At 38.7% G+C, this 288,358-nt stretch overlaps 5 protein-coding genes across 5 annotated transcripts; all 5 read right to left on the bottom strand.

The window, feature by feature from the left end:
• Nucleotides 1-17,382: 17,382 nt before the first annotated feature.
• Nucleotides 17,383-155,117, bottom strand: LOC141083191 (protocadherin gamma-B1-like). The gene is made up of 8 exons (XM_073567356.1): nt 152,543-155,117; nt 151,074-151,173; nt 149,290-149,337; nt 149,143-149,206; nt 144,117-146,607; nt 36,801-36,859; nt 32,614-32,705; nt 17,383-20,142 (listed from the first exon to the last, which is right to left on the bottom strand). The coding sequence occupies exons 1-8, from the start codon at nt 154,955-154,957 to the stop codon at nt 19,919-19,921; spliced, it is 5,493 nt and encodes a 1,830-aa protein (XP_073423457.1). The 5' UTR covers nt 154,958-155,117; the 3' UTR covers nt 17,383-19,918.
• A 7,365-nt stretch (nt 155,118-162,482) lies between these two features.
• On the bottom strand, nt 162,483-167,623 carry LOC141083192 (protocadherin gamma-B2-like). The gene is made up of 3 exons (XM_073567357.1): nt 167,545-167,623; nt 162,587-164,910; nt 162,483-162,494 (listed from the first exon to the last, which is right to left on the bottom strand). Exons 1-3 carry the CDS (start codon nt 167,621-167,623, stop codon nt 162,483-162,485), a joined length of 2,415 nt encoding a protein of 804 aa, XP_073423458.1.
• Nucleotides 167,624-252,841: 85,218 nt separating this feature from the next.
• Nucleotides 252,842-256,673, bottom strand: LOC141083194 (protocadherin gamma-B5-like). The gene is made up of 3 exons (XM_073567358.1): nt 254,370-256,673; nt 254,029-254,100; nt 252,842-252,943 (listed from the first exon to the last, which is right to left on the bottom strand). The coding sequence occupies exons 1-3, from the start codon at nt 256,671-256,673 to the stop codon at nt 252,842-252,844; spliced, it is 2,478 nt and encodes an 825-aa protein (XP_073423459.1).
• Nucleotides 256,674-256,789: 116 nt separating this feature from the next.
• Nucleotides 256,790-264,129, bottom strand: LOC141083195 (protocadherin gamma-B2-like). Its single transcript, XM_073567359.1, has 2 exons — nt 261,823-264,129; nt 256,790-256,867 (listed from the first exon to the last, which is right to left on the bottom strand). The coding sequence occupies exons 1-2, from the start codon at nt 264,127-264,129 to the stop codon at nt 256,790-256,792; spliced, it is 2,385 nt and encodes a 794-aa protein (XP_073423460.1).
• Nucleotides 264,130-275,229: 11,100 nt separating this feature from the next.
• Nucleotides 275,230-277,545, bottom strand: LOC141083196 (protocadherin gamma-B1-like). The gene has a single exon (XM_073567360.1). The coding sequence runs from the start codon at nt 277,543-277,545 to the stop codon at nt 275,230-275,232; it is 2,316 nt and encodes a 771-aa protein (XP_073423461.1).
• Between the last annotated feature and the right edge of the window lie 10,813 nt (nt 277,546-288,358).

Consider the following 288,358-nt stretch of genomic DNA (forward strand, 5'->3'; position numbering starts at 1 on the left):
CCTCACACTCTGCAGTCTCCTGCTCCTCATCTGCTGTAGAGGAGACTGCAGAGGAGATTGCCTTGCGGCAACTCTCTCCAGAGGCTAAGTCCTCTACTCCTGCGTCTGAGCATGCTCATGGGACGAACTCTCATTGGAGTTCGGGAGCCAGGTGTTCAGGTCCTGTGTCAGATCCCATTGGCTCCTCTTGGAGACCTGGAGATTTCCGGAAGGTCCCGTTCGCTATAAAAAGCGCGCATGGCTGTTCCGCCATGCACTAGTATAGCCATATCGCTGCTGTATGTTTGTTTGATGGATGCATGGACTGGTGAATGACTCATTGGAAACCCCTACCCTCTGATACTACGTTTGTGAGAGTGCCTGTGTTATTGCCAGTACCAGCGCCAGCGCGCTTTTGCTCCATTGCCTCAGCAGCCTAGCGTCAGCATTGCGCCTGCTAGTTAGCAGTGTAATTGCAGTGGCTCTGTTCTTGTCGCGCTGCAGTTGCAGCTTTGCGTGCGTTCGCGGTTGCGACGCTCTACACCCGATCCTTGTTGGTAGGTCTAGAAGGAGTAAGTACCGCCATCTAGTGCTACTCCTGTGACCAGATACCGCGGGTGCAGCGCTGTAGTTCTGTGACCTAAACAGACTCAGCGTTTTTGTGTTTATTGTTGTTTCTAGGACTCTGTGAGTTCAACAGAGTCTGTGCAGTGCACATTGGGTGCAGTTAACCCAGTACACACTACCGCCAGATTGCTCTGTCGTCACCTAGCAGCAGTTATTACATCCTCTGCACGGTGGACCCCGAGTGGCGAAGGTACTTTATTTATATTTTTATTTAGTGCCTTCCGCCACTCCTAACATTATACTACCGCCAGGGTCTGGCTAGTGATGGCAGATCAGCAGCAACTCATGCAGTTTATACGGCAGCTTGAGAACCGCTTAGTTACTTGTTGTGAGTTCATTCTCCCCTTCACCTTTGATGTCTGATGAACTCCCTCTGCTGGTGAAGAGAGGTAGTGAAATTGATTGGGATGGGAAGAACCTGTCATCTGAACAGGCGGAGTGTGATTGGACATCTGGAATTTCTGAGAGGATATAAGGCAGCCGACGCCCTGCAGGGCTGCTGGTGATCCTTTCTGCTCTGAGTTCTTGCATCCAGCTTAGTTCCTGTCTACTAAAAGCTAAGTTTTTGCCCTGCTGTTATTCCATGAGATTTTGTCTGGTTTACTTAGTGTTTGTATTCAGCCAGTCCTGGTTGGGAGTGGCCGAATTCCATTTTTGTCTCTGATCAGTTGATCTCTTTGCTCTGTTTTCAGAATATACCTGAGTGCTGATATAGTGATTTTGAAGTCTAGCGACTTCAGGGCCTTTTTCCCTATCAGACGGTTGGGACATTTTTGGTAGGGTTTTTTGCGGATTACAGCCTGCATCTTTTCTGTCCTGTCCTATCTAGTTAGTTGGGCCCCATCGTTTGCTCAGCCTGTCTTTCTGTCTGTGTTTGTGTTTTCATCTGTTTTTCACCGACAATACATGTTGGGGGCTGTCTATTGCTTTGGGGTCTGCTCTGGGGCAGTTTAGATTTCCCTTTCCTTCTTTAGGCTTATGTAGTTCTCCGGCTGTGACGAGGGGTCTAGGGCACCGTAGGAACCCCCCACGGCTACTGTTAGTTGTGGTGTATAGGATCAGGGGTCTGCAATCCGATAGCTACCAACCTCTCCGGTTTTCTGGACTTAGCTTGTATTTTTGTTTTCTCCTCCTCCGGTGACTCATTCATAACAGAATCACCAGCCATACCGCAGATTTTAGGGTGCTCAATAGCAGGAAAGAATTGTAAAAAGAAAAAAAAAAAAAAGTGTCAGAATATTTTTTTTTTTTTTATGTATATTTTTTCCTCTATTTCTCTGAGGCCGTAGGGGGAATTTTTTCTCATTGGAGATTAAGCAATTGTCTGATCGTGTGGAGCAGCTTACTCTGAAGTGCGGGGAATTTCCACCTATCTTGCTCATTCACATGCTGCTGAACCAAAGATCCCTACTCCTGATGTGTTTTTTGGGGATCGGTCTAAATTTCTGAATTTTAAGAATAATTGTAAATTATTTTTTGCCTTGAAGCCTAACTCATCGGGGAGCTCCGCGCAGCAGGTTAAAATTGTCATCTCTTTGCTGCGCGGCGATCCCCAGGATTGGGCATTTTCTTTGAAACCTGATGATCCTATTCTGACTGATGTGAATGCATTTTTTCAGGCCTTGGGGTTGTTGTATGATGAACCTACTGCTATTGATCAGGCTGAAAAGGCCCTGTTGGCATTGAGCCAGGGTCAGGATTCTGAAGAGTTGTACTGTCAAAAATTCCGAAAGTGGGCGGTCCTTACTACCTGGAATAATGGTGCCTTGGCAGCTCTCTTTCGGAAGGGTTTGTCAGAAACCGTAAAAGATACTATGGTGGGATTTCCTGTTCCCTCTGGTCTTGACGATTCTATGTCATTAGCCATTCAGGTTGATCAGCGTTTGCGTGAACGCAAAACTGCACGAGAGGTGTTGCCACCTGTTGAACAAATGTCTGAACCTATGCAATGTGATAGAGTTTTGTCTAGGGCGCAACGTCAGGAGTTCAGAAGGCGTAATAAGCTGTGTTTTTTCTGTGGAGATGCCTCTCATATTATTTCTGTCTGCCCTAAACGAGAGAAACGTTTTGCACACACATTTGCTGTGGGTGGTGTTCAACCTAAGTTTCTTCTGGCAATTACTCTGATCTGCTCCCTGTCCACATTTTCCACTAAGGCTTTTGTGGATTCGGGAGCAGCTCTGAACCTGATGGACTTGGATTTTGCTAAACGTTGTGGGCTTCCTATGACACCTCTGCGGACGCCTATCCCTTTGAGGGGTATTGATGCTACTCCTTTGGTGAAGAATAAACCTCAGTTTTGGACCCAGGTGGTAATGCGGGTAGCCCCAGACCATCAAGAAAATTGCAGATTTTTGGTGTTGCATAATTTGCATGATACCATCGTTCTGGGGTTTCCCTGGTTGCAAATCCATAATCCAGTTTTGGATTGGAAATCTGTGTCTGTGGTGAGTTGGGGTTGTCGGTGTGCCCTTAGTGACGCTCCTATTTTCTCCACCTCTCCCCAGTCTCATGATGTTCCTGACTATTTGGCTGATTTTTATGATGTATTTAGTGAGAATGAGTCTGCGTCTTTGCCTCCTCATAGGAGTTATGACTGTGCAATTGAGCTGAGCCCTGGGTGTAAAGTTCCCAAGGGTCGACTTTTCAATTTATCTGTACCTGAGCACGAGGCTATGCGATCATATATTAAGGAGTCGTTGGAGAAGGGTCATATTAGACCATCCTCTTCACCCTTAGGTGCTGGGTTTTTTTTTGTGGCCAAGAAAGATGGTTCATTAAGGCCTTGTATTGACTATCGTTCCCTCAACAAAATTACTGATAAATATCAGTATCCATTACCCCTGATTTCTGATCTATTCTCCAGAGTTAAAGGTGCTTGCTGGTTTACCAAGCTTGACCTCAGGGGGGCGTATAATCTTATTCGCATTAAGCAGGGGGATGAATGGAAGACGGCGTTTAATACTCCGGAGGGACATTTTGAGTACCTGGTGATGCCTTTTGGGCTCACTAATGCCACTTCTGTCTTCCAGTGCTTCATGAATGATATATTCCGAGACTTTGTGGATAGGTTTTTGATCATCTATCTGGATGATATTTTGATCTTTTCCAGGGATTGGGACTCATGTGGAACATGTTCGGACTGTGTTCCGGATTTTGAGGGAGAATTCCCTGTATGTCAAGGGATCGAAATGCCTTTTTGGTGTACAGAGGATTTCATTTTTGGGATTTATTTTGTCTCCGTCAACTATTGAAATGGACCCGGCCAAGGTACAGGCCATTTATGATTGGGTTCAGCCCACTTCTTTGAAGGCCCTCCAGAAGTTTTTGGGTTTTGCTAATTTTTATCGTAAATTTATAGCTAATTTTTCTGGTATTGCCAAACCATTGACTGATTTGACTAAGAAGGGGGCTGATGTGCTGAATTGGTCTCCGGAGGCTGTTTCTTCTTTTCAGGAGCTGAAGCGAAGGTTCACTTCTGCTCCGGTTTTGCGGCAACCTGATGTCTCACTCCCGTTTCAGGTAGAGGTGGACGCTTCTGAGATTGGTGCAGGAGCTGTTTTGTCCCAAAAAGATCCTGTAACATCTAAAATGAATCCCTGTGCTTTCTTTTCCCGAAAGTTCTCCCCATCCGAACGTAACTATGATGTGGGGAATCGGGAACTGTTAGCCATGAAATTTGCATTTGAGGAGTGGAGACATTGGTTGGAGGGAGCTAAACATCAAGTCGTGGTCCTTACTGACCACAAGAATTTGATTTACCTGGAGTCGGCCAAATGCTTGAATCCTAGACAGGCTAGGTGGGCCTTGTTTTTCACACGTTTTGATTTTGTGGTCTCTTTTCTTCCGGGCACTAAGAATGGCAAGGCAGACGCCCTCTCTAGGAGTTTCTTTGCTGATTCTCCTATTGTGACCAAGCCTGCTACCATCTTAGGTGAGGGGTTAGTTCTTTCTGCCATCTCGCCCGATTTGAGACGTGTTCTGGAAGAGTTTCTGGAGGACAAACCTGAGCGTTGTCCCATTGGAAAATTGTATGTTCCTGACCAGTGGAGGAAGAGAGTAATGTCTGAAGTTCATTGCTCCGCATTGGCTGGTCATCCAGGTATTTTTGGTACTAGAGATTTGGTGAGTTGGTCTTTTTGGTGGCCCGCCTTGTCTCGTGATGTCAGGAATTTTGTGCAGTCCTGTGGGACTTGCTCCCGGTCTAAACCTTGTTCTCTCTCTAGTGGGTTGTTGATGCCTTTGCCGGTGCCCAGGAGACCATGGACCCATATTTCAATGGATTTTATCTCTGATATGCCTGTCTCTTAGAGAATGACTGTTATTTGGGTGATTTGTGATAGATTCTCTAAGATGGTCCATCTTGTACCACTCCCTAAGTTGCCATCTTCCTCAGAGTTGGTGCCCTTGTTTTTGCAACAGGTGGTTCGCTTGCACGGGATTCCTGAGAACATTGTATCTGACAGAGGAGTTCAGTTTGTTTCTAGATTTTGGAGGACTTTCTGTTCCAAGCTGGGAATTTAGTTGTCCTTCTCCTCTGCGTTTCACCCTCAGACCAATGGTCAGACGGAGAGAACAAACCAGACTTTGGAGTCATATTTGAGATGTTTTATTTCTGCTGATCAGGATGATTGGGTTTCATTTTTGCCCTTGGCCGAATTTGCTTTAAATAATAGAGCTAGTTCTGCCACTTTGATGTCACCTTTTTTTTGTAACTTTGGGTTTCATCCTCGATTCTCTTCAGGGCAGGTGGAGTCTTCTGCCTGCCCAGGTGTTGACACTGTGGTGGAGAGAATGCAGCAGATTTGGGACCAAGTGGTGGATAAGTTGCCTCTTTCCCAGGAAAAGGCCCAGCGGTTTTCCAACCGGCATAGGACCATTGGTCCCCGGTTTAAGGTGGGTGATATGGTTTGGTTGTCATCAAAGAATATCTCTATGAAGGTGGCTTCTCCAAAGTTTAAACCTAGATTTATTGGACCTTACAAGATTTTGGAGATTCTTAATCTAGTCTCTTTTTGATTGGCTCTTCCTGTTACATTCAAGATCCATTACGTGTTTCATAAGTCTCTGTTAAAGAGGTTTGTTGAGCCAGTAGTTCCTGTGGTGGCACCTCCTGACCCTGTATTGGTTGAAGATAATGTGGAATAGGAGGTTGAGAAGATACTGGATTCTCGCCTGGCTTGACGGAGACTCCAGTATTTGGTTAAATGGAAGGGATATGGCCAGGAGGATAATTCTTGGGTCCCTGCATCCGATATTCATATTCATGCCGAAAGATTGGTTCGTGCTTTTCATTGGGCCCATCCTGATTGCCCTGGTAGCGTGACCCCTCCTCAAGGGGGAGGTACTGTTGTGAGTTCATTCTCCCCTTCACCTTTGATGTCTGATGAACTCCCTCTGCTGGTGAAGAGAGGTAGTGAAATTGATTGGGATGGGAAGAACCTGTCATCTGAAGGCGGAGTGTGATTGGACATCTGGAATTTCTGAGTGGATATAAGGCAGCCGACGCCCTGCAGGGCTGCTGGTGATCCTTTCTGCTCTGAGCTCTTGCATCCAGCTTAGTTCCTGTCTACTAAAAGCTAAGTTTTTGCCCTGCTGTTATTCCATGAGATTTTGTCTGGTTTACTTAGTGTTTGTATTCAGCCAGTCCTGGTTGGGAGTGGCTGAATTCCTTTTTTGTCTCTGATCAGTTGATCTCTTTGCTCTGTTTTCAGAATATACCTGAGTGCTGATTTTGAAGTCTAGCGACTTCAGTGCCTTTTTCCCTATCAGACGGTTGGGACATTTTTGGTAGAGTTTTTTGCGGATTGCAGCCAGCATCTTTTCTGTCCTGTCCTATCTAGTTAGTTGGGCCCCATCGTTTGCTCAGCCTGTCTTTCTGTCTTCATCTGTTTTTCACCGACAATACATGTTGGGGGCTGTCTATTGCTTTGGAGTCTGCTCTGGGGCAGTTTAGATTTCCCCTTTCCTTCTTTAGGCTTATGTAGTTCTCCGGCTGTGACGAGGGGTCTAGGGCACCGTAGGAACCCCCCACGGCTACTGTTAGTTGTGGTGTATAGGATCAGGGGTCTGCAATCCGATAGCTACCAACCTCTCCGGTTTTCTGGACTTAGCTTGTATTTTTGTTTTCTCCTCCGGTGACTCATTCATAACAGTTACTCTTGAAAAGGCTCTTGCCGTTGCAAAAACTACTGATGCTGCTGTACAGGCTCTAACTGATGCGGTAGGCCGTATGTCCGTGTCCACCCTCGCACCGACAGTCACCCGCCTCCCATTACCCGATAAGTTTTCTGGGGATGGTGCCTCTTGTAGGGGCTTCATCAGCCAGTGCTCAATCCACCTGGAGCTTCTGGCCGTGCAATTCCCTACGGAACGGGCCAAGGTGGCATTTGCTATTTCCCTACTGTCGGGCAAGGCCTTGGAATGGGCTACACCTTTGTGGGAGCGCGGTGACCCTGATATTCGGACCGCAGGTCACCTGTTAATGGCTATCAAGCAGGTTTTCCTCGGCCCACTGGTCACGCACGACACGTCTCTGCAGTTACTCGCTCTTACTCAGGGATCCCTCTCGGTTAGCCAGTATGCCGTCTGTTTTCGGACACTGGAGTCCGATTTGGAATGGTCCGACTAGGCCCTGATTCCCGTTTTTTGGCGAGGGCTAGCGGAGCATGTCAAGGATGCTCTCTCTACTAGAGAGATCCGCACTACCTTGGAGGAGCTAATTTCTGTCTCCTCACGTATTGACCTCCGTTTTTCGGAGTGCGGTATGGAGCGTGCGCACTCCAAGCGGAGAGATAGTCCGGCTCTCAAATTTTTTGAGCCTCTGGAGCTGCCTGAGCCAGAGGTTCTACCCCCAGAGCCCATGGAGGTGTCTTGTACCAGTTTTGATACAGCTCCGGCTCAAGTTTCCATTTGCGGTTGTCATCATGTGTGTGCTGCTTCTCAGGAAGCCAGCTCCCCGCAATGGTCAGACTCTGAGCCGGTCGACGAGACCTTTGTCCCTCCTCATCTTAGGGCTCAGGTCCTTGCATGGGCACACGCGTCCAATGCGCATAACCATCGGGGCTATATGCAAACTACGAAGCTGTTAGCCGGCGCGTATTGGTGGCCCCACAGGGCTTGGGACATCAAAAGATTTATTCAGGCCTGTGCCTCATGTGCTCAGGATAGCCTTCCTAGACAGAGAGTGGTGACGGTCGCCGACTCTCGGCGGCGCTCTGTTCCTTCGCCTGCTCCCGCTATCTCCCAGGTGTCCCTTCTGAAACCTGGTGACCTTGCCTCCACTGACGCCTTCCATGTGTCCCGGTTCACTGTATCACCCACCAGGACACCAAGCTCGCCTTTGGGCGAGTTTGAGCCCTATGCCACTGTAGGGCACAGGCTTATGGTCCGGAAGGCTCAGGGAGGGGGGCCCTAGGAGGGGGGGTAATGTTAGGAGTCAGATTTCTGCCTCTCCTTTGCTGAAATCTAGATCCTCACATTCTGCAGTCTCCTGCTCCTCATCTGCTGTAGAGGAGACTGCAGAGGAGATTGCCTTGCGGCAACTCTCTCCAGAGGCTAAGTCCTCTTCTCCTGCATCTGAGCATGCTCATGGGACGAACTCCCATTGGAGTTCGGGAGTCAGGTGTTCAGGTCCTGTGTCGGATCCCATTGGCTCCTCTTGGAGACCTGGAGATTTCCGGAAGGTCCCGTTCGCTATAAAAAGCGCGCATGGCTGTTCCGCCATGCGCTAGTATAGCCATACTGCTGCTGTATGTTTGTTTGATGGATGCATGGACTGGTGAATGACTCATTGGAAACCCCTACCCTCTGATACTATGTTTGTGAGAGTGCCTGTGTTATTGCCAGTATCAGTGCCAGCGCGCTATTGCTCCATCGCCTCAGCAGCCTAGCGTCAGCATTGCGCCTGCTAGTTAGCAGTGTCATTGCAGCGGCTCTGTTCTTGTCGCGCTGCAGTTGCAGCTTTGCGTGCGGTTGCGAAGCTCTACACCAGATCCTTGTCGGTAGGTCTAGATGGAGTAAGTACCACCATCTAGTGCTACTCCTGTGACCAGATACCACGGGTGCAGCGCTGTAGTTCTGTGACCTAAACAGACTCAGCGTTTTTGTGTTTATTGTTGTTTCTAGGACTCTGTGAGTTCAACAGAGTCTGTGCAGTGCACATTGGGTGCAGTTAACCCAGTGCACACTACCACCAGATTGCTCTATCGTCACCTAGCAGCAGTTTTTACATCCTCTGCACGGTGGACCCCGAGTGGCGAAGGCACTTTATTTATATTTTTATTTAGTGCCTTCCGCCACTCCTAACAGAAAGCTGCCAAATGAAGAATAGGTTATAGCCTGCCTAACCCAATGAGCAATGATGGTCAAATAAGGCAAGCTGAAGCAAAGAATAAAAAGGAAAGCCACCAAATGGAGAATAGGATACAGGAATCCTGAGGGGTATACCTGATCCCATGGAAGCAAGGGGGCAGGCTGAGAATCAAGTCAGGAATAGTACTGATTCAAAAGATGCATGTGGGGAAAAGGCAGTCATGATGGGTGGTTGTAGTGAGAGAAGGAATGCGGGGATAAAACCCATGCGTATCGCTGCAGCACAGCTTCATCCAGGGGAAGTCAATAAGTATATTTGTAAAATGCTACAAAAGAAACAAAAATATACAGAACTGATGCATTTCGGAATTACACCTCCATATTCATAGCTCTGAATAAGGAATTGTAATTCAGATGTCTGAATATCTGTGTTCCTTTTGCGATTTCTAACATTTGGATGAATATAACTTTTTAAGAAAGTCTCCATTTTTGTTGCTCTAATCCAGCCACTGAGTACCCAGGATGAATGAGTTGCAGGTGTGCTAAGCTGTTCTTTCCTTGCCTTGCACACATATACGAGACAACAAGAGAAAATACAGCACTTCTGGTAAATTGGTGCCAAAGTAGCATCCTATCCTGTGATACCATAGCATTTGGCACTCAAAATGCGATGAGAAACTGAAATATATTTCATGACAGCAATTAAATGATTATTAATAATAATAATAATAATAATGAAATAATTCAGAAGCCAAAATTAATTCAGACTTCCAGATCACACACCAGTATTATTTCATACACCAAAGCAGACCCCTAAATAAATTTGGACCTCAGGAAAAGGTAGTAGTTTTGATAGAATCCCTCTGTCGTAGATGTAGCAGAAGTCATAAAGCTAAGCTGTGTATAACCCCGCCCACATCCCTGTGTGCACTGTACTTTGTCAGCTAGCTGCTAAATCAGTTTTGGGGGCGAGGTTACACTGATTAGCCAGACTGGCCTGCACGAGGCATCTAGTCCTTCAGTGATAATCTTCTGTTTATGTTGAAACTATAGCACACAGCCTAGCCAGTGACACATCGCTGGAATCAGGCTCACTTATCCTACATTACGCTGCTCTCAGATTACGTAGCAAACGTCTGCTAACAGACTCCCTTTATGGGGTGGAAAATACTTGCCTTGCCCCTAGCTCCACACACTACGCCTGTGCATGGGAAATATGACAGAGTCGCTTTAAGGGGCATCAGAGTTATCATGGTCCCCGCGTAACAATTAATCATGGTGGGCTTCATTGATGACATGGTATTTGCAATGCTATCAGGGTACACTGAACTCAGAAAAATAGTCGATATGGAGCCTATAAAAAGTCATACAGACAATAGCAATAATAAATTCAGGGTCCATATAGCCACATGGTGATTATAATGTCTGATATACTCTTAGCTTTTTTCTTTCGAAAACATTGGGAATAGTAGGGGGCTCTATCACTGAGTAATGCAGGGTCTCCGATTAATCATGCACTATGCCTGCACGGATTTGGCCCATGGTTATAATTACATGATCTTTATATAAAAATATAATAAAGCTGAAATAGACATATCACAGAGTCACATCTTCTACAGCAAGTGCCGACATGACCGAAATCGGGGAAATCCCTGTAATTACGCTCCATGGCATAAAACGCTGCAGACACTGCCTAGTAACAATGTGACTGGCTGCAGACAGAGGGCTGTAATTGGTGATTATCGCATCGGACGGTAACCTACATTGCACTTTTCTGCCTCCTCTGTCTCTAGGCAATTCCCCGTCACTAATGGATTTTGTCCTTTGTTTTGCAGATCAGTGGCAGAGAGCATCTAATCAATAATCCCCTTAGCCGGCTAATTCTGCTCCTTGTTTCTATGCTGCTCTTCTCCTCCTCCGCCAGACGCCAGCACTGTTTATGTCGCCGGATCACCGGATTTTCCTATCCTACCGTACTGTGCTATATCTGGTGTAGTAATTCAGAATGACAAAAAATATACAAAAAAAAGACAGTGGTGTGAAAAAAGTACTTGCCGGCACGTCATACCAAAGACGTAATATTTATAGTCATCAGATATACTGATGACAGCGTGGTGCCGGCACACAGTGTTTCCATCCTCTCCCTTTTAGTGCCTATCTTTTATTGTTACTGCCTTTTTCATGATCGGAGAGGAGGCTGCGCACTGCTATGGGAGTCACAGCTAAAGCTAAAATCTTATATTGAGTCTTAAGAGTAGCCGTTGTTTTAATCTTTATTTTATAAACTGATAGTACACATGAGAATAACCAACTTTGTAATATGTCTTATCAGAGAAACCCTCTTCTTTTTACTCATGGAAAAATTGGAACAGAGGGAACGTTGTACTTTCTAAATATCTTAGAATCCCAGAGTATATAGAAAAAAAGTGGCAATAAATATGGGGTCCAGTGACCCAAGGAGGTAAAATAAAATATATGGATCAAATAATCATAAACGGGTGAGTCAAAACATTACAGAAAGGCGACAGCGGCCATAAGGATAGTGCCACCCCAGATAAAGGCAGACCGTTGAAACGTGCGTTTGGGTGGGCATCATCTCGGCATGAAACAACTATTTATGGGTATGTGTTTACCTTCATATACTCTCTATATACCAGCTATGATTTCTCTTGGCTAGGGCTCCAATCATCTCGTATCATACATGCTCTACTGATATACCATATTAACACCCATGTGGCCATTTTTTTCTCTCTTATAGTGCACTGTCATTTCTTACATTCAGTGAGCTCAGACATTTCTATACCTAATTATTGCACTTATTTTGCATATATCTCTGTTTCCCACTGTCCTATTTTACTGGTCACCTTGCTCTTCATATTCATTGATTCATATTATGCATTTGACGGACCCCATCTTGAACTTTGTGACCCATGTTTTTTGTCTGGGTTTGGTTAATGGGAGAACATTGCCTGCCTGACCACATTCTGCCAGTTGTGGAGTTTGGTGGAGGAGGGATAATACTATATGGCTGTTCTCCCATGGTTGGCCTAGTCTCCTTAGTTCCAGTGAAGGGAAATCTTGATGGTTTAAGACATTTTGGACCTTTATTTGCTTGAAACTTTGTGGGAACAGACTGGGGAAAGCCCTTTTTTTTATTCCCCAAGATTGTGCCCCAGGGCCACACGGTCCATAAAGGCATGGCTGTGTAACAGGGGCCAGGATAGTAGTCATGGCGAGGGGCTACTGCTGCTCCAACACACCCTGGTGCCCTGCTGCATTAATAAAGTGTCCCTTCTTGTCTGTGTTGTGTGTGCGGTGCAATTCACCCACCTGTGGGTTGGAGTTCTCAGGTTGCAGAATTCTCGTTTTCTTCAGCAACACGCAAAGATTCTCAAAGTCCAAGTTCAATTCAAATATAACAACTTTACTTAGCCCATCCAGTTTTGATACAGACAGCAATCTTCACATGTTACGGACACTCCTTTCCCTGAGTTGTCCCTGGTCCTTTCTGACATGTGTTCCCGTTCTGTATCCTTCGGTACTGCAGCTCCCTGAGTAGCCGGTCTAGCTTGTTCCTGGTGCTCCCCGTCCATTTGCCCCATACTGAGCGAAAAGAAAGGATGCCGCTGCCAATCCCTCTCAGACCGTAGGTCTCAGACATCACGGGAGTTTCTCATAAACCTAGCCACTATTTCTCTCATGCTACTCAGATCTGCTCGTGCTCATATGTCTGATCACTCGTAGGGCCTGGACTGATGAGCCTCTGTCATGACTTGTCAGTTCTGCAACACTTCACTAACTGATTTACCTCAGGAAGAACTCTCCTCACCCTTTCACTAGCTCCTTCCACTAGCTAACATCCTATTGCTTAGCTCTTTACTATTTTCACCCACTCTAAACTCCTACTCTATAGTGCCCCCTACTGTCCTAAGTCCTATTTTAACCCTATTTCTATCCCTAACCCATAAAGGTACATAACTTACACAATGCAGTACATTGCTTGGCACAATAATATACAATCAAACAATACCACATGACACATTACATGTAAAACGTACCCGGTTTCACAAAGAAGGTACGCACAGGGATGCTGGGCACGAACCAGCCTCCAGCATACCCTCTACACTTGTAGTAGTTTGGTGTAGAAGAACTGCCCAGAGCCCTGACCTCAACATTTTTGAATACCTTTGGGATGAACTAGACGAAGACCTTTGGGATATTGTCCACCATCAGTGTCCGATTTCGCAAATACTCTTCTCGATATTTTGGCACAAATTCCAGCAGACACATGAATTTAGAATGGGATGTCGTTAAGTGTCCCATGTGTAGATGTCCCAGTCCTTTTGTATATATATTGTATATGTATTGGGGTGGTGGGATTTGAACATGTGAGCATGGATTAATTTGTTATTTTATAATATTTCCTGGCTTTGACCAATTATTTTATTCAGTTGGATAACCCCTTATGCCCAATTGATTGGTCCCTGTAATATTACTATTATATTTGGCACAGATCACTGTTAAAAGATTTGGAACATCATGTTCCTCTGCCTCTTTGCTCACACGTACACTACTGTACAGTCATGGCCAAAAGTTTTGAGAATGACACAAATATTATATTTTCACATGATCTGCTGCCCTCTGATTTTTATGTGTGTTTGTCAGATGTTTTTATCACATACAGAAATATAATTGCAACAATATTATGAGTAACAAAAGGTTATATTGACAGAATGAGTTAATGCAGCAAGTCAATATTTGCAGTGTTGACCCTTCTTCTTCAGGACCTCTGCAATTCTCCCTGGCATGCTCTCAATCAACTTCTGGATCAAATCCTGACTGATAGCAGTCCATTCTTGCAAAATCAATGCTTTTATTTTGTCTGAATTTGAAGGTTTTTGTTTGTCCACCCGTCTCTTGATGATTGACCACAAGTTCTCAATGGGATTAAGATCTGGGGAGTTTCCAGGCCATGGTCCCAAAATCTCTATGTTTTGTTCCCTGGGCCATTTAGTTATCACCTTTGCTTTATGGCAAGGTGCTCCATCATGTTCAAAAAGGCATTGTTGATCGCCAAACTGCTCTTGGACGGTTGGGAGAAGTTGCTCTCGGAGGACATTCTGGTACCATTCTGTATTCATGGCTGTGTTTTTAGGTAAGACTGAGAGAGAGCCCATTCCCTTGGCTGAGAAGCAACCCCACACATGAATGGTTTCAGGATGCTTGACAGTTGGCATGAGACAAGACTGGTGGTAGCGCTCACCTCGTCTTCTCCGAATAAGCCGTATTCCAGATGTCCCAAACAATCGAAAAGGGGATTCATCAGAGAAAATGACTTTACCCCAGTCCTCAGCAGTCCACTCTCTGTACCTCTTGCAGAATATCAGTCTGTCCATGATGTTTTTTCTGGAGAGAAGTGGCTTCTTTGCTGCCCTCCTTGAGACCAGGCCTTGCTCCAAGAGTCTCCGCCTCACAGTGCGTGCAGATGCACTCACACCTGCCTGCTGCCATTCCTGAGCAAGCTCTGCACTGCTGGTAGCCCGATCCCGCAGCTGAAACACTTTTAAGAGACGGTCCTGGCGCTTGCTGGTCTTTCTTGGGCGCCCTGGAGCCTTTTTGGCAACAAGGGAAACTCTCTTCTTGAAGTTCTTGATGATGCGATAGATTGTTGACTGAGGTGCAATCTTTCTAGCTGCGATACTCTTCCCTGTTAGGCCATTTTTGTGCAGTGCAATGATGACTTCACGTGTTTCTTTAGAGATAACCATGGTTAACAGAAGAGAAACAATGATGCCAAGCACCAGCCTCCTTTTAAAGTGTCCAGAGGTGTCATTCTTACTTAATCATGACAGATTGATCTCCAGCCCTGTCCTCATCAACACCCACACCTGTGTTAATGGAGCAATCACTGAAACGATATTAGCTGGTCCTTTTAAGGCAGGGCTGCAATGATGTTGAAATGTGTTTTGGGGGATAAAGTTCATTTTCTAGGCAAATATTGACTTTGCAAGTAATTGCTGTTAAGCTGATCACTCTTTATAACATTCTGGAGTATATGCAAATTGCCATTAGAAAAAATGAAGCAGTAGACTTTGTAAAAATTAATATTTGTGCCATTCTCAAAACTTTTGGCCATGACTGTATAGTACAGCAGTGTTGTTCCCCAAAAAGCAAGAAAAGTTTCCATGGACAAATAGCAGCTTCACAATGGGATCCACAGAGTCTCATGGTTGTAAGGTTGAAGGTAGAAATAAGGCATTTGGGTTTAAGCTAGAACAAATACATTGAACCAAATGAATGAAAGGCAGATGCTAATTGCCCCATAATAGGGGGAAAAACTCCTGACTCCACATATGGGAATCAGACTATGTCACTGAATCGATGCCCCATCACAGAATTTAGAACCAATAACCTGTAATATTATGTTTCAAGAAAGGCATGCAGGCCCTCCTTGTACTTTTGTAGTGAATTAACTATTACATCATGTGGCCGAGTTTCCCATAGTTTCACTGCTTTTAGGCTAGGTTCAGATTTGCGGATGTCAGAGCTGCGTAGGTCTGCGTAGTTCCTCCGTAAAGCTCCGCCCACTGCCACACCTCCTTTCAGCTCCACCTACGTCTGCATGCGGCCTGCGTACCTATCTTTAACATTGGGTATGCAGGCCATGCGGATGTATGCTGATGCGTTCGCATGCGTCGTTTTGACGCTGCACAACCGCAACAAAATGCAACATGTTGCGTTCAATGCAGGCCACCGCAGCGTTGAAACGACGCATGCGGACGCATCTGTATACATCCGCATGGCCTGCGTACCCAATGTTAAAGATAGGTACGCAGGCCGCATGCAGACGTAGGCGGAGCTGAACGGAGGCGGTGCGGCAGTGGGCGGAGCTTCACAGAGGCACTACGCAGCCCTCCGCAGCTCTGACATCTGCAAATCTGAACCTAGCCTTACAGTAAAGAATCTGCATCTGTGATTATGCCTAAACCGTCTTTCCTACAGATGTAGAGGATGCCTCCTTGTCCACCTTACAGGCCTAAGTGTAAAAAGTTCATTAGAAAGGTCTTGGTACTGTCCCCCCATATATTTGTACATAGTAACAAGATCACCCCTAAGCCTTCGTTTTTCCATACTGAAGAACCCAAAGTTTAATAACCTGTCTTCGTATTGCATCCACCTATTCCCTTAATAACCTTTGCTGCTCTTCTGTGCACTTGCTCTAGTTCAGCTATGTCCTCCATATACACTGGAAACCAAAATTGTACACAGTAATCCAATTAATTTGTGTATGACATAATTGATGCTAAAACTCTGCTGTTCCCTCTACTGTTCTTGGTTGAGTTGGAGGTCGTAAGAGCTGGAACCTGTAGTACTGTCTGCACTATAATACAGTGGGTACGGAAAGTATTCAGACCCGTTTAAATTTCCATTCCCAAGAAGACTCATGGCTGTACTAGCGCCAAAGGGTGCGTCTACTCAATATTGAGCAATAAGACCATGTGATATTTCGTATTTGTTTTTTAATAAATTTGAAAAAATTTCTACATTTCTGTTTTTTTTCGGTCAAGATGGGGTGCAGAATGTACATTAATGAGAAAAAATGAACATTTTTGAATTTACCAAATGGCTGCAATGAAACAAAGAGTGAAAAATTTAAAGGGGTCTGAACACTTTCCGTACCCACTGTATATTGGATAAGTAATTCAATTCATTTGGATTAATGTTGTGCCACTCATCTATAGAGTCATTTTCGCATTGTAATGATTACACCTCAGCAGAATGTGACTGGCTCCATTAGAAGGCCTTGAGGTCCATCGGGTACTTCTGGTATCCATCCTATAGCAGACACGCGGAGCACTGTGATTTGTGCTATGTGAACAGTGCTCAAGCCATCCCTTTATGAGTACACCTATCACATGATTCATGCTGTCCAAACCAAGAATGACATAATCTGACACCAGTTTAAACATACATTGGCTGACTTGCCAGATCTGGTCTCTGAATTATATGACACATGGTTCGGATATCATGAATCATGTGACAGGTTCCCTTCAAAAGGAATCTGTCAGCATGTTTTTGCAATTAAATCTAAGAGCAGCATAATGTAGGGGCAGAGAGCCTGACCAGGGATGTGTCAGCTGTGTGCAGTAGTTTCAGTACAATCAGTGTTTTATCACCAGATTATCACTGAAGGACTATGTAACCCCGCCCCCTACCACTGATTGGCAGTTTGTGTACACAGGAAGCTTCCAGTCAGTGATGAGGGCGGGATTATGCACAGCTCAGAATTCTGACCACTGCTACATCTATAGGGAAAACAGGGATTCTATTAAAACTTCAGTAAGTGATACATCACTAGAATCAGGCTCACTGCCCCATCATCAGATTACATAGCAAAAAACTGCTGGCAGGTTCCCTTTAACATTTACATAATAAATAACAATTATAAAAAACAAAAAAAAATATTTTTGGAAGAAAACATTTTATTTTCATTTTTTTTCTTCAAAGAAAGAAAAAGCAATATAAATATTATTGTATAAAACGTGAGTGTAATACATTGACATTAGTCTATACTACTATAAGAAGGGTGAAAGCATATTTATAATCAAAGTACAGGTCAGAAATAGACACAATGAAAAGACAGATGGGTTTAATGTACATTTATATCACAAACCACACAGAAAGGTACAGGAGGAATTAAAGTACTGCAGTCCACAAGTTATATACAGGGATGAAAGGATCACGGAAATACTAGATTACAATACCAGCTATACTACAATGAAGGTTTTGCTGTAAAGTAAAGAACTAAAAATTAAAAAAAAAAAATCATCCACCACTAAACGACTTGTGTGACCGCCCTATTCAATAGTGTTACAAGCTCTGGAAAGGGTTAATGTGGAGATACCCATAGAAAGGCTGAACTAGTGGTTGCAACCTGATGTTACAGGAGAGGCGTTGGCATAGTGTGCAGCGGTTAGTGTATGATGCTTTATATCATAGAACTGTAATTAATGCTGTTATCATCGTCAAGCAGCAAGCACGAGATACAACGCTTTACTGCTCAAGGCATCGGAACATCGGATCTGCCTCCAAAATATCCTCCAGCAGAAATTCAAGAAATAATCAATATAATACGAACCATTTTCTCATATGCATTGCAAAAAAATAGGATTAATCGTTGCCCTTTTTGAGATAAAAGATAATATGTAAGTGAAACCTAAAAATCATCCTACCATACGTCACATGTAAAAGAAAGAAAAAAAAACACAGAAATGCAAAATTAATAAAGAGGAAATCTATATATTTCTTTTCATTTTAAATATCTGAAATGTTATTTATCGTCATTTTGTTTGTTCTATCTTTATTTTTTTTATTTTTCTGATGTCACCTCATCAAGACGTTTGATTTTTTTTTTTTAATCAGCTCTGTGTCCTTGAAAGCTGTGATTTGATTTATGAATATTTATATTTTTTTTACAATTATGTAAAGTGATAAAACCCTTTGCGTCAATCTTTTTTGTAGTTTATTTATTTTTTTTTTTAGACCAAAAATGGCACCTTGGAAATTCTAATTTTTTAAAATCTATATATCTGGCCTGCATTAAACAAGCTTACTTTTTTATATTTCTCATTCTATATAAAGAATGCATACATTCCATGCTGGATACGTACATGCAGAAGGAAGACTATCCTGTAGAAATTATTACACATGCATACCTTGACGCAGCAAATGAAAGCGATAAATTTTCTCTTTAAGAGCTGAGAAGAATCGTAATCCTGTCCCCGTCCTAAACCGTGACTCGTAGCAAGTCGAAATCTTCTGGATCCTAGCATGTTCCAAAACATCCATTTCCCGAAAAAATGTAAAGAATGTACAGTATTTACTCTTAACCCCAAATGGTCACCCATTAACCTTGGTCCTTTCACAGACACTCTTTTCTCGGCTTCTTTTTACTATTCTTCTAAAGCCACAAATTTTGTTTTGTTTAATTATTTTTATCCAACACAATGAGTGAGAAAATAGAAGTCGCGGACGGCACCGCTATTACCATATATCAGCTGATGGTATGCGTCTGGCAGCAAGCTGTCATCCAATGCTCCTGGGTGCTTGACCTCGCAGTGATCAAATAATTGAATCCATGTGAAAAGGTCGCACTCCACAGGATGAAATATAGCTCCTTTATTGACACGTAGTTACATGTCAGGTCAGAGTAGAGTGGCAAGAGTGTTCACAAGCTGACAACGGCCGTTTCGCACAGGTCCCGTGGAAGCGCTAGAACAGTGAGAAACGGCCGTTGTCAGCTTGTGAACACTCTTGCCACTCTACTCTGACCTGACATGTAACTACGTGTCAATAAAGGAGCTATACTTCATCCTGTCGAGTGTGACCTTTTTCTTCACATGGATTTAATTATTTTTATGTTTTTGCTTTTTGAGTGTCATAAAACTCTTTCCCGAAAAGTCTAGAAAACAAATATTCTTCTACTGAAAAGGAAAACGTGTTTGTTCTCATTTCTAAAAACCAAACGTCAACTTAATTTTTTTTTTCTTCATTTTTTTAAAAAATAATTTTCTGCTAAAACAAAAAGCCACCTGGGTTAACGAAGCTTAAAGAATACGTCTCCGATGCTGATAAATTATAAATAACTGTTTAGCAATACATATATACATTGGAAGAATTTCTATAAGAATGTGGATTACTACCAGCGGGGCTGGGCTCTATGTAAAAAGAGGACATCATTGGTTAAGAAATGACGTTGCAAAATAGAAGAACCTGGCCAATAGAAAATCTTGGCGCGTTTCGACAGGGCTCAGATATCCAGTGTCCATCATCATAGGAGCTAATAGCAGAGAGGACCCTGCTACTGGCCCTGATGATGACTCATGCAACCAATTTGAACACTCTCTTCCTTTGTAGATAAGACATTGAACATCGCCCGTAGATATTTGATGGACATGTTCGTGCGGGATTCCGCGCTGTTTACAAGCAGGATTTATCTTCATTTCTTCTCCTTTTTGCCAGATTTCTTCTTGTTCCCTGAAGGTGCTCCTGCTTTTCCATCTCGTTTTCCGGCAGCGTTAGTGAGTGTTGATGTCGTTCCTGGAATGTAGATGTTTTGTCTGTAGTCTGGGACATGTTGCAGTGTGAACTGTGGTCCATAGCGAGCACTGAGGCCCATTGTACCTGTTCCTCCTGCGACAGCAGCACCTCCTTCAGCGGCTTCTGTTGGGAAGCAAAGAAATAGCGATCAGCTAAAGTATAGATAACAAGACTGTATTCTGGAACACATTCACATTAAAGGATAAGAAAAATTGATGATTGGTGTGGATCTATCCAGTAGAATCCAGACCGGTCCCAAGAATAGGGCTCTGCATAGCTGCATCTGAATGAAGCAGTGGCCAGACATGTGCACTATCACCCCATTTTTGGAGAAAGCCAACTAAATCAGTGCATAGGGGATAGCTTGAAGAGATGGGAGTAACCCCTTGAAGGGAATCTGTCACCAGGTTTATGCCACCTAATCTGAGAGAGCAGCTTAATGTAGGTTCAAAAACTCTGATTCCCGTGATGTGTCACTTACTGGGCTGCTTGCCATAGTTTTGGTAAAATCATAGTATTATCAGCAGGAAGTTATCACTAGTGATCGAGTAAAACTCTCTGCTCCAAGGTTAGGTGGCAAAAATCTATCCCCAGACTTTTGCCACCTAACCTTAGAACAACATTATGCTGGTGCAGAGACCCAGATTCCAGCAATGTATCACTTAGTGGGCTGTTTACTGTCGTTTTGATAAAATCCCTGTCTGCTGCAGATCTAGCTGTTCTCTATATAACCGTGCCCACACCACTGATTGGCTGCTTTCTGTGTACACTGTGCATAGGCAGAAATCACTGGCTGAGATTGGGTTATAGAGAGCTCATGAATATGGAGGACTACGTGACAGTTTTACATTTCACAAAGAGGAAGTTGATATCACCAACCATTCCCATTTTATTTAGGTGTATCCATATAAATGACCCACCCTGTAGAACAGATAGGCCCACAAGCAATGATCAAAGTAATCAGAGCCTAAAAATGGAATTCAAATGGGAAGATGGGTAGCTCAGATAAATGCACCATGGTGGGAAAATCAATTTAAATGTATTTTTCTTTAAAATACATTAGTATTACTATTATTCCTCAGCTTTTTTAGTCCCATAGAAGAAATATTTCTAGTAATGTCCCCATGTGGCTGCGGCCAATTCCAAATAATATAAGTAAATCCCATGGTTTCAGTAGTAGGCGTATGCCTGAATTGGTTTGCAAAGTTAATGTGACTCTGGTTTTGTAAAACTGCTGAGATACTGGAATAATCTGAATGAGACGTCTGAGTAGGCAAACACTTGGCAAATGAGGTTTAATGTAGATAAATGTAGAGTAATACACATATGACGGCATAAGCCTATTGCTGTATATAAAGTAATTGGGAGTATACTCGGGACTACAGAACAGGAGAAGGACTTGGGTATTCTGGTTACAAGTAAGCTGAGCAGCAGCACTCAATGTCAAGTGGCAGCCGCAAAAGCAAAGATTTTATGATGTATAAAAAGAGAGATAAAATCCCACGATCCCAACGTATTGTTACCCCCTATAAATCACTGGTGAGGCCACATCTAGAATATGGGATCCAGCTTTGGGCTCCACATTTTAAAATTGATATTCAGAAGTTATAGTCAGTTCAAAGGCAGCAACTAGATTATTACAAGGGATGGAAGCCTCTCAGATGAGAAGAGGTTGGAAAAGTTGGGTTTGTTTAGCTTAGAAAAAAGACATCTCAGAGGAGATCTAATTTATATGTAAAAATATATATGTGGCCAATGCAAAAGACTTGCCCATGACCTATTCCTTCCAAGGACCATTCTCAGGACCAGGGGGCACTCATTACGGGTGGAAGAAAGGCGATTCCAGCAGCTAAATAGGAAAAGGTTCTTTACAGTTAGAGCAGTCAGACTGCGGAATGCCCGACCACAAGAGGTAATAATGGCAGACACTATGACAGCTTTTATGAAATTGCTGGATGATTTCCTCAGTACACATAACATTGTGGGTAATAGATAATTTAGTGACAAAATGTACAATTGGTGGAGAAAGGTTGATCTTGATGGACCTAGGTCTTTTTTTCAAGCTATGCAACCATATATGTAACTACTAGATGGTGGCCCGATTCTAACGCATCTGGTATTCTAGAATATATATGCAGTTTATTTTTGAAGATTTAATAATAATCCAATAATGCACCCCCCAATCCTGATATGTATGGTTCTCTCACCCCCAATCCTGATATGTATGGTTCTCTCACCCCCAATCCTGATATGCATGCTACCCCTCAACACCCTATCCTGGTATGCATGGTCCCCTGACCCCCCAATCCTGGAATGCATGGTCCTCTCACCCCCCAATCCTGGTATGCATGGTCCTCTCACCTCTCTTTCCTGGTATGCATGGTCTTCTTACTACCCTTTCGGGGTATGCATGGTCCCCTCACCCCCCAATTCTGGAATGCATGGTCCTCTCACCCCCCAATCCTGGTATGCATGGTCCTCTCACCCCCCAATCCTGGTATGCATGGTCCCCTCACCCCCCTATCCTGGTATGCATGGTCCCCTCACCCCTTTCTTGGTATGTATGGTCCCCTCACACCCCAATCCTGGTATGTATGCTCACCGTCACCCCCCTTTCCTGGTATGTATGGTCCCCTCACCCCCCAATCCTGGTATGCATGGTATCCTCACCCCCCTTTCCTGGTATGCATGGTCCCCTCACCCCCCTATCCTGGTATGCATGGTCCCCTCACCCCCCTTTCCTGATATGCATGGTCCCCTCACCCCCCAATCCTGGTATGCATGGTCCTCTTACCCCCCCTTTCGGGGTATGCATGGTCCCCTCACCCCCCTGTCCTGGTATGCATGGTCCTCTCACCCCCCAATCCTGGTATGCATGGTCCCCTCACCCCCCTATCCTGGTATGCATGGTCCCCTCACCCCCCTTTCTTGGTATGCATGGTCCTCTCACACCCCAATCCTGGTATGTATGCTCACCGTCACCCCCCTTTCCTGGTATGTATGGTCCCCTCACCTCCCAATCCTGGTATGCATGGTATCCTCACCCCCCTTTCCTGGTATGCATGGTCCCCTCACCCCCCTTTCCTGATATGCATGGTCCCCTCACCCTCCAATCCTGGTATGCATGGTCCTCTTACCCCCCCTTTTGGGGTATGCATGGTCCCCTTACCCCCCAGTCCTGGTATGCATGGTCCTCTCACCCCTCCAATCCTGGTATGCATGGTCCCCTCACCCCCAATCCTGATATGCATGGTCCCCTCACCCCCCTTTCCTGGTATGCATGGTCCCCTCACCCCCCTTTCTTGGTATGCATGGTCCCCTCACCCCCCTTTCGTGGTATGCATGGTCCCCTCACCCCCCTATCCTGGTATGCATGGTCACCTCACCCCCCTTTCTTGGTATGCATGGTTCCCTCACCCCCAATGCTGGTATGCATGGTCCCCTCACCCCCTATCCTGGTATGCATGGTCCCCTCACCCCCCAATCCTGGTATGCATGGTCCCCTCACCCCCCAATCCTGGTATGCATGGTCCCCTCACCCCCCAATCCTGGTATGCATGGTCCCCTCACCCCCCAATCCTGGTATGCATGGTTCCCTCACCCCCCTTTCCTGGTATGCATGGTCCCCTCACCCCCTCTGTCTGCGACCAATCAGCAACGCGGCCTTGTAGCCGCGACCAATCACTGCCGCGGCCCTGTACAAAAATAATATTAAAAAATAAAAAAAGTTATTCTCACCTTCCGACGGCCTCCTGTCTTCTTTCCACGCGCCAGGCCTCGCGTTCTCAGTAAGGCTTTGGGGCTTAGACCGCTGATGACGTCCGTCTTCTTTCTCGCGAGAGTGACGTCATCAGCGGTCTAAGCCGCAAAGCATTACTGGGAACGCGAGGCCGGGCGCGTGGAAAGAAGACAGGAGGCCGTCAGAAGGTGAGAATAACGTTTTGTTATTTTAATTCTCTTTTTTACAGATTAAGGCCTGCGCCTGCCGCTGATTGGTAGGCAGGCGCAGCTTACCTTTACAAACAGCTGTGCCTGTCGCTGATTGGTTGCGGCCTGGCGGCCGCGACCAATCAGCGGCCCGCGATTTTGGTTACAGACAGACACGATAAGGTGTTTATATATATACATTAGATATGGGCATGTAGGTCTTGGAAATTTATATCCACTAACACCTTTTCATCTTCTATCTGTTTCTGCATTCCTGAGTAATTAGTGTTCTAATGTATAGGAAATTGAGGATTTTAGTGCTCTGAGCGTGGCAAAGCACTTCCTGAGTCTCTGCCTTCCAAACTTGTTTTCCTTCCCAGCACCGGCGTATTTAGCTTAATTGATAGTTCACAGTATGGTATCCTTGCCTGGAACCTGACTTCACATACACAGTTTGCTATCAATCAAGCTAAATTGGCTGGTACTGGCCAGAGAAACAACATTGGAAGGGAGAGGCTTGGAAAGTGCTCTTCCACACTAAGAGCACTTAACTCCTCATTTGCATATTAAGCCTCTCTTGGGAATGAAGCAACAGATAAAAGATATAAAGGCTTCAATAGACTTAGCCTTCAAAGACCTGAATGCCCAAATATACGGGGGGGGGGTGTTGAAGTTACTGACAGGTCCCTTTTAAGAACCTTGCATGGAAATAAGTAGGGGTATAGTACAAAATACTGACAGGAACAATGTCTCATTAAACCTTGTCCAGTACAGCGAATATATTACCATCTTTCGAGCTGCCTGATTTGATGTGCTGTAATTTCTCAGAGGAATTAGATCATAGATGATAACTGCTGAGGATTACCAGTGAGCTGACGTAGCCAAAGGCAAAGCTCCACGCTTTGTAGCACTCATGTTTCTAATCAATATCTATTATTATGAGGAGCAGTTATAAAGCTGAGAGCATTTGTCATTAGGCTCATCTCTACTCCACATTTTACTCAGTGGATTGAAACTTTAAAAAGTAAGACATTTTATTTCCCCCCCCCCCTTTTTCATTAGCACATACGGTGATGAGAAACTTTATGGTATATCCTAGGGCAGAAATGTTTTTTTTTTCTGCATATAAGACTACTCTAACCCTCCCCCTGCCTCTTGTGTTGACCATACCCTCTCATTTCACTAGTAAAATTCGACTTCAGATAAGAGAAGCATTATCACATCACTGAGAGATCAGTTTACATCTGCTGCCTGTAGAGGACTGTGGATAAATGAGGGGAAGGAGTGACCTCATCTAGGTAGAATGTATTACTTATTGCAGTGCAGACAAAGGGAGTATTTTGGGAGAGGAGCGTAATACACTGTATTATAGGATAGTTGTTGGGTGAGGGGGAGGGTGTAGTAAACTCTTACATGCTCAACACTAGGTATAAAAGAAGGGGGGGGTTATTCTATATATTTATTTATACATAATACTGTATATATAATAATATAGATGCAGACAGAGAAATATATGTATATACAGTATATATATATATGTAGGATAATTTACACAATTTGTGGCTGACCTTATACTCCTTTTCCCTACTGTATATATATATACATATACATATATAGCACAGACCAAAAGTTTGGACACACCTTCTCATTCAAAGAGTTTTCTTTATTTTCATGACTATGAAAGTTGTAGATTCACTCTGAAGGCATCAAAACTATGAATTACCACATGTGGAATTATATAATTAGCAAAAAAGTGTGACACAACTGAAAATATGTCTTATATTCTAGGTTCTTCAAAGTAGCCACCTTTTGCTTTGATTACTGCTTTGCACACTCGGCATTCTGTTGATGAGCTTCAAGAGGTAGTCACCGGAAATGGTCTTCCAACAGTCTTGAAGGAGTTCCCAGAGATGCTTAGCACTTGTTGGCACTTTTGCCTTCACTCTGCGGTCCAGCTCACCCCTAACCATCTCGATTGGGTTCAGGTCTGGTGACTGTGGAGGCCTGGTCATCTGGCGTAGCACCCCATCACTCTCCTTCTTGGTCAAATAGCCCTTACACAGTCTGGAGGTGTGTTTGGGGTCATTGTCTTGTTGAAAAATAAATGATGGTCCAACTAAATGCAAACCGGATGGAATAGCATGCCGCTGCAAGATGGTGTGGTAGCCATGCTGGTTCAGTATGCCTTCAATTTTGAATAAATCCCCAACAGTGTCACCAGCAAAGCACCCCCACACCATCACACCTCCTCCTCCATGCTTCACGGTGGGAGCCAGGCATGTAGAGTCCATCCGTTCACCTTTTCTGCGACGCACAAAGACACGGTGGTTGGAACCAAAGATCTCAAATGTGGACTCATCAGACCAAAGCACAGATTTCCACTGGTCTAATGTCCATTCCTTGGGTTCCTTAGCCCAAACAAGTCTCTTCTGCTTGTTGCCTGTCCTTAGCAGTGGATTCCTAGCAGCTATTTTACCATGAAGGCCTGCTGCACAAAGTCTCCTCTTAACAGTTGTTGTAGAGATGTGTCTGCTGCTAGAACTCTGTGTGGCATTGACCTGGTCTCTAATCTGAGCTGCTGTTAACCTGCGATTTCCGAGGCTGGTGACTCGGATGAACTTATCCTCCGCAGCAGAGGTGACTCTTGGTCTTCCTTTCCTGGGGCGGTCCTCATGTGAGCCAGTTTCTTTGTAGCGCTTGATGGTTTTTGCCACTGCACTTGGGGACACTTTCAAAGTTTTCTCAATTTTTCGGACTGACTGACCTTCATTTCTTAAAGTAATGATGGCCACTCGTTTTTCTTTTCTTAGCTGCTTGTATCTTGCCATAATACAAATTCTAACAATCTATTCAGTAGGACTATCAGCTGTGTATCCACCAGACTTCTGCACTACACAACTGATGGTCCCAACCCCATTTATAAGGCAAGAAATCCCACTTATTAAACCTGACAGGGCACACCTGTGAAGTGAAAACCATTTCCGGTGACTACCTCTTGAAGCTCATCAAGAGAATGCCAAGAGTGTGCAAAGCAGTAATCAAAGCAAAAGGTGGCTGCTTTGTAGAACCTAGAATATAAGAAATATTTTCAGTTGTTTCACACTTTTTTGTTAATTATATAATTCTACATGTGTTAATTCATAGTTTTGTTTTCATAGTCATGAAAATAAAGAAAAGTCTTTGAATGAGAAGGTGTGTCCAAACTTTTGATCTGTACCGTATATATATATATATATATATATATATATATATATATACACACACACAGTAGGGAAAAAAAGTATAAGGTCAGCCACCAATTGTGCAAGTTCTCCTACTTAAAAAGATAAGAGAGGCCTGCAATTGACGTCATAGGTAGACCACAACTATGAGAGTCAAAATGAGAAAACAAATCCAGAAAATCTCCTTGTCTGATTTGGCAAGATTTATTTAGAAAATTATGGTGGAAAATAAGTATTTGGTCACCTAAAAACATGCAAGATCTCTGGCTCTCACAGACATGTAACTTCTTTAAGAGGCTCCTCTGTCCTCCGCTCATTACCTGTAGTAATGGCACCTGTTTGAACTTGTTATCAGTATAAAAGACACCTGTCCACAACCTCAAACAGTCACGCTCCAAACTCCACTATGGTGAAGACCAAAGAGGAGTTGAAGGACACCAGAAACAAAATTGTACCTCTGCACGAGGCTGGGAAGACTGAATCTGCAATAGGAAAGCAGCTTGGTGTGATGAAATCAACTGTGGGAGCAATAATAAGAAATTGAAGAAATACAAGATCACTGTTAATCTCCCTTGATCTGGGGCTCCATGCAAGATCTCACCCCATGGGGTCAAAATTATCACAAGAATGGTGAGCAAAAATCCCAGAACCACACGGGGGGACCAAGTGAATGACCTGCATAGACCTGGGACCACCGTAACAAAGGCTACCATCAGTAACACACTACGCTGCCAGGGACTCAGATCTTGTAGTGCCAGATGTGTCCCCCTGCTTAAGCAAGTACATGTCCGGGCTCATCTGAATTTTGCTAGAGAGCATTTGGATTATCCAGAAGAATATTAGGAGAAAGTCATATGGTCTGATAAAACCAAAATAGAACTGTTTGGTAGAAACAAAATTTGTCGTGTTTGGAGGAGACAGAATGCTGAGTTGCATCTAAAGAACACCATACCTACTATGAAGCATGGGGGTGTCAACATCATGATTTGGGGCTGTTTTTTTGCAAAGGTACTAGGACGACTGATCCGTGTACATGAAAGAATGAATGGGGTCATGTATCGTGACATTTTGATTGCAATCCTTCTTCCAACACCAAGTGCATAGAAGATGAAACATTGATGGCTCTTTCAGCATGATAATGATCCCAAGCACACTGCCAGGACAATGAAGGAGTGGCTTCGTAAGAAGCATATGAAGGTCCTGGAGTGGCTTAGCCAGTCTCCAGATCTCAACCCGATAGAAAACCTTTGGAGGGATTTGAAAGTCCGTGTTGCCCAGTCACAGGCCCCAAAAATCATTTCTCTAGAGCAGATCTTCATGGAAGAATGGGCCAACATACCACTAACAGTGTGTGCCAACCTTGTGAAGACTTACAGAAAACGTTTGACCTCTGTCATTGCCAACAAAGGATATATAACAAAATATTGAGATGAACTTTTGGTAATGACCAAATACTTATTTTCTACCATAATTTGCAAAATAAATCTTGCCAAGTCAGACAAGGTGATTTTCTGGATTTGTCTCCTCATTTTGACTCTCATAGTTGTGGTCTACCTATGATGTCAATTATAGATCTCTCTCATCTTTTTAAGTGGGAGAACTTGCACAATTGGTGGCTGACTAAATGCTTTTTCCCCCACTGTATATATACATACCGTATGTATTTCTGTGCGTGCATTCTTGATTATCTGCAGTAATGTTTGTGTGTTGCATAAATGTTGGTATGAACAAGTAATCAGTCTTATGTGTATGTTCGTATTCAACATTTCCATTTCTATGTATATAGGCTTATTTGTGTATCACTGTGTTACACGTTTGTCAACAGATCACCAAAGGGGACAGAGTATAGAAAAAGCACAGAACAGTAAGGCTATGTGCACACGCTGCAGATTCATCTGCAGGTTTTTTCCCGCGGAACCGCATGTAAAACCGCAGGTAAAGTGACCTGCGGTTTTGCTGCGGTTTAGCCTGCGGTTTCACACCTCTACTATGTTAAAGGTGTGAAACCGCAGCGGAATCCACAGAAACAATTGACATGCAGCGGAAAAAAAAACGCAGCAAAGCCGCGCGGAAAAAAACGCAGCGTGAGCACAGCGGTTTTGAAAACCTATAGGGTTACATGGTACTGTACCATGTCTGTGGAACTGCTGCGGTTCCGCAGGGCCAAAACCACTGCGGAACCGCAGCAAAAACCGCAGAGTGTGCACATAGCCTTAGCATTTGTTCAGGCAATTCTGAGCATTCCTGTTGGTAAATTTGGTATTAGGGTACTTTCAGAAATCTCATACTTGTTACAGAGCTTCAGCTGTGGAATCTGCATTGAAAATCCACAGCAAAGTACAATATAGAATTAACAAAAGGAGTCTGTCACTCCCAAAAATTAAATTAAATGAATCAGATAGTCAGGTAGGGCACTTAGCCCCTACAAAAATCATGTCTTTATTTAGTTTTCTTGGCTATGATTATCAAGAACATAATACTTAATTAGTATGAAAATGAGGGTGGTTGGTGCACACTTAGCATGACCAAACTCTAAGCGCACCGTTTCACTTCCCTTCACATTTTATTGATAGACAGCACTCGCTTGCCCAAACAAGCACTCCTTGAAATGAAGCCTTGGTCATATGTGCAATTCTGGAGTCTATCAGGCTTGCACACAATCTCTTGCTCACTCACTATACCTCCATAGATCTGTGTAACGAGCAGACACAGCATACAGGAGAGTGGGATTTTTGTGCACCTGCTGAGTTCCTGCACTAACTATGTGTGTGCTCAGTTCCTGCACTGACACTATGTGTGCTCTGTACCTGCACTAACACTGTGTTTTATGTTCCTGCACTGACTATGCATGCGCTCCGTTCCTGCCGTGACTATGCGTGCGCTCCATTCCTGCCGTGACTATGCGTGCGCTCCGTTCCTGCACTGACTAAGCGTGCGCTCCGTTCCTGCACTGACTAAGCGTGCACTCCGTTCCTGCACTGACTAAGCGTGCGCTCCGTTCCTGCACTGACTAAGCGTGCGCTCCGTTCCTGCACTGACTATGCGTGCGCTCCGTTCCTGCACTGACTAAGCGTGCACTCCGTTCCTGCACTGACTATGTGTGCGCTCCATTCCTGCACTGACATGTGTGCTCCGTTCCTGCACTGACTATGCGTGCGCTTCGTTCCTGCACTGACATGTGTGCTCCGTTTCTGCACTGACTATGCGTGCGCTCCATTCCTGCACTGACTATGCGTGTGCACCGTTCCTGCACTGACTATGCGTGCGCTCCATTCCTGCACTGACATGTGTGCTCCGTTCCTGCACTGACTATGCATGCACTCCGTTCCTGCACTGACTATGCGTACGCTCCGTTCCTGCACTGACTATGCGTGCGCTTCGTTCCTGCACTGACATGTGTGCTCCGTTTCTGCACTGACTATGCGTGCGCTCCATTCCTGCACTGACTATGCATGCGCACCGTTCCTGCACTGACTATGCGTGCGCTCTGTTCCTGCACTGACATGTGTGCTCCGTTCCTGCACTGACTATGCGTGCGCTCCATTCCTGCTCTGACTATGCGTGCGCTTCGTTCCTGCACTGACTATGCGTGCGCTCCGTTCCTGCACTGACTATGCGTGCGCTCCGTTCCTGCACTGACATGAGTGCTCCGTTCCTTCACTGACTATGCATGCGCTCTGTTCCTGCACTGACTATGCTTGCGCTCCGCTCCTGCACTGACATGTGTGCTCCGTTCCTGCACTGACTATGCGTGCGCTCCGTTCCTGCACTGACTATGCGTGCGCTCCGTTCCTGCACTGACTATGCGTGCGCTCCGTTCCTGCACTGACATGTGTGCTCCGTTCCTGCACTGACTATGCATGCGCTCTGTTCCTGTACTGACTATGCGTGCGCTCCGCTCCTGCACTGACATGTGTGCTCCGTTCCTGCACTGACTATGCGTGCGCTCCGTTCCTGCACTGACTATGCGTGCGCTCTGTTCCTGCGCTGACTATGCGTGCGCTCCGTTCCTGCACTGACATGTGTGCTCCGTTCCTGCACTGACTAAGCGTGCGCTCCGTTCCTGCACTGACATGTGTGCTCCGTTCCTGCACTGACTACGCGTGCGCTCCGTTCCTGCACTGACTATGCGTGCGCTCCGTTCCTGCACTGACTATGCGTGCGCTCCGTTCCTGCACTGACTATGCGTGCGCTCCGTTCCTGCACTGACTACGCGTGTGCTCCGTTCCTGCACATACTATGCGTGCGCTCCGTTCCTGCACTGACTATGCATGCGCTCCGTTCCTGCACTGACTATGCGTGCGCTCCGTTCCTGCACTGACTATGCGTGCGCTCCGATCCTGCACTGACATGTGTGCTCCGTTCCTGCACTGACACTTGTGCGCTCAGTTCCTGTACTGACTCTGTTTGTGCTCTGTTTCTGCACTAACACTGTGTGTGCTCAGCTTCAGCACTGACAGACTCTTTTAAATTTGTAAAACCTTCCATGCTCACAGCTGTGGATTGTAAGTATACTGCCCTTTCTCAAATCTATAACATGCCTCTTATGTCACAGAAATGAGGCAGATTTTCCATGCTGCTTTAATTAATTGAAAAGCAGCGAGGGAAAGTTGTATTTTACCAAAATAAGCAACAAAATCTGTATTTAATACATATGGATTTCATTGTGGATTTTGTTGCTGATTTTTAGGACAATTCCATTACATTATTTCTCGCAGTGTGTGAATATTTTTTATATTTGAGTATATATAAATATGTGTAAAAAACAACCTACCCCAAAAATGTGAACTCCTGACGAAGTTTAATGCGAAACCTGCAGTGTGCTTTTCTTCTAGGTGAGCATATATTATTGCCACTGTGTATGTACCGTATTTTGCAACTTATATCGTAATTACCTCCTCCCAGTTTCCTTACGTCACCACCTTATATTTCTCTGTACTTTGTAAATCTTGGGCGGCTCCTGAACATTTTGTGAGCTTCCATCCTCAAAGCCAAATGTCATCAATAGTTTGTATTAAACAGGACATATAGTTGGGAGTTTTTGTGCTGATCTAGTTGATACGGTACATATTTTTTTTTTACATAATTCATCAATAAACAATATTTTTGTAAATTAACGTATTAAGTTCTGTACATTTGTATAGGCTCTGTTAAATGTTGTATTAATTTGCTTCTCTGTTGCAATGGAGGAGTGAGCCCATTTTAGCTATGGGGATCCATGATCACCAGTTACACCCCTGCCATGATGCTTCATTGACAGTGATGTTATGTGAGAAGCATATTGAGGTCTCCGATGGTTTCTCTGATGCTCCATATCACTGAGAATTATTCTCGCTTGATAACCTCACAACAATCTCATGAATATCACATCACTCGTGCTTTGTATCCACAATATGTTTTCTCAATTTGACCAAGAAGTTTTACATTAGCTGTCATTGAAACTGACCACTTGCTGATGCCAGGATCATTGCTTGTAGTCTTTCAGTTTCAAACTGGTTGTTTGGCCAAACTCCAGCTTCTTCTGTGGGTTGTTGTGCTCTAAAGGAATGAAAAGATGTTTTACTATAAGAAATAGGAGAAGTGTGAAGGAGTAACAGGTATCTACCCCTCCTGCAGGAACCCTGAGAGATGAGGCTAGCCAATGGTTAATGCTACAGTGTAGAAGATATTTCTATGCTAGAATTAAACAAGATTATTAATATGAATATTATTATTCAGAATGAACATATTTATATAAACAGATTATTTAAAGGGGTAGCCTTACTATCATATCACTAGGAGTGGCAGGACAACCATGGATCCTGAAAATAAAGTTGCTGTTTTTCCCTGCACCTGTCAGCACAGCCCTATTCTCTTGAATTAAGTTGTGCTGCAGATACCCACAGTGCAATGATGGAAATATCTCTTGGTATAAGATATAAGGACTGTACTTTACAATCCCTTGCAGCTCCGGAGCCGATCCGCCACCGCCTGCTGATTTTTCTGGAACATTCCAGAAATTACGTATTGTCTTCGAAACATATACACTGCTGCCAATTACTAGTGATATCAGTGAGGTCAACACTCCATTAGTGATTACTGAAGCCAGGATTTACAAAAAGCAGGGAAATATGATGTGGAAACAGCTGGGATTTAGAAACCTGAGTGCCTTCCCTTTTTATTTTTTTACCCTAGTTTAAAAAAATATGGTAATAGGAAACCCCTTTAAAGGGAAACAGTTGATATCAGATCTGTGGTGTTATAGAATAGGAGGAGCTGATCATATTGATAAACATTGTAGGAAAAGTTTCAATAAAACTTGCATTTTAATCATTGATATTCCTGGTGTTTGTATGGATGAGTCCAGTGGGTGGTCATGTCTTCTCTGTATGACTGTACATATTGGGCTCATTCGTAAAAACACCAGGAATCTATACTAATAGATCACAGACTGGACAGGAGTCAACAGTGCGATGCAGCAGCAAAAAAGGCATGCACAGTTCTGGGATGTATTACCAGAAGCATAGAGTCTAGATCATGTGAAGTCATTATTGCCCTCTACTCCTCTTTGGTCAGACCTCATCTGGAATATTGAGTCCAGTTCTGGGCACCACATTTTACAAAAGACATTGAAAAACTCGAGCAATTTCAGAGAAGAGCGACCAGAATGGTGACCAGTCTGCAAACTATGTCCTATGAGGAACGGCTAAAGGATCTGGGAATGTTTAGCATGCAAAAAAGAAGACTAAGAAGAGACTTAATAGCAGTCTACAAATATCTCAAGGGCTGTCACACTTTAGAGGGATCAGCTTTATTCTCATTTGCACAAAGAAAGACTAGAAGCAATAGGATGAAACGGAAAGGAGGAGACACAGATTAGATATTATAAAAAACTTTGACAGTGAGGGTCATCAATGAGTTCTCCTTCAATGGAAGTCTTCAAACAGAGGCTGGACAGACATCTGTCTGAGATGGTTTAGTGAATCCTGCATTGAGGAGGTCCATTCCAACTCTAACATTCTATGATTCTATGACTCGCAATGAATAAAATGCAACTTTTACTTAATCTTTCCCAATAAACCCATATATCATTCTGCTCAGGTTCACCTTACAATGCTCTCCGCAGATTGGACTGCATGTATAACATGTCTAGTTCTCTTTAATTCCCTCCTGCACTAGGTGCCAATGTCAGACTGGGCTACCTTTGGCCCACCATATGAAATTATTTTGAGGTCACACATTCAGAACTTGCATAAATCCAATTTCATTTGTATCCTCTTGGTTCCATTATTGTGACAGCACTAGGAAACCATCAGATGGGCAAGTCTTACTTCGTTAGCAGCAGTTTAATGGTGTTGTCCACAACTAGGTACCACCCATTGCTATTGACCTCATGGTTCTGCATAAATTCAAAGAAAATCTATACTTATTTCTTGGACCAGTGTTTCTCCTCTACTGCCCTGTGTCCCACGTCAGCCTCCTGACTCTAATATTTCCGTCTAACTGGAAAAGCAGTGTTTGTTCCACTCAAACAGAAATCTAAAATCTGCAGCCGATCAGTGACCGTTGATTGACAGCAGGGACATTGCTTATGTCAGGAGACCAGCAGATGACACAGGCTGAGTATGGAGGGGCAGCAAAGTCAGGGAAGCGAGTATAGATTTATTAATTTCTTCAGCATTTTGAGACCATTAGTGGGTGGTTGTGCAGTAATGGACACCTCCTTTAACCTCCTTTAAATTTACAGCCTTGAAAGGGTTGTCCCACAACAAAGTAAATATTAATTAATAGATCTTGAAGTAAAAATGAGTTCCACAATTGGATGTTCTAAAAAAATGTTCCTGTGCAGAGATATACTTATACATGTGTCCCTGCTGTGTACTTTGTAATGGCTGTGTCTGACCGTGCAGAAACATGGTCTGATTGTACTACAGCTCCTGGACGGGGATAGGAAGCAAAACAGTATACAGACAGGACTCTATGGGATCGCAGTGGATTCTTTTTTTGTGAGGTAAAACATTTCACTGACTGTTTTTAAACAATGTTTAACCTCAAAGAAAGAATCAGCTGTGATCCCCTGCTGTAATGTCTGCATACTCTCTTTTGCTTCCCCTCTCCCCAGGAGCTGTGATATAATCAGACCATGTTTCTGCACAGTCAGACACAGCCATTACACAGTACACAGCAGGGGCACATGTATAAGATTATATCAGCACAGGAACTTTTTTTTTAAACACATCCAATGGTTGGAAATTATTATTATTCCAAGATCAATTGAAGTGTTTATTAAAACTAACTTTGTTAGTGGGAAACCCCTTTAACAAATACATACATTGTTCTAAAATAAAGATAATGAAAATTGGATTCATTGATGGATATAATGACATCTATGAACAAATATCTGCAACGATAGCCATTAAATTGCAGGGGATTAAGAAATGATTAAATTTTGGAATTCATAATTCTTTTTTGATGGCTTTCACATGTGATGAGACTGATCACTAGATATTACTAATAAATATCATTAGAACGGTATAAGTGCCGGAGATAACTGGTGCACAGCTCTATTTGTGCTCACGTGAACTGTTTCTTGGCATAAAAACATTAGATATTCATGTGAACAGATACATTTTCGGTTGTGCTTTCTTTTCCACAGCTGTTTTGTACATTAATCTAAGTAGGACCACCTGCTGGGTTTTTCTAAATTGATTGATACATCATTATGTGGTGAGGTGCTCACTTCCTCTTGTGTTTAGCCACTTTTATTTAATGTACTTGTGTAATAAGATACACAAGCAAGATCCGACTGGCCCACGGGTGAACGGGTGAATCCCCTGGTGGGCCACTGTGCAGGAGTGTGCCTTCACCCCTCCTACATAAGCAGTAGTTGGCACAATATACATGATTCTCTGTGTGCAAAGACAGTATCTCGTCATTCATTTAACAAACTATCCCGCTTACTATTCTCCAGACGCAGAGGTAAATTTATGAAAGGGGGTAATGTAATATTTGAGTGTGCTAAACAGTGGGCCCTGAGGGTCAATGTAAGGGCTCATGCTCAAATGCGAGACACTTGGACGAGTCTCGCATGTCAATACTCGGCACTGCTGCCGGCACTCGGATCGGAGTGTTCACTGCATGTATTTCTATGCAGCTGAATGCTCCGATCCGAGTGCCGGTGGCAGTGCTGGGTATTGACTTGCGAGACTCGTCCGAGTTTCTTGCATGTGAGTATGAGCCGTTACTCGTGTATCCTGGGCATCCCAGTGGGACACTGCACATAGATCTGCATATAGTAAATAGTAAGGGGTGAGTATAGAAAAATACTGTAAAAATATAGAATTACATGATCGACCTGACCCAACATGTATATGAGTAATCAAGATGAAAAAGTGTCAGCAATCAGCATGTACAGCCTCCTAAATATATGTAAGAAAATCATCAGGGGTGTAACCATACTGGATGCAGAGGCCTCGCTGGCCCATATGAGAAGATTAGTTGGGGGCCTATTTAGGGATTTCACAATACAGCCCATAAGCTTCAATTTACATCACTGGACAATATAATACCATATAATACTTGGGAGTAATTCCTTCTTTATTACGAACTGTACTGTATACACTATGTAATATAAAAAACATAGAGATGACTCACCCACTGGGTCCGGGTCTCTGCGCCTGGGTGAAACGCCAGTCTGTGTTAGGCTGCCCCTGCTGAATACAAACAGAAAGGTGTGCTTAACTGGTATCCTGAGTAGATAGATTACTGTATCTGAAAACAAGAATCAATCATTTCCGTTAGTTCACATGAATTACTTCCAGGAACATATCACATTAACTGTATTTTCCATAACATTACATGACATGCACTTACCATGTGATACACCTAAGTACATAGTGTAGGAAAAGTAATGATCGCATATTGTCAAAATTGCCTGCCCCTCATTGAGAGTAGTGGGGCAACCTGAACACCATTTTTGTAGCGCTCTAGTGCAGTGATCGGCAACCTGTGGATCTTCAGCGGGAGCGAAGCTTTAACTCCACAGGTTGGACACCGCCCATAGAGTTGACCATACGCTTATTGTTCTTCTCAATGTTCAAAATTGTTTGTCATGTTCATTGTAAGAGAAAACATTACGAGATAGCAACAGCTTTATTATTATAAAATTATTTAGCAAATTAACATGTAACTTTTTTCAATATTCACTGCCAAAAGGTAAAGTTTGACTAGGTATCTACTGCATCTGTGACCCCGCTCAAGAGGTGTTCCCCACAGTGGGCACAGCCAGGATGTAGGCATCAATCCACCATTGTAAATAAATGCCATATATACCAATAGGTATACATTTCTTTGAAAATTCCTTTGTATATGAAAGCGCAATCTCCTTTTCTTTCCTATATAGTAAAACAAGACTTATAACACCACATACCTACCAGATGGAGGAAAGAACACACTTTTGGCCTGCTGAATGGTCATCTACGGGTTATGTAGACATCAGGAAGTGCACAGACAGTCTTAGGCTACTTTCACATTTCCGTTTTGAAGCATCAGGTGCAATGTGGCGAAAAATGGAAAAACCGGATCCGGCGCCTGCTGCCACCGGATCCGGCTTTTTTCCCATAGACTTACATTATCGCCGCATGGCCATGCGGCATGTCCGGCTTTAGCCAGAAACGGCAAAAAATGCCTGTCCGGCGTCTTCAAAAAAACGTTCCATGCAACGTTTTTTGACAGCGCCGGACCGCTTTTTTGCAGAGCGCATGCGCGAAGACTCTCTTTCCCTCTCCCTCTCCTGCACCGTATCCGGCAAAAACAGATGATCCGGCGGGCTGCGGCTCCTACCGGATCAGGTTTGACAACTTTTCGCCGCAGCCCGCCGGATTTAAAATCCGGAAATGTGAAAGTAGCCTTAGTCCTATTTATTCTAACCAATACTACCTTTTCAGCTCCTATTGTTACCATTTATTGTTATGTGTATGGCCACCAAACAAAAACGTCTGATATTTTAGAATCACAAGAGAACAAGATTCTATTAGCAATGCGATCAGTTAGTATTAGGGCTCGTGACGACAACCGTATAACTCGGACAAGTGCTATGCATAGTTTTGACATAGTATTGTATGGGTCCGTGCACATGTCCTATCATGTCTGATCCGATTATTCGATGGCACTCGCCCACTCATGTCTATGGGTCCGTGCGAAAAAATCAGATCACGCTCTGATCAAACTCTGACCGATTTTCTCAGATGTGGAGAAAACAGCCGTCTAGTGTGAATGAATGTGGTTGAGTGCTTCGATACTTATCAATAGTCATACAGGACATTCGACTGCAGGTAAACCTATCCAATATATTATAATAATTGATATATTTAGCTCCGCTACATCTGTATAAATTGCCTAGGGTAAAACATTTTTTTTCTATCTCATAGCGTATTGGTTTTGAAATAAATAATTCTCACTCTGAAATACATATAAATCTGCCAGTACCGTTCATGTTTTGGATATATTTATTACCAGCAGTTGCCTGTGCAAGACTTGGCCCAATACTGTTCCTCAAATGTAATTACGTAATGCTGAGAATAATATTACATAAAATAAAAAAAACATAAAAGCAAACAGTCGCTCTAATAAATTCCACCGCTAAGCAGCTACATTCATTGGCAAGCATGTATAAATTACAGAGAACTTCTGATCTCTCGCTATGAGTGGCGGTGTCTTTCTCTGTTGGGTTTCGCTGTAATTAGACTACTGTACTTGCTCTTTTAGACAAAACTTTGCCACAACATCTGTAGCTTATTAACCACATACAATGTGACACATCCGACCTCCGCTGTACCGTCATGTATGAAGTATGTCCCACTGGAGCTCGCACAGCTCCTGACATCGCCTAGTGTCTGTGAATGGTACTGCAGTCCTCTCACAGCCAAAGCCCCTTCTATCAGCTGATCGGGGGGGTGCTAAACGTTAGACCCCCTACTTTATGACCTATCCTAAGAACAAGTCACCAATAATAACGTCCACAGAAAACCTCTTAAGTGTTAAAATGGAAATAGTTTGTTACGTACTAATAACAGTGAAACTTTGAATATTGAGGTGTGATTACTGACAGCTTTTCTTCATGGGTGAGATCTAGGCTTTTCTTTGGCTGGGACCTTCCATTGCTAAATAAAATAAATATAGTTCTGAATAATTTACAGTTAGACAAAAACATTTTTTTTAATCCCACAGAGCTGCAACATCAGGAAAACACGCATCTGCCAAACAATTCCCCATAGCTCAGCTTCCTATGAGTCACATACAGTGGTGGAGGATGGGAATAGTATGTAGGATACTGGGAGTGACTGTGATACTTTCAAGTTGTGAGTGGAGCTTGTCTTTAAAATAGTTTAACAACGACCAAATCCTGAGGTTAATCCAAGGTTAAAAAGAGATATTAAATAATTGATACAAATGTATTAGTAAATAAATTAATTTATATGTATGGATATATTTGATATAGACAATAGATAGGTACAAAGAAACTAATTTGACCTGCACCTCCTAACAAAATGAAGTACATGTGAATAGGACTGTCTACTTTGTGTGTGCCCACCAGCCATGACAATGCAACCTTTATTGATGGGATCAGACTCTATCAGACATATTTATACTGGGGTAACGCCTACAAATGTAAATAAAGGTACTCCTTGTTGTGGCTGGTGGGCACACAAGAATTGGCCAATTTGTGCGTTTACTACCTTAATTTTTATAATCTATGTAGCAGTAATGCCATTTAAAATTCATGTATTTAATGTTTGCATATATCTTGGAGCACACAACGTGTTACATTCTTTTGCATGTAGATTGATAGATGCATATAAGAGATGATGAATCGACATCAAATACATAGGATAGATTTACAGATATGATAGATACATAGATAGATGGATAGATATGGGATAGACAGACATATATTAGTTAGACAGACAGATAGATAGATAGATAGATAGGAAGATGGATAGATCGGATAGATTTGATATAGTAATATTAATTACTAAGAATCACACTCCACATGTATTTCTGCTGTTTCCTGTGACCCACAGTGAACCTGATGATCATGCACTTTCATTTATGCTGCCTAGAAAACCAGATCACTAGGGGATTTCAGGCAATCCCAACACTGAGATTATTTGTATCGTGTACTGAATTATCATTTTCAATCGTGGTTATTTTCTGTGTTAATGGAAGTCTACACAAGATGATTTCGGATGTTCTCGGTAATAACAAGATTACTAGTATTAAAATATTATTTTTTCCTATATTATATACAGTATATAATCACAGATATCTTCAAACTGAAAACACAGGGCATAACTACTGTATGTGAACACACTGCCGGCATCTCTGTGGATACATAGAACTTTGATCTCCTTAATCATGTGACACATTTGCATATAAGATTATGGTTAGGAATTCTCCATCAATAAAAAAAATATCCTGTAAAATCCATAAAGGGGTTCTCCAGTCTGAGAAATAAGTCTGCAGTGACTGCAGACTGCTGAATGGTGACAGTGTGTGGTGCGCACACTGTCAGGATCTGCCTGGTTCCCGATGCGAGTGGGTGGTCGCGTGACCACATTCATGTGATTGGCATATTTGTAGTCATGTGCTGACCTGTGTTTCCTCTGCTTCTCTCAACAGAACCTTGAAAAAGTGCAAACAAGTGATGATGCGGTATGATATATCAGGTTCTAATACTTTGATATATCAGGTTTTGACCAGATACTTATTAATGACCTTGTCCGTATGTCTCTCTTGTCTGGTCTGCAGGACCCATGATCTTGGAAGACGTGTGTATATCCCAGCTGTACATATAAGAGGTTTAGAAGATTTATCTGCGCTGCTGCTATTACCTAATGCCGCCTACTCTTACTTGTAGGAGCGGGTGATCTAACCTGTTCTCAGATGTTGGAAAGAACTAAACTATGAATCAATCTGTTTGTTATTCTATTATTACACAGCAACAGAAGCGAGGACTGAGTAATCGCATATCACACACAGGCGGGATAATAAGCCTGCGGATAGTGAGAGCTATCGCTAAAGACGGAATTACTGCATACAACAGCGGTATACTGAGATTGTCACAATTTACCCTAGCAATGGGGTACACACACACGAGACCCGCCATACACAGAAGAGCATCCAAACTACATGCGGGAGTCAAACCCAGGACACATCGCTGCAAGGTACAGTAAAGTTATGTTCACACGGTGCATTTTTGCAGAAAAATTGGAAAACTGCTGCTTTTTTTAAAAACTGCAACGTCAATTCTTTCAGCATTTTTGCAGCGTTTTTTCAACATAGAAAGCATATAGAGAAAGTTGCAAAAAAGCTGCAAAAAAAAAAAATGCAGCCAAACCGGCTTTTTGTAAGAAGCTTTTTTTGCTGCCAGGAGAGCAGGTTTTGGCTGCAGAAAAAACGAAGCAAAAAAGCAACATGTCAACATAACCTAGCAAAGCAAACTGCTGAGCCATCGCGTTGTCCACATAGTGATTTCTTACTGATCATTGTGACAGAAACTGACAGCGACCCTGATTAGATTTTTTCACACTTTACATAATTTTTTTCTTAACCTCAAAACAGGATAAGTGACTCCACTTGTGAGAGACAAAAATATTACATGCAATGCTTTCCTGTTATGCTTCAAGGGAATCTGTCACCAGGTTTTTGTCAACTAATATGAGAGCAGTATAGTGTAGAGACAAACGCCCTAATTCCAGCGATGTGTCATTTATTGGGCTTCTTGACACTGTTTTATCAGAAGGAGATCATTAGATGACTAATAAACTTGCTGCATGTAGTCCTCCATATTCATGAGCTCTGTATAACCCCGCCCCCACAACTGATTGGCAGTTTTCTGCCTATGTACAGTGTACATAGAGAGTCAATCAGTGGTGGGGCGGGGATCACTGGCGTAGCGTGGGGGGGGCGGGGGGGGGGCGGTCCGCCCCAGGCGGCATGTGTGTGGGGGCGGCGCGGCAGCAGCAATTCCACCCTGCAGTGCAGTGCAGCGGCGGGCAGGGAGCGATGCGATCACGGCAGCTCCGCTGCCTGCAAGAGTGAATAGCAGGAGCGGAGCGGCAATGGTCCGTCCTGCTTCCTGCCCGGAGGCCGCGCTTCCTGTTTCACACAGAGGAGCGCCGCTGAGTGACGTCATCATTCAGCGGCCGCTGCTGTGTGAGGGAGGAAGCGCGGGCGATGCTGCGGACAGGTGAGAGGAGAGAGGTGGTGTCTTGTGTGTATGTATGTATGTATGTCTGTGTGTGTGTGTGTGTGTCTGTGTGTATGATGGAGCAGGCAATGATGGGAGTGATGGTCTAGAAGGCAATGATGGGGTGATGGAGCAGACAATGATGGGGTGATGGAGCAGGCAATGATGGGGTGATGGAGCAGGCAATGATGGGGTGATGGAGCAGACAATGATGGGGTGATGGAGCAGGCAATGATGGGGTGATGGAGCTGGCAATGATGGGGTGATGGAGCAGGCAGTGATGGAGCAGGCAATGATGGGGGTGATGGAGCAGGCAATGATGGGGTGATGGAGCAGGCAATGATGGGGTGATGGAGCAGGCAATGATGGGGTGATGGAGCAGGCAATGAGGGGAGTGATGGAGCAGACAATGATGGGGTGATGGAGCAGGCAATTATGGGGTGATGGAGCAGACAATGATGGGGGTGATGGAGCAGGCAGTGATGGGGTGATGGAGCAGGCAATGAGGGGAGTGATGGGGGTGATGGAGCAGGCGGTGATGGAGCAGGCAATGATGGGGTGATGAAGCAGGCAATGAGGGGAGTGATGGGGGTGATGGAGCAGGCAATGATGGGGGTGATGGAGCAGGCAATGATGGGGTGATGGAGCAGGCAATGAGGGGAGTGATGGGGGTGATGGAGCAGGCAGTGATGGGGTGATGGAGAAGGCAGTGATAGGGTGATGGAGCAGGCAATGATGGGGGTGATGGAGCAGGCAATGATGGGGTGATGGAGCAGGCAATGAGGGGAGTGATGGGGGTGATGGAGCAGGCAATGATGGGGGTGATGGAGCAGACAATTATGGGAGTGATGGAGCAGGCAGTGATGGGGTGATGGAGCAGACAATGATGGGAGTGATGGGGTGATGAAGCAGGCAGTGATGGGGTGATGGAGAAGGCAGTGATGGGGTGATGGAGCAGGCAATGATGGGGGTGATGAAGCAGGCAATGATGGGGTGATGGAGCAGACAATGATGGGAGTGATGGGGTGATGGAGCAGGCAATGATGGGAGTGATGGGGAGAAGGCACAGTGATGGGGTGATGGAGAAGGCAGTGATGGGGAGAAGACAATGATGGGGTGATGGTCGAGAGGGCAATGATGGGGTGGTGGGTGAGAATGCAATGATGGTGGTGGTGGAAAGGGCAATAAATGGGGGTGGTGGAGGAGGAGGAAATGATGGAGGTGGTGGAATGGGCAATGATGGGAGTGGTGGGGGAGAAAGCAAAGATAGTGGTGGAGAAGAAAATGATGGAGGTGGGGGAGAGGACAATAATGGGATGCGAGGGGAGGAGGACAATGAGGGGTGTGGGGGATTGGGATGGGAGGAAGGGGGACTTATAATGGCCTTAGGAACAGGGGGAGGTGGAGGAAGACATTATCGTTTATTATGTCTAACACAGTCCCTTAGTATATAGTGTACTCACTAATTCTGTATAACACCATCCTTAGTTACATAGTTTCCTCTTTTATTATGTATAACACCGCCCCTTATTACCTACCATCCTCTCTAGTTATATATGGTGCCGTCCCTTATTATATAGCTTCCTCTGCTGTTATGTATAGTGCTGTCTCTTACATAGTGTATTTTTGTTATTTTTGTTATTCACAGCGCCCTCTTTTATTACATGGTCCCCTCTCTTGTTAGATATAAAATGACTGCTGATCGAGGAGCCGGTGACCAGACGACCAGTCCATCAGCTCCTCCATTAGAAAGGAAGCTTTCCCATGCTCCATCAGCCATCATTGCATTATACAGCTAACAAGACAGGACGGTATGTAATAAAAAACAGGGCTCTATATAATCCAATATGTAAGGGACAGAACTGTACATAACAAGAGAAGGCACTGTGTATGGGACAGCAATATACATAATAAAGGAGACTATGTAATATATACCTGTATGTGTGTGTGTGGCTATATAATATCAATAATCTATCTATCTATATATATATATACACACACACACGTAGCTTTGACGCCATAAAAGGAGGGGGGCCCGGACACATTTCTTGCACAGGGACCCCAAGCTGTCAGTGTCCGCCCCCTGTCCGCCAAAATAATTTGTACTTTCTGGTTTTTTTTCTGTCACATTATTAAAAATTATTATTAAAAAAAGCCATTAGGTCTTCATCCAGCATCATCAAGCTAATACATACATATATATAGAGAACTGCAAGAAGTTGAAAGTCTAGAAATTTAGAAATAATAGCAGAGTTAGTAGCAGACTAAAAATTAGATCTTTGAGTGTAGTGTGGGCTCTTCGGATGCTTCCGAATTATCAACGACCAAAGGGGCGGCAAATTTTTCGACCGCCCCGGGCGCCACAAACAGTTGCTACGCCACTGGCGGGGATATAAAGAGCTCAGCATTCAGAGAACTGCTAGATCTGCCGCTGAGAAAACACTGATTTTATCAAAAGTGCAGCAAGCTGCCCAGCTCAGTAAGTGACACATCACTGGAATCATGATCTCTTCAGATTCCCTTTACAGGCCCTCACGCATATTAGATAACTGTTATCTCTTCATCTGACACCCATCACTCCCACATAAAAGGGAGTGTGCTTTATGAGAGAGCCTCTGTGGATTTTTTTGGCAATGGCTTATCTCTGGGAAGAAGAAAGTATCGCTGCTGGAGATCCTATTCTCCCCCAACATTATCTATTGGGGGGGGAACTTTGTAGGCCCCCATACACATTATATTTTTGGACAGTCCAGGCAAAAAGAGGGGTTTGGCCATATTTAGTCTAATGCAGTAACAGGATATCAATTTGGAATTCTACAGGAAAGAATTTACGTTATTCAATAACAAAAAAAATTTAAATATGTTAAAAAAAACCCTTAAAGAATGATTTCTACCTTAAATAGAAATGAGCTGAGTTGAAAAGACTTCAAGCTTTGCACTCTGGGAGATTTATGCAAATCAGTTTTCTGTAACGTTTTGGCATAGACCACTACTGATCCGAACAGAATAGAACCAATCTGTTATAGGTGGGTGTTATGCGTAAGCAAATTAATCTATAGCGCAGAATTGGAATTAAACCCTACAAAAGATGGCACTTGATGGGCATAAAAAACTAATAGATCAACCTAATATCCCAAAATAAAATGCAGAATAAGTAATAACAGTGCAATTATTCTTACCTGCGAAGCATCTCTCATGTTATTAAATTCTGTAGTCTCTCCGATTGAAGGAATTGTAAAAGGCTTCAGATGTGCGAGATTAATATTTTCCGCTCCTGTAGAAAAATATGTTCGGTAGCACTGGTTTTCTGGATTGGCAGATTCTGTCCTAACTTCCATGTACTTTAGAGTGCCATCCATGTTGAAATAAAGTGCAGGTTGTTGTGTCCCATGGCAGATGTCTGGATTTGATAGATTTAAGAACCAACATGGATATTGGCACACGTGCAAGTCTTTCTTTAAACATTTTACTACCAACAGCGTCAAAGTCACCAAAAATGCAAAGGTAATGGCCACCAGTGAAACGACCAGGTACAACAGTATGTCAGGGCCGTTTCCAGAATACAGAAGAGAAAAGGATGTTCTGGAGCTGTCGGCGTTGTTCACTAAGGCCACAAGTAGTGTAACAGTAATGGACAAAGATGGGTGTCCCTTATCGCTTATTGATAACACAAGCTTCTGCTGGGATTCGTCACTTGCCAAGAAATTCCGGACAGTTTTAATTTCTCCAGAATGAGAGGATATATTGAAGGGGAAACCATTGTCAGGTTCCACAAAGCTATATGATAGCAAAGCATTTTGTCCAGAATCTGAATCCACTGCAGATACTTTAGTGACCAAGTAACCCACCGGCACAGTTTTTGATATATTTAGCTCTCTAGAAAGCTTTGGGTATAGCAGTTTTGGAGGGTTATCGTTCATATCCAAAATAAAAACGTACAAAGTCGTATTGGTAAACAGTTTTGGATTTCCATCATCCTCCACCTGAACAACAATTTCTAAAACATTAAACTGTTCATAGTCAAATGAACTTGTGGCATAAATAACTCCACTTATTGGGTTGATAGCAATGAATGACGAGATCGGTAAACTTCCCAGCTGGTATTCAGCTACAGAATAAGAAAATTTGGCGTTACTGCCTTCATCTAGATCAAAAGCAGATAATGTATATAGCAAAAGTCCAGGTTCGTTGTTTTCAGGAATAAATGCATTGAAATCATCATTTAAGAACATTGGTGGATTATCGTTAACATCAGAAATATTAACTGTAATTGTAACCTTGGATGACAGCGATGGAGATCCCATATCCTCGGCAGTCAACATTACTTCATATAGCGAAACATCTTCTCTATCAAGGGGGTTACCTACAATTAAAGCATAGTGGTCCTTGAATGACTTGATTTGAAATGGTCCATCAGGTGACAATACTAGTTGTGCTTCTCCATTTTTTCCTGAATCCATGTCAAGTATGGAAAAAAGTCCAATAGTTGTTCCAACAATGGTGTCCTCAGGAATTTCACCCAACAGGGACGTCAGCAATATCTGTGGCACATGATCATTGACATCCTCAATTGCTATCTGAACGACACAGCTTCCCTCCATTTGTGGTATTCCTTTGTCTTTCGCTCGGGCAGTTATCTCATAAACGTTAGCGGTCTCAAAATCCATAATTGCATTAGTTCTAATAATTCCCGTTTTTGGATCCAGAGAGAATAACTGTCTGACGGAGACTGGTGTGCGACCATCCAAAAAGTATTCTATTTCAGCATTCACACCCTCATCCAAATCAGAGGCATTTAACTGAATTATCGGGGTGTCCTCCGGTAGATTTTCTGTTACCTTAATTTTGTAAAACGTCTGTTGAAACACAGGAGCATTGTCATTGAAATCTATAATAATGATCTTTATTTGTACTGTCCCGGACTTTGGAGGATCTCCACCATCAAAGGCAGTGAGGATGAGCTGATAGTCCCCTCTCTCTTCCCTGTCCAGAGCCTTCTCTATAACCAGCTCTGGAGACTGAGCACCATCGTTTGGATTTCTTGTGGACAGTGAAAAGTACACGTGTGGACTTAAACTATACTGCCTAACCCCATTGATGCCTGAATCTCGATCTTGTGCTTCTTCTAAAGGGAACCTGGCACCTGGATATGCAAATATCTCTGTTATTTTTATCACCTGCTCTGAGCTTGAGAACATAGGAGAATTGTCATTTATATCTAAAATTTCAACTTCTGCTCTATGCAACTCCAAAGGCTTTTCAAGCACGACTTCTACTGTCATTAAACATTGTAAGGTAGAGCCACACACAATTTCCCTGTCTATAGTTCGATTTACAAAGAAAGTACCACTGAGTTGGTCCACAGCAAAATACTGACCAAAACCTGATGATTTTAGCTGTACCCTACGTTCAGACATAATAACTGTTGGCAGACCCAAGTCATCAGTTATATTGCCAACTAAGGTGCCTACTTCTGCCTCCTCCAACACTGAATATTGAAGGTTTTTAGAAGATCCAGAAGAAAAAAATAGAATTATTACTTGCCATTTCCAAACTACGGTGGAGACTTGCAGGCCCATTATTTCAATATCTTCCCTGGTACAGTGATATGTCCTACTGAAGCCACATTTAGATGTAGAGGAACCCAGCCCGTATCTCAAATATGCACAGGGTTTACATTGTAATGTCAGCTGTGCATTCTCTTCTACAGAATATGGACATGGAGATTACTAAACTGGAATATGGGGAGGAGAGAAAAATCATACCAGCACATACAGGACTTTAACAGTTAATTTTTGCAATCCCAAATGTGATAAAGTAGCAAAGCATTGAGATAATCTCATATCAAAGAAAAATTGTAAAAAAGTTTTTTAAGAGTTGAAAGAAAGTAAAAATTAGGAATGTGCCAATTGATCTGTACAAAGAGTAGTGTACAACACCACTTAATAATACGTCATTCATCATAATTAAAAAAATATTTATTTTTCAGCTTCGATTTTGTTTTTTGCTTAATAAGAGTTTACAAATCTTGGCATCATCCAAGACATCGTATAAAGTATGTCAGTGCGTATGTACGTTCATGTAAGAAATGGGAAACGTGCTGCCCTCTGCTGGATCTGCGTAACGTATATGGAATGTAAAATCTAGAAACAGCTGCCTTCAGCTCTTTCTAGCATGTGCTTTCGATTATGTATCGATATGGCTAATTTATGGAAAAGCCAATAAAAAAACAATCATCTTGTAATAGAATAGAAATTTGTTGATCTATATAAATATTGCACTTTATAAAGCGTGCCTATAAGTATAAAAGCAACAGCAGCATATCAACTTGTTACCATTCAACTATGCAACATACAAAACCCAAACTTGGTCCTATCTCACCTGTACAGTGTCCCGCCACTCAAACTGCCCGGAAATAACATCATCACTTTCATTGACAAGTTGCTTTAACTGCGGAAAGTTTAAAGACTTCATCATGCTCAGCGTGTCCCTATTAATATCTGAAGTAGCACCTGTCTTTGAGTATTGGTTTTGTAGACTCCCTGGCATCATAGACACCTCCATGTACCTGAGGGTGCTATTGGGGTTCAGCTGTAAAGTTTTGTGGGTATGGCCCATGTAGTTATTCATTTCAGTGTTGGTCATTTGCCGTTTGTTCCTAAGACATTTCGTCAGCAAAATAATCAATGTTACAAATGATACTACACTAATGGCAACGAGAGAAATAATAAGATACATAGTTATGTTGGGGGTTTGTTTGGCATCAGACTGTATATCTGCAGAATAACGACTTTCTTTGGAAGAGCCATCTTCTAGAGAAATCAGTAAGGTGGCTGTAGAAGACAATGCAGGTATCCCATTATCTTTTACCACGATACAGAGGTTTTGTACTAGTGGATCTGTCTCTTGGAAGCCTCGAGCCAATCGGACTTCACCGGTGTGAGGACCAACTTTAAATAATGAGAGATCTGTTGCTTTAGCAATGTTGTAGCTGAGCCACGCATTGTATCCAGAATCGGCATCGATCGCTACGACTTTAGTTATCAAAGAACCAGCTGCAAGAGACCTTGGAATTGGCTGCTGCGCCGGAACATGTCGCGAATTTCCAGGATAAAGTATTGAAGGGTGATTATCATTTTCATCCAGAATGTGCAAATAGACTGTACTGTTAGATGACAATTTTGGAGTTCCAGAATCCTCCGCTCTGATTGTGAACTGAAGAACCTGAGCTTGTTCATAATCAAATGATTGCTGGGCATAAATGTTCCCATTCTGTGTGTCCATGTAGATAAAAGACATGGCCGGGGACCCATTGATGAGACTATTAATTATGGAGTAAGTGATCTGGGCATTTTCTTCAAAATCCTTGTCAGATGCAGAGACAGTACAAAGTAACGCTCCCGGCTTATTGTTTTCTTTTATGTCCACATTGACCAATGGTCTTTCGAAGTTTGGTGGGTTATCGTTAACGTCTGTTACAGTTATGTTTATTGCCGTTTGTGTCTTAAGTTGGGGGTCTCCCAAATCTGTCGCCTGAAGTATAACTGTGTATTGACTCACCTGTTCTCTGTCCAGGAATCCATGTGTAACAAAAGAATAATGGTTTTGGGTGGATGTGATAGTAAATGGAAGATCTGGAGAAATTTCCAAGTGCACTTCCCCGTTTTTTCCACTATCTTGGTCACTAACTCTTAGGAGACCCACAGTGGTTCCTGGAGGGGTATCCTCTGGAATGGATGATACCAAAGAAGAGATAAGAATCTCAGGAGCGTTATCGTTGACATCCTCAATATCCACTTGGATTACACAATGTCCTTCCATTTCTGGAGTCCCATGATCAAGAGCCTTAACGGAGATTTCATAAGAATGATGCTTTTCATAATCCAGTTGTCCCTTAAGTCGTATTTCTCCTGTTTTACTGTCCAAGCTAAATACATTGGTTATATCCTCTGATGATATATCTTCAAAGGTATATCGAATCTCCCCGTTTGGGCCTTCATCCTTATCTGTTGCATTCAGTCTTATTACAAGAGTATTTAATTGCACATTTTCTTTTAAGCTAATTTTATAAAACGGATTATCAAACACCGGGGCATTGTCATTCTGATCTATCACAGCAATAGTGATTAAACATGTTCCGGATCTAGGTGGACTGCCACCATCAAAGGCAGTCAGGACCAATTTGTACTCCCCTTGTTCTTCCCTATCTAGAGCTTTTTCTAAAACAAGCACAGGGGAGGGTCTTTCATTTTTCCGCGTTTGTACATTTAAAGAAAAATATTTACTTTGACTTAACTTGTAGGAGCTCACGGAGTTGATACTAAGATCAGGATCTTGAGCCCTTTCTAGAGGGAATCTGGTACCCACCGCAGCTAGCTCTGTCATTTTCATAGCACGTTCTGAATTCTGGAAAACAGGCGAGTTATCATTCGTATCTAGAATTTCTATTTCCAAGCGATGAAGTTCCAGAGGCTTCTCAAGAACAATTTCCACAGGTAGAACACAGTTTACATTTGTGCCACATAATTTTTCTCTGTCTATTCTACTCCTTACTATAATTTCTCCAGTCTCTAGATTGAGAGCAAAGTACTGCTGGCTTTGTTCAGACCCCAGCCTCAGAGCTCGTTCTGAAATCCCCGCCGTGTTTAATCCCAGATCCTTAGCAACGTTGCCTACTAACATCCCAGGCTCCGACTCTTCCAGTAAAGAATATCTCAGCTGTGCAGAAGCTAGTTTCAAGATACTGACAAAAAATAAACCCATTACTTGCCAGTGCCAGGAACTGTAGACTCCTTTCTGCTCCATTGGTAAATTTTTCAGGATGAAAGGCGATGAATCGTGCGAAAATACAATGAAGGAGACGTGCGAGAGCACAGAGCGTCTCTGTCTTTTCCAATGTGCTTTGCAGATCTGCTCTCCTGAACTGCTGTCACTTTCATGCGCTGTTACCACACATTGGATTGTAACAATAGACTTTTCAAGAGGAGAAATCATGTTGCCATCTAGCGGTGAAATCCCAAACAGTAGGAGAATAACAACATGTACTTTACTGGCGGATGCTTTTCACATAGCAACAAAGGTACTAATCTCCCCTCCAAAAACCTCAACAAAGCCTCCTGATCTATGTTAAATGATCAGATTACAAAATTAATCAAGATGGACCCTAAGTCCAAAACAAAGAGCTGACTTACTGCAGAATGTGGCATTACAAGTCCTGTAGTAAACAAGAAAAAAAAATATATCTATGTATCACAAATGGAATACACCTAACTATAACAGTATCACAACATGATCGCTTAAAGAAATCACATACAGAAGCCAAACCATAGCATGTATTCTTTAGGAAAAAAGTTATATTATTTTATGATTCTAAAAGTATGAAGCTAATTAATACATGCTCTTAATGAACATTATGTATCAGTATTCATAATACTCGTGAAAGGACTCACTGATACAGTAAGGAAACAAAACCATAAATTTACAAATGGGACCACGAATATACAGTATGTGCATGGTTGCTTATGTCAAGCACAAAAGATGATCCCACCGGCCCTGGCGGTCCAGAGACAGTCTGCGCAGTGTAGGACCCCATTGTCACTGGCACATTGGTGCTCACAATTTGATTAAAATGAACCTCAAATTTATAAATGTGAGTATTAGTTTTTGCATTGTAACCACATCATTTCCCATTATTTTTGCCATTGGGGAGTTTCTGGGTAACTATGTCTTTTGTCTATTCCAACCAATCAGAGCTCAGCCTTTATCTTCTAAGTTTAGAGAACAAAAAAATTAACACTTTCCTGGATTCAGCTACTGTACGTTCACACTTGGGATTGGACAATCTATTGTCTTTTTTTGTTTTTAGGAACAAACAGAATTAATGTAAAAGTCAGAGCCATTGCATAACTGATGGAAACGGAAACAGAAGGACCCCATTAATTATTATGCGGTCCATCACGGAGAAAAAAGGACATCTTGCAGGACTTTCTTTCCCATGTAAGAACTTAGAGAGAAAGATCCTATAATATTCAATTCGCCCCTCTGATTCTGGTTGCATCAATTATGAAACTGATCCAGTTTTGGCATTAAAGCAGTTGTCCAATGACAACAAGTTATCCTCGATCTCCAAAATAGGGGATAACGTACTGATTGGTGGGGGTCTAACTGCTGGGACCTGCAGAATTCTATTCTCAATGGGGCACTTTTATCTCTGTTACAAAGTGCTGCAGCTGGCCGGACGTCCGATTGTCGCTCCATTCATTCTCTATGGGGATGCAAGAAAAGACAGTGTGCAGTGTATGGCAGCCCCATAGGAATGAATGCAGGGGTGGTCAAGCATGGGCATTGCCACACCAATCTAAAGTGCCCCATTCTGCTGATCAGTGCAGGTCCCAGCATTCCTACTCTACTGATCAACAAGTTTTCACCTATAATCTGGATAAGTGATCACTTCTTCCGGACAATCCTTTTCATTTTGATTTGCAGTTCATACAAGTATGAACGTAGCCGAATATGATCTAATATAACAGTATGGTCACTTCAGTGGCGGACACAGACAGAAAATGGCCTCTGTGCAAGAACAGAATATGGGCCCTATCAGCCCAATAATGTGTCTGTGACAGAAGCTGCTTGCTCCTTTGGAGCTGGATATGGGCCCCCTTATCTCTTGGGCCAAGTTGTAGCTGCAAAGGTTGCACCAATGGTATGTTCACCTTTTGCTCACTTCTGGCTATAATGTATATTTGTACTCCATGTCCACGAATGACATAAAAACAGTCAATGCCCATCCACCATTGCCATGTTACCTTCCTCAAATTATACATTAGATTTTAGGTACATTTTTGAAACATCAGACCATTTTGTATTGCGCCTACATCACATTTTTACAGTAATCTACATTATATACAGTAAATAATTTTACAAGAAACTGTACCAACAGATTCAGTAAGATATGGTGCAGGCAGCAGCCACCTGACCCTTGTTAAACATAATATTGAGGCTTCCCAAACTAGATGACATTGTGAATGTCCACTGAAAGTGATAGACAAGTTTAGTCACATGATTGTAGCCTGGCATGTAGAGCAATTAGGATATTTTGGGTTATAATAAATTGTACGAGACGTCTTGACTCAATGGACCCATGCATATTCTGGACCATGTGCTATCTACTGGATTTGTATAGCTTGACCATATAAAAATCCTTCCCTATCAGCAGCATACAAATGTGGTGCACCCTTAAAACAACACCAGGTGGCTTGGACCATCCATTCATCTCTACTCCACACTAATTAGAAAAGTTTCAGAGAAACTTTCAGACATGTTAAAAAAGTGACAGGGGGCGTAAAACTAGTATAAATACACTAATATCACTGATCTGCCCCTACGTATGTAAGATTTATATAAGTGTGTATATATATTCTATTCACATGCACTTGTAATTATTGTTACCTGTTTAATCAGATCTGTTGACGACATGTCATTTAAAGCGTTAATCCCAATCCCGGAATCGTCAGACTCGATCGGATTCTCTGTTGGGGCAATCTGTTCTGGTTTGAGAAATGCAAACTCATTTTCAGTTGAGTCCACAGCTATAGACATGTCACATGGATATGGCAGAGTTGATGCTGCATAGTTCACTGGAAATCGTGGTCCAACCTGAGAATACATATCTGCTGTTAGGTAGCCAAATGTTTTAGGATGACTTGACTTTGATCTCCTCCATCTGGATATAATTGCAGCCATAACAGTCAATGTAAACAGAAAAGATATGGCCGCCAAAGCTATTACTAAATAGATGTTCAAGTTGGATGAAAAGTCAGAATTCTGCGATTCAGTATTTATCTTTGAAATATCTTGTTGAAAATTTTCAGCTATTACTAGATTTAGGGTCACAGTGGCAGAAAGAGGAGGCTTTCCATGGTCCTTCACAATCACTACTACAGAGTGTTTCAATGGGTCTTTCTCTTCAAAAGTACGTGATGTTCTGATCTCACCACTATACCGGCCAATGGTAAAGGATGACGGTTCTGGACTGCTCAGGAACTCATACGAGAGCCATGCATTGTGGCCAGAATCGGCATCAACTGCCACCACTTTGGTTACTAAATAACCTTTCTGAGAAGAACGAGGGACTGTCTCATACTGTGCTGTCCCACCTCTTCCACTGGAGGGATACAAGATCTTGGGATGATTATCATTTTGATCTATAACGTAAATCCTTGTGGAAACAGTGCTGGACAATCGAGGACTTCCATTATCTTCAGCCATTATTTGAACTTCAAGCTCCCTTAACTGTTCGTAGTCAAATAGTCGTTGAGCATAAAGGTCTCCAGTTTCAGAGTTAATGGAAATGAACGATGATACTGGTACATCACCTATATTGCCGTTGATGATAGAATACTTAATTTTACTGTTATCATTAAGGTCCAGATCAGACGCCTGCACTGAAAAGAGTGAGGAACCTGCTGCTTTATTCTCTGATACATACACGTCATACCTTGCTTGGTCAAAAACAGGGGCATTATCGTTCACATCTGTTACTTCCAGCCTAATGGTTTTAGTGGTGGACAGCGGAGGAGATCCTCTATCTGTGGCCGTAATTGTGACGTTGTACACCTCATTATCTTCTCTGTCCAAGTTGTTTGATGTTTGGAGTCTATAATACTTGCTAGACGACAACATTATTTCAAAAGGCAATGAGCCTGTGATTTTACAGGAGATATCTCCATTTGCTCCTGAGTCCACATCACGTATGTTAATAAGTGCCACCAGTGTCCCCGGTAATGCGTCTTCTGGCAACGCGTTGGAGATGGATGAAAGAATGATTTCAGGAGCATTGTCATTTGCATCAATAATCTTCACAACCACCTTGGCATGAGAGACTAGGCCTCCTCCATCCTCAGCTTCAATGATCATATCATAGCTCTTGGTAGCCTCGAAATCTAGATGACCCTTTGTTCTAATTTCTCCAGTCGTGGGATCTATTGAGAAAACCTGTTGCGCTATTTTGTTGATATGGCTGAAGGAATAAGTAATCTGTCCATTTATACCTTCATCTCCATCGGTGGCATCCAGCTGCAACACCAGGGAATTGACAGGGGCATTTTCAGCCATGCTTACCTGGTACAGTTCTTTTGTGAATAATGGAGGATTATCATTGATATCGCTGACACTTATTTTAATGACAGCTGTCCCCGTCTTTACAGGCTGACCTCCATCCAGCGCTGTTAGAATAATTTCATAAGAGGACTGCAGCTCTCTGTCCAGCATCTTCTGTAACACCAGCTCTGGGTATCTTCTTCCGTCGTTACTTATTTTTTCACGCAGATTGAAATAATTGTTTTCAGAGATTTTGTAGCTTTGCAAAGAGTTAATTCCAGCATCTAGATCCACTGCATTTACAAGTACAAATTTTGTACCGGGATGGGTCAATTCACTAATTTCTAAATTAATAATTCTCTTGGAAAACACAGGAGGATTATCATTAATATCCTGGATTTCAACCATCACTGGAAACACAGACAAAGGATTTTCAGCCACAGCTTCCAGGCTTAGGAAACAACTGGATGCTGTCTCACAAACAGTCTCCCGGTCTATCCTATCTGAGACATAGAGGTTGCCATCTTCTACGTTAATATGAAAGAAATTCTCTGCATCTTCGGAGGAGAGGCGAAAATTCCTCATTGCCAACTGCTTAACGTTCAGACCCAAGTCTTTAGCAATTGTCCCTACCAAAAAGCCTTTCTTTGTCTCTTCCGGAATAGAATAACGAAGCTGAGCAGAAATAGCCTGAAGCCCACAACAGAGTAACACAAAGCATATTACTTGCCATTCCATTGCTCTCCAACTTCTTCTGCCCCTGATTTCCTGGAGAACCATTGTAAAAAGTTGTGATCTGTCCCCAAAGTGTAGCAGAAATCTCCTCCACGTCTACGGGTGATGGATTAGGATGAAGTGTAGGAGCCACTGTGTTTGTGAGCCTTACCAGCCCGTGTATCAGAGGAGGATGTCTTTCTGTAGTCTGTTCCTTGTATTTACTCGAAACTCCAACGGTCCTGCACGTCTAACAATGTCACCATAGTGGGCAACAGCGACATGCAGTGGCTCACCTAAGAATTGCAGGTCTGCTGCTTTAATATAGACATTACCCTATTTAATATGATTATTATCTCTATACTTCATCTGTCTCAGATTTCAATAAATAATTTATTTTTGTCGCATTCCTCAGTCATTTATACTAGGCGATCACACATGCACTTTATACAATGATCATGTATGACACATTATGGAATAATTAAAATAAAAGATAATTAACTAAGAAATAGATTTTTTTAAAGGAATTGTTCATTTTCAAATATAATTTTTCCCTTCTTTCATTTTGTTCAATTAAAACTAAAAAATTCTGTATTCCTCTTTGTCAGGTACACCGCCACTGTCTCCGCCACTGCTCCCGGTATGTGTTTGTCACCTTTACAGAGTGTCAGCCAATCAATGAGCTCAGCGACTCTGAGAGCGGCATTCCGGTGTAGACAGAACACTCAGCTCTGAGCCGCAGAGATCACGGATTGGCTGTTGCGCTGACGGAAAAACTCATTGCCGCAGCAAATGCCATATACTGGGAAAGGCAGTGAGTAAGGTGAGTATAGTGCTTAGTTATAAAGTGATATATAAATAAAATTATTTTTATGGTGAGTTTTTTTTCTTTTAAAAAAAAAGCAATGAGGAGCAAATTATATTTGAAAGGTTTCAAGATTCTGTAGATATACCGTATTTACTGCCGGGGTGGACATATCTGTGACTAGTGCAGAAGGTTGGGGAGCCCACTGCTACGTTCAGTATAGTTCTACATATATCATGGCTCAAAATGAACTCAAGATTTGGTAGAGACACATAATATAATGTTGGACAGCAAGGAGTCCATATTCTATTTTTGCACAGACACCGTCTGCTACCTATACAACAGTATAGATACATATAGATATAGGTATATATATATATATATATATATATATATATATACAGTGTATATATGTATATATTATTACATCAACTGCATATATTATTTTAATTATGCAGTATATGAAAATATACTCAGCTCACCACCTGTGTATATGAACATTCTTCTAGGAACACGGTAATTTGTGATCACCATTTAATGCAGAATAAAGGAAAATTACCTAGCAAGTCTGTTTGGTTAAAAATTATAAGGATTCTTTATTCCCACATGAGCAATAATACAAAAAGACTCATAAAATCGCTTGCATTTGCACTATTTTTCTGTATTTGCTGAACATTAACTGAAAGCAAACACAAGTGATTTTATAACTCTTTTTGTATTATTGCGCATGTGAAAATAAACAAGAATCCATATGTTTTTCCACCGCACAGACGTGGTGGTTAATTTTTCTTTATTTATATAAATTATATAGTGTATATATAAGCATCCCCTACAAATTTATCTTCAACCTACACCATAAATCTCCTAGTAATTCATTGCATTTCATATAGAATGACATAAAGCATTTGTTAACTGCAGTTTCTCATTTATTTTGAATGCAAAAAAACAAACAAAGCTAAATTCTAATCATGCTTTCTTTCCCCAGTCCCGCACGCTCGGTGTCTTGGGGTGATCCTCGACTCTGCGCTCTCTTTCAAACCACATATCCAAGCCCTCGCCTCCTCTTGCCGCCTCAAACTCAAAAATATTTCCCGGATCCGCTCATTCCTCAACCGCGAAACCACAAAAACACTATTGCATGCTTTTATCATCTCCCGCCTCGACTACTGCAACCTCCTACTCTCTGGCCTCCCCTCTAGCACTCTGGCTCCGCTCCAGTCCATCCTACACTCTGCTGCCTGACTAATCCACCTGTCTCCCCACTATTCCCCAGCCTCCCCCATATGCCAGGCCCTTCGCTTTCTATTGCCCAGAGGCTCCAATTCAAAACCCTAAACATGACATACAAAGCCATCCACAACATGTCTCCTCCATACATCTGTGACATGGTCTCCCGGTACCTACCCGCACGCAACCTTCGATCATAACAAGATCTCCTTCTCTACTCCCCGCTTATCTCTTCTTCCCACTACCATATACAAGACTTTTCCCGAGCTTCCCCCATACTCAGGAACTCTCTGCCGCAACACATCAGACTCTCACCATCAACGGAAACCTTCAAGAAGAACCTGAAGACCCACCTATTCCGACAGGCCTACAGCCTGCAATGATCCTCGGTCTAGTGAACCACCGCACGACCTGCTCTACCCTCTCCTACTGTATCCTCACCCATCCCTGTAGACTGTGAGCCCTCGCGGGCAGGGTCCCCTCTCCTTATGTACTTGTGTGTCCCTTGTCTTACATATGTTTATTATACTTTATATTTCCCCTATTCACATGTAAAACACCATGGAATAAATGGCGCTATATAAATGCATAATAATAATAATAATAATATGATGGGCCCAAAGCCGAAATCCTGGCTCTTCAAAGACCTTCCTTAGGGCAGAGACACACTGGCGTATTTTTGTCCAAGAATCGCATCGTAAAACTCGCACTGGCTGTCTGCTCTCCTGACCTGAGCTTGAAAGCTGCATAGTAATCCATCACGCTGTCATGCTCAGGTCAGGAGAGGTGTCGGCCAGTCCGTGCAGTGCGATGCGATTATCGCATGAGAAATTCGGCAGCGTGACTCCAGCCTTAGGGCTCATACCCATTTGCGATTAAATAAACGGTCCGATTTCTGGACTTTAAAAAAGGGAGGAGTGCTATGCGAGTGTCATGCGATTTCTATGCGATTTTTAATCTTTTCATCCGTTTTCCATCCGTTTTCCATCCATATGCAATTCGTTTTTTTTTCGCAGCAACTATTTTTCTACAGTCGTTTACAGGACCATTTACAGTGTTCTATGCCACAGAATGGTGATGTATCCATTTAAAACGGATGGAAAACGGATGGTCAGTTTTTTAATCGCACCCATTGACTTGCATTGGCAAAAATCGCAGCATGCTGCGATTTTTTTCTCAGTCCGATTTTGGATGGGAAAAAAAATCGCAAGTGAGATGTCACCCATTGACTAACATTGGTCAGAGTGGTGCAATCCGATCTGATTTTATCGCCAGTGAGTATGAGCCCTTACTGTGATGGTTGTGCCACATTGCTCCTGCAAAATTTTCATCTTGGCAACTCAGCCATGACTTCCAAGTGCATAGAATGATCCTATAGTATCTCCATAGATTACTTAGTACCAAAAGGCTGATTTTAACACCTAAAACAACTTCCAAGCTCTCAAAGAATGTATAATCAGAAAATGATCAATTGTTTAAATCAAGTTTTTGTGTTCAATGCAGTTTTCAAACATATTTGTCAATAATTTTCTTCTAAAAAATATTTGTCTTCCAATTTGGACATTGGTTACTGTAGCTATTTTTGATTTATACTTCCTGTTCTTTACATAATATTTTCAGCTGTCTCATTATCATCAGAGGCAGAATTACAATGACAGGTAACACCTCTATAAACAGCTGATAACACAGGATCCACCAATCACAACAGGTGATGTCACAGCTGACCCTGCTCCTCCTCCCTTCACAAGGACCTTTACACATGCTCATTAGATGCTTTTATACAATTCATACAGTTTTAGCCAGTCTATTGCTCTTAACACATGTAGATTTCCTGGAAGAACAGGAGTATGAATACAGAATAGGCCCAGTGGCCAGTGCTAAAAGATCTCTATTTGTTTTAATACAGATTCTGATATTAATAGAAAATAAGTAAAAATAATTGAAAAATAAAAATACATTTAACAAAAACCTGATTTAGACAGTAGGTCATTTTCTGATCAGTCCCTTTAAGAGGAGCGTGGTGTGTCATGGATTCTAAAATCCCTTTTATCTTTCCTGGTAATATGCCGCTACCTTTGCTCCTGCGTATGAGTAGTTTGAGCTAAAATGGAAAATATAAGGCTGAGTTCACACGTGGCGTTTTTTTCGCTTTTCCGCGGCGGTTTTAACCTCACGATTTTGCCGCGAAACCGCGAAAAATAAGCATCCCATGCATTCCCATGGGATTCCGCAATGCTGTGCTAATGCTGCAGTTTTTACAGTGGCGGAATCGCTTCGCGGTAAAAACTGCAGCATGCTCATTAATTTGCGGAATCGCGACGATCTCGCACCCATAGGAATGCATTGTTCCGCTTATTTCCCGCATGTGGCTGTGCACACCATGCGGAAAGTAAGCAGAACAATTGCGGATGGTACCCATGGTCCGGAGGAGAGAAGACTGTCCTCCGGGCTTTGGGTACCATATCCCTGTAAAAAATAGAATTTAAAATAAAAAATATTGTTATTCTCACCCTCCGACGTCCCGCGCAGCATTCCCGCTTCTCTTCACGCTCTCGTTCCCAGTAGTCCTTTGCGAAAATGCTCGCGATGACGTCCCTTCTCGCGGGATCGCGAAGTCTCGCGGTCATTCGCGCTACGTCATCGCGAATGACCGCGAGACGTCGCGATCCCGCGAGAACTGACGTCATCGCGGGCATTTTCGCAAAGGATTACTGGGAACAGATGCGCGGGACGTCGGAGGGTGAGAATAACACCGTTTTTAATTTTTTTTTTACATTCTATCTTTTACTACTGATGCCGCATAGGCAGCCTCAGTAGTAAAAAGTTGGTCACACTTGTCAAACACTATGTTGAATGAGTGTGACCAACCTGTCAATCAGTTCTCCAAGCGATGCTACAGATCGCTTGGAAAACGCTAGCATTTTGCAAGCAAATTACGCTTGCAAAATGCTAGTTTTTCCGCGGGAAAATCGCGGGAATTTAAAATGCGATTTTCCCGCTGACTGGAATTCCGGAATTCTCGCGGTAATTTCCGCGAGAGTTCCGGTACGTGTGCACTTAGCCTAATTGTAAAATCACACAGAATTACGTAGTAATCCCAACATTTTTATATGACTCAGCAACCATGACCATAGTCCACATTACCAGACTTCCGCCACAGCTCATCGCCTGGTCCTCCTCTCCGTTTGGCCACTTCACCCAAAGCCTAGCCAGTGCCTCGAATGGTGCATGCTTTTAACCCCTTCCCTAATAAGATATGGGGTTAATCTGCAGCTTAATGATATTCTGAACCTACACACTGTCAGCACTTAGAGCCCCGCTCAGGGCCGGCCCGAGAGATTACGGCGCCCTAGGCGAGACTATTTTGTTGCGCCCCTACTATTCTTGGCAGAAGATGAAAACTTGGGATATAAATTTAGGAGCAAAATAAACCACAACAACGATTAATTAACTCTCTCCTAACTCTTTAATCTTCTGAGAAGTTGTATAGGACAAATATATACAAAGTAATCAATAACACAAAACAAAAACGACCATAGGTAATTAAAATTTTTGTTTCCTTGCCTTTTTTTTTGAAAAGGATGAAACTAAGTCACCGAGATTAATTTGTTTAGCAACTTCAGATTCTATCGAAATTGTTGCCAACCCAACCAACCTCTCTTGTGTCATATTTGCCCTTAAATATGTTTTAATTAGCTTTAGTTTTGAGAAGCTTCTCTCTCCTGAGGCCACGGACACAGGCAGAGTCAAAAGAATTCTTAGAGCCACCACCAGGTTGGGGACACTTTCTTTCAAGTCAGATTTAAGCAAAAGTTCAAGAACGTCTTTTGGTGATGAATCTTCTGGAACACATCTTGACATTGCCTGCAGTTCACCACATAGCTCTATGGCATCGATGTCTTTTACTTCGTTGTGTGTAAGAGACTTTTCCAGAGCTTTACACTTATCCAGAACAAATTTGCTTGGTTTTCCCTCAAGTGAACGGATGTGGTACAAAAATCCAAATTTCAATTCCCTTTCTTTCAGCTGAGTGAACCGCTCATCAACTGAATTTATAGCAGTATCTAAGATCGCAACGTAAAAGTTAATTTTGAAACTCTGTTTCTCATCTCTTATGGGCTCATCTTTCCCTTCATAAGAGAACTGTCTGGTTTTTTTCTTTAAACATTTTGGCGCAGAACTTGACTCAAAATTAGCTGGTATGCCAAGCTCTTCTGCGATTTCCCAACGGTTTTTCTTTTAAATTTATGGTAAAAATTTATGTACACTTTTCTTTCCATCCCTAAAACTTTTTGCCTTTTGAAAATATTTTTTATAATTTTTTCTATTTTTTCTCTGGCGCCCCCTTTGGGTCGGCGCCCTAGGCGGCCGCCTAGTTCGCCTATACGTTCGGGCCGGCCCTGGCCCCGCTGCCAGGAGGAAATTAACTTTATTACTTCCGGTAGTGTTCGTGTTTGAACCACGGGGTTGGCGCTGGCGCAGGTTCAGTCACCTCTCTGTGTATAGAGAGTGGTGGCTGCAATCGCGTCCCCTACTGACTGACAGCCGGCCATAATGATGTACGAGCTGTCAGTCACAGAGTGGTGACTGAACCTACACCGGCGCAACCCCATTACTGAAACCCAAATGTTGCTAAAAAGAGTAAAGTCCCTTCCTAACCTGTACATTAAAGCCATAACAGCAGGCTAATACAATTTTTTCACGTGACATGGAACCTTTAAGAGAATCCAAATTTTTTTGTAAACAAATTTTCTTAATCTTTATTACAATTAGTATATAATTTCAGCCCTGCAAATCATTGGGCATAGACATGTACTAGAGAAGGGGACGTGTTAAGGATTGTTATTAGACACAAGTATTTTTTTACTTTACATCTTCTTTATATACCTGCTTGGGAATGTCTTTACTGTGCTGGCTGACCAGATGAACGATAGAGAGGTGGGACGTTACAAGCAGAGAGGGACATATTTATCCATAAAATATCCCTACGTACTTCACATTTTATGAACACTTTAGTAAATGAATATAAATATTTGATTAGTGATATACAGTATATCGATATGTAGTCAGCAAAAAAACTGATGAAATGACTGTGCTGTTAGTATACAATGTGACATATCCCATACACAATTCCTAGGCCAGCGTCACATGAGCGTAAAGCATCGGATGCGACAGGCTAAAGACACTCGGCTCCTTCTCTGCTGTGAGCGTGAGCCTAGTGTCAGTGCTCTGTGCTCCAATCCTCTCGCATGACAAAATCGCAACACAGTTGTGGAAGAGACAGAGAAAGTAATTGCTTCAGCTCCTCCAGTGCCGGTTTCGGCAGTAATCATACTGCATTTGGATGACATCCGAGTGCAGTCCTTTGTTTTAAACTCACCCATAGACTTGTGTGAATCAGCACCGTCCGATATACGCTGTCATTCGCAGCATGCAGCGTTTTTCTCTCATGCTGACTCGGCATGAGAAATTAAACGCTAGTCGGCACTGCTCCATAGTATAACATTGGAGCGAGTACTGTCCGGTGAAACATTGCATAGCACCCGTCCGAGTTATACGCTGGCTATACACCAATCTGAGCCCTTATAAATAGTTATCCAGCATAAAATTATTTACCACTGATATTAATATGGCCATATGGAAAGAAAAACGTTTTTCTACTACAAGAGAAACATGATGGAAAAATCATTTCATAGCCCTACTGATACTCTACTATTCAAGGGATTAAGTTTGCTAAGTCAGTTTCTCACATGCTTCTTCTATAGGTCTTTACAGAAAAAAACAAACAATCAATCGACTAAACATATGAATAGCAAGTCATTTTACAACAGAAATGAATAGAAAGAGTCCATCAAACTATTTTGAGTGATTTTCAGGTGATTTGTATTGCAACAAAATGTGCGTACTAAGGTTAAACTTGATGCAATTTGTGTTTTAGGCTGCTTTCACACTTCAGGCATTCGGTATCCGGCATGGTGCGGCGAAAAACCGGACTACCGGATCCGGCCGCAAACGCAGACACCGGATCCTTCTTTGTGCCGGATATATTCCTGGCAGAGAAGGTTTCCGGGCATGCGCAGTGCGAAAAACCGGTCCGGCGTTGGGAAAAAACGTTGCATGCAACGTTTTTTCCAGACGCCGGATCGGCTATTTTCTCCGGATCAGGAAAAAACATCCGGCGCAATGCGGCACCTATGAAACAGCATGGGGAAAAAGCCGGATCTGGTCGTAACAGGCGCCGGATCCGGCAGTACGGTTTTTCACCGCACCATACCAGATACCGAAAGCCTGAAGTGTGAAAGCAGCCTAATATTGAGGTTAGAAAATGATATCTACACTTTCTAAACAGGTTTAGATTTGGTATTTAGTGTGCCTAATTTGTTATCTTCGCTAATAATAAATCTGTCCAACTTTTTCCTTGGTTCCATTTTTTCTAATCATTGAGTGAGATGGGCATAGTCGTATAGCAATAAATCTAGAGTGCTGGCCAGTAAAAAACACATACAATATAATACATACAAAAGAGGAGAAAGATAAAGGCACTTCTGCACTTCTAAAAGTAGAAAATATCTATTAAGACCAACCAACAACAAACATCTTAAAACAATAAAAAAAACAGCCACATTATACCAAGCAATCACCATATAGAAAATAACTCAAACGTCCGGTCTGGACGGAAATAGACCATGTGGGCAAAAGATAGAACAAGGACACCGAGGATATAAATAGAAAGAAAAATACTGTGGAAATATATGAAATACTGGTAACAAGTAAATAAATAACAATGCAAATACAAGCCAGGGAAAAAGTATTATATACTATGTAAAATCGTGTCCAGAAAGTGACCTAAATAAATAAAGTGCAACCAGCTATCAAATACCTGAGAAAGGCTCCCTTCTGTCTGGTTAAGATGCCACTTTTTAATAGTTTTGATGGAGAAGAAAAATAGAGAACATTATGGTAAATAAGAAACTTTTTATGTAAAAAAAACTTTTGCAAGTCTGTTGATAAATTCTCCTTCAAGTAGTATCTATACAGCTTTTTATTTATTTTTTTTTTAAAGCACCACTCCAAATTTTTTTATTGCAGCGCTGGAGTGGTGTCACTAGTATAAGTTCCCTACTGGAAGTCTAACATGTAGCAGCCAGTGTCTTCATCTTTTATCGGCGGCGCTCCGGTCAGTCTCCAGACCTGTCGGATCTTTTCAGTGGTTACTGAGCGAGCCGGAAGCAACAACTCAATGTAAGTCTATGAGAGCAATAACAAGGCCAGAATGAGGCCCTCAGACTAAGGCCACGTTCACACGTTCACTATTTGGTGAGTTTTTTACCTCAATATTTGTTGTCAAAAAGCAGGAGTGAAATAATCAGAGGAAAAGTATAATAGAAACACGTCACCACTTCTGTATTTATCACCCACTACTGGTTTTGGCGTACAAATACTGAGGTAAAAAACTGAACGTGTGAACGTGGCCTTACACTGAGAGTTTTTGGCCGTTACCTCTGACATCTGGTCAGTCAGAAGTCACAAGATGGTGGCGCCAGATGGGTGCAGCTCAGGGAAGAGCTGAAGATGGCGGCTGATGACTATATTAGATACTTAGATTAGTAGCACCACTCCAGCGGTGAAATAGAAAAAAACACACTGGTGTTTTCAAAAACCAGAAACAGAAAACCCCCAAAATGCTGAACCAATAAGAGGAAACTAAACTCCACCTGTGACATTTTTTCCCTCTATATCAGTGTTGAATACAGTTTTTTTTACAGAGAAGTATCCTGGTATAATTCTCCTACACATATACAGACATATTCATGTCATGCCTGCTACATTGTCACAGGACTTATCAAAACAGAAGGTACGGCCTTCAATATTTTTAAAACCGTCTACACAGTAAAACTGTTTTTGTTGTCTGTTGTAAAGAGCAACCAATCACTGTGCAGCTTTCATTTTTACCACAGCTGTTTAAAAGGTGACAGCTGCGATCTGATTGGTTACTACGGGCAGCTAAAACAGCATATTCTTTTATCTCAGTTTTTATCAGTGAGTGCTCATTATGGATCAACTATCCGACAGACAGTGAGCAGAAGGAATCTGTTCAGGGAAAATTGCAACTGTGATTGGTGAACAGTGAACAGGATCTATGTGAATGGAAGCAGAGGGAAAAGAAAACTTTATTCTCTCAGAATCAGCACCAAACATGGGTCTTCTCTGCAGTACTAAAATTCACAAACTTTGACGCAGTTTGCCAGCTTACGTATTAAGGCTAGAGATGAGCGACTTTGCCTTTTTTAGGGTCGAGTCGGGTTTCATGAAACACGACTTTCTCAAAAGTCGAGTCGCACGAAATCGGCCGACTATAGGGAAAAGTCGTGAAACACGAAACCCAATGCAAGTCAATGGGGAGAAAAGTCGGCAGTGAGAGGAGGACTGTAAACACACCTGGCATGAATTTTAACCCTACAGGCGGCGAAATCTCTCTCTCTCTCCCTCTCTCCCACCCCAGCTACGCTCCCACTACGCTACGCTCCGCTTCTCTCATTGGCTGAAAAAAGTCACGTGCAAGCATTCGCCAAAACCCGACTTTGGAGCTTGGGTCGCCGACCGCATGGCCGACTTCACACTGTGGTCGGGTTTCGTTCATGAAACCCAACTTTGGCGAAAGTCGGCGACATTTGAATCTGACCGACCTGTTTCGCTCAACTCTAATTATGGCCATAATATCAACCAATACCTTGCATATATTGATATGTTTTTGTACACTTTATATCTTTTCAGGGTGCAGTTGGGCCCAAATGGTTCTGTAAACTGTGGCCTCTGTTCACACGGGATGCATTCTAGTTGGCACTGGGCAGCCCCAGGTGTTACTAAGAGGTTGTGAACCTGATGCTCTGCATTCCCTGTGTGAACACTGCCACATACGGATTATTTTTTTGCACTGGTGTGCCATACGGCCAATCCCTGATTGTAGGCTGGCTGTTACATTAGGTATTATTGCACCTGTGCAGTTGCCATTTTACTTGGGTCCGCTGCACCCTGTTAGTGCAGTTGTATTGAGGCCTGTTTAGACAGGTAAGCATCTCTGCCTGTTTTTGTTTTTTTCTCAATATTGGAGGATTGTTTCCTCTTTCTGTGGTTTTTAAAATTCACAAATGTAGTGTGTCTTTATAGTTAACCCGACACTATAAAAGGCGAGTTGTAATGGTACACTACTGAAATATCTTATTAAACAACAAGGTGTGATCTAACCCACTAAATAACTCTGGGGCTAAATAACAGGTGGAGCCATGTGATAGTGGAGTCATGTGATGTAGCCAGTCAGCCAATCAGCAGCTCAGCTGAGCATCACATGACTTCACAGAAGCAGGAAGCGCTTTCTATTAAGGCCCCTTTCACACATCAGTTTTTTTTCCACCAGTTGCAATCTGTCATTTTTAGATAAAAACGGATCCAGCAACTGATGCCGCTGGATCCGTTTTTTCTCATAGACTTGTGTTAGTGACGGATTGCGACAGATGGCCTCACGTTTCGTCCATCGTTCACTCGATCCGTCAGAAATTTTGTGTCTGTCAGGCAGAGACGACGGACAAAGTAACATTTTTTGTCTCCGTTGAAAAGTCGGACAGCGAAGGATCCGGCACCGTCCGTCATTTGCTAGAATAGAAGCCTATTGGCGCCGGATCCATCGCTGTCCATCAAATGACTGGATCCAGCGACAGATTCCATTTTTTTAAACTGAGCATGCTCCAATATTATTACCAGGGAGGGCAGTCGGATCAGGCAAAAATACAGATCCTCCGCATCAGTTTTTCACAATCTGCGATGGATCCGTTTTTTTCCAAAACTGCCAGATTGCGATTGACACCAAAAAACTGATGTGTGAAAGAGGCCTTAGCCTCCTGTTGGCACTTTGGGGGCTGCTTATGGAGTAGAATGGTACTTTCCTGAATTACATTACTCACTGATCACACATATGTTTTTATTTTAAAGGGGTTCTCCACTACCTGGACAATCCTTTGTAAATGAAGTAGTTTCCCTCTTAAAATAAAAATAACAGATACTCAACTCGCACAGCTGAGCTGTTTCAGCAATGTCGACGATTGGTCTGTTGTGGGTCAAGTGACATTTTTAGGTTTATGTGATCCCTGCAGCCAATCAGTGGCTGTTACTGGGCTGCTGTGCTCACACTTTCCTTTTATCAAATGTCAAAGAAGCGGAAGAAGTGAGAGCCATCAGCCCAATAGTTACCGCTGAATGGCTGCAAGGCTTCCGTGGCCTAACAATGTTACCTGAACCCAGTAGAACTATCATCGACATCACTGGCATGGTGACACTGCAGCAGATCTGTTATTTTTATTTTGTAAGGGGACTACTTTGTAGAGTCCATGAAGAGGAAACCCCTTTAATAGATGTGTTAAGGTAGTAGAAATAGTAAAGTAAATATTACACTTACAAGAAATTTTATAAAAAAATCCATAGACATAAAACAGTATTCAGATTAAGAGAATAGAAAAAGCAAAAACAAAGTGTTTCATTATAATGGTTTGATGTAATGGATGCCGTTCATTGCAATTAATAATGATTTAAAGTAGAAAACTACCTGTCACCATATAAAAAGTACATACCTGAATCAAATGATTATCTCCGGATATAAAATCTCCAGCATTTTTATTTCCTATTCCAGAATCATCGGCATCTATTAGACTGTCCACAGGAACATTGTGCTGAGGTTTAAGGAAAGCAAACTCCCTCTCACTCGGATCCAGAGTTACACAAACATCATAGGAATATGGCAGAGGTAATGATCCAGGGTTAAGTTGCGAAATAAATCTGGGATCGACCTGTGGATACAGACTTGTACTCAAGGACCCAAATGAAGTAGAGGATTTGGACTCTTTGTACTTGGAGACAACTGCAATAATCACAGTCAACATAAAGAAAAAGGAAATCAGTGCCAAGGCGATCACCAAGTAGAATTGTAGGTTGGACTGAGACTCTTCTTTGTTAGACTGACTGCTCAGCTCAGGAAGAACCTGGTGAAAATGATCAGCAATCACCATGCTTAGAGTGACTGAAGTTGAGCGGGAGGGAATCCCGTTGTCTTTTACTAGAACCACAACTCCATGTTTCATGATGTCCTTTTCGTGAAATCCACGTGATGTCCTGATCTCTCCTGTGTGCTGGTCAATGGTGAAGAGGGATGGTTTTGTAGATTGTAAGAAGTAAGACAACCAGGCATTGTGTCCAGAGTCAGCGTCCACTGCCACCACCTTAGATACTAAAGAGCCTTGCTCAGAGGCCCAAGGAACCATCTCAAATGTTGAGCTATCAACCTCTGGTGATGGGTACAGAATGACTGGAGAATTATCATTCTGGTCTACTATACATATTATTAGTGTTGTACTGCTGTTGAGAGATGGAGATCCATTATCTCTGGCAATGATTTGGATGTTAAATTCTTTATGCTTCTCATAGTCAAATGACCATTGAGCATAAATGACCCCAGTTACTGGATTCATGGAGATGGAGGAAGATAAGGGCTCATTTTCATTTCCTCTAGTAATTATTATATAGGTTATCTTAGCATTATCATCAGTGTCCAGATCTCTTGCTTGAATACTAAATATTGAAGCTCCTGGTGAATTATTTTCTGGTATAAATACAGTGTAAACTAATTTCTCAAACACTGGAGCATTGTCATTGACATCTGATACGTCAAGCCTAATAACCTTTCTAGAAATATTTTCAGGAGAACCTTTATCAGATGCTTGTATTGTGATGTTATATGATGCTATTTTTTCTCTATCTAAACTACTTTTTGTAACAAGTTTATAAAAATTCCCTGTTGATGACATGAGTTCAAATGGTAAGTCCCCAAATATAATGCATTGCACTTCACCATTTTCTCCCGAGTCACGGTCATGAACTTTGATCAGGGCCACCACAGAACCAGGGGGAGAATCCTCAGGAATAAATTCTGATGCTGAAGTTATAGATATCTCAGGAGCATTGTCATTTTCATCTGTTATTTCTATTAAAATCTTAGCATTTGCAGCGAGACCTCCTCCATCTTTGGCTTGTAGGGAAATTTCATAAAATTTATTGACTTCATAATCTAAGCGTCCCCTTGTTCTAATTTCTCCATTCTTGGAATCAATTGTAAAAGCAAGAAGAATATCACTTGCTGTGGTACTAATAGAGTAAGTGATCTGTGCATTGACTCCTTCATCTTCATCACTTGCACTGACCTGCAGAATTGTAGAATTCACCGGTATATTTTCTCTGACACTTACTTTATATACATCCTGTGTAAATACTGGAGAATTATCATTGAAGTCAGTGATAATGATATTAATTAGGGTAGTGCCTGTCTGTACAGGATTTCCTCCATCAGAAGCTGTGAGAATGAGTTCATGCTTGTTCTGTGTCTCTCGGTCTAGAGGTTTCTCTAGTATCAGCTCTGGAAATACACTGCCATCAGTGCTGACCTTCTCTCCAAGAGCAAAATACTGGTTCTCACTGAGTCTGTAGCTTATCAGGGAATTAACACCAACATCCAGATCTTCTGCTTTTTGCAAAAGGAATCTTTTTCCTTGGGAGATTAATTCACTCATTTCTATTTCGATTATTTCAAGAATAAATTTAGGAGGATTGTCATTTATATCCTGAATATTAATCTTTATGCTAAAGACATTTAGTGGATTTTCCACCACAGCATCAAATGTAAGGACACAATCAGCTGCAGCTCTACACAATGTCTCCCTGTCTATCCTATCAGCAATGTACAGGTTTCCATTATCTGAATTAATATTGAAATATTTCTCAGACAGATCAGACACAATTCTTAATTTCCTTCTGGAGAGATCCTTAAGATTTAATTCAAGATCCTTTGCTAGATTTCCCACAATGGAACCTTTTCTTAATTCTTCTTTAATGGAATAATGAATCTGACCAGAGACTGAATGACACAGCCAGGAAAATAAGAAGGGGAATATTACTTGCCATCTGAGTCCTTGCACTGATTGTCCTTCCTGCAGTTGTAATCCAGCCATCCTTCTTCTCACCACAAATATAACGTTAAAAATCCTTCTTGTATTTATAATCCAGCAGAAAATAATCCGTCTTCTTTATGAGTCCTGTACCCGGCACATCCCAGTGTGAAATGCTGTGTATTTCTTCTTGCAGTTGAACACTGTCTGCATCATGGAGGCGATTCTGGATTTGCAGAATATTTTCCTTATTGGTGAACAGCGGCGCTCTGAGGCCAATATGGGGAACTGCACAGTCAGTAACAGGTTTATTGCTAAGATACCACTTAAAAATGTGGGTATATGTTTAAAAAAACTACATTTATAATGGTAAGACTAATACTACATACCGTAATTCAACATCATCAACAGATTTTCTATATGTTGTACAATGAAATTGGAAAAAAAAAACTTTATTTTTATTGTGCACTTGAGTAAGTGGTACAGAGAAATCCTAAGATTGCTTTTCTAAAATTGGGCCAATTCTGACCTTGCTATGCTGTGCTTTAATTATAGGTACTGCTTTGTAAGAAATTTTGATTGTGTCGCTTTATACTCCCTCTAGTGGCTCATCCAGGGGAATAAGTACTGACAATTGGTGAAAGCCCGCAAGTCATCCAATGGTCAAGAAAGCAGGCATACCTGCTGAGATGCATCCATGATGAGTAGGTACATTTCCCATTTTAATGAAAAGGACACCTGCACAATACCTGTGATAGCCCTTTAAACTTAGCAAGTGTTGGGTTGTACTGGCATCTGGACCATTTACCTCGAATGAAGAAGTAAGTGGCTCCATATAATATCTTTATTGTGTAAAATAACACAAAAAGAAACCATTGGGCAGGGTAACATGAATTTTTTATACTCCATGACTGGTGCATTATTCTCGAATCACTGTACTGTTGAGCTTGGTAGTGATCTATCTTCAGACATCATTAATCACTATCAGGCACTTCCAATGCACAATTAAAGTGGATCTGTCAGCATAGTGTGCCATCTTGGTTTAGAGAAGCATAGTAAAGATAAAGGTAAAGTTCCTATTTACCCAAGCAGCAGAAAAAAATATTCGGTCAGATTTTTAAAATTGCCACTTTTTGTTAGGTAATTAAGACTAGAGTCTTAAAATATACCAAATTTTCAAAGTGGCTCATGTTGTCTGCTAGTTTGGTGCATTTTTAGGACTTGTGCACACTTTGAGTATTTGCTGAGTTTTTGACCCCAGTATTCGCAAGAAAAAACCAGGAGTGGAACAATCAGAAGAAAAGTATAATAGAAACACGTCACTTCTGTATTTATGAACCACTCCTGGTTTTGGCTTACACATACTGAGGTAAAAGACCCACCAAATACTCATTGTGTTAACGTGGCGTTAAACTGTTGAGTCAAAGGACCCAATTCATGAAGGCCACTTTTCTTCAAGTTGTGCAAAAATTTGGCCACTTTTGGTGGTTTTACGCCAGTAGAGAAAAAAGGCTCAAAGCGGTGTAAATCGATTCTACAATATTATTTTATGTATAATTTCATATTCATTGGCTTCAAATACATAAATGTGACATAAAATATCATATTCACCCCGAAAAGGCAACACACACTGAGTTTCAAGAAAGTCCTCATTCATTCCATGACCCCATTATCTTAATAAATGGTGAATATAACAGGGAAGGCTTCAACGTGCACCATATGCCTTATCGGGGTGAATATGATATTTTGTTTCACAATTATGTATTTAAAGCCATATTTTTCACTCAGAAGATAGATATAAAATGACATTGAAAAATTGATTTACACCACTTTGTTCCTTTTTTATTTTTTGACCTATAATGGAGGAGTGTAGTTACATCAAATACTGAGCAGTACCTCCATAAGTGCAAAAAGGGTCGGTTTACATATGATTGGGGTTTTTACATCAATCCCAGCTAGCTCCACCAAAATAAGCAGAATTTGGGTGGGAAAAGGTGTGTCCAGAACAGGTCCGACAAATTAATCAAAATTTATGCCAGTTTAGTGGTGTAAATTACGCCAGTAATGTTATTCCAGAGTAACATTTCTGGCTGAAGTATACTACTAAAGCCCACATGCATTAAAAAGAATGTATCTCTTAATGTATTGGGTGCATTAGTCACCAGCTGTGACTTCATTAATAGTGACATACAAAACGGCAGTTAATGACTAGATCTAAGTTTATACCACTGATTAGTTCTCGTACTCTGCATAGGAAATTTGTGCCAAAAGTTGGTGCAAGTTTCATGCAAGGTGTTGCAGCTCAGGTCACATAAAATAATAGCTTAGGCTTAAGGTTCTACACCAATCTTACTTATAGCTTATTTTAGAACTAAAAAAACTACTTGTACAGTATGCTAGATGGTACTGGACAGTTGAGCTCAGTCATGGACTGAATTAAGCCCGTTAACAAGGATAGAGAGCAGCATACAGAGTATGAGGGTCAAGAACCATTTGAATTTTTTCTTATTACAAGAGTAAATGGAAAACTTATTAATAGAAAAATAAAGTATTAATTGACAACCCAATTAAAACTCAAATAATGCTGATATCTAAAACATTTTCATTTTCATAAATGAAAATTATAAAATAGCCATTTACAATCTGAGAAACCTACCTGAGATATAACATTTTCAGCAGGTTTACCAAGCTTTAAAGCTTCATTTCCAATGCCAGAATCATCTGCATCTATTAGACTGTCCACAGGAACATTGTGTGGAGGTTTAAGAAAAGCAAATTCTTGCTCACTTGGGTCCAGAGTTACACAAACATCATAGGAATATGGCAGAGGTAATGTCCCAGGGTTAAATTGAGAAATAAATCTGGGATCAATCTGTGGATATAGACTTGTACTCAAAGATCCAAATGAAGATGACTTAGACTCTTTGTACTTGGAGACAACTGCAATAATCACAGTCAACATGAAGAAAAAGGAAATCAGTGCCAAGGCGATTACCAAGTAGAATTGTAGGTTGGACTGAGATTCTTCTTTGTTAGACTGACTGCTCAGCTCAGGAAGAACCTGATGAAAATGATCAGCAATCACCATGGTTAGAGTGACTGAAGCTGAGCGGGAGGGAATCCCATTGTCCTTTACTAGAACCACAATTCCATGTTTCATGATGTCCTTATCATGAAATCCTCGTGATGTCCTGATCTCTCCTGTGTGTTGGTCAATGGTGAAGAGTGATGGTTCTGATGACTGCAGAAAGTAAGACAACCAAGCGTTATGCCCAGAGTCAGCGTCCACTGCCACCACCTTAGATACTAAAGAGCCTTGCTCAGAGGTCCAAGGAACCATCTCAAATGTTGAGCTATCAACCTCTAGTGATGGGTACAGAATGACTGGAGAATTATCATTCTGGTCTACTATACATATTCTTAGTGTTGTACTGCTGTTCAGAGATGGAAAGCCATTGTCTCTGGAAATGATTTGGATGTTAAATTCTTTATTCTTCTCATAATCAAATGGTTTTTGTGCATAGATGACCCCAGTTACTGGATTCATGGAAATATAAGGAGACAGAGGATCTTCTTCATTGCCTCCAGACATGATAGAATATGTTATCTTAGCATTGTCTTCACTGTCCAGATCTGTTGCTTGAATACTAAATATTGAGGCTCCCGGTAAATTATTTTCAGTGATAAATGCAGTGTAACCTAATTTCTCAAAAACAGGAGCATTGTCATTGACATCGGAAACATCAAGTTTAATAACCTTTCTAGAAGTAATTTCTGGGGAACCTTTATCTGAGGCTTGTATTATGATGTTGTAGGATGACATTTTTTCTCTATCTAGACTACGTTTTGTAACAATTTTATAAAAATTTCCTGTTGATATTAACTCAAATGGTAAATCTCCTGTTATCATACATTGAACTTCACCATTTTCTCCCGAATCAGGATCATGAACTTTGATCAGTGCCACCATAGTTCCAGAGGCTGAATCCTCAGGAATAAGATCTGATGATGAGGTTATAGATATCTCAGGAGCATTGTCATTTTCATCTGTTATTTCTATTAGAACTTTAGCATGAGCAGCGAGGCTTCCTCCATCTTCTGCTTGTACAGAAATTTCATAATATTTTGTCACTTCATAATCTAAAATACCTTTTGTTGTAATTTTCCCACTTTGTGAGTCAATATTGAAAGCCAGAAGAACATTATCTACTGTGGTACTAATAGAGTAAGTGATCTGTGCATTGACTCCTTCATCTTCATCACTTGCACTGACCTGCAGAATTGTAGAATTCACCGGTATATTTTCTCTGACACTTACTTTATATACATCCTGTGTAAATACTGGAGAATTATCATTGATGTCAGTGATAATGATATTAATTAGGACAGTGCCTGTCTGTACAGGATTTCCACCATCAGAAGCTGTGAGAATGAGCTCATGCTTGTTCTGTGTCTCTCGGTCTAGAGGTTTCTCTAGTATCAGCTCTGGAAATACACTGCCATCAGTGCTGACCTTCTCTCCAAGAGCAACATACTGGTTCTCACTGAGTCTGTAGCTTATCAGGGAATTAACACCGACATCCAGATCTTCTGCTTTTTGCAAAACAAACCTTCTTCCTGGGGAGGTTGATTCACTCATTGCTATTCTAAATATGTCATGTACAAATTTTGGAGGATTGTCATTTATATCCTGAATATTAATCTTTATACTAAAGACATTTAGTGGATTTTCCACCAGAGCATCAAATGTAAGGACACAATCAGCTGCAGCTCTGCACAATGTCTCTCTGTCTATCCTATCAGCAATGTACAGGTTTCCATTATCTGGATTTATGGTAAAATAATTCTTAGACAGATCAGACACAATATGAAATTTCCTTCTGGAGAGATCCTTGATATTTAATTCAAGATCCATTGCTAGATTTCCCACAATAGAACCTTTTCTTAATTCTTCATTAATGGAATAATGAATCTGACCAGAGACTGAATGACACAGCCAAGAAAATAAGAAGGGAAATATTACTTGCCATCTGAGTCCTTGCACTGATTGTCCTTCCTGCAGTTGTAATCCAGCCATCCTTCTTCTCACCACAAATATAATGGTAAAAATCCTTCTTATATTTATAATCCAGCAGAAAATAATCCGTCTTCTTTATGAGTCCTGTACCCGGCACATCCCAGTGTGAAATGCTGTGTATTTCTTCTTGCAGTTGAACACTGTCTGCATCATGGAGGCAATTCTGGATTTGCAGAATATTTTCCTTATTGGTGAACAGCGGCGCTCTGAGGCCAATATGGGGAACTGTAGCGTCAGTGACTGATTCATTGCTGTTCGAATATAGAAGATTTTGCAGTACAATAGTAAGATATTAAATATGATAATATTAAGGTAAAATTCTAGAGTAATCTTTCACTTATTTGATGACAAGACAAAGTTTTTCCTGGACATAACTAAACTCCAATGTAATATTAGAAATGACAATTAGGAAATAAAATGCATTAGAGTTCGCAAAGCAAAGTTTGGTGAGTAATAAGAGAAAAATTCCAAATTGCTCCTCTAAAATACATTCCTACTGAGTTGATTATATTATTACTTTGATTAGACACTAATCAGTATGAAGTACATTTTCATCTACTTTAAAAAAAGATTATTGTGCCACAAATACATTAAAAGTAATCTGTCAGCATTGTTTCAAACCCAAACTTTTTATATACTCATATACAGTACCTCTTTCAAAGACAAGTCTAACAATATTTTTACATGGCCACTCCATTTTTCCATTACTGAGAAATCAGTGGTTTAATTGATATGCAAATGAGAATGGAGATCCAAAGCCTCTGTCACTCCAGCTCTATTCTGCACCCTGTGCTGCCTCCTCCTGCTTGACAGACAGCCTCTATGCTGTCTTTAGACAGAGGAGCAGTCAGTCAAGCAGGAGAAGGTGGCTCTGGCCATGGAATAGAGCTGGAGTGACAGAGGCTTCAGATCTATTGTAGTTCTTCATTAGCATCATTTGCCTATCAGTTCAAATGCTAATTTCTCAGTAACGTAGGAATGAATTTGTTATGTAAAGGTATTGCTGGACTTATACTTGAAAGAGTTAAATGGACATATAAATAGTTTGGGGTGTGAAATCCTGCTCACAGATTACGTTTAATAAAATTCAAACAAATGACTCCAAGGAACCTCAGTTTTTGGCTGTTGTCATTAATAGTCCTTAATAAAGTGCATTCAATTCATTCTTTCAGTAGTGAGGGGTCAGGTTTAATTGATAATGTGAATGCATTCATGAAGAAACACAGTAGCCTATTAGAGGCATACATAGAAATCCAGGGACCATGCAGTGAAGGTCCAAAGTGGAGCCTTCTGTGGACCTCTGGCCTCCATTCTACATTCCCATTGTGTATATTGGACTTGTTCTTTGCCAATTTGAGAGGGGCATATGCCTCATCAGCCCTAACGCCCCTTGGAAGATCGTATCACAACCTAGTGCACCTCCAACCCGTGTACAAGCCACTTGTACAGAGAGAACCTGCTGTCACTCGCACAGTGAGGATATGGACTGAGGAGAGTGATGATGCTCTGAGAGACTGCTTTGAAACAACCACTTGGGATGTGCTGCAAGATTCCTATGGTGATGACATGGATGGTCTCACACACTGTATAACGGACTACATTAATTTCTGTGTAGACAACACGGTACCCACAAAAGTAATGAGGTGCTTCTCTAACAATAAACCATGGATCAGCCCCGGAATAAAGGCTCTTCTCAAAGAGAAGAAGTTGGCCTTCAGATCAGGTGACAAGGGCAGGCTGAGAGAGGTGCAGAAAGATGTGAAGAATCTAATCAGGCAGGGAAAGGCTAATTATAAGAGAAAGATTGAACTGAAATTGTCACAGAAAAGGATTCATGAAGTCTGGGAGGGTCTAAAGTCTATATCTGGGCATAGACAGACTGTCTCCAGGATGGTTGTAGATAAAGAGGGGCTTAATAAACTTAATCTATTCTTTAACAGATTTAATCACACACTGGCTGCTTCTGCCCCTGCATACCATTCACACCTCTCTGCTACAATAACCTCACCCCCTGATGCAACTTGTCAACTGAGCCAGGGTCTGTTCTTCACAAGTAACCAGGTTGCAAAAAAACTGGATAAGATCAAAGTTTTGAAGGCTGCAGGTCCTGACGGCATCAGTGCAAGGCTAATCAAAACCTGTGGGCACCAGCTGAGTGAGATAATTACATATCTGTTCAATATGAGCATGAGAATAGGTATAGTACCACAACTGTGGAAATTATCGTGTGTGGTACCAGTTCCGAAGAAACCTTATCCGAAAGACCTTAATGACTATAGACCTGTAGCATTGACATCACACCTGGTGAAGGTACTAGAGAGATTGGTTCTCACACGTCTCCGTCCTCTAGTGAGCTTGGATATGGACCCTCTCCAGTTTGCCTACAGGCCGGGCATTGGTGTGGATGATGCCATTATCCACCTTCTAGATATGACTCTCTCTCACCTGGAGAAACCTGGGAACACTGTGAGAATAATGTTCTTCGATTTCTCTAGTGCTTTTAATGCCATACAGCCAGGTCTACTGAGAGGCAAGCTGAGCCTTGTTGGCGTGGACCTCCAACTCTCCACCTGGATCCTTAACTACCTCACGAACCGACCTCAGTTTGTAAAGGTTCGGGACAGTGTGTCAGACATGGTGATCTGCAATACAGGGGCACCTCAAGGTACAGTTCTTGCCCCTTTTCTCTTCACACTGTACACTGCGGATTTTAAGTGCAGCTCATCTAGCTGCTACTTGCAGAAGTATTCTGATGACTCTGCAATAGTAGGCCTCATCACAGGAGGAGATGAAAGAGAGTACAGAGATACTAACCAATCTTTTGTGGAGTGGTGTCAGAGGAACCACCTTAGGATTAATTCCGGGAAGACCAAGGAATTGGTGGTGGACTTTCGCAAGGGAAAAAATCCACCAGTAGTGGTGAACATTCAGGGAAATGACATTGAGATAGTCGACACCTATAAGTACCTTGGTGTGATCCTCAATAATAAGCTTGACTGGGCCCATCACTTGGATGCAGTGTACAGGAAGGGCCGAAGTAGGCTTTATCTGCTCAGAAGGCTGAGAGCCTACGGAGTTAGGGGGCACTCCTTACATCCTTCAACTCTGTTGTGGCATCAGTCATCTTCTTTGGTGTGGCGTTCTGGGGTAGTGGCATATCAACCAGGGACAGGAATAGGCTGGACAAACTGATTAGATGGGCCAGCTCTGTCCTGGGATGCCCCCTTGATCCAGTTCAGGAAGTAGGCGACAGGAGGATACTGGCCAAGGTGAGCTACATGGTGCAGAATGATTCCCATCCCATGCATGAGACCGTGACAAAGATGTGCAGTACTGTCAGTGACCTGCTACTTCATCCTAAATGTGAGAGGGAGCGCTATCGAAAGTCCTTCCTTTCTGCTGCAGTTAGGCTGTATAACCAGCACTGTCCAAAATGGAGAACGACCCAAACAGTGAACTGATAGATCCAAAGTTGTGATAGTCCGGTTACATCTTTTTTTTTTTTTCATATATGTACCTACCTACTGTCAATGTAATGCCTTTATGCATCTGTATCTGTACTTGTTCCTGCCTTGCTGCTGTAATGCTCTGAATTTCCCCATGGTGGGACGATTAAAGGATTATCTTATGCAGGGGCCCACGGGGGGTGACAGAGGGTTTCCCCCTGTCTAACCAGTTAGATGCCATGATCACTGTTCACCACTAAATCTATGTGGTTAAAATGCTGAAATCAATGTTAGTTCTTAGCCATGTAATACATGCGGCATCCACCATACCTGGTCCATCAAAGCTAATGAACCTCATAGTAGTTATGATGTCTACCTATACCAGTGTAGTCCATTAGTCACCGCTAAATAAGGAGGGCAGAGGATGAGGAAGCGCTCGACTCATGAGTAATGTGGATTCAAATCTAGAAGTCAGCTGCATATCTTCATGGTTGCTATTAGTCAAATACCACAATATTTTTATCTGCTATTCGGTCTTTTAGTAGAATGGAAGCTGACAGATCTGCTGTCTATTGTTCTTTAATAGGAAATATCTACCTTAGTGTCCTTCAATTGACATTGGCTTGCTTGCACATTTTGGTGTAGGTGATACTGTACTTGCAAAGAGGACAAGCTATCCGTTTTGTCTTTCTTCATATTCTTCACAATCAATACTGATTATTGTATAGACAGCTTAAAGTGATGGAGATCAGGGCCAAAGGGGAGGAAAGTGAGAGTGCAGCTATGATTGCAGCACATGGTAGTGATCAAACTTTCATGCATCCAAATGAACCATGTAGATCGTGTATCTGTGCGTTCCTTTTCCAACTTTAAAAAATTATAGCCTTATGTTTGTTTCGCCAGTACTACCATACCGTTGAAGCAAAAAATAAAATCCACCGTAGAGTGCTCAATGCAAGTCAAAATACAATGACCAAATACTGTAACGGATCCCTGCATTAGCTATATACATGTGAAGTAATAATAATGACAGTGCATTAAGAAATATATATTTCAGTATACTGTTATAATATATATTTCAGTATACTGTTATACTCCTGTGGTCACACAACAGGCCTAATTAATTCTTTACTTGTATGTTCAACTTTACCAATGCTAATTTTTTAATTTTTCCACATTTACTACTTAATATTTTCTCAAAATCTAATTCTAAATTTAATCTTTGAGGAACATTAATTGATTTAACAGTTAAGATTGGAGAGGAGGCTGAAAAAGTATTCTTCCGCTCCATTCATTGTCTATGGGACAGTCAGAAATAACAGTTCTTCCTCTGGCAGATTTTTCTTTTGTCTTTATTTGTGAAAATAAGTTAGACCTTATGACCTTATATATCAGGTAAAACTTCCCTGGGCCCAATTTATGCCCTAGAAGCTATAGGTGAACCTCTCATACTTCAATCTAGATAAGTACAAATGTATCACATATTTTCTGCAGTGCAGTTCTTACATTTTTTGATAAAACACAATGCAGTGTGATAAGTAATGTAACCCAGCTAGCACTACTTTATTACATTCTTCTAAAAGTCTGCACCATCACCAGTTACTTCTAAAAATAATAGATAAATGCTATGAAGAAAAGACATGGGCACTGTTAGTTTTGCATTTAATTCTTAAGTATATCATATCATAAGACTAAATTGCTTTAATAAAAACACACATTTATGAGCGCTTACTGATATTTACAACTTATCGCCTATCTATAGGGTAGGGGATAAGAGAGTACTTGGAGTTCTTCCCCATGACTTATAGCGCAAGAACAGTTGTATTTCGTCTTGTAGACATAATGTCATCTTAAAAAGTCCTAAAATCTTCATTTTAAAAACCAAAAAGGTGATATAAACATATGTAAAGAATACTTGAAAATGGCAATTAAAATTGCGAAAAAGCAATGAAGTTAAATATTTTTGTTCTAATAAGCAAAAAAGTAAATGATATATTTTGTTTAACTCAAGGTTATTCATATCTAATGTCTCAGTTTTTTATTAAATCAAGTTTGGAGAATAATCATTTATAATGTGATGAACTAAAAAATGCCCTGTGTGGTTAACATGTCTTGCCTATATCATTATGCTAAGTTTGGAATGCTTCTGATCCAATATTTTGAGATCTCTTGTAAAATATGCTTAATAAAACAGATTGATCCTGAACTTACCTGAGATGCCAACTTCTCTACTGGTGTACAATTCTTTAAAGTTTCATTTCCAATGCCAGAATCATCGGCATCTATTAGACTGTCCACAGGAACGTTGTGCTGAGGTTTAAGAAAAGCAAATTCTGTCTCGCTTGGATCCAGAGTTACACAAACATCATAGGAATATGGCAGAGGTAATGTCCCAGGGTTAAACTGTGAAATAAACCTGGGATTGACCTGTGGATATAGACTTGTACTCAAGGACCCAAAAGAAGTAGAGGATTTGGACTCTTTATATTTGGAGACAACTGCAATAATCACAGTCAACATGAAGAAAAAGGAAATCAGTGCCAAGGCGATCACCAAGTAGAATTGTAGGTTGGACTGAGATTCTTCATTGTTAGACTGACTGCTCAGCTCAGGAAGGACCTGTTGAAAATGATCAGCAATCACCATGGTTAGAGTGATGGAAGCTGAGTGGGAGGGAATCCCATTGTCTTTTACTAGAACCACAATTCTATGTTTCATGAAATCTTTTTCTTGAAATCCTCGTGATGTCCTGATCTCTCCCGTGTACTGGTCAATGGTGAAGAGTGATGGTTCTGTAGATTGTATGAAGTACGACAACCAGGCATTGTGTCCAGAGTCAGCATCCACTGCCACCACCTTAGATACTAAAGAGCCTTGTTCAGAGGTCCAAGCAACCATCTCGAATATTGGGCTATCAACCTCTGGTGATGGGTACAAAATGACTGGAGAATTATCATTCTGGTCTATTATAGATATTATTAGGGATGTACTGCTGTTCAGAGATGGAGATCCATTGTCTCTGGCAATGATTTGGATATTAAATTCTTTATGCTTCTCATAATCAAATGAACGTTGAGCATAAATGACCCCAGTGACTGGATTTATGGTGATGTAGGAAGACAGAGGATCTTCTTCATCATCTCTAGTCATTATAGAATAAGTTATTTTTGCATTTTCTTCACTGTCCAGATCTCTTGCTTGAACACTAAATACTGAAGCTCCAGGGGAATTATTTTCTGGTATAAAAGCAGTGTAACCTAATTTTGCGAACACTGGAGCATTGTCATTGACATCTGATATATCAAGCCTAATAACTTTTCTAGAAGTCATCTCTGGAGACCCTTTATCTGAGGCTTGTATTGTGATGTTGTAGGATGATATTTTTTCTCTATCTAGACTACTTTTTGTAATGATTTTATGAAAATTACTTGTTGATATTAGTTCAAAAGGTAAGTTTTCTGTTAATACACATTGAACCTCACCATTTTCTCCCGAGTCAAGATCATGAACATTAATCAGAGCTACTACAGAACCAGGGGCGGAATCCTCAGGGATTAGAGAAGATGATGAGGTTATAGATATCTCAGGAGCATTGTCATTTTCATCTATAATTTCTATTAAAACCTTTGCTTTAGCTGCTAGACCTCCTCCATCTTCAGCTTGAACTGAAATTTCATAAAACCTTGAGATTTCATAATCTATTTGGCCTTTTGTTGTAATCTCTCCATTTTTGGAATTGATAGAAAAAGTTTGAAGAATATTTTTTCCTGTGGTTCTAAAAGAATATGTGATCTGTGCATTGAGTCCTTCATCTTCATCACTTGCACTGACCTGCAGAATTGTAGAATTCACCGGTATATTTTCTCTGACACTTACTTTATATACATCCTGTGTAAATACTGGAGAATTATCATTGATGTCAGTGATAATGATATTAATTAGGACAGTGCCTGTCTGTACAGGATTTCCTCTATCAGAAGCTGTGAGAATGAGCTCATGCTTGTTCTGTGTCTCTCGGTCTAGAGGTTTCTCTAGTATCAGCTCTGGAAATACACTGCCATCAGTGCTGACCTTCTCTCCAAGAGCAAAATACTGGTTCTCACTGAGTCTGTAGCTTATCAGGGAATTAACACCGACATCCAGATCTTCTGCATCTTGTAAAAGGAATCTTGTTCCTGGGGAGGTAGATTCACTCATTTCTATTCTTACTGTGTCAGCAATAAATGTAGGAGGATTGTCATTTATATCCTGAATATCAATCTTTACATTGAAGACATTTAGTGGATTTTCGACTACAACATCAAATGTAAGGACACAATCAGCTGCAGCTTCACACAATGTCTCCCTGTCTATCCTATCAGCAATGTACAGGTTTCCATTATCTGAATTAATAGTAAAATATTTCTCAGATATTTTAGACACAATGAGTAATTTCCTTCTGGAGAGATCCTTAAGATTTAATTCAAGATCCTTTGCTAGATTTCCCACAATAGAACCTTTTCTTAATTCTTCATTAATGGAATAATGAATCTGACCAGAGACTGAATGACACAGCCAGGAAAATAAGAAGGGAAATATTACTTGCCATCTGAGTCCTTGCACTGATTGTCCTTCCTGCAGTTGTAATCCAGCCATCCTTCTTCTCACCACAAATATAATGGTAAAAATCCTTCTTATATTTATAATCCAGCAGAAAATAATCCGTCTTCTTTATGAGTCCTGTACCCGGCACATCCCAGTGTGAAATGCTGTGTATTTCTTCTTGCAGTTGAACACTGTCTGCATCATGGAGGTGATTCTGGATTTGCAGAATATTTTCCTTATAGGTGAACAGCGGCGCTCTGAGGCCAATATGGGGAACTACAACATCAGTCACTTAGGTTCTAAGAGATTATTTTTGGAGTGCACATACACCATTAGTATATACTAATAAAATATAGTCAATATATATTATAAATTAATGTTATGATCTTAGAAATAATTACTTATAAGAAGTTATCTGTTTTGGACGAGAACATTAGCTAATTTATTGCAAAACTGGTAAAATATCGATTTAAAATAATAAAAATGTAATTATAATATCCGGTTAGGTATGGCATGATTATGAAATGTAGTCTTTTATGTTATTTTGAAATTACTTTTTGCTCCATGTAGTAAAATATTTTTCACATTGCTACAATATCTGCTAATCTTCAATCAGAAAATTCCTGTAGTATTAGAAGATGCTACCACCCATCCTTATGATGCTTACTATTTCAATTGAAATTGTAAGTTATGCATAATTTAATATAGTATAATATAAAATAGGCATTAGGTCAAAAAGTTTAGAAAATAAAGGGTATTCTATTTAGAACCCTTTTTTGTTAAATGAGCGCCATACTAATCCATTGATGATAGGGTTCCTTGATACAGAAATCCCGACTCTTCAACTCTAGTATGTTTGTGAGCTGAATAGCAAGTATTCAATGGTCCTGCAATTACATTATAGGAGAAATGAAACATTACACAAATTTTCTAATACGGTATTTTAAAATGAGGGAATCTGTACTGCTATTGGCTTACTTAGTATTTGTGTTGCCGATTTACAGGCCTGAACATTGCTGATGTATTCGATCTTGTGTTCATAAAGCGTTCATCAGGCATATAAAAATATTAATAAAGGAAATGTCATTATAAACACATTCCTAAACACCCATAAATGTGAGCCTCTTTCCTCAGAACTCCTTGTATCTCCAGTATTAGAATAGAATATCCACAGCAAACAAGTCTCCTTACACATGAAGAAGGGGAGGAGCTTCCTACTGCACTACTGCACATGCTCACTGGAACCTTTGTTATTAACAATCTAGGACAGGCGTCTAGGCATTTATCAAGACAATAGCTATTTATATTCTGTAATTACTTTACCCCTTTAGACAAACCAAGTATGATTTGATAATTAAAGGTATTTATGACTTTATTTACAAGAGAATATTTCCTTTCGTTATATTTTTCAGGTCTTGAAGAACCTCTTCAAAATACCAATTCCTGCTCCTTTTTATCTTAATTAAATATGACCCTTGAGATGCAATGCAGATTGAAATTTCAATCCAAATCCATTTTCCTATCCTTGCTTGTTTGAAAGCTGATAGTTTTTATGTTCTTTTTTTTAGATGACTTTCACTAATATTCCAACCATGTACTAAGAATCCTCATCCTAAGCCCTTTGTGCAATAGAAGTGTATTAGTTATAAAGTACATTTTAGCCAGGCCTTGCTCTTTAGCGGCCTCCCTGCCAACAGAAGATTAAAGCAACAACCATGATTTTTTTCAACATTTCAATATTTATCTATCAGGAACATTCAAATAAATATGCAAACTGACAAATACAGTGGCTAATGTTACTGTTTGTAAAAAATGAAATTGAAACATTTCTTAATATACATGAAGCTGAAAATATTGTACTCAAATATAGATTTTAGTGAGCTTTGAGAAATGACCAAAACACTAAAAATGCACAAAAATATCAATTTCACAAAAAGGCCAATACAAGTAGATTATGTATCGGATCTTTCACAAATATTAAGTAAAGGAGAGTTTAAGGCTGTGTGCCCACGTTGCGTTTTTTAAGCGCTTTTTATGCGTTTTTTGGGGTCAAACCGCATAAAAAATGCTTAAAAGAAGCATCCCATTCATTTTAATGCATTTTGGCCTTTTTGTGCCAATGAATGTGTTTTTTACCGCTAAGGAAATGCTTAGCGGTAAAAAACGCAGCGTGTTCATTAATTTCCGCTTAGGTCCGCATTTTTGGCTATTTTCTATAGTTCAGAAGATGCGCGTAAAAAAACGCGCATTTTTTCCGCAAAAAAAGTGCAAAAATAGCGGCAAAAAATGTGCGCTTTTTCTGCTCGTTTTCTGGGAAGGAGACCCGTTTCCTGAGCGTTTAAAAACGCTAACGTGGGCACATAGCCTAAAGAGGTTTTCTCAGAAATGTCACTCATAAAGTAACCATAGGATGGAGAGCAGTGTGTGAGCATGTGCTATAAGACAGACAGACACTACAATGGTTTAGGGACTATCTGCAAGTTGAATAGGAGGCAATGTCAGCAGTGAGGCACAGATGTTATCACTAGATGGCTAGATGTTTATCACATAGACAAGATAAAAATGAAATTTGAAGGTTGTTCACTACTTTTTTATTTTTTTTTCAACCATTATAAATAAGTTAATATGCAACTTTATAGATATAGAATAATTTATATGATAGATGCATCATTTAAAAGCTTGCTTGCCATAGAGATAAATAAAGTTTGGTAAGACAATTTAAATGGGTTTTTCCTTTAAGAAGTTAATACTTTTTCATTGATGACCTATCCTTAGGATAGGTCATCAATGGTTGATCGGTCGTGTCCAACACCTGGAACCCCCACCAATCAGCTGTTCTCGGTGGCCTCTGGCCGGAACTGCAGGATTGCGGAGCTGTTCCATCTTCTGATAGATCCAAATCTATAGGAGGCAGATGTCCAGTACCCTGAGCAGCTCAGCAATCGAGCAGTTCTTTGTGGCAGCTGTCTCCAAGATGAGAACAGCTATCAGTGGGGTATTGGATGTCAGGTCATCAATTAAAAAGTAGTGGACAACCTCTTTAAGGAAAATCCTGTTTAATCTACTATAAATTGACAGGACATTTAAATTTAGTTTATCCATGTACACGTGTAGTCATTTTTACTTATTTTTCACTGGAATCTAGTGACTGCATTCTTCTAGTTGAGATCATTCTGGTCTTACAGAGCACTAGAAAATCCTCTGATGATTGCAGGCTCAACATGAGTATGTTCTATTGGATGAAAAGAAAATTATCTGATTGATTTGCTATAGTATTCCGAATGGACCTTGCCCAAAACTTTTTCCAGTACCTTAAGAAGTAAGCAGTTTCCTACAACTTGGCAGTAGCTAAGTGCACTCATTTATGAGCCATGGTCCAGAACAAGATAGTTAGTATATAACCCATGTTTCTGCAACTTTATTATTTTCTGCTCTGAATTAATATATCTTGTCTCTGTTTTCTTCCACTGGCAGACACAGAAGAGGGCCCTTACTTTTTGCAGTCCAATATCTCATCATAATGCACAATGCCACATGATTTGGAGGTAGAAGTGGGCCCCCGCATATCTTGGGCCCCTGTGTGTTCACACAGTTTGCACCAATTATATGTCTGCCCCTGGATTCTTCCATTTTAAACTTTGTGTTGCAATATTTTAATTCCCTTCTGTACAAAATTATGCTTAAAAGTGGCTTATTGGCATGTGACATTGAAATTAATGTATGAGTGTTTGGAGTTCAACACCTCTCAATGCTACTAACCAACAGAAAAATTAAATTGCAGTAACTGACTCAATGCTACCTTTTCAGTAGAGTGTTAGTTACTGTAGTACTACTTCTCCAGCCACTGCCAATTTCTAAAGGAACATTGATAACTACAGTGAAGTGACTATTAAATATCTACAAGCATCCCATCTCTGGTGGAGGGGGTCCTACAGACCAATGTTATATTCCTGGAAATTATTTTTAGACTCTTACCGAATGAAGAATTACATCCAAATTCTGACATGTGTTATTCAGAGTATCAGAACTCTACAGGTTTGTTAGCCATGCAAGATCATGAAATGGTTAAGGCCCCTTTACATTTAGTGATGCACCAGCGATCCTGACAACGATACGACCAGGTCAGGATCGCTGGTGCATCGCTAAATGGTCGCTAGTGAGCTGCCACACAGGCTGATCTCACAGCGATGTAGCGATGCAGCAGCAGTCATTACTTACCTTTCAGATGTGGTGATCCTGACGTCCTCCCGCCCGCGTCCACGCGTCGCTCATCGGCGCCAGCAGGAAGCCCAGCAGGAAGCGCCCAACGAGAAATGGACCTGCACGATCTCGTGCGATCAGCGACAGACAGCGGGGGAGCTGGTCGGAGGTAAGTATCACACATAGCGATATCGCTGCTGCGTCACAAAATCGGTGACGCTTTAGCGATATTGCTAGCGATAACGCTATGTGTAAAGGCCCCTTTAGGCTCTGTTCACACTTCTTTTTTAATTAGGTTTGGTTTATGTGTCAGAGAGGTCATTAATAAAGTAATTAGAGTTACTGTGAATCAGTTTGCAGGACTGATGCAACAATGACATTATGCCAGCTAATCAAAAGAAGAGGCATGGATGACAGGAGGTGGGACTTGGTTCTCCAAGCTCTCATTCAGCAATCAGAGATTATTGACTGGCCTCTGGAGTAGGCCCTGCAAATCAATTCACCCCAAGTCTGTAAGTAATGCAAACAAAAACATTTTACTACACTTTTCCATGGCATAAGGAATGAGCATCTGTTGCACATTCCTATATAGAAGCAAGTAATACCTTTTTTTTTCAGGAAATACATACTATATACCATATTGTGTACTTTTTTACTGTAGAGTCCTAGTGGTGACATATGCCAATGTACACAGTGAAATATATTTCAACCATGTATACCTTTCTTTGTCATATAATAATCAAGCTTTATTTTCATGGTTTTTACATTAAAATCTATTAAACTTTTGAGAATTATTTAATAACATAAAGTAGTAGAATTTCTGATTCTAGTAGACATGTAGCACTTTTGTGCAAGGCAACTTTTGCTTAATACTGGTGAACCCAGTATTACAAATGATATGATGTTGGAAAAAGCCATCTCTTGTTGACTGGTTGGAGCATGAGCCCAAACTCCTCAGAGCCTTCATGCAATGAGTGGGTCTTTTAGTTAATAGTGTTGATTGAGCAGTGAAATGCTAGAATGCTCAATATTTGAATCGGGCACGTCGTACACTTGGATGTACTCAACTTGAGCAGTGAGCATAATGGAAGTGAATGGTAAACGTGCATTTTTCCAGAGGACCGAAAAATTCTCTCTCTTCCGAGCACTTGAGCACCACGCGATACTCGGCACTGCTCACTACTCAATCGAGCACCCTGATGCTTGATTGAGTATCGAGCAGTGCCAAGCATGCTTACCCATCACTTCTGGTTAACCCCTTAAAGACCGGGGGTATTTTTGGTTTTGCATTTTCATTTTCCCCTCCCCTTCTTTCCAGAGCCATAACTTTTTTCCATCAATATGACCATGCGAGGGCTTGTTTTTTGCAGGACGAGTTGTACTTTTGAACAACATCATTGGTTTTACCTTGTCGTGTACTACAAAACAGGAAAGAAATTCCAAATGCGGTGAAGTTGCAAAAAAAAAGTGCAATCCCACACTTGTTTTTTGCTTGGCTTTTTTGCTAGGTTCCCTAAATGCTAAAAGTGACCTGCAATAATGATTCTCCAGGTCATTTAGAGTTCATAGACACTAAACATATCTAGGTTCTTTTTTATCTAAGTGGTGAAAAAAAATTCCAAAGTTTGTGAAAAAAAGCGCCATTTTCCAGTCCCATAGCGTCTCGATTTTTCGTGATCTGGGGTAGGGTGAGGGCTTATTTTTTGCGGGGTGAGCTGACGTTTTTAATGATACCACATTTGTGCTGATACGTTCTTTTATTCGCCCATTATTGCATTTTAATGCAATATCACAGTGACCAAAAAAACGTAATTCTGGTGTTTTGATTCTTTTTCTCGCTACACCGTTTAGCAATCGGGCTAATGATTTTTTTTATTGATAGATCAGGCGATTCTGAACACAGCAATACCTAATTTGTGTATGTGCTGATTTTTTTAAAATTGTTTTATTTTGAATGGGGTGAAAGGAGGGTGATTTAGAAGCATCCCATACTTGATTGGCTCTGCTACATATAGGTGATGAGCAGATTGCCTATATGTAGCAGAATTACTGCATTGCTATGAGTGCCGACCACTGGGTGCATCAACATAGAGGTCTCCAGGAGACCTCTGGCTGTTATGTTAAAGCATCGCTGACCCCCGATCACGTGACAGGGTCAGTGATGCGCGCATTTCCGGCTGCGCGGCCGTCAGCGCTTGTTAAATGCCGCTGTCAGCGATTGACAGTGGCGTTTAACTAGATAACAGGCACAGGTGGATCACGATTTCACCTGCGCCTATTGTGGGCACATGTCAGCTGTTCAAAACAGCTGACATGTCCTGGCTTTGATGTGGGCTCACCGTCGGAGCCCTCATCAAAGCAGGAGAGACGTCCAATGACGTTAAAGGGTTAAGTAAAATATCTCCTTCAAAGTTGGATGACAATAATAATATTATGTCCCAGTGATTACATTCCAGTGAGATTATATCATAGTGATATGCTAGAATATCGCAAAATGGGAATACTCTTTGTTATTTAGCGTATCTCAGCAAAACAATCTAAAGAAGAGTTAAAATAAAGGTTAATTATGCTAATAAAGGCTCTAGACACTAACAATAATATAAAGATAACTAAAATACCAATTTAATAATATAAATCAATTATATATTTATAAATTGCCTTATTTACTAGTGTAAAAATATTAACAAAATGACATGAAACCTACCTGCAATATGAGATTTTGTACAGGTACAGGGTTTTTTAACGTTTCATTTCCAATACCGGAATCATCAGCATCTATTAGACTGTCCACTGGAACATTGTGCTGGGATTTAAGGAAAGCAAATTCCCTCTCGCTTGGATCCAGAGTTAAACAAACATCATAGGAATATGGCAGAGGTAATGTTCCAGGGTTAAACTGTGAAATAAATCTGGGATCGACCTGTGGATACAGACTTGTACTCAAGGACCCAAATGAAGATGACTTAGACTCTTTATATTTGGAGACAACTGCAATAATCACAGTCAACATAAAGAAAAAGGAAATCATTGCCAAGGCAATTACCAAGTAGAATTGTAGGTTGGACTGAGATTCTTCTTTGTTGGACAGACTGCTCAGCTCAGGAAGGACCTGATGAAAATGATCAGCAATCACCATGGTTAGAGTGACTGAAGCTGAGCGGGAGGGAATCCCATTGTCTTTTACTAGAACCACAATTCCATGTTTCATGATGTCCTTTTCTTGAAATCCACGTGATGTCCTGATCTCTCCTGTGTGCTGGTCAATGGTGAAGAGTGATGGTTCTGAAGATTGTAAAAAGTAAGACAACCAGGCATTGTGTCCAGAGTCAGCGTCCACTGCCACCACCTTAGATACCAAAGAGCCTTGTTCAGAGATCCTAGGAATCAACTCAAATGTTGAGCTATCAACCTCTAGTGATGGATACAGAATGACTGGAGAATTATCATTCTGGTCTACCACAAATATTCTTAATGTGGTGCTGCTGTTCTGAGATGGAGATCCATTGTCTCTGGCAATGATTTGGATATTAAAATCTTTATGCTTCTCATAATCAAATGACCGTTGGGCATAGATGACCCCAGTTACTGGATTCATAGAAATGTAGGAAGACAGAGGATCTTCTTCATCACTTCTAGTCATTATAGAATAAGTTATCTTAGCATTATCTTCACTGTCCAAATCTCTTGCTTGAATAAAAAATATTGAAGCTCCAGGGGAATTATTTTCATTGACTATTGCAGTATAACCTGATTTCTCAAACACTGGAGCATTGTCATTGATATCTGATATATCAAGCTTAAGAACCTTTCTAAAATTTCTTTGAGGAGACCCTTTATCAGAGGCTTGTATTGTGATGTTGTAGGAAGACATCGTTTCTCTATCTAGACTATGTTTTGTAACAATTTCATGATAATTTTTGGTTGATGAGGTCAACTCAAATGGCAAATCCTCCATTACTATACATTGAACCTCACCATTTTCTCCTGAGTCGGGATCATGAACTTGAATCAGGGCCACCATAGTACCAGGGGGAGAATCCTCAGGAATAAGATCTAATGATGAGGTTATAGATATCTCAGGAGCATTGTCATTTTCATCTGTTATTTCTATTAAAACCTTGGTTTTGGCTGCCAGACCTCCTCCATCTTCAGCTTGCACTGAAATTTCGTAAAATCTTGAAATTTCATAATCTAATTCTCCTTTTGTTTTAATTTCTCCATTTCTGGGATTGATTGTAAAAGTCTGTAGAATATCATTTGATGTAGTTCTAAATGAGTAAGAGATCTGTGCATTGACTCCTTCATCTTCATCACTTGCACTGACCTGCAGAATTGTAGAATTCACCGGTATATTTTCTCTGACACTTACTATATATACATCCTGTGTAAATACTGGAGAATTATCATTGAAGTCAGTGATAAAGATATTAATTAGGGCAGTGCCTGTCTGTATAGGCTTTCCTCCATCAGAAGCTGTGAGAATGAGTTCATGCTTGTTCTGTGTCTCTCGGTCTAGAGGTTTCTCTAGTATCAGCTCTGGAAATACACTGCCATCAGTGCTGACCTTCTCTCCAAGAGCAAAATACTGGTTCTCACTGAGTCTGTAGCTTATCAGGGAATTGACGCCGACATCCAGATCTTCTGCTTCTTGTAAAATAAATCTTCTTCCTGGGGAGGTAGATTCACTCATTTCTATTCTAACTGTATCAGCAATAAATGTAGGAGGATTGTCATTTATATCCTGAATATCAATGCTGACACTCACAATGTTTAAGGGATTTTCCACCAAAGCATCAAATGTAAGGACACAATCAGCTGCAGCTCTGCACAATGTCTCCCTGTCTATCCTATCAGCAATGTACAGGCTTCCATTATCCAGGTTTATAGTGAAATATTTCTCAGACATTTTAGATACAATTCTCAATTTCCTTCTGGAGAGATCCTTAACATTTAATTCAAGATCCTTTGCTAGATTTCCCACAATAGAACCTTTTCTTAATTCTTCATTAATGGAATAATGAAACTGACCAGAGACTGAATGACACAGCCAGGAAAATAAGAAGGGAAATATTACTTGCCATCTGAGTCCTTGCACTGATTGTCCTTCCTGCAGTTGTAATCCAGCCATCCTTCTTCTCACCACAAATATAATGGTAAAAATCCTTCTTATATTTATAATCCAGCAGAAAATAATCCGTCTTCTTTATGAGTCCTGTACCCGGCACATCCCAGTGTGAAATGCTGTGTATTTCTTCTTGCAGTTGAACATTGTCTGCATCATGGAGGTGATTCTGGATTTGCAGAATATATTCCTTATTGGTGAACAGCGGCGCTCTGAGGCCAGTATGAGGAACAGCAGCATCAGTGAGTTGGATTCTAACATAAACCACTTTTGGAGGGGTCGTACACTATAAATATGTCATATAATAAAATATACTCAAAACTGATATAACAAAATTGTAGTAGATTTACTTATAAATATTGTTCAATAGCTGGTAGGAATTAATATAATGAACAACAGGTAAGAAGATACCTTTGTTCTATAAAATTATCTATCTTGAAAATGGAATACCTGCATTTCTAACTTATCCACAGGAGGGAGTGTGGTAATCTATAGGAACGATGAAGACTACGGTGTGCTCTAGTTAGGACTTAGGACTCCTGTTCTGTTAATGGTGGGAGTTCCGTGGATAGGTGATACATTTCATTTCTAGGGAATCAAAACACCTGTAAGATGTATCAACAAAACATATTTAGCTCTATTCAAAGTTTCTGAAACATGTATATAATATTGGAAATGTATGTTTTACTTCAAAATAGTATCCAAGATTCCAAGACCTATTGTATTAGCTTCCATTACAGTTATGCATAGAATTTCCTCAGAATTATTCTGAGAGACTCTCGTGAAACACAGTCCAAAACTTCTAGCACCTAAAATGGGTTATCTCAGTTATATATCTTCAGGAGTGAAGTCCTCCCCCACCTTCCAGCTTCCGGCTTGCAGGGCAAAGTGCACTTCTGATTCATTGACATTTCAAACCAGTGGTGTACTTGTGTCATTGGCCCTAACCATGCACTTTTTCATGCTTTAACCCAGGATTGGGGAACCTCAGGACCAAGGACCATTTACGGCCCTCGATGATCTTCTTTTAGCCCTTGGGCAGATTGTCAGGAATCACAGCACTAGGGCCAGCAGCTGTATTTTGATGGCCACCTGCCTTTTAATTTCTTCTTGCTCCATGAGCACGCACATACAGTGTTTACTACTGAGTGCTGAGGCACATGCCATGAAAGATTATGCCCTGACAGCAGTGCCATCGTCAGGACGTACTTTGTGGGCATAGCTAGCATGCAATTTGAACGGCCCCCGATGGACGGAATAAATATCCAAATGGCCCTTGGCAGAAAAAATGTTCCTCACCCCTGCTTTAAGCTGAGGCAGCTTTGCCTCTGCAGCATTAGAGGAGCACAGTGACATTGAATCTCGTCAGTCTCAAAGATCCAGCCATCTTCCGGGAAGCACTTACAAACTGTATTGCAAAGAGCTTGTAAATGCTATTCTCAGTACATTGGTTACCTACCACTGCTGAAACACTGCAGCAGTGCCAGGTAATCAAGGCAATGAGCAGTAGACAATAAAATGTAAAATTCCAAAGTTCTTAAGAATAGAAAGGACTTTTATTAACAAGTATATTGCAAAGTTACTTGTTTTTTTAGTATAATGAGAATAAACCTTTAAGAAGCAGATAGATTTAGATCCTACAACATGGGTCTAGAGCAATGCCCAAATTTATTAGTCGTTGTACAGAACAGGATAGGCATTGAGTGCCATTCTTTATAGTACTTGAGAAGTAGCAACAAATTCCACCACAAGTCAACTGTTGTAAGGCAGGAAATTATACAGTTCTCCAAAAAAGAAGACTCAGACGTCAAGGTTAGATTTCAGAAAGGCAGATTTTAAGGGATTCAGAAAGAGAATTGGAGGGATCCAATGGCTGGATATCCTTAAAGACAAAAATGTCCAGGAAGGATGGGAAATCTTGAAAAATGAAATTATCAAAGCACAGTTGTTAACAATTCCGAAAAGAGGGAAGAATAGGAAGCATTTAAGGAAACCAGGATGGATGAACACAGAACTTAAGCACATGCTAAAAAGGAAGAAAAAAATGTTTATAAAATGGAAAGAGGGAGGCATATCTAAAGAAGAATATAATGCTGTCTGCAGAACCTGCAGGGCACAAATCAGATTAGCTAAAGCTGAAAATGAATTGAGGCTTGCAATAGATGTCAAAAGCAATAATAAAGGATTTTGTGGATTTGTCAAAAGTAAAAGAAAAGTCAAAGATGCTATAGGATTTTTACAGGATGAAAATGATGAAATGGTAAGACAGGATGTTGAGAAGGCTGAACTTTTAAATTTCTATTTTGCATCTGTTTTCTCTCAGAAAGGAAATGTAACATCAACTGTTCTTCACTGTCCTATTAAGGGAATAGAAGAATCCAGGATATCTATAAACAGAAAGATAGTGAGGAAACACTTAGCTAACCTAAATGAATTCAGGTCTCCAGGTCCAGATGAATTACACCCCAGAGTACTGAAGGAGATAGCAGAAGAAATTATTGAACCCCTCTCCATAATCTTTGAAAATTCTTGGAGAACAGGAGAAGTGCCAGAAGACTGGAGAAGAGCAAATGTTGTTCCTATCTTCAAAAAGGGGAAGAAGGTGGACCCAGGCAACTATAGGCCGGTGAGTCTGACTTCTATACCAGGAAAGATCTTTGAACAAATTATTAAACAACATGTATGTCAGTACCTGGATAAGAATGAAGTGATTAGACAGAGTCAGCATGGGTTTGTAACTAATAAGTCATGTCAGACTAACTTAATTTCCTTCTATGATGGAATCACTGATTGTGTGGATCAAGGAAATGCTGTAGATATAGTATATCTTGACCAGCAAAGCATTTGACAAAGTCTCTCATACAATCCTTATTGAAAAAATGACTAAGTATGGAATGGACAAGGCAACTGTTAGGTGGATTCATAACTGGCTTAGTGATCAGACCCAAAGAGTGGTTGTAAATGGCTGCACATCCAGTTGGAAGAATGTCTCAAGTGGGGTACCACAGGGCTCTGTCCTGGGCCCTGTATTGTTCAACATCTTTATCAATGATTTAGATGAAGGAATTGAGGGTAAACTGATTAAATTTGCTGATGACACAAAGCTAGGAGGGATAGCTAATACTAGAGAAGAGAGAGAGAGGATTCAAAAAGATATAAATAAACTGGAGAAGTGGGTAGCAACTAACAGAATGGTTTTTAACAGGGAGAAATGCAAAGTACTACATCTGGGCAATAAAAATAAAGAAAGCATATACAGAATGGGAGGAATAGGGCTAAGTGACAGCACATGTGAAAAAGATTTGGGTATACTAATAGATCACAGACTGAATATGAGTCAACAGTGTGATGCAGCAGCAAAAAAGGCAAATGCAATTCTAGGATGTATTAACAGAAGCATACAGTCTAGATCACGTGAAGTCATTATTTCCCTCTACTCCTCTTTGGTCAGACCTCATCTGGAATATTGTGTCCAGTTTTGGGCACCACATTTTAAAAAAGACATCAACAAACTGGAGCAAGTTCAGAAAAGAGCGACCAGAATGGTGACCGGTCTGCAAACCCTGTCTTCTGAGGAAAGGTTGCAGGATTTGGGAATGTTTAGTTTGCAAAAGAGAAGACTGAGAGGAGACTTAATAGCTGTCTACAAATATCTAAAGGGCTGTCACATTGTAGAAGGATCAACTTTATTCTCATTTGCACAAGGAAAGACTAGAAGCAATGGGATGAAACTGAATGGGAGGAGACACAGATTAGATATTAGAAAAAACTTTTTGACAGTTAGAGTGATCAATGAGTGGAACAGGCTGCCACGAGAAGTGGTGAGTTCTCCTTCAATGGAAGTCTTCAAACAGAGGCTGGACAGACATCTGACTGGGATGATTTAGCGAATCCTGCTTTGAGCAGGGGGTTGGACCAGATGGCCCAGGAGGTCCCTTCCAACTCTACGATTCTATGATTCTATGATTCTACAACTAATTTCGACAATTACTGCTAAGAAGATCCAGAATAGTAAGCTGCACCTAAGTCAGATTCTACCAGAAAATTACTGTTTTTAGCTAAAATACGAAGGATAACATATGGTACATATTACACTTATATTTAAAATCCAGTGAAATATTATTTCAGACTTACATAATGTAATTTTAATCAAGCTTTGTTAATAAAACCTTGAATTGGAAAACCTCTTTAAATGGTGAGCACTACTTTATAATGTTGCATGCTAGAATTACCAATATATCTAGCTACGTTGAAGTTACAAGGAAGACATTTTATTTTTTTAAAGATATTTTTAAAGTATTACTAGTAATGGTGTGTTGCTAGGATATGCCACTAGGATATGCCATCACTCTTGATTGGTTGGACCTCTAGACCAACTCGTGCTGATCCTCATAATGAAAGTGTTACAGTATTAGTTAAAGAGTAATCAAAGTTTACTGTTGATTTTCATATATAACAGGCAGTGGGTCCTGAGACCCACAATGAATATGCAATAGGCTCCAAAGAATAGTACACCTGAACAGACAGGAGCACATAGCTCCTGTCTGAGATTGTACACAGCCCAAAGTATGAATTTACTAGAAAACATAGGCTATAAAGTCTATTCTTTCTATAGAATCTATACTCAGACTGTGTGCACAGTGAGACGAGCTGTGTGCTTCTATGTGTTGAGCTACACACTTCTCTGGGTCTATTGCAAAGAAGTTTGACTTTAAAGCCACGTTCACATACTCAGAATTTAGCCATTTGACATCAGTATTTGTAAGCCAAAACCAGGAGTGGGCGAGAGCACAGCAGACTAGTAGCAGCCACTGATTAGCTGCAGGGATCACATGGCCTAACAATGTCACATGAACCACAACAGACCAAGCGTCGACATTGCAGTAACAGCTCAGCTGTGGGATTTGAATATCTTTTATTTATATTTTACGAGGGGAACTACTTCCTTTACAAAGGGTGTCCAGGTAGTGGAGAACCCCTTTAAAATAAAAAACATATTTGTGATCATTGAATAATGTAATACAGGAAAGTATCACTCCACCCCATAAGCAGCCCCCAAAGTGCCAACAGGAGGCTAAATAGTGCTTCCTGCTTCTGTGGGGTCATGTGATGCTCAGCTGAGCTGCTGACTGGCTGATTGGCTACATCACATGACTCCACTTGTTATTTAGCCCCCATAGTTGCCACTTTGGGGGATTATTTAGTGGGCTAGATCACACCTTGTTGTTTAATTAGGATATTTCCATAGTAGGCAGTTATAATTCGCCTATTATAGGGCTGGGTTAACTGTACAGATACACTACATTTGTGAATTTTAGTACCCCAGAGAAGACCCATGTTTGGTGCTGGTTCTGAGAAAATAAAGTTCCTGTTCACTGTTTACCAACCACAGCTGCCATATTCCCTGAACAGATTCCTTCTGCTCATTTTCTGCTGGACGGTTGATCCATAATGAGCACTCACTGATAAAAACTGCGATAAAACAATATCCGTTGTTTGCTGCCCCTAGCAACCAATCAGATCGCCACTGTCTCCTTTTAAACAGCTGTGGCAAAATGAAAGCTGCACAGTGATTGGTTGCTCTGGGCAGCAGATAACAAAAACAGTTTTACTTTTTAGATAGATGGTTTTGAAAATATTGAACGACGCACCGTACCTTCTCCTTTTATAAGTCCTGTGATAATGTAGCAGGCATGATACTAATTTGTCTGTCCATGTGTAGGAGAATTATACCAGGACACATCTCTGTAAAAAAACTATATGCAACACTGATATAGAGGAAAACCAAAATGTCACAGATGGAGTTTAGTTTCCTCATATTGGTTCAGTATTTGGGGAGTTTTCTGTTTATGTTTTTTGAAAGCACCAGGGCTTTTTTTTATGTCACCACTGGAGTGTTGCTACTAATCTAAGTATTTAATATACTCACCAGTCGCCATCTTGAGCTCTCCCCAGAGCTGCTCCTGTCCTGTGCTGCCATCTTGTCACCACAAATTTTAACAGTCCAGAAGTCTGAGGTAACGGTTACAAACTCTCAGTGTAAGGCTACGTTCACACGTTCAGTATTTTACCTCAGGATTTGTAAGCCAAAACCAGGAATGTGTGAATAACAAAGAAATGGTGACGTGTTTCTATTCTACTTTTCCTCTGATTGTTCCTCTAGTGGTTTTGGCTTAAAAATAATGATGTAAAATACTGAGCAAATACTGAACATGTGAACGAGGCCTGATAGAAAGGATAGGCTTCACAGCCTATGCTTTCTGTTATATCCGCACTCCAGTCTGTGCGGTACCTATCTACTGAGCTGCACATTTCACAGGGGTCTATAGAACAATCGCTGGTGGTCTTAGGACCCAGACCCCTGCCAATCTGCAAGCAGTTCAAGTTCCTGCTAAATACAAGAAGTTAAGAATAAAGTTTGGTTATTCTGTAAGTTGTCTGGCTCATTCAAGGTCAGCCCCCCATAAGTGAAAATATCATATATATTCCAGTGATATACTAGAAAATTTCATTACAGGATCTTCCTTTAAATGTTACTTATGATCTTAATAATATTTAGCAATATGCACATCAAAACAACTTAGAGAAAAATTCTAAAAAAGTTTTCAGTGTATTCATTCAAAGTAATGATCAAGATGCTAAATAGCAACATAAACCCTACCAAAATGATCGTTTCATAATATTAATAATTCATGTAAATATTAATTACAATCAACTAGAACTACATGAAACATACCTGAGATATAACATTTTCTGCAGGTGAAAAGTTCTTTAATGTTTCATTTCCAATGCCAGAATCATCAGCATCAATTAGACTGTCCACAGGAACATTGTGTTGAGGTTTAAGAAAAACAAATTCCCTGTCACTTGGATCCAAAGTGACACAAACATCTTGGAAATATGGCATAGGTAACGTGCCACAATTAAATTGTGGAAAAAACCTGGGATCGACCTGTGGACACAGACTTGTACTCAAGGATCCAAAAGAAGTAGAGGATTTGGATTCTTTATATTTGGAGACAGCTGCAATAATCACAGTCAACATGAAAAAAAAGGAAATCAGTGCCAACGCGATTACCAAGTAGAATTGTAGATTGGACTGAGATTCCTCTTTGTTGGACTGACTGCTCAGCTCAGGAAGAACCTGCTGAAAATGATCAGCAATCACCATCGTTAGAGTGACTGAAGCTGAGCGGGAGGGAATCCCATTGTCTTTTACTAGAACCACAACTCCATGTTTCATGATGTCCTTATCATGAAATCCTCGTGATGTCCTGATCTCTCCTGTGTGTTGGTCAATGGTGAAGAGTGATGGTTCCGATGACTGCAGAAAGTAAGACAACCAAGCATTGTGTCCAGAGTCAGCGTCCACTGCCACCACCTTAGACACTAAGGAGCCTTGTTCAGAGGTCCAAGGAACCATCTCAAATGTTGAAATATCAACCTCTGGTGATGGGTACAGAATGACTGGAGAATTATCATTCTGGTCTACTATACATATTCTTAGTGTTGTACTGCTGTTCAGAGATGGAGATCCATTGTCCCTAGCAATGATTTGGATATTAAATTCTTTGTGCTTCTCATAATCAAATGAACTTAGTGCATAGATGACCCCAGTGACTGGATTCATGGAGATATAAGAAGTCAGGGGATCTTCATCACTTCTAGTTATTATAGAATAAGTTATTTTTGCATTGTCTTCAATGTCCAGATCTCTTGCTTGTATACTAAATATTGAAGCTCCTGGAGAATTGTTTTCTGGAATCATTGCAGTATAACCTAATTTCTCAAACAATGGAGCGTTGTCATTGACATCTGACACATCAAGCCTAATAACTTGTCTAGAACTCATTTGAGGAGATCCATTATCAGAAGCTTGTACTGTGATGTTGTAGGATGATATGTTTTCTCTATCTAGAGTATGTTTTGTAACAATTTTATGAAAATTATTGGCTGATGAAATCAATTCAAAAGGCAAATCCCCCATTATTACGCAGTGAACCTCACCATTTTCTCCTGAGTCGGGATCATGAAGTTGAATTAGTGCCACCATAGTACCAGGGGGAGAATCCTCAGGAATAATATCTGATGATGAGGTTATAGATATCTCAGGAGCATTGTCATTTTCATCTATGATTTCTATTAAAACCTTGGCTTTAGCTGCTAGACCTCCTCCATCCTCTGCTTGAACTAAAATTTCATGAAACTTTGAGGCTTCATAATCTAATTTTCCTTTTGTTTTAATATCTCCATTTCTGGGATTGATAATAAAAGCCTGTAGAGTGCTTTTTGACGTGGTTCGAAATGAATATGTAATCTGTGCATTGAGTCCTTCATCTTCATCGCTTGCACTGACCTGCAGAATTGTAGAATTCACCGGTATATTTTCTCTGACACTTACTTTATATACATCCTGTGTAAATACTGGAAAATTATCATTGAAGTCAGTGATAAAGATATTAATTAGGGCAGTGCCTGTCTGTACAGGATTTCCTCCATCAGAAGCTGTGAGAATGAGTTCATGCTTGTTCTGTGTCTCTCGGTCTAGAGGTTTCTCCAGAATCAGCTCTGGAAATACACTGCCATCAGTGCTGACCTTCTCTCCAAGAGCAAAATACTGGTTCTCACTGAGTCTGTAGCTTATCAGGGAATTAACACCGACATCCAGATCTTCTGCATTATGTAAAATAAATCTTCTTCCTGGGGAGGTTAATTCAGTCATTTCTATTCTTATTGTATCAGCAATAAATGTAGGAGGATTGTCATTTATATCCTGAATATCAATGCTGACACTCACAATGTTTAAAGGATTTTCCACCACAGCATCAAATGTAAGGACACAATCAGCTGCAGCTTCACACAATGTCTCCCTGTCTATCCTATCAAAAATGTACAGGTTTCCATTATCCAGGTTTATAGTGAAATATTTCTCAGAGATTTTAGACACAATTCTTAATTTCCTTCTGGAGAGATCCTTAACATTTAATTCAAGATCCTTTGCAAGATTTCCCACAATGGAACCTTTCCTTAATTCTTCATTAATGGAATAATGAATCTGACCAGAGACTGAATGACACAGCCAGGAAAATAAGAAGGGGAATATTACTTGCCATCTGAGTCCTTGCACTGATTGTCCGTCCTGCAGTTGTAATCCAGCCATCCTTCTTCTCCCAGAAATATAATGGTAAAAACCCTTCTTATATCTATAATCCAGCAGAAAATAATCCGTCTTCTTTATGAGTCCTGTACCCGGCACATCCCAGTGTGAAATGCTGTGTATTTCTTCTTGCAGTTGAACACTGTCTGCATCATGGAGGCGATTCTGGATTTGCAGAATATTTTCCTTATTGGTGAACAGCGGCGCTCTGAGGCCAATATGGGGAACTGCAGCATCAGTGACACATTTTACTTAAATGATTATTTCTGTTTCTAGCAAATAAAGTTTCCATAGTTGGTATTTACTTTAAATTAATTTAGCAAAGAAATATATTTAAATGTATTTTAAAAAAATGATATAATTATTGATAATGAGAAAAAAATGAAAATATTGAATAATAGACTGACATTCTATCAGACATTTCTTTTGGATGATACATGCACTTAAAGTATGTAATCTAAAAGAATATAGTAAAGGCTGTTATAGTTTATAAAATTGAATGTGATAAATTTACTTATAAACGTACTTTCATGTATTGAATGGTAGGTAAGAACAGCTTTATGATTGAGATTAACCAGTTATTTGTGGTCATATGCAATAAAAAGGTTTATCCTGAAAACTGAGTGCTATAATATAGTCTGGTAAGGTTTGTCAGAATAAAGAAATTTGTTTTCCATTTTATGAAAATTCAGAATGACTTTGTGACAAAGCGCAATCTAGTTCATTTTTATATAACTATTTCATTTGGTGATTTTATGTCACAAAATTCTTGTAGTTTTGCAGGTGCTGCCAACCGCAGAAATGATGCCAAATACCATATTTAACTTAAAATTTGAAGTAATATAAAACAAATAATCAAATCTGACAAAGTACTACAATTCCTAACACTATATCCTGTTTGCAATAGGCGATCAGAAGTTCTCAGAGCTATGTTATAATTTCAGCAAGATTTCTGGAAATCTATTTCTGGAACATTCAGATAACTTTGCAGAATAACGAGCACTATGATCAAAAGTATTATTTTTTAAAATGTGAAAATGTTTATGATGTTCTCAAAAATTCACCTGTATACATGATGCTTTCAAAACTTAGCCAGAGCACGGCCAATGACAGTTCCCCAAAGATATACAGTGCAATGTAAAAATTTGGGCACCCCTGGTCAAAATTACTCTTATTGTGAACAGTTAACCAAGTTGAAGATTAAATAAATGATTTCTAAAAGGCCTAAAGTTACAGATTACACAATTCCTTTTAATTTCTAAAAATAAATAAATAAATAAATATATTGTCATTTTTTACATTTTAAAAGAAAATGGGCCAATGCAGAAGTTTGTTCACCCTTTGATATTTTTTGTACTCGGATAACTTTGACCAAGGTTTCAGACTTTAATTAGCCTGTTAGGGTTTTGGTTTGGTCACTATTACCATTAGTAAAGGCCAGGTAATGTAAATTTCCCTGTTTTATAAAAACCCATCCTCTTCTAACCTTGTGCCAACAGCAATAGGTTCTTCTAAGCAGCTCTCTAGAAATTTAAATGGTGGAGGCCCCAGAATGCAGAAGGCTATAAAAATGGAGCAAAGTGTTTCCAAGTTGCCCTTTCCCCAGTTCGAAATGTAATTAAGAAAAGGCAGTTAACAGGTACAGTGAAGGTCAAGATAAGGTCTGGAAGAAGAAGCAAAATTTCAGTGAGAGCTGCTTGTAGGATTGCTATAGAGGCAAATAAATCCCCCACTTGACTGCAAAGGACCTTCAGAAAACTGTAGCAGACTCGGGAGTTGTGGTACATTGTTCTACTATTCAGAGACACCTGCACCAATATTTCCTTCATGGAAGAGTCATCAGAAGAAAACCTCTCCTTCGTCCTCACCATAAAATTCAGGGTCAGAAGTATGCAAAAGAACTAAACAAGCTTGATGCATTTTGGATGCACAGAATTTCAGGAAAAAAACATGTCATCAACCATTAGCATGTGGGTGGATCAATCATGCTTTACTGTTGTGTTAGCATGAGGAACATTTCATGGGTAGAGGGAAGAATTGATTCAATGAAATTTTTACAATTTTACAATTCTTGATGCAAACATATCCAGCTGTAAAAAAGCTGAAGTTGAAAAGAGGTTGTCTTCTACAAATGAATACTGATCCTAAACACAAGTCACAATCTACAATGGACTACCTCGAAAAGCACAAGCTGAAGGTTTTACAATGGCCCTCACAGTCCACTGATCTGAATATCATGGAAAATCTGTGGCTAAATCTCAAAATAACAGAGGATGCAAGATGACTCAGGAATCTCAAAGAACTGGAAGAATTTTCCAAGGAAGATTGGATGAAAATCCCTCAAACAAGAATTGAAAGACTCTTGGCTGGCTATAAAAAGCATTTACAAACTGTGATACTTTCAAAAGAGGGTGCTACTAGGTACTAATCATGCAGGGTCCTCAAACATTTGCATCTGTCCATTTACCTTTTTGTCATTTTAAAAAATTCAAAAGATGAAAATGTACTTTTTTTGCCTAAAACACAAAGGAAATGTGTCATATTTGGGCATTTTAGAGATCATTTAATCTTCAACTTGCTTAACTGTTCACAATAACAGTAATTTTGAACTGTGATACCCAAACATGCCACTGAATGAATGATGAAGACAACTGCATACCATATATTAATATACAGTACTTTGGACCCCAGTTCTATTGATTGGTGATACATTTCATTTGTGGGAAAAACATCTTTAGGCTATGTGCACACGCTGCGGATTCATCTGCGGTTTTTCCGCATGGAACTGCAGGTAAAACCGCAGGTAAAGTGACCTGCGTTTTTTCCTGCGGTTTGGCCTGCGGTTTTCCCCTGCAGTTTGGCACCTGGACAATGGAATAGGTGCCAAACCGATGCGGAATCCGCAGAAACAATTGACATACTGCGGTTTGTAAACCGCAGCAAAACCGCGCAGAAAAAACCGCAGCGTGAGCACAGCGGTTTTTAAAACTCATAGGGTAACATGGTACTGTACCATGTCAGCGGAACTGCTGCGGTTCTGCAGGGCCAAATATGCTGCAGAACTGCAGCAGAATCCGCAGCGTGTGCACATAGCCTTAAGGCGCTTCACCAAAATGTATTTACTTCTATGCAAAGTTTTTTTTAATACAAGTTTATATTATTTTAATATTATATTAAGAATGATGTACTTCAAATAATCAGTTTCCAAAATCGATAGTCAGTATAGTTAAATAAATCCAATTCCTAAGCATCATCTTACAGACTAGAAACTGATAAAGAGTAAGCATATACATAGCAGTAGATAACCATATTTAAGCCAATCATTTGTTGTTTAGGCTTAAGTCAAATTAATAAATTATCTTTTAGGCATTATTCATTGTATGTACCGCACATGGAATGATAAAGTCTCCATGCTATCAATAATTGACATGCACATGCTCTATTTATATAATGGAAAACACTTAGAATCATTCAAATGGACCATTGTGAATCCCAATCCAAAGCTTCTTCCATTACCTTAACCCTTTAATGACCGGAGATTTTTTCCGTTTTGCGTTTTGTTTTTCGCTCCCCTTCTTCCCAAAGCCATAACTTTTTTATCTTTCCATCAATATGGCCATTTGAGGGCTTATTTGCTTATTTTTTGCAGGATGAGTTGTACTTTTGAATGACATCATTGGTTTTAACATGTCATGTACTCGAAAACGGGAAAAAAATTCCAAGTGCTGTGAAATTGCAAAAAAAGGGCAATCCCACACTTGTTTTTTGTTTGACTTTTTTGCTAGGTTCACTAAATGCTAAAACTGACCTGCAATTATGATTCTCCCAGTCATTACGAGTTCATAGACACCAAACATGTCTAGGTTCTTTTTTATCTAAATGGTGAAAAAAATTCCAAAGTTTGCTAAAAGTTTTCCGATACCTGTAGTGTCTCCATTTTTCGTGATCTGGAGTTGGGTGAGGGCTTATTTTTTGGGTGCCGAGCTGTCATTTTTAAAGATACCATTTATGTGCAGCTACAATCTTTTGATCACCCGTTATTATATTTTAATGCAATGTCACGGCGACCAAAAAAGTAGTTCCGGAGTTTCGATTTTTTATCCCACTATGCCATTTAGTGATCAGGTTAATCCTTTTTTTATTGATAGATCAGGCGATTCTGAATGTGGCGATACCTAATATGTGTATGTGTGATTTTTTTATTGTTTTATTTTGAATGGGGCAAAAGGGGGGTATTTTAAACATTTATATTTTATTTATTTTTTTCATATTTTTTAAAACATTTTTTAAAATTTTGGCATGCTTCAATAGCCTCCATGGGAGGCTAAAAGCATTCACTTCTTCATCGGCTCTGCTATATATAGGCAATGAGCAGATCGCCTATACTTTATGTAGCAGAATTACAGCATTACTATGAGTGCCGAACACAGAGTGGCGCTCATAGCAATGCCTCATCAACAACCATAGAGGTCTCTATGAGACCTCAGGTTGTTATGGTAACATATCGCTGACCCCCGATCACATGACGGGGTTGGCGAAGTGCTTATTTCCGGCCGGTTGGCCGGAAGCGCTGGTTAACTTGTTAATATGTGTGGGTGGATTGCGACTCCACATGCACCTATTGTGGGCACATGTCAGCTGTTGAAAATAGCTGACAAGTCCAAGCTTTGATGCGGGCTCACCGCCGGAGCCCTCATTTGACCTTGGATGTACTATAGCGTCCAAGGTCAGAAAGGGGTTAAAGGAGTTATCTCATTAATATCGCTCTTCAGAACTACACTCCTCCCTGGCCTTCTATCTTCCTGTTTGCCAGGGGCAGTGCATTTTTAATTGACTGACAGTTCAGACTAGCGGTGCTGATGGCCCGTACTGTTCACTCTTTAATAGTGCAAGCAAAGACAGCTTTGCATCTGGATCGTCAGAGGTGCACAGTGTCATTGAAGCTGGTCACATCCAACCAGCTTCAGGGCAGCACTTACAAATTCTATTGGCACATATTCAAACCAAACAGGAAAAAAAGGGATGATTCCTGCGTGCCGCCACAGAGTGAAGACAAGGGTATGTTCTCTGCATCTTTATTCATTCACAAAATGCATTTGGAAGTTGGGTTGATTTCGTCAGGTTTTTTACTTCGAAGCACGTTATATGAATGAATGAGTATCCAGATCCAGAGAGCATACACCCTTGTCTTCGCTCTGCTGCAGCACTGGGAATCACGGCTCTTTTTCCTGTTTTGTTTGAATATGTTTCTTTCCATCAGCATGTGGCTTAGTGATCAGAGCAGCAGCCCTTCATTCTTACAAATATAGAGTTGTACCAGGTCACATCCCAGGCAGGTAAATAAATAAAATCTATTGCTCTCCATGTCCTATATTGACCTACTTGGACCTTCTTTTCTCTCTTTCTTTGAAATTCTATTGAAAAGAACTTATAAACACTTCACTTTTTGCCAAGAAGACTGGCTTCTGCTGAAAGATTACAGAAATGGCCAATAACCTAGGCAATAAGAAGTAAACATTGACATTAAAAATGCAGGGTGATTCACTCTATACTTTACCTGGAAAAATTGCTATAACTTCTAAAAGAGACAGTCTATCAGACTGAAAAATGGATTGTAATTACCTTGGCTCATGAGATAGTGACGTTTTAAAGCAGGTGTTGAAAATGGCTACCATTTGCATCTAAATACTCCTGCACACGCAGTTCCATATTTTTTAAAGTATTCCACAGGACATCTGAAGTCATAGCCTGAATTTCTCGCTGCATGTTCTCTCATTAACATTTTGTGCCTATAATGTTTGTGGCTTGTTACTGTACAACTGACCCTTCAAATGGCCCCAAAGGAAAAAATCCGGCAGGCAAACACGACCTTTCTTGGCCGCTCGTTGACATGTGGAATACGACATGCATGTCTCCTGGGAAAACCTGTACAAAAATGTGTTGTTGTATATGTTGAATTGTTTCCTCAGACATTTTCGAATGTCCTACTTCATGCCTATACAGTAATGTTCCTGTACATTCCAACATATTCAACAATGATAGAATACATTGTATGGATGGCAGATTTCAACCTTAAACCTTCTTTAGAAACTTACTTTGGCTCCTCTTTAAGGACTCAATTTCCTATAAATGTTCACAATGAAGAAGAAGGAGTTCGGTAGCAGTGAAATGCAAGCACCACACAAACAGCATGCTGCATGTCTATCTTCTAATGGAGAAGATTTGGGGGGGCAACAAGTCGGTGACAAGTCTGACTCTGTGGATTATTGCACTCCCATTAAGAATCAAATGCTGCACCTATATCAGTGACACATGATCCTACCAGAAATTTATCATTATTAACTAAAACACAATTGTCTTTTAGACTTGAAGTGTTATACAGTATATATATTAATGTTTGATTGCATAGGGCCCAACTTACAGCATTTTAAAGTTGGGTCGCAAGGCTGAAATATGGAAATGGAGAAGTTGGCAAAGTTCACACATCGGCTGTTGCAATGGTTGCAATTTCACCTTCCACCAAGGTGCTTTTTCATCTGTGGGAATAGGTGATAGTCCGAGGGAGCCAAATCAGGGGAATAGGGTGGGTGCTGAAGCAGTTGGAAACCATAGGAGTGAATTGCAGCAGCCGATGTGTGAACTTTGCCAACTTCTCCATTTCCATATTTCAGCCTTGCAACCCAACTTTAAAATGCTGTAACGGAAACAAAAAAATCAAAATAAATCCAAATTGCTCATGAGACCATTCAACTAACTAAATAACATATTGCACTGCAAAACAAGACCATGCAAAAAAGATTTCATGGCTGGGCATCAACGTTTTCAGGTGCCCCTCATACTATAGTGAAGCAAGCATTGTTTTTCAACAAAGATCCCATCTCCTTCTTTATTGTGATCATTAATTACAGATAATAGCATTAAATAGAGATTTTGGCCCTTGTGCATCTCATATTCTGTATGTCAGAGCTCTTCAGGTTTGCCATTGGGTTTTGATCACAAATGGGCTGAAGTCCATTTCAATAAGCTGATAAGCATATGAGCATTTATAGAACTGCACATTCACAATTATCAATCCATATAAAGATACCATCAAACATCCAATGAAAAAGCAGACTGTTAATTTGTCAGATCATTGGACCGTTTATGCCGGCATAAAAACCATCCTTATTGGAGTCACATTATCATCCTACTTAAATGGCGCTGTACTGCTGACAACCTGATGATGTATGGGAAAAGAACAATTATAGCAATCATCAATTTTTTTCCCTCTTGCCAACGGACCAGTAAAAAAGTACTAATCAACTTATTTATAGATAATCAACGCTCATTAAGGAGCCAATACTGGACAGTCTAAATGGGTCTTTAGACTCTGTTCACACTTTGTTTTTTATTACGATTGGCACGTGTCAGAAAAAACCATTAATTTTGGGTATGGAAAAAGTTCTGTTGGAAAACACTAGGCCAGTATGTTTTTGCAAATTTTAATCTCTGACAGCAGCATTTAACATGCTCATGCCAGAAGCACGTCATTAATCCCATCCATTGGCACCTGTATCACAGGACGATGGGAGGCTAAAAGCATTCACTGGTTGTAGATGGGTCAGAATAACAACCTGGGATCTGCAGCAGACCCCTGTGGTTGTCATTGCCGGATAGCTATGAACACCACCCAGCGATCGGCGCTCATAGCAAGTTATCATTTTAGCTACATAGAGTAGGACTGAAGCACTGCTCTGTGTAGCACAAGAGAACGGATGATCACATTTTCTAGTCTCCAATAGAGATTATTGAAGCAAGTGAAAAGTAAAAAAAAGCTTTTTTAAAAATATTAAAAAAATAAAAAATATATAACAGTTCAAATTGCCCCACATTCGCCCCATTCAAAAACAAACAATAAAGAAAAACAATACACATATTTAGCATCACCGCGTTCCGAATTGCCCGATCTATCACGATATAGAAATAATTAATCAGATCGGTAAAAGGAGTAATGAGAAAAATGTACAAATGCCAGAAGTGAGTTTTTTGGTCGCCGCAGCATTGCATTAAAATGCAACAACGGGCGATCAAAAGATCGGGTCTCGGAAAATGGCTCCTTTTTTTTTTTTTTAGAAATTTTTGGATTTTTTTCACCACTTAAATAAAAAGAACCTATACATGTTTGGTATCTACAAACTCATAATGAACTGTAGAATTTAGCATTTAGTGAGCATAGTATAATAGCAAAACAAAAAACAATTGTGGAATTACACATTTTTTGCAATTTCACTGCACTTTGAACCTTTTTCCTGTCTTCCAGTACACTATATGGCAAAACCAATGATGTTTTTCAAAAGCTAATCATCCCACAAGAAGCCAGTCCTGACATGGCCATATTGACAGAAAAATAAAAAAGTTATAGCTCTGGTAAGAAGGGGAACAAAAAACGGAAACTCGAAAATGGAAAAACCCAAGGCCGCAAAAAGGTTAAGATAATCAATAAAATAGCCCTCCTTCCCCCCAAAAATGCCCATTTCACAATCAGATATTTCATTGCAAATTAACATATAACATGTATAATTAGGTTACATTTCTGGATTGACATGTTTCATTTTCTAGATAGAGAACAACATGAAACATACCTGCAATGTAAGATTTTCTGCAGGTTTCATCCAAAATTTGCCATGCTTTCTCTAATTATCCACATCAATTTCTCCATTAAGTAATAATTGTGAATTTTTTACATTTTTAAATTTTCTTTCTGGCCAATAAACCTCACAATACACTGACAATTCATTTTCTATAACATTATTTCTCAACAGTTATCTCTCGATCATCACAAGCAGGATTAGAATAGATTCAACAACTAAATATACATAAAAATGATCTATCCTTCACAAATAAGAGCTACTAACAGTTCACATCCATCTCCACTCTGCATAGTGCCCTCTGCACAGGTCACAGGGCATGCCTAATACATTTTTTTTTGCCATAGAGGTCAAGGAGTCATCTTCAGGCAGTGGGAACCTATGGCTGCTGTTAAACATACGTCTGAATGTTTTTAAGAAAAGCTTAAGTAAAACATCTATCCCCATTATTATATACTGAAAATAAATTGAAATGAATCATAAAAACTCAAAACATTTTTTAAATTCCTTATCTGGTTTAAAGAATTATACAACATACTTGGTGGTATATTCCTTTTTATAATAATCTTTATTTTTATATAGCGCTAACATATTCCGCAGCGCTTTACATTTTGCACACATTTTCATCACTGTCCCCGATGGGGGCTCACAATCTAAATTCCCTATCAGTATGTCTTTGAAGTGTGGGAGGAAACCGGAGTACCCGGAGGAAACCCACGCAAATACGGGGAGAACATACAAACTCCTTGCAGATGTTGTCCTTGAAGGGGTTCGAACCCAGGACCCCAGCGCTGCAAGGCTGCAGCGCTAACCACTGAGCCACTGTGCTGCCCTAAGGGCACTAAGATATGAAATATTACTTTATATAGTTATTACAACTTGCATCGTCTTAGAAATATTTACAATTCTTTTTAAATTAGCTCTATATTTGAATATACAGTAATTATCACTAAAGTCGATGATCAACTAGTTAAAAAACACACCGCAAAAGCGCAAAAGCTCATCAGTTCTTTTTGTTTATAATCCCAATCACCCAAGTTAAAGTTGCTTTGACTTATTAAAAATATATATACATTATATCTATAAATATTTTAATTTATAAATATATCACTTCTAAGATATGTATAATACACGGATTGAAAAAATTTAGGCAAGGTCTTCATCACACCTGACATGATAAGAAGTCATACATTAATAGAAATGTTTTTCTATAGTTTTCTATTATTATACCCACATTGCAGCCATATTACTGTTTTTAGCTAACAGCTTAATACATGAGCAATAGTATAAAATATGATTTATAATAATTCTATTATGGGGAACTGATTAGACTATGGACAGTTTTGTGCAATACTTCAGAAACTTTTTAACTTACAGCATATATCTACTTCTAGTAGATAAAACGGTGTATTCATAATTTTAATTGTTAAAACTTAGATCATGTTAAATTAAAAATAAGAAAAGACATCAACATGAAGTATGTTTTTCCCATATTTAAATACATACCTGCGTTTTTACAGCCAAAGAGCTATTTAAACTCTCATTTCCAATTGCTGAGTCATCGGCATCTATTAGACTGTCCACAGGAACATTGTGCTGAGGTTTAAAAAAAGCAAATTCCTGCTCACTTGGGTCCAGAGTTACACAAACATCATAGGAATATGGCAGAGGTAATGTCCCAGGGTTAAACTGTGAAATAAATCTGGGATCAATCTGTGGATATAGACTTGCACCCAAAGACCCAAATGAAGATAACTTAGACTCTTTGTACTTGGAGACAACTGCAATAATCACAGTCAGCATGAAGAAAAAGGAAATCAGTGCCAACGCGATTACCAGGTAGAATTGTAGGGTGGACTGAGTTTCTTCTTTGTTAGACTGACTGCTCAGCTCAGGAAGAACCTGTTGAAAATGATCAGCAATCACCATGGTTAGAGTGACTGAAGCTGAGCGGGAGGGAATCCCATTGTCTTTTACGAGAACCACAATTCCATGTTTCATGATGTCCTTTTCTTGAAATCCCCGTGATGTCCTGATCTCTCCTGTGTGCTGGTCAATGGTGAAGAGTGATGGTTCTGGAGACTGTAAGAAGTAAGACAACCATGCATTGTGTCCAGAGTCAGCGTCCACTGCCACCACCTTAGATACTAAAGAGCCTTGTTCAGAGGTCCAAGGAACCATCTCAAATGTTGAGCTAGCAGCCTCTGGTGATGGGTACAGAATGACTGGAGAATTATCATTCTGGTCTACTATACATATTCTTAGTGTTGTGCTGCTGTTCAGAGATGGAGATCCATTGTCCCTAGCAATGATTTGGATATTAAATTCTTTATGCTTTTCATAATCAAACGATCTTTGCTCATAAATGACCCCAGTGACTGGATTCATGGAAATGGAGGAAGATAGGGGATCTTCTTTTTTACCTTTAACCATAATAGAATAAGTTATCTTTGCATTGTCATTAGTGTCCAGATCTCTTGCTTGAACACTAAATATTGAAGCTCCTGGTGAATTATTTTCTGCTATAAATGCAGTGTAACTTATTTTCTCAAACACTGGAGCATTGTCATTGACATCTGATACTTCAAGCCTAATAACCTTTATAGAAGTCTTTTCGGGTGAACCTTTATCAGATGCTTGAATTGTGATGTTGTAGGATGATATTTTTTCTCTATCTAAACTATTTTTTGTAACAATTTTATAAAAATTTCTTGTTGAAGATATTAATTTAAAGGGAAAACCCCCTATTATTATGCATTGAATTTCACCATTTTCTCCTGAGTCACGGTCATTAACTTTTATCAGTGCCACCACAGAACCAGGGAGAGAATTCTCAGGAATAAGATCTGATGATGAGGTTATAGATATCTCAGGAGCATTGTCATTTTCATCTGTTATTTCTATTAAAACCTTGGCTCTGGCTGCTAGACCTCCTCCATCTTCAGCTTGCACCAAAATTTCATAAAGCTTTGACCCTTCATAATCTAATTGTCTTTTTGTTTTAATTTCTCCATTTGTTGAGTTGATAATAAAAGTCTGAAGAACATTTTGTGCTTTGGTTCTAAATGAATATGTAATCTGTGCATTGACTCCTTCATCTTCATCGCTTGCACTGACCTCCAGAATTGTAGAATTCACCGGTATATTTTCTCTGACACTTACTTTATATACATCCTGTGTAAATACTGGAGAATTATCATTGAAATCAGCGATAAAGATATTAATTAGGGCAGTGCCTGTCTGTACAGGAATTCCTCCATCAGAAGCTGTGAGAATGAGCTCATGCTTGGTCTGTGTCTCTTGGTCTAGAGGTTTCTCCAGTATCAGCTCTGGAAATACACTGCCATCAGTGCTGACCTTCTCTCCAAGAGCAAAATACTGGTTCTCTCTGAGTCTGTAGCTTATCAGGGAATTAACACCGACATCCAGATCTTCTGCATTTTGTAAAATAAATCTTCTTCCTGGGGAGGTATATTCACTCATTTCTATTCTTATTGTATCAGCAATAAATGTAGGAGGATTGTCATTTATATCCTGAATATTAATCTTCATGATTAAAACATTTAGTGGATTTTCCATCACAACATCAAATGTAAGGACACAATCAGCTGCAGCTTCACACAATGTCTCCCTGTCTATCCTATCAGCAATATACAGGCTTCCATTATCCTGATTAATGGTAAAATATTTCTCAGACAGATCAGACACAATACGTAATTTCCTTCTGGAGAGATCCTTAACATTTAATTCAAGATCCTTTGCTAGATTTCCCACAATATAACCTTTTCTTAATTCTTCATTAATGGAATAATGAATCTGACCAGAGACTGAATGACACAGCCAGGAAAATAAGAAGGGAAATATTACTTGCCATCTGAGTCCTTGCACTGATTGTCCTTCCTGCATTTGTAATCCAGCCATCCTTCTTCTCACCACAAATATAATGGTAAAAATCCTTCTTATATTTATAATCCAGCAGAAAATAATCTGTCTTCTTTATGAGTCCTGTACCCGGCACATCCCAGTGTGAAATGCTGTGTATTTCTTCTTGCAGTTGAACACTGTCTGCATCATGGAGGCGATTCTGGATTTGCAGAATATTTTCCTTATTGGTGAACAGCAGCGCTCTGAGGCCAATATGGGGAACTGCAGCAACAGTGAGTGATTCTTTTTTTTTTACTATGGAAATCTTTTTAATATATAGGAATTCATAAGAATTAAATCGGTTATGGAAAGACTTTTTCATTAAACAGTGTTAAAGTTTTGGTGTTTTAGAAATCTTTCTTTTTTACAAGGAACGGTGGTACAAATAATGGTTGATAAAAATTAATCAAATAAAATTAGAGATGATAAATGTGATTTTGTCACTTATATTCTAAATATAAAAGTAACACATAACACCTGCAGTTAGTTAGATTACTTATTATGAAACATCCCTTGAAGATAACTGCTGTATATTGACTTTACATCACTTGGTTTATCGATAAATGATTGATCTCTAAATCAGAAGTATTTAACAAAGTATAACTCAGTAGCGCTAATGAAACTATTTGAACTGAAACAGCTTTATAAAATAAAAAAGCAAAAAAGAGAAATTAAATTGGCATAATAAACACTTGAGGGAAATATTCTATTACAAAACAAGACCTTAGAAGACAACAAAAAACCATAGAACAAAAATGTGCAGGTATTTCACGATGCATATGTCTATAGAACAAATGGCAACTTTCTTTCTAAATAGTTTGGACACGTTTTTGGTAAAATCAGACCAACTTTATTTATTAGAAAATTTTTCCATTGTTCAGTTATATTGTGTTAGATTTTGACTAAATAAATAGTAAAATTATAAGTTTCCCCAAGTTACATAAATTGATTTTTATTTTTTTTTTGCAATTTTGCTGAGAAGTTTTAATTATATTAACATTCAACTTTAATCATCTTTGTTATAGGTTATTGAGGTTGTGAACTAAAGACATATAGTCTATCCCTTTTTAAATTGTATCCAATGAGCAAAAGTTTTGCCTGTCGTTATGAAGAAATCACTATCCTTAATGTTTACCCAGTCACCCAGCTGCATACAAAGAAACACAGACTGTGCACTGTTCTATTCTCTTTATGCTCTTTCTCCATGTCTATACAGTGGGGAAAAAAGTATTTAGTCAGCCACCAATTGTGCAAGTTCTCCCACTTAAAAAGATGAGAGAGGCCTGTAATTGACATCATAGGTAGACCACAACTATGAGAGTCAAAATGAGAAAACAAATCCAGAAAATCATCTTGTCTGATTTGGTAAGATTTACCTTGCAAATTATGGTGGAAAATAAGTATTTGGCCATTAACAAAAGTTCCTCTCAATATTTTGTTATATATCCTTTGTTGGCAATAAACTAAGTGTGAACAGGTGCTTAATGTGACTTCCAGATACACATAAATTGTCCATTTTATGCTCTAAATTTTCTCAATTTTTCATACTTCTAATGCAGTAATGCAATTCATTTTTCATGTTTCATGTTTGCATGTTATGGCGCTACACTGTGCTTCCTTTTTTCTTTGAATGTATATGAGTTGGTGACTCTAGGTTAAGCACCTGTTCACACTTAGTTTATGCTTGGATGTGATGGTCAGTTTTTTGAAATTTGTATTCATTAGCCTTCTGATTGAGCAATCCACCTCTTAGCCGCAGGTGTTTTTAATTACAGCAGGGCCACTACCCCTCCTCAGAGATATAGACTTCAGTCTAGGGAGAGGATTTACATAGGTTCCCATAAAGATGAGGACTTTAGTCTAAGAGAGAATTGGCATTAGGATGGGGTCCTGGAAAACGAGAAACACTTTAACGTGGCTTCCAGGTACACGTATATTGGCAACTTTATGCGCTAAACTTTCACAATTTTTCATATTTCTAATGCAGTAATGCAATTCATTTTTCATATTTCATGTTTGCATGCTTTGGCGCTACAGTGTGCTTCCTTTTTTGTTTGAGCATTTATATGGATACACCTAAATACAATGGGAATGTGACCATTTTCTTGCGCAGGGTGTCTTGCATTGAAATCTGCTGCAATGACCCGGGTACTGCGTTCACCAGACATCAACACAGTTTCTATCTGCTCCTCACATGTTAACCTCTGCGACAATTCAATGGCTGGAAACAAAGAGAAACTTATAAATAACTTATGAAAGAATAAATTTATGTTAAAACCAAGCACACCATTGTTTTTCTTGTGAAATTCTCATTAAGTTGATGTGTCACATGACCCTCTTCCCATTGAAAAAATAAAGTTGGATCCAAAATGGTCAATTTCAAAATGGCCGCCATGGTCACCACCCATCTTGAAAAGTTTCCCCCTCCCATATACTAATTAACCACAAACAGGAAGTTCATATCACCAACCATTCCCATTTTATTTAGGTGTATCCATATACATGGCCCACCCTGTACACTAAAAGCCTAGTGCCATTTGCAAAAGCGTTTTTGTACAATTGAATACCAGAAAATATCTTGTTACAGTCATCATGACTTAACCGCCCAGATGCCCCCACAGCTTGCTGTTATACCAACTTCTCCATAGCTGTTATGACTCGGGCCCCACGCTGTCCATCCATGTAACAGACTCAAGTTTTGCTTTGCTGTAAAATCTCCGGACTATCACAGTGATGCTCAGTTATCAAATTGTCCAATGTGGTAGACAGTTCTAGCATTACATTTTCTATGCTTTCTCACAAGCTGCTCATGACCGAGCTACTGCAGCTTATTGCCATGGCCAGTTCATGATTTAACTAGTGTCCACTTTGGGACAGTAAGAAAATTTGGCGAATGATTCCATTCTAGTAAATACAAGTTTAGGTTTCATAAGTCCGACTTCATCCGAACATGATAAATTGCAGCAAGTCTGACTGCAGCACTGACAAAGATCAACTGACTTCTCAAAACTACACATAGAAGCTTTCTTATAGTAGATTTGGCTCAGGACAATGGTTATCTAATATCACACCACTAATCCATCTTTCCACCACACAACAGAATTTCCGAACATTGACATGGATCCTAATCCTCTCTGAACCAAAATCACCAGTAAGGACAATTTTGTAATTACTTTATTGTCTTAAAGGAGTCTCTCAGTCCAAACTAACAGCATAAAATATGTCCGCATCCTTGTAGGGAATATTGCCCCTATGAAATCTGTCCTTTTGTTTTCAAATTGCTCAATCTATCCTACAGAAAGTTAAGTTTAATGAAATATGCTAATTAGTGTGTTAGTTGGACCCTCAGTGTGACCATCAAAGTCAGTGCACCGTTCCGCCCACTAGTTTTGTATGTCCCCATATCCTTGACTGGTGATTGACAATACTGTCTTGCTGAGTTTTCTCTCTGTTCACTCCAAGCATGCCAGTATTGTCAATCACCGGTGAAGAAAGCAATAGCTTTAGGCAGAATAGTTTACTGATATCTTTCCTTCACTCCTCACATCTGATCACTCGCCTGCTCATGTCATCTGTACCTCAAAAACATTTCTAGAGTTCAACCTTTTCTTACCCTTGACTCTGCAAAAACTGTTAGTGTTGCTCTTATTCATTCTTGTCTGAACTATTGCAGCTTTCTACTAATTAGTTTCTCTTACTAAACTCTCCCCTAAACTCTCATTCCTTTCCAATGACTACACTGATGCCTCTACCCTATGCCAGTCATTGCACTGGTGGCCCATCTGATAGAGTTCAATATAAACTCATCACTCTCACCCACACAGCGCTCCATGACTCAGCACCACCCTACATCTCCTCCCTCATCTCAGTCTGCCAGCCTAACCGTGCCCTCCGTTCTGCTCATGACCTGAGGTTAACATCCTCAATAATCTGAACCTCCCATTCCCATGTCGAAGACTTCTTGCAGCGGCAATTCTTTGGAATGCATTACTTATGACACTTTGACTAATCCCCAATACTCACAATTTTAGGCTGCCCTAAAAACGCATTTCTTTTGACTAGCCTATCACCTCAACATACTTATCTAACTATCCCTGTTTTGCCCAAACAAAATTGTCTTCAAAACCAGGACCCTTGTATCATCTGTTCATACATCCCACATGCACTTAATAGACCTGTGTCCATACATATACTGGCTGGTGACCGGTTTATGCAGTATTACGTGAACACCCTATTTATTTAATTGATGGCTGGACTGTACAATACAAGCAATTGTTAGCATCCCCCTTTCATGTCTCCCCTATTTCCTCATTGATCATACAGTGGGATCAATATATACTGTCACTTTGGGGATGACACACACTATTTAAATAGAGTCATGATTGTTGCTACCCCATCTAAGACAAGCATAATGTAAGTGCAGAGACCCTGGACTGCCTGTTGTAATTTTTGCAAAATCACAGTTTTACCTACTGCAGATCTACCAGTCCTCTGAATGCTGAGCTCTGTACAACCCCTCGCACACCACTGACTGTCAGCTTTCAGCCTATGCACAGTGTTCACAAAATGCTGACAATCAGTTGGGTGGGGTTATGCAGAACTCATGAATATGGAGGACTACATGGCAGCAGGTTTACAAGTCCTCCAGTGATAATATCCTGCTTGCTAAAAAGTGATGTTATTTAAACTACAACAAGCAGCCAAGTAAGTGACACATCACTAGAAACAGGGTCTCTGCCCCAAACACCATGTAGCTTTCAGATTGGATGGCAAAAACCTGATGACAAATCTCCTTTGAGGATATGGGTAATAAAAAAATGACATTATTCTTCAATTATTTTGAATTCTTTCCAAATTTCATATTGTCCACAGAGCTTCACAATAGGCTGACAATTCTTTTTCCACAGAGATAATTGTTCAGCAGTTATCTCATTATTAATAGATAACAAAAGGATTTAGCATTGAAAATTGGAGCTAATCACAGCACATCTCCTTCCCCCTCTTGGCACAGAGACCTCTGCACAGGACACTGAGCATGATTAGAAAATGTTCTCTTAGAAATCAGAGTTATCCTTAGACAAAACATTCATACGGTCTATGTGTCTGTTGTAAAATATATCTCTGGGTGCAGTCAAAATGCCCTTAAATACGTGAATGTACAGGAAATAAAACAATGTACAATCAGAAAACAGGTTAAGAAAAATGTTTTTTTTTTCTGTATCTGGTTGACAGAAATGAATTAATACAAATTGATACTAGGTGAGGGCACTATAACATATTTCATGCAACTCATTCTTTATACGTGATTTATGATTTGTTACACCAATTCTACAAATTCACTAAAGCAAATTATAGACTAACAAATTCATAAAAGCTCAAAAGTTTCCTTGACGTTAAGTTCTATTTACTTTTTGTATAGATGGTATAAAACATACAAGTTCTGTATCTACAAAAGACATTCCAAATTCTAAGATATTTCTGTTATACCGAAGGAGTCTGCAAAAAAGTGACATGACAAAATGTCTTCCATGGTGGTAAAGATCCATCACAGCTTTACATTAATCAGCCCTTTTCATGACCATAATATTATTGCATAACAGCTTTAATACATACATTTTAGCCTTAAATAAGATATACTGTCCATTACTGTCAGCTGTTTAGAATAAAGATAATCATTAACTTTTTTATTGTTGAAATTAAATCATGTTAATGAAAACAAAATGTATATGTATAGATTTACTAAAATACATACCTGTGTTTCTACAGGTGTAGAGTTCTTTAAATTTTCACTTCCAATGACTGAGTCATCGGCATCAATCAGACTGTCTACTGGAACATTGCGCTGAGAGTTAAGGAAAGCAAATTCCCTCTCACTTGGATCCAGGGTTACACAAACATCATAGGAATATGGCAGAGGTAATGTCCCAGGGTTAAATTGTGAAATAAACCTGGGATCAATCTGTGGGTATAGACTTGTACTCAAGGACCCAAATGAAGTAGAAGATTTGGATTCTTTGTATTTCGAAACAACTGCAATAACTACAGTTAACATGAAGAAAAAGGAAATCAGCGCCAATGCAATTACCAAGTAGAAATGTAGATTGGACTGAGATTCTTCTTTGTTGGACTGACTGCTCAGCTCAGGAAGAACCTGATGAAAATGATCAGCAATCACCATGGTTAGAGTGACTGAAGCTGAGCGGGTTGGAATCCCATTGTCTTTTACTACAACAACAATTCCATGTTTTATGATGTCCTTTTCATGAAATCCACGTGATGTCCTGATCTCTCCTGTGTGCTGGTCAATGGTGAAGAGGGATAGTTCTGGAGACTGTAAGAAGTAAGACAACCAGGCATTGTGTCCAGAGTCAGCGTCCACTGCCACCACCTTAGATACTAAAGAGCCTTGTTCAGAGGTCCAAGGAACCATCTCAAATGTTGAGCTAGCAGACTCTGGTGATGGGTACAGAATGACTGGAGAATTATCATTCTGGTCTACTATACATATTCTTAATGTTGTACTGCTATTCAGAGATGGAGATCCATTGTCTCTGGCGATTATTTGAATATTAAATTCTTTATGCTTCTCATAATCAAATGATCGTTGAGCATAAATTACCCCAGTTACAGGATTCATGGAGATAATGGAAGAAGTCAGGGGATCATCTTCTTTGTTACCCCTACTCATCAGAAAATATGTTATCTTTGAATTGTCCTCACTGTCTATATCTCTTGCTTGAATACTAAATATGGAAGCTCCAGGTAAATTATTTTCTGGAAAAAAAGTAGTGTAACCTAATTTATCAAATAGTGGAGCATTGTCATTAACATCTGATATATCAAGCGTAATGACTTTTCTAGAAATCATTTCTGGAGAACCTCTATCTGAGGCTTGAATTGTGATATTGTAAGATGATATTTTTTCTCTATCTAGCCTACTTTTTGTAACAATTTTATAAAAATTACTTGCTGATGATTTTAACTCAAATGGTAAATCCCCTGTTATTATACATTGGACGTCACCATTTTCTCCAGAGTCAGGATCATGAACTTTGATCAGTGCCACCACAGTGCCAGGGGGAGAATCCTCAGGAATAAGATCTGATGATGAGGTTATAGATATCTCAGGAGCATTGTCATTGATATCAAGGATTTCTACTAAAACTTTTGCTTTTGCTGCTAAGCTTCCTCCATCTTCTGCTTGCACTGAAATTTCATACAACCTTGACACTTCATAATCTAAATGTTCTATGATTACAATTTCTCCACTTTTGGGATTGATATTAAAAAGCTGCAGAATATCACTTGATGTGGTTCTAATAGAGTAAGTGATCTGTGCATTGACTCCTTCATCTTCATCACTTGCACTGACCTGCAGAATTGTAGAATTCACCGGTATATTTTCTCTGACACTTACTTTATATACATCCTGTGTGAATACTGGAGAATTATCATTGAAGTCAGTGACAATGATATTAATTAGGGCAGTGCCTGTCTGTACAGGATTTCCTCCATCAGAAGCTGTGAGAATGAGTTCATGCTTGTTCTGTGTCTCTCGGTCTAGAGGTTTCTCTAGTATCAGCTCTGGAAATACACTGCCATCAGTGCTGACCTTCTCTCCAAGAGCAAAATACTGGTTCTCACTGAGTCTGTAGCTTATCAGGGAATTAACACCGACATCCAGATCTTCTGCATTTTGTAAAAGGAATCTTCTTAATGGAGAGGTATATTCACTCATTTCTATTTTAATTTTGTTAAGAATAAATGTAGGACTATTATCATTTATATCCTGAATATTAATCTTTACACTGAAGACATTTAGTGGACTTTCCACCACAGCATCAAATGTAAGGACACAATCAGCTGCAGCTCTGCACAATGTCTCCCTGTCTATCCTATCAGCAATGTACAGGTTTCCATTATCTGGATTAATGGTAAAATATTTATCTAAGACTCCAGACACAATTCTTAATTTCCTTCTGGAGAGATCCTTAACATTTAATTCAAGATCCTTTGCTAGATTTCCCACAATAGAACCTTTTCTTAATTCTTCATTAATGGAATAATGAATCTGACCAGAGACTGAATGACACAGCCAGGAAAATAAGAAGGGAAATATTACTTGCCATCTGAGTCCTTGCACTGATTGTCCTTCCTGCAGTTGTAATCCAGCCATCCTTCTTCTCACCACAAATATAATGGTAAAAATCCTTCTTATATTTATAATCCAGCAGAAAATAATCCGTCTTCTTTATGAGTCCTGTACCCGGCACATCCCAGTGTGAAATGCTGTGTATTTCTTCTTGCAGTTGAACACTGTCTGCATCATGGAGGCGATTCTGGATTTACAGAATATTTTCCTTGTAGGTGAACAGCGGCGCTCTGAGGCCAATATGGGGAACTGCAGGATTTTTATCTTAGGTTCTTTGCCGATATTACTGATAAATAATGTGTATAAATAAATTGCATTTCCAGTAGAAAACTGATTTTTTTTATATTTCATGATTCCACGGGCTATGTATTTATTTTTGGAAAATAATATATACAGAGATTAGGGTAAGGTTTTTAAATAATATCTAAAACAAACCTAAATTTAAAGTTCAGTAAAAACAACGCTTTACGACAGCAGTATGATAAATACTCCTCTAGATTTCAAGCTAAGCATGTACAGATATATGTTCTGTTTATATGGTGTAAGAGCCAGGAAGTTTAAATGTATCTTTTGACCCCTCCATTCTCCTGGCACATTCCAAAAATGAGTTCATGTGTTGGAAACGACCCTCGGCAGCACTTTCATATACAATTGACCACTACAAAAATAAAAACAAAACTAAGCTAAACAAGCCTATAGTCTCTGAATGCTTGTCATGCTTCTGCCAGAAGATGAGATGGAAGGGAAGGGGAGCTCTGCCACTAATGAAAGATTAAAGCTATGTGCACATGTTGCGGAATTGCCGTGGAAATTTCTGCGGGAATTCCGCAACTCCCTGCCATGGGAAATACTCTAGAATTCCGCATGCATAATTCCTGTGTATTTTCCACATTTTAACTAGCGTTTTGCAAGCTTAATTAGCTTGCAGAATGCTAGCGTTTGTTAAGCGATGCTACAACGGATTGACAGGTTGGTCACACTTGTCAAACATAGTGTCTGACTCATGTGACCAACTTTTTCCTATTGAGGCTGCCCATGCAGCATCAGTAGTAAAAAGCTATAAAGTTAAAAATAATAAAAAAATTGTGTTTTTCTCAACTTCTGGCATCCCACGCAGCGTTCCCGATCCTCGCGATGCTCCCGGCAACTCCGTTCCCAGTGATGCCTTGCGACAATGACCTTTGATGATGTAGCAGTCTCGCGAGACCGCGACTTAATCAAAGGCCATTGTTGCAAGGCATCACTGGGAATGGGACTTACCGGGAGCATCGCTGAGGCCTGGTGACGCTGCGTGGGATGCCGGAAGGTGAGAATAACATGATTTTTTATTTTAATTCTTTTTTTTACGGGGATATGGTACCCAGGGACTGGAGAAGAGTCTCCTCTCCTCCAGACCCTGGGTACCATCCGCACATTTTCCGCTTACTTTGTGCATGGTGGGCATAGCCACATGCAGAAAGTAAGAGGAACAATGCTTTCCTATGTGTACGGAATTCCCGCAATTTCGCAAAAAGAATGGGCATGCTGCGTATTTTTCCGCGATGCGATTTTGCTGCGGAAAAATACGCAGCATTAGCACAGCATGTGCGGAATGACATTGAATACAATGGCTTGGTTATTTTAAGCATTTTTTTCAGCGTTTTCGAGGCAAAAAAATGCGGCAAAAGCACATAACATCCATGGGAATTCTGGTCGTGTGCACACAGCCTAAGCGTGAACACCCCTGACACCTGCCCTGCACAACCCCAAGTTGCATAGCATCCCCAGATGGGTTCTGTCAAGCCGTGCGGTGATCACATTCCTTTTCCTTTCATATGCTGAGAATGACCATGACTAGTGAGTCAGTAAAAGCAGGAACACTAGTCCTGTTCTAACATACAGACATGAAGGGAAACATATAAGGATAAAAGGAAAATCAATAACTCAACATGATCCCAGTCTACAGAAAGGGGAAAAGGGAAGGATAAGGTGAGGCAAATCAAATAGGAGATAAGGTAAAGAAGGTAAAGGTAAAGAAGACACTCAAACAAACTTCCAAACAGATATCTCCAGAAACGACTCCTAGACGACATCTCTTCCCATAGCTGAAACCTCCAGCTCCAAACCAAGTTATAGCAAGCTATCACTGGCAACTACTCAAGCTCAGAAGTGATTATTTTACCAGTGGGTAGTGGAGAAATCAGAACAGCTGAGATAACTCAGGACGGAGAGATGTCTAGGAGATAAACAGAACTGTTTAATCCTTGCAACAACAGAACAAGAAAAACCTGCACAGATAACTGAATGGCAAAGAGAGGCGGCCCACAAGCAACTAAGAAGTAAAGAGACTGCAGAGCTGTGAGCTTCTCAAGAAACAACCTCAGAATACCCGTTAAATAGGTTTATTGTCTGTCGCCATTGGCAATGACAGTTGAAGCTTTTTCTACAAAAAATCCTAGGTGACTTATGGAAGTAATTTTTAAATATAATAATAGTGCAATATGTAATATGATTAATTCAATTTGGATTCAAATGACAGAGCTACTTTGCTGCTATAGCAAGCATAGGTTTTAACTGTAGTCTAATAAAATACAGTGGGGATCTCGAGAGCAAATCTATTTTTATTAAGTTCATAATAGTCCAAAAAAGTGGCCAATTAAATTTAACTACAAGATATGAAAATATTAAATATCACTAACAAAATGCCAAAGGATTTAAAAAAAATAAATACTATAATATATTATCATATCTACTATACAAAGTAAATAAAAATATACAATACATGAGGAAAAATAAATTATCTACAATAGTTTATATGTCTATGTTGGAGTGGAATGACTATTCCACCTTTGTATTTCCATGAAATCAGTATAACTTAAAATGGAAAAGAGGTAATATAGAATCAGTATTAATTTGGGTAAATGACATACTTCCAGTCGGTCAACCACAATTTCAAGAGATGTCAGGCAGATATCCGGTCATTGGAACACTGCAGCAGGCAGGTGACTCGTATACGTTAGCTCCCGTGTATGTGTCAACCGGTAGGTCAATACCTTGGCTACATGTTATCTTGTAACCATGATAAAGAATGCCAGTGGGCTTTCATGGCACAGACAAATGATAACTTTTGTTTCCACTTTCATAAAATTATCTTTCTCTCACTTGGAGAATAAGATACATTAATCTAAGGGGAGTATCACAGGCTTTATATTTAGGCACATCTACAATTAGATGGAATACAAAATTACCTTACCATTACAGTCATGGCATAAATTATAATCAGAACTTAAAGATACTCTAGCCATAATGAGTCTATGTTATAATATTTAGCTAACAACTGTACGCAATGTATAGGTTTAAAGAGCCTTATCATCCTCTGTGGTGAATTAAAGCCAAAAATAAAAAAATATCTACAGTATAATAACAGATTTTGCATCAATAAATTCTCAGTATTATCATCACTTTCAGCTATTTCATTGTTGCTTATACATTTTCACAACAGAATGAAAATTAGTAAAAACAATAACATTATTTATGAAAAAAAACACTATGAAATATCTATGAAATAACCATCCAGATTAACTGTAAATACTGAAAGAATAGAAAGAATTTAAAATTAGTTCTCAATTAGGATGATTACCTTACATAAGTGGTTTGAATGCATACCTGTGTTACTGAAGGTGCAGAGCTTTTTAAAGCTTCATTTCCAATCCCTGAGTCATCGGCATCTATTAGACTGTCCACAGGAACATTGTGTTGAGGCTTAAGGAAAGCAAAGTCCTGCTCACTTGGGTCCAGAGTTACACAAACATCATAGGAATATGGCAGAGGTAATGTCCCAGGGTTGAACTGGGAAATAAATCTAGGATCAATAGGTGGATATAGACTTGTACTCATAGATCCAAATGAAGTAGAAGATTTGGACTCTTTGTACTTGGAGATTACTGCAATAACCACAGTCAACATAAAGAAAAATGAAATCAGTGCCAAGGCGATTACTAAGTAGAATTGAAGGTTGGACTGAGATTGCTCCTTGTTAGACTGACTGCTCAGCTCAGGAAGAACCTGATGAAAATGATCAGCAATCACCATGGTTAGAGTGACTGAAGATGAGCGGGAGGGAATCCCATTGTCTTTTACTAGAACCACAACTCCATGTTTCATGATGTCCTTTTCATGAAATCCACGTGATGTCCTGATCTCTCCTGTGTGCTGGTCAATGGTGAAGAGTGATGGTTCTGAAGATTGTAAAAAGTAAGACAACCAGGCATTATGTCCAGAGTCAGCGTCCACTGCCACCACCTTAGATACCAAAGAGCCTTCTTCAGAGGTCCTAGGAATCAACTCAAATGCTGAGCTATCAACCTCTGGTGATGGGTACAGAATGACTGGAGAATTATCATTCTGGTCTACTATACATATTCTTAGCGTTGTACTGCTGTTCAGTGATGGAGATCCATTGTCTCTAGTGATAATTTGAATATTAAACTCTTTATGAACTTCATAATCAAATGAACGTTGAGCATAAATGACCCCAGTTATTGGATTCATGGAAATATGGGAAGGCAGTGGATCTGCTTCGTCAACTATAGCCACTATATAATATGTAATTTTAGCATTGTCATCACTGTCCAGATCTCTTGCTTGAACACTAAATATTGAAGCTCCAGGTGAATTATTTTCTGGAATAAATGCAGTGTAAGCTAATTTGTCAAACACTGGAGCATTGTCATTGACATCTGAAACATCAAGCCTAATGACATGTCTAGAAGTCATTTCTGGAGAACCTTTATCTGATGCTTGTATTGTGATGATGTATGATGATATTTTTTCTCTATCTAGACTACCTTTTGTAACAATTTTATGAAAATTACCTGCTGATGATTTTAACTCAAATGGCAAATCCCCTGCTATTACACATTGAACTTCACCATTTTCTCCAGAGTCGCGATCATGAACTTGAATCAGCGCCACCACAGAACCAGGAGCCGAATCTTCTGGAATAAGATCTAATAATGAGGCTATAGATATCTCAGGAGCATTGTCATTTTCATCTGTTATTTCTAATAAAACCTTAACATGAGCAGCGAGGCCTCCTCCATCTTTGGCTTGTACAGAAATGTCATAATATTTCTTGACTTCATAATCTATTAGTCCTTTTATTTTTATTTCACCATTATTGGGATTTATAGTAAAAGTTTCAAAAATACTTTTTTCTGTGTTGCTAAATGAGTAAGTGATCTGTGCATTGACCCCTTCATCTTCATCACTTGCACTGACCTGCAGAATTGTAGAATTCACCAGTATATTTTCTCTGACACTTACTTTATATACATCCTGTGTAAATACTGGAGAATTATCATTGAAGTCAGTGATAATGATATTAATTAGGGCAGTGCCTGTCTGTACAGGATTTCCACCATCAGAAGCTGTGAGAATGAGCTCATGCTTGTTCTGTGTCTCTCGGTCTAGAGGTTTCTCTAGTATCAGCTCTGGAAATACACTGCCATCAGTGCTGACCTTCTCCCCAAGAGCAAAATACTGGTTCTCACTGAGTCTGTAGCTTATCAGGGAATTAACACCGACATCCAGATCTTCTGCTTTTTGTAAAATAAATTTTGCTCCTGGGGAGGTAGATTCACTCATTTCTAATGTCAATGTGTTATGAAGAAATGTAGGAGGATTGTCATTTATATCCTGAATATTAATCTTTATACTGAAGACATTTAGTGGATTTTCCACCACAGCATCAAATGAAAGGACACAATCAGCTGCAGCTTCACACAATGTCTCCCTGTCTATCCTATCAGCAATGTACAGGTTTCCATTATCCAGGTTTATACTAAAATATGTCTTAGAAATTCCAGCCATAATACGTAATTTCCTTCTGGAGAGATCCTTAACATTTAATTCAAGATGATTTGCTAGATTTCCCACAATATAACCTTTTCTTAATTCTTCATTAATGGAATAATGAATCTGACCAGAGACTGAATGACACAGCCAGGAAAATAAGAAGGGAAATATTACTTGCCATCTGAGTCCTTGCACTGATTGTCCTTCCTGCAGTTGTAATCCAGCCATCCTTCTTCTCACCACAAATATAATGGTCAAAATCCTTCTTGTATTTATAATCCAGCAGAAAATAATCTGTCTTCTTTATGAGTCCTGTACCCGGCACATCCCAGTGTGAAATGCTGTGTATTTCTTCTTGCAGTTGAACACTGTCTGCATCATGGAGGCGATTCTGGATTTGCAGAATATTTTCTTTATTGGTGAACAGCGGCGCTCTGAGGCCAATGGGGGGAACTGCAGCATCAGTGAGTAAGGTTGATTGTTAAGATTCACTAAATTACTTACAGTGGGGAAAAAAAGTATTTAGTCAGTCAGCAATAGTGCAAGTTCCACCACTTAAAAAGATGAGAGGCGTCTGTAATTTACATCATAGGTAGACCTCAACTATGGGAGACAAACTGAGAAAAAAAAATCCAGAAAATCACATTGTCTGTTTTTTTTTCATTTTATTTGCATATTATGGTGGAAAATAAGTATTTGGTCAGAAACAAAATTTCATCTCAATACTTTGTGATATATCCTTTGTTGGCAATGACAGAGGTCAAACGTTTTCTGTAAGTCTTCACAAGGTTGCCACACACTGTTGTTGGTATGTTGGCCCATTCCTCCATGCAGATCTCCTCTAGAGCAATGATGTTTTTGGCTTTTCGCTTGGCAACACGGATTTTCAACTCCCTCCAAAGGTTTTCTATAGGGTTGAGATCTGGAGACTGGTTAGGCCACTCCAGGACCTTGAAATGCTTCTTACGAAGCCACTCCTTCGTTGCCCTGGCGGTGTGCTTTGGATCATTGTCATGTTGAAAGACCCAGCCACGTTTCATCTTCAATGCCCTTGCTGATGGAAGGAGGTTTGCACTCAAAATCTCACGATACATGGCCCCATTCATTCTTTCGTGTACCCGGATCAGTCGTCCTGGTCCCTTTGCAGAGAAACAGCCCCAAAGCATGATGTTTCCACCACCATGCTTTACAGTAGGTATGGTGTTTGATGGATGCAACTCAGTATTCTTTTTCCTCCAAACACGACAAGTTGTGTTTCTACCAAACAGTTCCAGTTTGGTTTCATCAGACCATAGGACATTCTCCCAAAACTCCTCTGGATCATCCAAATGCTCTCTAGCAAACTTCAGACGGGCCCGGACATGTACAGGCTTAAGCAGTGGGACACGTCTGGCACTGCAGGATCTGAGTCCATGGTGGCGTAGTGTGTTACTTATGGTAGGCCTTGTTACATTGGTCCCAGCTCTCTGCAGTTCATTCACTAGGTCCCCCCACGTGGTTCTGGGATTTTTGCTCACCGCTCTTGTGATCATTCTGACCCCACGGGGTGGGATTTTGCGTGGAGCACCAGATCGAGGGAGATTATCAGTGGTCTTGTATGTCTTCCATTTTCTAATTATTGCTCCCACAGTTGATTTCTTCACTCCAAGCTGGTTGGCTATTGCAGATTCAGTCTTCCCAGCCTGGTGCAGGGCTACAATTTTGTTTCTGGTGTCCTTTGACAGCTCTTTGGTCTTCACCATAGTGGAGTTTGGAGTCAGACTGTTTGAGGGTGTGCACAGGTGTCTTTTTATACTGATAACAAGATTAAACAGGTGCCATTACTACAGGTAATGAGTGGAGGAAAGAGGAGACTCTTAAAGAAGAAGTTACAGGTCTGTGAGAGCCAGAAATCTTGATTGCTTGTTTCTGACCAAATACTTATTTTCCACCATAATATGCAAATAAAATGAAAAAAAACAGACAATGTGATTTTCTTGATTTTTTTTTCTCAGTTTGTCTCCCATAGTTGAGGTCTACCTATGATGTAAATTACAGACGCCTCTCATCTTTTTAAGTGGTGGAACTTGCACTATTGCTGACTGACTAAATACTTTTTTTCCCCACTGTATATACTGTACAATGATCATTATTGTTTAGTACAAGAATTAAAGTGTAATGTATGATTTTAAAAAAATGAAAAAAATGTATAATCCTGTGAAATTCATTACTACATTATATTTTATAGATGTTGAGCTAAGGCTTTATTCATATCTCATTATCTACAGTTACATTTATTTGGCTAAATTTGACATTGTGAAAACCTCATCTGTACTCTTAGATCATATTTTATCTGACTGCATTGTGCCACACTATTCTGTGCAATGAACCACTTAAAAAACCTAAACATTTTAACCCAGGGCCTATATGTGTTGTGTTTTAGCATGGTTATCTATTTGTATAAATACCTGTGTCTATCATTGGAGGTAATGAAATAAATAAATCCTTGCAATGGTAGCCAAAAGAAGGTCCTTCTTTTGGCTACCATTGCAAGGATTTATTTATTTCAGTAAACGAGATTTTTCTGATGAAGGTCCTATGCTGGACTGAAAACGTTTAAACCTTTCTGTCCGGATGCACAAAATAAAAGTGTCTGACTATTTCACATATTGAGTGCCAAGATTTTTGTCATTTTTGATTGATGGGTTGGATACCCGACTTGAGCACCAACAACCAAACTATTCCTGAGTGCCGTGCTCTCTTTATAGGATAATAAGTCATGTCAGACTAACTTAATTTCCTTCTATGACAGAATCACTGATTGGGTGGATCAGGGAAATGCTGTAGATATAGTATATCTTGACTTCAGCAAAGCATTTGACAAAGTATCTCTTACAATCCTTATTGAAAAAATGACTAAGTATGGAATGGACAAGGCAACTGTTAGGTGGATTCATAACTGGCTTAGTGATAGGACCCAAAGAGTGGTCATAAATGGCTGCACATCCAGTTGGAAGAATGTCTCAAGTGGGGTAACACAGGGCTCTGTCCTGGGCCCTGTATTGTTCAACATCTTTATCAATGATTTAGATGAAGGAATTGAGGGTAAACTGATTAAATTTGCTGATGACACAAAGCTAGGAGGGATGGCTAATACTAGAGAAGAGAGAGAGGATTCAAAATGATATAAATAAACTGGAGCAGTGGGCAGCAACTAACAGAATGGTTTTTAACAGGGAAAAATGCAAAATACTACATCTGGGCAATAAAAATGAAAAAAGCATATACAGAATGGGAGAAATAGGGCTAAGCAACAGCACATGTGAAAAACTTGGGTATACTAATAGATCACAGACTGAATATGAGTCAACAGTGTGATGCAGCAGCAAAAAAGGCAAATGCAATTCTAGGATGTATTAACAGAAGCATACAGTCTAGATCACGTGAAGTCATTATTGCCCTCTACTCCTCTTTGGTCAAACCTCATCTGGAATACTGTGTCCAGTTTTGGGTGCCACATTTTAAAAAAGACATCAACACACTGGAGCAAGTTCAGAAAAGAGCGACCAGAATGGTGACCAGTCTGCAAACCCTGTCTTATGAGGAAAGGTTGCAGGATTTGGGAATGTTTAGCTTGCAAAAGAGAAGACAGAGAGGAGACTTAATAGCTGTCTACAAATATCTCAAGGGCTGTCACATTGTTGAAGAAGTTAGAGTGATCAATGAATGGAACAGACTGCCACGAGAGGTGGTGAGTTCTCCTCCAATAGAAGTCTTCAAACAGAGGCTGGACAGTCATCTGTCTGGGATGATTTAGCAAATCCTGCTTTGAGCAGGGGGATGGCCCAGGAGGTCCCTTCCAACGCTATGATTCTATGATTCTATGAATCTTTAAAAAGACCTGTTACCAGATGAAAATTGGGCAGTTTTTGCTTTTATTTTATTCCTGAAGCTGCCCTCAGTATTCTCCATTTTGTTTGTTTTAAAATCCACCATGCAGTTCCAGAAATTTGAGCCTTATTTATTTAGTGCTTCTTTTGGCTTTTACAAGAGTGTCTGTCTCATAGGTTCTTTGGGGGTGGGCATTTGGACTGCTCTGCATACATACTCTGAGCCACACCCTCTTTAAGAAACACCATACAAATTTGCAGAAAATAAAAAACCTTTTAGATAAGTATCCATATATTGGATTAAAACGCAAAACAAAATGGAATACTCAGTGGATCAGCGGGAATAATATAAGTGCAAAAACTGACCACTTTTGATCTGGTGACAGGTCCTCTTTAAGTACTTCTTACCATTTCTTTTTTATTACTTAAATCAGCAGCAGAGATAATTAATTGATCCTGAAAACCCTTCCCTTTTGTCTAATATCATAATGATGTCATATTAATGACACCAGAGTTCTAGGAAAGAAATGGCAGTTTTCTTTTTAAACATTTAGCTTAAATTGCCATCCACCTTAGTTTTATTTAGTAAATGTGTTGGAGACAAGGTTTTGTAAAACTTACTAAAATATACGTATTACAGGTTTTTCTCTGTACTTGTAGGGCAGCCTTCTTGATTGACTGTACAGGCTATCTGTTCTTGAAAAAGCTGCTAGTGGAGGAGCAGGTGACGAGAACTGTCCATCAGCCTCCAACAATTGAAAAACACTTTATATGTGAAAGCTGTTTTTCATTTGAAGGATGTTGATGGAGAGATCTGATCACATGCTCCTCCATCAGTAGCCTATGAGGAAAGGGGCTTTAACAAATTATACAGCTACATTGTATATAATTTGCCTTATACTGATTAACGCTAAAAGATAATGCTACTGTGTGAACAGGAACATGTTACTTTGTACAGTATTTTTAAGTGGGTAAAACAGAATTAGGAAAACATGGCTGCTTTCATCTATAAAACATAGGACCTTGAGTACTATTGAAGCTCTTCTCTATTCACTTCAGTAGATTGAAGCTACGCAACCAAATACAACCTATGGACAGACGGACACTATTTATGGAATAAAGTGGTGACCACGAGGTTAACACATTTAATCATTTTTTTGGCCATGGTCACCGGTAGTGAAATTATGCACTCTATGTGTAAGTTTACCTGTTCATGGCAATGCTCTTCAGATTTTTGTCCCAAGCCTGAAAATCACTTTTTCTAAAAAAACTTTGGCCTCCATAACATTGCTCTCTTAAAATTTAATAAAAGTTAATAAAAATAAATGTTGTTTTAAAACACAGAAATAATTAAAAGAAGCAATGAAGAAATAAACATAGTATAATACAGTTAGGTCCATATATATTTGGACAGAGACAACATTTTTCTCATTTTGGTTCTAGACATTACCACAATGAATTTTAAACAAAACAATTCAGATGCAGTTGAAGTTCAGACTTTCAGCTTTCATCTGAGGGTATCCACATTCAAATGGGATGAAGGGTTTAGGAGTTTCAGCTCCTTAATATGTGCCACCCTGTTTTTAAAGGGACCAATCGTAATTGGACAGATTAAATAATTGTAAATAAAATGTTCCTTTTTAGTACTTGGTTGAAAACCCTTTGTTGGCAATGACTGCCTAATGTCTTGAACTCATGGACATCACCAGACGCTGTGTTTCCTCCTTTTTGATGATCTGCCAGGCCTTCACTGTGGTGGTTTTCAGTTCCTGTTTGTTTGTGGGCCTTTCTGTCTGAAGTTTAGTCTTTAACAAGTGAAATGCATGCTCAGTTGGGTTGAGATCAGGTGACTGACTTGGCCATTCAAGAATATTCCACTTCTTTGCTTTCATAAACTCCTGGGTTGCTTTGGCTTTATGTTTTGGGTCATTGTCCATCTGTAGTATGAAACAACGACCAATCAGTTTGGCTGCATTTGGCTGGATCTGAGCACACAGTTTGGCTCTGAATACCTCAGAATTCATTCAGCTGCTTCTGTCCTGTGTCACATCATCAATAAACACTAGTGACCCAGTGCCACTGGCAGCCATGCATGTCCAAGCCATCACACTGCCTCCGCCGGGTTTTACAGATGATGTGGTATGCTTTGGATCATGAGCTGTACCACTCCTTCGCCATACTTTTCTCTTTCCATCATTCTGGTAGAGGTTGATCTTGGTTAAGAAAAATGTTGTCTCTGTCCAAATATATATGGACCTAACTGTATATCATCCAGAGCAGGAAGTACATAACAATTATGCCCTGACCTATACACGAGTACTGTATAAATCTCCAGAATTTCAGAACACATGAGCCTCCTGTTCTGTTCTCTAGTGAACTAAGATGAAGATATTTAATATATTTTTCTTAATAATTGATTTTTTATAGGCTACGCATGGGATCTCCTGACTTGTTCACCCTTGCACTTCCATCAAATTATTATCTTGATAATTATCTAAACTGGACTAGGAGGACCATGTGATCCTGTCTTAGGGCCCCGTCACACATAGCGACTCACCAGCGATCCCAACAACGATATGAACTTGTCAGGATCCCTGGTGTCGCTACATGATCGCTGGTGAGCTGCTAAAAGCAGGCAGCTTCACTAGCGATCAGGACAGCGACACGCGGGTAACAAGCGACGCACGTCTCTTAGTTACCCACTGTGTACCTTAGCTACCAGCGCGCTGGTGCAGGGAGCTGGTAACCAAGGTACACATTGGGTTTCTAAGCGCCGTGCAGTGCTTAGAAACCCGATGTGTACCTTGGTTACCAGCTCCCTGCAGCAGAGTGCTGGTAACTAAGGTACACATCGGGTTTCTAAGTGCCTCACGGTGCTTAGAAACCCGATGCTTACCTTGGTTTCCAGCTCCAGCTCGCTGATTGCTGGTCTCCAGCCTGCCACACGCAGCAATGCGTGCTGGCCAGCGGGAGACCAGCAATCAAAAAAATGTCCTGGCCATTCCAGGATGATCAGCAATACCCGGCAGGGGGGCCGGTCGCTGATAAGTGTCACACACAGCGATCTCGCTGGTGAGATCGTTGTTGCATCACAAAACTTGTGACTCAGCTGTGTGTGACGGGGGCTTTAGACTAATTTAGACAAGGATGGTGATACCTGTTATGACAGAACTGGAAATTATTTTCTTATTAGTTGCTCCATTTTGCATTTAAGAAGACTGCATTATGTATACATTTGTGTCCCCTAGTATAAATTTAAAAGGTTTTCAAATTGATGTCATTATTATGATAGCTCAAGTATTCCAAAAATGTCTTTTAAGAAATATTCTGAATGTCAAGCCACTGATCCACCAAAAAGGACATTTTGTATAAACAGATAAAGCTCTGGAGTATCAACAGTCATATCACAAATTTTGCAGTCAGCAGAATTTAGAGAAAGGTTTACCTAAACATTAGCCAACAAAAATTAATGCAGCCTATGATGCTATATTTCCATGGGGACCTTAGTCCATTGCAGGCAATAATGACCCTCATAGCAAACACTAGTCACCTCTTATATTTTGGATAACTCTACATATAAGTTGGCCTTACAAGAATTCTTGCTATAGCACTAACGGTTGCATTGATCATCTGAAATTCAAATTGTTCCAATCAGCATACTGGTAAATTATCACAACATTTAATTAACACATTTAAAGTGGTTTACAATTCAAGGTGATGAACTGATTCAAAAATATAAAATGTGTACTGTAAAATTCACAAAAACTATGAGACAAAGCATCCATTTTTTAGCAAAAGTTTTCTATGCTTTCAACAGAAATGTAATCTGCACAGCATAAAAAGGACTTACAAAAATGTTGAATGAAAAACTTGAAAACTAGAGTAAGTCAGAGATGACCTTTAATACATACCTGTGTTTCTACAGCTGAAGAGTTCTTTAAACTTTCTCTTCTCATTCCTGAGTCATCAGCATCAATTAGCCTGTCAACAGGAATATTGTGTGGAGGTTTAACCAAAGCAAATTCTTGTTCACTCGGATCCAGAGTTACACAAACATCATAGGAATATGGCAGAGGTAATGTCCCAGCATTAAATTGTGAAATAAATCTGGGATCAATCTGTGGATATAGACTTGTACTCAAAGATCCAAAAGAAGATGACTTAGATTCTTTGTACTTGGAAACGACTGCAATAATCACAGTCAACATGAAGAAAAAGGAAATCAGTGACAAGGCGATAACCAAGTAGAACTGTAGGTTGGACTGAGATTCTTCTTTGTTAGACTGACTGCTCAGCTCAGGAAGGGCCTGATGAAAATGATCAGCAATCACCATGTTTAGAGTAACTGAAGCTGAGCGGGAGGGAATGCCATTGTCTTTTACGAGAACCACAATTCCATGTTTCAGCATATCTTTTTCGTGAAATCCACGTGATGTCCTGATCTCTCCTGTGTGCTGGTCAATGGTGAAGAGTGATGGCTCTGGAGACTGTAAGAAGTAAGACAACCATGCATTGTGTCCAGAGTCAGCGTCCACTGCCACCACCTTAGATACTAAAGAGCCTTGCTCAGAGGTCCAAGGAACCATCTCAAATGTTGAGCTATCAACCTCTGGTGATGGGTACAGAATGACTGGAGAATTATCATTCTGGTCTACTATACATATTCTTAGTGTTGTACTGCTGTTCAGAGATGGAGATCCATTGTCCCTGGCAATGATTTGGATGTTAAATTCTTTATGCTTCTCATAATCAAATGACTGTTGAGCATAAATTACCCCAGTTACTGGATTCATGGAGATGAAGGAAGACAGACGATCCTCTTCATCATTTCTGAATATTATAAAATATGTCATCTTTGCATTGTTTTCACTGTCCAGATCTCTTGCTTGAATATTAAATATTGAAGCTCCAGGGGAATTATTTTCTGTTACAAATGTGATATATGTAACTTTATCAAATACTGGAGCATTGTCATTGACATCTGATACATCAAGCCTAATAACTTTTCTAGAGATCATTTCTGGAGACCCTCTATCAGATGCCTGTATTGTGATGTTATAGGATGATTTTTTTTCACGATCTAAACTATTTTTTGTGACAATCTTATAAAAATTTCCTGTTGATGATATCAGCGCAAAGGGCAAATTCCCTAATATTATGCATTGAACCTCACCATTTTCTTCAGAATCAGGATCATGAACCTGTATAAGTGCCACCATAGTACCAGGAGGAGAATCCTCAGGAATAAGATCTGATGATGAGGTTATAGATATCTCAGGAGCATTGTCATTTTCATCTGTTATTTCTAATAAAATTTTCACATGAGCAGCGCGACCTCCTCCATCTTTGGCTTCTACTGAAATATCATAATAATTACTGACTTCATAATCTAATTGTCCTTTCATTTTTATTTCACCATTATTGGGATTTATAGCAAAAGTTTTATATATGATATTTGCTGTAGTTCTAATTGAATATGTAATCTGTGCATTGACTCCTTCATCTTCATCACTTGCACTAACCTGCAGAATTGTAGAATTCACCGGTATATTTTCTCTGACACTTACTTTATATACATCCTGTGTAAATACTGGAGAATTATCATTGAAGTCAGTGACAATGATATTAATTAGGGCAGTGCCTGTCTGTACAGGATTTCCACCATCAGAAGCTGTGAGAATGAGCTCATGCTTGTTCTGTGTCTCTCGGTCTAGAGGTTTCTCTAGTATCAGCTCTGGAAATACACTGCCATCAGTGCTGACCTTCTCTCCAAGAGCAAAATACTGGTTCTCACTGAGTCTGTAGCTTATCAGGGAATTAACACCGACATCCAGATCTTCTGCATTCTGTAGTGAAAATTTTGCTCCTGGGGAGGTTGATTCACTCATTTCTAATGTTATTGTGTCATGGTGAAATATAGGAGGATTGTCATTTATATCTTTAATATTAATCTGAACATTAAAAATATTTAGTGGATTTTCCACCACAGCATCAAATGTAAGGACACAATCAGCTGCAGCTCTGCACAATGTCTCCCTGTCTATCCTATCAGCAATGTACAGGTTTCCATTATCCAGGTTTATATTAAAATATTTCTCTGAGATTTTAGATACAATTCTTAATTTGCTTCTGGAGAGATCCTTAACATTTAATTCAAGATCTTTTGCTAGATTTCCCACAATAGAACCTTTTCTTAATTCTTCATTAATGGAATAATGAATCTGACCAGAGACTGAATGACACAGCCAGGAAAATAAGAAGGGAAATATTACTTGCCATCTGAGTCCTTGCACTGATTGTCCTTCCTGCAGTTGTAATCCAGCCATCCTTCTTCTCACCACAAATATAATGGTCAAAATCCTTCTTATATTTATAATCCAGCAGAAAATAATCCGTCTTCTTTATGAGTCCTGTACCCGGCACATCCCAGTGTGAAATGCTGTGTATTTCTTCTTGCAGTTGAACACTGTCTGCATCATGGAGGCGATTCTGGATTTGCAGAATATTTTCTGCATTGGTGAACAGCGGCGCTCTGAGGCCAATATGGGGAACTGCAACATCAGTCACTTAGGTTCATTGCTAAGATACTGTTTTACTCACTTTTTTAAAGTACAAAATTCTAAAATTCATATTTTTTGCTAGAAAAGTATATGCAGGGTGTAGAGCAGGATTAAAAGTGCCAAAAAATAAAATACTGCTAAGGCTATAATACTGTCATTACAGCTTGCGCCCTAGACATCAAGCTAAAAATTTGTTCACATTCTTTTCTTTTTTCATTCAATTTTTTTGGCATGTGTATCACAATTAAATTTAATTTAGACCAAAAATTAGTTCTTCTATCCTCCGATATATAGGAAAGTAAAGGTTGCAGCACTTTTCTATACATTTAGCCATGACAGAACTGGTATACATTCTCTGGAAATACATGTCAGATAGTAGTCTCAGGCATAGTGTGAACAAAGCCTATCATTAGCAGTTAGGTAAAGATATTATTGTAATAAAAGCCTAATATTATTACTTTAGTCTCCATGTTGTCCATAGTCTAAGAAGGACAGTTCTCTGACAATTCTGAAATTAAATATACTGAAAAGGCTTTACATTAAAAAGTGACACCAATCACGAGTAAATTTAATTACCAATATAAACACTTTAAATAAAATGATCTAATAATAAATTATTATACTACCTTAACACACGCTCAATCCACTGTTATAAGTTATAATTCTTGTTGTATTACTTATACCACAAACATAGAGGAATTAAGTCTGCTGAAAACCCTTGAGCTACAAGTGTTGTTTCAGGAGAACTTGCAGCAGGATGTCTGTGTTGGCTTCTTGCTCCTCCCTACTCCTATATGCATAGAATGGGATAAGAACCAACTGTCATCACCTATCTCACTAATGTGAAAATCCATATTCATTTAAGAAAGAATTTACAGAAAATTAAGAGTGAACGATCATATCAGAAGGAGAAAGAAGCAGGTATCTTTGAGAAGATAAAGTTCAAAGTACCTTATTTCCATGAGTACTATTGGTTTATGAAATAAAAATGTAAATGACTGTTACTTTAAAAAAAAAAATACCATAATAAAGCCACCAGAATGCCAGGAAAGCAATGCCAAACATTTCTCTTAACTTTCAGAAGAGCCAACCAACATTAGTCACTACTTTTTCCATTTTCCAGCTCGACAGTTATTGGTTAAACCATATATTTTTACATTACTTATGTGACACCTATTATGTAATTTGCAGTTATTTTTATATCCACTGTAATGTTTCCTTATGTGTGCACTTACATTCTCGAACATGTTAGTGAACTGAATTCACATAGTTTTTACATTTTGACAAACATTCAATCCATTGCCAGCCATTTTGAATGAATGGATCTGACTTTTTTGGTTATCCATTCACCCGGCTTCATACATATAACTACAGATTTGATCTTGTTTGCATCACCTTATGCTCTTGCTCTATTTCTTTACATTTTGGGTATATGCAACTGAAAATTGTGTATATTTCAAGTTAGCTAAGGTACAAAACTTTTTATTTCAAATACTTAGGTCTAAAAAGGTTATTCTCACGTGGTCTTTTCGGCCCTTCTTGAATAACAAGTCTTATCCAAGAGATTCACCCTGCTATTAGACATTAATGGTCTGCCAGTGCTTGTCCTAAAGGCCCCTTTACATTTAGCGATGCACCAGCAATCCCGACCACGATACGACCCGGTCAGGATTGCTGGTGCATCGCTAAATGGTCGCTAGTGAGCTGCCAAACAGGCAGATCTTACTAGCGATGTAGCGACACAGCAGCAGTCGTTACTTACCTTTCAGACGCAGCGATGATGACGTCCTCCCACCCGCGTCCACGCGTTGCTCGTCGCCACAGCAAGAAGCCCAGCAGAAGGCGCCCGACGAGAAATGGACCTGGCCGATCTCGTGCGATCAGTGACAGACAGCGGGGGAGCTGGTCGGAGGTAAGTATCACACATAGCGATATCGCTAGCAATATCGCTGCTGTGTCACAAAATCGGTGACGCTTTAGTGATATTGCTAGCGATATCGCTATGTGTAAAACCCCCTTAAGTCTACACTGTTATCACTATATTTAAGCATGGAGATAACGGAGAATTTGAACAAGCCCTCAGCTACAGAAAGTGAGAGCTGCTATGGAAAGCTACCAATGCTGAGGGAAAGGAAATGTTATTATTCAGGACCAATAAAAGCCCTGTTAGAAGCTGAGAGGTAGGGAGAGGAATCTGATCAGTGAGGTGCTGTGTAGAAATCAATAGGCTAGAGAAAGTTGACTGGAATGTTAGGAGTTAACTCCTCAGCCTTGAATGTAATTAATGTGCACCTGGCTAGATTCTGGTGGCCAAGCACCTTAGAACCTAGCTGTACACTATGAAAGATAAAACTGTTCATAGCAGAAGGATACGTCTACACAACAGGTATTATTGCAAAAATTCCTGCTATGACAGTAATAACAGCATTCATAATTAAAACTTCATGTTGTTCCATCCAAAATATTGATAACTTATTTTTAAATTTAGTTAACAACTTTAAATTATCTTACAATTCACTATTATGAACTAGGGCCAATAACAATACTGAAATATTGTGACAAATCTGCATATTACATCATCATCACAAATGGAATCATTACATATCTAGTTAATTATCAGAAAAAATCCTTCTACATACATTTTATTATATCTAATAGAAAGATGGTCCTGACAAAGAGACATACAGGTGCATCTCACAAAATTAGAATAACATCAAAAAGCTAATTTATTTCAGTTCTTCAATACAAAACGTGAAACTCATATATTATATAGAGTCATTACATACAGAGTGATCTAGTTCAAGTGTTTATTTATGTTAATATTGATGATTATGGCTTACAGCCAATGAAAACCCAAAAGTCATTATCTCAGTAAATTAGAATAGTTTATAACACCATCTTCAGCTCGTCTGCATTGTTGGGTCTGGTGTCGCTCATCTTCCTCTTGACAATACCCCACAGATTCTCTATGGGGTTAAAGTCAGGCGAGTTTGCTGGCCAATCAAGTACAGTGATATTGTTGTTTTTAAAACAGGAATTGGTACTTTTTGCAGTGTGGACAGGTGCCAAGTCCTGCTGGAGAATGAAATGTCCATCTCCAAAAAGCTTGTCGGCAGAGTTGGAAGCATGAAGTGCTCTAAAATTTCCTGGTTGATGGCTGCGCTGACTCTGATCTTGATAAAACACAGTGGACCTACACCAGCATATGACATGGCTCCCTAAACCATCACCTGTCCACACTGCCCAAAGTACCAATACCTGGTTTATAAACAACAGTATTACTGTGCTTGATTGGCCAGCAAACTCGTCTGACCTTAGCCACATAGAGAATCGGTGGGGTATTGTCAAGAGGAAGATGAGCGACAACAGACCCAACAATGCAGACGAGCTGAAGATGGTGTTATAAACTATTCTAATTTACTGAGATAATGACTTTTGGGTTTTCATTGGCTGTAAGCCATAATCATCAATATTAACATAAATAAACACTTGAACTAGATCACTCTGTATGTAATGACTCTATATAATATATGAGTTTCACGTTTTGTATTGAAGAACTGAAATAAATTAGCTTTTTGATGTTATTCTAATTTTGTGAGATGCACCTGTATGTCTCTTTGTCAGGACCATCTTTCTATTAGATATAATAAAATGTATGTAGAAGGATTTTTTCTGATAATTAACTAGATATGTAATGATTCCATTTGTGATGATGATGTAATATGCAGATTTGATGAGAGACACCAGACCCCACAATGCAGATGAGCTGAAGGCTGCTATCAAAGCAACCTGGGCTTCCATAACACCTCAGCAGTGCTACAGGCTGATTGCCGACATGCCACACCACATTTATGCAGTAATTGATGCCAAAGGAGCCCCAACCAAGTATTGAGTGCATTTACTGAACATACATTTCAGTAGGACAACAATTTGGATTTTAAAATCATTTTTTCAAGCTGGTGTTATAAAGTATTCTAATTTACTGAGAAAATGTCTTTTGGGCTTTCATTGGCTGTAAGCCACAATTATCAACATTAACAGAAATAAACACTTGAAGTAGATCACTCTGTTTCTAATGACTCCATATAATATATGAGTTTTACCTTTTGTATTGAAGAACTGAAATAAATTATCTTTTTGATGATATTCTAATTTTGTGAGATGCACCTGTATTAGATGTAGTAAAAAAAGAGTGGAAAGCATGCAAAATGAAAATGTTCAAGATTATGGATGGTGTTGAATACATGCCAGTGTTTCTAGTAAGGAAGAGTTCTTTAAATTTTCACTCCCCATTCCATGAATTGCAATCAACTATAACTTCAAAAAACATACTGTACCTGCAATATTAGATTTTCTACAGGTGTTGAGTTCTTAAATGTTTCATTTCCAATGCCAGAATCATCAGCATCTATTAAACTGTCTACAGGAACATTGTGTTGAGGCTTGAGAAAAGCAAATTCCGGCTCACTTGGGTCCAGAGTTACACAAACATCATAGGAGTATGGCAGAGGTAATGTCCCAGGGTTAAACTGTGAAATAAACCTGGGATCCAACTGTGGATACAGACTTGTACTCAATGATCCAAATGACGACTTAGACTTTTTGTACTTGGAGGCAACTGCAATAATCACAGTCAACATGAAGAAAAATGAAATCAGTGCCAAGGCGATGACCAAGTAGAACTGTAGGTTGGACTGAGATTCTTCTTTATTAGGCTGACTGTTTAGCTCAGGAAGAACCTTGTGGAAATTATCAGCAATCACCATGGATAGAGTGACTGAAGATGAACGGGAGGGAATCCCATTGTCTTTTATGAGAACCACAATTCCATATTTCATGATGTCCTTATCATGAAATCCACGTGATGTCCTGATCTCTCCTGTGTGCTGGTCAATGGTGAAGAGTGATGGTTCTGAAGACTGTAAAAAGTAAGACAACCAGGCATTATGTCCAGAGTCAGCGTCCACTGCCACCACCTTAGATACTAATGAGCCTTGTTCAGAGGTCCAAGGAACCATCTCAAATGTTGAGCTAGCAGCCTCTGGTGATGGGTACAGAATGACTGGAGAATTATCATTCTGGTCTACTATACATATCCTTAATGTTGTACTGCTGTTCAGAGATGGAGATCCATTATCTTTGGCAATGATTTGGATATTAAATTCTTTATGCTTCTCAAAATCAAGTGGCCGCTGAGCATAAACTACCCCAGTTACTGGATTCATGGTGATGTAGGAAGACAGAGGATCTTCTTCATCAAAGCTAGTCATTATAGAATATGTTATCTTAGCATTATCTTCACTGTCCAGATCTCTTGCTTGAAGAGTAAATATTGAAGCTCCTGGCAAATTATTTTCTGGTATATATGCAATGTAACCTAATTTCTCAAACAATGGAGCATTGTCATTGACATCTGATACCACAAGCCTAATTACTTTTCTAGATGTCTTTTCTGGAAAACCTTTATCAGATGCTTGTATTGTGATATTGTAGGATGATATTTTTTCTCTATCTAGACTACCTTTTGTAACAACTTTATAAAAATTACTTGATGATATTAACACAAAAGGCAAATCCCCTGTTATTATACATTGAACTTCACCATTTTCTCCCGAGTCACGGTCATGAACTTTGATCAGGGCCACCACAGTACCAGGGGGAGAATCCTCAGGAATAAGATCTGATGATGAGGTTATAGATATCTGAGGAGCATTGTCATTTTCATCTGTTATTTCTAATAAAACCTTAGCATGAGCAGCGAGGCCTCCTCCATCTTTGGCTTGTATAGAAATGTCATAATATTTATTGACTTCATAATCTATTAGTCCTTTTATTTTTATTTCACCATTATTGGGATTTATGGTAAAACTTTCAAAAATACTTTTTTCTGTGTTGCTAAATGAGTAAGTGATCTGTGCATTGACTCCTTCATCTTCATCACTTGCACTGACCTGCAGAATTGTAGAATTCACCGGTATATTTTCTCTGACACTTACTTTATATACATCCTGTGTGAATACTGGAGAATTATCATTGAAGTCAGTGACAATGATATTAATTAGGGCAGTGCCTGTCTGTACAGGATTTCCTCCATCAGAAGCTGTGAGAATGAGTTCATGCTTGTTCTGTGTCTCTCGGTCTAGAGGTTTCTCTAGTATCAGCTCTGGAAATACACTGCCATCAGTGCTGACCTTCTCTCCAAGAGCAAAATACTGGTTCTCACTGAGTCTATAGCTTATCAGGGAATTAACACCGACATCCAGATCTTCTGCTTTTTGTAAAATAAATCTTCTTCCTGGGGAGGTAGATTCACTCATTTCTAATGTTAATGTTTCATGAAGAAATGTAGGAGAATTGTCATTTATATCCTTAACGTCAATTTGAACATTAAAAATATTTAGTGGATTTTCCACCACAGCATCAAACGCAAGGACACAATCAGCTGCAGCTCTGCACAATGTCTCCCTGTCTATCCTATCAGCAATGTACAGGTTTCCATTATCCAGGTTTATACTAAAATATTTCTCAGAGGTTTCAGATACAATTCTTAATTTCCTTCTGGAGAGATCCTTAACATTGAATTCAACATCCTTTGCTAGATTTCCCACAATAGAACCTTTTCTCAATTCTTCATTAATGGAATAATGAATCTGACCAGAGACTGAATGACACAGCCAGGAAAATAAGAAGGGGAATATTACTTGCCATCTGAGTCCTTGCACTGATTGTCCTTCCTGCAGTTGTAATCCAGCCATCCTTCTTCTCACCACAAATATAATGGTAAAAATCCTTCTTGTATTTATAATCCAGCAGAAAATAATCCGTCTTCTTTATGAGTCCTGTACCCGGCACATCCCAGTGTGAAATGCTGTGTATTTCTTCTTGCAGTTGAACACTGTCTGCATCATGGAGGCGATTCTGGATTTGCAGAATATTTTCTGCATTGGTGAACAGCGGCGCTCTGAGGCCAATATGGGGAACTGCAGCGTCAGTGACTGATCCTGTATTTCTTTTATGTCATGTTTATTGTTGTAATGTGTTTAGACTAGAACGTTTTGATTTTTTATAAGTACAGAATTCTGTAAGGTCATCCATCATTTTTGTTTGCTAGAAATGTGTACAGCATGAATTAGGCAAAATAAAAAAATGGAAGTCTATTAATTTTTAATACAACCAACCTCTAGAGATTTGTCTGATGTTGTTTATAATTTTTAAAAAAATGTTTATGAGTTTTATTTGTTTGGCTTATACACCACAATTCTTCTGAAGGATAAAAAAGAGTCTAGCTTATGTGCTGGCATAGCATTTTTTTTTACTATGTAGAAATATCATTAGGTAAGGATAATGATAAACTTCTCTTTTTGTCTAAAGTCTAAATAATATCACAATATTGCCACCAGAGTCATAGGAAAGCGATGCCATTTTCCTTTTTATATATCTTTTTTAGTTTGAGGTAGCATCCAACAGCATCAATCATTACTATTTCCGTTACCCAGCTGGACAGTCATTGTTTAAATCTTGAGTCTTTACATCTATTTTGCAATTTGCAGTTATTTGTATTTTCACTATAAGGTTTAGTTATCTCTTCAAAACCTTTAACAACATTTTAGTGTTTAGAATCGATATAGCTTTTAAACTGTGACCAAACATTGTAACCATAACCTCACATTTTGTTGGTCATCCAGTCAATATTATACATATGAATACGGAGTTTAACTTCTTTTTTCCCCATATGCCTTCTCTCTACATCTTTACATTTTGCAAGTATGCATTTTCAGGTGGTGTATATGTAAGTAAGGTGTAAAAAATGGTGAATATGTATAGTTTAGTGATGAGCAACCCTGAACTTAAATTTTTGGGTTTCGTTCCGGACAGTTAAATGTCCAGGGGAAATGCAGAACACAAACTTCTCCCAGAAGTTTGTTGCAATGTTCAGAGTTCCGGGGAAGTCCGGAAGAAGAGAAAGAAAAAATTTCCAGCTGAAACGTTTGGATCCTCATTATTTTCAATGGGGTTTGATTTTCGGTTAAGGTTCAGGTAATATTCTGGTACACAAACCGAGCTTTTGAAACAGTTTGGGTAGAGTACCAGTACAAGAACATCCAGGGGTCTGCTCATCCCTAGTCTAGTTAAGATGCTTTAAAATAAAAATACAGTAAACTTACTATCGAAATGTATAGCCTATTGCCCATATTAGCCAAAGTGCAGTCATTAATTGATAATAGATGAAATTGCTAACAAATCAACCTCATCTTATATGATCTTAGAACAATGCTTTGTCTGGACTACTGTTAAAAGATGATTATATAATTAGAATTGAGCAAAAATATTTGTAATATTTGCAAGTCCCTGGACCATGCTGGTAGTCTGTTGCCACCTTATCAATTATCGCTAAACCAAATCTCTCCAAACCTTCCCCAACCTGCTGGCATCTCCAGTTCCTTTTCTGGTTAGTGAGCCCATCAAGACATTATTGCTGTGGAGCACCTACTATTCAGAATAGGTAGGCAGGAGGAGGTTTGCATGGCATTAGACTGTTAGCCATGGACTAGCTAGCAGCATGGCTTGTTGACCCAGATCCTGCAAATTTCTTTGCTCAATTCCAAATATGTTACTGTGTGAGCAAGGTAAATATATAACATTCAACACTAACCTCCTCATACTTTACGATGAATACTATCCATCATGGAAAAGATCAGAGTGTATTGTGTGAGGTTCACACAGGGCAGAGTTGTACAATCACCACCTGGCTCTTACAGATGTTTAACCACTTAAAAAGGCCTTTTAAGACACTGACAGTGTCAGTTAAATCATGCCTTCCCGGTTACATGTCCGTACATGCACCTATTGCCTACCCCATGACATCATCACGTGCCATCTATGGGTTACCATTGCAGCCAGTCACAAACGCAAGGCTTTGATCGATGCTATCATGGTATTTCTGTGTAGCCCAGGCACATGCTGGCCTTCACATGAGACTATATACTACACAACAGAAGTATTGCAATTTATAATACTAGTGATCAAACAATCACAGCCTCAAGTCCACTATTGGAACTAAAAAATAAAGTGTAAAATAAATACAAAATTTTGTAATTATTTTTTTACCATTTTTGCAGTACATTTTATGGTAGAATGGTTTTGTTCAACGCTACAAATCATTCTACAAAGAACAAGCCCTCATTTGACTATACTAAAGGAAAAATAAGAAAGTTATGGCTTTTGGAAGAGGAAACAATAAATCCATAAAAATGATAATTGGCTCGGACCTTAAAGGGGGTTAAAAGACTTAAACTGAATAAGAAAATCCATGGCTGCTTTCTGATTAAAAATGAACAATTCCACAAGTTGAGAATGATTTACTTGAACATGAAATCTATAAAATGTGTTATCTGAGTGGTGAAGGCTAACGTACATGTAGCCATTCCTAAAATTACAAAGATGTCAGGATGTAGAAAGATATCCCAACATACAAGTAATTTGATACCTAATAATACAAAATTCACTTACTATGTTCTGTTAAGTTAACTTTCTGTACCATGATATTTTTCTTGTGTGCTAGTTTAAGAATGGCTACATCTGTAGACTATAAGCTTTCTGTCTGTGGTCACCGGTAGTGACAGTTGACACTTTTTCTTCACAAATTCCTAGATGGCTCATGATAGTCTAGTCCAATATTAGATTATTTTGTAGTATTTTAAGTAAAATGATTTCCAAGTAGGTTCATGACAGAGTTGCTCTACAATTGAGACCCATCTAGCTTCAATAGTGGCTTACTATTTTCACTAGATTCCTCGTGCCTTTCACTAGATAACAAACCCTTGGGCTCTCGAATGTTAATACAATGAAAAAGACAGTAAAGATTTTAGACTTCCTTATTAAAAACTAAAGAAATTCTAATATATTTAAAAAAATAATGAACTATACAACAATATGTGTATTAAATTTCATGTATACTTTAGAAGTGTCCAACCTTCCTGAGTACATATGGCTCTGCTCTATGGTGTTCTACTAAGAATAGCCATGCTTAATATATTTTAATTAATGAATGATCCATTATGACTGATTGGTTCACTTTGCACCTTCATTAAATCAGTATGACTAAGGCCCCCGTCACACATAGCGACGCACCAGCGATCCCGACAACGATATGACCTTGTCAGGATTGCTGGTGTGTCACTACATGATCGCTGGTGAGCTGCCAAACAGGCAGATCTCAGCAGCGATCAGGACCAGCGACGACGTGGGTAACAAGCGCGCACGTCGCTTAGTTACCCGCTGTGTACCTTAGATACCAGCGTGCTGGTGCAGGGAGCTGGTAACCAAGGTAAACAGCGGGTTTCTAAGTGTCGGAAAATAACTCTGCCTCCAGAGATTATATTACCTGAAGGAGGAGTTAACAGTGTGATATGCAATGGTTACCAGTGTGATGTGTAATGGTTACCAGTATTACCAGTGTGATGTGTAATAGTTACCAGTGTTACGTGTGATGTGTAATGGTTACCACTGTTACCAGTGTGATGGTTACCAGTGTTACCGATGTGATGTGTAATGGCCGCCCTCTGATTTCCTGACCTCACTCTAGAGCTGTGTGTGATTATACCTGACACATCTGTAGGTTCCTCTCAGCTTCAGCTTCCATCTTATAGGCAGACAGGGCTGCAATATTGTTGCAATACAGCAGAGCTCAGAAAGAAGCAAAAATGTGTTTTCAAGAGCAAAAATTTAATTTCTCCTATTCTAGCTACTTGTCTCTCACTGTTAACTCCCCATTCTATTTAAAATAATATCTGGAAACAGAGTTATCTTCCATGCACCATCATTCCCTGAGCCTGGAAGAGGTCATTTACATAAAGTAATAAAAGATAACTTCTCAACAACAAAACATCTGACATGAGACACATATATGACTTCTTTTCAGCTTGACTTCAAAGAAGTAGTGGAGTCATAGACTTTATCAAGTGATTCCTGTTGTGACTTCACAGTACCACAAATTGTTGACTTTTCTCTTTCTCTATTTCAAACGTTATAGGATGTTTTTTGTGAGTATCACTGTACCCATTCAAAACACTTTTCTAATGTATCATATATTTATCTAGTAATTGATAACTTCATTTACTTTTATTGCTCCAATTGCAAGAGGCACAAATAGAACCCAAGTTTCACTTGGAATTACTGTATAATCTGTAAATTAGAAGAACTTGCAAGTTGGAATTTTAAGAGACATATAGAGTTCAAAAAAATTTGGGCCCCTTGTTCTCTTTTTAGAAACCAAATCTAAGGTTATTCAGTACACAGGGTCAAAGATTTTAAAAAACTTCCTTTGTCTTGAAGAAGATGTAAAATGCTTACATGGCATGATTCATCAGATTCAATAGCAGAGGTAAAGGCAATCTAGAAAAAAAACAATACCTCAAAAGTTTACTTTTCAAGATACACTACAGTCAAGACATAACTACATTATTGATAGACAGTCCTCTAATCCCCACAACTACCCTTCTTTTCCCCTCCTTACTCTTCCTCCCTTTCTTCCCCTTATTACTTATTAAATTCAGCATTACATAATTTCATTTTTCTGGTTTAATAGAAGACAGAAGTTTGGTTTTATTGCATTTGTTCTCAACGAAAACGCATTGAACCAACAAAGAAGATCTACCACTCACTTAGAAACTTTCACATTTTCAGTTCTGCTTTCACTCTTGAGATTTCTTAGAAAGTCTTAATTTACTCTAGAGCTTAGTGATCAATTATCTTGATGTTTCATGGAGTCTCTAATAATGAAGACTTTACTCAATGTGTTCTTTCATAATTTTGCTCTTCCTGTTCAAAAATTCAGAAAACCTCATTAAAGAAAATTTAAAAAAGGAATTCATCATATCATCCCTCCTAGTTAGTCTCCACAAGTCTCCAGTATCTAACAAATTGCAAATGGATGGCAGCATTCTCTAGAATCAAGCTTCTTCATGCAGTACTCTCTACAATACAATAATAAAAGGCTTGTTTTATCTTATCACTTTATTGCTACATGGTATGGAATTTTGAAAAAAATAAGCCTCATTTTGGAATATGCTGATGCTATTTTTCAACTTATTGCTTTCTTTTCATTAAATTTCTAATACCAAACCATTGGCTCCTCACACAAGATAACTTATGACACACGCTATACAGCTGAAGCTATATGGTACCAATAGTAAAATCCTTCTTCAGAAAATAATAACCTCTTACCAGGTCAGCGATCTAGTGAATTTACTTGCTCATGGGAACTAATCTAGAGTATCATATAAAACCTTAGTCAAAGGTAAAGTTGAAGTTCTTCAGTTTTTTTATATTTGTCCACACCACAGACAGCATGGCAAAACATCTTGCTTAGGCAATAATGACAGAATTAATAGAGCTAGGTGTTTCATCTGAAATATTGCTACATTTTTAATACATTTAGTCAACAACATCAAAGTAGTTGTCAATCCATCATTGTGAACTGAGGCTAAAAGTATTTGCAGTATATTATGTAAAATCCACAAAGATTTTAACATAGCTAAAGTTTACAAGGAGAAGATAATGAAATATGTCTGCGCACTACGTCATCATCAAACTGAATAATTCTTACATATCTAGCTACGTTTAGCAAAAAATAAATAAAATACCTGCATGTACATTTTATTATACCTTCTAGAAAATTGATCCCGACAATGAAGATGTATAATGTACAAAACAGAAGAGAGATGAAAACTACTCTAGATTAAGGCTAGAGTTAAAAACATACCCGTGTTTCCACTAATGAAGAGTTATGTAAAGTTTCACTTCCCATCCCTGAGTCATCAGCATCTATTAGACTGTCCACTGGTACATGATTTTGAGGCTTAAGGAAAGCAAATTCCCGCTCACTTGGATCCAAAGTTACACAAACATCGTAGGAATATGGGAGAGGTAATGTCCCATTGTTGAATTGTGACATAAGTCTGGAATCCACATGTGGATATAGACTGATACTCGAGGGTCCAAATAAAGCTGAAGATTTGGACTCTTTGTATTTCGAAACAACTGCAATAATCACAGTCAACATGAAGAAAAAGGAAATCAGTGACAAGGCGATCACCAAGTAGAATTGTAGGTTGGACTGAGATTCTTCTTTGTTAGACTGACTGCTCAGCTCAGGAAGGACCTGATGAAAATGATCGGCAATCACCATGGTAAGAGTGACTGAAGCTGAGCGGGAGGGAATCCCATTGTCTTTTACTAGAACCACAATTCCATGTTTCATAATGTCCTTTTCGTGAAATACGCGTGATGTCCTGATCTCTCCTGTGTGTTGGTCAATGGTGAAGAGCGATGGTTCTGTAGATTGTATAAAGTAAGACAACCAGGCATTATGTCCAGAGTCAGCGTCCACTGCCACCACCTTAGAAACTAAAGAACCTTGCTCAGAGGTCCAAGGAACCATCTCAAATGTTGAGCTGTCAACCTCTGGTGATGGGTAGAGAATGACTGGAGAATTATCATTCTGGTCTACTATACATATTCTTAGTGTTGTACTGCTGTTCAGAGATGGAGATCCATTGTCTTTGGCAATGATTTGGATATTAAATTCTCTATTCTTCTCATAATCAAACGGCTTTTGTGCATAGATGACCCCAGTTACTGGATTCATGGAAATATAAGAAGACAGAAGATCTTCATTATTTTTGTACACTATAGAATATGTTATCTTTGCATTATCTTCACTGTCCAAATCTCTTGCATGGCTGCTAAATATTGAAGATCCTGGTGAATTATTTTCAGAGACAAATGCAGTATAAGCAATCTTCTCAAACACTGGAGCATTGTCATTGACATCTGATACCACAAGCCTAATAACTTCTCTAGAAGTCATTTCTGGAGACCCTTTATCTGAGGCTTGCACTGTGATATTGTAGGATGATATTTTTTCTCTATCTAGACTACTTTTTGTAACAATTTTGTAAAAATTACTTGCTGATGATAATAACGCAAATGGCAAATTCCCAGATATTATACATTGAACCTCTCCATTTTCTTCTGAATCAGGATCATGGACTTGAATTAGCGCCACCATAGTACCAGGGGGAGAATCCTCAGGGATAAGATCTGTTGATGAGGTTATAGATATCTCAGGAGCATTGTCATTTTCATCTGTTATTTCTATTAACACCTTAGCATGCGCAGCGAGGCCTCCTCCATCCATGGCTTCTAAAGAAATGTCATAAAATTTAATAACTTCATAATCTAATTGTCCCTTTATTTTTATTTCACCTTTATTGGGATTTATAGTAAAAGTTTCAGAAATGACATCTTCTGTAGTTTTAATTGAATAAGTGATCTGTGCATTGACTCCTTCATCTTCATCACTTGCACTGACCTGCAGAATTGTAGAATTCACCGGTATATTTTCTCTGACACTTACTTTATATACATCCTGTGTAAATACTGGAGAATTATCATTGAAGTCAGTGATAATGATATTAATTAGGGCAGTGCCTGTCTGTACAGGATTTCCACCATCAGAAGCTGTGAGAATGAGCTCATGCTTGTTCTGTGTCTCTCGGTCTAGAGGTTTCTCTAGTATCAGCTCTGGAAATACACTGCCATCAGTGCTGACCTTCTCTCCAAGAGCAAAATACTGGTTCTCACGGAGTCTGTAGCTTATCAGGGAATTATCACCGACATCCAGATCTTCTGCTTTTTGTAAAATAAATCTTCTTCCTGGGGAGGTTAATTCAGTCATTTCTAATGTCATTCTGTCATGTTGAAATTTAGGAGGATTGTCATTTATATCCTGAATATCAATCTTAACACTGAAAATATATAGTGGATTTTCCACCACAGCATCAAATGTAAGGACACAATCAGCTGCAGCTCTGCACAATGTCTCCCTGTCTATCCTCTCAGCAATGTACAGGTTTCCATTATCCAGGTTTATATTAAAATATTTCTCAGAGATTTTAGACACAATTCTTAATTTCCTTCTGGAGAGATCCTTAACATTTAATTCAAGATCCTTTGCTAGATTTCCCACAATAGAACCTTTTCTTAATTCTTCATTAATGGAATAATGAATCTGACCAGAGACTGAATGACACAGCCAGGAAAATAAGAAGGGAAATATTACTTGCCATCTGAGTCCTTGCACTGATTGTCCTTCCTGCAGTTGTAATCCAGCCATCCTTCTTCTCACCACAAATATAATGGTAAAAATCCTTCTTCTATTTATAATCCAGCAGAAAATAATCCGTCTTCTTTATGAGTCCTGTACCCGGCACATCCCAGTGTGAAATGCTGTGTATTTCTTCTTGCAGTTGAACACTGTCTGCATCATGGAGGTGATTCTGGATTTACAGAATATTTTCTTTATTGGTGAACAGCGGCGCTCTGAGGCCAATATGGGGAACTGCAGCAGAATACTTTTCATATTATAGATATTCTTTATAATCATAGTAGAACATTTTTAAAATAATAAATATATCTCCTATACATCAATAGTATCAATTCTGTGTTAAAGAAAATTAAAAAATTAAATTAAATTCAATGTTAATAAATGACTTAGAGATCCTCTGGTTCATAGAAATATCACTACTTGTATTCTTCCTGAGTTACATAACTGATTTATTCTAGTAATATGAACTAATTACCTTATTAATACTTTAGTTAATCAAACCTTTTCCCTTTGTACTTATGACTTACATCTCTTTGCTATAATCCCCAAAAATTATGTTATATTGACACCATAATATTGGTTTAAGAAATGTTCTGCATAACAAAAACATTTTGTGCTGTATGTCATGCTATTTTTTTAAAAAAATGCAAAGTTTATGGAAATTTTGAAATCCATTCATTACATTTTTATTATCCTAGTGCTTCAGTATATTTTCACCATCAAAATATGTAACCTTATTGGCAAAAAATACCCACAAAGTATGGTCAGTCCAAAATCATGGTGAGGAAAAAAGACTAGACTTTTAATTGTTTACCTTGTGTAACAACAAAGATTTGTCAATTTACCTGTCATTAGTTTTTGTTGTATTTTAGTTTATACATTTCATTTTTAAAAACAAAGGAGGTGACGGCACACGATGGTTTTAATAATGGCTTGACATGCCTCAATAAAGGTTTTGGATTTTATTTTTTGGTGTGCCTTCACCTCCTTTATTTTTCTGTTGCAGTGCTTACCAGCCCGCACGTGTACCCATCTGATTGTCTCAACTGATGTGGATTGCAGATTTGGACTCCGTAGAAGCCACCACACCTATTTCTCCTGCACATTTCACTTTTACTTTTAATGAAGTTTTTGAAATGTACATCTCAGAACGGTATAGCCACATGTTTTTAATATATTTGATGTACTAAGTCATGCACACATGTAAACACAGACTCTTCACTTTCTTCTATCTACTCTTCAAGTTTATTTTTTGTTCTTTAGGATACTTGCATTGATATAGACACCAGCAAAATCTCCGAGCATCAAGACAAGGCCCCATTTATGAAGACTGGTGATTTTCTTGCCAGTCTTAATGAAGAGTGGTGGAGTCAGACACATGGGATTCACGAAGCGGTACATGCCTCTTCATGAATATGAAGCATCTGAAAAGTCAGAGATTTGGGTGAAATTTATGACATAAGCAACCTCCTTCATGATTAACCCCTTTACCACCTCGGGTTTTTCTATTTTTTGCTTCCCTTCTTCCCAGACCCATATCTTTTTTATTTCTTTGTCAATATGACCATGTGAGGGCTTGCTTTTTGCAGGAAAAGTTTTACTTTTTAACAACACTATTGATTTTACCATATAGTGTACTGGAAAACAAGAAAACAATTCCAAGTGTGATAAAATTGCAAAAAAAGTGCAATTCCACAATTGCTTTTTTTTACCATGTTCACTGTATGCTAAATCTGACCTGCCATTATGATTCTCCAGGCCATTATGAGTTTGTAGATAGCAAACATGTATAGCATCTTTTGTATTTAAGTTGTAAAAAAATCCAAAGCTTGAAATAAAGGCACCATTTTGACCTGTAGCATCTCCATTTTTCAGGATCTGGAGCCGGATGAGGGCTTATTTTTGTGCTCCGAGCTGATCTTTTATTGATGCCATTTTGGGACAGATGCGATGTTTTGATTGCCCATTATTGCATTTTATTGCGGGTGCCCTGGTCAGCTTGCTGAAACCGCATGGACCAGGCATCAGCCCATTGAATGCCCACTCTCCTTTCCCAATGGATGTAATGCTACTCAGACAACACAGAGTGAGGGTAAAACAGCGTGGCAATACTTTATTAAATCACAAAACAGGCAGATAACATGTAGAACAGTCCCAGCAAAATACCCCAGATGGTACACAACTACAGAGTCTCACTGTTCCGCTGACTCAATGGGATAAGAACACCTGTGACTTCAGAGCTTCCAGGGCCAACTACCCCACCTATGGCATGCAAAGAGAGAAGATAACAACAAGCTTAGGAAGATGACAGTCCACTGAGGTACTAGGACAGTTGACCGGAGGGTCACAACCAGGCTTCTTTGAAAATCTCTATGGAGCCAGGTGATCAGTGGGTCCCATTATTGGCTTTCACAAATGTATCCATGGGGATCAGGTGACCAGTAGGACCAAAACCTGACTACCCCAGACATATCCATGGTTCAGTGATGGTCAATGATGCAGATCTGTGTTCCTTCAGCTGGGGCCATGGCTCATAAGCTGGCATCCTGTGGAATGACAAATCTGTGTCCCTCATGATGGAGCCATGATGTGTTGGCTGCAGTCCTGTAGAGTGTTTCTGGTTCTTTGGATATTTGAATGTCTGGATGTCTTGGATGAATCTCTGTATAAGGAGGTATATCCTACTTATATAATCCACAACTGTTGTCTTTCAAGCTAGCATCCAACATGACAAAGGCTAAGAGGAAGATGTGACGAGTTGACCTGCATTGTTTAACTATCTAATTAATTTGCATAGTTTTTACGCCTCTTTTTTGCAAGTCAACAAGCTAGCTGGCCTGAATAATGTCTAATTAACATATGAGCAAATCAATTTTACAATAACCCTGTAACACTAGTTATCCAGGATAACAGCACAATATGTTACATCAAATGTCAACTTACAAGTCAATATTACAGGCTTATACAATCAAAAGTCTATGTTTTCTTGACCAACCAGAAAGAAACACATAAATTAAAAAGTCAACATATAGATAACAGTCTATTCCTCTTGGCTTGCTGAAAATAGATGTCTGATTAATTAAGATACAATGCGGTGTCATCACACTCCCCATATGCACCCATTTTAAAGGCCCTGGGGACTGGAGGAAACTGCCATAAAACCACTAAAAGTTACAAAATTTTTGTGCACCTCCAAGTTGCACCAAAATTTTGTGACTTTTAAAAGCATTTCACACCAGAATAATAGCAAAATTGCTTTGATGAATCAGTTGCATTCCTGAACATATTCCTTAATGCTGAACATGTTCCTTAAATCTCCAGGTCCATATGGGATACACCCATGAGTACTAAGAGAACTCAGTAATGTAATAGACCAACCATTATTTCTTATATTTAGGGACTCTATAGCGACGGGGTCTGTTCCACAGGACTGGCGTATAGCAAATGTGGTACCAATATTCAAAAAGAGCTCTAAAAGTGAACCTGGAAATTATAGGCCAGTAAGTCTAACCTCTATTGTTGATAAAATATTTGAAGGGTTTCTGAGGGATGTTAGTCTGGATTATCTCAATGAGAATAACTGTTTAACACCATATCAGTATGGGTTTATGAGGAATCGCTCCTGTCAAACCAATATAATCAGTTTTTATGAAGAGGTAAGCTATAGACTGGACCAAGGTGAGTCATTGGATGTGGTATATCTTGCTTTTTCCAAAGCGTTTGATACCGTTCCACACAAGAGTTTGGTATACAAAATGAGAATGCTGGGTCCGGGGGAAAACTTGTGTAAGTGGGTAAGTAACTGGCTTAGTGATAGAAAGCAGAAGGTGGTTATAAATAGTATACTCTCTAACTGGGTCGCTGTGACCAGTGGGGTACTGCAAGGGTCGGTGTTGGGACCTACTCTCTTCAACATATTTATTAACGATCTGGTAGGTTTACACAGAAAAATATCAATATTTGCAGATGATACAAAACTATGTAAAGCAGTCAATACAAGAGAAGATAGTATTCTGCTACAGATGGATCTGGATAAGTTGGAAACTTGGGCTGAAAGGTGGTAGATGCAGTTTAGCAATGATAAATGTAAGGTTATTCACATGGAAAGAAGGAATCAATATCACCAATACACACTGAACGGAAAACCACTGGGTAAATCTGACATGCAGATTGACTTGGGGATCCTAGTTAATGATAAACTTACCTGGAGCAGCCAGTGCCAGGCAGCCACTGCCAAGGCAAACAGGATCATGGGGTGCATTAAAGAGGTCTGGATAAACATCATGAGAGCATTATACTGCCTCTGTACAAATCCCTGGATAGACCGCACATAGAGTGCTGTGTACAGTTTTGGGCTTTGGAGCTCAGGAAAGATATAATGAAACTAGAGCAAGTACAAAGGAGGGCAACAAAACTAATGAATTGGATGGGGGAACTACAATACCCAGCAAATTAGGATTATTTAGTCTAGAATAAAGACGACTGAGGTATTTAGTCTAGAATAAAGACGATTGAGGGGCGATCTAATAACCATGTATACGTATATAAGCGGACAATACAAATATCTCTCAGAGGATCTGTTTATATCAAGGAATGTGACGGTCGCAATGGGGCATTCTCTGCGTCTTGTGAAGAGAATGTTTTTCCACCAACATAGAAGAGGATTCTTTACTGTTAGGGCAGTGAGAATCTGGAATTCCTTGCCTGAGGAGGTGGTGATGGCGAACTCAGTCGTGGGGTTCAAGAGAGGCCTGGATGTCTTCCTGGAGCGTAACAATATTGTATCTTACAGTTATTAGGTTCTATAGAAGGATGTAGATCTGGGGATTTATTCTGACAGAATATAGGCTGAACTGGATGGACAAATGACTTTTTTCGGCCTTACTAACTGTTACTAGGTTACTATGTTACTAATAGCGCATTTTAACAAACTAAATCTCCATTTTTTAATATCATATATGACAATTGTCTATTATATTTTATATGGCACTTAAAATATATTAGAATAAAAGTAACCAAAAATATTTTTTTTACAAGAAACATCAAAAACAGAAAAACTGAACAATTCAAGTAATATCTATATGTGACCTTAAAATCAAATAAAACATTTAATTATTTAGAAAGGTGCTTCAGGATTAGAAAACTGGGTTCCATCCCCTAACTTTCAAATAGTGTATGGATTATAATTTCTGCAGTTAATTTTAAAATCAAAATGAGATAAAAATTAGCAATTCTCACCAGTTACTGTCTAAGTTGTATTATCTTTTAAAAACAAATTAGAAGCTCAGAACAAAAGCTCTGTTAAAATAATTATCTCAGTAAGATAACCTAGGACATATAATTACAACTTTAAAAAAATATTCCTATCCTATTTTAGTTTCCAAGTGGCTGTTCTGAGGCTTTGAGCATTCTAAACTTCAATTGAGGCCTAACAAAGGGCATTTGGGATCTCTTGAGTTATGATTTGTAAGTAAATAAATCTTTATAAGAGTGTTATAAAAAACACAGAAGAAACAAAGAAATTATTGAAAGAAGAATTAATAAACATTTTATAATATATTATCCAATACACCATGTTAATATAAAAGATTTCCTGCGCTATATATGGGCACTATAAAAATCACCAGCCTTTCTGACTACTCTTTAGAAGACATATCTTCTGCTCTATATGGCATTGCAAAGCCTAAACTAACTTGATATATTTTACTTAAAGAAGCATCCCAGACCAAAAAATTACCCCTAAACCTTTCTAAATGTGTGTGTAATATATTGTGCAGTTGTATTTAAATATTAACGATAATCATATTGCCTTGTTTCAAGCGTTGCTCCATTTTTTTCTGGGTTACATGACTTCAAATCAGATTTACAGGATCACACAGGGTTTTATGTGTAGACCTTAAGTTAATATCACAATGTAAGACTACAGAGACTTGTCCTGTGGCTCCTTAGGCTTACAATGTTGAAAGTAACACCGCATTACACAAACGTCCTTAGAACTGGCGAAGGAGAAGAGCTCTCAAGTCGAAGCGGTGATAAGAAATCAGGAAAGACAGTGATCGCTAAACATTTTTATTCAAGTAAGCTATGTTACAGACAAATTTAGATTTTTTTGGGGGGAAACTTTTTGTTGGGAGAACTGTGATATACTATTCAGTATAATATACTTCTATAATATACTATCCATTATATACATTGTTACTCATCTTTACAGCTCCATCACTGGATTTTAGCTAAAAATGGATAAGATGTTTCATGTGGTGTATTTTTAGACTAGAGCTTTTTTGAGGGGAAAGTTTCCAATTCATCCTCAAAATCTCAAAATTCATCAAAAGCCTGGAGTTTTTGTTCCAAAAAAATCAGCAAAAAAGACTCAATGTGTAAAAACACTAAGACTTAAAAAAACCCTTAGACATTAAAAAAGTAGAATCACAAATATGATAAATGTAAATCCTGTTGGGACTTTACAGACATGAGAATTATTTTCTTATCAGCCTCCCTATTATGAATTTTGGAGGACTGCTTTGTAAGTATAATAGTTCCTACTAGTATAATTTTATAAGGGTATGGATGAAGATGTCCTAATTTGGATAGATCTGAAATTGTCACAGTTCCATTTTTTGCTTTTCTCTAAAGCCAAACAACTGATCTACTTGTTACAGTATACAAAAGAACCAACGCTATACAGCAGAAGTGCTGTGGTGCCAACAATCATTTGGGATTGTTCCACCTTAACTGTTGGCTATACATAAACCAGATAAAAGTAATGCGCCCTAAAATATTACTTGACCATAAGGGCTAGATTGTATAGCAAGCAGATAAAGGCCATGCATTAAACACTAGTCTTAAGGGAGAATGACAGTCTACTGGCCATTGATATTTTGGATACAGTCTACACAACGAGTAACATTGCACAAAATATTTGTTAAAGAATTAATGATAGCAATTATAATCAAAAATTCAAGCTGTTTAATCCAAAATATTAAAAACAGTCATAACATTCATTCAATACTTTAAGTAGCTTAAAATCCATAGTGATAACTTTGTAAAACCAAGTCTGTGCTTTACATCATCATGTGCTGACAGGAATTAGTCCATGTGATCTAGCAGTATGGTAAAACTTTTGTAACTTTTATTCTTCAAGCATTAAAAAAACATGAGTGCAGAAATGCAAACACTTAAGAGCCTGGTCCTACACTTTTCTATCATATTGACAATAGGTTCAAAATGTCTAGATTTCTGTGAACAAGGCTCCTAAGTGTTTGTATGTCTGTGTTAATATGCATTTAACTCTGAAGGAATAAATGTTGCAAAAATTTTACTAAAAGGCTATTTACACTTTTTCTCTCTTGCAAACTGGCAAGTTCCTTTGCATTTAGAAAAATGAGAAGTGATTATCCTCACTAATAGGAAGAAATAAAGTAAGTCTAACTGACTTTTCATTCAAGTCATCATCACCATTTTAAGTTGAATCCTAACTAGTTGCTAAAATATTTTTGCCATACAATTTATTTAAGAGGAATATATTATCAAATATCTATGAAAGGACCTAAAAGGAAATATAATGTAAAAAGTATTAAAAAGGATTGAAAAATTGTAACACAAACATCTGGTAAGCATCAGGTGTTTTTAAATGCATACCTGATTTTCTACGGCTGAAGAGTTCTTTAAAGTTCCACTTCCAATCCCTGAGTCATCGGCATCTATTAGACTGTCCACAGGAACATTGTGCTGGGGTTTGAGGAAAGCAAATTCTTGTTCACTCGGATCCAGAGTTACACAAACATCATAGGAATATGGCAGAGGTAATGTCCCATTGGTAAATTGGGACACAAATCTGGGATCGACCTGTGGATACAGACTTGTACTTAAGGACCCAAATGAAGAAGTAGATTTAGATTCTTTATACTTGGAAACAACTGCAATAATCACAGTCAACATGAAGAAAAAGGAAATCAGTGCCAAGGCGATTACTAAGTAGAATTGAAGGTTGGACTGAGATTCTTCTTTACTAGACTGACTGCTCAGCTCAGGAAGGACCAGATGAAAATGATCAGCAATCACCATGGTTAGAGTTACTGAAGCTGAGCGGGAGGGAATCCCATTGTCTTTTACTAGAACCACAATTCCATGTTTCATGATGTCCTTTTCTTGAAATCCACGTGATGTCCTGATCTCTCCTGTGTGCTGGTCAATGGTGAAGAGTGATGGTTCTGAAGATTGTAAAAAGTAAGACAGCCATGCATTGTGTCCAGAGTCAGCGTCCACTGCCACCACCTTAGATACTAAAGAGCCTTGCTCAGAGGTCCAAGGAACCATCTCAAATGTTGAGCTATCAACCTCTTGTGATGGGTACAGAATGACTGGAGAATTATCATTCTGGTCTACTATACATATTCTTAGTGTTGTACTGCTGTTTAGAGATGGAGATCCATTGTCTCTGGCAATGATTTGGATGTTAAATTCTTTATGCTTCTCATAATCAAATGATCTTTGTGCATAAATGACCCCAGTGATTGGGTTCATAGAGATGTAGGAAGACAGGGAATCTTCTTCATCATTTCTAGTCATTATAGCATATGTTATCTTAGCATTGTTTTCACTGTCCAGATCTCTTGCATGAATGCTAAATATTGAAGCTCCTGGTAAATTATTTTCATTGACTAATGCAGCATAACCTAATTTCTCAAACACTGGAGCATTGTCATTGACATCTGAAACATCAAGTTTAATGACTTTGCTAGAACTCATTTGAGGAGATCCTTTATCAGATGCTTGGATTGTGATGTTGTAAGATGACATAATTTCTCTATCCAGACTACCTTTTGTAACAATTTTATAAAATATTCCTGTTGTTGATATTATCTCAAAAGTCAAATCCCCTGTTATTAGACATTGAGCTTCACCATTTTCTCCTGAATCAGGATCATGTACTTGAATCAATGCCACCATAGTACCAGGGGCTGAATCCTCAGGAATAACATCTGATGATGAGGTTACAGATATCTCAGGAGCATTGTCATTTTCATCTGTTATTTCTATTAACACCTTAGCATGAGCAGCGAGGCCTCCTCCATCTTCTGCTTGCACAGAAATGTCATAAAATTTTATGACTTCATAATCTAATATACTTTTTATTTTAATTTCACCATTATTTTGATTTATAGTAAAAGTTTCAAAAACACTTTTTTCTGTGTTGCTAAATGAGTAAGTGATCTGTGCATTGACTCCTTCATCTTCATCACTTGCACTGACCTGCAGAATTGTAGAATTCACCGGTATATTTTCTCTGACACTTACTTTATATACATCCTGTGTAAATACTGGAGAATTATCATTGATGTCATTGATAATGATATTAATTAGGGCAGTGCCTGTCTGTACAGGATTTCCACCATCAGAAGCTGTGAGAATGAGCTCATGCTTGTTCTGTGTCTCTCGGTCTAGAGGTTTCTCTAGTATCAGCTCTGGAAATACACTGCCATCAGTGCTGACCTTCTCTCCAAGAGCAAAATACTGGTTCTCACGGAGTCTGTAGCTTATCAGGGAATTAACACCGACATCCAGATCTTCTGCTTTTTTTAATGCAAATTTTGCTCCTGGGGAGGTAGATTCACTCATTTTTAATATCAATGTGCTATGAAGAAATGTAGGAGGATTGTCATTTATATCTTGAACATTAATCTGAATGTTAAAAATATTTAGTGGATTTTCCACCACAGCATCAAATGTAAGGACACAATCAGCTGCAGCTCTGCACAATGTCTCCCTGTCTATCCTATCAGCAATGTACAGGTTTCCATTATCCAGGTTAATATTAAAATATTTCTCTGAGATTTTAGACACAATTCTTAATTTCCTTCTGGAGAGATCCTTAACATTTAATTCAAGATCCTTTGCTAGATTTCCCACAATGGAACCTTTTCTTAATTCTTCATTAATGGAATAATGAATGTGACCAGAGACTGAATGACACAGCCAGGAAAATAAGAAGGGAAATATTACTTGCCATCTGAGTCCTTGCACTGATTGTCCTTCCTGCAGTTGTAATCCAGCCATCCTTCTTCTCACCACAAATATAATGGTAAAAATCCTTCTTCTATTTATAATCCAGCAGAAAATAATCCGTCTTCTTTATGAGTCCTGTACCCGGCACATCCCAGTGTGAAATGCTGTGTATTTCTTCTTGCAGTTGAACACTGTCTGCATCATGGAGGCAATTCTGGATTTGCAGAATATTTTTCTTATTGGTGAACAGCGGCGCTCTGAGGCCAATATGGGGAACTGCAGCAGCATAGTTTTCGATAACACAGATATTCCTTAAAACTGGTCATTTTTAAATTACAGTCAAAACTGCCTTAGATATGTAAAAAAGAAAGCATGTATTATATGTATTGATTTGTTATCATTAATTCTATTATAAAAACTGTTTAATAAAAAGAATATTATCTATCACATAGAGTTCTTGTGTCATTTTAATGTTTACAATATTCCTCTTGGTTTATAATTCTCAGGAGTAATTACTGCTTAATTTTTATGAAAGTTTGTACATTTTACTAAATTAAAACTTGCCCCATTATACTCATAATTTATATCCCTTTTCTTATGCTCCTGAAGGAATTTCAATGCTATCATAGTGACGCCATCAGACTGGCCTGATAAATACTCTGCATGGCCGAGACAGCCTCTAAGGCCTTTTTCACACTTCCGTTTTTGACCATCAGTCAAAATCCGCCAGTTTTTAAAAAAACGGATCCGCCATTTTTTTTGGCGGATCCGTTTTTTCCCCCATTGAGTTGCATTACCGGCGGATCTTGACGGATGGCCATCCGTTGGATCCGTTTTTTTGCGGTTCCACCAAAATGTTTGCATCCGCCGGCATGCCTGGACGGACCCTGCAACTTTTTTTGGCTGTAAGATCCGCATTTTACAGTGCGCATGCCCGGAGAAAGGAAGTCAGCCGGGGATTTAACCCTGAAATCCTTTCTGGCGGTGGAAAAAAAAACTCTCTCTCTCCTCTTCCTGGACTGCAGTTCCTTTAAAATTCTGCATTCAGCGGATCCATCAAAAAAACGGTCCGGTGGCATCCGTTTGCATCAGTTACAAACGGATCCGCTTTCCGCCATTTTGGTGGATTTTAACTGACAAGAAAAAACGGAAGTGTGAAAGAGAGCTAATAGGCATCTACACTTTTCTTAAATGTTTGCAAAATGCAATTGAATGTCTTAGAAAATAATTTATTACATATTTATGATTGTATTTCTAGTAATTATGGAGTTTACCTTCATAGTAAATTAAACATTAATATTAGCAAAAGCTACACCTAAAGGCACAATATAGTCAAAATAATAATGATGAAACAGAACCAGAGTTTGAATTATTTTCCATAATATATAATATAATATTTCCTATAATATATAATATATTATATTTTCTATGTTTATCTTCAGGTTAACCACACCTGTATGTTTTAAAAAACTTTAAAGAATTATGAACATATTTATTCTTTTAATTTATACGTATCACTTAATGCTATCATCTGCAGGTAGATTTTGTATTTTATACATATGAAGAGTTACAAACCATTAAATTTGGTTATACAAGTATTTGATGTATAAATAGACTTTTTACTCTATTCTTTCTATTATCTATGACAAATTTAGGTACTGTGTGTTACTCACAAGGTAAACTAAGCACAAGCAAATATACTAATAATGTCCAAAACACAGAGAAACCTGATTTAATTCAAGAAAAAACAAAAAATTGCTCTAGAAATTGAAAGGTGTAAAGTTGTTATGAAGAGCTAGATAAAACAGTCTCCTCCCCCAACTTTTTCACCAATACATCCTTATATCGATAGGAAGCTGTATAATAGGGACTAAAACAATTGATTTGGAAAAGTTTTATAGACCTTCCTACAAAATAATATGATGATTCATAATTCTATTCACCAGTTAACAATTAAACACAAAATATATACCAGGCAACACATCTTGTAAAGACTATAATTGTTTTTGAAAAACTTCTAAAAAACTATCAAGAGACTTTACTTCAGTTTGAGTATGTTAAATTAGCCACATCATAGAATAGTGGCTGCAGAAGGGAGTAAAATATTGATTTTATTCTTTAATTTCTGCTCTCCATCACAAAGATAATAGCTTGTTACATTTTATAGTTTATGATAAGCCAAAGAGGCATTGTGAGAGATCTGGCTCAGGGGAGGGTGAATGTTTTCTTTTGCATGATGTTGACCAATCATAAGGAAGAGGCACCAGACAGGGGAAAGAACAGACAGCCCAGTTCTGAGTCTTGATCTCTGCAGCTAATGTGTAGAGTACAGCAGAGCTGAGTGAGACTACAAACACAGTTATCTATCATCTCATGTCAGTCATTGTGTGGGGGAAGCACAGCTGAGCTGAATAGGACAACAAACACCTATGCTGCTGCAGCTCTACCTCCACAGTGATATCAGCTCTGCTTTATTCCCCCTCTCTCGACATTGACTGTAGTGAGATGAAAGCTGAGGGTGTAATCACATGGCTGTTCTTTTCGGTACTCTACATGGCATCTGCAGAGATCCGGACTGAGAATACGTTTACCTGTCATTACATTTTGCAAAAATTGTGTTCTTCTGACCTTCTCAAGAAGCTGTTCTTCCTTCTCCTGCACAACAGTCATGCTTCTGATTGTTCAACATTATGGAAGAGAAAAAGTGCATGCACCCAGAGACAAATCTGTGATAATGCTCTGTTGGATTTATCATAAATTATAACTTAAACTTTACAAACTAATATCTTTACAAAGAACAAGAGAAATTAAAAGCCCTACACCCTCTATTCCATGGCCAGTTTAATATTTTAAAACTAGTGAAAGGTCATCTGTAACTCCTTAACAACCTTTGACATGTACAGTATATACTGTACATCAAAGGTGGTATTTCCCCACGCCATGTAGGCTCTGGAGCTGAGCCTGCATGATTTATTGCACAGCACTTGTCAGATGATTTCACCACCCGTAGGTGGAATTACGATCCACACTTTGCTATTCTCTGATAATGGCATTTAACATGCTCGCTCCAGAAGCACGTAAAAAATCCAGCCCATCAGCACTTGTGTCACATGACTGTGGGTAGTCGATGGGTTGGCATGACAACGCAGAGTCTGCAGGAGACCCCTGTGGTTGTCATTGCCCGATCTCTATTAGTGCCGCCTTTTGGCCGGCGCTCATAGCAGATGATCATTTTAGCTACACATAGCAAGGATGAAGCCCTGCTATGTGTAGCACAGGAGATTGGATGATCGCAGCTTATAGTTAAAATTATGTAAAATATTACGTTTTTTTGCTCAACGTAATGTTGCTATAAAATGCAATAACAGGCGATCAAAACATTGTATCTGCGCCAAAATGGTATCAATAAAAATGTCAGCTCAGCGCGCAAAAAAATAAGCCATCACCCAGCCCCAGATCCTGGAAAATGAAAGTGCTACACGTCTCGGAAAATGGCACTTTTTTTTGCAAACCTTGGATTTTTTTTACACCACTTAAATGAAACAGAATCTAAACATATTTGGTATCTGTGAACACACAATAACCTAGAGAATCATAGTTGCAGGTTGGGTTTGTAAAAACAAACCCAAAAAATATTTGTGGAATTGCTTTTTTGCAATTTCATCGCTCTGTGAATTTTGTTCCTGTTTTCCAGCACATGATATGGTAAAGCCAATAGTGTAGTTCAAAAGTACTCGTCCCACAAAAAACAAGCCATCACATCATGGCCTTATTGACAGAAAAATAAAAAAATTATGGCATTGGAAAGACAGGGACCAAAAAAAGAAACGCAAAAGCGGAAAATCCCACGATCGTTAAGGTGTTAAATGTGATTTAGTCATCTTGAAAATACTATCGCAAGAATGTCCAGTTCAATCAAGCCCAGATGCTGCCGAGTGTCATTGTTCAGTGTCATAGAAAGGAGGGACTATAGCATGAGATCACGCTGTTAACACACATCACGCAGTGATTAGGTAGCATCACGGATGGAGAGAGCTCCATAGTCTGTGAGAAAACTCTTGTAAAACACATTTTTGACCACAAGCATACTTGGCGCTAAAAAAAGAAAAAGGGCATATCTCTACAACAGAGGAACAAAATGACAAACATAAAACTGCAACGAGATCACTGGAACATTAGGATATTGATGGAGTAACAGATTCATTTTTGGGACACCTGAAATTAGCCCTTTGTTAAGTTTTACTATACTATTATGTAGTACTTTTTAAGAGATTACAGTAATTATGCAATCTAAGACTTTTCTAACATTCCACACCTCCCCCCAAAAATAAATAAGTGCAATCAAACTTATACTCTGCTGTTAAATGTTTTCAGATATTTATGCATTGATTTCTACTTAAACATATCACATATATACCAAAGTAAGCTACATGTTTTATGATTTAAAACATGTCAAATGGGAAAAAGACATAAAGTAGCGAAATATAATACATACCTCTACCACAACAGTTTCTTCTACAGGTAGACAGTTCTTTGTACTTTCACCTTTCATCCCTGAATCATCTGCATCTATTAGACTGTCCACAGGAACATTGTGTTGAGGTTTAAGGAAAGCAAATTCCCTTTCACTTGGATCCAGAGTTACACAAACATCATAGGAATATGGCAGAGGTAATGTTCCAGTGCTGAACTGGGAAAGAAATCTGGGATCAACCTGTGGATGTAGACTTGTACTCATAGATCCAAATAAAGAAGAAGATTTAGACTCCTTATATTTGGAAACAACTGCAATAATCACAGTCAACATGAAGAAAAAGGAAATCAGTGCCAAGGCGATTACCAAGTAGAATTGTAGGTTGGACTGAGATTCTTCTTTGTTAGACTGACTGCTCAGATCAGGAACAACCTCATGAAAATGATCAGCAACCACCATGGTTAGAGTGACTGAAGCTGAGCGGTAGGGAATCCCATTGTCTTTTACTAAAACCACAATTCCATGTTTCATGGTGTCCTTATCATGAAATACCCTTGATGCCCTGATCTCTCCTGTGTGCTGGTCAATAGTGAACAGTGGTGGCTCTGGAGATTGTAAAAAGTAAGACAACCAGGCATTGTGCCCAGAGTCAGCGTCCACTGCCACCACCTTAGATACTAAAGAGCCTTGTTCAGAGGTCCAAGGAACCATCTCAAATGCTGAGCTAGCAGCCTCTGGTGATGGGTACAGAATGACTGGAGAATTATCATTCTGGTCTACTATACATATTCTTAGTGTTGTACTGCTGTTCAGAGATGGAGATCCATTGTCTCTGGCGATGATTTGGATGTTAAATTCTTTATGTTTCTCATAATCAAATGGCCTCTGAGCATAAAGTACCCCAGTCACTGGATTAATGGAGATATAGGAAGACAGAGGAACTTGTTCATCATTTTTAGTCATTATAGAATAAATTATCTTTGCATTATCGTCACTGTCCAGATCTCTTGCTTGAAGATTTAATAGTGAAGCTCCTGGTAAGTTATTTTCAGTTACATATACAGTGTAACCTAATTTCTCAAACAGTGGAGCATTGTCATTGATATCTGATACTGACAAATGGAGAACCTTTCTAGAAGTCATTTCTGGAGAACCTTTATCAGATGCTTGTATTGTGATGTTGTAGGATGATATTTCTTCTCTGTCAAGACTAAGTCTTGTTACAACTTTATAAAAATCACTTGCTGATGATATTAGGTCAAATGGTAAATCTCCTGTTATTATACATCGAACTTCACCATTTTCTCCAGAGTCACGATCATGAACTTGAATTAGCGCCACCATAGTACCAGGGGGAGAATCCTCAGGAATAAGATCTGATGATGAGGTTATAGATATCTCAGGAGCATTGTCATTTTCATCTGTTATTTCTATTAGCACCTTAGCATGAGCAGCGAGGCCTCCTCCATCCATAGCTTGCACAGAAATGTCATAAATTCTTGACACTTCATAATCTAATTGTCCTTTAATATTTATTTCACCATTATTGGGACTTATATTAAAAGTTTCAAAAATACTTATTTCTGTGTTGGTAAATGAGTAAGTGATCTGTGCATTGACTCCTTCATCTTCGTCACTTGCACTGACCTGCAGAATTGTAGAATTCACAGGTATATTTTCTCTGACACTTACTTTATATACATCCTGTGGAAATACTGGAGAATTATCATTGATGTCATTGATAATGATATTAATTATGGCAGTGCCTGTCTGTACAGGATTTCCACCATCAGAAGCTGTGAGAATGAGTTCATGCTTGTTCTGTGTCTCTCGGTCTAGAGGTTTCTCTAGTATCAGCTCTGGAAATACACTGCCATCAGTGCTGACCTTCTCTCCAAGAGCAAAATACTGGTTCTCACTGAGTCTGTAGCTTATCAGGGAATTAACACCGACATCCAGATCTTCTGCTTTTTGTAAAATAAATCTTCTTCCTGGGGAGGTTGATTCACTCATTTCTATTCTAATTGTGTTATGAAGAAATGTAGGAGGATTGTCATTTATATCCTGAATATTAATCTTTACACTGAATATGTTCAAGGGATTTTCCACCACAGCATCAAATGTAAGGGCACAATCAGCTGCAGCTCTGCACAATGTCTCCCTGTCTATTCTATCAGCAATGTACAGGTTTCCATTATCCAGATTTATATTAAAATATTTCTCTGAGATTTTAAACACAATTCGTAATTTCCTTCTGGAGAGATCCTTAACATTTAATTCAAGATCCTTTGCTAGATTTCCCACAATAGAACCTTTTCTTAATTCTTCATTAATGGAATAATGAATCTGACCAGAGACTGAATGACAAAGCCAGGAAAATAAGAAGGGAAATATTACTTGCCATCTGAGTCCTTGTACTGATTGTCCTTCCTGCAGTTGTAATCCAGCCATCCTTCTTCTCCCAGAAATATAATGGTAAAAATCCTTCTTATATCTATAATCCAGCAGAAAATAATCCGTCTTCTTTATGAGTCCTGTACCCGGCACATCCCAGTGTGAAATGCTGTGTATTTCTTCTTGCAGTTGAACACTGTCTGCATCATGGAGGCGATTCTGGATTTGCAGAATATTTTCCTTATTGGTGAACAGCGGCGCTCTGAGGCCAATATGGGGAACTGCAGCATCAGTGACAACTTTACAAGGTTATGTACATATATACTGTGTATTACAGATTTATAGTGGAAATCTTTTAAAGTAAAACATTTTTAAAAATAATTATAGCTTCTATTTATTTTCTGGTAAATTTGCTTAGCATACATTAAATTTGCTAACGTAAATAATATAAGAACATTACTGTCTTTGCATTATTTTAGATGATGTTAAATCTCATAGAGACTTTTATGTATATATGTAATGTTTCTCGTTATTAGTAGATAAGAGCAATAAACATGATTGTTATTGCTTAGTTTCTTTGTTTTTTTCTTCTATTTTATTCCATCAAGGCTTTACTATACTTAACTTATCCTGCTGTGACAATAATCAAGATCAGCTTCCATTTTTTCCTAAACTGAATATAAGAGATGTCATAAAGATCTTACTATGGTGACTTAAGATATGTCCTAAATTTTCTAAACCTCTGCTTTTATGGGTTTTTTTATGTCTAGTTTTAGTTTGTTATGCTTAAACCTCTTTACTACTTAATCATAAGTGTGCTGTCAAGGACGTAAATTCAATTTACATCTATCAACAATTTCAGCCATAAACTATACAAAAAATTTCAAATATCAGACAAAAATAATATTTTGGATATAGAATCAGGATTCTGATTGTTTTCAGTGGATAACATAAAAACTTTCAAAACTGCTGCACTTTTTCTTATATTGTATGCTCATGAATAGTTCTCATCTCTTAGCTTGTGCAACATTTTGCTTTTTTAAAAAAGAAGTTTGTGAAATTTGGATTCATTAATAGTGTCAAGTATTATTCAGTGAATTTTTGGAAAAATGATACACCCATCTGCATACTTATAAATCTAGACTCTTCACTGCCTCCATCTATCTACTTTTCATGTGTGTCAATTTACTTCCACAGTTATGTTATCTATTTAGATTGATAAAGCGACAAAGGGCACTAATGAACAAATACTCTCTTCACAATAATAATATATAAATCTCTGAAATAGTACACTTCAACAAATAGAACTTCAATGTCTAAATACTTTGCAGTGACTCATTAGAATAATGTTGAAAAGCAAGGAGTTGTGATAAGAAAGCACATCTTATGTATTATCTTGTTAAGATAGATAGTAATAGATTAAGATTATCAAGTCGTACAAGATTCTAAAAATGTCCAAAATGCAGATAAACCTGATCAATATAATAAATGCTTGTTGTGAAGATCTGAGGTTGTGGGTTGCAATAATCACCTAGGCAGGTTAATGATGCAACTATTTTTTATTCATTTTGTTCATGGTCTTAAGCAAATCCAGGTAGATGGCAACAATGCAATGCCCCCCAGTCCACAATATACCAACCCAGAACCAGAAGCTTTACTGCCCCTGTACCAGGCAATACCCACTGTCTCCCAACTTTTGGTTGGCCCACTGCGTTTGTATCTCCCACCACTATAGTCTGTAGTCACAGTCCATGTTCTTCCAGACGCCAGATCCCACGACTGTAGCATGTGTATCCAGCTCCAGATTGAAACAACAGTCCTTAGGATAGTTCCACAAATACAGATACAAGATACCATGACCATAGCATGTGTATCCAACTCCAGCCACTAACCAATCTCCAATCTTCATAAGCTATCCATACATGGGCACCAGGACTTTAGCAACAGATCCTTGCATCTCAACTTCACTGCATCAACTCCCTCACTAAATATGTGGCTTATTGTTCTACCTCTCTTGGGATCAGCCCCCTGGATGGGCAGAAGTGTTCACACCCTCCCTCTTAAACATTTGCTACATGTCACTCAAGGGATGAAGAATGTTCCAGAAGCCCAGTCTCCAACCTGTCTGAAGAGATGAACAAAGACACATATTCCCCAACCAGATGCAGGACAGAAATGCTAATGTAGGCCTTATGTATAAATGAGATCTAGCCTGCACATCCTCTGCTTACTGTCATGCAATAGAAGCATTGATATTTGAGGCTGAACACTTTCCAGAAGAGATTTCATAGAATCATAGAATCGTAGAGTTGGAAGGGACCTCCTGGGACATCTGGTCCAACCCCCTGCTCAAAGCAGGATTCGCTAAATCATCCCAGTCAGATGTCTGTCCAGCCTCTGTTTGAAGACTTCCATTGAAGGAGAACTCAACACTTCTCGTGGCAGCCTGTTCCACTCATTGATCACTCTAACTGTCAAAAAGTTTTTTCTAATATCTAATCTGTGTCTCCTCCCATTCAGTTTCATCCCATTGCTTCTAGTCTTTCCTTGTGCAAATGAGAATAAAGTTGATCCTTCTACAATGTGACAGCCCTTTAGATATTTGTAGACAGCTATTAAGTCTCCTCTCAGTCTTCTCTTTTGCAAACTAAACATTCCCAAATCCTGCAACCTTTCCTCATAAGACAGGGTTTGCAGACCGGTCACCATTCTGGTCGCTCTTTTCTGAACTTGCTCCAGTTTGTTGATGTCTTTTTTAAAATGTGGTGCCCAAAACTGGACACAATATTCCAGATGAGGTCTGACCAAAGAGGAGTAGAGGGAAATAATGACTTCACGTGATCTAGACTGTATGCTTCTGTTAATTCATCCTAGAATTGCATTTGCCTTTTTTGCTGCTGCATCACACTGTTGACTCATATTCAGTCTGTGATCTATTAGTATACCCAAATCTTTTTCACATGTGCTGTCACTTAGCCCTATTCCTCCCATTCTGTATATGCTTTCTTTATTTTTATTGCCCAGATGTAGTACTTTGCATTTCTCCCTGTTAAAAACCATTCTGTTAGTTGCTGCCCACTTCTCCAGTTTATTTAAATCTTTTTGAATCCTCTCTCTCTTCTCTAGTATTAGCTATCCCTCCTAGCTTTGTGTCATCAGCAAATTTAATCAGTTTACCCTCAATTCCTTCATCTAAATCGTTGATAAAGATGTTGAACAATACAGGGCCCAGGACAGAGCCCTGTGGTACCCCACTTGAGACATTCTTCCAACTGGATGTGCAGCCATTTACGACCACTCTTTGGGTCCGATCACTAAGCCAGTTATGAATCCACCTAACAGTTGCCTTGTCCATTCCATACTTAGTCATTTTTTCAATAAGGATTGTATGAGAGACTTTGTCAAATGCTTTGCTGAAGTCAAGAAATACTATATCTACAGCATTTCCTTGATCCACCCAATCAGTGATACCATCATAGAAGGAAATTAAGTTAGTCTGACATGACTTATTAGTTACAAACCCATGCTGACTCTGTTTAATCACTTCATTTTTATCCAGGTATTGACATACATGTTGTTTAATAATTTGTTCAAAGATCTTTCCTGGTATAGAAGTCAGACTCACCGGCCTATAGTTGCCTGGGTCCACCTTCTTCCCCTTTTTGAAGATAGGAACAACATTTGCTCTTCTCCAGTCTTCTGGCACTTCTCCTGTTCTCCAAGAATTTTCAAAGATTATGGAGAGGGGTTCAAAAATTTCTTCTGCTATCTCCTTCAGTACTCTGGGGTGTAATTCATCTGGACCTGGAGACTTGAATTCATTTAGGTTAGCTAAGTGTTTCCTCACTATCTTTCTGTTTATAGATATCCTGGATTCTTCTATTCCCTTAATAGGACAGTGAATAACAGTTGATGTTACATTTCCTTTCTTAGAGAAAACAGATGCAAAATAGGAATTTAAAAGTTCAGCCTTCTCAACATCCTGTCTTACCATTTCATCATTTTCATCTTGTAAAAATCCTATAGCATCTTTGCCTTTTCTTTTACTTTTGACATATCCCCAAAATCCTTTATTATTGCTTTTGACATCTCTTGCAAGCCTCAATTCATTTTCAGCTTTAGATAATCTGATTTGTGCCCTGCAGGTTCTGCAGACAGCATTATATTCTTCTTTAGATATGCCTCCCTCTTTCCATTTTATAAACATTTTTTTCTTCCTTTTTAGCATGTGCTTAAGTTCTGTGTTCATCCATCCTGGTTTCCTTAAATGCTTCCTATTCTTCCCTCTTTTCGGAATTGTTAACAACTGTGCTTTGAGAATTTCATTTTTCAAGATTTCCCATCCTTCCTGGACATTTTTGTCTTTAAGGATATCCAGCCATTGGATCCCTCCAATTCTCTTTCTGAATCCCTTAAAATCTGCCTTTCTGAAATCTAACCTTGACGTCTGAGTCTTCACAGGTCTTCCTCCTCTAGTTATCCAAAATTCTAAAATAGCATGGTCGCTACCTCCTAGGGTTCCAGCCACTTTTACCTCCTCAACCATTTCCTCCCTGTTTGTAAGGATTAGATCCAAGGTAGCAGTTCCCCTTGTTTTCTCCCCTACCTTTTGGAAGATAAAGTTGTCAGCAAGAGAGGATAAGAATTTCCTTGTCCTGTTAGTTTTGCCTGAGAGAGATTCCCAACAAATGTCTGGATAGTTGAAATCTCCCATGACAACTATGTCATATTTTTTTGTGCACCTTAAACTGTCGAGCAAGCAAATGTCTAATAAAACGCAACAAGAGATTGATATACCAATGCTCCATGCTGGAAAAAGTCCATACCACTTAGCGCCATGGATTCAGCTTTATGTTCATTGGTACCAAAGTCCATGGCCAGCTCCTCACACTTGCATTGAACAGCATTCTTTTACTAAAACTTTTTCATCAGTAAATTTTGTACTTAAGGAATTCAGTACACAATGTCCTAAGTCTTTTTATTGTGACAAATTTATCATCATGTCCTATAAGTGTTGTTATTTAATAAATCCATTTTAACATTACATAATATCCATATATTTTTCATATAAAAAATCTTATACATATTGGTTAACTGTAAGCACACATATCATTTTAAAATGGTATTCTGAAATATGAAGTTGATCACTATCCAAAGGGTAATGTAACTTAATGATCAAAGGGGATCCAACTGCTGGGACCCCTGAAATCCTAAGATCAGGGATCTGGATTCCAGAATCTGACCTGTCTTGAGTTTAGCATTGTAGAGATATGGATGCTTGACCTGCGCTCCATTAATTGTAGATGGATCTGAAAAAACCGAGTTGCCTTTTAATTGCTCTTTCATATAAACTCTCCTCAATATAATCTAATAATAACTTATTTAATAGGTTTTAATGGAAAAATGTAAGGATCAGGAGCAGACTTGGATAGAAGAGGGATGCTGTGCAAGATCAATATATGGAACCTTTGCTGTCCAATAGATCAATACAATAAACACTGTGGAGCTAGATGTAGGACCCCTTACCTTTTGGGCCCTTATTCGGCTGCACCAATAGTATGTCTTCCCTGTAAGGATGCAAGCTAAGGCCACTCATGTCTATGGAAAAATTTAATTTTTAGGCTGTCCCTCTCTCAGGACATTACACAACTTACAAATGACACATTCTAGAGAGTTATAAGAGGAGTCTAGAACCAGAACTACCTGTATCCTGTGTGCATCTGGCAAGATATCCGTAACTTGCTATTGTCTGACCCATCACAAATAAAATATGTGAACCTGTTAGTAAAACAGACTTAATAAAAATATTTCAGGCATTAATTTGCACTAACAGACTTGCAGTACTTGTGAATATAAGTACAGTCATGTCAGAGCCAAGTGATAAGTTGAATATAAAGAACTAAAGTGGATAAATTTGGTGCATCACATGACCACTTTCAGGCAGTCTGCAGCTCTGAAACAACTCATGGGATGTAACCTATCGCTTCTGTTTTTAATAAGTGAATCACAGAGCTAGAATAATTGTATTTTCTGTCTACCTATTTGACACATTGGAATTTCTTTTTGGGTGCAATTACCCAATTACACTGCGTAATGGGTCAGGTTCTCGTTTTAACACCATTCTCTTGTTAATCAATAAAACATCACAGCAATTCAGATGTCTTAAAACAGTAATCCCTCTTTACTTTCTGTGCTAAAATAGTTTTCATTGAAACTACATTTTGGTACATGTAAGACTATATTATAAAACCTACTATATATTGTACTAGCAGTCAAAACTATATGTTTATAAAATACAAAAGCTTAGTTACTTTGTACACCTTTTTAAACATAAAAAGTTATAAAAATAACAATAAAACATACTTTATGTATAAAATATAATACCTGTTCTATGATAGTTTCACTGTCACTTCTCATATCTGAGTCACTGGCATCTATTAGACTGTCCACAGGAACATTATGTTGGGGTTCAAAGAAAGCAAATTCCCGCTCACTTGGATCCAGAGTTACACAAACATCATAGGAGTATGGCAGAGGTAATGTTCCAGGGTTAAATTGGGAAATAAATCTGGGATCTATATTTGGATATAGACTTGTACTCAAGGACCCAAACAAAGAAGATTTAGACTCCTTATATTTGGAGACAACTGCAATAATCACAGTCAACATGAAGAAAAAGGAGATCAGTGCCAAGGCGATTACCAAGTAGAATTGTAGGTTGGACTGAGATTCTTCTTTGTTGGGCTGACTGCTCAGCTCAGGAAGAACCTGGTGGAAATGATCAGCAATCACCATGGTTAGAGTGACTGAAGCTGAGCGAGAGGGAATCCCATTGTCTTTTACTAGAACCAAAATTCCATGTTTCATGATGTCTTTTTCGTGAAATCCACGTGATGTCCTGATCTCTCCAGTGTGCTGGTCAATGGTGAAGAGCGATGGTTCTGAAGATTGTAAAAAGTAAGACAACCAGGCATTGTGTCCAGAGTCAGCGTCCACTACCACCACCTTAGATACTAAAGAGCCTTGCTCAGAAGTCCAAGGAACCATCTCAAATGTTGAGCTATCATCCTCTGGTGATGGGTACAGAATGACTGGAGAATTATCATTCTGGTCTACTATACAGATTCTTAGTGTTGTACTGCTGTTTAGAGATGGAGATCCATTGTCTCTGGCAAGAATTTGGATATTAAATTCTTTATGTTTCTCAAAATCAAAAGACTGTTGAGCATAAATAACTCCAGTTACTGGATTCATTGAAATGTAGGGAGACAAAGGTTCATTGTTACTTCTAGACATTAGAGAATAAGATATTTTAGCATTATCTTCACTGTCCAGATCTCTTGCTTGAATACTAAATATTGAAGCTCCTAGTATGTTATTTTCTGTTATGAATGTGGTGTAAGTCAACTTCTCAAACACTGGAGCATTGTCATTAATATCTGATACATCAAGGCTAATAACTTTCATTGATTTCAGATCTGGAGAACCTTTATCAGATGCTTGTACTGTGATGTTATATGATGATATGTTTTCTCTATCTAGATTATTTTTTGTAACAATTTTATAAAAGTTACTTGCTGATGAAAATAGCTTAAATGGCAAATCCCCTTTTATTATACATTGAACTTCACCATTTTCTCCTGAGTCTCGATCATGAACTTTAATTAGTGCAATCACAGTTCCAAGGGAAGAATCTTCTGGAATCTTTGTCAGCATAGACATTATGGATATTTCAGGAGCATTATCGTTTTCATCTGCAACATCTATTAGAACCTTGGCTTTGGCAGGAAGTCCCCCTCCATCTTCTGCATGCACCAAAATCTCAAAGAATTTTGTCACTTCATAATCTAAATATCCTTTTGTTTTAATCTCTCCACTTATAGGATTGATGGAAAAAGCATCAAGAACATGACTTGCTGTGGTGCTAATAGAGTAAGTGATCTGTGCATTGAGTCCTTCATCTTCATCACTTGCACTGACCTGCAGAATTGTAGAATTCACCGGTATATTTTCTCTGACACTTACTTTATATACATCCTGTGCAAATACTGGAGAATTATCATTGATATCATTGATAATGATATTAATTAGGGCAGTGCCTGTCTGTACAGGATTTCCACCATCAGAAGCTGTGAGAATGAGTTCATGCCTGTTTTGTGTCTCTCGGTCTAGAGGTTTCTCTAGTATCAGCTCTGGAAATACACTGCCATCAGTGCTGACCTTCTCTCCAAGAGCAAAATACTGGTTCTCACTGAGTCTGTAGCTTATCAGGGAATTAACACCGACATCCAGATCTTCTGCATTATGTAAAAGAAATCTTCTTCCTGGGGAGGTATATTCACTCATTTCTATTCTACTCATTTCATTCACAAATATAGGAGGATTATCATTTATATCCTGAATATTAATCTTTATACTGAAGACATTTAGTGGATTTTCCACCACAGCATCAAATGTAAGGACACAATCAGCTGCAGCTCTGCACAATGTCTCCCTGTCTATCCTATCAGCAATGTACAGGTTTCCATTATCCAGATTAATGGTAAAATATTTCTCAGACACATCAGACACAATGTGCAGTTTTCTTTTGGAGAGATCCTTAACATTTAGTTCAAGATCCTTTGCTAGATTTCCCACAATAGAACCTTTTCTTAGTTCTTCATTAATGGAATAATGAATCTGACCAGAGACTGAATGACACAGCCAGGAAAATAAGAAGGGAAATATTACTTGCCATCTGAGTCCTTGCACTGATTGTCCTTCCTGCAGTTGTAATCCAGCCATCCTTCTTCTCACCACAAATATAATGGTAAAAATCCTTCTTATATTTATAATCCAGCAGAAAATAATCCGTCTTCTTTATGAGTCCTGTACCCGGCACATCCCAGTGTGAAATGCTGTGTATTTCTTCTTGCAGTTGAACACTGTCTGCATCATGGAGGCGATTCTGGATTTGCAGAATATTTTCTTTATTGGTGAGCAGCGGCGCTCTGAGGCCAATATGGGGAACTGCAGCAGAAGTTTCTTAGGTTTATTGCTAAGAGATCCTACTCTGTTTTTAAATGATAAAAAAGTGAAACAAGACTATAATTTTTCAATGGAAAGTGTTGCAAAATATATTTGTGTAATTTTTTAAGTTTGTAAATTCAAATTTAGCCATATACAGCAGCTCATGTAAATTAATAGAATGATGTTCAGTAACTATAAGAATCTATTCTGTACAGTAAAACACATAAAGCCAACCATTAAAGTTTTACATAATTTGCTGATACAGAACAATTAGACCACAAGGGCAATAGAATAAAAAAGGCAACTATTTGTACAGTTCTATGCTAAGATATTTCAAAGATTCAATGACTTTGCCTGCTTAGTGCAGAGCTGGATAACTGAGAGTTAATGTTGAGAGAATCTGCTGAAACTGAAATTTGGCAGATTTGATTGGGTAACTCATTTCATGTCAAATTAATTCAATGTGATTAAAATGTTCTCTACTATTCACTGTGGAGTTCCCATGCATCAGAGCATAAATAAGCTAGGTTATGCCCATTATTTGCCACAAAACATTTAATAGATCTGAGGAATAAGAGAATATCTCCCCCTAATGGGCACAAATGCAACAAGTGTAATCGGTAAACTATAGCTAACATCTGACTGCATTGGCCACAATGGAAGTTAGCATAGACTGTGGTTATAAATCCACCTTAATGCTATTATCACCAGTGACAGTGGAATTTTGATGGCCAAAATAGAGGGATGGGACTCCCCTTTCAGCACCCAGAAATCGCAAACCAGATGGTTGCCATGTCAATCTGAGGCCAAGTAATGGCCCAAGGTCTGTTAACTCTGATGACCAGTTAGGATGTTAGCAACATTTAGATGTAAAAAAATAATATTTCCATTGCATTCATTACCCTTTGCATTAATTCCTGTAAGGCACCTGAAGGGTTAGCAAACATTCCTTCAGAGTGCTGCTTTTAAAATGGTATTACCTTTGGGTGGTTTCTAGTATGTTGTTCCTTTGAAGTCACTTCAAACCTTAATAAGTTTTGTACATAACCAGACTTATGATATTTTTGTTAATATTTTCTAAAATCACATACAACCCAATAAACCTAATAAAGTGCTAGAGGCATTCTACATGAATTAACCCACAGTGTCAGAAGTTGATAAACTAACACAAGAACCTAAAACCTTTATTCTAATATATGGTACTAGCTATGAACCCGTTCTACGCCAGGGTGGCGAGCATTTTTATTGGTATATGGTCTTGCATTCTGGTATGCGCTGCTCCCTCCTATCCTGGTATGCATGGCACCACTCATCCCTATCCTGGTATGCATGGCCTCCTCAACCCTATAATGGTATGCATGGTACTCTCACCACCCCCACCCAATCCTGGTATGCATGGCACCCCATTCCTCATCCTGGTATGCATGGTCCCCTCACCCCCTTATCATGGTATGCATGATCCCCCCTTATCCCTATCCTGGTATGCATGGTACCCCCTTATCCCTTTCCTGGTATGCATGGTACCCCTCATCCCTATCCTGGTATGTATGGTCCCCTCACCCCCCTATCCTGGTATGCATGGTCCTATCTCCCTCCTATCCTGGCATATATGGTCCCCTCACCCCTGTATCCTGGTATGCATGGTCCCCTCACCCCCCAATCCTGGTATGCATGCTCCTCTCACCCCCATATCCTGGTATGCATGGTCCTCTCACCCCCCTTTCCTGGTATGCATGCTACTCCTCACCCCCAATCGTGATATACATGGTCCCCTCACCCCCAATCATGATATGCATGGTCCCCTCACCCCCCAATCATGATATGCATGGCCCCCTCACCCCCTATCCTGGTATGCATGCTACCTCTCACCCCCTTATCCTGATATGTATGGTCCCCATCACCCCTATTAAACTGCACACATACAAAAAAAGCCAAAACATTTATACTCACCTTTCTTCCCTGTGATCCAGTGCTGTCCCATTCTGCTGGAGGCCGGGGGAGGAGTGCGCCCGGAGTACGCGCATACCCATACAGCACTATCTGGCGCCATATTGCTGAAGACACACTGCAAATGTGTCTCCAGTAAAATGGCACCAGATAGCGCTATGCGCATGCGCACTCCTGCCCCTGTCTCTGGCAGAAGGGAAGTGCCGTGGTAACGCTCCTCCCGATCAGGTAAGTATGTAAGGATGGCTCCGGAGATCGCGGTATGCCATACGGTATGCGAACCGTGATTTCCGGAGCCATACACACTCCTCTTACCGCTGGATGCCTCCTTCTGTCTGGAGCCAGACTGCGCAGGCACAGTGTGCTTGCACAATCTATAAAGGCTTTGGACAGAGTGAAGCTTACAACATTATATTATTGATGTATAGAATGGCTGTAGGCAATCTGTCACCTTGAGAAATACAATTTACCTGCAGATATAGGAGTAATCTTCAGGTAAATAGGATTTACATCATGTACAGTATAGTTGACTTACAAGAGCAGCAGCCACAGGGAGAAAATAAAGTTGTATTCTCCTGGCAGCTGCTCACTTCCAGTCATTGGGGCTGTGCATGGAGCTGTTACACTCATCACTCACTGTGCACTGTAAATATTCTCCAAGACTGTGATTGCCAGCAATATGCATGTGTGTTTGAGAGTGTGTTCAATGTGTTTGAGTGTGTGTGCAGAACAGACTGCCTATCAAAGTCCCTTGGAGTTATTACAGCACAATTACTATTTAATGAGCTGCTACCATAACCACTTCCTGCACCAACAGGAAATGAGTGGCTGCAGGGAGGACATACCATTTTTTCCCCTGTAGTAAACTAACTGCACAGGGTTTAAATGCTATTTACATGCAGATTACACCTACAGTGCCTACAAGTAGTATTCAACCCCCTGCAGATTTAGCAGGTTTGATAAGATGCAAATAAGTTAGAGCCTTCAAACTTCACACAAGAGCAGGATTTATTAACAGATGCATAAATCTTACAAACCAAAGAGTTATGTTGCTCAGTTAAATTTTAATAAATTTTAAACATAAAAGTGTGGGTCAATTATTATTCAACCCCTAGGTTTAATATTTTGTGGAATAACCCTTGTTTGCAATTACAGCTAATAATCGTCTTTTATAAGACCTGATCAGGCCGGCACAGGTCTCTGGAGTTATCTTGGCCCACTCCTCCATGCAGATCTTCTCCAAGTTATCTAGCTTCTTTGGGTGTCTCATGTGGACTTTAATCTTGAGCTCCTTCCACAAGTTTTCAATTGGGTTAAGGTCAGGAGACTGACTAGGCCACTCCAACACCTTGATTTTTTCCCTCTTGAACCAGGCCTTGGTTTTCTTGGCTGTGTGCTTTGGGTCGTTGTCTTGTTGGAAGATGAAATGACGACCCATCTTAAGATCCTTGATGGAGGAGCGGAGGTTCTTGGCCAAAATCGCCAGGTAGGCTGTGCTATCCATCTTCCCATGGATGCGGACCAGATGGCCAGGCCCCTTGGCTGAGAAACAGCCCCACAGCATGATGCTGCCACCACCATGCTTGACTGTAGGGATGGTATTCTTGGGGTCGTATGCAGTGCCATCCAGTCTCCAAACGTCGCGTGTGTGGTTGGCACCAAAGATCTCAATCTTGGTCTCATCAGACCAGAGAACCTTGAACCAGTCTGTCTCAGAGTCCTCCAAGTGATCATGGGCAAACTGTAGATGAGCCTTGACATGACGCTTTGAAAGTAAAAGGTACCTTACGGGCTCGTCTGGAACGGAGACCATTGCGGTGGAGTACGTTACTTATGGTATTGACTGAAACCAATGTCCCCACTGCCATGAGATCTTCCCGGAGCTCCTTCCTTGTTGTCCTTGGGTTAGCCTTGACTCTTCGGACAAGCCTGGCCTCGGCACGGGAGGAAACTTTCAAAGGCTGTCCAGGCCGTGGAAGGCCAACAGTAGTTCCATAAGCCTTCCACTTCCGGATGATGCTCCCAACAGTGGAGACAGGTAGGCCCAACTCCTTGGAAATGGTTTTGTACCCCTTGCCAGCCTTGTGACCCTCCACGATCTTGTCTCTGATGGCCTTGGAATGCTCCTTTGTCTTTCCCATGTTGACCATGTATGAGTGCTGTTCACAAGTTTGGGGAGGGTCTTAAATAGTCAGAAAAGGCTGGAAAAAGATAATTAATCCAAACATGTGAAGCTCATTGTTCTTTGTGCCTGAAATACTTCTTAATACTTTAGGGGAACCAAACAGAATTCTGGTGGTTTGAGGGGTTGAATAATAAATGACCCTCTGAATAAACTTTTCACAATTTAAAAAAAAATTACACAAAGAAATAACATTCTTTTTAGCTGCAGTGCATTTCACACTTCCAGGCTGATCTACAGTCCAAATGTCACAATGCCAAGTTATTTCCGAATGTGTAAACCTGCTAAATCTGCAGGGGGTTGAATACTACTTGTAGGCACTGTATATCTGCAGGTGAATAGCATTTCTGGACATGGCAGATTCCTTTAGGAGAAGTTAAAAACAATTTTCAAAATTAATTCGATCCCTCCCAAAGAATTTACTAATACCATGTGAACGTTAAAGGCACACCTTTCAGCCAAGTTTCCAGCTGTGCTTGCCAGTTTTTCATCACCGTCTTCATCATCTTTTGACCAAAAATAAAGTTCAAGAAAATTATAGCACAATTTTTGACAACTACAACTCCCATCATCATCTGTAGTACGCTCATTGTTGTAGAGTGTACTACAACAATGGTACCACAATTCAACAGTGACATAACAGTAAGGCCTGTTTCACATTTCCGTTGTTTGACATCAGCTGAAATCCGCCAAAGGTTAAAAAAACGGATCCGTTTCCGTTTTGCAACAAACGGATGTCAGCGGACCGTTTTGTGTGACGGATCCGATGAAGTCAAAAAGTGCCCGAAATTTAAAGGAACCGTGGTCTGGAAAACGAGAGAGAGAGAGAGAGAGAGAGAGATTTTTACGCCGCAGCCAGAATGGTATTCAGGGTTAAAATGTTTCCCTGACCAAATCTTCCGGGCATGCGCACTTACAAATAGCGGACCGTCGATACAAAAAAAGTTTCAGAGTCCGTCTATTCCACCCGGGAACCGCTAGAATTCTAATGGATCCGTCCAAAAGCGGATGCAACGGATGACCGTCAGTCAATCCGCTGCTAATGCAAGTTTATGGGGGAAAAAGGATCTGCCAAAAAAGAGGAGGATCCGTTTTTTCTAAAACTGGCAGATTTTGACTGACATCAAAAAACGGAAATGTGAAACAGGCCTAAGCTGCAGTATGGGTGCATAGATGGCATGAAACCCAAAACAGGAAACTAATTAAAATCTTTAGACACCAGAGATACAAAATAAGTCTGAACCAAGGCTAATGAATTAATGCAAGCTACAATTCAAGTTAGCAAATTAATTTCCAGTCTAGATAACCATTCAAATTTTATTCAGACTCCATACAAGGTAATGCAATTTATCCAGATACCACAGACACCAGACCAGACATAAAAGTGTCCCTCATCCAGACAACACCCCTATATTTACCATTCCCAGGTCATTTAACATCTTTACTTACTGATGCCGTCATACTAAAGCTCCAGAGTGAGGACCTTCTTTGAGCCGCAGAATCACTCTTTTCTGCATTTAAAACCAATGGGAAAATAACTGGCTTGGCAATCATACTCTCTGCTACCTATTGACTTAAGGGTCATTACACACAAACAGTAGATGCATATGGTTCTGTTTGAAGAATTAATGATATACCACATTTTTAAAAATCTCACAGAAATAATCAATGACACTAAAAAATTAAACTGTTTATAACATCATGCCAGAATGAACTTTTTTTCTATATTTTACTTATTTCTCTACAATGGTTCATCCAAATAATGGTGCACTAAGTTTCTGTATGAACTTCAAAGCAGTAAAAAACAAGCCTGCGCTGCCCTCATTATATTCTTCTTATAAATTTTAAACTTCTAAGTAAATAAAAAACCTACCTGTGAAATGAGATTTTCTGTAGGTTCAGAGTTGATCAAAGTTTCATTCAAAATGCCAGAATCATCAGCATCTATTAGACTGTCCACAGGAACATTGTGTGGAGGTTTAAGGAAAGCAAATTCCCTCTCACTTGGATCCAGAGTTACACAAACATCATAGGAATATGGCAGAGGTAATGTCCCAGGGTTAAATTGGGAAATAAATCTGGGATCAATCTGTGGATATAGACTTGTACTCAAAGATCCAAATGAAGATGACTTAGACTCTTTGTACTTGGAGACAACTGCAATAATCACAGTCAACATGAAGAAAAAGGAAATCAGTGCCAAGGCGATAACCAAGTAGAATTGAAGGTTGGACTGATATTCTTCCTTGTTAGACTGACTGCTCAGCTCAGGAAGAACCTGATGAAAATAATCAGCAACCACCATGGTTAGAGTGACTGAAGATGAGCGGGAGGGAATCCCATTGTCTTTCACTAAAATCACAATTCCATGTTTCATGATGTCCTTTTCCTGAAATCCACGTGATGTCCTGATCTCTCCTGTGTGCTGGTCAATGGTGAAGAGTGATGACTCTGAAGATTGTAAGAAGTATGATAACCAGGCATTGTGTCCAGAGTCAGCGTCCACTGCCACAACCTTAGATACTAAAGAACCTTGTTCAGAAGTCCAAGGAACCATCTCAAATGTTGAGCTATCAACCTCTGGTGATGGGTACAGAATGACTGGAGAATTATCATTCTGGTCTACTATACATATTCTTAGTGTTGTACTGCTGTTCAGAGAAGGAGATCCATTGTCTCTGGCAATGATTTGGATATTAAACTCTCTATTCTTCTCAAAATCAAATGACCTCTGAGCATAAATGACCCCAGTTACTGGATTCATGGTGATGAAGGAAGACAGGAGATCTTTTTCATCCTTGCTAGCTATTATATAATATGTTACTTTAGCATTGTCTTCACTGTCCACATCTCTTGCTTGAATACTAAATATTGAAGCTCCTGGTGAATTATTTTCAATCACAAATGCGATATAACTTACTTTCTCAAACATCGGAGCATTGTCATTGACATCTGATACATCAAGTCTAACAACATTTCTAGAAGTCATTTCTGGAGACCCTTTGTCTGAGGCTTGCACTGTGATGTTGTAGGATGATAACTTTTCTCTATCTAGACTACTTTTTGTAACAACTTTATAAAAATTACTTGCTGATGATATTAGTTCAAATGGTAAATCCCCTGTTATTATACATTGAACTTCACCATTTTCTCCCGAGTCACGGTCATGAACTTTGATTAATGCCACCACCGTACCAGGGGGAGAATCCTCTGGAATAAGATCTGATGATAAGGTTATAGATATCTCAGGAGCATTGTCATTTTCATCTAGGATTTCTAATAAAACCTTAGCATGAGCAGTGAGGCCTCCTCTATCTTTGGCCTGCACAGACATGTCATAATATTTACTGATTTCATAATCTAAAATTCCTCGTACTGTAATTTCTCCATTAGTATAGTTTATAAAAAACATTTGAAGAATATTATTTGCTGTGGTTCTTATAGAGTAAGTGATCTGTGCATTGACTCCTTCATCTTCATCGCTTGCACTGACCTGCAGAATTGTAGAATTCACCGGTATATTTTCTCTGACACTTACTTTATATACATCCTGTGTAAATACTGGAGAATTATCATTGAAGTCGGTGATAATGATATTAAGTAGAGCAGTGCCTGTCTGTACAGGATTTCCTCCATCAGAAGCTGTGAGAATGAGCTCATGCTTGTTCTGTGTCTCTCGGTCTAGAGGTTTCTCTAGTATCAGCTCTGGAAATACACTGCCATCAGTGCTGATCTTCTCTCCAAGAGCAAAATGCTGGTTCTCACTGAGTCTGTAGCTTATCAGGGAATTAACACCGACATCCAGATCTTCTGCATTTTGTAGTACATATTTTGCTCCTGGGGAGGTAGATTCACTCATGTCTAATGTCCATGTGCTATGAAGAAAAATAGGAGGATTGTCATTTATATCCTGAATATTAATCTTTATACTAAAGACATTTAGTGGATTTTCCACCACAGCATCAAATGTAAGGACACAATCAGCTGCAGCTCTGCACAATGTCTCCCTGTCTATCCTATCAGCAATGTACAGGTTTCCATTATCCGGATTAATGGTAAAATATTTCTCAGACAGATCAGACACAATACGTAATTTCCTTCTGGAGAGATCCTTAACATTCAATTCAAGATCCTTTGCTAGATTTCCCACAATAGAACCTTTTCTTAATTCTTCATTAATGGAATAATGAATCTGACCAGAGACTGAATGACACAGCCAAGAAAATAAGAAGGGAAATATTACTTGCCATCTGAGTCCTTGCACTGATTGTCCTTCCTGCAGTTGTAATCCAGCCATCCTTCTTCTCACCACAAATATAATGGTAAAAATCCTTCTTATATTTCTAATCCAGCAGAAAATAATCCGTCTTCTTTATGAGTCCTGTACCCGGCACATCCCAGTGTGAAATGCTGTGTATTTCTTCTTGCAGTTGAACACTGTCTGCATCATGGAGGCGATTCTGGATTTACAGAATATTTTCTTTATTGGTGAACAGCGGCGCTCTGAGGCCAATATGGGGAACTGCAGCATCAGTGATTTAATAATTTTCCAAGAAATTTTCCTTGTAAACCAATGTAGCATAATTGTTTATCAAGATTATTTCAAACAACTATTATTAATGCACTTCGTTATAAACATTATTTTGAACCTTGGTAAATATGTTAGAAATTTGTATCATAATTTTAAAATAAATTGATAGGCACAATAAAAAGAAACATCCCAAACCTAATTGTACTGATGTTTTATTACTGTATATTTATAATAATTACAGTGGTATTAGACAAGTTTTCTAAATAGAATTACTGTATCATTTAGCAATGTCCATTTTTCTTGCCAAGACTGAAAAATTATTTTTTTCTCCCCAAAATTCACGATATTATCAAAAAATTTGATGAGTTAGATTAAACATTTAAGTGTTTACTTTATTGAATCCAAACCCTAACAACATGGTTTACTGATATCTTTTAATACCAGAGACCCAATAGGATTTCCCTATCAATCAAAAATACCTTTATCTGTAAGAACATATATAATATCCGGCCATGGTCACAACACAATGGACAAACCTGTACTGTGTAAACAACAAACAACATCCTGTGTAAACAAGACTTGCACTGCCAAAACCAAATGCAGTCTTTGCCCAATAAACAATCTATTGCTAATTGCTCAGTGTAAAAGTATGGTGGGTTCGACCTGTGTAAACAGATTATGGAATGACCGCTAACCGGACAATATGCTATCGGTCAGCAATCATTTAACGCTGTGCATCACTCAGTGTAAGTGTACCCATGACTTTAGGAATAATGAAAGTTGTTTGATTAGAACTAGACCATACACTAAACCATAAGACTAAGATGGATAAGAACTTTATCGTAAACTAAGCATTATCAGCAATCATAAAATATACCACAAATGTAAAAGATACAGAACAGAAAGCAGCAACTATGTGTATGATGATTTAAATTACATTGATATCTTTATGGAAATATAATGATAACATTGTCTTGGGTTGCATTATACTACTGTATCTGAAGCTGACTTAATGAATGAAACATTAAATCACATATAAAATAAATACAAAATGTGATAGCTGTTTTATCAGAAAATATCTATATGTTTTATCAATGAATGAAGATACAAGCCAAATTCCTGCATCTACTGGGCTAAGATGATTTCGTGACAACAGTCTTAGCTCTTGGCCATGCACAAAAGCTTATCAGTTCTCTAGCTATCTCTTCCACCCTGCTCCCCTGGTACCACAGTTGGCTGGGAATAGGTCACGATGAGCAGACACCTCTGAAATAATTTTTTTTCCTGGGAAAGCAAAGCATTTGACATGATGAAATCCAACATGGCCAATCCTTCTTTATTCTGGCATCTGGCGATGAGAATAGTCCCTGAAAAAATAGAAGGTTGACCGGCCATGGCAAAATCAATGGTTTCCACCAGTGTTCATCTAATATGTATGTCTAGCCTTTGGTATAAGTCAGCATGATGTCTACTTATGTCTACCTCTGCCACAATCAATCTATAAGCATTAAGCTCCCATTCTAAAAAAATGTATATTATATTGGAAAATAATATTGGTATTGTAGGTTTTTATGGAATAACCTGTATGGGAAGACACAGCAAATTTGGCTACTCAGCAGAGATGTTCGACTTCACCAGCTGTCCACAATTTTTCTGAACCATAAAAGTTCATAAAAAGGTTGCAAAAATTCCTTATTCTCTCTTCACTGTTTGCCTCTCTGGTGCCTCTGCTCCTCACTGTCAATTGTCTAGTCTTTGTCATATAATCTGGTCATTGCCATGAACTCTGAAATCCCTGGCCTCTCATACTCATCCAGGACTTCCGGTTTGGATACAGTCCAATATGAATCTATGTATACATGCATCAGACCATGGTGCTTGTTATGATGTCAGGAACTTTTGTGCACATTTGTTTTGCTTTGGGGTCTTCAGACTCCGCAGAGCATAAAAAAGGATATTAAATTCCCAGGAAAATTTGCACAAACAGGCAAGTTTGAATTTTGCCTGATCTGCTCAACTATAGTATTCAGTATTGTTAAAAACAAAAGGTATGCCAAAGCATATTTCTCTAACATACGTCAAAAGGCTACAACATGCCATGTGAACCATTTAAACTGAGCAACAAAAAAATTTAGCTCAATTTTTTAAATCTGGACACTAAGACAATTGTCGATACACAGATATGTTAATTTAGGAGTCAGATATTCTGAAAAGAAGATAAAGTTTTACACTAGTTGGACAAAAAAACCCCAGAGCCCTGGTATTCTTAGTTTGGTTTGTATGGGATATGGCTTATAAAGCCTTATAACTCAAAACACTTTACAGCAAAGTTTCTCAGTTTTCATTTTAAAAGAGCGATTTAAGAAATTAGAATGGTCCTTGAGTATTTCATTTTTTTAGCCTGCCAGTTTCAGAGATATGAGAAATTTTATTTAGCTTGTTGATTATGCAAATTTTAGAAATATTTAAATACAATAACTTCACTTCATTTCCATTGTAATTTAAAAAAGAAAGATAAATCTTTCAGCAATCAAGTTAAAGTAGTTGTCCGAGACGTATTATTTTTTTCTTTGGTGCTAAGAAGTAACACAAAAGGTAATTGCTAACTAACTTGGTTCTGACCGGTGACAATCTCCGCTGATGTCACTAAGACAGAGCAGATATCATGCTGATTGATAGCTGACTCCCCACTTTTTAACTGCAGGGAGCAGGCTGTCCACAAGGAAGATGTTGGCACAAACGCCTCATCAACAGAGCAGAACAGAAGAGGAAAAGCTGTTCTGTTGATGAGTGGTGAATTGAAGCAGAAGAATTGTTACTACTTGAATACTACTACTTGTTTTGCACAAAAATAACTAAAGTCTTAGATAATCACTTTAGGTGTAACAAAAATAGTGCAAACGGACAAAGTTATGTAGGTGGTGGTGGAGGTGGTGGTGTCAATATGCCCTTTGACTGACATGGCGCCACGGAGCACTCAGAGGCTGAAGGATTATGGGATTTCCGATGTGAAAAAAATATTTGATTCGGGAATCGGAATTCTGATATCGCAAATATCGGGCCGATTTCCTTTGCCTTGCAGCGCTGGAGTCCTGGGTTCAAATCCCACCAAGGACAACATCTGCAAGGAGTTGTATGTTCTCCCCGTGTTTGCATGGGTTTTCTCTGGGTACTCTGGTTTCCTCCCACATTCTAAAGACATACAGATAGGGAATTTAGATTGTGAGCCCCATCGGGGACAGTGATGATAATGTGTGCAAATTGTAAAGCGCTGCGGAATATGTTAGCGCTATATAAAAATAAAGATTTTTAATATATTAGGTGGAAACAGATATTCACTAAATAACATAATTTTTTAATTCTCCTTAATCGATTCCATAAATACTTTCTTGTCCACAAGAATACTATATTTCATAACAAAATAAACATACCTGTGGAATAGATTTTTCTGAAACGTTCTTTAAAGATTGATTTTCAATTCCAGAATCATCAGCATCTATTAGGCTGTCCACAGGAACATTGTGTTGAGGTGGAACAAAAGCAAATTCCTGCTCACTTGGATCCAGAGTTACACAAACATCATAGGAGTTTGGCAGAGGTAATGTCCCAGGGCTAAACTGAGAAATAAATCTGGGATCAATCTGTGGATATAGACTTGTACTCAAGGAACCAAATGAAGATGACTTAGACTCTTTATATTTGGAGACAACTGCAATAATCACAGTCAACATGAAGAAAAAGGAAATCAGTGCCAAGGTGATTACCAAGTAGAATTGAAGGTTGGACTGAGATTCTTCCTTGTTAGACTGACTGCTCAGCTCAGGAAGGACCTGATGAAAATGATCAGCAATCACCATGGTTAGAGTGACTGAAGATGAGCGGGAGGGAATCCCGTTGTCTTTTACTAGAACCACAATTCCATGTTTCATGATGTCCTTTTCGTGAAATCCACGTGATGTCCTGATCTCTCCTGTGTGCTGGTCAATGGTGAAGAGCGATGGTTCTGTAGAATGTATAAAGTAAGACAACCAGGAATTGTGTCCAGAGTCAGCGTCCACTGCCACCACCTTAGATACTAAAGAACCTTGCTCAGAAGTCCAAGGAACCATCTCAAATGTTGAGCTGTCAACCTCTGGTGATGGGTACAGAATGACTGGAGAATTATCATTCTGGTCTACTATACATATTCTTAGTGTTGTACTGCTGTTCAGAGATGGAGATCCGTTGTCTCTGGCAAGAATCTGCATATTAAATTCTTTATGTTTCTCATAATCAAATGACTGTTGAGCATAAATGACCCCAGTTACTGGATTCAAGGAGATGTAGGAAGACAGTGGATCTTCTTTGCTATTTGTAGACATTACAGAATAAGTTATTTTAGCATTATCCTCACTGTCCAGATCTCTTGCTTGAATACTCAATATTGAAGCTCCTGGTGAATTATTTTCTGGTACAAATGCAGTGTAACCTAATTTATCAAACACAGGAGCATTGTCATTAATATCTGACACATCAAGCCTGATAACTTTTCTAGAGGTCATTTCTGGTGACCCTTTATCTGAAGCTTCTATTGTGATGTTGTAGGAAGATATTTTCTCTCTATCTAAACTCCTTTTTGTAACAACTTTGAAAAAGTTTCTTTCTGATGATATTAAGTCAAAAGGCAAATCCCCTATAATTGTACAATAAACTTCACCATTTACCCCTGAGTCACGGTCATTAACTTTTACTAGTGCCACCATAGTACCAGGGGCAGAGTCCTCAGGAATAAGATTTGATGATGAGGTTATAGAAATCTCAGGAGCATTGTCATTTTCATCTGTTATTTCTATTAACACCTTAGCATGAGCAGCGAGGCCTCCTCCATCTTTGGCTTCTACTGAAATGTCATAATATTTATTTTTTTCATAATCCAACTTTTCTTTTGTTTTAACCTCTCCATTTTTGGGATTGATAGTAAAAGTCTGAAGAATGCGATTTTCTGTTGTACCAAATGAGTAAGTGATCTGTGCATTGACTCCTTCATCTTCATCACTTGCACTGACCTGCAGAATTGTAGAATTCACCGGTATATTTTCTCTGACACTTACTTTATATACATCCTGTGTAAATACTGGAGAATTATCATTGAAGTCAGTGATAATGATATTAATTAGGGCAGTGCCTGTCTGTACAGGATTTCCTCCATCAGAAGCTGTGAGAATGAGCTCATGCTTGTTCTGTGTCTCTCGGTCTAGAGGTTTCTCTAGTATCAGCTCTGGAAATACACTGCCATCAGTGCTGACCTTCTCTCCAAGAGCAAAATACTGGTTCTCACTGAGTCTGTAGCTTATCAGGGAATTAACACCGACATCCAGATCTTCTGCTTTTTGTAGCAAAAATTTTGCTCCTGGGTAGGTTGATTCACTTAATTCTAATTTTAATGTGTCATGGATGAATTTAGGAGGATTGTCATTTATATCCTGAATATTAATCTTAACAATCAAAATATTCAGTGGATTTTCCACCACAGCATCAAATGTAAGGACACAATCAGCTGCTGCTTCACACAATGTCTCCCTGTCTATCCTTTCAGCAATGTATAGGTTTCCATTATCAAGGTTTACATTAAAATATTTCTCAGACAGATCAGACACAATATGAAATTTCCTTCTGGAGAGATCGCTAACATTTAATTCAAGGTCCTTTGCTAGATTTCCCACAATAGAACCTTTTCTTAATTCTTCATTAATGAAATAAAGAATCTGACCAGATACTGAATGACACAGCCAGGAAAATAAGAAGGGAAATATTACTTGCCATCTGAGTCCTTGCACTGATTGTCCTTCCTGCAGTTGTAATCCAGCCATCCTTCTTCTCGCCACAAATATAATGGTAAAAATCCTTATATTTATAATCCAGCAGAAAATAATCCGTCTAGTTTATGAGTCCTGTACCCGGCACATCCCAGTGTGAAATGCTGTGTATTTCTTCCTGCAGTTGAACACTGTCTGCATCATGGAGGCGATTCTGGATTTGCAGAATATTTTCTTTATTGGTGAACAGCGGCGCTCTGAGGCCAATGTGGGGAACTGCAGCATCAGTGAAAATATTTTTACTAGCTTTGCTATTAACAATGCAATAGATTTATACCAAGGTTATCATAAAGAAATGTACTTTGCACATAGATATCATTTTAACTGTACATATGGAATTGAATGAAATAATGATTATAATTAATGATATGTAGAATGTAGAATATAAGATGTTTGGAAATCATAAAAAAGTTGTAAACTGTTTTTTTGCATGGTGTTATTTTATTTCTAAGTTTATAAATCTCATATTAAATGTACTCTCTTTGAATGTAAACTTTTTATTTGCCTGTTGATAATGAGTCATGCAGGTTTCTAATTTGATTAGCTTATATTGTCCTGAGGTGTGTTATGCCATCCAGATTATGAAAGAGCTACAGGAACTTTGCGGAAATGTACAAAAGAACATATGAACATAGCAGCAGAAAAGTTTATCACTTATACAATGAAAATGTGAAATGATCAGTCATACAGACAAATGTATCACGTCTGATAACATTTGCCTTACCTTAAATTTAAAATGTGCATTTTGATGGCTTTCATACTGTATCTAATAGTGATCTGATTTGCATTTAATGGATGCCATACAGATAATAGTGCAAAATATCACATGGTTTATAAACAAAGGCAATAAGAGCAACAAATACTATTGTGAGCTTTAATTCAATACTTAGTTTTTTGAAAAAGCTAATTTCCTTGTAAAATTCAATCAATAACATTTTTTCAAATAGAAATTAATAAAACCAAAGTATCTGCAAATCCATCAACACACTTTGTATTTACTTAGAACTTGAAAATTCATATTTAATATTATCATTTGAATCTCGTAATCTATTAAATGTATCCACTCTGCTTAACAGCACATGAAATTAGATGAAGAATTAAAACTTCAGAAAGTTTTTTTAATACTTTTCAGGCACTATAATTGCCTGCAGATCAGTTGGGATCTGGGTTCTGAGCCCCCCATCGATTGCTCAAACGTCCTCCTAGAATTGCACCGCTCAGGTGACAGGAATGCACAGCTCTGCTCTATGAGTGCACTCAGACAGGAGCTCTGAGTTCCTATCGCATAACACATTTCTCAGGTGACTTATGAGCATGTAGTTAGGGTCTAAGGAACAGGACCCCCAATCAATCTGCAAGTAATTAAATTCCCTGCAACACCTGAAAATCTTGCTGAAGGATTAGTTACTCTTTAAGGAAAACTGTAAAGCAATTAACTATACATTGTACAAATTAATACAAAAATATTTACATGTAGAGGAGATATAAAGATCCCTAAATTTAACCAATTTAATATTGGCTGTGGAATGATTTTCTTTTAGGTTAATATTAGATGTGATTCAAGAAATGTGTCAAAAAATATTAAAAAAGTCAAGAACTGAGATATTTAAATCAAGAAATCTACTGGTCTATGAACACAGACATATGCTTGAATATCAATCCAAATGTATAATATTGCTTTGGAAATAGAACTTTGTAAAGGGTTTTCTGGTTCAGGAATGTGGAAACAAACAGAACAGATTTCTATGTCCCCAGGTCCAGGGCCATTTCCCCACTGCTACTTGGGTCTAGGTGCTTTGCCTTCAGTGTTGATGTCATATCAACAGTATACTTCAAGGCTGTAGCAAATCACTGAGCTCAGGGGTAATCTACTTCTAAACAGTCTCTGAGCTCATTGATTGGCTACCACTATGATGTGTACTGTTGGTAAGACGTCACCGCTGTAGCCAAAACACCGAGACTTGAGCATCAACAGTCAGACCTGGTGAAGGTGAGTACCTTTTTTTTTGCATTTTATTGCTTCAGAACTGTTTTACAAAACTGACAACCTATTTTAAAGCTGATGTAACACATTAGATATTGTAACTGTCATCTGAACACTCTTTGGCCATTATCTTGTAAACCTATCAACCCCTGTACATGCTCTACTCAGCTGAGTATACATATGTACATTGTAGGAAGAGGATGCCCCCTAAGTAAGCAACATCGATGTGAAACATGCATTGGGGAAAGTGGCCGTGGAACAGGCAGGAACAGCACATTCATATTGGTGAATACTCTTTTTAATTATTAACTTCCTTATACATAATATGCTCAATAAAAATCTCAGATCCTAATGCTAATTAAAGCCAAGATCAACCACAGAGCATTCAATGGTAAAATCACTTTTATTAGTTCACATATAGAATATAAAAAGACTTTTTTGTCTGCAAAAAAGGTACAAGAAAAAGAAGAACACAAGACTCCCATTAATATGAAATTTGCTGCATGGCTCTGGACCATATGACTACAATTCATGACAAATACTATCCAGAATAACCATAGTTAAACAGACAGATATGTAATGGTGCACATAATGAATAACTATGGCTACAACCGCCAAATAAGTTTACCAAGAGAAAGAGCACCAGACACTACTGTGACTGTTAGGGCTGTGAGCACCCACTACAACCTAGCAGGTACCGCTAATTAGCTATAGTACACAGCAAAGAATTCCAAGAGCTGCATATTTGTAAGGAATGCTATCTCAAACAGCCTGAAAAAGGGAAATCTAATGCATATACTTCATGAATGGAGCCACAAGGGCCATTACCTGGATCCTAGCAGCGTTTAGTGTATATACAGGGTAAAACGTGCGCATCGGGGCTGAAGGATGGGGCTCCCACTGTATATACACTAAACGCTGCTAGGATCCAGGTGACGTTAACCCATGTGCGTTCACTTATTATACCGCCATATAGTGTCTGCCATTACCAAGCAGCAGTTACCATCTCTGCACGGTGGACCCCGGGCTGCGAACGCACCTAAATACCTTCTATATTATTTGGTGCGTTCCGCCAGCCCCTAACATGTTCCTTATGATACCGTAAGATTTGAAGACACTACTCTCAGTTGTATGTATTAAGCTTATTATGTCCTGAGTCCTGACATACCCCCCCAGCCTACTTTTTCACCTAGGGATCAAATCACATTTGTACCTAGAATTATGTATTAATATGTGTTTTTTTATTGTAACTGTATGCAAAAAATTAAAATTTTTATTTTTTAGCACATTCAGACTCTAGTTGTTATATACATCTGACTAGTGTAGCTATGAAGAAGCATTTTAAACTACGGCTAGCAGAATACATTTATTAAAGCCTCTTTATATAAATGATAACTGTTATGAAAGATAATAATAATAATAATTGTTAAGGTTAGGCTTTGGTTTAGTCTTAGAGTTAGGGTTTTTTCAAAACATACAATAAAAAATGATAAGATATGATGACATTCAGTATGACGATCCAATGTTATGAAATTCTGTGTAGTAGCTGTGAGTTCAAAATGCTCACTATACCCCTGGATAAATTTCTTGAGGGGTGTAGTTTCCAAAATGGGGTCATTTCTGAGGGATTTCTGCTGTTTAGGCACCTTAGGGGCACTCTAATTGCAACATGGTCCCTGCAATATCTTTTGGACAAATTTGTGCCCAAAATTAAAATATTGCTCCTTCTGTTCCGAGCCCCGCTGTTTGTCCAAAGGATCTTTTTGACTACATGTAGGATATCGCCACACTTGTAAGAAAGTGTGTAACAAATTGTTAGGTCCACTTTTTGGTGTTAAAAAAGTGAAAAAATTGCAGCTAAAGTAACATTTTAGTGGTAAAATTTAATTTCTTTTTCATTCCACTTTGCATTAATTCCTGTGTAGCACCTGAAGGGTTAAAAAAATTCCTTACAACAGTTTTGAAGTATTTGAGGGGTGGGGTTTTTAAAATGCTATAATTTTTACGTAGTTTGTAAACTATATGCCTCTCAATGTCCATGAAAATCTGAATAGGTCCGTAATGAAACAAGTTTTCTAAATTTGCTGAAAATATGAGAATTTGCTGCTAAACTTTTAACCCCACTAACATCCTAAAAAAATAAAATGATGTTTGAAAAAATTATGCAAATGTAAAGTAGACATACGTGAGATATTTATTAATTATTTTATAAATCATGACTGTCTGGTTTAAGTGTATAAATATTGAATGTTTAAAAATTTAGACTTTTTTCCAAATTTTCTTCAAAAATGCGATATTTTCACAAATAAACACAGGTCATATCAAACAAATTTTAACATAATGAAGTACAATATGTCACGAAAAAACATTCTCAGATTCACAGGAAAATGTTGAAGCATTCCAGAGTTATTACCTCATAAAGAGGCACTTGTCAGATTTCTAAAATTTGGCCTGGTCATTAAAGGGAAAGTAAGGAAATTAAGAAGAGTGTCAGCCTAATGTTAATCAAAAAGGAAGAACAAGTGGACTTTGGCAAAAAAAATTATTTTCTTTACTGCTGCTATCACTGTACAAGCTGGAAATATCAATAAGATCCAATATGTTTTTAAAAGTAACCCATAAAATATTAGTTCTTGTATCAAATTTTTGTAGCTACAAAAGACGATGTTTTTTTTCTATACTATTGGAGCCTGCAACTGTATCTACACCTGGGAACATCAAAGTATTTTGGGGAATTTTATCGGTCCAATATCACAAAAACTGAACTTGGAAATTATAGGCCAGTAAGTTTAACCTTAACTGTGGGTAAAATCCTGGAGGGTTTTCTAAGAGATACTATACTGGAGTATCTGAAGAATAACCTCATGACCCAATATCAACATGGGTTTACAAGGGACCGTTCCTGTCAGACTAATCTGATCAGCTTTTATGAAGAGGTAAGTTCTGGACTGGACCAAGGGAATGCAGTGGATATGGTGTACATGGACTTTTCAAAAGCTTTTGATACGGTGCCACATGAAAGGTTGATACATAAAATGATAACAATGGGGATAGGGGAAAATATGTGTAAGTGGGTTAAGAGTTAGCTCAGGGATAGGAAACAAAGGGTGGTTATTAATGGAGCACACTCGGACTGGGTCACGGTTAGCAGTGGGGTACCACAGGGGTCAGTATTGGGCCCGCTTCTTTTTAACATATATTAATGACCTTGTAGGGGGCATAGAGAGTAGAATTTCAATATTTGCAGATGACACTAAACTCTGCAGGGTAATCAATACAGAGGAGGACAATTTTATATTACAGGAGGATTTGTGTCAACTAGACGCTTGGGCTGATAAATGGCAAATGAGCTTTAAGGGGGATAAATGTAAGGTCATGCACTTGGGTAGAACAAACAAGATGTATAATTATGTGCTTAATTGTAAAACACTGGGCAAAACTGTCACTGAAAAAGACCTGAGTGTATGGAAGGACGACAAACTCACATTTAGTGGCCAGTGTCAAGCAGCTGCTGCAAAGGCAAATAAAATAATGGGATGCATTAAAAGAGGCATAGATGCTCACTAGTGTGACCACACTTAGAATACTGCGTACAGCTCTGGTTTCCGGTGTATAAGAAAGACATAGCTGAACTGGAGCGGGTGCAGAGAAGAGTGACCAAGGTTATTAGGGAACTGGGGGGTCTGCAATACCAAGACAAGTTATTACACTTGCGGTTATTTAGTTTGGAAAATCGAAGGCTTAGGGGTGATCTTATTGTAATGTATAAATATATGCGGGGACAGTACGAAGACCTTTCTAATGATCTTTTTAATCTTAGACCTGTGACGGGGACAAGGGGGCATCCTCTACGTCTGAAGGAAAGAAGGTTTAAGCATACTCACAGACGCGGATTCTTTACTGTAAGAGCAGTGAGACTATGGAACTCTCTGCCATATGATGTTGTAATGAGTGATTCCCTAGTAAAATTTAAGAAGGGACTGGATGCCTTTCTTGAAAAGTATAATATTACAGGGTATATACAATAGTTTCCTTAATATTGCGTTGATCCAGGGAGCTAGTCTGATTGCCGTATGTGGAGTCGGGAAGGAATTTTTTTCCCCAATGCGAAGCTAACTGTTTGACACATGGGTTTTTTTTGCCTTCCTCTGGATCAACATGTTAGGGCAAGTTAGGATAGGATATGGGTGGAACTAGATCGACTTAAAGTCTTCCTTCAACCTTAATAACTATGTTACTATGTTACTAAGTCTACGGAGAAAAAATGTGCATTTGCAGGGGGTGACTGCTGTTTAATTTTTTATTTTATAGTTCCTTCTTAACAAATGCAGTCCATCAGTCAGGGTCTGGGCTCTAAAACCTCCACCAATCACTCGAAAAACAATCTGCACCACAAAGCTCTGCATGTCCCAGATCATCTATCGGTGTGCGGCACCTGGTAGGATGGAATTAGATATTGAATGAATAAAATGGTGCACCTTCTATAGCTGATCTGAGAGGTTTTTCATCATAACGTATGACCGTTAAATTTCAAAGAAAGGCATAGTCATCAGAAACAGCCAAGCTAAGCTAAATAACACAACGCCAGGCCAAAGAAACATGGAAAGCTGTAAAGTTAAAACTTGTGTTTGTTGTTGATGTACTGAATCGCAAAAGAAGGAAATCATATTAGATCCCATATGTTGATCTTTTAGACCTTAACATGTTCAATTCCTTAACATTTTTACATTTTTCACATACGTTATAAAACAAATTATCAATAATGTCAAATAGCTATTGAAAGTAATTCTATGTTAGAAATTCCTTGATATATTTACATAAAGCTATTCTTTTTTATTTGCTTTAATAAAATATATTTTAGGACATTTTGAAACATAGTATATTTCATGATGTGAAAACATACCTGTAGTAAAAGATTTTCTGCAGGTGTCAAGCTCTTCAAAGTTTCCTTTCCCATTCCTGAGTCATCGGCATCTATTAGACTATCAACAGGAACATTGTGTTGCGGTGGAACAAAAGCAAATTCCTGCTCACTTGGGTCCAGAGTTACACAAACATCGTAAGAATATGGCAGAGGTAATGTCCCAGGGTTAAATTGTGAAATAAATCTGGGATCTATCTGTGGATATAGACTTGTACTCAAATACCCAAATGAAGATGACTTAGACTCTCTGTATTTGGAGACAACTGCAATAATTACAGTCAACATGAAGAAAAATGAAATCAGTGCCAAGGCGATCACCAAGTAGAATTGTAGGTTGGACTGAGATTCTTCTTTGTTAGACTGAGTGCTCAGCTCAGGAAGAACCTGATGAAAATGATCAGCAACCACCATGGTTAGAGTGACTGAAACTGAGTGGGAGGGAATCCCATTGTCTTTCACTACAACCACAATTCCATGTTTCATGATGTCCTTTTCGTGAAATTCCCGTGATGTCCTGATCTCTCCTGTGTGTTGGTCAATGGTGAAGAGTGATGGTTCTGAAGATTGTATAAAGTAAGACAACCAGGAATTGTGTCCAGAGTCAGCATCCACCGCCACCACCTTAGATACTAAAGAGCCTTGTTCAGAGGCCCAAGGAACCATCTCAAATGTTGAGCTATCAACCTCTGGTGATGGGTACAGAATGATTGGAGAATTATCATTCTGGTCTACTATACATATTCTTAGTGTAGTACTGCTGTTCAGAGATGGAGATCCATTGTCTCTGGCAATGATTTGGATGTAAAATTCTCTATTTTTCTCATAATCAAAAGGCTGTTGAGCATAAATGACCCCAGTTACTGGATTCATGGAGATGGATGAGAGCAAATGATCTACTTTGTTAGGTATTAAAGTGTAAGTTAGCTTAGCATTGTCTTCACTGTCCAGATCTTTTGCTTGAATACTAAATATTGACGCTCCTGGTAAATTATTTTCTGGTATAAATACAGTGTAGTCTAATTTCTCAAACACTGGAGCATTGTCATTGACATCTGATATATGAAGCTTAATAACTTTTCTAGAAGTCATTTCTGGAGACCCTTTATCTAATGCTTGTATTGTGATGTTGTAGGATGATATTTTTTCTCTATCTAGACAACTTTTTGTAACAACTTTAAAAAAATTGCTTCTTGATGATATTAACTGAAAAGGTAAATCCCCTGTTATTATGCAATGAACTTCACCATTTTCTGTGGAGTCACGGTCATGAACCTTGATCAGGGCCACCACAGTACCAGGGGGAGAATCCTCAGGAATAAGATCTGATGATGAGGTTATAGATATCTCAGGAGCATTGTCATTTTCATCTGTTATTTCTATTAAAAATTTAGCATGAGCAGCGAGGCCTCCTCCATCTCTGGCTTGAAGGGAAATTTCATGAAATGTGTTTTCTTCATAATCCAAATTTTGTTTTGTTGTAATCTCTCCATTTCTGGGATTTATAGCAAATTTCTGAAGAATGTGATTTTCTGTTGTACTGAATGAGTAAGTGATCTGTGCATTGACTCCTTCATCTTCATCACTTGCACTGACCTGTAGAATTGTAGAATTCACCGGTATATTTTCTCTGACACTTACTTTATATATATCCTGTGTGAATACTGGAGAATTATCATTGAAGTCAGTGATAATGATATTAATTAGGGCAGTGCCTGTCTGTACAGGATTTCCACCATCAGAAGCTGTGAGAATGAGCTCATGCTTGTTCTGTGTCTCTCGGTCTAGAGGTTTCTCTAGTATCAGCTCTGGAAATACACTGCCATCAGTGCTGACCTTCTCTCCAAGAGCAAAATACTGGTTCTCACTGAGTCTGTAGTTTATCAGGGAATTAACACCGACATCCAGATCTTCTGCTTTTTGTAAAACAAATTTTGTTCCTGGGGAGGTTGATTCACTGATTTCTAAAGTCAATATGTCATAAACAAATTTAGGAGGATTGTCATTTATATCCTGAATATTAATCTTTATACTGAAGACATTTAGTGGATTTTCCACCAAAGCATCAAATGTAAGGACACAATCAGCTGCAGCTCTGCACAATGTCTCCCTGTCTATCCTATCAGCAATGTACAGGTTTCCATTATCCAGATTAATGGTAAAATAATTCTCAGACACATCGGACACAATGTGCAGTTTTCTTTTGGAGAGATCCTTAACATTTAGTTCAAGATCCTTTGCTAGATTTCCCACAATAGAACCTTTTCTTAATTCTTCATTAATGGAATAATGAATCTGACCAGAGACTGAATGACACAGCCAGGAAAATAAGAAGGGAAATATTACTTGCCATCTGAGTCCTTTCACTGATTGTCCTTCCTGCTGTTGTAATCCAGCCATCCTCCTTCTCACCACAAATATAACGGTAAAAATCCTTCTGATATTTATAATCCAGCAGAAAATAATCCGTCTTCTTTATGAGTCCTGTACCCGGCACATCCCAGTGTGAAATGCTGTGTATTTCTTCTTGCAGTTGAACACTGTCTGCATCATGGAGGCGATTCTGGATTTGCAGAATAGTTTTTTTTATTGGTGAACAGCGGCGCTCTGAGGCCAATATGGGGAACTGCAGCATCAATTATGTAGTTTACTTAAATAATTTTTTACTACATCTAGCAAATAAAGTATGCATAGTATTATATCAAGTTGTCTACTTTATTAATTTAGGAAAGAATTTTATATTTAAATGTATTTAAAGAAATGAGAAAGATATTGATAATGAATCAAAAAATATAAACATTGGATAACACAAATGATAAAATGATAAAAAGCTGTGCAATGTTTATATTAATAGATCTCTCTAAATTTATTAAGTTTCTGAATTTATAAAGTTCTATCTTTACAAAATGCCAGGAGACAATGATATATTTTTGGCATTGTCGTATAATTATTATTTTCAAAACTTCTATCTCAAAGTTTGAAGGAATGTGAGAGTTCACAATAAATATTTTAAAAGCCAAGTCAAGGGCTTCTGCGAAGGATTTGTGTCCTTCTGTGATGCCCTATGTGCTCATATATATACAGTATAGATTTATACTTTACACAGGCACATACACACATTCCATAAACATACACATTACACATTAATACATAAAATATATGTATTTATTGTCCTGTAGTTTGTACTAGAGATTGAAAAAACCCTTAAAAAGTGAGTTGCAGCTGTAAGTTTCACAGTTTATGATTTGATCTTTTGACTGATTGAAATTTTGGAGCAGCATTTAAGATAACCAGAAAACTTTTTTTCATTTTACCAAACTTATCGCCATTGTAGTAATTTCTTTTCATATAGAAACATCACTATATGAGCTCATTCTTTTGTGAGATGAGCAGTAATTTTTTCAGGCACAGTTTAACCACAAACATGTAAGCATCATATATATATGTATATAAAATTATATCACAGGCTAAGTGCAGAAATGAATTGTGCTATTTTATGAGGTTTTCCAGGCCAGGGCAAACTTTTGGCAGGCATTGCAGCATGTCAAATCCTTACAGTGCATATTATGCACACTGTCAGGATTGAACTCTACCTTCTGGTTTGAGTTGCCGAGTGATTTGCATAAGTGCCTACTTGTTTCTGTTCCTGTTTGTATAAATAAAAATGGAGAAAAGCATAAAGTGAATCTAGAACGCAATTACTTATGGTCATCAGCCGACTAGGTTGTTTCTACATCAACTTAGAAAGAAGCACGATGAGAAGCTGGTCTGCACACAACTATGAGTATGAATATCATGTATGAACGCATGATGATGCCTCGACCTGGAAAGCAGAATCAAATCCAGACAGTGAGTATATTAACCACTGTTTAGATACAGCGCTACAGTGCCTGCCAATAATTTTCTCTGGCCCAGAAAACCCCTTTAATTGTTCTTTACATAGTTTGGATTACTATGGTTTTTCAAGCATACAGAGTACACCCATGTTATTTACTGTTTTGTATAATCATGTACAGTTTTTTCTTTGTCCATACCTTTGATAATAAACCAAATTGTAATCATGTATATTTTACATGAAAACATTTAAGGAAGTCCATTGCTAAATTATCCAATTTCCCCTTTTAATTATATGATTGCAAAATAAAAAATAATACCCAGAAATCCTTACCCCATTACTAGGAAGTGCCAGCTAAAGAACTAAAGAACACGTCTACATTATTGTTTCACTGGAATCTTGTGATGTATTAAATTAACTCATTAATTTGAAAAATTTATTTAATACCCTGAGATAAAAGACAAAGACAGAGAGAAAAGTAATTGACAATATACTGTACCAATCAACTGAATGATATCACTATAGAGAAAAATAACAAACTTAAACCCTAGAAGTGGCCAATTTTAATCTAGGCAGTGAGTAGCATGGCTTTTAGATGTACTTCAAGAACTTACTTTTGCTACATTAGTGGGTAGAAATATTAAATTGATTAACTTACACCCTGCTTATGGAAAAGAAAATCATGTAAAAGGCTAAATATCCTTTTTAGGATGACCGTTGAAATGTATTTTTCTCACTTTATAAACTTTGCAACATACTTCAATGTTTCCTGTCTGCCTACAGGCATTATATATTATGCAAAGTACATATGGCTCCCCAATAATTTGTGTCCTATTGTTCTTCCGAACCTGACATATATGGCTTGACATTTTTAGGAACATATTATCTTGAAAGGGTACCTTAAATAACATTGTCTTGGAAACATTTATCGGGTCTTCTACAACATTAATTCAATGTCCTGTCAGATTTTTGAATTTTCAATATCTTGGTTTCTAAAATTATTTTATTGATAAAGTCTATGAATAATCTTTAACAGAAGTAAAAAAAATCTTTATTAGCAAAAAATAAATTTCTTTAGCCTAGAATTTTATATAAACTCTCAAAGATATGAGGCAATAGCTAAGATATTTGTATCAACCATAAATTTGCCGATCTTTAAAAACAGACCTAGGCCTCTGTTGTGACCAAGGTATATTCATATGGTTTAGAAAATAAAATTGTATGGTTGACCATGCCCATTAGATAGCTGCCTTCTAAATGTTTGGTTGGCTGACAGCTATCTCTCTTGACACCCCCATCTACACACACACATATTGGACTTAGTTGAGTATTAATGTGTTCTTGCTATGAAGAATGGCATCAGACACAGCTAGATTCTTCAACCAGCATATTATTTCAGCTAGTGCAATACTTTTGGACACATTAAATCTTTATATGGTTTTTATTTTCCCAAACATCTGCAGTCAGAAGAGAGTGACGAGACATATTATCTCCTTAAACATTGTCTGGTTGGCCCCACAAAGACAAGGTAGGCATCTAATGTATATAGACATCTTAAGTTTGATTGGGTATGCTGGTATTTTAAAGGCAGACTACCAAAAAATAAACAATATTTATGCCTCTATAGTTTTTTACCATAAGAAAAATGTTTTAACAGCTTATGATTTTAAAAAAATCAACAAAAAAATCAACATGCACCTAGATGACCCTGAATCAGGAAGTAGGTGTATACATCCACTCTATATACATAATCATACACATATCTAAAACTTAATATACTGTACAGCATATATATATGCAGCCCCTATTCAATAATTGGTAGAATTTCCTATATCTGCTGTGGTATAATAATAAATTGTAACAAGCTTCATAAAGTATAAAAACTTTAAATAATATGTTGCAGCTTCACTACTTAAAGGGAATATGTCAGCAGGATGATTACCCCTAAGCCATCCTTATGAGCATGCAGGGCATAGCAAGTTGAGTAAAATAATACTTTGATATTTGCGAGCCAAAGTCTTATTCCAAAGAAATCCACATTTTTCTTAATATGTAAATGAGCTGTTAAGATCTATGAGCTGGACACAGATTTCCCCAAGAATCTGCCTCCAGAGCTTATTTTAAGTAAAAGTGGCATTACCAGTGTGAGATATATAATGACTGACAGGTCGCTCTCCTGATCTACTTGTCTCACATTGCTAATGCCCCCTTTAGTTTAAAATAAGCTCTGGAGGCAGATTCTCATCAAGATTCATGTCAGTCCCATAGATCTTAACAGCTCGATTACTTATTTAAAAAATATGGATTTCTCTGAAATTCGTCATTGGATTGCAAATAACAAGGCATCATTTAGTTCAAATGATCATAATCTGCATGCCCATACAGACGGCTTAGGAAGGTTAATCTTATTGACAGATTCCCCTTAAAGAAACACTCCCATCAAAGGATTTATCCTCTTAATATATTGCAATCATATTATATAGCACTGTGTACTTACTATTGCTCATTTTGTCTTTCTACCAGGCTAATTCTTCTCTTTTTTTCTGCTCTATGTAGAAACAGGAACCTCTATTCCCTACATAAATCATTTCCTTCTTCATCTTCTAACCCAGCTGCTGCCTCCTCCCCCTGCCAGGGACATTTGCAGTGACTCATGACTCATTTATGGGAAATTGACCTCCCATTTATACATAGTCAGTTTCTTATCACGTGATGTCATAGACCCAATGGAAAACAGAATAATTAGCTGGATAGAAAGGCAAAACAAGCAATTGTAAGTACACAGTGCTGTATATTATGACTACAATATATTAAGAGGATATACATTTTGATGGGAGGAATGCTTCTTTAAGGCCAAAATCAGTGTGAAGTTCAAGCATGATATTACTCTCAAGGCCAATAGTATAGTATATGAAACAAGTAAATCATGTGCATAATATTGAGGAATTGGGCAAAAAAATCAATGAACATAAAACAAAGAAAAATAAACTTAAAAATGCAAATGACCAATCGGGACAGAGGTCTTTTGCTGGAGCTTTGCAGACTGTTACTACATCAGTGCCTTGCACCACTAGAGTACTCTGTGGTATTTTATTGAAATAGTCTAACCTTAGCTACTGAGAAATAAATGTATATTTAAAAGTATAAAATAAATATAATAACAATCGGTGCTGCGTTTTATACCACCTAAGCAGCAAGTTTTCAGGACAAAACCACTCAGTTCATCCAATGAAATATACCAAAAGGAAAAAAAACTATAAAAACTCGCACTAAAGTGTATACCTAAAGGGTAAAATCATATAGGACAATATTATATGCCAATAAATGTTTATAAATAGGGCTAAAATGGTATATATATTCCCTTATATGCAAACATAGAAATACTGACACCAGGAATCAGATAGTCCTTCTCTTGAAAATTTAAGAGCGCACAGTAAAAATATACTATATACCTAGAGAGTTAAATCCTGTAAGGCAAATTTATATGCCCGAAAATAATGCTTCCAAACAGGGTTAAAGTTGCAGGTGTATTACCTTTTATACAAGCATAGGCATACTGACGCTGAGATCCCAAGAACGGTCCTTGCCAGCCAGGGAATCAGGTAGTCCTTCACATAAAAATTCCACAGTGAGATAAGATCCAGAAGTCTTGAACCAGAGAGTGAGTAAGGTATTAAGAACAGACGTAGTCCCGGCCGGTGACTAACGTCTGTCTGTAGATCTGTATCAGCTGCCTGTGTGAAACACAGGAGCCGTGCTGGAGAAGCCTGCAAGGTGCAGAGAGACTGCAGGACCTTGCGTGATGTCACAGTCACGTGGGTTAACACGTGACAGGCTAAAGAGCGCTACTGAACACTCAAGGGGCTTGAATGCTAATCCTACGCATTTCAGAATCTCGGATTCCTTCCTCAGGGATAGCCCCAAATAGCACAGATCCTACTTATATAGCCTGCATCACTTTGAAAAAAAACTCAAGCATTAAAAGCAAATAATTAGATCTCACTATTCAGACCGTTTGGAATCAAAGTGTCCAGTTCAAATATCCATCGGGTTTCTTCTCTGGACATTCGGTGTATAAAATTGGCTTTCCTCCAACTTTTGTAAACTATTTTAAGCCCAGTAAAATTAGTATTCTTTATGGAGCCACCATGGTGTAGAAAAAATGATTGGAAAGGGGGTGTCCTGTATATTTCTTGCAGATATTTCGCAAATGTCCTCCAATCCTAACATGTAACGGGCGTTTAGTACGCCCTATATAAAGTTTTTCACAAGGGCGCCTAATACAGTATATCACACCCTTTGTATCACACGTAATAAAATCCTTAATAGCCACTTCTTTATATTTATTAGAAATGGCAAACTGTTTTCTCACATCTAATTTTTTGCAAGGGGCACATTTCTTACAAGGAAAGAAACCATGTGGATATTTTTGTGAATGGAGGTTTGCAGTCGTAGGATTAAAAATGGAGGGAGCTATTATATTACCCAAATTATTAGCTCTTCTAAAAATAAACCTGGGATGTACTGGCAATAACTCCCCAATGACTTTATCATTCTTCAATATCCTCCAATGTTTGGTTACAATTTTTCTAAAAATATGGCTATTAGCATTATATTGGGTAATGATTGGAATTATTCAAGAATATTCTGAGGCCTTTGAAGCCTTTCAGAGTAATGTCATACATGACATTAGAAGAATTTCTGACAGGAGGTGTGTAAAATTTAAACAAAATTTGTCAAACAGTGAACGTAGAGCCATTAAACAATTTCAAGAGACACTTTGATTCCAAATGGTCTGAATAGTGAGATCGAATTATTTGCTTTTAATGCTTTAGTTTTTTTCAAAGTGATGCAGGCTATATAAGTAGGATCTGTGCTGTTTGGGGCTATCCCTGAGGAAGGAATCCGAGATTCTGAAATGCACAGGATAAGCATTCAAGCCCCTTGAGCGTTCAGCAGCGCTCTTTAGCCTGTCACGTGTTAACCCACATGACTGTGATGTCACGCAAGGTCCTGCAGTCTCTCTGCACCTTGCAGGCTTCTCCAGCGTGGCTCCTGTGTTTCACAGACAGCTGATACAGATCTACAGACAGACGTTAGTCACCGGCCGGGACTACGTCTGTTCTTAATACCTTGCTCACTCTCTGGTTCAAGACTTCTGGATCTTATCTCACCGTGGAATTTTTATGTGAAGGACTACCTGATTCCCTGGCTGACAAGGACCGTTCTTTGGATCTCAGCGTCAGTATGCCTATGCTTGTATAAAAGGTAATACACCTGCAACTTTAACCCTGTTTGGAAGCATTATTTTCGGGCATATAAATTTGCCTTACAGGATTTAACTCTCTAGGTATATAGTATATTTTTACTGTGCGCTCTTAAATTTTCAAGAGAAGGACTATCTGATTCCTGGTGTCAGTATTTCTATGTTTGCATATAAGGGAATATATATACTATTTTAGCCCTATTTATAAACATTTATTGGCATATAATATTGTCCTATATGATTTTACCCTTTAGGTATACACTTTAGCGCAAGTTTTTATATTTAAAAGTAGATGTAAATACTTATGTCCCCCCAAAAAATTGAGAATATTATTCAAGGAGTGATAACTTTATTGGCTAACCAGAGAAATTATATTTGCAAGCTTTCAGGGCTCAGAAGGCCCCTTCATCAGGCTAGATTACAAGTGAATTACTGAGAAGAGACGGCAACATTTAAATAGGAAATACAACAATGTTAAATGTTGTTGTCTCTTTTCAGTAATTCACTTGTAATCTAGCCTGATGAAGGGGCCTGAGCCCTGAAAGCTTGCAAATATAATTTCTCTGGTTAGCCAATGAAAAATCACTTATTGAATACTTTTCTCAAATTTTTTGGGGACATAAGTATTCACATCTATTGTTCTAGCTAACACGGTACCACAATATTATTTTGTATTGTACATCGTATATTTAAAAGTATAATACATCCACACATGTAAATAATTTCTGATATGAAAGGTAATTTATTTCAATACCATGTTTGCTACATTAACGTGTCAAAGAAAAAAGTGAACTGAAGCCACAATCAAGCTAAGCTAAATCAATCAAAATTAATTAAAAGGGATATTGCCTACTCCAAGATCCTATTCCAATATGTAGTAAGTGTAATAATAATATTAGTATAAACCTTCAATTAGAAATGTAGTATAATTCTTCTGATTCAACATGTTGCTAACCCCATGTGTAGGCATTGCAGTAGCTTATGTATCCATTGTTATGACCACTCATATATTGACAGTTAGTTTTTAATGGTTGATACCATGGATACCTAACTTGCATCAATTCCCTGCACATAAGATTAGAGACATAGTGAATCAGAACTATACTACATTTCTAATTGGAGGCATTTGGTAATAGCATTACTATTACACATACTACATATTGGGATAGGATCTTAGAAATGAGAATACCCCTTTAAGGAAACATCTCAAGCCATAAACACTGATGGTTTACTAGTACAATGAACAAAACAGATTAGATCCCTTTGATGTCTAAAGGCATTATGTTAGTTAGGTTTACATTTTATAGAGGACAGACTAACTATTTGGTCTATAAAGCTATTTCGGAAACATTTTAGATAAATAGACTTATTGACTTATTGTTTAACAAAGGATTTTCTATTACATATGCTTTAATTCAGTAGCATTTTTCATGAGATGTGAAAACATACCTGTGGTATAAGATGTTCTGCAGGTGTTGAGCTTTTCAAAGTTCCATTTACGATCCCTAAGTCATCAGCATCGATTAGACTGTCCACAGGAACATTGTGTTGAGGTTGAACAAAAGCAAATTCTCGCTCACTTGGATCAAGAGTTACGCAAACATCATAGGAATATGGCAGAGGTAATGTCCCAGGGTTAAATTGGGAAATAAATCTGGGATCTATCTGTGGATATAGACTTGTACTCAAAGATCCAAATGATGATGACTTTGACTCTTTGTACTTGGAGACAACTGCAATAATTAAAGTTAACATGAAGAAAAAGGAAATCAGCGCCAAGGCGATAACCAAGTAGAATTGTAGGTTGGACTGAGCTTCTTCTTTGCTAGACTGACTGCTCAGCTCAGGAAGGACCTGATGAAAGTGATCAGCAATCACCATGGTTAGAGTGACTGAAGATGAACGGGAGGGAATTCCAGTGTCTTTTACTAGAACCACAATTCCATGTTTCATGATGTCCTTTTCGTGAAATCCACGTGATGTCCTGATCTCTCCTGTGTGCTGGTCAATGGTGAAGAGTGATGGTTCTGAAGATTGTATAAAGTAAGACAACCAGGCATTGTGTCCAGAGTCAGCATCCACAGCCACCACCTTAGATACTAAAGAGCCTTGTTCAGAGGTCCTAGAAATCAACTCAAATGTTGAGCTATCAAACTCTGGTGATGGGTACAGAATGACTGGAGAATTATCATTCTGGTCTAGTATACATATTCTTAGTGTTGTACTGCTGTTCAGAGATGGAGATCCATTGTCTCTTGCAATGATTTGGATATTGAATTCTTTATGTTTCTCATAGTCAAAAGAACTCTGAGCATAAATGACCCCAGTTACTGGATTTATTGAGAAATAGGAAGATAACAAATCTTCTTCATTAGTACTTGTACTAATTATAGAATAAGTGATTTTTGCATTGTATTCACTGTCGATATCTCTTGCTTGAATACTAAAAATTGAAGCTCCTGGTGAATTATTTTCTGGTATAAATGCAGCATAATTTAATTTCTCACAGACTGGAGCATTGTCATTGATATCTGATATATCAAGCCTAAAACATTTTCTAGAAATCATTTCTGGAGACCCTTTGTCTGAGACTTGTATTGTGATGTTGTAGGATGATATTTTTTCTCTATCTAGATTACTGTTTGTAACAATTTTATAAAAATTACTTGCTGATGATAATAGTTTAAATGGTAAATCCCCTGTTATTATGCACTGCACTTCACCATTTTCTCCCGAGTCCCGATCCCAAACTTTTATCAATGCCACCACAGTACCAGTGGGAGCGTCCTCAGGAATAAGATCTGATGATGAGGTTATAGATATCTCAGGAGCATTGTCATTTTCATCTGTTATTTCTATTAACACCTTAGCATGAGCAGCGAGGCCGCCTCCATCTTTGGCTTCTACTGAAATTTCATAATATTTACATTTTTCATAATCCAAATTTTCTTTTGTCTTAACCTCTCCATTTTTGGAATTGATTGTAAATTTCTGAAGAATGTGATTTTCTTTTGTACTGAATGAGTAAGTGATCTTTGCATTGACCCCTTCATCTTCATCACTTGCACTGACCTGCAGAATTGTAGAATTCACCGGTATATTTTCCCTAACACTTACTTTATATACATCCTGTGTAAAAGTCGGTAAATTATCATTAATATCATTAATGATAATATTAATTAGAGCAGTGCCTGTCTGTACAGGATTTCCACCATCAGAAGCTGTGAGAATGAGTTCATGCTTGTTCTGTCTCTCTCGGTCTAGAGGTTTCTCTTGTATCAGCTCTGGAAATACACTGCCATCAGTGCTGACCTTCTGTCCAAGAGCAAAATACTGGTTCTCACTGAGTCTGTAGCTTATCAGGGAATTAACACCAACATCCAGATCTTCTGCTTTCTGAAGTGCAAATTTTGCTCCTGGGGAGGTATATTCACTCATTTCTAATGCCAATATGTCATGGACAAATGCAGGAGGATTATCATTTATATCCTGAATATTAATCTTTACACTGAAGACATTTAGTGGATTTTCAGCAACAACATCAAATGTAAGGACACAATCAGCTGCAGCTCTGCACAATGTCTCTCTGTCTATCCTATCAGCAATGTGCAGGTTTCCATTATCTAGGTTTATGTTAAAATATTTCTCAGACAGATCAGACACAATACATAATTTCCTTCTGGAGAGATCCTTAACATTTAGTTCAAGATCCTTTGCTAGATTTCCCACAATAGAACCTTTTCTTAATTCTTCATTAATGGAATAATGAATCTGACCAGAGACTGAATGACACAGCCAGGAAAATAAGAAGGGAAATATTACTTGCCATCTGAGTCCTTGCACTGATTGTCCTTCCTGCAGTTGTAATCCAGCCATCCTTCTTCTCATCAGAAATATAATGGTAAAAATCCTTCTTATATTTATAATCCAGCAGAAAATAATCCGTCTTCTTTATGAGTCCTGTACCCGGCACATCCCAGTGTGAAATGCTGTGTATTTCTTCTTGCAGTTGAACACTGTCTGCATCATGGAGGCGATTCTGGATTTGCAGAATAATTTTCTTATTGGTGAACAGCGGCGCTCTGAGGCCAATATGGGGAACTACAGCATCAGTGAGCACAATTCATATTTAACAAATATTACTTTAAATATGATTTTTACTACCAGTATGAAGTTACTTACATGTTCTCATATTTACAAATTATGTCTTTATTTTTAAATCCTTAAATGCATTACACACTTGAAGTTTAAGTGTGTTGATACCAAAAGAATTTTGTGACATATTTTCTATTTCATCTTGTTAAATGAAAATACTTTTAATTTACTAATCTATTAAACTACAGATGACAGCTATAAAACGTGAAAATTGTGGCATTGTGTTTGAATGGCTCTTAATTGTAACTGTAAGTTTGTACTTGAAATTTTAAAAGTATTACTATGTTTTCTTAATTGCACTTTGTGATGTGACCTTTGTGGTTGTTATTCTCAATAAAATATTTTGACATACATTTCAATATTTCCTGGCCTAGTATACCAGGGCTTATCAATAAAAAAAAAATCAATTTATTGATCTATTTATTTATCTATGATATTTTTTTTTATTCTGGTGTTGACAAAAAACCTTAGCAGTAAATGTACTCCGATAGATGTAAGAGTCACACAGTTACATGCATTTCTAGAAAAATAGGTGTTTAAACAAAAAATAAGGAAAAAGAAGAATCGATGCTGAGAAAATGGTTAACATTGTAAAAATAGAAAGTGCTACTGAGTTCAAGATTTCAGGTAGCTCTTTGACAGTTCAGATATGGTTGCATCCTGTGCTTGAAAAATTTACATCAAACAGTAAAGTTACTGGCACAAGATTGAAAATATTACTAAATGAATGGATATCGTATATTTCAAATGTTTCTAATATGTTTTTACAACTCAAAGATTAGATCCACTTGTATATGTGAGTGCATTAATACGGTATGTCTTCTACTTCTTTTGAAATACAATTTAAATAAATACATTTGATAAATCCAAAAGTTTCACAAACCATATTTGTTTACAACTACAAGTTAAAAGACTCACTCTTCAATACCAGTTGCCCCAATCATGAACCTACTGATCAAGCTGAAATAACACATACGGTAAATACCATGTATTTCTTTTGAAGGCATTATTCAGTCATAGCAATTTGTTAACCAAAACATTTTATTATTAAACCACAAGATAGAACGCCCACAACCAGAACCGCATGAAATATCCGATGGTTCACACCACTGTATACCACAATCACCACCAAGCTGTGACTTTACATATATAGCGGGTGAAACGTGGACCATGGAAAGCCACAGGACGAGGGGTACATCAACAATCTGCAGACATGCAAAAGAATAGATAATATAATATGAATATTTGCTAACCAGTTTATAAAACAAAGGAAAAGATGACAGGTAAGCAGTGGATAAGTTACAAATACAATGACAGCAATTTCTCGCAATAACACTGATTAAGAGTATACGCAGGTGCATTAACAGTTAACAGTTATATGCGAGCAAAATACAATGTGATTAACCCTTTCTATGCACAAATGACAAATAAAATGACACTATTTTGCCAGTACTTCAGTAGTCACCTATGCGGAGCAGTTTTAGAAGTATCTCTTACAGAAGAGGCCTTTTCTCTTAACTAACTGGACCTCTATAAGTCTATTTATGCATATATACATATATATATTCAGTTGTTGATGCTACCAGTACGTCCTAAAGCTGAAGTGGGAGGGTCCTTGCTGAGCTGAGTCCCAAATAATCATCTTGAAACTCTAAGATAATGATGATCTCTCCAACCCAGGGCTTCCCTAAGTCCCAAGAGATAGGGCCTTGTGTGGCCTAGCCCAAGATGCTGTGCAATTGGGTGCCTTCACTGAGTTAGTTCATGTCATGCCAAACAACACATTCCAGAGTCAGCAACAACAGATCCAAAGTCTCACCAAGAAGTCTTAGCAAGATGTATTACAAAATATTAAGGGGCTTCTTTCATAGGAATTTCCCTGTACATACTCATTGCAGTTGTTTGCAATATGTTCCTGTATATTACATCACACAGTTATATACCAATTAAACATCATTTCCATTTAAAACTTGTTTGTTTTTTGCTAAATGAGCTGCTGGTTGATGATCAGGTGCCCTGTATCTGAGAGACGCATAATTCTAAACATAATTGTTTTATAAGAAATTAGTGCTTTCGGTTGATTTACACTAGATGCTCTATTTCAATTGCCATTTGATTCTTACTTTCCTGCTGTCCTTAATTAGAATACATACTCAATGCAGTTCTCTGGATTATACCTCTGTATATCATGTTAAACAATTTATATTTAAGGTTTGCACATACTTTCGCTTTTACTTACAGGGGTTATTCACTACTGGATCCTTTATCAGTTGAATAAGATAGGTGAAAAAAACTCCGAGAAAACACACTTCAAAAAATATCTTCTAGACAAAGACCCTACAAACTTGTTGGGCCATAATCTTGACTGTGTACATTTTTCCTGTGCTGCTCATCTTATGGCTCATACTAACTTTGTTTGGATGACATGTTGTTATGACCAGTACAGGCTTCAGTTGCGGCCTAGTAGCAGACAGTAGATATTCTTTGATATAGCAACATTCCACTTAGTAACAAGCTGAATATTCATGCTATGCCTGAAGTTCAAAGATACTACGTAAAATAAATCACTCTTTATGTATGTTAACCAATGCACAGCTAATTGCTTTCATTCACCTACATTGTTCAACACATTTTACTTATAGTAGGGTTCCCAGCTATTAAATGTAAAGCCTATCCACAGGATATGACACAAATATATAGTACAGTCAGTTTCCTCCAATGGTACCCACATTTTTTCCAGAGAAAAAGCTGCTGATGTAGGCTGCTTTCAGCAAAGAGTCTCATGCGAATGGTAATTCCTAACACCTTTCTACTGACAGCACTGATAGTCAGACCATAGTTCTCTAGATAAATGCAAGTCCCAATGTAAATACAGTATTTATTGTATGTCCTTTGGACGTAACATAAATTTATGAAATGGGAATACCACTTAAGAATACAATTATGAAAATTATATTTGAACTCCAAATTAAAAAAAATAGAACAAATATAAAACTATAACAGGTACCTGTGATAAAAGCTTTTCTGCAGGTGAAGAGTTCTGTAAACTTTCATTTACAATTCCTGGATCATCAGCATCTATTAGACTGTCCACAGGAACATTGTGTTGAGGTTTGAGGAAAGAAAATTCCCTCTCACTTGGATCCAGAGTTACACAAACATCATAAGAATATGGCAGAGGTAATGTACCAGGGTTGAATTGGGAGATAAATCTGGGATCAATCTGTGGATATAGACTTGTACTCAAAGGCCCAAATGAAGTATTGGATTTGGAATCCTTGCATTTAGCGGCAACTGCAATAATCACAGTCAGCACAAAGAAAAAGGAAATCAGAGCCAAGGCGATTACCAAGTAGAATTGTAGATTGGACTGTGGCTCTATTTTACCAGATTGACTGTTCAATTCAGGAACAACTTAAAAGTGACTGAAGCTGAGCGGGAGGGAATCCCATTGTCTTTTACTAGGACCACAATTCCATGTTTTACTGTATCTTTTTCTTGAAAAACCCTCAGGGTCCTGATCTCTCCTGTGTGCTGATCAATGGTGAAGAGTGATGGTTCTGAAGCCTGTAAAAAGTAAGACAACCAGGCATTGTGTCCAGAGTCAGCGTCCACTGCCACCACCTTAGATACTAAAGAGCCTTGTTCAGAGGTCCAAGGAACCATCTCAAATGTTGAGCTATCAACCTCTGGTGATGGGTACAGAATGACTGGTGAATTATCATTTTGGTCAACGACAGAAATTCTTAGCATAGTACTGCCATTTAATGATGGGGATCCATTGTCTCTGGCAATGATTTTGATATTAAATTCCTTATGATGCTCATAATCAAATGACTGTTGTGCATAAATCACTCCTGTTACTGGATTAATAGATATGTAGTTTGACAATGGTGTTTCTTCCTTCTTTATGGTGGATATAGAATAAAATACTTTAGCATTGTCTCCACTGTCCTTATCTTTTGCTTGAATACTGAATATTGATGCTCCTTGTGCATTATTTTCTGGAACAAATGCTGTGTAAGTCAATTTCTCAAATATTGGAGCATTGTCATTGATATCCGATACATCAAGTCGGATCATTGTTCGAGAAGTCATATCTGGAGAACCTTTATCAGAGGCTTGTACTGTGATGTTATAGGATGAAATCCTTTCTCTGTCCAGATTACTTTTTGTTATAATTTTATAGAAATTACTTGCTGAGGACACAACTTGAAATGGCACATCACCTATAATTAGACACTGAACTTCTCCGTTTTCTCCAGAGTCTTGATCACGAATTTCCAGTAGTGCTACAACTGTGCCCAATATGGAGTCCTCAGCAATAGGGGTCGATATTGAAGCAATGGATATCTCAGGAGCATTATCATTTTCATCTATTATGTCTATTAAAACCTTGGCATGAGCAGCGAGGCCTCCTCCATCTTTGGCTTGAACCGAAACTTCATAGGTTTTCATCACTTCATAATCTAAAAGTTTTCTTGTTTTTATTTCTCCATTTTCAGGATTTATAATAAAAGTTTGGAGAATATTATTTGCAATTGTACTAAATGAATATGTAATCTGTGCATTGATTCCTTCATCTTCATCACTTGCACTGACCTGCAGAATTGTAGAGTTCACCGGTATATTTTCTTTCACAGATACTTTGTATAAGTTTTGAGTAAAGAGAGGAACGTTGTCATTAAAATCTGTAACCACTACCTTTATTATTGTTGTCCCTGATTGAGCAGGTTTTCCACTGTCAAAAGCAGTCAGAGTGAGTTCATATTTGCTTTCTGTCTCCCGATTTAAGGACTTTTCTAGAATAAGCTCTGGAAATACACTGCCATCAATGCCTGTCTCCTCTCCCAGCATAAAATGCTCATTTGTACTCAGTCTGTAGCTGATCAGAGAATTAATACCCACATCTAAATCTTCTGCTTTTTGTAAAACAAATCTTCTTCCTGGGGAGGATGATTCACCCATTTCTATTTTAATTTGGTCATAAATAAACGTAGGAGGATTATCATTTATATCCTGAATATCAATCTTTACATTGAAGACATTTAAAGGATTTTCCACCACAGCATCAAATGTAAGGACACAATCAGCTGCAGCTCTGCACAATGTCTCTCTGTCTATCCTATCAGCAATGTACAGGTTTCCATTATCCAAGTTTATATTAACATATTTCTCAGAGATTTTAGATACAATTCTTAATTTCCTTCTGAAGAGATCCTTAACACTTAATTCAAGATCCTTTGCTAGATTCCCCACAATAGAACCTTTTCTTAATTCTTCATTAATGGAATAATGAATCTGACCAGAGACTGAATGACACAGCCAGGAAAATAAGAAGGGGAATATTACTTGCCATCTGAGTCCTTGCACTGATTGTCCTTCCTGCAGTTGTAATCCAGCCATCCTTCTTCTCACCACAAATATAATGGTAAAAATCCTTCTTATATTTCTAATCCAGCAGAAAATAATCCGTCTTCTTTATGAGTCCTGTACCCGGCACATCCCAGTGTGAAATGCTGTGTATTTCTTCTTGCAGTTGAACACTCTCTGCATCATGGAGGCGATTCTGGATTTGCAGAATATTTTCTTTATTGGTGAACAGCGGCGCTCTGAGGCCAATATGAGGAACTGCAGCGTCAGGACCAAATATTTTTTACTTGATTTGCTATTAACAATGCAATAGTTTTATGCCAATGTTGTCATGAAGAAATGTATTTCATACATAGATATCAATTTAATTGCTATGTATCGAATTAATAAAAATAGCAAAAAAGATTAAACATGTTAAGTGTAGAATGTAGAATATAAGAAATGATAAAAAGTGTATGCTTTATTTGCATAATGGTAACTTATTTATGAATTTCAAATTAAAGGCAGTCTCTTTGAAACTTTTTATTTGCCTATTGATAATGAGTCTTGCAGGTTTCTAATTTGATTGGCTTGTATAGTCCCGTGGTGTGTTACGCCATCCAGATAATGAAAGCACTGCAGAAACTTTGTGGAAATGGACTAAACAACTTATGAACATAGCAAGAGAAAAGTTTATCACTTATATAGTCCTGTACACATACCTGTTATTCAAGATAAAGCAGCAGATAAGTATATGATTATTTCCTTACAATAAATTTAAATATAAATATCTGATGAGTTTCTGAGTTTCATGCTGTTTTTACAATAATTCTATGTGCATGCAATGGTTTCCATACAGATAATAGTGCAAAATATCCAGTTTTTTTATGACCAAAGTCAATACTATTGTGAGCTTTAATGCAGTACTTAGTTTTTCAAAAAGCAGCTAATTTCATTGTAAAATTCAATAACAAACTTTTTAAAATAGAAATTAGTAAAACCAAAGTGTCTGCAAATCTATCTACACACTTTCTATTTACTAAGAACCTTAAAAATGCCAATATAACATTATCACTGGAATCTCGTAATGTAGTAAAAATATCCATTCTGCTCAACAGTACATGAAACTAGAAGAAAAATGAAAACTTCAGTGAGTTTTTTAATATGTTGCATGCACTTTAATTGCCTGCACATCAGAGGGATCTAAGACCTGGCAGAATGTACCAAATAATAAGAAGGTAGTAATAAGGTGCGTTCGCAGCCCGGAGTCCACCGTGCAGAGATGTTACCTGCTGCCCGGTAATGGCGGATGCTATATGGCGGTATAATAGAAGAACACGTGCTGGTTAACATCACCCGGTGTGTACAGTGGCGGACTATGTTGCTTCACAGAACCACACTACCGCAGAATATAAATGCTGTAGCCTGTTAAAGCTCACAGAGCTCGGCAAAGTGAGTGCTATTATACAGTCACAGAACTCTGCCCCAAAGACACAGGGTTAGAGTCCCTCTAGACCAACTAAGCACGCGGCGTCGCACCTGCGAACACCACTAATAGATGCTGGTTACCAGGAAGTGCAGACCAAGTGCACAGTGGTGTACAGGCAAAGCCACTACTTGGCGCTGATGCTAGTCCCTGACTCTGCCTCCTACCTGCACTATCAGCCTAGGCACTAACTGGCAAGGCTGAACAACACATGCGTACCAAGGGTAGGGGTTTCATAATGAGTCATTCACCAGAGACATTCATATATGCATACAACACTCACTCCACATGGTCTATACTAGCGCACAGTTGTGTGGCCATGCGATCCTTTTATAACTGCAGCCTTCCAGGAACTTGCTGATGGCCCAATCTGAGCTGCTTGAGGATCTGAGCATGTGACCTCTGACGACCAATGAGCGGTCATCTCACGGTATAGCTATAGCTGAACCTGGGGCAGCAGCAGCAACCAAACACATAGCATTAGCCTGAGCAAGACGCTGGGACCGACGTCTCTGCTGAGCAGGAATCTCTGCAGCTGAAGAATGGGAGACCACAGAGGACATGGCTTGAGATTCCCTCTGTGCAGTGGCGGGAACTCGACGCCTAACACCTGAACCCCTCATTGATTACTCAAAAGTCCTACTAAAATTGAGCAGTATAGGTGACCGGAATGCACAACTCCTGACTGAGCAGAGTACAGATTCAAAAATAAGTATAGGCTTTCTCCACTCTAACTGTGCCCTTAGACAGGAGATCTGAGCTCTTGATGCCTAAGCCGCATATTTCTCAGGTGACTTATGAGCATGTAGTTAGTGTTTAAGGAACAGGACTCCCGATCAATCTGCAAGTAGTTAAAGTCCCTGCAACACATAAAAATATTGCTGGATGTTTAGTTACTCATTAAGGAAAACTGTTAAGTAGTTAACTATGCAATGTAAGAATTAATTAAAAAAAGTTTAAGGTTTTGAGCGAATTTTTCAAAATTCGGTTCCGATGACGATCGGTCAATATTTTGCAATATTCAACGAACAATGCCAAACATCATTGGAGTCAATGGGAGTAGAAATGATCAAATATGTTTGGAACTGATCATCAAACATAAATTTGGCACAAGTAGAGTACCAATATGGCACAAATATGGCAAATTCAGATACGGCGACGGATTCTGAACATATTCACTCAACTCTAATAAATATCCCTAAGGCTATGTGCACACCTTGTAAATTTCTGCTCCATTTCTGCTTTCCTTGGCATGTCAATCCAAGCTAAAACAGGCTTTATTGGCAGGACCCAAATACATTCAGTGTTGCCAAAGCAAGGAAAATAGATGTGACGGGGAGGGGATTGGGCATTTTGGGAATGAGGTGTTGGGGGCACAATTTGGGAAATAATAGTCCATTTGGGAGTTTTAAGTTCCTCTCAGCTTATGACATATGCTGACATATTGGGCTGCATGTTTTTGATGCATTTTTGCCTGATTTTTTTCCTTTTGTTTTTTGACTGATTTGAGTGAAGTCAATGGTGAAAAATGCTGGCAAAAACACATAGAGAATTGAAATTCTCCAGATTATTTTCTACACAAAATCTGCAAGTCAAAAATACTCAACGTGTGCATGACACTTTAGGTTTCTCATTCACTTTGCTGGCATCAGGATTGCTTCAGGTTTTGCTAGCAAATCTGCATGGCAAAAATAAACCAAATCTGCAACATATGCACAAGTCTAAATTTTACCAATTTAGTATTAGCTATGGTTTGATTTTCTTTTAAATTAATATTAGATATGCTTCAGGAAAATTGCCTAGTTTAATGGCAAGATATATTAAAATAGTCAATATCTGGTATATTTAAATAAAAAAATCTACTGGTCTATGAACACAGGCTTATGCCTCATTGTCAATACAAGTGTACAATACTGTTTAGGAAATAAAACATTTTAGACGTTTTCCACTTTTAGTAAAGTTGTCCCCAAACACTAGAAAATAACTAAAATAACAAACAGATCAGGTAGTCTTTCTCCCCAGGTCTAGTGCCTTATCCCGGCTGTTACTTGGGTCTGGGTGCTTTGGCTTCAGCACTGAAGTCACATCAACAGTACACTTCAAGGTTATAGCCAGTCACTGAGCTCAAGGGCTAATGCCATCTACTGCTACACAGTCTCTGTGCTAGTTGATTGGCTACCACAATGATGTGTGCTGTTGACAAGATATCACCGCTGCAGCCAAAAACACTGAGACTTGAGCAGTCATAGTCAACTGGTGCTGCATCTGGTGAGTGTGAGTACTGGATCTTTTTTTGCATTCTAGATATTTTAGAACTGTTGACAAGTACTTTTCAAAAAATAAAAACCTAATTTAAAGCTGACCAAACACAATAAATACAGTAGCTGTCATCTGAACACTCGTTTGACCAGTATTTCACATACCCACTGACACCATAACATATGCACACTTTACTTATAGAAAGAGCAGAGTAAGCTATCACTGTCCAAACTGGAAATATCACCAATAAGATCCAATATGTTTTTCTGAAGTACCTCATAAGATATAAATTCTTGAATCAAGTGATTGGCTTCAAAGTCAGCTACAAAAAAGATGTCTTTTTCTAGACTATTGGAGACTATTGGAGCTTGCAACTGTATCAACGCCTGGGCCCACCAGAGTATTTTGGGGAACTTTATTAGTCCAATGTCACCAAGTCTAATGAGAAAAAAATATGTATTTACAGAGTAACTATTGCTTAATTTTTTATCTAATATATAGTCTTTTCCTAACATGATAAGTCCATCAGTTGGGGTCTGGGCTCTAAAACCTCCATCAATCACTCAAAAAAACAATTCTGCAGCTCAACAGGATCCAGATCCTCTACCGATGTGCTGCACATGTTAGGATTTGACTAGTTATTACTGAAAATGAAAAAATGAAAGAGCACCTTCCATAGCTCGTCTAATAAGAGTAATACAGTAACATTTCAATGAAAGATTTATTCAATGACAGCAATAAAGCTAAGCTAAATAACAACAAGCCAGGTGAGAGGAACATGGAAAGCTATGATGTAAAAACTGTTGTTTGTTTGTCGACTGACTGAATTGTAAAATAAGCAAATAATATTAGATCCCATATATTGATCCTTGAAAATATTCTAAACATATTCTATTCTTTGAAATCTTTGCATTTTTCACATACATTACACAAGACATCGTCAAAAAGGTTGAATAGGCTACTTCTAAATAATTCTATATCAGAACCTCCTTAATATACTGTTTACAAAAAGATATTCTCTTCAATATGCTTTGATAATATAATATTTTATGGCATCTTGAAACATAGTATATTTCACAGCATGTGAAAACATACCTGTGGTAAAAGATTTTCTGCAGGTGTTGAGCTCTTAAAATTTTCATTTCCAATCCCTGAGTCATCAGCATCTAATAGACTTTCCACTGGAACATTATGTTGAGGTGGAACAAAAGAAAATTCTCGCTCACTGGGGTCCAGAGTTACACAAACATCATAGGAATATGGCAGAGGTAATGTCCCAGGGTTAAACTGGGAAATAAATCTGGGATCAATCTGTGGGTACAGACTTGTACTCAGGGATTCAAATGTTTTAGTGGACTTAGACTCTTTATATTTGGAAACAACTGCAATAATCACAGTCAACATAAAGAAAAAGAAAATCAGCGCCAAGGCGATAACCAAGTAGAACTGTAGGTTGGACTGAGATTCTTCTTTGTTAGGCTGACTGCTCAGCTCAGGAAGGACCTGATGAAAATGATCAGCAATCACCATGGTTAGAGTGACTGATGCTGAGCGGGAGGGAATCCCATTGTCTTTTACTAGAACCACAATTCCATGTTTCATGATGTCCTTATCATGAAATCCACGTGATGTCCTGATCTCTCCTGTGTGATGGTCAATGTTGAAGAGTGATGGTTCTGAAGATTGTAAAAAGTAAGACAACCAGGCATTGTGTCCAGTGTCAGCGTCCACTGCCACCACCTTAGACACTAGCGAGCCTTGTTCAGAAGTCCAAGGAACCATCTCAAATGTTGAGCTATCAACCTCTGGTGATGGGTACAGAATGACTGGAGAATTATCATTCTGGTCTACTATACATATTCTTAGTGTTGTACTGCTGTTCAGAGATGGAGATCCATTGTCTCTGGCGATGATTTGGATATTAAATTCTTTATTCTTCTCATAGTCAAAAGACCTCTGAGCATAAATAACCCCAGTTACTGGATTCATGGAGATATAGGAAGACAGGGGATCTTCTTCATTATTTTTACTAAGTATAGAGTATGTTATCTTAGCGTTATCTTCATTGTCCAGATCTCTTGCTTGAATAGTAAATATTGAAGCTCCTGGAGCATTATTTTCTTGTATAAGTGCAGTGTAACCTAATTTATCAAACAATGGAGCATTGTCATTGACATCTGATATATCAAGCCTAAACCATTTTCTCGAAATCTTTTCTGGAGACCCTTTGTCTGAAGCTTGTAAAGTAATATTGTAGGATGATAATTTTTCCCTATCTAGACTACTTTTTGTTACAATTTTGTAAAAATTACTTGCTGATGATAATAGTTGAAATGGTAAATCCTCTGTTATTATACATTGAATTTCACCATTTTCTCTAGAGTCACGATCATGAACTTGAATTAGTGCCACCACAGAACCAGGGGGAGAATCCTCAGGAATAAAATCTGATGCTGAGGTTATAGATATCTCAGGAGCATTGTCATTTTCATCTGTTATTTCTATTAACACCTTTGCATGAGCAGCGAGGCCTCCTCCATCTTTGGCTTCTATTGAAATTTCATAGTATTTACTTTTTTCATAATCTAATATTTCTTTAGTTTTAATCTCTCCATTTCTGGGATTTATAGCAAGTTTCTGAAGAATGCGATTTTCTTTTGTACTGAATGAGTAATTGATCTGTGCATTGACTCCTTCATCTTCATCACTTGCACTGACCTGCAGAATTGTAGAATTCACCGGTATATTTTCTCTGACACTTACTTTATATACATCCTGTGTAAATACTGGAGAATTATCATTGAAGTCAGTGACAATGATATTAATTAGGGCAGTGCCTGTCTGTACAGGATTTCCTCCATCAGAAGCTGTGAGAATGAGTTCATGCTTGTTCTGTGTCTCTCGGTCTAGAGGTTTCTCTAGTATCAGCTCTGGAAATACACTGCCATCAGTGCTGACCTTCTCTCCAAGAGCAAAATACTGGTTCTCACTGAGTCTGTAGCTTATCAGGGAATTAACACCGACATCCAGATCTTCTGCTTTTTGTAATAAAAATTTTGCTCCTGGGGAGGTAAACTCACTCATTTCTAATGCCAAAATGTTATGGACAAATGCAGGAGGATTGTCATTTATATCCTGAATATAAATCTTTATACTGAAGACATTTAGTGGATTTTCAGCAACAACATCAAATGTAAGGACACAATCAGCTGCTGTTTCACACAATGTCTCCCTGTCTATCCTATCAGCAATGTACAGGTTTCCATTATCTAGGTTTATGATAAAATATTTCTCAGAGATTTTAGATACAATTCTTAATTTCCTTTTGGAGAGATCCTTAACATTTAGTTCAAGATCCTTTGCTAGATTTCCCACAATAGAACCTTTTCTTAAGTCTTCATTAATGGAATAATGAATCTGACCAGAGACTGAAAGACACAGCCAGGAAAATAAGAAGGGAAATATTACTTGCCATCTGAGTCCTTGCACTGATTGTCCTTCCTGCAGTTGTAATCCAGCCATCCTTCTTCTCCCAGAAATATAATGGTAAAAATCCTTCTTATATTTATAATCCAGCAGAAAATAATCCATCTTCTTTATGAGTCCTGATCCCTGCACATCCCAGTGTGAAATGCTGTGATTTTCTTCTTGCAGTTGAACACTGTCTGCATCATGGAGGCGATTCTGGATTTGCAGAATATTTTCTTTATTGGTGAACAGCGGCGCTCTGAGGCCAATATGGGAACTGCAGCGTCAGTGACTTAGATTCCTTTCTACCAAGTATTACTTAAAATATGATTTTAACTACAGATATGAAGTTACATATAGATTCCCATATACAAAAGTTATTATTTCAATATCTTTTTTAAAATCTTTAAATTCATTACATAGTTTAAGAGATCTGACAGCAAAATCATTTTGGGTTGCATTTTTAATCTCAACTAGGAAAATGAAAATACTTCTAAATTACTTATTAATTAAACTACAGATGACAGTAGTAAAATGTGAATATTGTGTCTTTGTGTTAGATTGGCTTTCATTTTCTTGTCCTTGAAATTTTAAAAGTGATTGCTGATGGTAGTTTCAAATCTCCTATTGGAATATTTATGCTTTTGTTAATAGTACTATGTGCTGTGGAATTCATGGTTCTCATTCTTAATAAAAGATTTTTAAAATATAATTGCCTGGCCTAGTATACCAGGGCTTATCAATGAAAAAAATCCAGCGATCACTTGAATGATTTATTTATTTATTTTTTTAATTTATCTAGACTTGACAATTAATCTTAGTAGTAACGTACTCCGATAAATTCAAGTCACACAGTTAAATGCAGTTCTAGAAAAATAGACGTATAGACAAGAAATAAGAGGTGATGGTGTGAAAATGTATAAAATTGTAATAATGAAAAGTGCTATTGAATTCCAGATCTCAGATGGTCGTGTAGCCATGGATCACGCTATGACAGTTCAGATATGGTTGCACTCTATCATTAAAAACTTTACATCTTACTGTAAATTTACTCTCACAAAATGGAAAACTAGTGTTAGTAAATTTATGGGTACCATATGTTCCAACAATTTCAAATATGTAATAGCTCAAAGATTAGATCCACTAGTATGTGTGAGTGCATTAAAGGGGTTGTCCACTACTAGAACAACCATTTCTTAAACTAAATGTTCTGCCCAGATAAAATAATAAAGCCTATATTCACCTCCCATGCCGGCGCTGTTCTCATGGTGTCAGCACTTGTGGTCCTGGGTCTGTGATTTGGTGGAATGACGTGTGATGCCCTGAGCTCAATCAGTGCTGGTGTCATAGTCTCCGTGTTCGAACAAACTGAACATGAAGAGGCAGTCCGAGCTGCAGCTGATGCCAGGCTTCCTCTTCAGGTTTAGTCCAAAGGTGGGAATAGAGATGGCAGCGCTGATTGGGCACCAGCGACACATGTCACAACACCTCATCACAGCACCAGGAAGAGTGCATACCAACACAGCGGGAATGGAGCCGACACAGGAGGTGAGTATAGGCTTCATTATTTTATCTTGGCAGAACGTTTAGTAGTGGACAACCCCTTTAATACAGTATGTCTACTACTTCTACTTTTGAAATACATATTAACAAAAAGTCTCTCCACAAACAATAAAATATGCATTTATGATAAATTCAGAGTTTCATGAGAACATGTCTGTGCATGACTGCTAGGAACATCCCTGTTCCTAACCAGGTGCTACAATCATGGACCTACTGTTCAAACTGAAATAAACACAGACACCACATCTATATTTGAAGGGATTCCGTCAGCCACAGCATTTTGTTATCAAAACATTTTATTATTAACCCATAAAAAAATGGAAAGCCCAAGACCAGAATCTCCTACCCCCGAGCTGTAACGACATATCCAGTGAGTAACCTGTTACCCCAATATACCATAATAAATATTTAATACATTTTGTAAATTTCTTTTTGTAAAAAAATCAAAAAGTCTTAACTCTTCTCTTCCCAGAACATATGCATATATCCTTAACTCATTTTAACTTTTTTAAAGGTTTTTCCTACAAAGTACATATTATTTAATAGACCTTGCAATAATAATAAGTTCTACAACTGGATGTATATAGTTTTCAGGTGATCTACATTAGATGATCTATTTCAATTGTCATTTGACCTCGGGAATATACCTCTATATTTAATATCATATAGTTTATATTTAAGGTTTACACATAGTTTCAATTTCTTTTATGTAAAGGGGATGTCCACTACTGGTTAACCAACTTTATCAATTAGATAATGTAGTTGAAAAACAAGCAAACTAAAAAATCCCCAAAGAATATCTTCCAGATCGGGACCTTATGACCCTACAGACTTTGTTGGGTCATAATCTTTATTTTACATTTTGCGGCCTCCAAAAGACTCTTGAGAGTGAAACTGTTTTCTTATGGGTCACAGTACAGCTGTTTCCTGTGCTGCCCACCTGGTGATTCATATTAATACTGCCATAACCAGCACTGGCTTCAGTAGTGGCCTAGTAGATGACTGTAAATATTCTCTGAAAATGAGAATTAATTATGCTTAGCAAAACTTTGTCCTAGCAAAAAGCTTAATATTCATGTTTTACCTGAAGTTCATAGATGCCAAACCAAATGACACTTTATATATTTTAAGCAACGCACATGTAATGACTTTCATTTACCTGCATTGTTCAATATATTTTACTTCATAGGGTATTAACATCTGGTAACTTTAAAGCTTATCCACAGATAAATGGAATAAATGAAGAGTACAGTAAGGTTCCCCAATGGTAACCACATTTTTCTGGAGAGAAGGGCATTGGTGTATGCTGCTTTCACTGAGGAGGTGTTCGGTGTTCCCTTGGTAATAGGAATTCCAACCACCTCTTCACTGACAGCGACGGTAGTCAGACCATTGTTCTGCACATAAATGCAGGGCCCAGTAGTGGGATTCACATCCACTATACATTTAGTGCATATCTTTTGTATGTGACATGAATTTATGAAATGGGACTACAGCTTAAAGTAAAGAATACAATTAAAAAAATATTTCTGAACTTCCAATATAAAAATATAGGAAAAATACTAAAGCTAGGTACCTGAGAGATAAGATTTTCTGCAGGTGAAGAGTTCTGTAAACTTTCATTTACGATTCCTGGATCATCAGCATCTATTAGACTGTCCACAGGAACATTGTGTTGAGGTTTGAGGAAAGCAAATTCCCGCTCACTTGGATCCAGAGTTACACAAACATCATAGGAATATGGCAGAGGTAATGTCCCAGGATTAAACTGGGAGATAAATCTGGGATCAATCTGTGGATATAGACTTGTACTCAAAGGCCCAAAGGAAGTATTGGATTTGGAATCTTTACACTTAGTGACAACTGCAATAATCACAGTCAGCACAAAGAAAAAGGAAATCAGAGCCAAGGCAATTACCAAGTAGAATTGTAGGTTGGACTGTGGCTCTATTTTACCAGATTGACTGTTCAATTCAGGAAGAACTTGTTGAAAATTAAGAACTACCACAATATTAACAGTGACAGAAGTTGAAAGAGAGGGAATCCCATTGTCTTTTACTATGACCACAAGTCCATGTTTTACTGTATCTTTTTCTTGAAAAACTCTTTGGGTCCTGATCTCTCCTGTGTGCTGGTCAATTATGAAGAGTGATGGTTCTGAAGATTGTAAAAAGTAAGACAACCAGGCATTGTGTCCAGAGTCAACATCCACTGCCACCACCTTAGATACTAAAGAGCCTTGTTCAGAGATCCAAGGAACCATCTCAAATGTTGAGCTATCAACCTCTGGTGATGGGTCTAGAATGACTGGAGAATTATCATTTTGGTCAACAACAGAAATTCTTAGCATAGTACTGCCATTTAATGATGGAGATCCATTGTCCCTGGCAATGATTTTGATATTAAATTCCTTATGATGCTCATAATCAAATGACTGCTGTGCATAAATCACTCCAGTTACTGGATTAATAGATATGTAGTTTGACAATGGTGTTTCTTCCTTTTTTATGGTGGATATAGAATAAAATACTTTAGCGTTGTCTCCACTGTCCATATCTTTTGCTTGAATACTGAATATTGAAGCTCCTTGTGCATTATTTTCTGGAACAAATGTTGTGTAAGTCAATTTCTCAAACATTGGAGCATTGTCATTGATGTCCGATACGTCCAGTTGGATCATTGTTCTTGAAGTCATTTCTGGAGAACCTTTATCAGAGGCTTGTACTGTGATGTTATAGGATGATATCCTTTCTCTGTCCAGATTACTTTTTGTTATAATTTTATGGAAATTACTTACTGAGGACACAACTTGAAATGGCACATCACCTATAATTAGACACTGAACTTCTCCATTTTCTCCAGAGTCTTGATCACGAATTTCCAGTAGTGCTACAACTGTGCCCAATATGGAGTCCTCAGCAATAGGGGTCGATATTTAAGTAATGGATATCTCAGGAGCATTATCATTTTCATCTATTACTTCTATTAAAACCTTGGCATGAGCAGCGAGGCCTCCTCCATCTTTGGCTTGAACAGAAACTTCATAGTTTTTTGTCACTTCATAATCTAAAAGTTTTCTTGTTTTTATTTCTCCATTTTCAGGATTTATAATAAAAGTTTGGAGAATATTATTTGCCATTGTACTAAATGAATATATAATCTCTGCATTGACTCCTTCATCTTCATCACTTGCACTGACATGTAGAATTGTAGAGTTCACCGGTATATTTTCTTTCACAGATACTTTGTATAAGTTTTGAGTAAAGATAGGAACGTTGTCATTTAAATCTGTAACCAATACCATTATTTTTGTTGTCCCAGATTGTGCAGGTTTTCCACTGTCAAAAGCAGTAAGAGTGAGTTCATATTTGCTTTCTGTCTCACGATCTAAGGACTTTTCTAGAATAAGCTCTGGAAATACATTGCCATCAATGCCTGTCTCCTCTCCCAACATAAAATGCTCATTTCTACTCAGTCTGTAGCTGATCAGAGAATTAACACCGACATCCAGATCTTCTGCTTTTTGCAAAACAAACCTTCTTCCTGGGGAGGTTGCTTCACTCAATTCTATTCTAACAGTATCATGTATAAATGTAGGAGGATTGTCATTTATATCCTGAATATCAATCTTTACATTGAATACATTTAAAGGATTTTCAGCCACAACATCAAATGTAAGGACACAATCAACTGCAGCTTCACACAATGTCTCCCTGTCTATCCTATCAGCAACATACAGGTTTCCATTATCCAAATTTATGCTGAAATATTTCTCAGAAATCCGAGAAACAATGCGAAATTTCCGATTTGAGAGCTCCTTAACATTTAATTTAAGATCCTTTGCTAGATTTCCCACAATAGAACCTTTTCTTAATTCTTCATTAATGGAATAAGGAATCTGACCAGAGACTGAATGACACAGCCAGGAAAATAAGAAGGGAAATATTACTTGCCATCTGAGTCCTTGTTTTTTCTTCTTCCATAGCATTTTCATCCTTGTCTATGTTTGAAATGTTAAAATCTTCTTTTTTTCATGTAATCCAAGTGTAAAATATCCTTAGCTTTCTTCTTTATGCAACCAGCATCAGGCACATCCGAGGCAGAAATAACGGTTGGTATTCCTCTGTACATCTATGCATTTGTTTTTCCCTAGCAGAGCTTTTCTAGAGCCTATCTCTTTTCCTTCTTGGTAAACAGTGGCACTATGAGGCCAAAGTGGGGTACTGCAGCACAATGATTATTTCTTATTGTAAATTACTACATTTTCAGTATCTGAGATATAAAGAACCTTAAACAAATAATAATAAATAATAAAAAATATTAATATGGTTAAATCCATAACGACAGAAAAAAAATTATATATCACTGTACCAAAACTTTTCATGTAAAATACATTTTCTATAAGAAAAATATGTGACATATTTTTTAAATAAAAATGATGAATGTTATATTACAGAAATTCTGTTTATATATTGTATATTAATAAATTCAGTATGAATGCTGAATGTTAAAGAAAATAAAATACACAATACTAATTTACATTAATAATTTAAATAATAATAATAATTATTATAATTAATAATTTAAAACTTGTTGCCGACAATGAAAAATCTGTACAAAAATGCATAATATTGAAGGTCTCTGATGCACAAAATGACTTATTGGGTCCTCCATTATGCCTTGTTTAAAGGGAATATGTCAGAACAATCAACCCTAGTAAGTCATCAATATGGGCATGTATGTCGTAAGAAGCTGAAAAAGTCGACACCTCGATATCTGTGATCTGATGACTTATTACAAAGAAATCCCTGTTTTTCTTATGTGTAAATGAGCTGTTTCCCCAATATTTTCCCAGACGTAATTCACACTTCTAATAGGACCTCCTCCACCCTTATACGTTCATTACTCAGTCTCCCCCAAGACTTCTCCCGAGTATCTCCATCCTCTAGAATTTGTGCCCCAACACATACGATTGTCTCCCTCATTTTGAACATCCAGACAAAGCTTGAAAACTCATCTATTCAAGATAACTTATAGCCTGCAACGACCCCACTGCCACCTCACCATTGCTAGAGCTGCCACAACCTGCAACCTATAGTCTCCTCCGTCTGCACCCTTTATACTGTAAGCCTTTAAAGGCAGAATGCGCGCTCTCACTCTACGAGTCCTTCATTGTTGTTTTGTTCACTGCAATATATATTTAGATTTTGCATGCAACCCTTATCATGTACCACACCATGAAATCAATGGAACTCTAAAAATAAATAATAATAATGATATTAATAATGATGATGAAAAAAAAAAAAAAAAAAATAATAATAATAATAACAACGACCACTATGAGACTTTTTCTTGTCCAAATCTAAAAAATTCAAGTATCATACTTATACACAAATTTGTACCTAAATATTAATATTTACATGATTAGACTAATAAGAGGTCAGTTTGTGACAGCAGAGACTTAAGAGAGACCAGACAGTATCTGCTCTTGTTGAGAGGCTTGTAGCACTAAGAATTTCTTCATTAGGATTTCCCACATCTTTAAAAACTTTTGTATTAAAATATTGTGCTTGGCAAAGTGATTCTCATATCTCTAGATTCTACGATCATAGTTTCAAAGAGTAGGTCCCCTTTTAACCAGATTTCTGCACTCTAGATTTATAATTTACTGAATTAATAATAATTATGTATTTAATGTACTTTCATGCCATGAGAGGTAACAGGCAGTCAGAGTTATTTCCTCTTTGTTCTGTTCATCATGTATTTTTTCATGTACATTTGTTACTTATTGCTAATTAAAAGTTAAAGTACAAATTTAGTTTAAATCTCTGAAGCTATAGATTTAAACAAGATTTAAACAAAATTTTTACTTTTAACTTTTTGTCTCTTGCATACTGTTGTGGTATAAAAAATTACTTTAGTTGGAGCACTGAAGTGTAAATCTAACGTAGAAGGTATATCAGTAACATTTACAGCATTTAGAAAAGCTCTATCCACAAGAACAATATCTACATATTATTACCAACTGTAAAATATAAAAAAATGACCAGCAACTATAGGAGATCTCTATAGCAAAAGCTTTAAAATACAATCTGATGTATATATTTTATATTTTTTAAGCAAAGAATGAAAGTATTTATACAACTGGTAGAAATAAGGAAAAGGGATGATGCCCAACCTCTTATATTTCTTCCAGCGGCGCTGGAAGAAAACAAATTCGCAAAATGACTTCACCACATTCAAACAGGCAACACTCGATTTCAAATCTGCCCTCACCTCTGCTAAACAGGACTACTTCACAACCCTCGTATCTTCCCTATCTTACAACCCAAAACAGTTATTGAAAACTTTTAACTTCCTCCTCCGCCCACCACTGCTTCCTCCAACCTCCCTCATCTCTGCCGATGACTTTGCCACACACTTCAAAAACAAGACTGACCAAACAAGGCAAGTCTTCATCATTCAACCACCACAACCCCTTTGTATACCAGACCAATGCCCAAACCCCATAACCTCACTCTCCAACATTACTGAAGGGGAGCTTAATCGCCTCTTCTCCAAATCGCACCTCACAACCTGTGCACTTGACCCCATCCCATCCCACCTCCTCCCCAACCTCACCACCACATTTATCCCATCCCTAACCCACCTCTTCAACCTATCACTAACGTCCGGTACCCTCCCTTCTGCTTTCAAGCAGGCCACAATCACACCTATCCTTAAAAAGCCAACCCTCAACCCAACCGCTATGTCCAGCTATCGCCCAATATCATTGCTTCCATTCGCTTCCAAACTCCTGGAACAGCATGTCCACACTGAACTTTCCTCCCACCTATCATCTAACTTGCCCTTTGACAATCTGCAATCTGGTTTCCACCCCCATCACTCTACTGAGACAGCCCTGACCAAAAATACTAACGACCTACTTACAGCCAAATCAAATGGACAATACTCTATACTCCTGCTTCTAGACCTGTCCGCTGCATTTGACACAGTTGACCACTGCCTCTTACTACAGATCCTCTCCTCCTTCGGCATCAAAGGCCTTGCCCTATCCTGGATCTCCTCATACCTTTCCAACCGCACATTCAGCGTCTCCCACTCCCACACCACCTCCTCATCCCACCCTCTCTCTGTTGGAGTCCCCCAAGGCTCTGTTTTAGGACCCCTACTCTTCTCAATCTATACACTTCGTCTGGGGCAACTCATAAAGTCCCACGGATTCCACTACCACCTTTATGCTGATGACACTCAGATCTACCTCTCTGGCCCAGAAGTCACCTCTCTGCTGTCCAGAATCCCAGAGTGTCTATCAGCCATATCCTCCTTCTTCTCCTCTCGCTTCCTCAAACTCAATGTAGACAAATCTGAACTCATCATCTTTCCTCCATCTCACAGACCTTCTTTACCCGACCTAGCTATAACAATTAATGACATCACACTTTCCCCAGTACCAGAAGTCCACTGCCTCGGAGTAACCTTTGATTCTGCCCTGTCCTTCAAACCGCACATCCAAGCTCTTTCTACCTCCTGTCGCCTCCAGCTCAAAAATATTTCCAGAATGCGTCCTTTCCTCAACCCTCAATCTACTAAAATGCTTGTGCCTGCCCTCATCATCTCCCGCCTCGACTACTGCAACATCCTTTTCTGTGGTCTCCCTGCTAATACCCTCGCACCTCTCCAGTCCATCCTTAACTCTGCCGCCCGACTAATTCATCTCTCTCCTCGCTACTCCTCCGCTTCTCCCCTCTGCAAATCTCTTCACTGGCTCCCATTCCATCAGCATATCCAGTTCAAATTACTAATTCTGACCTACAAGGCCATCTGTAACCTGTCTCCCCATATGTCTCTGAACTAATCTCCCGATACCTTCCCTCACGTAATCTCCGGTCCTCCCAAGACCTCCTTCTCTCCTCCACACTTATTCGCTCCTCACCCAACCACCTCCAAGACTTCTCCCGAATAGCTCCTATTCTCTGGAATTCTTTGCCCCAACAAGTCCGACTATCAACCACATTTGGATCCTTCAGACGGAACCTGAAAACCCACCTCTTCAAGAAAGCCTACAGCCTGCAATGACCCTGCTACCTCCTTCTCTCTCACCACTACCAGTGATATCACCTCAACCAACACCGGAACTGCTGCAACCCACCAACCTACTGTCTCCTTCCCCACCATCCTGTAGCATGTAAGCCCGAAAGGGCAGGGTCCTCTCTCCCCTCTGTATCAGTCTGTCATTGTTAGTTTGTTTACTGTAAGTGATATCTGTAATTTGTATGTAACCCCTTCTCATGTACAGCACCATGGAATCAATGGTGCTATATAAATAAATAATAATGATAATAATAATACCTCTACCTACCACCTCATCCAATAAACTGGGCCATTCTGGCATCACTGCCATTCATTGCCTCATCCCACCGTTTGCCTTACAGTCTAAATGTTCCCCCGTTAAGACAGAGTGGTTGCTGCAAAACTGGACAGCAGATGATTTTTAAAAAATATAATATGAGGCCAACAAAGAAATAGGAAATATGCCAATATGCAACCCTATGCAGTAATTGGGTGAAGAATAGGAATGAGCGAACCTTTTGAAGTTTGGGTTCTGGTACACGATCCAAACTTTATTCCAAAGTTCAGTTCGAGTGCCAGAACTGTACCCAAACATGAACTGTCCCAATCCCCATTTACAACAATGTTGACCCGAACTTTTGAGCAGAGAAATATTTATCTCTCTGTAACTGATTTCCCCCTGAATCCCGAACATTTCAATGGACTACAATGAGAAGTATGTATTCGGCATGTCGCAGCAGACACTAACTGTCCGGTAAAAAACCCTGAACTTTCAAGTTCGGATTTGCTCATCTCTAGTGAAGAACTAAAACATTGCCCAAGAAATCTTGTGGGCAAAAACCCTTCACAAAGAAGAAAGGCACACAGAAGGCTCACAAGAACAGGCATCAGTCACCTAAGTGTTTTGCTTTTTTTTAAAACCTTGCCAATATTTAACCCATTCCCGACCCATGATGCCTACGTAGGCGTCATGAAAAGTAGTGCCCAAACGACCCATGTTGCCCCCGTAGGCGTCATGCTATAAATAGCGCTCCTGCAGGTTGGGTGACCGGGGTCAATGAAAGGTCACCCGACCCGTACACAAAGGACCCTTTGTGCTTCACCACGGGGGGGTGGCTTAGCCCCCACGTGGCTACAATTGCTCTGATTGGCTGTTGAAAGTGAAACAGCAAATCAGAGTGATAGTAATATTTCATCAATGAAATTTGATGAAATATTACAATCCAGCCATGGCTGATGCTGCAGTAGCATCGGACATGGCTGGAGACTCTAATTTAACTCCCCCACACCGACTGGTGGGGGCGATCAGCCTCCGCAATGGACTGACAGCAGCAATGGGCTGCTGCTGTCACGATCTGCCCCCCTCCCCTTCCCTCCGATCCCCCTACAGTCCGATCCCCCCTCACCCTCCCTGGTACCTGTCACGTCTCGCTCTGGCTCCCGGTGTCCCACCGTCCCTCCTGCATGGGCGCCGCCATCTTTGAAAATGCGCAGTACGATTGTAATATTTCACCAATTAAATTTGGTGAAATATTACAATCGGTCCATGGCCGATGCTGCAATAGCATCGGCCATGGCTGGAGACAGCAATCAGACCCCTCACCCATCGACTGATGGCGCCGATCAACTGCCACCACCGACTGACGGCAGTGATCAGACACCGCATTCATCATCAGGTCCCCTCCCCCTTCCCTCCTCTCCCCCCAGCCTTCCGATCCCCCCACCGGCCCCGGTACCTCCTGTCCCTCTGGCCATCCCGGTGTCCTGCGTCATGGGCGCCGCCATCTTGGAAAATGGCAGGTGCATGCGCAGTGCGCCGGCTGCAGATTCATTCATTTATTTTGATCACTGTGAGAAACTCTCACAGTGATCAAAATAGAAAAAAGTAAATAAACCCCCATTATCACCCCCATAGGTAGGGACATATAATAAAATAAAGAAAATATTTTTATTTTTCCATTAGGGTTAGGTTTGGAATTAGGGTAAGGGTTGGAAATAGGGTTAGGGCTGAAATTAGGGTTAGGGGTGGAATTAGAGTTAGGGCTGGAATTAGGGTTGGGTTGGAATTAGGGTTAGGGTTGTGATTAGGGTTATGGTTGGAATTAGGGTTAAGGTTGTGATTAGGGTTAGGGTTGGAATTAGGGTTAAGATTAGGGTTAGGGGTGGGTTGGGGTTGGGATTAGGGTTAGGCTTGTAGTTAGGGTTAGAGTAGGGATTAGGGTTAGGGGTGTGTTGGGGTTAGGGTTGTTGTTAGGGTTATGATTAGGGTTGGATTAGGGTTAGGGGTGAGTTGGGATTAGGGTTGGAGTTAGAATTGAGGGGTTTCCACTGTTTAGGTACATCCGGGGGTCTCCAAACGCGACATGGCACCACCATTTATTCCAGCCAATTTTGCGTTTAAAAATTCAAACAGTGCTCCCTCCATTCCGAGCCCCGATGTGTGCCCAAACAGTGGTTTACCCCCACATATTGGGTATCAGCATACTCAGGAAAAATTGCACAACAACTATTGGGGTCTAATTTCTCCTGTTACAATTGGAAAAATAAAAAATTGGGGGCTAAAATAATTTTTGTGGAAAAAAATGATTTTTTATTTTCACGGCTCTGCGTTATAAACTTCTGTGAAGCACTTGGGGGTTCGAAGTGCTCACCAGACATCTAGATAAGTTCCTTGGGGGGTCTAGTTTCCAAAATGGGGTCACTTGTGGGGGTTTCTACTGTTTAGACACATCAGGGGCTCTGCAAACGTAACATGATGCCTGCAGACCATTCCATGAAGTCGGCATTTTAAAACGTCACTACTTCCCTTCCGAGCCCCGACATGTGCCCAAACAGTGGTTCCCCCCACATATGGGGTACCAGCTTACTCAGGACAAACTGTACAACAACTTTTAGGGCCCAATCTATCCTGTTACCCTTGTGAAAATAAAAAATTGTGGGCTAAAAAATCATTTTTTGAGAAAAAAATATTTTTTATTTTCATGCTTTTGCGTTATAAACTTCTGTGAAGAACTCGGGGGTTAAAATTACTCACACATCTAGATTAGTTCCTTTGGTGGTCTAGTTTCCAAAATGGGGTCACTTGTGGGGGGTTTCCACTGTTTAGGCACATTAGGGGCTCTGCAAATGTAACATGATGCCCGCAGACCATTCCATCAAGTTGACATTTCAAAACGTCACTACTTCCCTTCCGAGCCCCCACGTGTGCCCAAACAGTGGTCCCCCCACATATGGGGTACCAGCATACTCAGGAGAAACTGGACAACAACTTTAGGAGTCCAATTTTTCCTGTTACCATTGTGAAAATAAAAATTAGCGGGCTAAAAAATCATTTTTTGAGGAAAAAAATATTTTTATTTTCACAGCTCTGCGTTATAAACTTCTGTGAAGCACTTGGGGGTTCAAAGTGCTCACCACACATCTAGATAAGTTTCTTTGGGGGTCTAGTTTCCAAAATGGGGTCACTTGTGGGGGAGCTCCAATGTTTAGCACACAGGGGCTCTCCAAACGTGATATGGTGTTCGCTAACGATTGGAGCTAATTTTCCATTCAAAAAGTCAAATGGCACTCCTTCCCTTCCGGGCCCTGCCATGCGTCCAAACTGTGGTTTATGACCACATATGAGGTATTGGTGTACTCAGGAGAAATTGCCCAACACATTTTAGGATCCATTTTACCCTGTTGCCCATGTGAAAATGAAAAAACTGAGTCTAAAAGAAAATTTTTGTGAAAAAAGTACTTTTTTTTTTAAGGATCAATTTGTGAAGCACCTGGGGGTTCAAAGTACTCACTATGCATCTAGATAAGTTCCCTGGAGGGTCTAGTTTCCAAAATGGGGTCACTTGTGCGGAGCTCCAATGTTTAGGCACACAGGGACTCTACAAATGCGGCATGGCAATGCTAAATATTCCAGCATATTTTCCATTCAAAAAGTCAAATGGCGCTCCTTCCCTTCTGAGCCCTGCCGTGTGCCCAAACAGTGGTTTATGACCACATATGAGGTATCGGTGTACTCAGAAGAAATTGCCCAAAAAATTTTAGGATCCATTTTATCCTATTACCCATGTGAAAATGAAATAAATGATGCTAAAAGAAAATTTTTGTTGGAAAAATTAAAATGTCCATTTTTTCCTTCCATGTTGCTTTAGTCCCTGTGAAGTACCTGAAGGGTTAATAATCTTCTTGAATATAGTTTTGAGTAGCTTGAAGGGTGCAGTTTTTAGAATGGTGTCACTTTTGGTCATTTTCTGCCATATAGACCCCTCAAAGTGACTTCAAATGTGAGGTGGTCCCTAAAAAAAGGTTTTGTAAATTTTGTTGTAAAAATGAGAAATCGCTGGTCAACTTTTAACCCTTATAACTTCATAGCAAAAAGTTTTGTTTGCAAAATTGTGCTGATCTAAAGTTGACATGTGGGAAATGTTATTTATTAACTATTTTGTGTCACATAACTGGTTTAACAGAATAAAAATTAAAAATTTGAAAATTGTGACATTTTCAAAATTTTCTCCAAAGTTCCATTTTTTCACAAATAAACGCAAAAATTATCGACCTCAATTTACCATTAATATGAAGCCCAATATGTCATGAAAAAACAATCTCAGAATCGCTAGGATGCGTTGAAGCGTTCCTGAGTTATTACCTCATAAAGGGACACTGGTCAGAAATGCAAAAAATGGCCAGGTCATTAAGGTCAAAATAGGCTGGGTCATGAATGGGTTAAATAATACAACATATTTAAACTGTATTAAAAGAAAACTGTAATGCCTTTCATTATCACACAAATATGTGCATAAGATTTACTACATATAATTGTCTTTTCTATCCCTTTATCACAAAGAAAATCAATTTTGCAAGTTAGTTTAGCCACAAGAGCTGTAATCTGAAATATAATTTTCTGCAAATTATTACTGTTCCTGATTGTGCATCCAAAATTAACTATTAACATCTTTCATTATAATATAAAATGTAAATAAAAAAATATAAGATTTACAAAACAGAAAGATTCGATTACAGAATATAAATCTTTATAAGAATATAGACATATTAACTCAAGAAGTGATCACAGGAGACAACATTTCCCCAACAATAACCTCGCTTAATTTCATTGCAAAGCCTAATAAATAAGTGTGATTGTGAGCCCTTCCATGAGTAGGCTTCCTGCCAAATCTAAATCCCTCAATGACAAACATGTATCATTGGATCACCATGAGCTCTAAACCTGCCCAAAACAGACAATGAACTTCGCAATAAATGTTTTAGTCTCTCTTAAAATGTTCTGTGCTATAGTCATTTCCATTTCAATGGTGTTTTGCATTTTCTACATTGACTATTTACATATAGAATTATCCGGATGCCACAAAGCGTTTATTAATCTAAGGACACTTAACTGATGATTTAGTTTTGTCACAGAAACTACAGTATAATAGATTAGTGGGCTGATTCATCAGGACTGGCAGAGTTTATGCTCGTGCTACACCAGTCTTACTGGAGAACAAGGCACCAAATTCATTGAGGCACATAACACAGTAAATTCAGCACCTCTTCTAAGCCGTATGCACCTACTTGCTCTGCACCAGAAATGCTACTCCTGTCAACACCTGGAGTAGCTCTTCTGACGTATAAAACTCATTGTTCACCAGCTCTTCACATCTGTCCATTTTGGTGAAGCCCATTAAAATTGGCGTGAAAATTCAAAAAGTTGCCAAACTCTTCATTGTGCAAAAATTTTGCAAATTTCATGGTTTTCACACCAGTTTTCTGGCATAAAAGTTTTGATGAAATTCCCCTAAGTTTTTAAAACTATTTAAAAAATCTGCAGGATGTGCTACAACTTTTTAAATTATTTTAATGTGACCTTTAAAAGGCAAAATCTGTAGCAAACTCAGCAAAATGTGCAACAAAATCCACATATAACATGATGCAAACAATTTTAGTGGCAAAATAGTCAGCTACTTTATACAGTTTGCTTTTTCATCCATACAACGTGCCATTCTTTGATATGTCTTGTATTGCATCTTAGATCATTCTGCTACTATGGAAAATAACAACTTTACTACAGCAGATAGCAATTTGGTGTTGAAACCAACACTTGGTTGTTATTGGCTAATCAATAAAACAATAAGTTTACAACATATGATTTTGAGCTCCCATCATATTTTTTGCACTCACCTGCATATAATTATTAGTAGAATCATTCTTATTCTCATTTCCAAGTCCTGGATCATCAGCATCAATTAGATTCTCCACCGGAACTTCTAGGTTTGATTTCATATAAGTGAAGTCATTTTCACAAGAATCCAAAGCCACACAGACATTGTATGAGTTTGTCAGAGGTAGAGATCCATCACTGTACCAGGAGAGAATTCTTGGATCTATTGGAGGATACAGGTTTGTCCTCAGAGATCCAAATTCTGCTGTAGGTTTTGATTCCTTGCATTTCGAAATGATTCCCAGCAGGACGGTTACAATGAACAGCAAGGAGATAAGGGCCAAAGAAATGACCAAATAGAATTGCAAATTAGATTGAGTATCTTCAATAATTTCATTGATAAATTTTGGAATAACTTGTTGGAAATTATCTGCAATTGCAAGACTAACTGTCACTGTAGCTGAAAGTGATGGAAAACCATTGTCCTTCACCATTACCACAACCTTATGATTCAAAGCATCCTTTTCTTGAAACATACGTGCGGTTCTTATTTCACCAGTTTGCTGATTAATGGTAAAAAATGTTGATTCTGCTACTGACAAAAAATCATAGGAGAGCCAAGAATTATGACCAGAGTCTATGTCCACTGCAACCACCTTTGCTATCAAAGAACCTGGTTCAGATGCAAAAGGCACCATCTCAAACGAAGACAACCCTCCAATATCTGGAGATGGGTACAAGATCTTCGGCGCATTATCATTCTGGTCTACTATACGGATAATCAATGTAACATTGCTGCTTAGACATGGGAACCCATTGTCTGTAGCATTTACTTGTATAACAAACTCTTTATGCTTCTCATAGTCAAATGATCTTTGTGCGTAGAGATCTCCAGTCTCCATATTGATGGAAAAATAGGATGAGATCGGTGGATCTTCCGCTATGGTATTGAAAATTGTGTAGATTATTTTAGCATTGTCTCCGGTATCAGGATCAAAGGCTTGGACACTGAATATTGAAACTCCTGGTAAATTATTTTCTGGCAAATAGGTAATATAAGTAGATTTCCTGAATAAGGGTAGATTGTCGTTAATATCAGATACTTCTAAAGTGATAGATTTTTGGCTGGAGAGCAAAGTAGATCCTCTGTCATTAGCTAATATGGTTAAGTTGTAAGTGGATACTTTTTCTCTGTCAATGGAACCTGCAGTAACAATTCTATAATAACTATCAGATGTTAAAATCAAATTGAAGGTTATTTCTTCCATGAGTTTACAATCAACTTCTCCATTTGCTCCAGAATCTTGATCATGGACTCTTATGAGAGCTATTACAGCACCAGGTGGAGAGTCCTCGGGAATTGGAGAAAACAATGATGTGAGGGTTATCTCAGGAGCATTGTCATTCACATCTATTACTTCTATCAATAGTTTGCAATGGGCAACAAAGCCTCCTCCATCTTTAGCTTGTATGGAGAGTTCATAGTTCTTTACAACTTCAAAATCTAATGGTTTATTGGTTGTAACGTCACCACTTCTTGGGTGGATGGTAAACATCCCTGTATGATGGACATTAGCAGATGTTTTACTGAAGGAATATGAGATTTGGGCATTTACACCTTCATCTCTATCAGTTGCATTTACTGTAATTATTGTGGTATTGATTGGTATGTCTTCATTTACACTGACTTTATAGACTTCATGAGTGAATGTGGGCACATTATCATTTGCATCAGTAACAATAATCCTTAATAATGTGGTTCCAGATCTCACAGGGTTTCCTCCATCCATAGCTGTTAACAATAATTCATGGATATGCTTAGATTCTCGATCTAAAGGTTTCTCTAGCACAAGCTCTGGAGATTTACTCCCATCATTACTTATCTTCTCACTGAGTGTAAAATACTGGTTATCGCTGAGCTTGTAGGATTGTATAGAATTTAGACCAATATCTGGATCTTCTGCAGTCTGTAAAGCCAATCTAGTACCAGTTGTAGTTAATTCTATCATTTCCACAATAAATGTTTCATGAAAAAATCTAGGAGAATTATCATTTATGTCCTGAATTTCTACAGTCACTTTGAAAACATTAAATGGTTTCTCAACCACAGCATCAAAGCTTAGGAAGCAAGATGGTGCTGCCCCACACAATGTATCTCTGTCTAGCCTGTCCTTAATATACAGATTTCCATTTTCTAGACTGACATAGAAATATTTCTCTGATATTTTGGATAGAATTTGCAGCTTACTAGATGAGAGCTGCTTCATATTTAATCCAAGGTCATCTGCAATATTTGCTATAACAGAGTCTTTCCTCATTTCTTCTACAATTGAATAATGAATCTGACCAGAGATTGAATGACACAGCCAAGCCCAAAGAAAATATAATGTTACTTGCCATCTGAGTCCTTTGTATTTCTGCCTATATTGTTGCATCTCAGTCATCTTATGTCAGAATCTTCTCTTCTCTAATCCTTTGGATTGTCAGCATTAATAATCCAGCAGAACAGATATCAAAATATAAATTGTGGTTAAAGGATAGCAAAAATCCAGAAAAATATTCATAAAATCCTTTGTTATGTTTAGACAGAATCCAGAATACGTCTGTATCTCTCTTGCAGACCTTCAGTGTGTCTGAAGAAGAAAAATACCAGTGGCTCTCCAGTTCTGTATTCTTCTCCTTATTGGTTAAACAGCGGCGCTCAGAGGTGAAAGTGAGGAACTGCAGTACTTACTTTCCCTGTTCATCATTAGTGTGAAATATTCCATATTGTTTGTTTTATAGATTAAAATGATTTTATTTTTCAATGTAAATATCTATAAACATCTTACTGAGTAAGTAATGAATTGCTGCCTTTATCAAAAAATATCATTTTGATTTTTTTTATTAATTGTTGGAATGACAATGTAAAACCTCTAATAAAATTAATTTGATGTATCATGTATTCTTGTTTTTAAAATAAGAAACGTCGTCTGGCAGACATTAATTTTTTCAAAAGGCTGAGAATACCATTAAAAAAGTAATGGTCATCTCATCCCCCACTCTTCCCTTAGCTACCCTTCACTAGTCCATACCTTTGGGGTCACCTTGAAGAACAAGCAGCTCAGCCAATCAGTGGTGGCAGCAGTGACCCGCCTCTGACAGTGATTGGCTGAGAGGTTATTTCCTGTGTAATATGATTTGATGGACCAAGAAGTAGAGAGCAAGGTAACCTAGTGAACATTGCAAACCTAGTGAACATTGCAATGCACGTGGCAGGAGATTAAAACAAATCTCAACAGGACAACTGTAAATATAAAATCATGAGTCTTTCATTATAGTAGTAAGAAGACTTTAGTACTTTTGAATATAATAATATCAAAAGTAAGCATTGTTTTTTGGCACTCAGGTTACAGTTCCCAATCACTGTTGAGCATAATGTCCTGTAACAGTACCAGTAGGATCTATATGCTTTCCCCATGCTTTGCTTTATGGCTCATAAGAAGGGTTGCACTCTTGATTTTTTTCTCCATTTCTTGATGAATTATCTGAAAATCATGGGCAAATAACTCATGGGCAAGGCCTGTTCACCTTTATGAAGATTACAAGATCAGGCATACTTTTTGTGTATATGTTCTCATTTAAAAACCTTAATGTTCTGTAAGTCCAACTCAAGTACTAAACATAAATACATACATACCTACATACATACTTCCATGCCATTATATCTGCCCACCCTATTGCAAAATGTATCGACAAACCAGTAGAACATAGGATGTGACATCAAACATGTTTTTCTTTTTGACAATCCACTTATGTTATTATATGGACCTGCAACATCAAATGATCCTATAGATATGATCAAGCTTATCAAATCACCAACAGCGAGTGCAATTAAAGAATTGCTTTTACATTTAATTTCAATTATATTAAGTCTCTGAGCTTTTTATTATACCAGAGTACATAATTATGATAAAAAGGTCTCAGAATGAGGAAAAACAGCACCATATTTTTATAGGGTTCCATATATTTGCTGGACCAAATGAGATTGAAGGACCAAGGGATCAAGGGTGCCCACAAAGAATTAGACTGTGGATTAGAATGAAAAGAAAAGGTGGCACTCACCATCCCTTTAAACACTTTCCTAATTTTATCGAGACATCACAATAAAAAACTGGAGTGAATATAACACGCCAGTGGAAGATGGTCGCTTTGCACCTCACTGTGCTTCAACTAGTCCTAAGTTGAAACAGTCATCATCCACTGGCATGTCACTTTCACTCCTGCAACCAGTTTATAATTGTGATGCTTCAATAAAATTAAAAAAGTTGGGTGTAGTAGGGTGAACAACCAGTACTCTTTTTTCGTCAAGATAAATATAACGCAAGGGTCAAGGGAAAGGTGCATAAAGTCGGCCATATGTTCCAAGCTCCGTTCAGACAACACTTCCTTGTCTCCACCTAGATGACAACTCTCCACCTCCTCCTCCTTCCTCTCTTCCTCCTCAGACCTTCCATGTAGTAAATATGGGATGAAGGTTAAGTGGTTACTAGCCAGCTCCTGTTCCTCCATCTCCTCTTTGTTATGCAATCCACCCTGAGCAGATGAGATGAGGCTGGTTTGGATAGTATCTCCCTGTCTCATGTCTTTCTCCATCCACACCAGGTCCGCATGCATAGCTTCATGTTAAATTGTGAGCAGCGACTGTTTAAGCAGTTGACTATAGTGTCTTCACCACTCACCATCTTTGTGGACTCCTCTATGTCTTAGAGAACAAATGTCAAACATCCATACTCACTCTTCAGTTGCTATGTGCGGAGGCTGACCAGAATACTAATGGGCATATTAATAATAATAATCTTTATTTTTATATAGCGCTAAAAAATTCTGCAGCGCTTTACAGTTTTTGCACACATTAGCATCGCTGTCCCTGAAGGCTCACAATCTAAATTCCCTATCAGTATGTCTTTGGAATGTGGGAGGAAACCAGAGTGCCCGGAGGAAACCCACGCAAACACGGGGAGAACATACAAACTCCTTGCAGATGTTGTCCTTGGTGGGATTCGAACCCAGGACTCCAGCGCTGCAAGGCTACAGCGCTAACCACTGAGCCACCGTGCCGCCCTATATTGGAGCTGGTATTCCACAACTGGCCTCTGCTGCTCACAAAGCCTTGCCAGCATATGCAGTGTGGAGTTCCAGTGCATGGGGATGTCACACAACAGGCAGGAAGCTGGCACTTGCATGCGCTGCTGCTGCACTGTCAGAGTGGCAGCAGCTATAGTGGAAATGGGTGCTGATGCAAAGTACCTTGACCAGAAGCTATGGCAAATCTGGATAGGCTTTCAGAAACTGCTGAATTACCAAGTTCAGCATGTGTGCCAAGCATGGTATGCACAGGTGCATCTCACAAAATTAGAATATCATCAAAAAGTTAATGTAATTCAATTCTTCAATACAAAAAGTGAAACGCATATATTAGATAGAGTCATTACAAACAGAGAGATCTATTTCAAGTGTTTATTTCTGTTAATGTTGATGATTATGGCTTACAGCCAATGAAAACCCAAAAGTCATTATCTCAGTAAATTAGATATCAAAGAAATAATTTTCGGATTAACCGTGCGCTGCTAGACAAAACGACTCCTTTCCAGATTGTGTACTTTTATTTTCCCAACGCGTTTCGAAGTTTCAAACTTCTTCCTCAGGGGATGATATGTACAAACAGACAGAGTAGCTCCCAGTTTTATACATACAAATTTCAAATATTGGCGCCAATGGTCACATGTTACAGGGAAAGAATGTCAAAGGTCATCAGTACCAAAAAAATGTACAGAAAAATGTTTAAAACTGCATTGTTTCTACCTTAATACATTCTCTTAAATTATTTATTTGCAGGTCATAAAAAGAAAAAGAAGAATAAATGAAAAAAGCAATGAAATAAATATATAAAAATATGCTAGAACTTATAAAAAAGGAAGAAGGAGCAGTAAATCACAGCTCAGACCATCATCCTAAATGGGCAGACGAAAGAGAACGAGAAAAAAAGAAAAGAAGAAAATGATGGATAATGAATATACATATATATATATATTAAAAAGATTCTTTTATTCAATATAATAAAAATGTTTTAAAAGTTTTATATAAAAATATTCGCATAATATGTACTTAATAAAAATTATTAGAGATAAAAATTTTTTTTTTTATGTGTATTTTGTATTTAAAAATTTCTTCTTTTTGTCTTCTTTTTCTGTGAGCCATTGAGTTTTCACAGATGTCTTTGCAAACTTTTTTCATTAACCCCTATCATCCTGTACTTGTAAACGTGTACCTATAACTACAGTTTTTTATCAATCACTTTTTAAATTGGTTAAATTTTTAAATACAAAATACACATAAAAAAAAAAAATTTTTTTTTTTTATCTCTAATAATTTTTATTAAGTACATATTATGCGAATATTTTTATATAAAACTTTTAAAACATTTTTATTATATTGAATAAAAGAATCTTTTTAATATATATATATATGTATATTCATTATCCATCATTTTCTTCTTTTCTTTTTTTCTCATTCTCTTTCATCTGGCCATTTAGGATGATGGTCTGAGCTGTGATTTACTGCTCCTTCTTCCTTTTTTATAAGTTCTAGCACAGGTCTATCATTTTATATTTTTATATATTTATTTCATTGCTTTTTTCATTTATTCTTCTTTTTCTTTTTATGACCTGCAAATAAATATTTTAAGAGAATGTATTAAGGTAGAAACAATGCAGTTTTAAACATTTTTTTGTACATTTTTTTGGTACTGATGACCTTTGACATTCTTTCCCTGTAACATGTGACCTTTGGCGCCAATATTTGAAATTTGTATGTATAAAACTGGGAGCTACTCTGTCTGTTTGTACATATCATCCCCTGAGGAAGAAGTTTGAAACTTCGAAACGCGTTGGGGAAATAAAAGTATACAAGTACACAATCTGGAAAGGAGTCGTTTTGTCTAGCAGCGCACGGTTAATCCGAAAATTATTTCTTTGATATCTGATGATTTATGGTCACGGAGTGGCCATTTGGATGTGCAGCAGCTTTGACTTCTATTCCTTTATGCCTCCAACTCTCCTGCTATTGGTGAGTATAACAGCTTGAACTATATCTCTTTTACCTGGGTAAGACCCTATTGCGCTCTTTCTATTTTAGTTTTAACCACTATCTCTGTAAATTAGAATACGTTATAATACCAGCTTGAAAAAATTATTTTAAAATCTGAACTGTTGGCCTATGGAAATGTATGTTCAGTAAATGCACTCAATACTTGGTTGGGGCTCCTTTTGCATCAATTACTGCATCAATGTGACATGGCAGGGAGGCAATCAGCCTGTGGCACTGCTGAGGTGTTATGGAAGCCCAGGTTGCTTTATAGCAGTCTTCAGCTCATCTGCATTGTTGGGTCTCTGGTGTCTCTCATCTTCCTCTTGACAATATCCCATAGATTCTCTATTGGGATTAGGTCAGGCGAGTTTGCTGGCCATCCAAGCACAGTGATACTGTTGTTTTTAAACCAGGTATTGTTCCTTTTGGTTGTGTGGACAGGTGTAAAGTCCTGCTGGAGAATAAAATTTCTGTCTCACAAAACTATCAATGATTGTGGATACTTCACACTAGACCTTGGGAATCAAGGTTCCAGAGTCTGGAGGAAGAGTGGAGAGGCACATAATCCAAGCTGCTTGAGGTCTAGTATGAAGTTTCCACAATCAGTGAAGGTTTGGGGAGCCATTTCATCTGCTGGAATAGGTACAATCTGTTTTATCAAGATGAAAGTCAGTGCAGCCGTCTACCAGGAAATTTTTAAAGTACTTCGTGCTTCCCTCTGCCGACAAGCTTTTTGGAACTGGAAATTTCATTCTCCAGCAGGACTTGACACCTGTCCACACAACCAAAAGTACCAATACCTGGTTTAAAAACAACAGTATCACTGTGCTTGATTGGCCAGCAAACTATCCTGACCTTAACCCCATAGATTCATATGGGGTATTGTCAAGAGGAAGATGAAAGTCACCAGACCCAACAATGCAGATGAGCTGAAGGCTGCTATCAAAGCAACCTGGGCTTCCATAACACCTCAGCAGTGCCACAGGCTGATCGCCTCCATGCCACGTCACATTGATGCAGTATTTGATGACAAAGTAGCCCCGACCAAGTATTGAGTGCATTTACTGAACATACAGTTCAGTAGGCCAACATTTCGGATTTTAAAATCATTTTTTCAAGCTGGTGTTATAAAGTATTCTAATTTACTGAGATAATGACTTTGGGGTTTTCATTAGCTGTAAGCCATAATCATCAACATTAACAGAAATAAACACTTGAAATAGATCACTCTGTTTGTAATGACTATATCTAATGTATGAGTTTCACTTTTTGTATTGAAGAACTGAAATAAATTAACTTTTTGCTGATATTCTAATTTTGTGAGATGCACCTGTATGTGAGCTTCACTGCCATCACCAGGTTATGCCCATTTTAACACACAACCATGCATGGTTTGAGGCTCATCAGCAAAAGCCACAGATCTATATGGTCTGTTATTCCTATAACTAACTGTGCCGCAGTGTGCAGCTTGTCTCCTTGACAAATTAGCTTCAGCGGAGCCTGAAATCCTCTATGTTGACAAGCCTAAACGGTAATATTTCAGCATCAAGCAGCCTGGAAATGTGTCTGTCTAGCATTTGGGCCTGTTGGTGGTGGCTGCAATGTTTCTTTTTTATTTCAAGGCCTGGGGAAGGGACAGCTGAATGCTGTGTTGGGATAAAGACTTGGAAGTGCGTGATGATGCGTCAGAATATGCAAGAAGGTGCAAGGTGGGAGGCATTTGACTGATACATAGCCCTCATGTTTTTAAGTGTGCTTTAAAACACATCTCTTTAAACAAGCCTATCACCTCAACTCACTAATCTTACTCTCCCCTGTTCCCTCCTTCTAAAAATTATTCAGAATCTGCTCCCTTCTATTCATCTGTCTCCACATCCTCCATATGGTAACTGCACTTGATAATTGCACGTAAACATACTGGCTGATGATGGAATCTTGCAGCTTTATATGAAAATCCCTATTTATTAAAATTGCTGGATCTGAAATAACAAGCACTTTTCACATATTGTATCCCACTCCCTCTTTCCTTGTACATTGTAAGCTTGCAAGCAGGGCCCTCAGTCCTATTGTATCTGTTTAAACTTTCTTACATTGTATTTATTGTCTGTATGTGTCATTGGTTAATTGTAAAGTGCTGCGGCATATGTTGGCGCTATATAAATAACATGATTTTTATTATTATTATTATTATCATTATTAAAATGAGCCCTTAGAAGAATTGATAGTATGATGGTTCAGCTTCAGCACCATTATCAACACTACAGGACTCAGATTCGTTATACTGTGCACAAAGGCCTAGACAAGCACTCTCTCCCTCCTATAAGAACTGTCCCTGTGCTGTGCAATGGTATTAGTGTTGATCTTGGTGGCGCCTGTCTGTTTATAACCTCTGATGAGATAATGCGGCCGGCCAATCACAGTAATGCCACTACCAAGTTGTGTATGGTATTCCAGTGGCTGGCAGGCAATCCTTGCATACTTAGTTGCTGTGTAGCAGGTGCCAAACATGTGTGACAGGGATTTGAGTATATTCAATCTGAGCACCAGTTAATGCTCGCCGAGTACCAAGCCCATGCGAGCACCCAGATACTGAAGTGATATTGGAGTATCACCAAGCACGTTCGCTGATCCCTATCAATCACCATGTCCCACATTTCTTTATATCTTATAACCTAAAACCATATTTACATATACAGTGAAGCATTTTTAAAAGACTATGAGAGAATCACTCACATGCCAGAAACAGAAAACATCTCATGCACATCTCTCAATTGTCTCAAAACTCAAATTTGTCATGCAAAAACTGTACATTATATCAAGGATGCATGCAATTTACTAATACAAAAATGGGTTCTAGGCATCTTAGACCCTTCATCACTTTGAATACATACTCCAAGCACTTTTTCTGCTTTAAAAAAAAGCTTTACACATCTGCTAAATGTTTAACTTTTACAAAATACTATAAACTTTCAGTTGTAGTTAATTTACAGTATTAACATTTCCTAAAAATCCATATTAACACAGTCCATTATAATGAATTACCATTAAGAAAAATTTTAACATTGTCTTTGGGAAGTCCTTTACAAAGTTTTTCATAGAGGATCCTTTAGAAAGCTAGAGGAAAGTTAAAAAGTGAGCTGTGGAAATTAGGAAATGTGAGCTCATTGTGTTTTCCATAATGTCCATTGTGCAAATGATGGTTACATATGCTCAAAATAAAAACAGAGTTAAATAATATTCTATTGTCATCACATGAAAAGCTGATAACCATAATTTTACTGCAAGTACATTCTGATTTTAAAATATTTCCTTCAGCAAATTAAATCTATGTTTATAAGACTTCAATAGGTAGAATCTGTAAGTCAAGTTTTACAATGACTCACCTGTAAAGAGTTGTTAGCCGGCAAATAGTCTTCCAACATTTCATTACTGAGCCCAGAATCATCAGCATCAATGAGGTTATCAACAGGGACATTCTGATTTGCTTTCATGTAAGTAAAGTCATTTTCCGTAGAATCCAAAGCCACGCAGACATTGTATGAGTAGGGAAATGTTAATGTTCCTGTTGGGTTTTGAGTTAACATTCTAGGATCAACTTGTGGATATAAGTTTGAACTTAGAGGTCCAAACATTGGTAATGGCTTGGACTTTTTATACTTTGATATAATAACTAACAAAACTGTTATAATAAATAGTAAGGATATTATAGCAAGACCAATTACTAAGTATAACTGTAAATTGGAATGTTGATCTTCATCGGTGAGTTTGTTCTGAAATTTAGGAGCAACTTGTTGGAAATTGTTGGCAATAACAAGATTAATGGTGACAGAAGATGAAAGACAGGGATGCCCACTGTCCTTCACAATCACCACTACCTTTTTGTGTAATGTATCCTTCTCTTGAAAGATGCGTGATGTCCTGATTTCTCCATTATGCTGGCTGATTGTGAAGTATGGTGACTCAATAACTGGCAAAAAAGTGTAAGATAGTAACGCATTATGGCCAGCATCTGCATCCACTGCCACCACCTTGGTAATCAAAGAGCCTGGTTCAGATGCAAAAGGGACCATCTCAAACATAGTTGATCCATCACTTTCTAGAGATGGGTACAAGATTTTGGGAGCGTTATCATTCTGATCTACTATACGTATAGTTAGTGTTGTATTGCTGCTCAGCGATGGGGATCCATTATCACTTGCTGACACTTGTATTAGAAACTCATTCTGTTGCTCATAATCAAATGATCTCTGAGCATAGAGAACTCCAGTCTCAATATTAATGGAAAGGTAAGCCGTGACTGGAAGATCAGTATCAACATTGGAAATTGAATAAATAATTTTAGCATTGTCTCCAGTATCAAGATCATTGGCTTGAATACTGAATATTGAAGCTCCTGCTAAGTTGTTCTCTTGCACATAAGCTATGTAAGTTGATTTATTAAACATGGGTGGGTTGTCATTGACATCTGATATCTCCAAGATGATGGATTTTCTACTGGAAAGTGGAGGTGATCCTCTATCAGTAGCTAAAATTGTGATATTGTAGGTAGATACTTTTTCCCTGTCCAAAGAACCAACAGTAACAAGTCTGAAATAACTGGCAGATGATGATAATAAACTAAAAGCTCCTCCATCCGTAAGTTTGCAGTCCACTTCTCTGTTTTCCCCAGAATCCCGATCATTCACTTTAATGAGAGCGATTATGGTTCCTGGTGTAGAATCTTCAGGAATCGGAGAAGACAATGATGTGAGGGATATCTCAGGAGCATTGTCATTCTCGTCTACAACTTCTATCAGTACTTTACAATGCGCCATGAGGCCTCCACCATCCTTTGCTTGAACAGATATTTCATAATTTTGTGTTAATTCAAAATCCAATTTACTATGTGTTTTAATTTCTCCGGTCACAGGGTGGATACTGAATATTCCAGAACGATGGACATTTCCAGATGTTTTACTAAAGGAATATGTGATCTGTCCATTGACCCCTTCATCCTTGTCTGTGGCATTCACTGTGATTATTGTGGTATTTATTGGTGTATTCTCATTTACACTGACTTTATATATTGACTGGGTGAATATTGGGAAGTTATCATTAGCATCAGTAACAATGATGCTTATTAAGGCAGTTCCAGATCTCACAGGTTTGCCTCCATCCATAGCTGTTAATATAAGCTCATGAAGACTCTGTGTCTCCCTATCTAATGGCTTCTCTAGAACAAGCTCTAGAAATTTACTACCATCTGCATTTCTGTCTTCACTCAGTGTAAAATACTGATTATCACTGAGTTTATATGTCTGCACAGAATTAGAGCCAATATCTGGATCTTCTGCCATCTGTAAAGCAAATCTGGTCCCTGCTGATGTTAGTTCAATAGTCTCTACAGAAAACATGTCAGGGAAGAATGCAGGAGAATTATCATTTATATCCTGAATTTCAATCTCAACACTGAAAACATTTAGAGGGTTTTCAATCACAGCATCAAAAGTTATGTAGCACGGAGCTGCTGCCCCACACAATGTCTCTCTGTCTATCCTGTCCTTAGTATACAATTTTCCATTATCCAGATTTACATAGAAATATCTCCCTGGAGCGTCAGATACAATCCTCAATTTTCTAGATGAGAGTTGCTTAATATCTAATCCAAGGTCATCTGCAATATTTGCTATAACAGAGTCTTTCCTCATCTCTTCTACAATGGAATAGTGAATCTGACCTGAGACTGAATGACACAGCCAAGAAAGCAATACAGAAATGGTTACTTGCCATCTGAGTCCTTTGTATATTTGATGGAAAGGATGTGTCATTCTTCAACCTTGCGATTTTCTGCAGAGCAATCCACTTGATTGTAATCCACTGGTAAATCAATCCAAAGAATCCACTTGTTTGATAAGAAAAAAGGAAATATCCAGTTTGCTATAGAGAAAATCTAAAATGTGTCTGTGCCTCCTCTTGCAGATCTTCAGTGTGAGTGAGAAAAATACCAGTGGCGCTCCAGTTCTGTATTCTTCTCCTTATTGGTTAAACAGCGGCGCTCAGAGGTGAAAGTGAAGAACTGCAGCACTGAATTACTATATTTATATTACATGTTTATAAAACCATGTTTTAGCATTTTTTGAACTTAAGCAATGTATGCAATAAAAAAGTTGCATAAAGTAAATAATTATTTGAAATAATTTGTGATCGCTGTACACATTTTAGGATGTGGCAAAAGAAAATCTTAGCGATTTGCTACATGACTTTCATCAACATATTTACACAATTCAAACAGTTCAGTGTTTGACTAAACATTTATAAGTATTCAACTTTGATGAAGGAGTTATTATTTTATTTTTTAATATTTGCAATCTTTTTTAAGTAAAATTAAATTATAAGTCTGTTATTATATCTTTATACAGTCAATAATATCTTATAACAAGAATCCCATCGAAACCATTCTCTGTTATAAAGTTGAAGAACCTGTTAAAGCGTATTTTCTCATGATCATAAATGGGTAAAATTGTAATAGGAAGCAACATTTCATTTTATTATTTAAGAACGGCGAGGATTTTAAATTATGTATATTGTTCATTGCCTAGAGAAAATATCTGACTGCTAGAAACATTGAAGACTGCTCTGTTTGGAGGAACACAACAACCATGGTGGTGTCCGAAATATCAAGTAGGAAGGCAGGAGGGACCGGAATGTTGCGCTCCTGAAAATAAGAAATTAGAAAATCCCTTTTAATTTAATTAATTTAATAATGTTATTTAAGCTGCAGAGAAGGAAAATGTAATATCACATTCCTTTTTACAGTACACAATAGTTGTGTCCATATAATGTACAATTTCGTATCAGAAACTAACAATGTTCGGAATGAAAACTTATTTTTCATTTTATTTTACTTCCATAATATAGTCTGAAAATAAAATCTAGATTTAATATGAAATATTACTACAATTTATAAGGCTGGTTTCACATTTGCGCTTTATAGCGCAGCGACGGCCTGCGCACGGCTGCCGCTAAGCCCCGCCTCCTCCCAGCTCCCTGCCCGCCCCATCCGGTCATCGCCGCCTACTAGCGCACATGGACGCTTGCGAACTGTGCCCCCTGTCTTTAGCATAGGGTGCACAGATCGTGCGCTGGCCGTGCGCTAGCAGGATTTTGCCGTGTGCTGCGCACTTTTGAAGGTGCGCCGTGCGCGCCGAAATGCAACATGCTGCGTTCGGCGCACACGGGCGCACCTTCAAAAGTGCGCAGCGCACGGCCAAATCCTGCTAGCGCACGGCCAGCGCACGATATGCGCACCCTATGCTAAAGATAGGGTGGGCAGATCGCAAGTGTCCATGTGCGCTAGTAGGCGGTGATGACCGGATGGGGCGGGCAGGGAGCTGGGAGGGGGCGGGGATTATCGGCGGCCGTGCGCAGGCCGTCGCTGCACTATAAAGCGCAAATGTGAAACCGGCCTAAAATATACAAAAGCTATTAAAGGATTTTTATTCTTATAAATTAACTTTTTTCTTCACATTTGTCTAGTTGGATTGGAATAGCTTTGATTAAGGGCTTGCCATCACTGATGAAATTTAGCAAATTGCATACGTGCGGTCATTTAATGATCCCTGGAATATTCAAGTTTTGCAGCATCCTAACAGAGTGAGCATTACGCACAGCTATGATTTTGCAATGAAAGTGGATATCTATGTGTTATGTTGGTTTTGCTAGTATGGAAAGAGGTCTCTGTTATATTTGTATGTAATAGATATATGAAATCAGTCTCTTACTAATATCACTTTCAACTAGGCTTATACAGTTATGGAACAAGATACTGTGCTTAGCAGATTACTGGGAATGCTCTGATGTTCACCCTTCCACACCTAAAAGAGATCTGGCCATTGTAGCAAAGGTCCACAAAGTAGCTACTGGCTGGTGGAACAAATTGGCAGCAGGACTTTCAACAAATTAGAGCACGTCAGTAGGATAGTCATGGTCATGTCCAAGTCATTAGGCAGAGCCAGTTGGCTAGAGAAAGGTCACACAAATAAAGATCAACCCAAATAAGCATTCAAGTAAACAGATGAGTTGTGATTTTATGAGCCAACTCAGGAAGCAGAATATCAAATGGGAAATTTGGCACCAGAGAAGTAATACAACTCAGTAACTGGCATCAATATGTTGTCAAGACAGGACTTAAAGTACCATGCCCTAAACTAAGTCCAGCTATTGGTCAGATATTGCACATGCTCGTGGGCCCTGCCATTAACAACTACCTATTTAGCATTCTTAAAAATAGAACTAAGTGGCTAAGAAGTGTTAATTCCCCCCCAGCAAGGGGCAAAGATAATGGGGCTTGTCTGGCCATGGTATTGAAAAGAGCAGGACATTGGTGGGCGATATCTGTTATGCTCAGCCAGAGGATAAATCTCGCTGGTCAGGAAGCGCTCAGCAGAGCTATGGTGTCACTGCCACAACCTTGGTGCCAAGCATCGCCTGCCGAATCAGAGCCACAGTGCCTGACAGCGGTGAATAGGTGACAACATGTATTTGTTTTCTAATACAAGAAATTAGTATAAAAAAGATAGAACAAGTCACAATATGATTAAATACATAATAACAGGTACAAAGCCAATATTATGATACAGCTATCTGCTAAAGACAATTTAACAGCTTACAACATTACTAAAATTGTTTAATTTCTTTCTTAAAATAAAAAACACTCCACATTTTTCTTTGCCTATTTCTTGTGTAATGTTTAATTGCACAGAGGCTTTCTTGAAAATCCCTTTATTGTTTTCATGTAGTAAAAAGAGATAGTAGACCATAATACTGACAATGTTATATGATGTCTTCATAATGTGCAAAAACTGAGCTTTTAACCAACTTTTGCTGTTGTAGTTTTTTGTCCCGCTTTATCTACTTTCATTCTGGAGATCCCCTGCTATCTTCCACATGGCTTGAAATGGCCCCGAAGTGAGTGTAGAAGATAGCACAATTGTCACTGCACAACAACTATATCATTACCAAGCAAGACTGTCTTGACAAAACCAGGATTCTGCATCTCTATAACTCCTTTTGTGACTACCAATGAGCAAAAATTTACAACAATGGAGGCTGTCGTTGAAGGATCAAAGTAAAAAAATGTGGAATTTATTCACCAATCTAGGTACAATGCTTTCATCTTTACTTTATTAACAATTAATAAAGGCTTTATTTGGAAAGCTGAAACATTGCACCTAATAAAGTAAAATTTTTTTTCACTTGGATCCCTTGAAGGCCACCTCCATTTTTGTTTTTTTCTATATCTAGAAATCTACAGCCCTAGGAGGGATTACACCATTGACAGAAAACTATGCTTCTATTTTTCATTTCATACATCAGTGAGCACAGATATAAATGTTAAGAATAGTGATGAGCGAGTATACTTGTTACTCGAGTTTTCCGAGCATGCTCGGGTGTTTGCCGAGTATCTTGGGTGTGCTCGTAAATTATGTTTGTGTCTCCACAGCTGCATGATTTGTGGCTGTTAGACAACCTGAACACATGCAGGGATTGCCTGTTTGTTAGAGAATCCCCACATGTATTCAGGCTGTCTAGCAGCCGCAAATCATGCAGCTGCAGAGACACAAACATAATATACGAGCATGCCCAAGTTACTTGGAGAACACCAGACAATACTCGGAAAGCTCGAGTAACGAGAACACTCCCTCATCACTAGTTAAGAAGAGTAAAGTATCAGAATATTCACTAGCAGGGGGTAAATGCACAACTGTTGAGTAGTCATACTAAGCATCTCTTAAATTTAAAATGTAAAAATGCTCATTGGATTATTTGTTTATAGGTCAAAAGTCTAAAACTGCACTTTTGACTTCTGTCAGATGGGCTTAAATAATGATGGGTTTATATAATGATTAATTTCAATATTTGGACACACACAAATATACACTTTAACTTGCAAGCTTGTCATCCAGGAGGTGAATTGATAGGAACAAATTGAGGTGTAGAATTTTTCTTTTATTGCCAAATTACTTATTAAGATCCCACTTTTCCCTAACTAGTTCACCTTCTCAACTCCCCATTTCTCCCTCCTTTATGTCCCCATTTCTTGCATTTACACACTCAGTCCCCTCCACTCAAATGAAGACATTGCTTGTTTCTTGGAGGACTTTGGTGGTTTTAGCAGTGATATGAATTTTTTTCCTATTCTTTCAGAAGCCCTGGATGTCTGCCCTTAAGGCCCCGCCTCATTTAGTGATGCACCAGCAATCCCGACCACGATATGACCCGGTCAGGATTGCTGGTCCATCGCTAAATGGTCGCCAGTGAGCAGCCAAACAGGCAGATCTCACAAGCGATGCAGCAGCGGTCAGCAGTCGATACTTACCTGTCGCATGCAGCGAGGGTGACGTTTCTGCCCGCGTCCATGGCTCGCTCGTCGGCGCCAGCAGGAAGCCGACGACGAGAAATGGACCAGGCCGATCTCGTGCGATCACCGATAACCAGCGGGGGAGCCGGTCGGAGGTGAGTGTCACATGTAGTGATATTGCTAGTGATATCGCTGCTGCGTCACAAAATCGGTGACACTTTAGCGATATCGCTATTTGTAAAAGACCCTTTACTCTGGGAAACTCCAGGTCATTCTGGGAGATTTGGCAAATATTTGGTTACTGAATCTGGCAGATTTTACACACAAGAATGTGAATAATGTATCAAAAATAATTTATCTTCTCCATCTGGACAGTAAAATTATTGAATATATATTTGGAAGAGCAACAAGCTAAAGGAAATACTATATATCTCAATACTTAGATAAATAAAACTACTCAGCATTGAATGTAGAAAATCTCATCCGGTTTCACTTACCCCTGTAGGGTTACTCGCAGGCAAATTGTTTTGTAGGCTTTCATTCCCGAGTTCAGAATCTTCAGCATCAATGAGATTAGCCACAGGGACACAGGGATTTGGTTTCATGTAAGTAAAGTCATTTTCACTGGATTCCAGAGCCACACAGACATTATATGAATAAGGCAAAGTCATTGATCCATTTGTGTACTGAGAAATCAAACTGGGATCAACATAAGGATATAGGTTTGAACTTAGACCATCCAATACTGGGGGTGGTGAAGGCTTCTTGCATTTTGATATAACGACCAACATAAAAGTTATTATGAACAAAAGCGAAATGAGTGCAAGAGAAATGACTAAGTATAACTGCAAATTGGACTGAGGGTCTTCATTACTGATTTTATCATTGAATCTGGGAACCACTTGCTCAAAATTGTTGGCAACAATGAGATTTAAGGTAACTGTGGATGAGAGCGAGGGGTGTCCATTGTCCTTCACCATCACTATGATCTTATGATTCAATACATCCCTTTCTTGAAAGATATGTGATGTCCTTATTTCTCCAGTATGCTGACTGATGGCAAAATAAGAATGTTCTGATTCTTGTAAAAAGTGATAAGAGAGCCAAGAATTATGTCCAGAGTCTATGTCTATGGCCACCACCTTGGTAATTAAAGAACCTTGTTCACAGTCAAAAGGGACCATTTCAAATGCAGCCGTACCTCCACTATCTATCGAGGGATATAAGATTTTTGGTGAATTATCATTTTGGTCTACTATGTGGATAATTAATGTAGCATTGCTGCTCAAAGATGGCGATCCATTGTCTTTAGCAGTGATATGTATCAGAAACTCTGATCGCTTCTCATAATCAAATGATCTTTGAGCATAGAGAACTCCAGTCTCTATATTTATAGAAAGGTAAGAAGAAGATGTCTGGTCTTCTGTCACATTGCTGGAAATTGAGTAAATTATTTTGGCATTGTCTCCAGTATCAGGATCTGATGCTTGTATACTGAATACTGATGCTCCTGGTAAATTATTTTCTTGCACGTAGGTATAAAAGATGGATTTAGAAAACAATGGTAGATTATCATTGACATCTGATATCTCCAGGATTATGGATATTTTACTAGACAGTGGTGGAAATCCTCTATCAGTTGCCAGAATAGTGATATTATACCTAGATACTTTTTCTCTGTCCATGGGGGCAGCAGTGACAACTTTGTAATAAGTATTAGAGGATGATATCAAACTAAAAGGTGTTTCTTCCAACAATTTGCAGTCCGTTTCTCCATTTTCTTCCGAATCACGATCATGGACTTTAATAAGAGCTATCATTGCACCAGGTGAAGTATCCTCAGCTACGGGACTCAATAATGAATTAACTGATATCTCAGGAGCATTGTCATTCTCATCTATAGCTTCTATCAGTACTTTACAATGGGCCATGAGGCCTCCGCCATCCTTTGCTTGGACAGATATTTCATAATTTTTTGCTAATTCATAATCTAATTTATCATTTACTTTTATTTCCCCAGACACAGGGTGGATACTGAATGTTCCAGAACGATGAACATTTCCTGATGTTTTACTAAAGGAATATGTGATCTGTCCATTGGCCCCTTCATCCTTGTCTGTGGCATTCACTGTGATTACTATGGTATTTATTGGTGTATTCTCATATACACTGACTTTATATACTGACTGGGTAAATATTGGGAAGTTATCATTAGCATCAGTAACAATGACCCTTATTAAGGCAGTTCCAGATCTCACAGGTTTGCCTCCATCCATTGCTGTTAATATAAGCTCATGGAGACTATGCGTCTCCCTATCTAATGGCTTCTCTAGAACAAGCTCTAGAAATGTACTACCATCTGGGTTTCTGTCTTCACTCAGTGTAAAATACTGATTATCACTGAGCTTATATGTCTGCACAGAGTTAGAACCAATATCTGGATCTTCTGCCGTCTGTAAAGCAAACCTGGTCCCTGCTGATGTTAATTCAATTGTCTCTACAGAAAGCATGTCAGGGAAGAATGCAGGAGAATTATCATTTATATCCTGGATCTCTATTTTTATTTGAAAAATATTGAATGGATTTTCAACCACCGCATCAAAGGTCAAGAAACATGAATCCTCTGTCCTACACAATGATTCTCTATCTATCCTGTCCTTCACATGCAGATTTCCATTATCCAAATTTACATAAAAATATTTTTCTGAAACATGTGACAAAATCCTCAACTTTCTAGATGAGAGCTGCTTCATGTCTAATCCAAGGTCATCTGCAATATTTGCTATAACAGAGTCTTTCCTCATTTCTTCTACAATGGAATAATGAATCTGACCGGAGACTGAATGACACAGCCAAGAAAATAAGATAGAAATTGTTACTTGCCATCTGACTGCTTTCCAGATCTGTGGAGGTTCCATGTCTTTCCTTTCTGTCTTAAATCTGATATTTAGATAGCAAAATGTATAATCCACTGAAGAAGAAAATGTATAAATCAATCCCCTGTTTTCTTAAAATAACATTCAATATCCAGTATTTTTCATAGAGAAAATCCAGAATCTGTCTGTGTCTTTGCTTGCAGTTGTGTATTGTGTGTGAATGATGAAACTACCAGTGGATCTATAGTTCTGTTTTCTGCTCCTTTTTGGTCAAACAGCGGCGCTCAGAGGCGTAAGTAAGGAACTGCAGTACTGCATTATAGTTGGTATATTTTAAGCCCAAAATATCTGTTATTTACTTTATGTTTAAAAGTGAATGCATCTCTTCATGATTTTATATAATATATATTATAATGTGTACATAGTTTTTATGAAAATTGATATACAACATAACATTGATAAGAAATATTATTAAAATAATGTGCATCTGAATGGTCATATACAGTATAAAATAACATATATATATTACACTGTACATGATATTTCACATACACTTTATTGTAATATTTCTTAATGTTATGTTTTGTATTCATTTTCATTAAAAATATGTGCATACTATGATATATAAATTTTTAAATATGTAAAATCATGGATAAATGCATTCATTTTTAAACATACAAAAATATATGTATTGTCTCCCCTACTTTTATATTTTATTTTTTAAATTATGGTTATATAATTTTATTAGTTTAAAAGTCCAAATTATACTTCAACTTATATGTTTCTGAGTTTCATAATCTTCCCTATTTCTTGCTTTAACAAGTAACTAATATATGATTCAATTTGCAATTTTTGTAAATCTTTCATCTCCTAATTATGAACATACATGTTAGTGTAAAACTGAAAAGGTATAATATTAAGCTGACAGCATTGACATATTTTACAGTTTTCGATACTTATAAAGGTTTCTAAAAACTTTATATAAGTTAACCTTCTTAGAATGTTAACATAATGAGATAATGAGATAAATGAAAAGAGATTCCTTGTCTGTTCTTTCTTTATGATTCATTTTAATGTACTTTCTTAGTACAAACTAAAATAATATAACTTAGAATATGTTGTTGATGATGATTATTACAATAACTGTTAAATGACAATACAAACAATATTAAAACATCTGGACAAACTCTAGAACTGCTCCTTTCAAATTGCCTTTTCATTAGTGATTATAATACATTTTTTGTATTTGATTTCTGAAGACGCAAAAGCAACTTCGTAGATAAAAACGTATATCAACTAAATAAGTGGCCCCAAATAATCTTAAACATTGTCTATACAACTTAAATAAATTTCATATTTTAAAATCATATAAGTATATTTTGTTTTAATTGTATTTTTTATTGGATTTTTAAATTTACATGATTTACACAAGTTTAGTTTGAAAATGGCATAGAAAAAGCGGCATTCACTTGGGTATAATTGGTTGGTGAGGGTTCGACCGCTGACAGAATGGAGAATTTCTATACTTGATGGTTCACTTTTATCTGCCTTAGAAATTGCAGCAGAAGGTCAGATATCCCGCCAGCGATCGTTTCATTTTATATGGGGCTGCACATTTTTCTAAATCTAAATATGGTAGTAACGTCTTCTCTTTTTTTCAGTAATTTATTTTATATATTTTAATATTTAATTTGCAAAATTCACTGTTTAATAATGATGACCGAATGTGCTTGGATGACGTCTTATCCGAGCATGCTTGGGTGTTATCCAAGTATCTTGGGCGTGCTCGTATATTATGCTCAAGTCCCCGCAGCTGCATGATTTGCGGCTGTTAGACAGTCTGAACACAAGAGGGGATTGCCTGTTTGGTAGGGAATCTCCACGTGTTGAGGCTCTCTAACAGCCGCAAATCATGCAGCCACAGGGACTCGACCATGATATACAAGCACACCTGAGATACTCGGACAACACCCGAACATGCACGGATAAGACATTATCCAAGCATGGATGCTCAACACTACTGTTCAATTTACAAAGCACATACTAGAGATCTGTTTACAAAGGCACATAATAAAATTCCATATAATATTTTAAAATATTTCTTTAAAATGATGTGGAAACATTCACTTTAAAAGTAAAATGCCCATGTCTTCAGTATGACACAGAAGGCTTTCACATCCTCAGTTCACAGCTCTTTTCTCAGTCTAACTCTGCCCTAAAATAATTGATTGATATATTGCAGCATAGCTAGCTGTCCATCCCCTAATAGAGGGAGGACTTTGGCTGATAATGAAGAGAGGAAGTGAAATTGCACCATCCTGTCCAGTGCACTTCCACCTTCATTTGAATATCACTTCTAAAGTGGATTACTCTGCAACAGTGCTGAGTTTTGGTTAATAAAGGTATGGATTTACTTGTGTTCTTATTTTGTAAACTTGCATTGAATTAGACTATGGGGAGGAGAGGGAGGAGGATTAGGAAGAAATTACAGAAAGTTAAAAAGTGAAACGTATGATATGCCTTTCCACGATGTTCTACTGTTACTAACCTACTTTGTCTGGAAAAAAGTGTCATAGTTTCCTCTTCTTTAGGAACCTCCATCAAGCATTAAATGGTCATTTGGCCACTTCCCCAAGTTTTCATAGGTTAGTACACCTGAACATCCCTGCCCTATCACTAACCATTGGAAAGCTGACTCTAAGGGTTTGAACCCAAATTGCAGATGGCCAGATGACCAAAGTTCTGCCACAAGCAGCTGGTTGGTGATGGCACAACTGAGAAAGAAAATTGTTCTGCAATTGGCTATCACAGTGGGCAGAATTTTATCCACATGAGACCACATATAGTATCACAAAAAAAGCCTAGAGTTTGAGACCAGAAGTCTAGATTTACTGTTAACTTTCTAAAAGTAAGCAGACCATAGGCAATAAAGAGATTGAAAGCACCAAGTGCATTATTTTCTAAATTTCTTTTTTTACTGCATATTCTTTAACCCCTTTCCGACATCGGGAGTAATAATATGTCGATGTCGGACTCCCTCCCTTTGATGTGGGCTCCAGCGGTGAACTCACATCGTTCTTGGGACATGTCAGCTGTTTTGAACACCTGACAGGTGCCCGCAATAGCCGCAGGTGGAATCACGATCCACCGGCAGCTATTAACTAGTTAAATACTGCTGTCAAACGCTGACAGCGGCATTTAAATGGGGCTTCTGGCAATCGCACCAGAAATACGCACACCATTGGCCAGCATCACATGATCGCGGGTCACTGGTGTGTCGGCATGGTAATCTGAGTTCTCCTGGAGACCTCTATGGCTGTTAGTGCCAGATTGCTGTGAGTGCCACCCAGTGGTCGACGCTCGTAGCAAGTCAGCAATTCTACTACATAGAGACAATGGTCAGATTTGGCTATGGCAGCTTCTTGTCTCCTATGGAGACTATTGAAGCATGCTAAAAGTTATAGAAAAATATTTTTAAAAATTAAAAAAATAAAAATATAAAAGTTCAAATCAACCCCCGTTCACCCCATTCAAAATTAAACAATAAAAATAAAATCAAATATACACATATTTGGTATCACCGCATTCAGAATTGCCCGATCTATCAATCAAAAAAGTAACCCAATTGCTGAATGTTGTAGTGAGAAAAAAATTCAAAATGCCAGAATTACATTTTTTTGGTCACCGTGACATTGCATTAAAACGTAATAACGGGCAATCGAAAGATCATGTCTGCACCAAAATAGTATCATTCAAAACACCAGCCTGGCACACAAAAAAATGCCCTCACCAAACCCGAGATCATGAAGAATGGAGATTGTTATGAATGAGTCACCGAGGAGGAATAAACAAAAAGCAAGCTAAGCCCTGAAAACCGGAGAGGTTGGTAACTAGCGGATTGCAGACCCCTGATCCTATCCACAACAACTAGCAGTAGCCGTGGAGCGTGCCTACTGTGGTCCTAGACGCCTCGTCATGGCCGGAGAACTAAATAAGCCTAAAGAAAGGGAAAATCTAAACTGCCCTAGAGCAGACCCCAAAGCAATAGACAGCCCCCAACATGTATTGTCTGTGAAACAAGATGAAAACACAGACACAGAAAGATAGGCTGAGCAAACGATGGGGCACTCACTAACTAGAAAGGACAGGAAAGAAAAGCTGCTGTCTGCAATCATGTAAAAAACCCTGCCAAAAAAAATGTCCAACACATCTGATTGAAAAAGGCCCTGAAGTCGCTAGACTTCAAATCACTATATCAGCTCCCAGGTATATTCTGAAGACAGAGCAAAAGAGATCAACTGATCAGAGACAAAATGGGGATTCAGCCCAGTCCCAGCCAGGGCTGGCTGAACACAAAAACTAAGTAAACCAGACAAAACTCATATGAACAATAGCAGAGAAAACTTAGCTTTAGGAAGGCAGGAACCAAACTGGAAACCAGAAGCCACAGTCAGGAAAAATCACCAGCAAGAAACTAGGGAGTCGGCTGACTTAAATACAATCAGAAACTCCTGATGACCAATCGCAGTCCTCTTCCTCAGGTGGCCGGTCTCTGCCATTTAGATCAGCTTCATTACCTCCCTTCACCAACAGAGGGAGTCCAGATAGAGAACTCACTACTCCTCTGTCAGCACAGCCAGCTCCATAATCCTCACCAGAAGCCAGAGGCAAAACCGAAAATGAGCTCACAACAGGAGATGCTACGGGTATCGGAAATTGATGCAATTTTTTTTAGCAAACTTTGGAATTTTTTTTCACCACTTAGATAAAAAAGAACCTAGACATGTTTGGTGTCTGTGAACTCGCAATGACCTGGAGAATCATAATGGCAGGTCAGTTTTAGCATTTAGTGAAACGAGCAAAAAAGCCAAACAAAAAGTAAGTGTGGGATTGGACTTTTTTTTGCAATTTCACCGCACTTGGAATTTTTTTTACCATTTTCTAGTACATGACATGGTAAAACCAATGGTGTCACTCTAACGTACAACTTGTCCCACAAAAAATAAGCCCTCACATGCTCATATTGATGGGAAAAAATTATGGCTCTGGGAAGGAAGGGAGCAGAAAACAAAAATGCAAAAAAACAAAAAAAGCTCCTGGGGTTAAGGAGTTAAAGAAGACCTATAACCACATGAAATTTATCCAGTATTTACTTTTATTTTTTCTCCCCTAAGTATGACATTTTTTGCTTTTCTTAAGGGGTATTCCCATCTCCAAGATCTTAATCCCAATATGTAGTAGGTGTATTAATAATATTAGCAAATATCTTCAATTAGAAATGTAATATAGTTTTTCTTATTTGTTATGTCTCTTTATTCATTGACAGGCATTGCAAGACCATAGGTATCCATCATTTTGAGTTTTATGACCATTAGCAACTAACTAACAAACTGTCACTTTATTAGTGGAAGTAACCGTGGATAGCTAAGGTCCTGCAATGCCTGCACATGAGGAAAGAGATATAGCGAATAAAAAAACTATACTGCCAGTTTATCCAGAACCATAAGGTGGATTTTAAAAAACAGAAACCAGAAAACTCAGGGGAACCATGGAAATAATATGAGAGCAAAATCTAGACGTTTAATCTTGTGACAGGTCTTTTCAAATGTGTAATACAGTATGTAATACACATTTACATTTGAGAGATATCTAAGTAAATATATTTCTATATATTTTTAAATATGCTATTGATATGAAATCTCACCAGATGTCAGCAACCCATTCAATTCACACAGGAAAAGAAATCAACCCAAAGATATCCATAAATTAAGCTATATGTTATAATGAGAAATGACACAGGGAAAAAGTATTAAACATATGAAGAAAAAGATGTAAAAAGCCATGGAAAGTCATAAAACATGATGAAATCTATCAATAATAAGAAAGTAATTCTGTCACATACTAAAAAAATATAAGGTGGTTCAACTGATGGCCCATAAAGCTTCCTTATTACCAAGGTGCCACAAAAAAATCATCTCATGATGGGTAAAGCCAGTGAGCTGTCTCATGACCTTCACAACCTTATTGTTGCTAGTAAAACATACTAATAGCATTGGTTACAGAAGAATTTTTAAACTACTAAAGGTTCCAGTGAGCACTGTTGGGGCTATAATCTGAGAGTGAAAAGAACATAATTTCACCATAAACCGCCATAACCAGGTGCTCCTTGCAAGATTTCAGACAGAGGAGTAAAAACAATTTTCAGAAGAGTGGTCCAAGGGCCAAGGACCACTTAAAGAAAGCTAAAGAAACATCTGGAATCAGTAAGTACAATAGTTGTGGGGGCTTCCTTTTTATCCCCATTGGCACCCTGAAATCATGACTGTGTGGTCCTGTTTGCCATGGCAATTCAAGAACAAATAGCGGCCTTAGAGTCTGATGGCTGTTGTAACCTGTTCAGAAGTTAGCAGCATTTCGGTGGTAAAAATACACATTTTCATTTCTGTCATGCCACTTTGCATTAATTCCTGAAAATCACCTGAAGGGTTAATAAACTACGTGACTGCATTTTTCGATATGTCAGGGGGTGCTGTTTTTAAAGTGGCATAACTTTTGGGGGTTTTCCAATATATAGGACCCCAAAGGCCCTTCAAACCTGGATAGGTCCCTAAAAACATAAATTTTGTAAATTTCCTTGATAAAATGACGAGAGCCAACAGCTCGAAACACCGTGTCTGCAAATTGAGATTCTGATTTGGCTTGTATCCTAAGTCATACTACAAGACTCGTTAAAGGGTTGATTGTGACTTGTAGGATCGCTTCTACCAATAGGTGGCGCTGTAGAGTAAAAGTCCTCTTTCTTTCTGAAGAGGCAATTTGCATATTATTTTCCCAGAGGAGCATTGCACGGCGAATAAGTCTCCTTACCTTGACAAGCCACAGCTGGCATGTCACTCTCCGCAAGGAGAAACCTTACTTCTTAGACCCTAGTCCAGAGCCTCTCACCTTGCCAAATCAGATCTCATACTTTGCACTGACGAGAGCCAACAGCTCGAAACACCGTGTCTGCAAATTGAGATTCTGATTTGGCTTGTATCCTAAGTCATACTACAAGACTCGTTAAAGGGTTGATTGTGACTTGTAGGATCGCTTCTACCAATAGGTGGCGCTGTAGAGTAAAAGTCCTCTTTCTTTCTGAAGAGGCAATTTGCACTTGATAAAATGAAAAATTACTGCTACATTTTTAATCCTCCTAAAATGATAACAAAATAAAAGAACATTTTACAAATCGTGCTGATGTAAAGCAGGCATGTGGAAAATGTTATTTATGAATGCTTTTCTGTGGTATGACTGTCTGGATTAAAGGGATAATCATTTAAAGTTTGAAAATAGCTAATTTTTTAACATTTCTCTCAAATTTCTGATATTTTTTATAAATAAAAACAAAACATATTGACCTAAATTTACCATTATAATAAAGTACAATGTGTCACGAAAAAACATTCTCAAAATCACTGGGATTTGTTGAAGCGTTCCAGAGTTATTACCGTATAAATTGACACTGGTCAGATTTAAAAAATGTGGCTCTGTCACTAAGGGGTTAAAAGAAAACTATGAGTAATGCACTCAACTTCCATGACCTGTATGCACGTTCACCACACAAGACTCCATTGCTGAACAAAAAGCATGTTCATGCACATTTAAAATTTGTTCAACAACATTTAGACAAGCATATGGGAGAATACTGGAAAAATACAATACTGTTTTTTCAGATGAGACCAAAATTGAACCATTTGGATGCCATAATACACACCAAGTTTGGAATACAAAAGACACTGCATATCACCATGCAACACCATATCAACAGTTAAGTTTGGAGGTAGGAACGTCATGGTTTTGGCCTTTTTTCAGTAAACGACATTGGCAAACTTTATATTATTGAAGGAATGGCCAAATGTACCAACATATTCTTGAAAAATGTCTGATGCCATCTACCAGGATGATGTAGATGAAATTATTATTATTATTAATTATTATTGCGCCATTTGTTCCATGGTGCTTTACATGTGATGGGGTATACATAATAAATGCAAGTGCAGTAATCTTAAACAATACAAGTCATGACTGATACAGGAGGAGAGAAGATCCTGCCTGTGAGGGCTCACAATCTACAAGGGATGGGGGGAGGATACAGCAGGCAAGGGGTAGAGCTGGTCGTGCAGCGGTTTTGTGGATTGGTGGTTACTGCAAGTTGTAGGCTTATCGGAAGAGGTAGGTCTTCAGATTCTTTTTGAAGGTTTCCATGGTAGGTGAGAGTCTGATATGTTGTGGTAGAGAGTTCCAGAATAGAGGGGATGCACGGGAGAAATCTTGTATGCGTTTGTGGGAAGAGGATATAAGAGGGGATATAAAAGGAGATCTTGTGAGGATCGGAGGTTTCATGCAGGTAAGTACCGGGAGACAAGATCACAGATGTATGAGGGACTCAGGTTGTGGATGGCTTTGTATGTCATGGTAGGGTTTTGAACTGGAGTCTTTGGGTAATGGGGAGCCAGTGCAGGAATTGACAGAGGGGAAAGGCCAGGGAATAGTGGGGGGAAAGGTGGATTAGTCAGACAGCATAGTTTAGAATAGATTGGATGGGTGCAAGAGTGTTAGAGGGGAGGCCACAGAGCAGGAGGTTTGTAGTAGTCAAGGTAGGAGATGATGAGGGCATGGACTAGTGTTTTCGCAGATTCTTGGTTGAGGAATGTATGGATCCGTAAAATATTTTTGAGTTGAAGTTGGCAGGAAGTGGAAACGGCTTGGATATGTGGTTTGAAAGAGACATCAGTGTCAAGGATAACCCTGAGGCAGCGAGCTTGTGGAACTGGAGAGATCTGTGTGTCATAAGCATAGAGGTGATACTGAAACCTGTGAGATTCTATGAGCTGTCCAAGGCCAAAGGTGTAAATGGAGAAGAGCAGGGGCCCTAGGACTGAACCTTACGCGACTCTGACAGATAGGGGAGTGGTGAGGAGGTGGTGTGCAAGTGGCAGACACTGAATGTCGTGTCTGTTAGGTATGATGTGATCCAAGATATGGCCAAGTCTGTGATACCAAAAGATGATAGGGTCTGTAGTAATAGGGAATGGTCCACTGTGTCAAAGGCAGAGGACAGGTCCAGGAGGAGAAGGACAGAGTAATGTCGCTTGGCCTTCGTGGTTAATAGGTCATTGTTGACCTTAGCTAGGGTAGTTTCAGTGAAATGGTGTGGCCGGAAGCCAGATTGTAAGTGGTCAAAGAGGGAGCAAGAAGAGAAGTTGGAGGACTGTTCAAGATGGACGTGTTATTTCAGTAGTTTTGAGGCATAGGGGAGAAGTGATATAGGGTGATAGCTTGATACAGAGGATGGGTTAAGAGAGGGCTTTTTGAGGATAGGTGTGATTGAGGCATGTTTAAAGCTTGAGGGGAAAACACCAGTTGTTAGTGATAGGTTGAAGAGAATGGTTAGGGTTGGGATGAAGACTATGGTGAGGTTTGGGATTAAGTGGAATGGGATCTGGTTAAGTGCACAGGAGGTGAGATGTGATCTTTAGAGTGGAGAGTCGATCTTCTTGTAATGGTGGAGAAGTTGGTTTTGGGGGAGGAGGGCTGGGGAGTTAGGAGGAAGGGCTCTGGGGGTTGTCAACCAAAACTATCTCTGATGTTATCAATCTTCTGCTTGAAAAATGAGGCAAAGTCTTCAGCTGAGATGTGTGGGGAGGGAGGAGGTGCTGGGGGACAGAGGATAAAATTGAAGTTGTTGAATAGCTGTTTAGGGTTGTGAGACAGGGAGGATATGAGAGATGAAAAGTAGGTTTGTTTTGCTGCAGCGAGTGTGGCCTTGAAAGTAGTGAGGGACTGTTTAAATGCGATGAAGTCCTCATTGGAGTGGGATCTTTTCCATCTTTGCTCAGCATGGCTGGAAGCTCACCTCAGTTCTTTGGTCAGGCTGGCGTGCCAGGGCTGTCTGTTGATTTTGCGAGCTTTGGTATGTGTGAGAGGGGCAACTGATTCCAAAGCTACAGCTATTGTGGTGTTATGAAATGAGGGTGGACATTTCAGCAAGACAATTATCCCAAACACACAGTTAGGGAAACTCACAATTAGTTTCAGAAAAGAAAATAAAGTTGCTAAAATGGCCCAACCAATCACCTTGCCTGGACCCAATAAAATATTAATTGAAGGAACTAAAGCTAACAGTTGATAGAAGAAGCTCACTGAACCTTCAGAATTTGAAGAGTTTTTGTGTAGAAGAATGAGACAAAATTACACCTGACCAATGCATGCGACTAGTTTCTCTATACTGGAGCCGTCTTTACCTTCACTGCAAATTTATATTCACTGAAATTATCTTTTCTCTTAGCCAATCCAGAAAAACACTCTAATTATGTCACTTCCTAGAAAAACACAATGGTATTCTAATATTACTGAAGAAAAAAGAGACATAGAACACACAACCAAAAATCATACATTAATCTACTGCAAAAAATAAATGGAAATTCTTAGTTAACATACTCTTACAAGCACTATGATGAAATAAAAGCATGGTCTTGATGTAACAGCACAACATGATAAACAGCAGACGTGAAAATTCATATTATTTTAGATACAAGTAGCTACTGTGTGCTATTGCAATTACTCCAGCTTTCTGTTGATCATATGACAAACTGCATTTTATGTGAATACTGTATATTTAAAGTCATTGCTTCTTTCAAATAATCTTCGTGGGTCCCACCAGGCCAAAACAGACCAGCCTAAAGTAACTTCCAGTTTTTTTCCTACATTTTCTAGATTCTGAAACAAGTGAGATTGCAAACCTATGCTTCAATGTCTTAAACATTAAAAATCATTCCATTATTCCAGAAATAATAGAAAGCACGTAAGTGCCACAGTAGGTTGTGCTATGGTTGTCAGATCATCAGATTTTAGTCTTCACATTTTGGTGCATACGGTATATTAAAAACATATGGCAGATCCTATCAGTGGCTTTAGCTTAGAACATTGTTTATTTAGAAGGCTCATTATGCCTTCTGAATATCACAAAGCTTTTAGTTTCATCCTTAATTAACTAACCTGTGGTGGATCTGAGGTTGGTAAAGCTTCTTTCACATTTTCACTTGTAGGTCCAGGATCATCAGCGTCAATGAGCTTATCCACAGGAACATCTTGATTTGGTTTCATATAAGTAAAGTCACTTTCACTGGCATCAAAGCCAACACAGACATTGTAGGAGTAAGGAAAAGGTAATGTTCCATTCTCATAGTGAGAAAGGATTCTGGGATCAACTGGAGGATATAAATTGGAGCTGAGGTTACTGAACATTGGTACGGGTTCTGATTTCTTGCACTTTGAGATAATGGCCAACATCACAGTGATAATAAAGAGCAGTGAAATTAATCCAAGGAAGATGATTAAGTAAAACTGTAAATTAGATTGTGGATTTTCTTCCGTTCTTTCCTCATGGAACTTGGGAAACATCGGTTGTAAGTTGTTTGCAATAATGAGATTTAGGGTAACGGTAGATGAGAGAGAGGGGTGTCCATTGTCCTTCACCATCACCACGATCTTATGATTCAATACATCCTTCTCTAGAAAAATACGAGATGTTCTTATTTCTCCAGTATGTTGAGTAATGGCAAAATAAGAAGGCTCTGATAGTTGTAGAAAATGGTAAGAGAGCCAAGAATTGTGTCCAGAGTCCGGGTCTATGGCCACCACCTTAGTTATCAAGGACCCTTGTTCAGAATCAAAAGGGACCATTTCATATGCAGTCACACCTCCACTGTCTGCTGATGGGTATAATATTTTTGGTGCATTATCGTTCTGATCCACAATACGGATAAGCAATGTTGTGTTGCTGCTCAGAGGTGGAGATCCATTGTCTCTGGCATTTATTTGTATGTAAAACTCTTTTTGTTGTTCATAATCAAATGATCTCTGGGCATATATGACCCCAGTCTCTATATTGATGGAGAGGTAGGAGGTTGCTGTGAGTTCTTCTATATCAGCAGTGTAGATGGAATAAAATATTTTTGCATTGTCTCCAGTATCAGGATCTGAGGCTTGTATGCTGTATATGGAAGACCCTGGTAAATTGTTCTCCGGGACATATACAATATAAGTAGTTCTGATAAACATTGGAGGGTTGTCATTGACATCTGATACCTCCAGAGTGATGGTTCTTCTGCTGGAAAGTGGAGGAGATCCTCTGTCAGTGACTAAAATAGTAATGTTATAACTAGAAACCTTCTCTCTGTCCAAAGAACTTGTGGTAACAATTCTGTAATAATTGTCAGATGATAGCACTAAATTAAATGGCATTTCTTCCAAAAGTTTACAGTCCACCTCTCCATTCTGTCCTGAGTCTTTATCATGAACTTCAATCAGAGAGATCATTGTACCCAGAGCCGAATCCTCAGGAATTGGAGAAGACAATGATGTGAGCGATATCTCAGGAACATTGTCATTCTCATCCATAACTTCTATCAATACTTTACAATGGGCTACAAGACCTCCTCCATCTTTTGCTTGTACAGAGAGCTCATAAATTTTAGTTAGTTCGAAATCTAACTTATCATTTGCTTTAATATCTCCGGATATGGAGTGAATGCTGAATGTTCCTGTATGATGGACATTTCTAGATGTTTTACTAAAGGAATACATGATCTGTCCATTGACCCCTTCATCCTTGTCTGTGGCATTCACTGTGATTATTGTGGTATTTATTGGTGTATTCTCATTTACACTTACTTTATATACTGACTGGGTGAATATTGGGAAGTTATCATTAATGTCAGCAACAATAACCCTTATTAAGGCAGTTCCAGATCTCACAGGTTTGCCTCCATCCATAGCTGTTAATATAAGCTCATGAAGACTCTGTGTCTCCCTATCTAATGGTTTCTCTTGGATAAGCTCTAGAGACCTACTACCATCTGGATTTCTGTCTTCACTCAGTGTAAAATACTGATTATCACTGAGCTTATATGTCTGCACAGAGTTAGAGCCAATATCTGGATCTTCTGCCGTCTGTAAAGCAAACCTGGTCCCTGCTGATGTTAATTCAATAGTCTCTACAGAAAACATGTCAGGGAAGAATGCAGGAGAATTATCATTTATATCCTGAATTTCTACCTTTGTCTTAACAATATTGAATGGATTTTCAACCACAGCATCAAAGGTTAGGTAGCAAGAAGCTGCACTGCCACATAATGTCTCCCTGTCTATCTTGTCCTTAATATAAAGATTTCCACTGTCAGGATTTACATAGAAATATCTCTCTGCTGATCTGGATACAATCCTCAGTTTTCTAGATGAGAGCTCCTTAACATCTAATCCAAGGTCATCTGCAATATTTGCTATAACAGAGTCTTTCCTCATTTCTTCTACAATGGAATAATGAATCTGACTGGAGACTGAATGACACAGCCAAGAAAATAAGATAGAAAATGTTACTTGCCATCTGAGTCCTTTGTATTTTTCTGTATAAGGTTTCATCTCATTTATCAGCTTCCGAATTCTTCCAAGAAATAGTATTTGGTAAACCAGTATTGAAATTCCAGAATATTATAGAAAATATTCTTATAAATCCAGTAAATATTGTAGAGAGCATGCAGATAATGTCTGCCCCCTCCTTGTGCAGATCTGCAGTATGTGTGCAAAGAAAACACCAGTGGATATCCAGTTCTGCATTTCTCTTTTTATTAGGCAAACAGCGGCGCTCTGAGGTGAAACTGAGGAACTGCAGTTTAGATTTTTTTTAGCATTCCATATTAGCACTAGGTCTTTTTAGATTTATAGACAATAAATATATTGAAATACTAATTTTACATTTTCAGAATCTCAATCAATCAATTAGTTTGTATACAAAATCTGCAATGGTTCTTTTCACCTAGAAAGTTGCCTTAAAGGTATATAGCTTTGCTTTCAAAACAATATAATAATAATGATCTTTTATTTATATAGTGCCAACATATTCCGCAGGGCTTTACATATATTATCATTGCTGTCCCCAATGGGGCTCGCAATCTAAATTCCCTCCTTGCAGATGTTGACCTTGGGATTTGAACCCAGGACTCCAGCACTGCAAGGCTGCCGTTCTATCCACTGAGCCACCATTTTTTATAATTTCAACATATTTTTTAATTCCTGGAATTCTTCTAGTTACTTTTCTACATATTTAAATAGATTTACATTGATAAATAATTTCTAAAGTGTATTATTCTACTTACAAATTAAGAGGAGCCTAGTAAGACATAACTCCCAACCAGCAACGTGTTTCTTGGCTTGCCATTTAATAACCTTTTTACACAGGCTGACCCCGCTTTAAATGAGCACTGAACCTTCAGTAATAAACTGTTCTGCTGCCATTGTCCTCAGCACTGCAGATCCTATTCACACGGGAAGATGTTCTGCCAAGGATGATCATCTCTTGTGCAGCACAATCATTTCACCTATAGATGAGCATCATTGGGTGTTTGTTGGCCTGTTTAGACTCCACAATTAAAGCGAATGAGTGTTTGATATAATCGTGGATTTCAAAAGAACCTTAGGACCTTTAGGATAATTTCAATCATAACTCAATTATATATGCACAGTAGGAGGGTGAATGGGTTCTCAGCGTATCACAATGACAGATCACAAAAGTTCCCATTGTTAGGAACCCCAAGGATCTGTTGGGAAATCTTATAGCAACAGTTCAATTTCCCAAAGCACCACTACAGGGTAAACTAATCATTACAGAGAAACCTACAAGTAATGTGGGAAAAAAAATTACCTTCAAATCTTGGTCCTTTGTCATTGCTGACTAATCTGGTGAAGAAACAAAGGGCTCATTTAGATTAGACAATCTTCGGTGTTAAACAACCAATGATCACCTACATGTTTGCTGATCGATGGTGGTTTAACAACCTGCTTAGTCACATTGAGTATGCTTAAAATATGTTGTAAATGATTAGGAATAGATCATTCTGTGCTCATTGTTCCCGGCAGCACGTTCCTGATTACAGAGGATGATCTGATGTCAAGAATGGTGGCTTTTTGTAAAGCAAATTTAAAAGAACATTATGCCTTCCGAATAAGTAACGGAAAACCAAGAGCCTATTTACATTCGTTCGTGACAATCACTCAAAGATACGTGACAGGGAACTCCTCTTTGTTAACTGAAAATTCCTTCATGGGTAACTAAAACAAGTTCTTTAAACTAAACAATAGTTTTAATATGTATATATACAGGGTGGGCCATTTATATCGATATACCTAAATAACATGGGAATGGTTGGTGATTAGAGTTGAGCGACTTTGGTCGGATCGGGTTTCATGAAACAAAATTCGTTTCAGATGAAACTGGTCCGACTAGGGCAAAAAAAGTCGGAGTTTCATCCGAAAGCCGACCCCAATGCAAGTCAATGGGGAATAAAAGTCGGCATTGAGTGGATGAATGTCATCCACTCAATGCCGACTTTTATTCCCCATTGACTTGCATTTGGGTTGGGTTTCAGATGAAACTCTGACTTTTTTTGCCCTAGTCGGACCAGTTTCATCTGAAACGAATTTTGTTTCATGAAACCCGATCCGACTAAAGTCGCTCAACTCTATTGGTGATATCAACTTCCTGTTTGCAGAACATTAGTATATGGGAGGGGGAAACTTTTCAAGATGGGTGGTTACCATGGCGGGCATTTTGAAATTTGCCATTTTGGATGCAACTTTATTTTTTCAATGGGAAGAGGGTCATGTGACACATCAAACTTATTGAGAATTTCACAAGAAAAACAATAGTCTGCTTGGTTTTAATGTAACTTTATTCTTTCATGAGTTATTTACAAGTTTATGACCACTTATAAAATGTGTTCAAAGTTCGGCCCATTGTGTTGGATGGTCAATTCAACCCTCTTCTCCCACTCTTGACACACTGATAGCAACACCACAGAAGAAATGTTAGCACAGACTTCCAGTATCCGCTGGTTCAGATACTGCACATCTCGTATCTTCATAGTATAGACAATTGCCTTCAGATGACCCCAAAGATAAACGTCAAAAGGGGTCAGATTGGGAGATCATGGTGGCCATTCAACTGGCCCATGACAGCCAATCCACTTTCCAGGAAACTGTTCATGTAGGAATGCTCAAACATGACACCCATAATTGATGGTATGTTGTGGTATATGGGGTACAAAGATAGTGGGGCCATTCTTCATCAATGGAAACATCAATGCCACTGGATATCTGAAATTTCTACATGATGATGCATTGCCCTCTTTATGCACTGAAGATGGCACGCTCCCCGAGTTTTTCCAGCAAGATGGTGCACCACCACATTCATGGGTGTCAGGTCTGAGCAGTCCTACAAGGAAGCTGACCCCCTTAGGCTAGCATTTCTTCTGCGGTGTTGCTGTCAGTGTATGAACAGTGGGAGAAGAGAATTGCATTGATAATCCAACACAATGGGCAGAACTTTGAACACATTTTATTAATGGTCATAAACTTGTAAATAACTCATTAAAGAATAAAGTTACGTTAAAACCAAGCATACCATTGTTTTTCTTGTGAAATTCTCAATAAGTTTGATGTGTCATATGACCCTCTTCCCATTGGAAAAAATAAAGTTGGATCCAAAATGGACAACTTCAAAATGGCCACCATGGTAACCACCCATCTTGAAAAGTTTCCCTCCTCCCATATACTAATGTGACATAAACAGGAAGTTGATATCACCAACCATTCTCATTTTATTTAGGTTTATCCATATAATTTGCCCACCCTGTATAATATATACATATATATATATATATCCATATCCCATCATACAGTAGCGTGGACAATCTTGTTTAGAGTTTACACTATACTAACACAAAAAATGTAAAATAAATATATTTTAAAAGATCAATATAATTCAGTGTGTTCTTTATATCTAAATACAAAGATAGAGAACAGAAGTTCTAATAGGACAACTACTTTGCTAGAATAAGAACAATATAATGTGCTAGAATTTTATAATATGTGGGATTAAAAAAGGTAAGAAAATTAAATATGTAGTGGAACTGACACCCACCCATAATATGCCATTTATAATACTTGCGTGTTCTTGCTGTATATGCCAGGGGTGCTTTTGGGCACCATCAGCCATCATGCATATATTTTTACATCTGTACCTATTAACAGTGTGCACCTGATAAAGTGCACAAACTAATTACAGAATAGATTTAAACAGCATTTTAAATGCTTTACAACTTATGCAAATTCTCCACCAAATGTTTATGAATCTCCCCTAGCAAAACAAAGTATATAACCAAAAAGAAATGTCTACCTCACAATAACAATATCATACAAAATCATAAATAAAGATATATTTAAATAGAGAAAGGCATAAAGCAAGAAACTAAGGTAACATAATAAACTCAATATTCCTCTCCCAAAAATTAAAATATAAGCATTAGAAATATAAACTTTTAATTTGTAAACCAAAATAGTCAAACCAAATCCACAAGGTCAAAATATATAAAGCAATAGGTAACAGAAAACTGTGGACCTACATATGTACCAGTATGTCAAGGCAAGGTTTAGAAGCACAATATTGTGACCTTGCATAAATAACATGCATATCATATGTGTCATGTGCAGATTAAATAGAGTAGATATTTCACAGGGAATAATAACATATTTTCAATGGTCAATATTATTAAATAATATTATAATATAATATTCAATTTTATATTAATATAGCTGTTTAGCACAACAGAACTTATTCATCTAAGTTATGTAGCTAGTGCCTGTACTTCTCAGGTAGACACAATGAGGGTGCAAGAGCACCTCGACGCGTGTTTCACAGCACTGGTTTTTGTCGGGAGGCATTTTATATACTTTTTAGCATCTGCTTTAAATAGAGAACTAATTGTATATAATACCACATGAATTACAAATGAAAATACTTTTTATGCATGTTTTCTTACAGCAAAATGGACATTATTGTGACTGCCATCACCCATCTTTGCATCTCCATTATAGATACAAATAAATAATTTAATTGATTTTAGTTCTTATAGAAGAAAAATGGAAATAAAAAAGAATGTTTTTATGTGAGAAAGACAATGAGCTGCTATTTTACAATTATGTAATGCTCTGTCCATCAGAATGTACTTTATTTTTATAATTAACAAACTGCAAAATGATAAAATAAAATATTACTTAAATTGATAAAAACCTTGTTGCCCTCCTGTCTTTGTTTCCCTTGCAATTTTCTGTTCTCTTGGTTGTTTTGATACAAACCCAACTACTGCCCATTACATGCTACAGCTGTCACACGCATGGTATATCCATGTTTGAGCTCAGTAGACAGAATGGTGGGGAAAAATGGAAGCCTTGGTACCGGGGATGCAATGAATTGGTAAGGTGAGTATTTCTTATTTTTATAACATTGTAAGGCTAAAAAAGTGACATGGAGCACAATAACCTCTTCAATTTTAAAAATGTTAATAACAGTTTATTTTTTAGTTAAGCTCACCTGCAGAGCATCTGAGGTCGGTAAAGCTTCTTTAACACTTTCATCCCCAAGTCCAGGATCATCAGCATCAATGAGATTGTCCACAGGAACATCTTGATTTGGTTTCATATAAGTAAAGTCACTTTCACTGGCATCAAAGCCAACGCAGACATTGTAGGAGTAAGGAAAAGGTAATGTTCCAGTCCCATACTGAGAAAGGATTCTCGGATCAACTGGAGGATATAAATTGGAGCTGAAGTTACTGAACATTGAGATGGGTTCTGATTTCTTGCATTTTGAAATAATGACCAACATTACCGTGATAATAAAAAGCAGTGAAATTAATCCAAGGAAGATGATTAAGTAAAACTGTAAATTAGATTGTGGATTTTCTTCAATGTCTTGTTCATTGAACTTGGGGACCATCTGTTGGAAATTGTTTGCAATAAGGAGGTTTAGGGTAACGGTAGAGGAGAGAGAGGGGTCTCCATTGTCCTTCACCATCACCACAATCTTGTGATTCAATACATCCTTCTCTAGAAAGATACGAGATGTTCTAATTTCTCCAGTTTGCTGAGTAATGGCAAAATAAGAAGGCTCTGACAACTGTAGAAAATGGTAAGAGAGCCAAGAATTGTGTCCAGAGTCCGGGTCTATGGCCACCACCTTAGTTATCAAGGACCCTTGTTCAGAATCAAAAGGGACCATTTCATATGCAGTCACACCTCCACTGTCTGCAGATGGGTATAATATCTTTGGTGCATTATCGTTCTGATCTACAATACGGATAAGCAATGTTGTGTTGCTGCTCAGTGGTGGAGATCCATTGTCTCTGGCATTTATTTGTATTTGAAACTCTTTTTGTTGTTCATAGTCAAATGATCTCTGGGCATAGAGGACCCCGGTCTCTATATTGATGGAGAGGTAGGAGGTTGCTGTGAGTTCTTCTATATCAGCATTGTAGATGGAATAAAATAATTTTGCATTGTCTCCAGCATCAGGATCTGAGGCGTGTATGCTGTATATGGAAGACCCTGGTAAATTGTTCTCTGGGACATATACAATATAAGTAGTTCTGATAAAAATTGGAGGGTTGTCATTGACATCTGATACCTCCAGAGTGATGGTTCTTCTGTTGGAAAGTGGAGGAGATCCTCTGTCGGTGGCTAAAATAGTAATGTTATAACTAGAGACCTTCTCTCTGTCCAAAGAACTTGTGGTAACAATTCTGCAATATTTGTCAGATGATAACACTAAATTAAATGGCATTTCTTCCAAAAGTTTACAGTCCACCTCTCCATTCTGTCCTGAGTCTTTATCATGAACTTCAATCAGAGCGATCATTGTACCCATAGCTGAATCCTCAGGAATTGGAGAAGACAATGATGTGAGGGATATCTCAGGAGCATTGTCATTCTCGTCCATAACTTCTATTAATATTTTACAATGGGATATCAGGCCTCCTCCATCTTTGGCTTGTACAGAAAGCTCAAAATTATCAGCTAGTTCAAAATCCAGGTTAAGATTTATTTTAACTTCTCCGGTCACAGGGTGGATACTGAATATTCCTGTATGATGGACTTTTTCTGATGTTTTACTAAAGGAATATGTGATCTGTCCATTGACCCCTTCATCCTTGTCTGTGGCATTCACTGTGATTATTGTGGTATTTATTGGTGTATTCTCATTTACACTGACTTTATATACTGACTGGGAGAATATTGGGAAATTATCATTAGCATCAGTCACAATGATGCTTATTAAGGCAGTTCCAGATCTCACAGGTTTGCCTCCATCCATAGCTGTTAATATTAGCTCATGATGACTCTGAGTCTCCCTATCTAATGGCTTCTCTAGAACAAGCTCTAGAAATGTACTACCATCTGGATTTCTGTCTTCACTCAGTGTAAAATACTGATTATCACTGAGCTTATATGTCTGTACAGAATTAGAGCCAATATCTGGATCTTCTGCCGTCTGTAAAGCAAATCTGGTCCCTGCTGATGTTAATTCAATAGTCTCTAAAGTGAATACATCAGTATAAAATGTTGGAGAATTATCATTTATATCATGAATTTCCATCTTTATCTTCAAAATATTGAATGGATTTTCAACCACAGCATCAAAGGTTAGGTAGCAGGAAGCTGCTCTGCCACACAATGTCTCTCTGTCTATCCTGTCCTTTATAGAAAGGTTTCCATTATCCATATTTACATAGAAATATCTCTCTGCTGATCTGGATACAATTCTCAGTTTTCTAGATGAGAGCTTCTCAATATCTAATCCAAGGTCATCTGCCACATTTGCTATAACAGATTCTTTCCTCATTTCTTCTACAATGGAATAATGAATCTGACCGGAGACTGAATGACACAGCCAAAAAAAGAAGATAGAAAATGTTACTTGCCATCTAAGTCCTTTGTCTCTCTCTGTATAAGATTTCATCTCAATTACTGGCTTCTCAATTCTTCTAGGGAATATTCCTTGATATATCAGTATTGGTAATCCAGAATGTTCCAGCAAATGTAAATTTACATCCAGTTTTTTATAGAATAATGTAGACAGAATCCAGGAATGACTGCGTCTCCTGCAAATCTGCAGTATGTGTCTGAGAAAGGAAACAGTGGATCACCAGCTATGTATTCCTCTTTTTCTTGATTAAACAGCGGCGCTCTGAGGAGAAATTGAGGAACTGCAGTCTACTTGTATTTCAGACTTACACACTAATAGCTGCTTAGAGATACATAAGCATACATGATAAAGTCTCATTGTAAAATGTGCATACAAGCAAACCTACGCAGACATACATATATATATGTATAACATTTTACATATATTATTGTATCTAGAGATAGAAAGTGAGAATAATTTTTTGCATCTATTTTCTTATTTATTTACTCATTTTCAAATACATAGAAATAAGTTTAAATATATATTATAGCACATAAATATTTAAAGACAGTGGGGAAGTAAGTATTCAACATGTCATCTATTTTCTAAATAAATATTTTGCTAAAGGTGGTATTGACATGAAATTCAAATGTTGATAACACGATCCAATCCACACAAACCATAGATGTCCATAAACTAAGATATGCATAATAATGAGAAATAAAACAGGGAAAAAGTATTGAACATATTTACTGAAATTTAATTAATACTTTGTACAAAAGCCTTTGTTGGTGGTAACAGTTTCAAGGCGCCTCCTGTATGGAGAAACTTGTTACAGGAATTTCTCAGGTGTGATTTTGGCCCATTCTTCCATGCAAACACTCTACAAATCCTGAAGGTTCCATGGTCTCTTTCTCTGAACTCTGAGCTTTAGTTCCTCCCATAAATTTTCTTTTGGATTCAGGTCAGGTGATTGGCTGGGCCATTCAAGCAGATTTATTTTATTTCTCTGAAACCGATTGAGAGTTTCCTTGTCTGTTTTTGTCTTGCTGAAATGTCCTCCCTTGTTTCATCTTCATCATCCTAGTAGATGGCAGCAAATTTTTATCAATAATGTTTAGGCACATTTTGTCCACTCATCCTTCCTTCAATTTTATGAAGTTCGCCAGTATTGTATGCTGAAAAACAGCCCCACATCATGATGTTCCCACCTCCAATCTTTCTTCACTGTTGGTCTAGTGTTTTTTGGGGTATTATGGAGTGCCTTTTGGCCTTCAAATAGCTTTTGTATTATTGCATCCAAAGAGTTCAATTTTGGTCTCATCTTACCAGACTATATTCTCCCTGAATTTCACAGGTTTGTCTGCAGGTTGAACAAACTTTAAATATGCTTGAACATGCTTTTTATTCAGTAATGGAGTCTTGTGTGGTGAGCATGCATACAGGCCATGGAGGTTGCTACATATACTACAATTCCATATATTCAATTTACATATCGCAGCATTTCAGAGTGCAGCTTTAATTTGTTAGTTACAGTATGTACATTGGCTCTCTTAGCTTGCACTTGTTCACATTTGTATTTTTCTGTTTAGAAGTGTGGGTTCAATTTTTTTTATTTGTAATACACGTCCTCCAACTGAGCACTCCTAGCATCCTATGGCAGTTTTAAATAGAACTTGATTCAACCTGCCCATACAAATGTAGGCTTTTAGCCTGGGAGAGTCATCATGTTAGGTTAAGGGTCACAACAAAGGGGTACGCCTTGTCTCTGTCTGTTTGGACAATATATGCCCTAAGCACCTTCATTTATTAGCTTGTTTTCTACAGCAGTTATGCAGAACCAATGTCATATATTCAATGTATATATCTTAGCTTTTTAGATTGCAGCTTTAATTTGTTAGTTAAGGTTGAATGTATGCTATGTTAACATAATTAAGCAAATTGTCTCTTCAGAGAGGAAGAGGACTAGAACTCTAGTGAAACCTATTGGAATAAGCAATCCTAAAAGTCAATATCAACCCTTTAATGAGCCATGTTACATGACTTAGGATAAAAGCCAAGCCAGAATCTCAATTTGCAAATGCTGTGTTTCGTGGTACTGCTCCTTGTCAGTGCAAAGTGTTACATCTGGTTTGGCTGTGAGAGAGGCGTCTGACCAATATCCAAGAAGTTGATCATTTCTCCTTGTGGAGAATGACATGCTAAGCATGTCGAGATGAGGAGAATTAAAGCCGCTAAGCTCCTCTGGGAAATATGCTAATTATGTAAACTGTCTCTTCAGAGAGGAAGAGGACTAGAACGCTAATGCCACCTATTGGAAGTAGCAATCCTAAAAGTCAAAGTCAACCCTTTAAGGAGCCTTGTTACATTTATGTTAACATAAATCATGGAATGAAATCTTAAATCAACCTTCACTATATCACTATATACATAAAAATACAACAAGAGGTGAAATAACATTTCTGAAATAACATTTCTATGCCTCTGGCAAAATTTCCTTGCCAGAGGCATAGAAGGGTTTGTATTTCAACCAAGGCAAAGCTTTATTCAGTTTGCTATCCTAATCATAATGCTTTCTACCTTGGCAAAAGGAACATGGCTCCCCTCCCGAATCCCTCAATCCCATATACAATTGCCACCAACATTCTATCATAAGTTATACATGTATAAAATGGAACAACTACTGCAAAGAAAAGTAAAAATAAAATAAGAATTACTATCACACTTTAAATGGAGATATTTATAGTATAAAATAAAGACGTTTGTGCATGTAGAAATTCCGAAGCTGGAATATTGTTAGACAACATTTCTGCAACATATTAAGCAAGTTGTTCATAACAGACAATGGAATGCAGTTAAAATGTCGCTACTGGGATTTACTTATGAAAACAAGCCCTTCCAGTAGTAAAACAGGCTTAGAAATCAGCCATTTACGGTATATAGCATTATGTATATATTGTATACACTTGCCAATTGCTGGTTACATCAAGAGGAAGTTCTGAAAAGCCATTGATTTCCTTTATGCCTCTCACCAAGATAAGCCAATCAAAGGAAACAAGGTGGGCAATGGAAGCCAGAATAGAAGCCTTGCTTTTAGGCTCTCTAGTCTGACTTTAATAGAAATGTCATAAGCAAGGGATCTCCCCCTGATATGTCTATGTACCCTAATAGCAAATAAGAAAATATGGCTTGGTACGACAACCCCTTAATTTAATGCTTCAAATAAATTTAGACTACTCCTATTACACAAGTTAAAGATAGGTATTCAATTAGACAGCCATATTTCAAACCTCAGCCATCTCTATGATAAACATATTATCA

The sequence above is a fragment of the Dendrobates tinctorius genome, unplaced genomic scaffold (genome assembly GCF_039654945.1).
Source record: "Dendrobates tinctorius isolate UK_male_01 unplaced genomic scaffold, ASM3965494v1 ptg000020l, whole genome shotgun sequence".
NCBI classification, from domain to species: domain Eukaryota; kingdom Metazoa; phylum Chordata; class Amphibia; order Anura; family Dendrobatidae; genus Dendrobates; species Dendrobates tinctorius.

What these genes read in the sequence shown, in the direction of transcription:
- LOC141083191 (XM_073567356.1), bottom strand. Translation starts at nt 154,957, where the DNA reads ATGGCTGGATTACAACTGCAGGAAGGACAATCAGTGCAAGGACTCAGA. An exon ending in CTTCATTAGTGGAAACACGG is followed by an intron (nt 151,174 to 152,542) that starts GTATGTTTTTAA and finishes TTTTTTTTCTAG; the next exon opens with ATTGCCTTTACCTCTGCTAT. An exon ending in TTTAAAATCTTTGACCCTGT is followed by an intron (nt 149,338 to 151,073) that starts GTACTGAATAAC and finishes TTCTTAAACTAG; the next exon opens with CACACAAGAAAAATATCATG.
- LOC141083192 (XM_073567357.1), bottom strand. Translation starts at nt 167,623, where the DNA reads ATGACTGTTGTGCAGGAGAAGGAAGAACAGCTTCTTGAGAAGGTCAGA. An exon ending in TTTGCAAAATGTAATGACAG is followed by an intron (nt 164,911 to 167,544) that starts GTAAACGTATTC and finishes TGTGTCATTCAG; the next exon opens with TCTCTGGTCACATTCATTAT.
- LOC141083194 (XM_073567358.1), bottom strand. Translation starts at nt 256,673, where the DNA reads ATGAGGAAAGACTCTGTTATAGCAAATATTGCAGATGACCTTGGATTA. An exon ending in CGGCTAACAACTCTTTACAG is followed by an intron (nt 254,101 to 254,369) that starts GTGAGTCATTGT and finishes ACTTTCCTCTAG; the next exon opens with CTTTCTAAAGGATCCTCTAT. An exon ending in TGTTAAAATTTTTCTTAATG is followed by an intron (nt 252,944 to 254,028) that starts GTAATTCATTAT and finishes TTTAATAAATAG; the next exon opens with GGATTTTCATATAAAGCTGC.
- LOC141083195 (XM_073567359.1), bottom strand. Translation starts at nt 264,129, where the DNA reads ATGAGGAAAGACTCTGTTATAGCAAATATTGCAGATGACCTTGGATTA. An exon ending in CTGCGAGTAACCCTACAGGG is followed by an intron (nt 256,868 to 261,822) that starts GTAAGTGAAACC and finishes TTATCAAACAAG; the next exon opens with TGGATTCTTTGGATTGATTT.
- LOC141083196 (XM_073567360.1), bottom strand. Translation starts at nt 277,545, where the DNA reads ATGAGGAAAGACTCTGTTATAGCAAATATTGCAGATGACCTTGGATTA.